Here is a 288,358-nt window from a genome sequence, read left to right as displayed (position 1 = left end):
ACACACTGAATATAGGGAACACAGTGAATATTGAACACAGTGAATATAGGGAACAGTGAATATAGGGAACAGTGAATATAGGGAACACAGTGAATATAGGGAACACAGTGAATATATAGGGAACACAGTGAATATAGGGAACACAGTGAATATAGGGAACGCAGTGAATATAGGGAACACAGAGAATATAGGGAACACAGTGAATATAGGAACACAGTGAATATAGGGAACACAGTGAATATAGGGAACAGTGAATATAGGGAACACAGTGAATATAGGGAACACAGTGAATATAGGAAACACACTGAATATAGGGAACACAGTGAATATAGGGAACACACTGAATATAGGGAACACAGTGAATATTGAACACAGTGAATATAGGGAACACACTGAATATCGGGAACACAGTGAATATAGGGAACACACTGAATATAGGGAACACAGTGAATATTGAACACAGTGAATATAGGGAACACAGTGAATATAGGGAACACAGTGAATATAGGGAACACAGTGAATATTGAACACAGTGAATATAGGGAACAGTGAATATAGGGAACAGTGAATATAGGGAACACAGTGAATATAGGGAACACAGTGAATATATAGGGAACACAGTGAATATAGGGAACACAGTGAATATAGGGAACACAGTGAATATATAGGGAACACAGTGAATATAGGGAACAGTGAATAAAGGGAACACAGTGAATATAGGGAACACAGTGAATATATAGGGAACACAGTGAATATAGGGAACACAGTGAATATAGGGAATACAGTGAATATAGGGAACAGTGAATATAGGGAACACAGTGAATATAGGGAACACAGTGAATATATAGGGAACACAGTGAATATAGGGAACACAGTGAATATAGGGAACACAGTGAATATATAGGGAACACAGTGAATATAGGGAACAGTGAATAAAGGGAACACAGTGAATATAGGGAACACAGTGAATATATAGGGAACACAGTGAATATAGGGAACACAGTGAATATAGGGAATACAGTGAATATAGGGAACACAGTGAATATAGGGAACACAGTGAATATAGGGAATACAGTGAATATAGGGAACAGTGAATATAGGGAACACAGTGAATATAGGGTATACAGTGAATATTGAACACAGTGAATATAGGGAACACAGTGAATATTGAACACAGTGAATATAGGGAACACAGTGAATATAGGGAACACAGTGAATATAGGGTATACAGTGAATATTGAACACAGTGAATATATAGGGAACACAGTGAATATAGGGAACAGTGAATAAAGGGAACACAGTGAATATAGGGAACACAGTGAATATATAGGGAACACAGTGAATATAGGGAACACAGTGAATATAGGGAATACAGTGAATATAGGGAACACAGTGAATATAGGGAACACAGTGAATATTGAACACAGTGAATATAGGGAACACAGTGAATATAGGGAACTCAGTGAATATAGGGAACTCAGTGAATATAGAACAAAAAGATCACAACTGATGAGATGGGGAGTATATTGATGGAAGATGTTGAAACTGGTAGACTGAGTGAGTGAGTGAGTTGGGTTTAATGCCACTTTTAACATATTTCCAGGTTTATCACAGTGTGATAATTGATGCATGTCTGAGACGTTTACCACTTCGGTGAAACACACGAGCACAGATATGGTGCTGACAAACCTAGAAACATAATCGGGGCAAACCGGAATTTGAACTCACAATCATAGGTTTCTGGCATGCCCAAGGGACGCAACTCACAGTGAATTACGGCGCCTTCAACGACTGTGCCACCTGTGCCCCCTGAGACTGGTAGAGGCCCCACGAGAATACAGATTGTACACAATAGCATCATACAGTTGTCGCCCTCCATAAAATGACCAAAAGACAAAGGTATCTGAGTGGGTTCACGGGTGTTAGGGATAACTGAGACGTGGACCTGACAAACATACCCAAGTTGTCCTGTATCATGTCTGCCAGCATCGTCTGCTCCATGTCCTGCTGGCTGTCTGCCAGGCTCACGTCCCGAACCTGGTCCCCCTCCACGCTGAACTCCACCAGGTATCTCAGACGCTGCTGGTTGACGCTGTACACAGCATACTCATCAGCCTGGCAGTCAAACAGTCAAACATCAGTCGACACGGTCAAACATCAGCCTGACATGGTCAAACATCAGTCAACACAGTCAAACATAGTCAAAAATCAGTTGACACAGTCAAACATCAGCCTGGAAGTCAAACGCAGTCAAACATCAGCCTGGCTCAGTCACACATCAGCTTGGAGGTCAAACATAGCCAAACATCTGCAAGGCTCAGTCAACCATCAGCCTGGAAGTCAAACATCAGTTGACATAGTCAAACATCAGCCTGGCTCAGTCAAACGCAGTCAAATATCAGTCTGGCTCAGTCAAACATAGTCAAACATCTGCAAGGCTCATTCAAACATCAGCCTGGCAGTCAAACATCAGTCAACACGGTCAAACATCAGCCTGACATAGTCAAACATCAGTCAACACAGCCAAACATAGTCAAATATCAGTTGACACAGTCAAACATCAGCCTGGAAGTCAAACGCAGTCAAACATCAGCCTGGCTCAGTCACACATCAGCCTGTAGGTCAAACGTAGTCAAACATCTGCAAGGCTCAGTCAAACATAAGCCTGGAAGTCAAACATCAGTCGACACAGTCAAACATCAGCCTGCCTTAGTCAAACACAGTCAAACATCAGTCTTGCTCAGTCAAACATAGTCAAAAATCTGCCTGTCTCAGTCAAACATCAGCCTGGAAGTCAAAAGCAGTCAAACATCAGTCGACACAGTCAAACATCAGTCTGGCTCATTTAAATATAGTCAAACATCAGTCTAGTTCAGTCAAACATCAGCCTGACATAGTCAACAATAGTCAAACATCAGTCTGACACACTCATCAACAGTCAAACAGTCAAACAGCAGCCTGACAACTTCTTACCATAAACTCTGACGGAGTGTTCGGAGTGTCCTTGACACCATGGACACTGTCATACCCCTCAGGGGCACACTTGATGGTCTTGTTATGGTGGTACAGCTCCTGACACCTGCCCAGAGCAACGTCAGCCACCAGCATCAGCCTTGTGCCCTTCGTCTTGCTCTTGCGGGAGTACTGGGCACTTGTACTGCAACAACCGGGCACATCAACATTTCACCAGGTGAACTAACTATATAACATCAACATTTCACCAGGTGAACTATTTATATAACATCAACATTTCACCAGGTGAGTTAACTATATGACATTAACATTTCACTAAGTAACTGAAATAACATCATCTTGGGCACATTTCACCAGGTGAACTTACTATAAACATTATCTTGGGCACATTTCACCAGGTGAACTTACTATAAACATTATCTTGGGCACATTTCACCAGGTGAACTTACTATAAACATTATCTTGGGCACATTTCACCAGGTGAACTTACTATAAACATTATCTTGGGCACATTTCACCAGGTGAACTTACTATAAACATTATCTTGGGCACATTTCACCAGGTTAACTAACCACAAAAGGTTATCTTGGGCACTTTTCACCAGGTGAGCTAACCATAAAAGGTTATCTTGGGCACATTTCAACAGGTTAGCTAACCATAAAAGGTTATCTTAGGCACGTTTCACCAGAGGAGCTAACCTAAATGGTTATCTTGGGCACTTTTCACCAGGTGAGGTAACCATAAAAGGTTATCTTAGGCATGTTTCACCAGGAGGCTAACCTAAATGGTTATCTTGGGCACATTTAACCAGGTGAGCTCACCATAAAAGGTTATCTTGGGCACTTTTCACCAGGTGAGCTAACCATAAAAGGTTATCTTAGGCACATTCATCCAGGTGAGCTAACCATAAAAGGTTATCTTAGGCACATTCAACCAGGTGAGCTAACCATAAAAGGTTATCTCATGCACACTTCAGGTGACCAAACTACATAACATGTTGGGTAACAGGGAATCAACAATGTTCTCCCCAGAGCCTACCTTGCAGCGCTGGCAAAGTAGAGTCCGGCTCCCAGCATCCCCGCATCTGACCTCTGACCCCCGTAGTGCTCCACTACCACCTTCGGCAACAACAAACCTCTGAAAACAGGGACACACTGACAGTTGAACACCACAAACACAATAACACTCAAGATAGTGGCAATAGTTCTTTAAATAACTCCGTCATTTTAATTATTATTCAATAAAACCAACCGTGATAATATTCCCACAAAGTTTTCTGGCTTGGATGCGTGGAACAGGAGCCGTTTGGGATCAATATCGTGGCGGAAGTTGGTTTCTTCGATGGGGCGTTGCACCTCATACACAGCCTTGACCTCCATCTTGACATCTCTGACAAAACAAGGACATCATTCTCACGAGAACATCGAACTAAAATAACAATCAAATCCTGACAAATACATGCATCAGTTCTATCAACTTTTACTTAGCTCAGAACGAAACATGCATTTCATGCTAGTGATGAATATTTCCATGTTTTCAAAGTAAGGTGTCACCCCCTGGGAATTCTGGGCCAGATCTGTTCAATGCCTCCCTACAAGAGCTGACTTATTAGAGCCGAGAAGTGGGTGGTTACAATGTCTGGCATGGCTGATTATGGGGCATTTCACGGGTAAACATTATGTGGTTTCATATTTGCAGGTTGTTTTTAGTTTTTGAGGCCTGGAAATATTGGAACCAAAAACGTTAGCATAACCTAATGTCAATCGATACTGTAAAAATACAAAAGCCATCTGTTATTTTTCGATGCTCTCTCTGTCTCGCTCTCACTCTCTCTCTCTTTCCGGCGACTGGCGACTATGTTTCTTGTAAGAGTGACTATTCTTGTTCTTAGAGACAACCAATGGGATCGAAACTCATGATGTCAATCCTGGACTGTCTGGTCCAGACTCGATTATTTACAGAACGCCACCATATAGCTGGAATATTGCTGAGTGCGGCGTTAAACAACAAACCAACATGTCAAACTATGTAATGGAGGAGGTTTCTATTTCGCCCACCCACTGGCATGTTTTTTTATCAAATTTAGAATTGAGAAAAAAAGATCCTATTAAAAGGAAGTACTCACATGAAAAGTGTAAAAGATTCCTGTGACACTACCTATTTTTTCAAGCAGATTGCAGCACGGTCACAGACCAGTGACTCAGCAGCTTGTGATGCTTACCCTTCCATAGATGATTCAACAAGGTCTCGCACCAACTTGTGTTGAGGGTCATGTGACTTGAGGTGGCCGATGTTGCATCGCAGGGCTCGGTACTTGGCCTCAGCGCTGCTTCTAGTTGACCAGTTGGTGGCCTCACTCACGGAGATCATGTCACGGATCAACTGGAACCGTCAATGAATAATCACCAATAGGAGTGAGTGAATGAGTTGGGTTTAACAACGCTTTTAACATTATTCCAGTTATATCACAGCGTGTCATCTTAATGTGGGAGGAAAGCCCGAAGTGATGCAGGTCTCAGACGTTTACCACTTCGGTGAAACCCACGAGCATGGGTATGGTGATAACAAACCTAGAAACATAACCGGGGCGAACCAGAATTCGAACCCACAATCATAGGTTTCTGGCATGCCCAAGGGATGCAACTCTGCACAGCGAATCGCGGCGCCTGAGACGACTGGGCCCCCCGTGCCCCCTTCACCAATAGGAAAGTGTTTTTGTATGGGCTCAATGATCATTAATCTGCAAAATGACTAACATCTGTCCAACACAAATGTTTCTTCACAAATTATTAAGCAACAAAATACAATCTGTTGCCACATTATTTAACAGTAAATAAGTTCTCCACAAAATATACTACTCAAAAGAAGTAAAGGGCCAAACGATTCTCTCATATTACGATAGTTAATCTTCCATTGCATCAGGGGGTCCTTAACTTCTTATGTGTGAGGAATACATATCTGCATGATCCCACAAACAGCACATGGTTTGCCTGTAAAGTCATGTTCGCAGGTGTTACCATGGATACTATTGGAGTGCAGACCTATTTGCTAACTTTATCTGCCATGGTTGAAAGGTCAAACATAACAATCTGTACAATAATTATGTTTGTTCACACCTCACTCAGCAATACTCCAGCTATATGACAGGCCTGTAAATAATCAAGTCTGGACCAGACAAACCAGTGACTGATATTACGAGCAACAATCCAAGTTGTCGGATCATAATGACATGCAAGCAAACAAGTCAACCAGTTTTACACATTGATGCATGTCATCCCATTGCATAGATCAATGCTCATGTCAGTCACCAGATTGTCTGGTTCAGATTTGATTACTCATTGATTGATGTCAAACAGCTGGAATATTGCTGAGTGTGGACATTAAATAACAAACAAACCATGCAGCAATGTGCAACATGCGCCAACTCGCACACCAGGTACAGCGCGGTAGGATAGCCTAGTGGTTAAAGTGTTCGCTTGTGACACCGAAGACCCAGGTGAAGCCCATTTCTTGTGTCCCCTGCCGTGATATTGCTGAAATATTGCTAATAGAGGCGTAAAACCATACCAGGTACCCCACACAGTCAGACTGAGAGTGAAGCTTCCCACCTGACACAGGTCGAGTTTGGTCGCCACCCACTGTTTGCTGACATCTTGTTCCGGGTGTCGGTGCGGCAGGGCTTCGTAGAAGTCGCTCTTCAGGGAGTGGAGCCGTTCCGTCTTGTTGGCCGTCAGACTCTCCTGGATCTGCATCAGGATGGCCTCCGCCTTCTCCAGCTGTAACAGGGACAACATGGCTGATTACTTCTCCCAGGACATAGCAAAAGGTAAGTAGGTCTCATGAGCACACTACCGCTCCCCAACTTCTTTCAATTTCATTGGCACCTACCCCATATCTTTGCCATGTCTTGGACACCCCACTTTTTGGGCCCCATTTCTTTGGCACCTCACCCCATTTCTCTTAGCACCCTCCTGTTTCTTTGGCAACCTGCTCCCATTGAAAGCATCCTGTTTCAGTGTCTAATTTCATCCCATCCTGCCCTCTATCTACCTGATCTGTTTGTTAATGCACCTTAAGCAAGAGAATTCCCGAAACAAATCTGAAATTCAAACCCACTATCAGTGGATCCATCACAACTAAGGGAAGCAACTTTTCACCCAAAGAATTACTTGAACGTGAAGACTACAGGGGGATGTTTGTAGTAGCTAGATTCCCTTCAAGGTCAGAGGTGATGCCACTATATCCATATTAATGTTTGGCAACAGAATTAATTCTTTTCTTCTAAAACCCACTGCACAACTGCACTGGATGGATTTTCTCCATGAAAACATGAAACAAAATATGTATAAAAATGTTTCTCCAGCAACTGGATAAGTAACTAGAACTATTTTCCGAGCACTGGGTAATGTTGTACTCGTTTAAATCATTGTAAGCAAATAATAGAAGACATAAACAGATATGTCACTATGATAGAACTTCAAGTCTGGAGTCTTACCTGGTCCATCTTCACTTTGTCTACTGGTGCTGTGATGACCTCAGTTATCTCCCCTGCAACCTCACGCCACACATGTTCAACAAGGTCAGCCACATCAGGGTCAAGGTCATTACTTTCCGAAGGTAACTCTGCCAAAATCTGGAACAGTGTGATGAAAACAGACATTCACCTCAACCTATCACAAAGAAACAAGTTTTATTTATCCCAAATGCAGAATTCATCATGGCGCTCCCAATATGTTTGATCGATGAGTCCTGATGAATACATTCGTAGACAAGACATGTACTACTCGGAGTGTTTAATGTCAAAATATATTCTCCTTTGCAGATGTTATTATTGTTATTGTCAAAAAGATTCATTTCCGTTCAGTTTTGTATTACCGTATTCAACGTAATAAGTGCCCCACTCCAATAAGCGCCCAACTTTACCTGCTGAATACTGGTACTTCTTGGTTGGAGCGCTTTGGGCGCTTCTTACGTCGGTAATTAACGTCAAAATACATTTTACTTGTTAGTTTTCTTGTTGTTTAATGTCAACATATATTCCTCACTGTTTATGTTTTGTGTGAGGTATTTCACCTTTTGCAGTTTTGGAGAGCCAATATTCCTGGCGACTTTCCTCCCGGTAATGGCAGCCATCTTCTTGCTTGGCTGTGTCTGCTCCTTGTAGACATTACCAAATATGGCCAGAATTTCCTCTGATGTTTTGGCGTACCTACATTCTCTACAGCAGTTATACCCTTCCTGAAAACAGACATAACACAATGACATGTCTGGAAATGTTCACAGCCCATAAAACATTCCCACTAGAAATGAAATGAATGAAGACATATTTAGAACCACAAAGTTAACACCACACACACACTCATAGCAAGATATGATAGTGACTCTAATGTCTCACAAGATCTTTTAATGGCCTATTCCAATCTATCTTTAACTACTACCTGTTAAGAGAGTGTCCTTTTGTCTAAAAACCCACATGTTCATACAGTAATGGATAACAAATGTCACTTTGGCACACATGTTTTCTCCACATCAACTAGAAACACGACTTGACACTCATGCATGTTACAAGTGGTCACCTCACCTGTGCATCCTTGAGGCTGCCGTAGTGTGTGTACACTCTGAAGCAGGGGTCCTCTGCGTCCTTGTTCTGGTGCTGGGAGTCAGTCACCTGGATCTCCAGCACGTAGAAAGTAGTTGTCTCCATCTTCTTATCATAGCCCTGAACAAGATTGGACAACATGAGACAACATGGGACAACATAGGACAAGATGGGACAACATGAGACATCATGGGACAACATAGGACAAGATGGGACAACATAGGACAAGATTGGACAACATAGGACAAGATTGGACAACATAGGACAAGATTGGACAACATGAGACATCATGGGACAACATAGGACAAGATTGGACAACATAGGACAAGATTGGACAACATAGGACAAGATTGGACAACATAGGACAAGATTGGACAACATAGGACAAGATTGGACAACATGAGACATCATGGGAAAACATAGGACAAGATTGGACAACATAGGACAAGATGGGACAACATAGGACAAGATGGGACAACATAGGACAAGATGGGACAACATAGGACCAGATGGGACAACATAGGACAAGATTGGACAACATGGGACAACATAGGACAACATGGGACAACATAGGACAAGATAGGACAACATAGGACAAGATGGGACAACATAGGACAAGATGGGACAACATAGGACAAGATGGGACAACATAGGACAAGATTGGACAACATGAGACATCATGGGACAACATAGGACAAGATTGGACAACATAGGACAAGATTGGACAACACAGAACAAGATTGGACAACATAGGACAAGATGGGACAACATAGGACAAGATGGGACAACATAGGACAAGATTGGACAACATAGGACAAGATGGGACAACATAGGACAAGATGGGACAACATGAGACATCATGGGACAACATAGGACAAGATGGGACAACATGAGACATCATGGGACAACATAGGACAAGATTGGACAACATAGGACAAGATTGGACAACACAGAACAAGATTGGACAACATAGGACATGATTGGACAACATAGGACAAGATGGGACAACATGAGACATCATGGGACAACATAGGACAAGATGGGACAACATAGGACAAGATGGGACAACATAGGACAAGATGGGACAACATGAGACAACATGAGACATCATGGGACAACATAGGACAAGATTGGACAACATGAGACATCATGGGACAACATAGGACAAGATTGGACAACATGGGACAAGATTGGACAACATAGGACAAGATTGGACAACATAGGACAAGATTGGACAACATGAGACATCATGGGACAACATAGGACAAGATTGGACAACATAGGACAAGATGGGACAACATAGGACAAGATGGGACAACATAGGACAACATGGGACAACATAGGACAAGATTGGACAACATAGGACAACATGAGACATCATGGGACAACATAGGACAAGATGGGACAACATGAGACATCATGGGACAACATAGGACAAGATGGGACAACATAGGACAAGATTGGACAACACAGAACAAGATTGGACAACATAGGACAACATGAGACAACATGAGACATCATGGGACAACATAGGACAAGATGGGACAACATAGGACAAGATTGGACAACATAGGACAAGATGGGACAACATAGGACAACATGAGACAACATGAGACATCATGGGACAACATAGGACAAGATTGGACAACATGAGACATCATGGGACAACATAGGACAAGATTGGACAACATAGGACAAGATTGGACAACATGAGACATCATGGGACAACATAGGACAAGATTGGACAACATAGGACAAGATTGGACAACATAGGACAAGATTGGACAACATAGGACAAGATTGGACAACATGAGACATCATGGGACAACATAGGACAAGATTGGACAACATAGGACAAGATTGGACAACATGAGACAACATGGGACAACATAGGACAACATGGGACAACATAGAACAAGATTGGAGAACATAGGACAAGATGGGACAACATAGGACAAGATGGGACAACATAGGACAAGATGGGACAACATAGGACAAGATTGGACAACATGGGACATCATGGGACAACATAGGACAAGATTGGACAACACAGGACAAGATGGGACAACATGAGACAACATGAGACATCATGGGACAACATGGGACAAGATTGGACAACATAGGACAAGATGGGACAACATGAGACAACATGAGACATCATGGGACAACATAGGACAAGATGGGACAACATAGGACATCATGGGACAACATGAGACATCATGGGACAACATAGGACAACATAGGACAAGATTGGACAACACAGAACAAGATTGGACAACATAGGACAAGATTGGACAACACAGAACAAGATTGGACAACATAGGACAAGATTGGACAACATGAGACATCATGGGACAACATAGGACAAGATTGGACAACATGAGACATCATGGGACAACATAGGACAAGATTGGACAACATAGGACAAGATTGGACAACACAGAACAAGATTGGACAACATAGGACAAGATTGGACAACAGAGGACAAGATGGGACAACATGAGACATCATGGGACAACATAGGACAAGATTGGACAACATAGGACAAGATGGGACAACATGAGACAACATGAGACATCATGGGACAACATAGGACAAGATTGGACAACATGAAACATTATTGGACAACATAGGACAAGCTTGGACAACATAGGACAAGATTGGACAACATAGGACAAGATTGGACAACATAGGACAAGATGGGACAACATAGGACAAGATGGGACAACATAGGACAAGATGGGACAACATGAGACATCATGGGACAACATAGGACAAGATTGGACAACATAGGACAAGATGGGACAATTTGAGACATCATGGGACAACATAGGACAAGATGGGACAACATGAGACAACATGAGACATCATGGGACAACATAGGACAAGATTGGACAACATGAGACATCATGGGACAACATAGGACAAGATTGGACAACATAGGACAAGATGGGACAACATAGGACAAGATGGGACAACATAGGACAAGATGGGACAACATAGGACAAGATTGGACAACATAGGAAAAGATGGGACAACATAGGACAAGATTGGACAACATAGGACAAGATTGGACAACATAGGACAAGATTGGACAAGATGGGACAACATAGGACAAGATGGGACAACATGAGACAACATGAGACATCATGGGACAACATAGGACAAGATTGGACAACATGAGACATCATGGGACAACATAGGACAAGATGGGACAACATAGGACAAGATTGGACAACATAGGACAAGATTGGACAACATGAGACATCATGGGACAACATAGGACAAGATTGGACAACATGAGACATCATGGGACAACATAGGACAAGATTGGACAACATAGGACAAGATGGGACAACATAGGACAAGATTGGACAACATAGGACAAGATTGGACAACATGGGACAAGATTGGACAACATAGGACAAGATTGGACAACATGGGACAAGATTGGACAACATAGGACAAGATTGGACAACATAGGACATCATGGGACAACATAGGACATCATAGGACATCATAGGACAACATAGGACATCATGGGACAACATGAGACATCATGGGACAACATAGGACAACATGAGACAACATGAGACATCATGGGACAACATAGGACAAGATTGGACAACGTAGGACAAGATTGGACAACATAGGACAAGATTAGACAACATAGGACAAGATGGGACAACATAGGACAAGATTGGACAACATGAGACATCATGGGACAACATAGGACAAGATGGGACAACATAGGACAACATGAGACATCATGGGACAACATAGGACAAGATTGGACAACGTGAGACATCATGGGACAACATAGGACAAGATAGGACAACATAGGACAAGATTGGACAACATGAGACATCATGGGACAACATAGAACAAGATGGGACAACATAGGACAAGATTGGACAACATAGGACATGATTGGACAACATAGGACAAGATTGGACAACATGAGACATCATGGGACAACATAGGACAAGATTGGACAACATGAGACATCATGGGACAACATAGGACAAGATTGGACAACGTAGGACAAGATTGGACAACATGAGACATCATGGGACAACATAGGACAAGATGGGACAACATAGGACAAGATTGGACAACATAGGACAAGATTGGACAACATAGGACAAGATTGGACAACATAGGACATCATGGGACAACATAGGACATCATAGGACAACATGGGACAACATAGGACAAGATGGGACAACATAGGACAAGATGGGACAACATGAGACATCATGGGACAACATAGGACAAGATTGGACAACATGAGACATCATGGGACAACATAGGACAAGATTGGACAACATAGGACAAGATTGGACAACATAGGACAAGATGGGACAACGTAGGACAAGATTGGACAACATGAGACATCATGGGACAACATAGGACAAGATTGGACAACATGAGACAACATAGGACAACATAGGACAAGACTGGACAACATAGGATGGTGACAACATAGGACAAGATGGTGACAGGGAGGGAGTGTGTGAGTGAGGGGATTTAGTTTCATGCTGATCATGTCTGAGTTGTGAGTGGATTGTCAAATTAATGTGGGAAGAAACTACTGATGTGAGTCGAGGAAACTACTGATGTGAGTCAAGGAAACTACTGATGTGAGTCAAGGAAACTACTGATGTGAGTCAAGGAAACTACTGAAGAGAGTCAAGGAAACTACTGAAGAGAGTCAAGGAAACTACTGATGTGAGTGCTGATAGTGAGAGCATCTCTCCATGTGGTCCCAATGACACACTACAACAGTCTTCCCAGCCCAAAACCATAGAAATAAAGGAAATCTGTCTGTTAATGACATATATAATCATGATGATGACAATAATAATGTTCATGTTCATGTTTAGGAATATTTTTCCTGTGTTGATATTTTCGTAATTGAATTATATCAAGTAGTCCTATTTAACCGAGACAACCATCTCACCCCCATCATCAACATACAACGGGATGTTACATTATGTTCCTCCATCATCGATGAATTCAATACATACAACAGATTTGGTGTGTAGTCGCTTTTCAACCAATCAGGAAATGGCCTGGTTCCAGTGGGAGAGAAAACAGAGATTTCCCTGACCAATGAGCACTCAGATAACACAAACAAGTGTTCTTGAGCAACATCTGCCATAGCCTTGTAGCCAAGATCAGGCAATGGTAGGGGCTTCAGTATCAGGCAATGGTAGGGGCTTCAATATCAGGCAATGGTAGGGGCTTCAATATCAGGCAATGGTAGAGGCTTCAATATCAGGCAATGGTAGGGGATTCAATATCAGGCAATGGTAGGGGCTTCAATATCAGGCAATGGTAGGGGTTTCAATATCAGGCAATGGTAGGGGCTTCAATATCAGGCAATGGTAGGGTCTTCAATATCACTTATCAGGCAATGGTAGGGGCTTCAATATCAGGCAATGGTAGGGGCTTCAATATTAGGCAATGGTAGGGGCTTCAATATAAGGCAATGGTAGAGGCTTCAATATCAGGCAATAGTAGGGGCTTCAATATCAGGCAATGGTAGGGGCTTCAATATCAGGCAATGGTAGGAGCTTCAATATCACTTATCAAGTAATAGTAGGGGCTTCAACATCAGGCAATGGTAGGGGCTTCAATATCAGGCAATGGTAGGGGCTTCAATATCACTTATCAGGTAATAGTAGGGGCTTCAATATCAGGCAATGGTAGGGGCTTCAATATCACTTATCAGGTAATAGTAGGGGCTTCAACATCAGGCAATGGTAGGGGCTTCAATATCAGGCAATGGTAGGGGCTTCAATATCAGGCAATGGTAGGGGCTTCAATATCAGGCATTGGTAGGGGCTTCAATATCAGGCAATGGTAGGGGCTTCAATATCAGGCAATGGTTGGGGCTTCAATATCAGACAATAGTAGAGTTAGCACAAAGTTCATACACAGAGTTGGGCTCATCTGACAACCGAGAGTTATTCACGGTCTCATTTAATCACTGGTACTTGACTAACAACAGACCCACATCCCAGAAGAAGAACATAATCATCATCTTGCTTACTTCAAACACGGCATGTTTTGCAACTTCATATTTGTCTTCATCAAAGAACGGCGCCTTGTTGTCCCCATACTGCCATACTTTAACCCCCTTGATGCCAAAGATGGACTTGGTCTTCTTCCTCTGCTCAGTCTTTGGCTGGAGCGCTGGAATCAAGGGTTAACATCCATATTTACAACACTAAAATACAAACATATTCATTTCTAGTAATCTAAACTTCGATTTACAATTATTCAACACAGTATCTACACACAGAGCATCATCAGTTGTCCAGGGTATTATATCTCATTTGCTTCAACAACTTTGTTTAAAGTCTAATTCAAATAACATGATGTTAAAAATAGGTGTCTTATAAATTTACACTCATGAGTGAGAGAAGTCTCTGCTATATTAGTGACAAGCGTGAGAGAGTCTGGTTTTACAGCGCTTTTAGCAATATTCCAGCCATATCACGGTGGGGGACACCAGAAATTGGCTTCACACATTATACCCCTCTGGGGAATCAAACCCGGGTCTTCAGCATGATGAGCAAATGCTTTAACAACCAGACTACCCCATCACCCCAGTGACACGAGAGATAGAAAGGTGGCCTCACTTCAGAATAAAGTTTTGGTGACTAAAGCTTTCTGGTCACTCGTGCTAGTTGATTCAATGGACAATGGGGTTATTTTTACCTGTAATTTTCCCTGACTTGAAATCCGATGTCTTGCTCCTCCCTCCAATGATGTACTCGTCAGTGAGAGGCAGTTTGCCATGTTTAATGGCGTCTGACACATACTCAGGGGAGACAACTGGAATGTGGTATTTGACAGCCATCCTACATTTTGATGACACATCAAACTTCTCAGGATCATTTCCAACGACATGGGTTGTCTGCGTCAAGTAAGAAGGAATATTGTAATTTAACAGAAAATGTAAAAAATCTGCTACAACAGAGATTACATCTGCAACCACACTGAAAGTAATTACTTAGTTTGCAATCAAGTCCAGATGTTTTAGATAAGACAAGATTATGAAGATAAGACTTTGTTATCCCAAGGGAAATTCATATTGCACAGTTGATTAGCAAATATATTATATCAAAATATGCACATAAGAAAATATGACACTTACTAATAAGCGCATTATCCACTTGATACTTTTAATTATGCCTTATGCTCGGGTGATCACTACACTCAAGAAAATATGGTACATGGCCTGATAATTTTATAAAAATTCTTGAAGAGTTTTAGATCAACTTTGATGCAATAAATATATGTACATATATGTTAATGTTTCCAATCTTTAAGTCAACTTGTTGGCTCCATCATACTACCCAGAATTCCATCAAGTCTATTTTTGTTCATGTCCAGCCAGGACAGTACCTTTTTTGTGACGATGAAAGAAACGATGCCCCCGTTGTCCAGTATCTTCTTCTTTATCTCAACTTTCTTCTTGAAGCTGACGCTTGTCGTGAGATCGAGGGCAATCACGCACATGGAGAAGACACCCATGATGCCCTAGCTGAAGCAGACGTGATTACAGCCATCATTACACATCTTCCTCATCCTACAGAGGGCACGAGTGGCCCAATCGGTGGTGCTGCAATTTGCTGTGCAGAGTTGCGTCACTTAGGCATGCAAGACACCCATTACCATATTCACTGTAATAAGCGTCCTGCGCTTTTATTAAAACCATACAAAATGTGTTAAATTTGTTGTCTTTCATTAAGCCGTAAAGAACAAACATGCTTCAAACGGAACTAAAATGTTTGTGATAATAACTACAAGGCTATTGTATACCCTTAGTCGGTCATATCGAGTTCCAAGTTTAGCAAGAGGGACTTATAACGATCACTTACAGATTGGTGTAAAATGTGAACAGAGGTGCACTTAATGGGGCAGGGTGCTTAATAGAGTGAATATGGTATCATGGGTTATTATCCCAGAATCACTCTTATTGTGTTTCTGGGCTGGTCAGCAGCATATCAGTGCTTGTGGGTTTCACTACAGTGGTAAATATCTAATCTCACTTTTAGCTCTCCTCCCACATGAAGCTGACAAATGTCAGGTAGTATGTAGAATGTAGAGTCTGTAGTATGTAGTATGTAGACTGTAGTATGTAGACTCTGTAGTATGTAGTATGTAGAGTCTGTAGTATGTAGAGTCTGTAGTATGTAGAGTCTGTAGTATGTAGAGTCTGTAGTATGGAGTATGTAGACTCTGTAGTATGTAGAATCTGTACTATGTAGAGTCTGTAGTATGTAGAGTCTGTAGTATGTAGTATGTAGAATCTGTACTATGTAGAGTCTGTAGTATGTACTATGTACTATGTACTATAGTTCTACTTGTCCTATTGCAATTAAATACATTTGGAATTTGAGCAGTCCTATAAAGTTTCTATCAAGTCATAAAAAACCCATTCATCTCTCTGCTTTAACACATGGTATTACTTTTATCAATCTAGCAGTTACCAATTCCCCTCAGTTTGTAGCGCAATGTCTTGCCCCAGACTTGCACCATAGAGCCTTGTCCCTCTGGGTTTCCTGCACGACCATGTTTCCCCTACTAGAAGCCCTGTACCTACAAGCTGCTTCTGACAAACAAGCCAGGTCAGGTAAAGAGGAAATGAATGATCCTTTTCAGACACCAAATAATGAATGGTCTCTAATGTGCATGAAGAAGAGACAACGGGTGTCAAACAAACATTCCTTATAGTGTGTCAAAAAACAATGTGTGAGCATGGTTTTACACAGCTTTCAGCAATATTCAAGCAATATCACAGCGAGGGACACCAGAAATGGGCTTCACACATTTTACCCATGTGGGGAACGAACCGGGTCTCCGGCGTGACAAGGAAACACATTAACCACTAGGCTACGAGTGAGTGAGTGAGTGAGTGAGTGAGTGAGTGAGTGAGTGAGTGAGTGAGTGAGTGAGTGAGTGAGTGAGTGAGTGAGTGAGTGAGTGAGTGAGTGTGAGTGAGTGAGTGAGTGAGTGAGTGAGTGAGTGGTTTTAAATTTGTAACTGACTTCTGCTGCAGACTCGGGGTCAAGGAACAGCCTCTGAGCAGGTCCAGACAAATCCATGTACACATAAAAAGAAAAGATCTAAATCCTGCTGTGTGACCTGAATTGAACAATCTCTGTTTCAGTCAGTGTTCACACATATTCCCGAGGAAAGAGAGTTAACTGACTATAAAAGTCCAGTTTCCACCCTTGACGAATTAGGCTGGTATAATGGAGTTACATTTTGGCTGGACTTACGAGTCTATGCATAGTCCAAACAAAATTGCCAAACAAAATCAAAATCCGGTTCATAAACTGTCATGCAGTTTTCAGTCGATTGCAGAATTTGCAAAGCATGTGCGTTGTCAACAGATATTTTCTAAATCTTTTCATGTTTTTAATCAAGGTGCTCACATGATTTGATGCACTTCGCTATGTAAGACTTGTTTCATCACAAAATAGATCTTGATTATCGATCAGATCGTATTGACTGGGTGCCGCCATTTTGTTTGAAGCAAATGCAAGTGATACGAGAGGTTGAATCTTATTGGTCCATAGGAGAGGCATTGAAGGGACATAACTCGTAATAGCCACAAGTGGCGCTACGATCAAGTCAAGGAAGTCCAGCCTAGTTCGGCAAGGGTGGAAACTGGACTTTTATAGTCAATTAACTCACTTGCCTCAGGAAGATGGGTACTTACAGCTGACACGCTTTCAACCATAACAATAGTTCTTCTTTCAGTAACTTGTACAGTGGCGCCAATTTTGTTGACAGGTTTTCAAAGACACTACCATAGTAGTTCATAGCGGAGTCCTCATCCTCAGTAGTGAATGCCTTGAGTCCCAGGTCAGTAACGTGAGGTACCTTTAACTCACATTTCAACCTCACGAGTTGAACACCATAGCTCTCGAGGTGGCTCGTGAATGTCTCTATGATACGATCGTAATCAGCCTTTTCTATTCCTCGTATCAGGATATCATCCAAGTTACACATAACACACACTATACCCTGTAAAATCTGGTCCATCGTCTTTGGGAATATGGCAGGTGCAGTGGGAACTCCATACATCTTTACTTGTACAATCCACAGCGTGTATTAATGGTTAGGAAGACTTGTGCGTCCGGATCTAACTCCAGCTGTTGGTTAGCATGTGAAAGGTCCAACTTTGTGAACACATTGCCACCTGCCAACTGCCAGGTAATCCATGGCTGTGTGAACCATACTTCACATGCACATTAACTTGGCCCGTGACATCAATCCGTTTGTCTAAATATGAATGCAATGTCTGCTCAAACCGTGCAATGGTAACTCACTCAAATATTCTCTGGAGAATGCTTCTGGAGTAAAGGAAACAACAGCTGCTGTGCCCATGTCAATTTTGAGTGGTTGGTTTTCAAGAAGAAATGTAGCTTGGCACGCTTTGGACCCAGCATTTACAGCTGAATATACACAAAACAGGTCAAGGCCATTCAAATCCTTAGTTATTCCAAGGTCACCCCGATCGTCTACACTATCCACTTGTTCACCCACAAACAAGTTTATCAGGAAGCGCTTCATTCAGAAAAGCAATGACATCACCCGTGCTAGCCAAATAACATCCCTCAACAACATAGACTGCAACAACTTCCCCTACTTCTTGGTCTCATTTCAAAAACTGGTATCTCTCAGCAATCATCGATTGCAATGGCTTAGGGCAGTGTTTTTCCAACCTGCGACTAGTTCTACATACGTCCTTGTTGACGGTTTATCAGACAAGAGAAGGCTTCTTATAACCCTGTATAGCTCGGCTCCGGCAACACTGAAAAACGTTTCTCATGCCCTCTGGGTTGTCTACGGAATTCCCCTCCATAAACTGGTCCAAACACTCAATGTATCACTCACAAGTTTCCCTTTCGGGTGAGAAAGCATCCTTGCATCTATCAATGCCATGTCAGCCTGATCCTCGTCCCCCATTTGTGGTAACTTGAAGAGAGTACCCAGGGTTACTCAACACACAACCCAAGTGAAAGATGGCGGTCCAAATGCACTTGTATTTTCACAAAGTTCTGCCCGTGCTTGACCGAGGGGAAATAACTCTAATTCCAATATGCGGTAATATTTACCAAACAACATGACATATGGGAATTTCTGGAACCAGTTGTGGGGACATGATGATCCCTTCATAAGATTTGTTTGTTTGTTTCTTTGTTTGTTTGTTGTTTAATGCCACACTCAGCAATATTCCCGCTATATGATGACGGTCTGTAAATAATCAAGTCTGGACCAGACAATCCAGTGACATATCATGAGCATCGATCCACGCAAAAGGGATACAATGACATGCATCAACCAAGTCAGCGAGTCTGACCACCCCATCCCGTTAGTCACCTCTTACGACCAGCATAGTCTCCTTTCAGGGCAAGCAAGGGTTGCAGAAGACTGTATTCTACCCCGGATCTTCACAGGGTTCGTTCATGAGAACAACTTGAGCTGGCCCTATGTTATCAATGCAGTGGCGATGCCCCCATCAGGTGTCAGGAGGGGAAATATATATGCCAACTGACCAGCAGAAGTTGTGGCTGTCATATTAACATAAACAGATCATGCAGATGTAGCGGCCATAAAATTTCCGAGTCCCTTGATGGGATTCGAACCACGGACCTTCTGAGCAGAGGTCGGACGCCTTGTCCACATGACCAAAGAGGTTAACCCCATCAGCAAGCTGACAAGGTAAGGATGTTGTCATAGAGTAACAGTTTAAACAATAAGCCACTCCCCGTGATTTCCACTTAAGCATAATAACTGCTCCCTTAGCAGGGAATTCTGGGAACCCTCGCGACGGCTGCTTCCGCCATGAATGTAAACACTTAAGAAGAGTAAATACATGTACATCTTGACTATCCCTCTAATACCGGGTTGTCTTGTTTATTATATGATTGTATGTAGTTTGGGGTTACACATATATTGGCGACGAGGTCAATTTAGTGCGTTTGTCGTGCCGGCAAGTAGTAACAACGATCTTGGTCAGACTTGGACATTATTTTGAAGCAAACGAAATTACAGATCAGGGTAGGAAGCGTGCTATTCTATTGAGTGTGATTGGTGCGAAGTCATACAAGTTAATATGGAACTGGTCTACGCCACAGAAACCTGGCGATCATTCTTATGATGCGTTAGTACACCTGATGAAGTCACATTTACACCCGAAACCCACTATTATGATGGAAAGGAGACGTAACAATATGCATGATAGACAGCCTAATGAAACTGTATCGGCATATGTGGCTGAGCTACGTCGTTTGGCATCGACATGTGAATACACTGATTTAGAGACTCAGTTAAGGGATCGTCTAGTGTGTGGTATCAACAATGAAGCAATGCAAAAAAGACTGTTAACTGAGAAAACATTGGACTTTGCTAAGGCTTACTCCTTGTGTTTAGGAATGGAAATGGCTGCTAAGGAAGTGCATGATATTAAAGGGGGAGATCAGATGCCAAGGCCAGTGCACAAGATTAGAGAGGATAACAGGAGAAATAATGCAGGCTGGAAGTGTGATCGCTGTGGGGGCTCAAATCATGTCAGCAGTCAGTGCTATTACAAAAACGCTGTGTGTAACAATTGTAATAAGGTTGGTCATATCCAGCGTGCTTGTCGCTCTCGAAGCGCCATGAATGATAGATCTTCAGGCCGTGGTCACAGCCGTCGTCGTGGTCGCGACAGGGGCCGTGGTCATGGTCGTGGTACCCATTACAAGGACAACAGATCTTCCACTAATCATGCTAATCGTATTGACAATGTATCTCAGGAAGACGAGAACAATGAATATGGACTTTTTAAGGTAGAAACTCAACATGCTCAAAACGGATTGAGTGGTAAGCGACACAGAGTGGAGCCCTATCTCATTGAAGTGTTAGTTAATGGTAAAAAGCTAACTATGGAGATAGACACTGGCGCAGCAACTTCAGTGATCAGTTCAAGTACTTTCCATTCAGCGTGGAAGGAGGGTGATGACAGGCCGAAGTTAAGTGAGACCAATGCTATTCTTCGGTCCTACAACAGAGAGAGTATACCGATAGTAGGCACTACAGACGTTCAAGTAAATTATGGAAATCAGTCGGCCACTCTCCTGCTGACAGTGGTGGAAGGTGATGGCGAGAACTTGCTTGGCAGAGATTGGCTTCAGGCCATCAGATTAGATTGGGGGAAAATTTTGAATGTGAGAAATGAAGGGTTACAAGACATTTTGAACTCTTATTCTGATGTGTTCCAAGATGATATAGGGGAATTCAAGGATCAAAAGGTCACTATTGAGATCACCTCAAATGTGCCAAGATTTTATAAGCACAGGAATGTTGCTTATGCTCTTCGTCAGAAAGTTGACGATGAACTTGAACGCCTTGAAAACCAGGGTATTATCAAGCCAGTGCAGTATTCTGATTGGGCTGCTCCAATCGTACCAGTGGTTAAATCCAATGGGAACATACGAATTTGTGGAGACTACAAATTAACTGTCAACAAGGTCGCTCGTACTAATGTTTACCCCATTCCACGGATCGAAGATCTGTTCGCATCTTTGTCAGGTGGAAAGACTTTCACGAAACTGGATTTAAGTCAAGCCTACCAACAGTTAACCCTTGCCGAGGAGTCGCAAAAGCTCACGACTATAAACACTCATCGTGGCCTCTATCAGTACCAGCGCTTACCCTTTGGCATATCGGCAGCTCCAGCTGTATTCCAGCGAACTATGGAGTGCTTGCTCAAAGACATTCCCCATGTCTGTGTCTACTTGGATGATATTCTCGTCACCGGGGCCTCTGAACAGGAACATTTGGAAAACATGAAGAAAGTCCTATCCAGACTTAGCAAGGCTGGTCTCAGATTGAACGCACAGAAGTGCAAATTCATGGTCGGCTCAGTAGAGTATTTGGGTCACAAAATAGATGCGCAGGGTTTGCATCCCCTTGATGAAAAGGTGAAGGCTATAGTGTCGGCTCCAGCTCCACGCAATGTTGCTGAACTTAAATCCTTCCTTGGACTCGTGCAGTATTATCAGCGTTTCTTGCCTAATCTCGCCACTACCTTGGCGCCCTTGCATCGGCTTCTCAGGAAAGAAGTTACCTGGTCATGGGGAACTCAACAGAAAAAAGCTTTCAACATGGTGAAAGGACATTTGTCTTCTTGTGATCTCTTGACGCATTATGATCCCCATAAGAAACTTGTATTGGCGTGTGATGCATCTCCCTATGGGGTAGGTGCCGTCCTCTCACATCAGTCTGATGATGGTGTAGAGAAACCAATAGCATTCGCATCCAGGTCTCTGTCGCAAGCAGAAAAGAATTACTCTCAATTGGATCGTGAAGCTGTAGCAATTATCTTCGGAACTAAGAAGTTCCATCAGTATATCTACGGGCGTTCCTTTACTCTGTTGTCAGATCACAAACGCCTCGAGAGTATCTTCAGTCGGGACAAGGGCATTTCACAGATGGCATCGAGCAGAATTCAACGTTGGGCATTAACCCTCTCTGCATATAACTATACAATCGAGTACAGAAAAGGTACTTCCCTTGCGAATGCCGACTGCATGAGTCGTCTTCCCTTACCATACACACCACCAAATCCACCTCTACCAGGGGACACAATCCTCTTACTGGAAGCAATGGATGCTTCTCCTGTGAAATCATGGCAAATTAAACAATGGACAGACAGAGATCCAACCCTTTCCAGAGTAAGAAATTTCCTTCTTTCTGGATGGCCAAGCATAAATCTAGAGGAGTCTTTCACTCCTTTTGTGAAAAGGAAACATGAATTGAGTGTCCTTGATGGCTGTGTTTTGTGGGGCAATCGTATTGTTGTGCCGCCACAAGGTCGAGAGATTGTTGTGAACATGTTGCATGAAGCTCATCCAGGTATCTCGCGCATGAAGTCTGTAGCGCGTGGATTCGTATGGTGGCCAAAGATGGATGATGAATTGGAACTCAAGGTGAAAACCTGTTCTGTGTGTCAACAGTCTCGTCCAGTACAAGCCGAGGCTTCGCTTCACTTTTGGGAATGGCCTGAACATCCATGGAGTCGTTTGCATTTAGACTATGCCGGACCTTTCCTGGGTAAAATGTTCCTTGTGTGTATTGACACACATTCTAAATGGTTGGAAGTGTTTCCAATGAACAGTGCCACATCAACTGCTACAATTGATTGTCTCAGACTCATGGACTGCCAGACCAAGTGGTCACTGACAATGGCACTTGTTTTACAAGTGAGGAATTCTCTGTCTTTATGAAACGTAATGGCATCACTCATACATGTGTGGCACCGTATCACCCTGCCTCTAATGGGTTAGCAGAACGAGCTGTACAAACCTTTAAATCTGGCATTAAACGTATGACAGGGGGCACAATGGACACAAAACTTGCACGGTTTTTGTTCAGATACAGACTTACCCCGCAGACTACAACGGGGTTATCTCCAGCAGAATTACTTCTTCGAAGAAGACCGAAGTCTCATCTCAACCTTCTTCATCCAGATATGAGCTGTAAAGTTAGGAACAAACAAAAACAGCAAAAGTCAGTACATGATGCACATGCAAAGGACCGTCACATGCAAGTTGGAGATCTTGTGTATGTGTTAAACTTTCGTCCTGGTGACAAATGGTTGTCAGGAATCATAACAGAGAGAACCGGTCCAGTGTCGTTCCATGTTCGTCTTGACATTGGTGGTGTTGTCAAGCGCCATATTGATCACCTGCGTTTGCGCCATGTTCTGATGCATGAAAGCCAACATGATAAAACAGTTCCATCAACACATGAACAATCAGTTCTACCAGAACTACCCGACAAGTTACCTATGTTGCCTGAACCTGGCAACATTCCAGTACTTCCGGGTACCCCTCACCTGCAAGATGAAGTTACTTCTACAAGGCCCGAGCCACAGCAGGTCTTACCAGAGGCACTATCTCCTACTCAGTCAGATTCTTGTGGTGCGCTAGAATTTCGTTGTTCTTCCAGAATCCGGAAAGCGCCGGATAGACTTAATCTAAAGATTGCTGCTGAGTTATGAACTGTAATGAGAATGTGATGTATTTCACACTATTTGTCACCTAAGTGAACCATCAGTGATTGATAGTTTTGGATCTTGTTATTGGTTCCCTTATTCAGACATAAGCAGATGCATATCCAGTTATCTTTAATCATTAATGCAAGTGCATATTCAGTTAAAGTGTTCCAGTTATTGTGTGACATGAGAGACTCTAAATAACATCTGGAACAATATTGGTTAAATTTCATTTAAAATGTTCCAATGAGATATGTGAAGAGACACTTTAATGACATCTTCTGGAGCAATTGTCAGTTCTTTCAACATGTGTAGATTCATTATGGTAGTTATGTTTAAAGTGCAACAAAACTATGGGGGAGGAGTGTCATAGAGTAACAGTTTAAACAATAAGCCACTCCCCGTGATTTCCACTTAAGCATAATAACTGCTCCCTTGGCAGGGAATTCTGGGAACCCTCGCGGCGGCTGCTTCCGCCATGAATGTAAACACTCAAGAAGAGTAAATACATGTACATCTTGACTATCCCTCTAATACCGGGTTGTCTTGTTTATTATATGATTGTATGTAGTCTGGGGTTACCACAGATGTCATCTGTGGGATGACTCCACGCCCTGCTACATACTCCCCCGTCAATAGAAGGCACGTCCCGGGCCGCATAGTATGATGGGATTTGAACCACGGATCTTCTGAGCAGAGGTCGGACGCCTTGTCCACATGACCAAAGAGGTTAACTTCGTCAGCAAGCTGACAAGGTAAGGATGTCATCTGTGGGATGACTCCACGTCCTGATACATACTCCCCCGTCAACAGAAGGCACGTCCCGGGCCGCATAGTATGGTACTGAGGCTTATCTTGCTCAAATTTAATATGAACATGCTCAGCCCCACGTTGGGCGCCAATGTAACGGCCAAAAACTTTACGAGTCCCGTGATGTGATTCGAACCAACCACGGACCTTCTGACCAGAGGTCGGACGCCTTGTCCACATGACCAAAGAGGTTAACCCCGTCAGCAAGCTGACAAGGTAAGGATGTCATCTTAGGGATGACTCCACGCCCTGCTACACAGACACAGAGAACAATAGAGAACTAAGTACAGGCCAAGCCAGTGACCAACCCAGACACACAAACTGAGGCCTGAATGAACATAATAACACCGGAATACCGATATATATAGATGCACAATTAAGAAATAGAGATATTGAGTGATGTATCCTACAAGGCGGAAGGCAGTGTGTAAGCAGATAATGTCTCTACATTTTTTGTTGCTTTTTGTCACAGCTACGTATTCCTGTGATAATACGGAGAAAAAATGTATGTTTCCATTGGCCGATGCGTGATTTGCTTCTTTTATGAATTTGTGACACAGCATTGCAGAATGTATGACATTTATTGTTCGTGTTAGATTTGCTGAGCTGACTTGTATGAGAACTGTTACGTGAATAAGAGAGGGGAGGGTGTACATCATAATTCATACAGCTGTGTATATACATTTCTCAATACATCAGCTTCTCAGGAAGAGAATTTATGGATGTCAACTTCTTTATTATGAGGAACACAACGTTTACTGATTAGTGTCGGCTTCCATTTGTCCACTACTAATCACCTACCAACGCCAATTATCTGTTGACTTCCTTGTTAAGTTCAAGCTTTGTTACGTACCTTATTCCATTTGTTGTTCTTAAAATTATAGGTAAATATATATGTTCTCTGCCCCATGGCATTTTGCACCTGATAAAGAAGTAAGTCTATACTCAAAAACGTTGTGTTCCTCATAATAAAGAAGTTGACATCGATAAATTCTCTTCCTTATGTGTATCACTTTTAATGCCTTTCAAAGACTCTGTGAGAGAGGTGGGGCAACGTATGAACACATTGGAGCTGTTATCGGGCTTGGCGTAACCATTTCTCACTATTTAAAACTACAAACGCGATTTCTAATAACAATATATTATTTGATAGGCATAGGTACTAAAACTGATCGTCAGCATATTTCACCTGTATTGACTTACTAGTTACTTCCTATTCCGGAAGGAGAATCTACATTGGGGACTGCAACAGAAAGTTGTTTATACCTGCTGAATTCCTAACATTCACAATGTCATGTGATACAAAAGCAGTTATATGTTACTGACTGTAGAACAATACCTTTTTTGTCGATGAACAAGTTAAAAACTAATTGCTTTCATCAAACAACTGCATCATAAGATACCACTTCTTCGAAGCTTCATGCGTAAACATGCTATACATAGTAACATAGTCGATACATACTCCGCTACAGCACTAACATTGTGGTGCAGTGGCACATGTTACTCGGTTGCCGAACCCTTTTACGCCCCCGAATCTCGGCAGGGAGTTTACATGTATTAACTAATGAGAAAAAAGCATACATTTACTCCGCTATGTACCTTTCAAAATGGCGTCTTCTACAAAGACGAAGCATGGTGATATTGACTGGCTTTATCCTGAATTACTGACCAAAGATGGACTTCTGTATATACTTGAGCAGGTGAAGATATGCGGTTGTGCTTTTATGGCATCTTTTAGTTATCTTTTCCGTTTGCCAATCCTTCTGTGTTAAGGAGACATGAAAAGTTACGCGTGTCGAGACATGTGCCATGATCGGTGTGGCTCACCTTCCAAACATTGCATCAGTCTGGGTAGGCTGAGATCATGTCAGATGTAGGTCTTGGGCTTATACACGAACGTCGATCTTCCAGGAAGATGGGCGGGCGACCTTGATCAATGTGGCCTAAAGAAACCAGTTGTAAGCAAGAACTCGGAATGAAGTTGGACCAAGAATTAGTTCGTCTCAACTGACAATAATGAGTACTGCATTTACCACTTTTCCTTGTTTACCAGTTTCACTTTAGGTCCCACTTTTAAGATTCAAATTAGGGGAAAGGTGCACTTTTCAGGGAACAAGACAGTTGGGCAGGTGACCCATAAGTGTTGCCTGCCCATCTTCAAAGTTACCTGCTCGCATTCAGACATTCTAAATATTGAAAAATCGCGAAAAAGTAGACACACATAGCATCTGGATTATGTTGAAATAACGCAAAACCATCACTTAAGAATCTACAAGGAGTTATGAGTAAGGAATACGTAAGTAGTCTTTAAATCATTTCCCAGATAGTCAGGCAGGTATAGGAACAATTTATGCAGGCCGACAGAAAAATTACCAGCCACGGGCAGGCAGAAGTCAATCCATATGTACCTTGCTGCTTCAAGTCCCCATCGGCATGATCGGCACTCCTGAAAGAGACTTTTCATTCCACTCTTGATAGCTATGGTGACCGAGGATTCCCGTACCACGTTCTCCATCTGGCTCTGCTCGATCATCTTACGAGCCTATACGTTTGCGAGGTTGTCTCCACTCATTGTGTCTAACCCACACGAAACCTGGGCTGTCCCCTCCACCCTGGCCTTGCACACAAACTGCACCCTCCCCACCATCATGGAAGTGTGCTTTTGGCAATCTGATACAGTGTTTTTCTGCATTATATCCTTGTGATATTCTTTTTAACAATTTTTAAGCTGAAACTATCTATGTGCATTGAATCGGTATGGCCACATGTAAAAAAACAAATAGATTACATCAAGCGCTTAATTGTTTGATAGACATTTCTTAGAAGATCAAGCAAGACAGTCTATTGGTATAAGGATTTATACCGAAACGTCGATTTTAACAGAATTAAAGAAGTTGTTATCCATAACTTGTGTCTACTTTTACATCAAACATATTGCAAAAACATACCTTTTGCTGGATGTCAGTCAGTCAGTGGGAATGAACCTTCCTTGACTGTGGCATGGTATCTCAGTGGGCAAGCATGCATGTTGCTATAACTAGAGTACAATAATCTTAAACACGATGTTAAACCCTGTTTCACCTTAGCGATAAGATTGGACTGGTAATTTTCCCAGCTTCAAATGCCAGCAGGAACACTGTACTTGTTAATAAAAGTATTAAAGCGTGCATAAATATGTACGACAGGATATTTGTTCAAGTGCAATTTATCATTTGTGTGCCAAAGACCAAGAAGAATTCATGACAAACATATTAAAATTTTTTGTTGGATGTGAAAATAGATCTTGTAGAAAAATGCATTATGGTCATACTGCTTTTTATAGAATAATATAATAGTATAGTATGTTGGTTTTAATAAAATATTGGGGGTGGTGGGGTAGCCTAGTGGTTGAAGCGTTCACGCGCCAGGCCAAGGATCCGGGTTCGATTCCCCACATGGGTACAATGTGTGAAGCCCATTTTCTGGTGTCCCCCATATTGCTTGAACATTGCTAAAAGCAGCGTAAAACCAAACTAACTCACTCACTCACTAATAAAATATCGCCAAAGGCTAATAACCCAACAATGACAGTTGACGGCTTGAAAAGGCCTTGAATTATAGTGTTCCATATCTGTTTGAACCATGTATTAATATGTGTCATGATCAACACGGTCAAAGTTCAAGTGAGTATGATTATTTAGGACAAATAAGTTAAATGGACAGTAAATCTCTGTTGCTGCTCCTGAATCGGATGTAATGGAGTCGTGATGTGTTGTACAGAGGTACATCAAGATCCCAGACCTGCAGAGTCTGGACAAGGAAGAACTCCTCCAGCTCTACTACAAGTACATCCTGCCACTCCCCCAACGCCGCTACCGCCAGAACCGTCGTGGACGTGACCTCACCAAGAAACAGGTCCTTATGGCCAAGAAGAGACGCATCACAGCACCTGACATGGAGGAACCTCCTCTAAAGTATGTCATCTTACTTATGTTACATCTTCACGATATTGCTGCAATACTGCACGATACTGCTGATGTGATGTTAAATCTTAATTCCCTCACCGCTTATATTATTTCAACTTGCTGAGATTCTGTTGGTTTCCTTACCTGGGTAACCATGGTTACAGAAGCTTAAGCCTTATCATTTGTATGATTCACTGTTCAGTTTTCAGTCATTAGTTTGTCATGTTGCATGGAGAGTTGAGTTCCAGTCAGTGATGAGTTGAGTTCCAGTCAGTGATGAGTTGAGTTCCAGTCAGTGATGAGTTGAGTTCCAGTCAGTGATGAGTTGAGTTCCAGTCAGTGATGAGTTGAGTTCCAGTCAGTGATGAGTTGAGTCCAGTCAGTGATGAGTTGAGTTCCAGTCAGTGATGAGTTGAGTTCCAGTCAGTGATGAGTTGAGTTCCAGTCAGTGATGAGTTGAGTTCCAGAGTTTAAATATTGCAACCCAGAGCAATGTTTTGGTCATATGTTATGTTTAAGTACCTGTTCCCAATTGTGTTCTGGAGGGTTGGTGGGATAGCCTAGTGGCTAAGCATTTGCTTGTTGCGTCGAGGACCCGGGTTCGATTCCCCACATGGGTCCAATGTGTGAAGCCCATTTCTGGTGTCCCCAATTATTACTGGAATGTTGCTAAAAGCAGTGTAAAATCATACACACTTGTGTTCTGGAAATATCATTACGGACTATTAACAATGTTTATGTTCATAATCTCCTGTATTTCAGAAAACAGAACATGGATGGGTCAGATTCCTCGTCTTCTCGTTTCTTGACATCCTTCAGTGATCCTAGCAAGGGAGGCGGTGACCGTCTGAAGCCGCCGCCATCTTGTATTGATACGAGTAGGAAGGTAATCAAACTCGGGTCAGGGTCCAAGTCCACCACGCCAGCTTCCCCAACCAAGTCAACATCTCAAGACGTTTCCACTCTGTCCAAGAAGATTGTGAAAATCACAATGTCTGCCACATCAGATTCTGAAGAAAAGAAACAAAGTAGAAATAGTACTATTAAGTTAATTAACAAACATTTAGAGTCCCCGAGTCAGGGGAAGCTCTCAAAGGTGGAGGAGAACGGAGATGTTGAAATGAAGGATGTACAGGAGGATAAAACCAAGGTAACCATGGTAACATAGCTGGAATGTAATATTAAAACAAGTCAGATTCCATGGACTGGATCAGTGTTCAAAAGTAGTAGAGTAAGATTTGCTCCAGTTGCATTTGATTTGTTTGTTTGTTGTTTAATGCTGCACTCAGCAATATTCCAGGTATATGACGGCGGTCTGTAAATAATCGAGTTTGGACCAGACAATCCAGTGATTGACATCATGAGCATCGATCCTCGCAATTGAGATACGATGACATGCATCAACCAAGTCAGTGAGCCTGACCACCCGATCCTGTTAGTCGCCTTTAGTGGCAAGCATAGTCGCCTGGTACAGCAAGCATAGATCTGGACCTGTTAAATACCCTGTGTTCACCTTTTCAAGGTTGCATGATCTTGTAAGTGACATTCTGATTGGTCGGATGAAAGGTTGTTCTGACATGACCCCTGATGGGATGTCCTCAGACGTTTGTTCAGCGGGAGTTAGAACAAGGATATGATTTAAATGAGATATATCAGTGATATGATTATATTGTTACAGATAAGGGTGTTATGTTTCGCACACATCGCATTCTACAAGTTATATTTGTATTTGCCTACAGGTGGCGCCTGACTCGCCAGTGTTGGAAGAAACGCCAAACAAGAAAAGCAAGTTAAAGCGGATATCCTGGCCCTAGCTGTCATCGTGTATTGTGTGTGTATGTTCCGGCACCAGATTCCTGGCTGAAGACCTCACAGTACAGACCATGTGTGTTTGATGGTGTGCCAGCTGCAGTTGTCATGGTTACACAGTGTAAGGAGTTTGATGGTGTGTCAGCTGCAGTTGTCATGGTTACACAGTGTAAGGAGTTTGATGGTGTACCCAGCTCCAGTTGTCATGGTTACCATTTCATGATGGACCTGAATCCAGGTGTTGCAATGGTTACTCAGTTTGTACTGGTTCTACAACCATGTAAGTATGATGAAGGTCAAACATGATGGTATTTCTACAAGATGCAATCTGTGCCAAAACATGACTGGCCCAAACTTGGCTTTATTTTCAGTTGAGTGTGAAAATGGTTAAGTGTTCATCTCTGGTTGACTTTGATGTGGTTGAGTATAACATGGAATGTTCCAACGCCGTCAGCCACATTCACGGGTTTCCCTTGCTCAGACCCAATGATCCTGAAGCCAGGACAGCTGGAATGTCACAGACTGCCACAAACCAACAGTCACTCACTCATCCTGCTGTGGTATTTATGATATTTACAGGTACTGACTGTTTCAGATGTCAATTTGGGCAAATGTAGAGAAATGAGTTTTAAACCTCTTGTCACCTACATCATTGCACGTGGAACATTTCACACAAAAATGACGTAAACTAGTTATGATGACGCGGGTATCGCAATATGTGAGGTAAGCATATCGTGACATATCTGGGATAAGTGGAAAGGAAATGTCACTTGTCCCTCCTGAATTTTACTCATCTTGGACGGAAAACTTTAATTTCAAACCGTGACCTTTAGTTCGGTTCTTGGAACATTATGGGCCCAGTATACATGTGACATTAATAATCCCTTCCAGAATGCTACTGCCTGACTAGTCTCACCATGGATGTACTCCTGCAGCTGTGTGTTGACGGTGCTTGTTCTGGGGACACTGCTCAGTCCCTGACTAGTCTCACTATGGATGTACTCCTGCAGCTGTCTGCTGATGGGGCTTGTACTGGGGACACTGCTCAGTCCCTGACTAGTCTCACTATGGATGTACTCCTGCAGCTGTCTGCTGATGGGGCTTGTACTGGGGACACTGCTCAGTCCCTGACTAGTCTCACTATGGATGTACTCCTGCAGCTGTCTGCTGATGGGGCTTGTACTGGGGACACTGCTCAGTCCCTGACTAGTCTCACTATGGATGTACTCCTGCAGCTGTCTGCTGATGGGGCTTGTACTGGGGACACTGCTCAGTCCCTGACTAGTCTCACCATGGATGTACTCCTGCAGCTGTGTGCTGATGGGGCTTGTACTGGGGACACTGCTCAGTCCACGTTTATTATCCAAACAACATTTAGTGTCTGCTAAGTCTATCAATCTAGTGCAATATTGTGAAATGCAAGCCGGTTTACCGTATTTACCCTATTAAGTGCTCTGCTGTAATAAGCACCTCATCACTCACTCACTCACTCACTCACTCAATCAGTGGCAACAAATGTAATTAAATGATGTATGGCTTCAATAAGTTTCCCCTCTTTGCCATTTTTCTAAGCTCCATGTGTAACAAATAAGCAGGAGAAATGTGTGAGAATTGGTGGGAAAGCTGTTCAAAGGAGATAACCACAGATAGCTTAATTACTTTCAGCTGATTGGTCCGTTTTTACATGTTCAAACGTATTTAAATGTATAGATTTTCAAGATCCAAAAGAGATTGATAGTTGGTTTTATTCACATCGGCAGTTATTGGTTGGTGGTGTACCTGTTGGTTGGTGGTGTACCTGTTGGCATGGTTGGTAACCACAAGGGAGCACAATTCTGTCATGTGACCTATATCCTGGCACAGCTGACAAGCCTTGACACCCTGGCCTGTGAATATCACCCTGTAAAGGTCTGTGTCCACCTTACTCCAATCCCCTTTCCAGTTCTGTTGCTCGAGTAGGGCTGCTGCTTTAGCCGAAAACTTGCAACGACACATCTCCAGGATGAGAGACGGACGGATGGACGGACACACACACACACTAACACACACACTAACACACACACACACACACACACACACACAAACACACACACACACACCGGTATGCCATAAGTATTTATAAATACACAATTTATTTTAAACTTTACAATTTCCTCTTAGCTTGTCTGATGGAACTTTCTTCCAAGGATGACAGGTTATCTGACAACTTGGAGATATTGTCATGTAGAGATTTATATTTCTTGTTTATGGATAGGTTTTCTGTCTTCCTTTTTCTGACCTTCTTCAAGGCCATGTATTTGGAACAGAGCTTCTTTAATCTTGTTTGACAAGTCCATATTTACTGCTTTAAGAGTATGGTTAGATTGGTAGAGCTGTCTTCTAGGCACTGCTGTGGACAGCTTGTGCTGGATGAGCCGTGTGTCTTGATTAATGAAGGATTCTTTTAGAGACAGTACATATTGATGAGAGGTCAATATTGAACCCACATCAGTACCACTTTCCTTCTTTGGGGAGGTTTTGTTTTTCCCAGTGTTTGTTTAGATGGAGCTTGAGTTGTATGGATAACCTGATCACTAGTTGAGATCTTTGGGAGATTTATGTTGCTTGGTTATGGATAAATTGTCTTCAGCTTTTTTCTTCTTCTAGATGTTGTATTCTTAGCATAGCTTCTTCACTCTTGTTTGACAATTCTGTTTTTACCGCTGTAAGTGTAATGTTAAATTGGGAGAGTTGTCTTTTACGCACTGCTTGTGGATAGCTTGTGCTGGTCGAGCCTTGTCTCCTGATTAATGAAGGATACTTTTAGTGATTGTACAGATTGATGAGAGGTCAATATTGAACACTACTCAGTAACAATTTCTTTTTGGAATGTGTTCTGTTTGGCAAGTGTTTCTTCAGCTGTGACCTTGGTGCAAGGTTAACCCAGGCACGAGCTGAATCTGTATCACTCTCGGAGGCAGTCTCTTTGACTTAAGAGATAAATTCTTTAAGATTTACGTGATGTTATGCTAAACAGATGTTCGGAAATTTTATTTGAACACGATTCTATTAGGCGGAGTGTTCAAATGAAAGATTTCCGATCCAGTCAGCATAACATCACACAAATCTCATCAAACAAAATTTGTATCGACTTTGTAACATGAACATTATTTAAAATCGATATTTAGGAGGAACGAATTTACTGAGCACATGACAAAACAAAACTGTCATGAGCAAAACGTCTCCTCGTGCTTACCTTTGGCAACATGCATTTTATCGGGTGCCGCGAAACCAATCAAGGCACTCCAATAATAATGGTTAATTTTACTAAAGAGGTGGTCACATTTTCATGCCCATTTTTCAGAAAAAAATAACAACAAACATCATAAATTCAATTCTTTATCACAGTCCTTCTTCTCACTTGTAATTTGTAGTATGCATATCTTTGATGTACAAATAATCAAAAACAGAAAATACAAGTTGAAGTCGCCTGAAACTGAGGTGGTGACAAGCGGCTTCAAACATGTGATCTCTTAGACATGCAGTTTAGCTGGGATGGAGAAAGTTGTTTACTGTTACAGTGGAATTGCATATGTGAAAGAGACCATGGGAATTAGCAGAAGAATTAACTTGGAAGTTATTCACAGGAGCAGTGCACAGTGGCAGGATAATTCTATCATGGACAAGGACCCAACTACGATCGTTATAGTGCTGCTGCTGTTCCTGAAGAATGCTTGAATAGTGTCGTCTCTGAGCCGAGCTCGAGTCAGTGGAATCTCACAATTTTCACTACCTGCGTTTGAGAGCAAAGTGGAAGTGACATCCTTACTCGGATAGGCAACCTTGTGTCTTGACTTCTTCTCTTGTGAGTGACGTTATATCAAACACAAGCATCCATTTCACATCCTTACTTGTGTAATAGGCGCCCTCTAGCGGGCTGCCCAGTGACAGGATTGCAATCGGAGAGTACTAAGTTCGAACCCTGTTCATATAATTTCGGACTTTGCGTTGTGTTCTACTGTGATCAGTCATGAACAGTGTACTCTCTCGAGGTTCTATGGTTGGTCAAGTTCTCAACTTTGCCAAAACAAAACTAAGACAAAATCATAAATTAAATGATTTATTAAACTTAACAAAATGTACAAATTAACAATAAATCAGAAAAATACAAAAAGAAAGCACTCACACACAATTGAACTTTTACTATTAGCCTAAATTTCTTTATCCTTAACTGCCTAATTTATCCTATTTTCTCCTACACCTACTTCTCCCCCACACCACTATTCCAATAACTATACTAAATAAATACCTTACAAAACCTACATTTTAACTTATTTCTTACTTTCCAACCTACCTAAATCCTTATTTCTACATATTTTTCCTACAACTAATTTTCCCCCACCCTACTACCACATAAAATAAACCTACACCTAAAACTAGTCTATTTGGGCTATTTTTAGCCCAACTACCACGTACCTCCCCCCTTAAGATCAAAATTACCCAATTTTGTCCCAAAATGCTGCTTTCTTTAACACAACGCTTTCATACTTACAGATAAATAACAACAACAGATCAGCAGAAAAACAACAAAAAGAAACATCCACAACAACAGATTCAGTCGGAGTCCAAGTTGTTTATGGCTTCCAGCTCCTCTTCCTCCCGTTCCTCCCAAGATCTCCTCCTTGACGGCAGCCAGTGTCTCCTGCGCTGTGCAGTTCCCTGAGAGATATCCGGCTGGCTGACAAACATGCTGCTCCATGGGACGAAGACGATCCAGAGACGGAGGTCGGCGTTCCTGCTGTCCTTCGCCGCGGCAACATCACTGAGCCAGGACTCAAAAAACTAGAATTCGGTAACCGGACTGCCTGTACTTCTCCCGAAGGATGAATCTTGAGGTGTCGTCTACATGAGCTGGACTGGTGGCGGAGGATGTCCTCCTTATGCCGGGCCAACCAGTGGTCTAGATAGTCCCCATACTTCTTAAAAACTCTGCTGATGCATCCTGGGACTTAACAACGCATCCCCTCCTCTGTCCATAATGGCCGATCCTGATCCATAAAGTCCTTCAACTCCTCTGGGTCGACATTGACTTCAAACGTGTCCATCCTAAAACAAGTGGAAGATAACTTCCAAGGAATCGATGTCGCCCTACAAACATTCTTTTTATTTCTTATGTTTAAAACCAACACCCAACTTTAAAAAAACAACAAATACAACATAAATCAAGAGATATAATTTATTTTAGAAAATAACGAAGCATAACAACAAGACTTATTAAAATCGGACGCGATAATCAGAGATTTTACAAATCTCCTAACACCTACGGGGAAAACATTTTCCTTTGCTTTACAGCCCTCCCTACTCTAGTTCTAACTGGTGGTGGAGATAGACTACACTCAACGCCATCCCCCTCTTCCTGCACAATAGATTCATCTGTTGACTCTGGAGCAGATTCAGTAGACAAAGATAACTCTGTCCTTGGCCTATCAGAATGTAACCAATTCTGGGGTGTATCAGTACCATGGAAAGGTTTAAGATGATCCACATGCACATCGACAATAGGACTACTACTGCTTTTCTTTGGTAGGTTAAGTCTGAAACGTAACCAACTACAAGATAAGGACCATCCCAACCTAATCCCAACTTTTGATTTGCCTTTGGAAGATACCACCATCAGACTAACTCCCCCATTTCAAAAGACCTCTTTAAGCCCTGTCCATAATTCCGTTTTTGAGCTGCAGCCGCAACTCCTAACCATTCAGAGGCAAATTGGAAGACTTTCTGCATGGTTTCCTGTAACCACTTGACATAAGCAACTGGACATTGTTGAACCTGAACTCCAGGTGGATTCTCCACCATGACATCTATCGGTACCCTTATCTCACGATCTAACATCATCAGATTTGGAGAACAATGTGTGCTTTTATGTTCGCTGCAACGGTATGCCATGAGAAGATATGGAAGGTGAACTCGCCAATCCAAAGGTTCTTGCTGGATATAAATGGATAGCATTTGCTTAAGCGTACGATTAAAACGTTCTATCATCCCATCGGATTGGGGTCGGTACGGTGTAGTTCTGGTCTTTTCTATTCCCAACAATGCACAGATTTCTCCAAACAGATTGGACTCGGCATTTTGATGTTTGGTGCCCGCTCGATACTGGATTTCAAAACTATATGTCTCAATGATACTTACCCATCTAACCAAAACCATCTTGCCAAAATTCCTTCAGGATCCCTGAAGTTTTTCAACCATATCAGTGGAGCATGATCTGTTCGTATCAGGAATTTTCGACCATACAAGTAGTGTCGAAATGATTTCAGAAAAGTGACTACTGCTAACAATTCTCGCTTGGTGGTGATATAATTTCTTTGTGCAGGACCAAGAGTTTTACTGGCATAAGCTAAGACCTTTTCTTTCCCATTCTGCACTTGTGAGAGAACAGCTCCCATACTGTATGCACTAGCATCCGTATCAAGTATAAACAGACCTTCATCCTGAGGAAATGCCCGTACTGGAGCATCTAATAAACATTGTTTCAACTGACAAAAAGCACTATCACATTCCTCAGTCCAAATGAAAGGAACACCCTTCCGTGTTAGCTTTTCCTTTGAATAGACTATCTCCAAGAACTTTGGTACAAAGTGTCGATAATAACCAACGAGTCCTAGTAAGCTGCGGACCTCTGTCCGGTTTCAGGTTTTGGCCAGGTATTGACAGAACTAGTCTTTTCAGGATTACATCTTATCCCTTCTGCTGAAACTATATGTCCCCAAAATGGAACTTCAGTTTGAAAGAGTGTACACTTCTTGGGTTTGAGTTTCAAATTTGCTAGCCGTAACTGCGTAAATACCATCTTTAGATTTTCCAATGCACTACCAAAATCTGGGCCAAAGATGATCACGTCATCCAGATAGCAAAGACATTTCTTCCACCTTAATTTTCCTAACACTCTATCCATAAGCCTTTCAATTGTAGCCGGTGCATTTGTTAACCCAAAAGGCATGACATTGAAATGGTATAATCCTACATGTGTAGCAAAAGCAGTTTTGTCTTTATCTCTAGGATCCATCTTTACCTGCCAATATCCCCTTGCTACATCCAAAGTGCTGAACCACTTAGCACCCCCAACGTTTTTGTATGATAAATGACCACCCCAACGGGGTCTCACCCTCTACCGGCGACGCACGCCAAGGGGAGCAACTATCACCCAAATCACTTTTCCTCATGTCATCTGGCTGACCACACACAAGTTGCAGACACAATACTGGCTTCGCAGAGGGATTCAACAAACGTTAAATATGACGATAGATGGGCCTGCTATGCGCGCTGGTGTGTCAATAGAGGGCTTGCAGATCCCTTTTCTGCAGATCTAGTCGCAGTGTTAGAGTTCCTCCAGTCACGACTTGATGCCAGCCTTGCCGCATCGACAGTCAGGGGGTACTCGACAGCCATTGTGGCCTTTCACATCCCTATCGACGGGGCACTTCTGGGTGCGTTCCCTTAAGTGCAGCGCTTTTTGGCAGGCGTGGACAGGATCCGACCGATCAATCCTCCTTGGGACTTGTCAATCGTTCTTGATTGGCTGTCCGGTCCTTCCTTTCGGGATCTGTCGTCTCTCTCCCTTCAGCTGTTGAGTTGGAAGGCAGCGTTCCTTGTGGCAGTGACGTCAGGTAGACGGGTAGGCGACATTGACGCAATGTCCCCCGATCCCGAGCTGACTGTCTTTCACAGGGACAGAGTCAGTATTCGCCTACCGGACTCTTACCGTCCCAAGGTCACACACGCTTTCCACGTGACGGCTCCTATCGAGCTACCTGCTCTTTCACAGCCTTCCTCGTCGGGGACCTCTGCAAGACATGCTCATGTTTTGGATGTCCGCAAGATTCTCAAGGTTTATATCAGCAAGACTAAGGATATCAATTATTCTGCTTTTACGGCGGTAGGAAGGCTGGCTCCCCTGCGAGCAAACAGTCTATCTCGCGGTGGATTGTTTCTACAATTTGTTCGGCATATACGAACAAAGGGAGGGACCCCCCTGAGGGGTTGAAGGCTCATTCGGTTAGGGCAGTGGCTACGTCAAAAGCGTATGCCGCAGCTCTGCCCATTGAGGAGATCTGCTCCGCGGCTATTTGGAGCTGGCCGAGCACGTTCATCAAACATTACCAAATCGATAAACGTTCTAGGGAGCGTGCTCGGTTTGGTCAGTCAGTTCTCCACACTGGACAGAGTTCTACATCTCTAGCCGATTGAGTCTTTGAGATTTTAGAATGTCCTCCGGTTTTCTTGGCTCCTCTCTTCTCTCCGAGACTGACGATTCTTGGGTAGGCATTACTAATCGATAAAGCACTTGTTTTGCGCACGGCACTCGCTCCTACAGGACCCTATAGCCTGCCTAGCTAGCAGGCGTATTGTCCCTCGCGATTGTTGTCCCCATTATCACTTGTACAAAAGTGTGTGTGGGGGGGGGGGGGGGGGGAGTTTTCACTCACATTATGATGGCCCATTACTGGGGCTTTTTCATAGTATATGGTCTGACCATGCCCTGTCTCAAGCCCCCGCCTCTCGACGGTGGTGTTTCACGATAAGGTGGGTTCCATTTTTTTAATTCTCTTTCATCGTGTGTTTATTTACGCTTGTTGCAGACGTATGCCGCTTCCTTTATTATCTTTGGGAGTCTATCTTGATGCAATAAGTGCCCCAAGGAGGATTTCATCTGAAAGAGAATCGTACAAACCTGTAGAGGTTATGGATTCTCTGATGAAATCCTTTGGGCACAGCTGCCCGCCTCCCCACATTCCGTCTGCTATGAGACATTGGAAAAGTGATTTGGGTGAGAGTTGCTCCCCTTGGCGTGTGTCGCCTGTAGAGGGTGAGGCCCCGTTGGGGTGGTCATATATCATACAAAAATGTTGTTTTTGGTGTGGTAACATATTTTATTAAGGAAAATGGTTACAACTATGTTATGTAGATTTTCTTGAGCAAGGAAAATGCAATAAGTGCCCCAAGGAGGATTTCATCAGAGAATCCATAACCTCTACAGGTTTGTACGAGTTTTCTGTTTATGCAACTTCAATTTGCCTTGTGAAGTTTTAAGAATCTTACGTCCAATCATAATGCCAATAATAATACTCAAATGTCCTAGGTCTGCAACAATAAACTCTTGCACAAACTGTGCACTACCAACAGTAAACTCAAATGTTGCACAACCATACACATTCACCGGAGTACCGGTAGCTGTGAAAAATTCCTTATCAACCTTACTGAATGTAACACCTTCGAGGCCTAATCTCAGAAAATCTTGGTATGACAATAATGAAACAGGAGAACCTGTATCTACCAATAGTTTACAAGGTACCTGCCTCAATTCAACATCTAGAAAAAGACAAGATTTCCCATTGGTATCAGCGTGTAACACTACCTGTTCTCGTACATCAGAACTACTAATGTCATGTTGTGAGGATAACACTGTCGTACTTCCTTCAGTAGGCCTAACATTTTGTTCTAACCCGGCTGAAATCTCGGCCCCGATCCCAGCCTGACTCAGTTTCCCAAGTTAGTCTTAGCCCCTACAGATCCTTTAGATCCCGTGCATACAGAAGGTCCAGGTAAACCCAACTTAGCCAAATAAGGACATTTGTCCCTTGGATGTCCAGGATCTTGACAAATGAAACAACTAAATTTCCTAGATTTAGGTGGGACTCTAGTAAACTTTTCCAAACGCTAATCTATCAATTTGCTAACTGCCTCTACAGTTAAACCTTCGTCAGGACTTGTCTGAGATACCACAGCAACCCTATCGGAAGTTTCTGGCTTTTTGCTTCTATTTCCCTCAACTGCATCGTATTCAATACCGTGTGTTATAACTTCCTCTAAAGTTTGCGGATGAGCGAAAGCAATATGCTTCTTCATATTGAAGTTTGTCAATCCTGTCAGAAATTGATCAATCACGGGCAACTCTAGTGAGGCAAAGGTGGCTTCCGGATATGCCAGAAGTGCTAATCTGCGTAACTGATACTGACTCGTCCCTTCCTTGCCTGGGGTTTCTAAACTCAGATCTGAAAGCTACACTTCTTTCCTTTGGATTAAATCTCTTTGGATAAGCACACTCTACTCTTTATGGCATTGTATTGACAGCGGATGAGGGTCATTGCCAGACTTGTTCCTGTGACATAAAATACAATTAGGTATAAATCCTAGATAACTACACAAAGGCAAGTAGGAAAACGATGTACTGTTTTTAAACAAAGGAAGCTGGAAACTGTACAGTTTTATGCTCAAAATAAATGTCTGTCCATGGAGATGACAAAGCAGTAATGTGCTTTTATGTGACGACACCACTTCCAGGTCACGTGGTGGCTGTGCGAGGTGCTAGGTCACATGGTGGCTGTGCGAGGTGCTAGGTCACGTGGTGGCTGTGCGAGGTGCTAGGTCACGTGGTGGCTGTGCAAGGTGCTAGGTCACGTGGTGGCTGTGCGAGGGTGCTAGGTCACATGGTGGCTGTGCGAGGTGCTAGGTCACATGGTGGCTGTGCGAGGTGCTAGGTCACGTGGTGGCTGTGCGAGGTGCTAGGTCACGTGGTGGCTGTGAGAGGGTGCTAGGTCACGTGGTGGCTGTGCGAGGTGCTAGGTCACGTGGTGGCTGTGCGAGGTGCTAGGTCACGTGGTGGCTGTGAGAGGGTGCTAGGTCACGTGGTGGCTGTGCGAAGGTGCTATCGCACTTCAGGTTTGAACAACTTTCTTTTACAGCTGAACCACTCACAGCTCGTCTTTCTGTCAAAATAACAGCATTAAATGCACTAAGTAATGCAGGATAAGTATACAAATGTAAAAAAAAAATAGATTTTACTTATTTCCCTTAATGAGGATGGTGGTCATACTGCAGGAGTTAGGACGTTCATCTGTACACCAGATCTTGGTCTCTTTGAAAAGGACTGTGTTTTCTGAACATTTCTTGTGCAGTTGGCGCCAGAATCCTGGCCTTGGCATCAAATCTGTAGTAGGCGCCTAGTGACAGCAAGACAATATAGATGTGGTGCACATGTCAGATGTTTACTGCAGTGGTTTGCGTTGTGGTGACCATGGTGCCCAAACCACTGCAGTAAACATCTGACATGCGCCCAGGTCTCTCCTCCCTACTCAGTATGCTTGGCCCACATGTTCTGTAAGGATCCTCAACAGTTTTTGCAAACACTACACACACAGGTTTTGGACACGGAAATACAAACTGTTCCTGCTGACAGACTTTAAATCACTGGTCTCGTTGTCTCTACAGCATTACTCTTCTTGTTAATGAGGACGGTGGTTGACGTTCATGCTGTAGGAGCTAGGTTGTCCATCTATACACCCATGTTTGACAGGTGGATTGACCTGGTCTTTGAATAATGATGATTTTCCCATAATGAGGACGGTGGTTGATGTTCATGCTGTAGGAGCTAGGTTGTCCATCTATACACCCATGTTTGACAGGTGGATTGACCTGGTCTTTGAATAATGATGATTTTCCCATAATGAGGACGGTGGTTGATGTTCATGCTGTAGGAGCTAGGTTGTCCATCTATACACCCATGTTTGACAGGGGGATTGACCTGGTCTTTGAATAATGATAATTTTTCCATAATGAGGACGGTGGTTGATGTTCATGCTGTAGGAGCTAGGTTGTCCATCTATACACCCATGTTTGACAAGTGGATTGACCTGGTCTTTGAATAATGATGATTTTCCCATAATGAGGACAGTGGTTGACGTTCATGCTGTAGGAGCTAGGTTGTCCATCTATACACCCATGTTTGACAGGTGGATTGACCTGGTCTTTGAATAATGATGATTTTCCCATAATGAGGACGGTGGTTGATGTTCATGCTGTAGGAGCTAGGTTGTCCATCTATACACCCATGTTTGACAGGTGGATTGACCTGGTCTTTGAATAATGATGATTTTCCCATAATGAGGACGGTGGTTGATGTTCATGCTGTAGGAGCTAGGTTGTCCATCTATACACCCATGTTTGACAGGTGGATTGACCTGGTCTTTGAATAATGATGATTTTCCCATAATGAGGACGTAGGTTGATGTTCATGCTGTAGGAGTTAGGTTGTCCATCTATACACCCATGTTTGACAGGTGGATTGACCTGGTCTTTGAATAATGATGATTTTCCCATAATGAGGACGGTGGTTGATGTTCATGCTGTAGGAGCTAGGTTGTCCATCTATACACCCATGTTTGACAAGTGGATTGACCTGGTCTTTGAATAATGATGATTTTCCCATAATGAGGACAGTGGTTGACGTTCATGCTGTAGGAGCTAGGTTGTCCATCTATACACCCATGTTTGACAGGTGGATTGACCTGGTCTTTGAATAATGATGATTTTCCCATAATGAGGACGGTGGTTGATGTTCATGCAGCAGGAGCTAAGTTGTCCATCTATACACCCATGTTTGACCGGTGGATTGACCTGGTCTTTGAACAATGATGATTTTCCCATAATGAGGACAGTGGTTGACGTTCATGATGTAGGAGCTAGGTTGTCCATCTATACACCCATGTTTGACAGGTGGATTGACCTGGTCTTTGAATAATGATGATTTTCCCATAATGAGGACAGTGGTTGACGTTCATGCAGCAGGAGCTAGGTTGTCCATCTATACACCCATGTTTGACAGGTGGATTGACCTGTTCTTTAAACAATGATTTTCCCATAATGAGGACGGTGGTTGATGTTCATGCTGTAGGAGTTAGGTTGTCCATCTATACACCCATGTTTGACAGGTGGATTGACCTGGTCTTTAAACAATGATGATTTTCCCATAATGAGGACGGCGGTTGATGTTCATGCTGTAGGAGCTAGGTTGTCCATCTATACACCCATGTTTGACAGGTGGATTGACCTGGTCTTTAAACAATGATGATTTTCCCATAATGAGGACGGTGGTTGATGTTCATGCTGTAGGAGCTAGGTTGTCCATCTATACACCCATGTTTGACAGGTGGATTGACCTGGTCTTTTAATAATGATGATTTTCCCATAATGAGGACGGTGGTTGACGTTCATGCAGCAGGAGCTAGGTTGTCCATCTATACACCCATGTTTGACAGGTGGATTGACCTGGTCTTTGAATAATGATGATTTTCACATAATGGGGACGGTGGTAGCATAAATCTTGACTAGTCACTGAACCCAACAGTTCTCCATTGCTGGTTAGGTCACACACTGATGTTTATTATACAGTTTTAGAATGTTCTTGGATGTGTTTTCTTGAACAACATTCCTCTGCACATGACCTCTTGCATTGACCTGGTCTTGTAGTACTGGCTCTTGTTGCAAAATAAAGATAATATAAAATATACTGTACTCTTTGCATATTTATCAGATATTCTTATGATCCGATCTGATGCCTGAATGGTTTCACCTTCCTGTGAGCCCCCTGAATCAGCTCAACCCAGAGTGGCTGTGGCAGACAGTCATGCTGTTGGATTGACCTGGTGCTTGTGACGACTTTTGCCACTAGCCACACTGTTCAAGGTACCACTCTCGCCACAGTTTATGTATAGTATTTCCGCAAGTCCATATCATGTTTCTTCATGGGGTGTCACTCAATAAAAAGATTACATTCTGAGCAAGGATCCCCAATTCAACAATCCTCCACCCCTCGTTCCAGTCAAGTTGGCACTATCTATATTATTTACCTCTTCGTCCTCGATGTCCGACGCCAGTTCGGTACTTGACCTACCACCAATCTTCATTCTTCTATTTGCTTCCACAATATTCACTGTTCTCAAATGAACACGTTTTTTGTCAAGACCCTTCTTGGTGCGTGCTACAGCTGACATTTTACATCCCTACCTGCTGGATCCATGGTAGACATTTTGCAGATGTAGTAGACAGTGTGTGTAAAGGGAGGTAATTCATCACAGTAAACCCATGTGCAATGGCGTGAACTGAGGTGCGCACGAACCATTGTATCCAACATCTTTAAATAATGATGATTTTCCCATAATGATGACAGTGGTAGACATTCTCCTGACTGGTTGTCTCACTGTCAGTTGTCTCCATGGAGACTGTAAGTGTCAACAGTGACACCATCATCAACTCTCTCTTCTTCAGATACTGAAGTATTTCTATTCAGTTCTATGACAGGTTTGTCAATCCTTTCTCTACCACATATGCAGTGTCTCATTGTGTTTCAGCAACTGTCGCAACGTTGTTTCAGAGGACAAGCTGGTGCTATCTGTCCCTGTTCATGGCATACACGACACTCAACAGATGGACATTCAGCTATCACATGGTCTGTTTCAAAACACAAATTACACATTTTGACTTGTCCATTGTGTCCAACAGTATGACTGTTAACCACCATCCTCAATACGGGAAAAACATCATTTTTCAAAGACCAGGTCAATCCAACAGTTTGACTGGTCTTTAAATAAAGATGATTTTCCCACAATGAGGACGGTGGTAGGCTGTCATACAATAGGAGATGGGACGTTCATCAGAACACCAGGTCTTGATTGTCTCTTTGAAAACTAATATGTTTTCTGAACATTTCTTGGACATTCGTAGACGTTCATGCAGTAGGAGTTGGGTTGTCCATCTATACACCCATGTGTAGCAGGACAGGTTTCGGGCACATTTAGACACCTAATATTTTCATGACTTTGCGCTGTGATTCTTTTATCAAGGAGATATTGATGCCGAAAATACTAAAGAAAACAATGCAGCCACTGGCTAATCCAGTCTGTCACCAACCAATCGGGGCGCTCTTACCATACGACCCACAACTGAAAACACTAAATCGGCATGCAGCCGACAAACGCACGTGCCCGCACGTGGGGCAAGATCTGAAACGTGCTGTCCCAAAGCGACTACATATCGGTAAGGAGCTATTAACCACGTAAATGAGAAATTTCACTATTTCTACATTCCTCCCCTCAAGAACAGAGTAACTCTTACTTTGTCTAAAATTTCTGATTATTAAACGAAATTTTCCAAAATATTGTATCATAGGTTGACTGAGTAACTGAATAAACAAAATCATATAATATAATTATAATAAACTGAACACAAATCAACAAATACAAATTAAAATACTGAGGGTCACTCCGAATCTGCATCGATGTACAGATGCTGTAAATCGCTCATGTGCTGTTCCTCTCAACTGCACCGTCGGGACGGCCACCGCCGTTGTTCCTCCTGGGCTTGCAGCGGCGCTTCTTCATGGATCTGCGTACCTTGGACCTGGGTGTCCTGTCTAGGGGGCCTAGGGCGCAATATGTCTCCGGGGTCCCTAAACTCTTGGTTGGGCCTCTCCTCTGATATAATGCTGGCCCAAGGGCGATGACTCCTCACATGGGCCTTGGCATGGGCTCTCTTCTAATACATCTTCCCGCATTGGCCGCACCGGGATAAAATCACATGTTTGTTATGAAAACGGGCCCAGTGGTCCAGGAAGCGGCCAAAGCAGGAATAGTGCAAGTTGTCACATCCAGTGACAGGGCACTTCATTCCCCCTGTTGGCCAGTCCTCCCTCAGTGTCTTCAATTCAAAGTCCATTCTTTCAGACACGTCAACTTCGATTTCAATTTCCATTTCTTTAATAAAAATAAGATATATGTGGAGCTACCCTCAGGGTCTGTGCAATAAAACATAATCAGGTCTCCTAGGGAGAATAACGGTCTCGAGGTTTCACAGTTCTTCCCCTTCTAGTCCTAACAGGTGTTGCCGAAGCATGTGGACTAGATCCCAAATTATCTATTGAATCACCTAAAGAATCCATCTCCATGTATATTGTTTAATTCACGAACAGGTTCTGTTTCTGTTTGACAGGTGGATTTAACTGGTCTTTGAATAAAGCTGATTTTCCCATGATGGGAACGGTGGTAGCATAAATCTTGACTAGTCACTGAACCAAACAGTTCTCCATCGCTGTTTAGGTCATACATGCTTGGCACCACTGACGTGATTATTGATAATACAGTTTTGGAACATGTTCTTGAATGTGTTTTCTTGAACGACATTCCTCTACACATGACCTCTTGCTTTGACCTGGTCTTGGAGTACTGGCTCTTGTTGCAAAAGAAAGTTAATATTATATATTAATCTGTTGACGCCCAGTTGACAGTACACATGCTTTGCAAATCCTGCAGTCGACCAAACTCTGCACATTGAAATCCATGTTGTTTACATCCGAATGCTGATTTTGTTTATGTGTTTTTCATTGGACTATGCGTAGACTCATTAGTCAAGCCAAAATGTAACTCCGGAATTACAGCCTAGCTCCGCAAAGGTGGAAGCTGGGCTTCTATAGTCAGTTAATGCCCTTGCCTTGGGAAGATGGTGGTAGACAGTCACACTGTTGGATTGACCTGGGCTTTGAATAATGATGATTTTCCCATAATGAGGACAGTGGTTGACGTTCATGATGTAGGAGCTAGGTTGTCCATCTATACACCCATGTTTGACAGGTGGATTGACCTGGTCTTTGAATAATGATGATGTTCCCATAATGAGGACGGTGGTTGATGTTCATGCACCAGGAGCTAGGTTGTCCATCTATACACCCATGTTTGACAGGTGGATTGACCTGGTCTTTGAATAATGATGATGTTCCCATAATGAGGACGGTGGTTGATGTTCATGCTGTAGGAGCTAGGTTGTCCATCTATACACCCATGTTTGACAGGTGGATTGACCTGGTCTTTGAATAATGATGATTTTCACATAATGGGGACGGTGGTCGACGTTCATGCTGTAGGAGCTAGGTTGTCCATCTATACACCCATGTTTGACAGGTGGATTGACCTTGGCTTTGAATAATGATGATTTTCACATAATGGGGACGGTGGTAGCATAAATCTTGACTAGTCACTGAACCCAACAGTTCTCCATTGCTGGTTAGGTCACACACTGATGTTTATTATACAGTTTTAGAATGTTCTTGGATGTGTTTTCTTGAACGACATTCCTCTGCACATGACCTCTTGCATTGACCGGGTCTTGGAGTACTGGCTCTTGTTGCAAAATAAAGTTAATATAATATATACTGTACAGTTTACATTTTTATCGGATATTCTTATGATCCGATCTGATGCCTGAATGGTTTCACCTTCCTGTGAGCCCCCTGAATCAGCTCAAACCAGAGTGGCTGTGGTAGACAGTCATACTGTTGGATTGACCTGGTCCTTGTGACGACTTTTGCCACTAGCCACACTGTCAAGGTACCACTCTCGCCACAGTTTATGTATAGTATTTCCACAAGTCCATATCATGTTTCTTCATGTGGTGTCACTCAATAAAAAGATTACTTTCTGAGCAAGGATCCCCAATTCAACAATCCTCCACCCCTCGTTCCAGTCAAGTTGGAAGTATCTATATTATTTACCTGTTTGTCCTCGATGTCCGACGCCAGTTCGGTACTTGACCTACCACCAATCTTCATTCTTCTATTTGCTTCCACGATTTTCACTGTTCTCAAATGAACACGATTTTTGTCAAGACCCTTCTTGGTGCGTGCTACAGCTGACATTTTACATCCCTACCTGCTGGATCCATGGTAGACATTGTGCAGATGTAGTAGACAGTGTGTGTAAAGGGAGGTAATTCATCACAGTAAACCCATGTGCAATGGCGTGAACTGAGGTGCGCACGAACCATTGTATCCAACATCTTTAAAAAATGATGATTTTCCCATAATGATGACAGTGGTAGACATTCTCCTGACTGGTTGTCTCACTGTCAGTTGTCTCCATGGAGACTGTAAGTGTCAACAGTGACACCATCATCAACTGTCTCTTCTTCAGATACTGAAGTATTTCTATTCAGTTCTATGACAGGTTTGTCAATCCTTTCTCTACCACATATGCAGTGTCTCATTGTGTTTCAGCAACTGTTGCAACGTTGTTTCAGAGGACAAGCTGGTGCTATCTGTCCCTGTTCATGGCATACACGACACTCAACAGATGGACATTCAGCTATCACATGGTCTGTTTCAAAACACAAATTACACATTTTGAACTGTTCATTGTGTCCAACAGTATGACTGTTAACCACCGTCCTCAATACGGGAAAAACATCATTATTCAAAGACCAGGTCAATCCAACAGTTTGACTGGTCTTTAAATAAAGATGATTTTCCCACAATGAGGACGGTGGTAGGCTGTCATACAATAGGAGATGGGACGTTCATCAGAACACCAGGTCTTGATTGTCTCTTTGAAAACTAATATGTTTTCTGAACATTTCTTGGACAGTGGTAAACGTTCATGCAGTAGGAGTTGGGTTGTCCATCTATACACCCATGTGTAGCAGGACAGGTTTCGGGCACATTTAGACACCTAATATTTTCATGACTTTGCGCTGTGATTCTTTTATCAAGGAGATATTGATGCCGAAAATACTAAAGAAAGTGTCTACGGTCCCTCTGTCCGTCCTTTACAACCTCAGTTCGTTGGATGTAGGGAGGTGATTCACGACAAAATATAATCAAGTTTCAACAGTTTATTACAGAAAATATAATTAAAAAACAAAACAAACTGTAACAAAATAAATACAAACTCAACAACAATTACAAATCAGTCAATCCTATTCCTAACTAAAATTTACATTATTAAGCCAAAAATCCTACTTACTTATATCTTAAGAATAAAACTCAGAAGCAGCCTAAAGCAGACGAACAAACCCCTCACTAACCCACTTTAATAAATAATCACTACAGCATCCTAACACAGTCTACCAGGACAAACAAACCACCCTTCCAAACCTCCCAACACAATCGGTCAATGTAGCTACATCACATAGCTTACATTATTTCCTAATCAAGTCCACCTGTCCAACCCACCTTTATAACAGTTTACCCATGAATTCTAAAGTTGCCACGTAATTTAGATCTTTATTGTCGAAAATCTCTAGGGATTGGGGAATTGTTCGACCTCCGAACACGGTAATTTGGTGTGGTCTCCCTCACCTGTAGTGATCTTCCCGATCATGCCAGACAATGAGAGCATTCGCGCCAATCACTTATATACTCGCAAGGACACGTTACCTCTGGGTCAACACGTCTAAACGGTGCAGCCACTGGCTAATCCATTCTGTCACCAACCAATCGGGGCGCTCTTACCATACGACCCACGACTGAAAGCACTAAATCGGCATGCAGCCGACAAACGCACTTGCCCGCCAAGGGGCAAGATCTGAAACGTGCTGTCCCAAAGCGAAGTACATATCGGTAAGGAGCTATTAACCACGTAAATGAGAAATTTCAATATTTCTACATTCCCCCCCCCCCCCCAAGAACAAAGTAACTCTTACTTTGTCTAAAATTTCCGATTATTAAACGAAATTTTCCAAAATATTGTATAATAGGTTGACTGAGTAACTGAATAAACAAAATCATATAATATGATTACAATTAACTGAACACAAATTGAAATACTGAGGGTCACTCCGAATCTGCATCGATGTACAGATGCTGTAAATCGCTCATGTGCTGTTCCCCTCGACTGCACCGTCGGGACAGCCACCGCCGTTGTTCCTCCTGGGCTTGCAGCGGCGCTTCTTCATGGATCTGCGTACCTTGGACCTGGGTGTCCTGTCTAGGGGGCCTAGGGCGCAATATGTCTCCGGGGTCCCTAAACTCTTGGTTGGGCCTCTCCTCCGAGATAATGCTGGCCACAGGGCGATGAGTCTTCACATGGGCCTTGGCATGGGCTCTCTTCTTATACATCTTCCCGCATTGGCTGCACTGGGATAACGTCACATGTTTGTGAGGAAAACGACCCAGTGGTCCAGGAAGCGGCCAAAGCAGGAATAGTGCAAGTTGTCACATCCCGTGACAGGGCACTTCATTCCCCCTGTTGCCCAGTCTTGCCTCAATGTCTTCAGTTCGAAGTCCCTTCTTTCCATCGCATCCACTTCTACTTCTATCTCCATTGCTTTAACAAAAAATTCAAATGCCTATGGTGCCACCCTCAGGGTCTGTGCAGTTAAAAACATAAGCAGGTTTCCTAGGGAGAATAACGGTCTCGAGGTTTCACAATTCTTCCCCTTCTAGTCCTAACAGGTGTTGCCGAAGCTTGTGGACTAGATCCCAAATTATCTTTTGAATCACCTAAAGAATCCACCCCATGTACATTATTTAATTCACTAACAGATTCTGTTTCTGTTTGACAGGTTGATTGAACTGGTCTTTGAATAAAGATGATTTTCCCATGATGAGAATGTTGGTAGCATAAATCTTGACTAGTCACTGAACCAAACAGTTCTCCATGCTTGGCACCACTGACATGATAATTGATAATACAGTTTTAGAATGTTCTTGGATGTGTTTTCTTGAACGACATTCCTCTGCACATGACCTCTTGCATTGACCTGGTCTTGGAGTACTGGCTCTTGTTGCCAAATAAAGTTAATATAATATATACTCTACTTTTTGCATATTTATCGGATATTCTTATGATCCGATCTGAAGCCTGAATGGTTTCACCTTCCTGTGAGCCCCCTGAATCAACTCAACCCGGAGTGGCTGTGGTAGACAGTCATATTGTTGGACTGACCTGGTCTTTGAATAATGATGATTTTCCCATAATGGGGACAGTGGTCGACGTTTATGCAGCAGGAGCTAGGTTGTCCATCTATACACCCATGTTTGACAGGTGGATTGACCTGGTCTTTGAATAATGATGATTTTCCCATAATGGGGACAGTGGTCGACGTTTATGCAGCAGGAGTTAGGTTGTCCATCTATACACCCATGTTTGACAGGTGGATTGACCTGGTCTTTGAATAATGATGATTTTCCCATAATGAGGACAGTGGTTGACGTTCATGCAGCAGGAGCTATGTTGTCCATCTATACACCCATGTTTGACAGGTGGATTGACCTGGTCTTTGAATAATGATGATTTTCCCTTAATCAGGACGGTTGTCGACAATCATGCTGTAGGAGTTGGGTTGTCCATCTATACACCCATGTTTGACAGGTTGATTGACCTGGTCTTTGAATAATGATGATTTTCCCATAATGAGGACGGTGGTTGACGTTCATGCAGCAGGAGCTAGGTTGTCCATCTATACACCCATGTTTGACAGGTGGATTGACCTGGTCTTTGAATAATGATGATTTTCCCAAAATGAGGACGGTTGTCGACAATCATGCTGTAGGAGCTAGGTTGTCCATCTATACACCCATGTTTGACAGGTGGAGTGACCTGGTCTTTGAATAATGATGATTTTCAAATAATGGGGACGGTGGTAGCATAAATCTTGACTAGTCACTGAACCCAACAGTTCTCCATTGCTGGTTAGGTCACACACTGATGTTTATTATACAGTTTTAGAATGTTCTTGAATGTGTTTTCTTGAACGACATTCCTCTGCACATGACCTCTTGCATTGACCTGGTCTTGGAGTACTGGCTCTTGTTGCCAAATAAAGTTAATATAATATATACTCTACTTTTTGCATATTTATCGGATATTCTTATGATCCGATCTGAAGCCTGAATGGTTTCACCTTCCTGTGAGCCCCCTGAATCAACTCAACCCGGAGTGGCTGTGGTAGACAGTCATACTGTTGGACTGACCTGGTCTTTGAATAATGATGATTTTCCCATAATGGGGACAGTGGTCGACGTTTATGCAGCAGGAGCTAGGTTGTCCATCTATACACCCATGTTTGACAGGTGGATTGACCTGGTCTTTGAATAATGAAGATTTACCCTTAATGAGGACAGTGGTTGACGTTCATGCAGCAGGAGCTAGGTTGTCCATCTATACACCCATGTTTGACAGGTGGATTGACCTGGTCTTTGAATAATGATGATTTTCCCATAATGAGGACGGTGGTCGACATTCATGCAGCAGGAGCTAGGTTGTCCATCTATACACCCATGTTTGACAGGTGGATTGACCTGGTCTTTGAATAATGATGATTTTCCCTTAATCAGGACGGTTGTCGACAATCATGCTGTAGGAACTAGGTTGTCCATCTATACACCCATGTTTGACAGGTGGACTGACCTGGTCTTTGAATAATGAAGATTTACCCTTAATGAGGACAGTGGTTGACGTTCAGGCAGCAGGAGCTAGGTTGTCCATCTATACACCCATGTTTGACAGGTGGATTGACCTGGTCTTTGAATAATGATGATTTTCCCATAATGAGGACGGTGGTTGACGTTCATGCAGCAGGAGCTAGGCTGTCCATCTATACACCCATGTTTGACAGGTGGATTGACCTGGTCTTTAAACAATGAAGATTTACCCTTAATGAGGACGGCGGTTGACGTTCATGCAGCAGGAGTTTACCGTTGAGCTGCCAATAATGTGGTGAACAAAGGCTTCGCTTCGCCTTCCCTTTCTGTGACAAATGAAAGCAAGCAACCTTCTTCTCATTTTCCGTGATTTCCTCCACTCAGAACAAACTTTCCAGCTGTCTAAAATGACTGTCAATATCACTAGAATCACACTCTCCCCACTTGGATACTCCGTTAGTTCAGCACTCCGTTAGTTCAGCACTCGGTTAGTTCAGCACTGCCACCAGTGAAAGAAGACTCAAGACACCAGTCAACTCAAACAATGTTTTCTTGTTCAGATCAAAACAATAACTGACAACACAACTTCCTATATTGCTATATGACGTCATCACAACACTCATACAATCATTCCAAACTACGTAGCTGTTAATGCGTTCTATGTATAGAAATACTTCCAAGTTTAGAGTTACCTCCTTTACATCATTATATTCACACAGCAGCAACAGTGGTCAAGCTTCCAAGAGGGCTAGGCAGGGAATCAGGGATAAAGAGCGATCCTCCCATGAAAGCTGGTTTCGATGTGATGAAATGTGTGAGAGAGCGATCCTTCTGTAAATCAATTGGCCTCAGCTTAATTTCTTTATCAGCTTCCAATGTCAGTTTTTCTTTTTCAGCTTCAATTTGTATTTGTTTAATCTGAAATTCCCTCTTTTTTTCTGCCCTTTCTCTCCTCTTTTTCTTTCTCTGCTTCCAATCTCAATTTTTCTTTTTTAAATTCTAATTTTTTTCAAAGCCAAAACATCAGGTTTTTTCAATAAAAGCCGAAGCATCATCATCCAAAATGTCTCTCTCAACTAGGTAAGTGATCAAAATTTTCTTGACATCGGCCTTAAACGTACCCGATTTGATGTCAAGTTTGTATGTTTGGCCAATTAAACCAGTTCAGACCTTTTTAGCAAAGAGATTTGTTTCGTTGAAGGTTGGCTAAAAAATTCCTCTAGAAATCTGTATGTGGAATCAACAAACAACCAACAAATGGTATACAATCAACAAATGTATTACAAAATTGACTAGGTAAAATTAACAAATCAACACAAATTACTGCACAGCAATTACAATGGCAGTATACAATCAAGTGGAAGTACAATATTAAGTGGCAAAAAATATTATGATAGTAGTGGTCAGTATCAAATACAAAAGTACAGTGGTGATAACAATATATATTCACCCAGCGGCGGCGGTGGACAAGCTTCCGAGGTGGGCCTGGGCAGGGAATACGTGTTGTGGCAGACGCTGTGTGGAGAGGAGTATCAAATATATGCTGGTATTAAAGGGAGATGTGTCACAGCAAGTCCATTTCTGGTGTCCTTCATGGTCATATTGCTGGAAGATTGCAAAAAGTGGCGTAAAACCAAACTCACTCACTCACTAATGGGAGGTGAGTTATTTACTGATGTGGAAGTGAATGACTGTCACGGGAGATCGTGTGATTAGGAAAGGTGTCAACCGGGTAGTTTCATATTGCAACTGGTATCCCTAATTTCATTTAGCTAAATATGGCTACATGTTCATAAATGTCCACAAGATGATATATGATTTTGATACAAAACTCGAACAATTATGAGTAAAACTTACTGTCACTACAAAAAAAGCATGCAGACATTGGAATGAGATGCCCCCACACCTGTACCCACACTGCACCACGCCCTGCTGGATATAGCCAATGAGAGCTTCATTCTCACAAAAATGTCTGTTTGGAATATAGCTTTCCCTCCACAGCTTCTCCTTCCTGCACTGTTGAATTATAGTTTGACGTCATGCCCAAGAAAAGTAAGAAAGAACCCTGTTGTATTTGAGATGTCAGTTCTGGCAGCAGTTCTGACCATCATGCGATATATTTGACTGAGACAAGATAGTACTTGAGTTAGCAGACAAAGAAAGTTGTTTGGACGATGTGATCTGCATAATTATAATTATTAATTGCTGAGTTAGAAATATTTGTAATATGTAATTAATGTCCGATCTTATGAAATGTAGAATTTGAACAAATTTCCTGATATTCTCAACGTCAGTTTTGCTGATGTGACAAGATTTGTTTAAAAGACGTGTAAATTAAACATTTATGACTTACCATGCTTACTTGTTGTTTTATTTGTTCTTCAACTTTTCTTTTTTGGAAAGGGGACCACCTTTGTGGTCTAGTGGTAGAGCGTCCACCCGGAGAGCCAAAGGTTCGGGGTTCAATCCCCAACTGCGTCATACCAAATGACGTTAAAAGATCGTACTTGTTGTTACCCTGTCTGGCGATCTGCATTAAGGGGCTTAAGCAAGGACGAGTCAGTATACTGTGTCTGAGTGGGGTATTCATGTTAACCTGCGGCATGGTATCTCAGTGGGCTAGCACTATAAAATCATCAGTCCGGACTATAACAAGCAGACAGACACACACACGTCACTATATAAGTGGAGAAATCTTGGATGCAATCAAATTCAGTGGCTTGGATGCAATAGTTTCGGTCATGTGACAGTCTGTCCCTCCGAGATGCGCAGACAGGCCCCTTGGCACAATCTCTGTAGCTCCATCCCTCGATGCTGTATCGGGAGTTACTGTACAGGTATCTTCAAGTGAAAAACACTGCTACCAGGCTGCAATTCCCCAAACATCCGAATAGGTCTTCAGCAACCCACGTTGGCCGTAAAAGGCGACTAACGGGATCGGGTGGTCAGGCTTGCTGACCTGGTTGAAGCATGTCATTGATCCCAATTGCTTGGATCGATCCTCATGATGTCAATCACTGGATTGTCTGGTCCAGACTCGATTATTTACAGACCGACGTCATATGGAATATGGAATATTGCCGAGTGCGGCGTTAAACAACCAACCAAACATCCGAGGTGGTCGTCCATCCATCCCAACACACAACATCACAACAAATTTATAAAATAATTTATTTTAGATATTGTTTAAATGCATACTTGCGGTAACAATGACGGGTTTTTGAGTCTGATATTCTAGTATAACAACATAAAAACGTACAACATTGTAAATGGAACAAGCTAAAACCAGGAGATGGTTACCATAGAAACACAGTTTACCAGCTGCAAGCAATGTAATGAAGGTTGACCAGGAGTAGACACACCAGTGACAGCTAGTGACAGGCTCAAACCCAGACAACACTGGCCGCTGAGTGACCGTACTGAGGTCATGCCGGGTATTTTAGTTTCACAGCCTATTGGCGCTGACAAGCCAAGGATGATAGTCAGGGTGAATGGTGGGATTCAAACCCTGGCACACGACTGTCAGCAGATAGCATAGTTCTCACCTATACCCAGACAGGTGGAAGTTTGAAGAGAAAGCTTGACCTGAAAATATGACACTGTTTTTCAATTGGTGTACAGAACTATTCTTACCCCCCACAGGGGAACACTGAAATTAACGAACATCAGCTTCAGGGCTAACTGGTAGATGCTCAGTCTGTGTCTCAACAAACCAGTAGTGAACCCTAACAAATACAAGTCCCGTGATAGGATTCAAACCATGGACCTTCTGATCCAAGGTTGGGTACCTAGTCCTCAAGACCAAAGAGGTTAACTGCTTCAGCAAGCAGACACAATACGGATGCCATCTGTGGGATGACTCCTCATCCTACTACACACAGGAAGTGATTGTGCTTTTTATTGGCTCAATACTGAACACTATTGTTTCAATATAAGCAACAAGCACACTACCCCTGGACTTACAGCAGTATGGGATACAGGAGAACCTACAGATACAACTGTGTAGCACCGAGTGAAATGATGGTCAGAATGTAGGTGGAGCCAGCTAAAATATAAACACATTTGACAAAATATTCAACAGTTGGAACTTGCAGGACAGTTGTAGATCCTGTCCCAGTAAACATCACCATCTTTCTCCTTGAAACATCATCTCTCTGACAAACTCGACCCATGGCGAACTTAGAACCACCCTTTTTCACTATTTTGCTAAAAAATCAACCTAAGGAGTGAGTGGGTTGGGTTTAACGCCGCTTTTAACAGTATTCCAGTTATATCGCGGCGTGTCAGCTTAATGTGGGAGGAAAGCCCGAAGTGATGCAGGTCTCAGATGTTCACCACTTCGGTGAAACCAACGAGCTCGTGTATGGTGCTGACAAACCTAGAAACATAATGGGGGCAAACCGGAATTCGAACCCACAATCATAGGTTTCTGGCGTGCCCAAGGGACGCAACTCTGCACAGCGAATCGCGGCAAATAGACAACTGGGCCACCCATGCCTCCTCAACCTGAGGAAACATTAACTCAGTTCTGTCTCCAATGACCGACTCATGGCAGTAAAAGAGTGTTAGGGAATTTGGTTTATTGCTGCTTTGAGCAGTATGTCAGTAACATCACGGTGTCGGCTTGATGTGGGAGGGGAGGAAGGTCTCAGATGTTTACCACTTTGTTAAAACCCACGAACATGGCATGGTGCTGACAAACTTAGAAACATCTGGGATTAGGTCTGGCATTCGAACCAACAATCGCAGGTTCCTGGTACACCTAAGGGATATAACTCTTCACAGAGAATTGTGGCACCTTGGCTAGGGCCATCTGTGTTCCTGTTGTGGTAGTGAAAAATAAAAATGAAAAACCTTCTCTTTGGAATAAAAGCAATTTGAGAATATGATAACAAAACATGATTATAAACAATATCAGACATTCAACTAATATATACATGTGATAACTGATTTATACAATACATGAGAAGGACATCCAAGATTCAGCAGCTGACAAAGATGTTATTATATCACAACGCACACATTGTTCCTCGACAGAACCTGACAACCATTTCAGTTTCAAAGACAAATTCTGTTTTCAGGACATTAAAAGAAATAACAAATTTCTGTTTCCTCAACTCTCGGATTCTGTCGCCTAATACCACATTGTTTCAACTCAGAATCTTCTGAATTCCAAAACAGCTGTTAACATTATCTCTGTACATGAACAAATCTGAACAAGTTAGACTACATTTTGTGCATGTGTATTGCACAACAGATGTTGAACTTTGAGGGCTATGTTAGGATCCAGTTCTGCTACACGTCCAAGCAGAGAACATCACAACTCTGCAAACGCAGGGGCAAGAATGTTCTGAAGACGCACGGGTAACCTAACTAATGGCTGCAGACATACAGGTCACTTTACTACTGGTTGTAGTGAGTGAGTGAGAGTATGGTTTTACGCCGCTTTCAGGAATATTCCAGAATTATCACAGCAGGGGACACCAGAAATGTAAGAGTATGGTTAACAATGTTTTGGCATTATTTCCACAATGTCATGGCAGAAGACTCCCATAATGAGTTTCACAGACTGCAACCATTTCTTTAACCAAAGACAGATCTTGTGTTGTGGCACACTTCAACCACGAGGCTTCCTACATCCCCATTGCAAGATAGACCGTCATCCCCTACACACAGTGCTCCGCTAGCATCTGCTGGCTCCAGACACTGGGTCCTTGTCCAGCACACCGTTTGTCTCCCTTGGAGAGGACGGCGGGATGCATGCTGGGACTCCAGTGATGCTGAGAGTGGATCCAGCACCAAACTTCATGGGGATGTAGCCGTCGATGTTGGCACCAAGAACACATGGGTCACCATCTGACAACAGAGCAGGATAACAACACTATACATACCAGTAGGACATTAACAACAGGGCTAGCATGGGGCTAGCATGTTTTATATGTGTTGATTATGAATAAAACAGCGTTGATGGAAGGTCCAAATAATTAATTTAATTTTAACTTTACTCCTGACCTTATTTGACCCTTGATAACATGAAGGCAGGTCAACTGATAGTTGATATTTGTTGATATTTGTCGATGTGTTTTGTGACAGTGACATATAAAAGTGAGGGACACATACAAAATCATGTGTCTACCTCTTCCACTATTGCAGAAAACTGAGTGAGTGAGTGAGTATGGTTTTACGCCGCTTTTAGCAATATTCCAGCAATATCACGGCGGGGGACACCACAAATGGGCTTCACACATTGTACCCATGTCGGGAATCAAACCCGGGTCTTCGGCGTGACGAGCGAACGCTTTAACCACTAGGCTACCCAACCGCCCGCAGAAAACTGATCCCATGCCTGGAAGGGAGTTGAGGTGAAATGGGGCTTAACGTCGCATCCAAGAATATAGCACTTATATAGCAACGTGCATGCACGTGTGTGTGTGGCTCCTTGTACTGAGATACCATGCCGCAGTTTAACATGAATACCGCACACAGACACAGTACACTGACTCAGAGACAACCAGTCCTTGTTTTTGTCCCTTACTGCTGAGCGCCAGGCAGGTTAACAACAAGTATCATCTTTTAACGTCTTTCGGTATGACGAGGACAGGGATCGAACCCCAGACCTTCCGCACTCTGGGCAGATGCTCTACCACTAGACCACGGAGGCGGTCAATGGCTGTAAGTAACATGTTTGGTGACAAAAACAATATGTCTCCCCTCCCTTTGGGGAGGGAGAGGAAGACGTAATGGGGGAAACATTAAAACAACCAAACTGATCCCAGCCATGTGATGTGTGTGATGGCTGGCAGTGACAAGTCTGCCGTACTCACCCATGATCAGCTCCACGGTGGCCAGACCGAACGCTTGTTTGACAGGGTCCAGCTGCAGTCTGCCCGAGTCCAACAGGAACGACCTTGTCAGCGTGTGACCATCAGACGTCTCGTAGATAACCTTCACCTTCTCTGAGAGACACAAGAACAGAGTACAGTTTCACAAACATCAAAACAAGGCAATAACAAATCTATGAAACCTACTTCAATGATTTGAGGACACTGACACTAAGTGCTTTCATCAACCCGACAAAAACGGAATGTAAACTTGAAATGTTTCCTTACTCTAAACTATCAAACAGAAACATTCTAGACATCATAGATATGCTCAATTTGTTTGAAGGGAGTCGGAGCTAATGTATCTTTGAACAGTATTTGAGCAACATGACAGAGTGTCAGCTTAATGTTGGAGGAGAGCCAACAGTGATGTAAAAGGCGGACTTTGAACAACATTTGAAAAAGCAAAGATCAGGATATCACAAGGATCACTTGATGAGAACCATGATTAGCGGAACCTGACTCAGCCAAGGGAGGTAACTCTCCACAGTTACTTGTGGTACTTTTAATCACTTGGCATCCAGCACCCCTTGGCTACAAACTTGCACAACTGATTTCGAAATGAAAGACGAAGGACTCCCAAGTAGGAACTATTTACAGAACGAAACTTACCTGGTCTTTCGGGACTCTGGTACTTGGTTGGGAATATACACGATGTATCTTCGACAGCTCTAGAACAGATGGGAGGGACATTAAATACATCCCCCATCACCTCGACATCAGCTTCACACTCAGGATATATATAACACTTTACACATTCAGATAACATCTTTAGAAATTAGTGGTAGCTACTCAGGATATATATAACACTTTACACATTCAGATAACATCTTTAGATATTAGTGGTAGCTACTCAAACAGTCCATGTGTGTTTGGTAGGGTAGCCTAGTAGTTATAGTGAGTGAGTGAGTTTGGTTTACCACCACTTTTAACAATATTTCAGTTATATCACGGCATGTCAGCTTAATGTGGGAGGGAAGCCAGAAGTGATGCAGGTCTCAGATGTTAACCACTTTGAAACCGACGAGCACAGGTATGGTGCTGACAAACCTAGAAACATAATCGGGACGAACTGGGATTCGAACCCACAATCACAGGGGGTCTGGCGTAGCCAAGGGACGTAACTCTGCACAGTGAACTGCGGCGCCTTAGATGACTGGGCCACCTGTGCCCCCTAGTGGTGGTGTTGATTTATCTCACCAAAGACTGAGTTCTGTTACCTTTTGAGTCAAATGTGTCCCCCACATGCTTAAAGTTGAACAAACCCATGTACAGTAAACTACTGTTATATCCAACCCATGTACAGTAAACTACTGTTATATCCAACCCATGTACAGTAAACTACTGTTATATCCAACCCATGTACAGTAAACTACTGTTATATCCAACCCATGTACAGTAAACTACTGTTATATCCAACCCATGTACAGTAAACTACTGTTATATCCAACCCATGTACAGTAAACTACTGTTATATCCAACCCATGTACAGTAAACTACTGTTATATCCAACCCAAAGGGACCCGAATTGTAGTTTGTTAAAACCATAGTTTGTTATAAGCAAATAAACAGCAAATGGCCGGGACCAAAAAATATATTTGTTATATCCGTCAGATCGTCATAAGAGTGTTTGTTATAAACGTAGTTTACAGTACCAAGTTAGAGATCCATACTTACTGGGATAACACATCGATTTTCTTCTGCAATGCAGCAATCTGATCTTTCTGAAAGACACAAGTAATAAACAAATGATATTAATAATACCATGGGGAAAACACGTTTTCCAGTTCCTTGTTTATACTAGCACACCTGCAGGTGCCATATCAGTTTCAACACTAAATAAGTTAAAACACACTCAATGTTGCATCGGCATTATTCCAGCCATACAGCAAGGAAAAGTTTAAAACATGATCTTATTTATCTTATGCGAGTGCTCTCTAACGGTTTACCCCCCTGGGGATTCGGGGATCAAATTGGTCCCCATGTGTGTCGTATGGGGCGTCTACATGGACCAGGTGACTTCGTTGATTATGTGTCATCGTACCACAAAGCGTGGGAGATTGCTTGTACCAGCAATCACTGAACTGTCAACTGAAAAATGATGAAGTTGCATCTTCACCAAACAAACAGTACTTGTGGATAACCTGCTGCATTAGTCCTTCAGGAATGTGTCATCAAGACTGACGTGAATCCTCACCTCTAACTCCCCACCTCTTATCAGTGCTTTACAAACAATTTTTCACAATATTCAATCTTCATACTGATATATATCAGTCAATCCCTAATTGTTTCACACTCCCAAGTTACAACCCTAACCTTAACCAATTGTAGTTTTAGTTTTATTTTATTATCAACACTGAAACCTGATTAACCCAGACAGTTTCATAGTGCTAGCCCACTGAGGTCACATGTTGCACTTTAACTTGGACACCCCACACAGACACCGTATATTACAACCCAACAGTGCTTGTTTTAGCCCCTTAATGCCTAAAGCCCGACAGGGTAACATCAAGTACCATCTCTTAATGTCTATTGCCAGACAGGGCAACATCAAGTACCATCTCTTAATGTCTATTGCCAGACAGGGTAACATCAAGTACCATCTCTTAATGTCTATTGCCAGACAGGGCAACATCAAGTACCATCTCTTAATGTCTATTGCCAGACAGGGTAACATCAAGTACCATCTCTTAATGTCTATTGCCAGACAGGGTAACATCAAGTACCACCTCTTAATGTCTATTGCCAGACAGGGCAACATCAAGTACCACCTCTTAATGTCTATTGCCAGACAGGGTAACATCAAGTACCATCTCTTAATGTCTATTGCCAGACAGGGCAACATCAAGTACCATCTCTTAATGTCTATTGCCAGACAGGGTAACATCAAGTACCATCTCTTAATGTCTATTGCCAGACAGGGTAACATCAAGTACCATCTCTTAATGTCTATTGCCAGACAGGGTAACATCAAGTACCATCTCTTAATGTCTATTGCCAGACAGGGTAACATCAAGTACCATCTCTTAATGTCTATTGCCAGACAGGGTAACATCAAGTAACATCTCTTAATGTCTATTGCCAGACAGGGTAACATCAAGTACCATCTCTTAATGTCTATTGCCAGACAGGGCAACATCAAGTACCATCTCTTAATGTCAATTGGTATGACATGGGGATCAAACAACCGATCTTCTGCTCTCCTGGCAGACGCTCTAACCACCACACAAAAGAGTTAGTCTACCAAATGATGGATCTGGGGCAATATCCTTTGTAAACATTGAGCTTCCTAAGGTATACAGCAGGGTTTCCAAGCTCGATTCCCTTCAGCTTTATCAGTGGAAACAATAAGACTTCGACTTAGTCTTGGATACTGACCTGTGACCTGACAAGCATTGCCAGCTGGTCACAACCGGTTTCGTCTTGGCTGTCTACACTGGCAGAGTTGCCAGGATCGGAGAGGGAGTCCTCCATCACACAGCCATAATCCCTCTCCTCTCTCGTCACACAGCCATAATCCCTCTCCTCTCTCGTCACACAACTCAGATCACTTGGCAAATCCAGCTCAATGTTCGTGGTCACACTCCGACACCCATTCACTCGGCCCCCATTGTCCACAGAATCAAAGAACTTATCCACATGGGAATTCTGGAACTTAGGAGTCTGACTTGAAAATTGCACAGTTTCCGTTTCCAGATTTTCTGTCTTTCCATTAGCACCAAGGTCGACTACAAGTCTATGGGTGTCCCCCCCATCTCTGGAAGACTGGGGGGGAGAGGGGACTGACATCTTGACATTACTAGCATAAGGAACATCCTCTGAAGGGGAGGTAACTCTGGACTTGGAAGGAGTCCTGGTAGGGAGGTTGGAGCCACTCAGACTCTTGATCTTCTGTTCTTGTTGTTTGGTGTCAGACGTCAAGTTGTTGGGCATCACAGAGTAACTATTACGAAGGTGAGATTTATCTGAAATTTCAAAGAGTTATGCAGCTTTAACAGACTGATAGGGAACAAACTCAAAGAGAAGCAGGTTATGCAAACTTTGGCCATGTGATTCAAGCAGACAGATATCATTTTGTTTGTTTGTTCGTTTGTTGTTTAACGCCGCACTCAGCAATATTCCAGATATATGACGGCGATCTGTCAAGTCTGGACCAGACAATCCAGTGATTGACATCATGAGCATTGATCCACACAATTGCGATCAGATGACATGCATCAACCAAGTCAGCGAGCCCGAAAACCTGATCCTGTCAGTCACCTCTTACGACAAACATAGTCGCCTTTTACGGCATGCATGGGTTGCTGCAGACAGAAATATTGGAATCAACTTCTGGAGATGATGTCAATAAACAACTTTATAAGACTGATATGCTACAGCAGTTACCATGACAACTACAGCAACACAATTTCTTACCTATTTTGATTGGGAAGTATCTGATGAGTAGTGTAAACCGTGCTTCATTAGTGGATGAAGGAAAAGCTGAATCAGCAATATCTCCCTCGCCAACCATCACCAGGACTCCAGAGTTTGTCTGGGCAAAGATGGGGGGCAATCTGCAGGATCCCTTGGGCCGCTGATGTTTCTCAAGTTGCTGAAACATTGATGAATCAGTGACAGGTCTGGGAGAAGATGTTGGGAAGCCATTCTGACGTGACCCGTCAACACTATGCTAGCTGAAGGGTGAGTGAGTGAATTTTGTTTAACGCCGCTTTTAGTACTATTCAAGCAATATCACGGCGGGGGACACCATGAGCTTTACACATTGTACCAAATCGAGGAATCAAACCCAGACCTTTTGCGTGAGGAGTGAACGCTTTAACCACTAAGCTAACCCACCACCTCTGCTAGCTGAAGAGTACACTAGGATGAGTAAGGCTGTTGAGGATGAGGAAAAAACAGAATACTCACAATATCCGACACTTTGTGTAACTCTTCACCCAGGAAGGTGAAGATCTGTAAGAGACTCTGGTTGTTGCTACCAACAATGATGGAGTTGGTCCTGTGCTGTGTGAAAATATCAAAGAAATAAATACAGAGAACACATGCAGCATGGAGGAACAGTAGAACACTGAGAGAATTCCCAGCACTTCCGTCAACTGATTGTTTGTTGTTTAACGCTGCAACTAGCACCATTCCAGCTATATGACGGAGGTCTGTAAATAATCTGGACCAGACAAACCAGTGATTGATATTGTGAACAATGATCCACTCCATTGGGGTATGATGACATGTTACCATCACCAACACCAAACCTGACCACCTGATCCATTGGTCACCACTTACGAACATCATGGTGGGGTCTTGTTATCTCCTCGTATCTCCACAGGGCCAATTAATTAAATATGTCAGTTGCAAATGATCCAAATTTTAAAAAGCTGAAAAGAATGAGTACTATATAAATATCCACCTACCTCATGTGTAAGCACGTCTGGCACCAGGACGCCCCTGATGTTGGTCCGGCTGACTACGCTTGGATCCTGCAGCTTGTCGTGGAGTCGGATCACCACCAACTGGGACGTATCCTGCACCAGGCTCTGCACAACACCATGGCAACACAATTTAATGCACTCAACTTCAAAACCAGTATTCGCCTCATAAGTTGTTTAACTACCATGGAATCTCTACAGGTGAAGCACAATGCAACGGAGCCACAAGCTAGTAATGTTTCTAGGACAAGACAATGGTGCCACTAGCTAGTAATGTTTCTAGGACAAGACAATGGTGCCACGAGCTAGTAATGTTTCTAGGACAAGACAATGGTGCCACTAGCAGGTAATGTTTCTAGGACAAGACAATGGTGCCACTAGCTGGTAATGTTTCTAGGACAAGATAATGGTGCCACAAGCTAGTAATGTTTCTAGGACAAGACAATAGTGCCACTAGCAGGTAATGTTTCTAGGACAAGATAATGGTGCCACAAGCTAGTAATGTTTCTAGGACAAGACAATGGTGCCACGAGCTGGTAATGTTTCTAGGACAAGACAATAGTGCCACTAGCAGGTAATGTTTCTAGGACAAGATAATGGTGCCACAAGCTAGTAATGTTTCTAGGACAAGACAATTGTGCCACTAGCTGGTAATGTTTCTAGGACAAGACAATGGTGCCACTAGCAGGTAATGTTTCTAGGACAAGATAATGGTGCCACAAGCTAGTAATGTTTCTAGGACAAGACAATGGTGCCACTAGCTAGTAATGTTTCTAGGACAAGACAATTGTGCCATTAGCAGGTAATGTTTCTAGGACAAGACAATGGTGCCACTAGCAGGTAATGTTTCTAGGACAAGACAATGGTGCCACTAGCTGGTGATGTTTCTAGGACAAGACAATGGTGCCAGTAGCTGGTAATGTTTCTAGGACAAGACAATGGTGCCACTAGCAGGTAATGTTTCTAGGACAAGTCAATGGTGCCAGTAGATGGTAATGTTTCTAGGACAAGACAATGGTGCCACTAATGTTTCTATGATGAACCAGTTAGAGCTGATCCTACCTGTGGATTTCTCTCCAGGTGCATAAGGCTATCCTTGACCGACACCTCTCTCCCTCTTGAGGTGATGACATCGTCAGATCCGTTCATGGCACGGTCCTTGCTAGAGCTCACCACATCTGAAATTGACGTTCACAGTGACCTCCATTGTTCTTTAAATTCTTTTGTGTCTTATATGTCACATGATCTGAGTCTGGAAGAGACAAACCAGTGGATGACGGCATGAACAACATTCCACAGCAGTGATAACCACGTCACATTATGGTCCTGTCTAAGTCAACTTTTACTACAAGCAAAATGACACATTCTGCTGAAAATATCTAAAATATCTGATCTAAAATACTGTATTTCCTCTAATAAGCGCTCCTGCTTATTCTTTGCACCAAACCCCACGGATAATAAAGGCCTGACAGTAACTAGAGACCTGGCGTATAACATAAAAGATCAGAGGTGCTAAAACGGGATCCTTAATACTAAGCTTTCCTTTATTCCAGGGCGAAATCTAACACACCCAATGCTTATTAGAGACCCAGTGGTTATTGTGGCTCTATTATAGGAAATACGGTAATTTATATCTGCACAACAATGGTGTGGTGTTAAATACCTGGCACAACAAACATATCTCGTTGTTTGCAGAGGGACTCCAAGGGCAACTCGGTCGCACACACAAGGGAATCATGGGACAGCGTCACGATGGAGGTGATGTTGCCGTCCAGGCTGCAACATAACAACAAACATCCTCACTGTCGTGACTAGCATCCTCACTGTCGTGACTAGCATCCTCACTGTCGTGACTAGCATGAGCAAGGCAACACACACGTGGAACAATGACTCCACACAAGCATTGCTGTGATTAAGGCAGACACTGTTTGTGTGATATTTGTTTGTTGTTGACTACACACTCGGCAATATTCCAGCTATATGACAACGGCCTGTAAACAATCAAATCTGGACCAGACAAACCAGTGATCGATATTATGAGCACCACCCCTCACTATGGTTTAAATGATTGTTGGGGTACCCAAGTCACAGAGTCTGACCTCCCGATGTATTTAGTCGCTGCAGACCTTTCCTAGCCCAGAATCCTAACAGGGAAAACAGGACAATGTTGACCGACTATGAAATGACATCACAATATTGATGACACGAAACCCAAGTACCTATTAAGACAACATTGTTATTAATTTTACTTATGACCTGTACTTTACTTAATGTCCAGTTTTACAAACAAGGTATTGATGACATTTCCAACATACAAACACAACTCCTGTTCTTCACTAAAACTAATAATCAAGTGTGGGTGACAAATAGGTTATTACAGTGGTGTTTATTGTGTTTTATTGTATGATAAACAACTCCCACTCATTTATTTCTCAAATACACAGATGCCAACTTGATCTCAACAATAACATATATGACCTTTTATTCCCCCTTCAGGTGCTGGAGTCAGTAAGTGCTACACTGTTGCAGCTTTCCACAACAAAATACAGGACCTTCTTGAAGCTACTTGAAACTACAGGGGACTACATGAGCACTTCTCCCTAAGGCTTCCTGGCCTACACACACACCAGTCTATTGTGTGCAAACAGTAAGGATGGTCTGTGGATGTAGGTCAACCCGATGAATGGATGCTGACTGAAACATAACGTTTTATGTGGGATGTTGTACAGCTTGCACAGCAACACTCAATCCATAGGGGGATTATATACTACTGACTGGGAGAACCACATCTGGACGCCATGTGTCACTGTCACCTAGTCTACATATAGATTTCTGGACTTATAGTGTACAGTATATATTATGTGTGTACTCCAGACCCTAACAAAGCTTCACACCAACAGTAACATGTCCATCTGAAACAACATTTTCATTAGATTTTTTAAAATCTTTCAAAGACGTTTTTTTTCCAGTGGTCTTCATTACACAAGCATCCTCTGATGTGAGTCATTCAAGGGAGCACTAAGATTATGATTGTTATAACACATACTGGCTGAGCACAAGACTGAAATACGTTTCATAATTAAAATGCTTTCTATAAACCTTGCTTTCATGACAGAAAACACACCTGTGGTCCATAATAACACTGACACACACATCAACTTGATCAAGACAACAGAGGCAGACCACATTTAATACAACTTGAACTGTGAGAACCACCCTAATGTACTGAGGACACAGTGAATCGCCACCCTGGTTCCTGATGCCTTACCCCGGGACCTTCCAGGCTGCAGGGGTGAAGTCCGACATGGACGTCTCGATGTCTGGCCACATGTACACCTGGAACACGGATACATCATATACAAACTAGTTCTACACAAAGATGAATATCAAACATAAAAACAGGCAAACAGGTGGTTGATAGCATGAGCAATGGTTGCTGCAATCGGGTAGGATTTCACACAATCACCCAGTCCTCCAGCAGAGGAGGAGACTTATTCTGCCCTTGAATACCTAAAGGGGAACAAACACTGGGTGCTGGGGACCTATTCTGCCCACGACCCCATGTTGTGTACTTCAGTATAAGATCAATCTCATTACAATCACATCTTTACTCTGAGGTCCTGTCGGGTGACCTTTCTAATCAATGTCAAGGTTTCTTGGTATGCGTGAGCACAGTGAGTGTGTGAGTGAGTGAGTATGGTTTTATGCCGCTTTTATCAATATTCCAGCAATATCATGGCGGGGGACACCAGAAATGGGCTTCACACATTGTATCAATGTGGGGAATAGAACCCGCGTCTTGACGAGCCAATTCTTTAACCACTAGGCTACCCCACAGCCCGAGTGAGTACAGCCTTCAGACATAGCTGTTCTGCAACTCCATAACGAACCCAATTCTGGACTTCCAAATGCACAACAATCAAGGCAGCACTATGATACTGTTGTGGATATATCATATATCCTGTTACATGTCATGCCTCTACATCTACAGCCATGGCATATATCACAGGTATACTGGGGTTCTGTCTCCACATCTACAGCCGTGGCATATATCACAGGTATACTGGGGTTCTGCCTCCACATCTACAGCCGTGGCATATATCACAAGTATACTGGGGTTCTGCCTCCACATCTACAGCCATGGCATATATCACAGGTATACTGGGGTTCTGTCTCTACATCTACAGCCATGGCATATATCATGGGTATACTGGGGTTCTGTCTCCACATCTACAGCCATGGCATATATCACAGGTATACTGGGGTTCTGTCTCCACATCTACAGCCATGGCATATATCACAGGTATACTGGGGTTCTGTCTCCACATCTACAGCCGTGGCATATATCATGGGTATACTGGGGTTCTGCCTCTACATCTACAGCCATGGCATATATCACAGGTATACTGGGGTTCTGCCTCTACATCTACAGCCATGGCATATATCACGGGTATACTGGGGTTCTGCCTCCACATCTACAGCCATGGCATATATCACAGGTATACTGGGGTTCTGCCTCTACATCTACAGCCATGGCATATATCACGGGTATACTGGGGTTCTGCCTCCACATCTACAGCCATGGCATATATCACAGGTATACTGGGGTTCTGCCTCCACATCTACAGCCGTGGCATATATCACGGGTATACTGGGGTTCTGCCTCCACATCTACAGCCATGGCATATATCACGGGTATACTGGGGTTCTGCCTCTACATCTACAGCCATGGCATATATCATGGGTATACTGGGGTTCTGCCTCTACATCTACAGCCATGGCATATATCACGGGTATACTGGGGTTCTGCCTCCACATCTACAGCCATGGCATATATCACAGGTATACTGGGGTTCTGCCTCTACATCTACAGCCGTGGCATATATCATGGGTATACTAGGGTTCTGCCTCCACATCTACAGCCATGGCATATATCACAGGTATACTGGGGTTCTGCCTCCACATCTACAGCCATGGCATATATCCTGGGTATACTTGGGTTCTGCCTCCACATCTACAGCCATGGCATATATCCTGGGTATACTAGGGTTCTGCCTCCACATCTACAGCCATGGCATATATCACGGGTATACTGGGGTTCTGTCAGTGTTTTCTTTGGCTAAGGTCAAATTCCCAAAATTGAGCTGGTAAAGGAATGAAGCTGAACCATTTTCATTTTCAACGCCAAAAATCATAGGTCACGCCCACCAATGGACAGCTGTTTGCTGATTGGCTGACAATAGGATGAGTGAGGCTTGTGTTACTGTGATTTCACTGGTTTCGTACTATTGTCCACAGGTTTTGTGTTGATCAAATGAACAGTCTGAGAAGCTATTATTGTTGACATATTTATTTATAAGAACTGACTTATGGCGTTTCTGTTTGTTTGTTGTTTAACGCCGCACTCAGCAATATTTCAGCAATATGACGTTGGTCAGTAAATAATCAAGTCTTGACCAGACAATCCAGTGATTGATATCATGAGCATCGATCTACACAATTGAGATACAACAAGTATTTGTCACAGAGTGACGAAATATCCCCCGCCTGTACACCATAGTACCAAATATGAAGACAATCCAGCGATTAGTTACCAAATCTGACAGGTGTATGCGGTGTCTGTATATACACTATAGTTCCAAATATGAAGACAATCCAGTGTTTAGTTCTTGAGATATCGTGGCAACACCGTTTTCTAACTCCAAAAGCAGATTTGCCTGCTGTGACCTTGACAATGGGGTCAAGGTCACCAAAACCGACTGGTGTCTGCGGTGTCTGTATATACACCATAGTTCCAAATATGAAGACAATCCAGTGTTTAGTTCTTGAGATATCGCGGCAACACCGTTTTCCAACTCCAAAAGCAGATTTGCCTGCTGTGACCTTGAAAATGGGATCAAGGTCACCAAAACCGACTGGTGTCTGCGGAGTCTGTATATACACCATAGTTCCAAATATGAAGACAATCCAGTGTTTAGTTCTTGAGATATCGCGGCAACACCATTTTCCAACTCTAAAAGCAGATTTGTCTGCTGTGACCTTGAAAATGGGATCAAGGTCACCAAAACCGACTGGTGTCTGCGGAGTCTGTATATACACCATAGTTCCAAATATGAAGACAATCCAGTGTTTAGTTCTTGAGATATCGCGGCAACACCGTTTTCCAACTCTAAAAGCAGATTTGTCTGCTGTGACCTTGAAAATGGGATCAAGGTCACCAAAACCGACTGGTGTCTGCGGAGTCTGTATATACACCATAGTTCCAAATATGAAGACAATCCAGTGTTTAGTTCTTGAGATATCGCGGCAACACCGTTTTCCAACTCTAAAAGCAGATTTGTCTGCTGTGACCTTGAAAATGGGATCAAGGTCACCAAAACCGACTGGTGTCTGCGGAGTCTGTATATACACCATAGTTCCAAATATGAAGACAATCCAGTGTTTAGTTCTTGAGATATCGCGGCAACACCGTTTTCCAACTCCAAAAGCAGATATGCCTGCTGTGACCTTGAAAATGGGGTCAAGGTCACCAAAACCGACTGGTGTCTGCGGAGTCTGTATATACACCATAGTTCCAAATATGAAGACAATCCAGTGTTTAGTTCTTGAGATATCGCGGCAACAAACAGGTGGGACGGACGGACGTACGGACGGTCGTGAATACTATATCCCCCGCTTCGCGCTTTCGCGCGGCGGGGGATAATGACATGCATCAACCAAGTCAGCGAGCCTGACCACCAGATCCCACTAGTCGCCTCTTACGACAAGCATAGTCACCTGTTAGAGCAAACATGGGTTGCTGAAGACCTATTCTAACCCGGATCTTCACAGGTCTATGGCGTTGCTGTAGTTTTTTACACTTTCACCTGCACAAACACAAAAAAACATTAAATAGACAAGTGGAGGACTCACCAGCACCACAGCGCCCACACACAGCACCAGCCTCTGTCCATCTTCCGACCACGTTCCGCAGGTGATCTTACCACTGAAACACAGACAGAGAGCCCACTATATCAGCTGCTTCACAGAACAGTGATTTTGACACAAAAAGCTGTATACAGGTCAATGACTTGGACCCAAGAAATGTAATAAGTCAGCGGTAAAAGTCACTTAAACAAAGATGCCAGATGCAGTAAAATTTCGAAGTTACATCAGTACTTTTAAAAAATTGGGCATAGCTTCCACACACCTGGCTACCCACCAGGTCTGGAAGCAATACTGCCATCAACTTCAACCCCCATCCCCCAGACACAAGGACAACTGTCACAAGCGTGCAATGTCTGACCTTTCCCCATGTTGAAACATATTGAAAAAAACATTACCTTGTACTTACGTACCTTTTGTTGAAAAAAACAAAACAACATTGCAAACATAAAACATTATTACAGCATATATCCCGGGTTATGGGTTTTCGCTGATCACATGAACAACTGTAAAACTTCTCATTCACTTATTCATGAAAGACAACTTTATCTTAGAATCAAGCCATCATCTGAGTATTTACAATTTATGTGTGACACCTCTTGTTATAGTGCAAGTATTCGTGATAGAAAACGTATGATGTCCGAAAACCTATGATCCGACGATAATACTCAATAGTATTGTGTCATGAATAATAATAATAAAAGCTCTGATCGAAAACAGGACAATCCGCGACGGCTATCCGGAAACACGATATTTTCGGAGTATTTTTTAAAATGTTTGATTATATTTTTACGAGGAAGATGACTCTTTCAGAGAACCGATGTTTTTAAAAACACGATTTTCAGCGTTTTTGCGGAGATTTCACATTGCTAGATCTAATTATTTACGTATTGAACAAATTGACCAGTCACCGTAGGGACTGCGCTACATGTATTTCGATTGCGAAAATATAATGTTGACATTTAATAGTCAAATTGCCTCAAATATGACTTCAAATGAGTAAAGGTATGGCATTTATGATATGTGCATCCATTCCCTTGCAACTAAAGTTTGTTTCAAGGCATCAATAGCGGTAATCTGACCGAGGTTGCTGTAAATAACGGTGAGTTGTGCGATCTACCGATCACTTCCCATACGATTTCGCTGAAATTATTATGATTATTATATTATATCATATTATTATGAAGTCCAGATAAACAATGAACACCTTTTTATAACCAGATATTATAATAATAGGATTAAATTGCGTACTTCAGTTCAGATTAGTTGACTGGTATTTCAAGTGTTACGTGATCGCGGTGATCAGCTGATAATGTTTTTAGAGATGGGGGAAAACATCGTGTCATTGGAAAACTTAAGTTTATTAAAAATGTAAGTAAATTTTGGGAGCCATGCTTCAACGCCCGCTATAACCGAATTAGCACTATTATTGAAGGGCGCATTAGCGAGAGAACACCCACTGTATATGATGCTGAAAGCTCTGATCGAAAACAGGACAATATGTGTACTGTACATCCTCTTGATTGGCACTAAATTTTATGAGAGCATTAAAATCGATGGCTCCAAATCGATACCTTAAGTGGAATAATCCTTACTATTTACTATTTAATCATGAAATTATGACACATGTGACACCTTGCTTAGCATTTCTATCGGTCAAAAGTATGACAATTTAAATAAACCATTGGTCAAATAGAAAGTTTATCAGTCTATGACCGGTGACTGACGGCCATCTGAAACCCTGCAGAACAACCATCCCTGGCCATTGTACAAGCTCCCAGGAATCACACTGTGACATGGATCAACAAGTTATTTACAACTGATTTGTGATTAGAAATTTGGCTAAATTACAAAGCAATTCCATATAATTGAAAATAAACATCCACAGTAGTGACAGGTCTCTATCTATAATGCAGAAATTCTGTCATCTATTCCATCTAGAAAACTTAAAAGGAATTTAATTGAGGAAATTAAATAATATTCTCCAACTTATCAGATCATGCTATTTCTGTTTGAATAACTGATGCATTAGTCAGACTACAAAAATTTATTACCATGATGACCTTGAATATTAAAAGGTCCAGATAAATATTTACTTAATCACCATGCTATGCAGGAAATTGGATCTGAAATGAATTCTAAATGTTCCTGTTATCCTACAAATCATTTCATTATGAGATTTAATTGATGAAAGCTGTCAGAGGATCAGACTTAATCACACGGTCATCCAGGTGCAGGGGGAGGAAATGAAACTATTGGCGGCCATGCTGGTTCATGCACGGGTTCACACGCGCTGCCGAGTGCAGTGGTGCAGTGGTGCAGCTGAACGTTGGACTTTACGCCATTTTGAGCATCGTTTTAGCAACATCATGGCAGGTGACACCAGAAGTGGGCTTCACAGATAGCACCCATGTAGGGAAGTGAACACAGGCATTTGATGTGACGAGCAAATGCTTTACCCACTAGGCTACCTCACCAACACACAACGCGTGATTCATGAAACAACAATCATTATTTGGCCACTATTACCAACACACTATAATTCAGACATGATACAATCTATTGTTAACTGAATTAAATATGGACAAGAGCAAAGCTGATGAGGGTCACTTCAAGATTGTGTTGTGTACTTCATGGGAGGGGTGAGATTGAATGGGAGGGTCAGATTGAGGAGAGGTCAGATGGATGGGAGGGGTCAGTTGGAGGGGGGTCAGATGGATGGGAGGGGTCAGATGGATGGGAGGGGTCAGATTGAGGGGAGGGGTCAGATTGAGGGGAGGGGTCAGTTGGAGGGGGGTCAGATGGATGGGAGGGGTCAGATTGAGGGGAGGGGTCAGATTGAGGGGAGGGGTCAGTTGGAGGGGGGTCAGATGGATGGGAGGGGTCAGATTGAGGGGAGGGGTCAGATTGAGGGGAGGGGTCAGTTGGAGGGGGGTCAGATGGATGGGAGGGGTCAGATTGAGGGGAGGGGTCAGATCGTGGCTAATGAACTAACCTTTCGAGCTGAGGGAAGGCGTAGCTGCTCTTGTTGTGAGTATGTCGGAAGTAGAAGCTGCACTGTTGTTGACTCAGCAGACACAAGATGTCCTCCTTCTTGGGGTGCCACAGACAGCCTGCCACAACACACAGAACACATGTGACGGTCTAAGTAAATGTTATGTGGCATTCTAAGTAACAGTCACATGATGGTCTAAGTAACAGTCATATGCCGGTCGAAGTAACACAGTTATGTGATGGTCTAAGTAACAGTCACTTGATGGTCTAAGTAACAGTCATGTGAAAGTCTAAGTAACACAGACATGTCATGGTCTAAGTAACAGTCACGTGATGGTCTAAGTAACAGTCACATGATGGTCTAGGTAATAGTCACATGATGGTCTAAGTAACAGCCACATGATGGTCTAAGTATCAGCAATGTGATGGTCTAAGTATCAGCAATGTGATGGTCTAAGTTACAGTCACATGATGGTCTAAGTAAAACAGCTATGTGATGTTCTAAGTAACAGTGATGTGACGTTCTAAGTAACAGTCACATGATGGTCTAAGTAACAGTCATGTGACGGTCGAAGTAACAGTCATGTGGTGGTCGAAGTAACAGTCATGTGGTGGTCTAAGTGCAATGTTATGGTCTAAGTTAAAGTCACATGATGGCATAATTAATAGTCATGTGATGGTCTAAGTATCAGCAATGTGATGGTCTAAGTAACACAGTGATGTGACATTCTAAGTAACACAGTTATGTGATGGTCTAAGTAACAGTCACATCATGGTCTAAGTAACAGTCACATGATGGTATAATTAATAGTCATGTGATGGTCTAATTTACAGTCATGTGATGGTCTAAGTATCAGCTATGTTATGGTCTAAGTAACACAGTTATGTGATGGTCTAAGTAACAAAGTAACAGTCACGTGATGGTCTAAGTAACGCAGTCATGTGATGGTCTATGTAACAGTCATGTGATGGTCTAAGTAACAGCCACATGATGGTCTAAGTAACAGTCACATGATGGTCTAAGTAACAGTCACATGGTGGTCTAAGTAACAGCCACATGATGGTCTAAGTAACAGTCACATGGTGGTCTAAGTAACAGCCACATGATGGTCTAAGTAACAGTCACTTGATGGTCTAAGTAACAGTCACATGATGGTCTAAGTAACAGTCACATGATGGTCTAAGTAACAGTCACATGATGGTCTAAGTAACAGCCATGTGATGGTCTAAGTAAGTCACATGATGGTCTAAGTAACAGTCACATGGTGGTCTAAGTAACAGCCACATGATGGTCTAAGTAACAGCCACATGATGGTCTAGGTAACAGTCACTTGATGGTCTAAGTAACAGTCACATGATGGTCTAAGTAACAGTCACATGATGGTCTAAGTAACAGTCACATGATGGTCTAAGTAACAGCCATGTGATGGTCTAAGTAAGTCACATGATGGTCTAAGGAACAGCTATGTGATGGTCTAATCAATAGTCTTGTGATGGTCTAAGTAACACAGAGATGTGACGTTCTAAGTAACAGTCACATGATGGACTAAGTAACAGTCATGTGACAGTCTAAGGAACAGTCATGTATTGGTCTAAGTAACACAGTTATGTGATGGTCTAAGTTACACAGTGATATGACGGTCTAAGTTACAGTCACATGATGGTCTAAGTAACAGTCACTTGATGGTCTAAGGAACAGTCTTATGATGGTCTAAGTAACAGCTATGTGATGGTCTAAGTAACAGTCATGTTGGTTTAAGTAACAGTCATGTGACGGTCTAAGTTAAATAGTTATGATACGGTCTAAGTAACAGTTACGTGATGGTCTAAGTAACAGTCACATGATGGTCTAAGTAACAGTTATGTGATGGTCTAAGTAACAATCAGTCGATGGTCTAAGTATGTGACAGTCCAGGTAATGGTCACGGTCTAAGTAACGGCTATGTGATGGTCTAAGGAACAGTCATGTGATGTGATGGTCTTAGTTATAGTCACATGATGGTCTAAGTAACAGTTGTGATGGTCTAAGTAACAGTAATGTGATGGTCTAAGTAACAGTCATGTGATGGTCTAAGTAACAGTCATGTGATGGTCTAAGTAAAACAGTTATGATACGGTCTAAGTAACAGTTTTGTGATGGTCTAAGTAACAGTTTTTTGATGGTCTAAGTAACAATCTAGTGATGGTCTAAGTAACAATCATTCAATGGTCTTAGTTTCACAGTTATGTGACGGTCCAAGTAATGGTCATGTCATGTGATGGTCTAAGTAACAGCTATGTGATGGTCTAAGAAACAGTCATGTGATGTGATGGTCTAAGTTATAGTCACATGATGGTCTAAGTAACAGTTGTGATGGTCTAAGGAACAGTAATGTGATGGTCTAAGTAGCACAATGTCGTGACGCTCATAGGTACAGACACATGATGGTCTAAGTAACAGTCATGTGACGGTCTAAGTAACACAGTTATGTGGCGTTCTAAGTAACAGTCACATGATGGTCTAAGTAAGTCATGTGACAGTCTAAGTGAGAGTCATGTGAAGGTCTAAGTGACAGTCTAAGTGAGAGTCATGTGACGGTCTAAGTGAGTCATGTGACGGTCTAAGTGACAGTCATGTGATGGTCTAAGTGATGTCATGTGATGGTCTAAGTGACAGTCATGTGAAGGTCTAGGTGACAGTCTAAGTGACAGTCATGTGATGGTCTAAGTGACAGTCATGTGACGGTCTAAGTGACAGTCATGTGATGGTCTAAGTGACAGTCATGTGATGGTCTAAGTGACAGTCATGTGACGGTCTAAGTGACAGTCATGTGACGGTCTAAGTGACAGTCATGTGATGGTCTAAGTGACAGTCATGTTAAGGTCTAAGTGACGGTCTAAGTGACAGTCATGTGACGGTCTTAGTGACAGTCCTGGACGGTCTAAGTAACACATTCATGTGATGGTCTACGTAACACAGCCATATCAGGGTATAGCCCTGTTGGGATTCTAGGTTAGAATTGGTCACATGCGTGTTGAAAATGCATTTGGTGGTCCAACTCTGTTGACTGTATGTCACCGTAACCCAACGTCGCAAATAACATCAATCACAGGTTTGTCTGGACTCTACAATCTATGATCAAATGAGTGGAATGTTGCAATGACAACAAGAAACAAACAAACAAATCTCGGTGTAAGCATCACAGTCTTGCCCCAGTGTTGGCATCTGAGTCTGGACCAGACAAACCACTGATGACAGCATGAGCAAAGTTTCATGCCACAAGAGCCCAACTTACCGAGGCAAAGGAGTTAACTGACTATAAAAGTCCAGTTTCCACCCTTGCTGAACTAGGCTGGAATTTCTGAGTCATATTTTGGCTGGACTAACGAGTTTATGCATAGTCAAATCAAAATTTGTGTAAACAACACAGTGACTGACGTGCAGATTTCTGTTGGTTGCAAGATGGCAAAGCATGTGTACCGTCAACTGGGCGTCAAGAGATATTTTCCAAATTTTTTCATGTTTTAATCAACATGCTCAAGTGATCTGATGAACTTCAGGAGGTTAGACCTGTTGTATTACAACATAGATCTTGATTATCGGTCAGATCAACTTGACTGGGCGCCGCCATTTTGTTTGGAGCAAATGCAAGTGATATGAGATGTGGAATCTGATTGGTCAGTAGGAGGGACATAGAAGGGAAGTAACTCATAATAGCCACTGGTGGCGCTACAATTGAGACACAAAATTAGCCTAGTTTGGCACGGGTGGAATCCAAACTTTTACAGTCTGTTAACTTCATTCCTTCAGGAAAATGTCAGAGCATGGAACACACTGAGTCCTGGGTATTCTACCACAGAGTCCTACAGATATCCATTGTAAGCATAAGGTTGACTATATACAGTAACCAAATCGGGACGTCATAGTCTTAATTGTAGGCAGTGGTGAAGCCTTATTTGTTGTCAGTTCTAAATGAACTACCAAGTCTTAATAATCTTCAACAATCCCTAGACAAACTTACCTTGGGGAATGGGTTGCACATTAAGTTTGCGGACTTGCTTGAATCCTAGTTTTGGAGCCAACCCTGTGACTTTCCACACGGTGACATTCTGCCGGTGGATGGCACACAGGAAGCAGGTGTCGCCGTCCACGTCCCCGCTCCAGTGAAGGCTCCGCACGTTGCTGCAAACACACAAAAATAGTGACATGAAAAATTGGGACACTGATAAGGTGGTATACGTGCTACAAGACAGGTGTGATGAAAACGCTGAGAATCGACATCTTCATTTCATAAATAATCAGGTCTGGGGATGGCTGGCCCACCAAGGAGAGGCAGCATCAGTAACGATCTTAGTCTTTACGACATTAGTTGAGTCATCCTACATTGTGGCCATCCAATCCTCACTTTAGTTGGCTGAGATTCGAGTGTGTAGCCACATCAGTCATTCTTTCCTCATAAATGACATTCGATCAACACATTCAACACTATCTACGTTTACCCCATGTTGGTCTATAAATACAAGAACAGTTGGGCAAGTGACTTTTTTCGAAATGTGCCTCTGTTCATACAGCAGTGAATGGGTACCCGGTAGGATGAGATGGCAACGTGGTGGTAACCTTCTAATGCCTAACAGGCAGCTTGGGTTGTATACTCCCCAGGGAGCTGCAAATTATTGTTGAGTGCATGGAGAACAGGGAACATAAATCGTCTACCGTATTCGATGTAATAAACGCCCAGGGCACTCTCAAAATTAGAAATAGGGGGCTCTTATTAGAATATAATTTTGGTGAGATAAAAAACAGAGTTGAAAGACTGTAAACGTTGTGGTTTATGCTGACAGCCTGAAATGATATAAAAGAAGAATCTGTGCATATTATACACGTCAGATATATTTTCGAGAAATTAATTGCCCATAATTAAGGGTGCATATAACACATGAGTGTGTATTATACACGAATAAATAAGTCTTGTGTACATTGATCAATTGGAAGGGGTGCTAATTGGGATTGTTCACTAGCCAATATATTAGCAAATATCGCCGTGCGCGCTTATTAGAGCGGGGCGCTTATTACGTTGAATACAGTATTATTATTCATTATTATAACTGATTAACAATTTCAGTTGACGGTGTGAGGTAGCCAAACAGACAGGGTGTTGACTTGTCACACAACTACTCCTGGTTTGATTCCTGTCACTGGCACACTGAGTCCCCCATCTGTCGTCAGATTATCTTCCCTGACCCAATACAACACAATACTTGTGTGTAGATACAGCCATGTCCTGATCACAGTGTGAGCCTGATCACAGTGTGAGCCTGACCCAATACAACACAATACTTGTGTGTAGATACAGCCATGTCCTGATCACAGTGTGAGCCTGACCCAATACAACACAATACTTGTGTGTAGATACAGCCATGTCCTGATCACAGTGTGAGCCTGACCCAATACAACACAATACGTGTGTAGATACAGCCATGTCCTGATCACAGTGTGAGCCTGACCCAATACAACACAATACTTGTGTGTAGATACAGCCATGTCCTGATCACAGTGTGAGCCTGACCCAATACAACACAATACGTGTGTAGATACAGCCATGTCCTGATCACAGTGTGAGCCTGACCCAATACAACACAATACTTGTGTGTAGATACAGCCATGTCCTGATCACAGTGTGAGCCTGACCCAATACAACACAATACTTGTGTGTAGATACAGCCATGTCCTGATCACAGTGTGAGCCTGACCCAATACAACACAATACGTGTGTAGATACAGCTATGTCCTGATCACAGTGTGAGCCTGACCCAATACAACACAATACTTGTAGAAACAGCCATGTCCTGATCACAGTGTGAGCCTGACCCAATACAACACAATACTTGTAGAAACAGCCATGTCCTGATCACAGTGTTAGCCTGACCCAATACAACACAATACGTGTGTAGATACAGCCATGTCCTGATCACAGTGTGAGCCTGACCCAATACAACACAATACGTGTGTAGATACAGCTATGTCCTGATCACAGTGTGAGCCTGACCCAATACAACACAATACTTGTAGAAACAGCCATGTCCTGATCACAGTGTGAGCCTGACCCAATACAACACAATACTTGTAGAAACAGCCATGTCCTGATCACAGTGTGAGCCTGACCCAATACAACACAATACTTGTAGAAACAGCCATGTCCTGATCACAGTGTGAGCCTGACCCAATACAACACAATACTTGTAGAAACAGCCATGTCCTGATCACACAGTGTGAGCAGTAAACACAGGACAACGCCTGTAACACGATACTACCAGGAACACAACTGGTGCCATATGCTGCCGTAATTAAACCCTCACAGTGTACTGACAAATCAAGGTCTGTTTCTTCATGGTCTTTGACTGATAACTGGCAGCAATTATCAGTGTACATGAAGAATTACCCCCACAAACTAACACGCGATTGGGTTTGTATCGTCATTCGTTGTTTAACAAAACACGACTATTGTCGACAAATTATAAAGTCTGGACCAGACAATATAGTGGCCCAGTGAGCATCAATCCATGCAATTGGGACACGATGACACACAATCAACCAGGTTCTCAAGCCTGACCACACAAACCATTTAGTCGTCTCTTATGTATTCTTACCCAGCATCCCCATGGGTTGGGGTTGGGGTCGGGGTTGGGGTCGGGGTTGGGAGTTCAGGTTCTGTGACTAAGCTGACATTGTGTCATTGTACCTGGTCATTATGGATCATTGCTTATGCTATCAATCACTGGTTTACCTGCTCCAACTAATTACAAGCAGATACAGTGTTTCCCTTCTCCGGTATATACTGGATATTGACCTGTTAAATATGTCACGGATGGGTAAACTTTAGGTCTGACGGTCCCTGTGTCCGCCAGAAATTTCCACTGAAAAATGCACATCATATCCTGTGTATCGCTGCAAACATTAAATCACTTAAAAAACTGGCGTTTCAATTTTCGGCAACATTCTGGCATTAAAATTCAAAAAGTATATGAACCATTAAACCTATTCACAAAATATGAATGATTTTCAAATTATAATGTGCACATTACTTTACTCTTCCTTTACATCATGACACAGGCACCAAAATTCTGAATGGCGACGGAATATTCTGACAGACGGATTAACTAAACGATGAGTTGATTTGTCATGGTATCCAAATGTTTCTAATCAATTAAATTTACATCACATGCTCAAATGATGACAGTTTATGAAGGACATTGTCAGGAACAAAGAAAACCTGGACTCAACCAGCAGCTTAACTGAGGCGGACTCGACTGTACTTCTAACTGGTAATAAAAACCCAGACACAAGACTACCTACAAGAACGCTGTGTTACCACAAAATCCCCATCTCAAGGTTTTCTTCAGTGGTCAACGTGACCTGTAATCTTCTTTGTCAAAACCGGGGAGTCTCAACAAAAGTAAGAAGCGTGCCAAGCACTACATCAGGTAACTTTGCAAACATTAATATGATTTAAAAAAGGTCCCTTTGACCTATTTGACATGCCCATAGAAAACAACTGATAGTCCGACAGACAGACAGACAGACAGACAGACAGACAGACAGACAGACAGACAGACAGACAGACCGACCGACCGACAGACAGACAGATAGGCAGACAGACAGACAGACAGGCGGACAGATAGGCAGACAGACAGACAGACAGATAGGCAGACAGACAGACAGGTAGACAGACAGACAGACAGATAAGCAGGCAGACAGACAGACAGATAGGCAGACAGACAGACAGACAGGCGGACAGATAGGCAGACAGACAGACAGACAGACAGATAGGCAGACAGACAGACAGACAGACAGACAGACAGATAAGCAGGCAGACAGACAGACAGATAGGCAGACAGACAGATAGGCAGACAGACAGACAGATAGGCAGACAGACAGACAGATAGGCAGACAGACAGACAGATAGACAGATAGGCAGACAGACCAAATTGTGTTCTTCAGACCTCAGGCTCATAACACAAACAAGATGGAAAAAATAAATAAATTTACATGCTGAATAAACGGCGGGAGAACAACACACTAGATGTTATAGGGATAAATGTTTTACTTGTAATCTTTAGTACGTGACAATTAAATCAAACGTTAATAATATGGATATTGTTTGTTGACATCAGTCTTGCAAAGAAAACAGTTGAGATTGTGTACATCAAGCATTGATCAGGCTGAAGTGCTGACAGCTGAACACTTCCCAGCACACACACGGGGATGCACATAGGCAAGGACAGTATAAGACGGACACCTGGTGCTAATCTCAACATTTCAAATCCTGACATGGAGATGATCAAACACAAATACTGATGGATACATATTTCCATGTCTGAAACTACGCCTATTTTCCTGTCTGACGAGGAGGTCAGTGAAACTTTGTTCTTGCCTGTCGGTTGGCTAACAGGTTGTATTTTCCAACCATCACGTTATGATTGATTTTTGATACATGATATGTCGGATATAAATTTCACAAAATGTTACAACTGCCTCACACAACACAGTGAACAAATACTGCAAGCCGGCGGCAATCACTTGGTGGCTGTCGAAGCAGTGCAACAGGTGTAGAGAGGCTGGCCCAGTCAGACTGATTGCTTAGACTGTACCTAGTCTCCTGACTGCATCAGCTCCTGAGTATAACATATAGACTCTACCCAGTCTCCTGACTGCAGCATCAGCTATTGAGCATAACACATGTATAACATATAGACTGTACCTAGTGTATAGCATCAGCTCCTGAGTAAAAGAGATATAGACTGCATCCAGTCTCACAACTGAACCACCAGCTACTGGATACAACAGATATAGACTGTATCCAGTCTCTTGACTGAAGCATCAGCTATTGAGTATAACAAATAAACTGGACCCAGACTCCTAATGGAGCCATCAGCTATAGAGTATAACTCTAACAAGTATTTGTCACAGAGTGACGAAATATCCCCCGCCTGTATATACACCATAGTACCAAATATGAAGACAATCCAGCGATTAGTTCTTGAGATATTGTGGCAACACCGTTTTCCAACTCCAAAAACAGATTTGCCTGCTGTGACCTTGAAAATGGGGTCAAGGTCACCAAATCTGACAGGTGTATGCGGTGTCTGTATATACACTATAGTTCCAAATATGAAGACAATCCAGCGATTAGTTCTTGAGATATCGCGGCAACACCGTTTTCTAACTCCAAAAGCAGATTTGCCTGCTGTGACCTTGAAAATGGGGTCAAGGTCACCAAAACCGACTGGTGTCTGCGGTGTCTGTATATACACTATAGTTCCAAATATGAAGACAATCGAGAGGTTTAGTTCTTGAGATATCGCGGCAACACCGTTTTCCAACTCCAAAAGCAGATTTGCCTGCTGTGACCTTGAAAATGGGATCAAGGTCACCAAAACCGACTGGTGTCTGCGGAGTCTGTATATACACTATAGTTCCAAATATGAAGACAATCCAGTGTTTAGTTCTTGAGATATCGCGGCAACACCGTTTTCCAACTCCAAAAGCAGATTTGCCTGCTGTGACCTTGAAAATGGGGTCAAGGTCACCAAAACCGACTGGTGTCTGTGGAGTCTGTATATACACCATAGTTCCAAATATGAAGACAATCCAGTGTTTAGTTCTTGAGATATCGCGGCAACACCGTTTTCCAACTCTAAAAGCAGATTTGTCTGCTGTGACCTTGAAAATGGGATCAAGGTCACCAAAACCGACTGGTGTCTGCGGAGTCTGTATATACACCATAGTTCCAAATATGAAGACAATCCAGTGTTTAGTTCTTGAGATATCGCGGAAACAAACAGGTGGGACGTACGGACGGACGTACGGACGGACGGACGTACGGACGGTCGTGAATACTATATCCCCCGCTTCGCGCTTTCGCGCGGCGGGGGATAATAATAAACAAACCTGCAGTATGAGAGCTACAAGGGAGCACATAGACTGTACCCAGTCTCCTGACTGCAGCATCAGCTATTGAGTTAACATATAGACTGTACCCAGTCTCCTGACTGAAGCATCAGCTATTGAGTACAACATTGTTAATGAACAAACCTGGAGTATGAGAGCAACAAGGGAGCACATAGACTGTACCCAGTCTCCTGACTGAAGCATCAGCTATTGAATATAACAAATAGACTGTACCCAGTCTCCTGACTGAAGCATCAGCTATTGAATATAACAAATAAACTGTACCCAGTCTCCTGACTGCAGCATCAGCTATTGAGTACAACATTGTTAATGAACAAATCTGCAGTAAGAGCTAGGGTACAAAGGGTTAACTATGACAAGTACGACCTTGACCTATACTGGTATTAATTTCAAAGGGACAGGCATCAGAAAAAGATGACAATGAAAAAGAATATACCGTATTTGATGAAATAAACGCCCTGCTCTGATAAGCATCCACGGCGATATTTGCTAATATATTGGCTAGTGAACAATCCCAATTAGCACCCCTTCCGACTGATCAATGTACACAAGACCTATTTATTCGCATATAACACACACTCATGTGTTATATGCACCCTTAATTATGGGCAAATAAATTCTGAAAAAATATATCTGTCATATATAAACATTTCAGGCTGTCAGCATAAACCACAAAATTTATCTTTCAACTGTTTTTTTACACAAAAATAATATTCTAATAAGGGCCCCCTATTTCTAATTTTGAGAGCACCCTGGGCGCTTATTTCGTCGGATACAGTATGACCATCTTTAAGTGGCCCAGCAAACCTCAACATGTCCAACACCTCAGTACATGTTACCATCCCCTTTCAACATTAGTGCTAAAACTTCCTTGTTCTCCGTTAAACTCATAATGCCTTAAACTCAGACATTAGCACGACAAAACATCTCACTTACATTTCCATATCCAAGGCTAACAGGAAAAGATTACTTGATTTTTTTGTAAATCATTTAAATGCTTATTCCATTTAACATCCCATTCCGGGACAGAATAGGTCCCCTGCTAGCTTGTTGTGAACTTACGAGGATCAGCATGATACGAGGATTGTGTGTCATCTTGCCCCTAATGCTGACTTGTTGCTCATGCTATCGACCACTGGACTGCTTGTCCTAGACTTGATTAACAACAAGCTGCCACACAGCTGGATACTGATGACTAAAAACATTGATGTACTGATTCACTTCCATGACCATAGTTACCACAGCTACATACCATTAGCAAGTTAAGAAAGTTTGATACATGTCTATATAACACTATCCTATGCCTTGAATACATAACAGGGGCACCGGCCAGTAGTGCAGCTACCTGTCCGTGTATGTTTGTGCAACACCTTGAGATAATTGGGCAGGTGTGTTTTCTCACGCAGGTGTGAATTTCATCTCAGCAGAGGCAGGTAACGCTGCGCCTATTGTACACAGTATATACAGAACCAACACATCATCACAAACAACTGCATGTTAGTCTGATACTGGGTCATAACATTGGAAGCTAAATATAAATATGTCATGATATCCCTTGAATGTATACTGCGCTTGCAACACTGGCTCTCTCAATCATCAGTCATGTGTGAGTGGGTTTGGTTTATTGTTGCTTTGAACAGTTGAACAGAATTTAAGTAATATGACAGCATGTCAGCTTGATGTGAGGTTGGTTGGTTGGTTAGTTTGTTGTTTAACGCCGCACTCAGCAATATTCGAGCTATATGATGGCGTTCTGTAAATAATCGAGTCTGGACCAGACAATCCAGTGATTAATATCATGAGCATTGATCCATGCGATTGGGATCGAAGACATGCATCAACCAAGTCAGCGAGCCTGACCACCCGACAAGCATAGTCCCCTGTTACGGCATGCATGGGTTGCTGAAGATCTATTCTGCCCCGGATCTTCACAGGTCTTGATGCGGGAGGCAAGTATGATGCAGGTCTTAGACGTTACCACCTTGGTGATGTAATGGCTTGTGAATGGCCTCCACACATCTCGTCAACTACAAGAGATGGCCGCACATTGAAGCGGTTCATCAACACCCCACCAACTTGATTTTTTTTATCAATAATATCATATTCATTTAACTGACCTCCACCTCGGGAAAAACTTCCCCAAAATAACAAATCTTAAAGCACTTGATTTAGTTTCCAATGAATCAGAGTTGCATTATGAACATTTACTAATTCAAACAGCAATAATCTGAGGGTTGTGAAAGTGAAATACATCTCCCTGTCAAAACTTGTCCAGTCTGCTTCCTAGTGTGCATAGGTGCATCACACCAGGACTACAACTCAGCATGTCTCCCAGGGGGCGCCACTCAGCATATCTCCCATCGGCTGCGCCACTCAGCATGTCTCACATAGGGGGCACCACTCAGCATGTCTCACAAAGGGGGCGCTACTCAGCATGTCTCACATAGGGGGCACCACTCAGCATGTCTCACAAAGGGGGCGCTACTCAGCATGTCTCACATAGGGGGCAACACACAGCATATCTCACATAGGGGGCGCCACTCAGCATGTCTCACATAGGGGGCGCCACTCAGCATATCTCACATAGGGGGCGCCAATAAGCATGTCTCCCAGGGGGCGCCACTCAGCATGTGGAACATAGGACGCGCCACTCAGCATGTGGAACATAGGACGCGCCACTCAGCATGTAGCACAAAGGAGGCGCCACTCAGCATGTGTCCCAGGGGGCGTCACTCAGCATGTAGCACATAGGGGGCGCCACTCAGCATGTCTCCCAGGGGGCGCCACTCAGCATGTAGCACATAGGGGGCTCCACACAGCATGTCTCCCAGGGGGCGCCACTCAGCATGTAGCACATAGGGGGCTCCACACAGCATGTAGCACATAGGGGGTGCCACTCAGCATGTAGCACATAGGGGGTGCCACTCAGCATGTAGCACATAGGGGGCGCCACACAGCATGTCACACATAGGGGGCACCACACAGCATGTAGCACATAGGGGGTGCCGCTCAGCATGTAGCGCATAGGGGGTGCCGCTCAGCATGTAGCGCATAGGGGGCGCCACTCAGCATGTAGCACATAGGGGGCGCCACACAGCATGTCACAGATAGGGGGTGCCGCTCAGCATGTAGCGCATAGGGGGTGCCGCTCAGCATGTAGCGCATAGGGGGCGCCACACAGCATGTCGCACATAGGGGGTGCCGCTCAGCATGTAGCGCATAGGGGGTGCCGCTCAGCATGTAGCGCATAGGGGGCGCCACTCAGCATGTAGCACATAGGGGGCGCCACACAGCATGTCACAGATAGGGGGTGCCGCTCAGCATGTAGCGCATAGGGGGTGCCGCTCAGCATGTAGCGCATAGGGGGCGCCACACAGCATGTCGCACATAGGGGGTGCCACACAGCATGTGGCACATAGGGGGCGCCACTCAGCATGTGGCACATAGGGGGCACCACTCAGCATGTTGCACATAGGGGGCGCCACACAGCATGTCGCGCATAGGGGGCGCCACTCAGCATGTCTCCCAGGGGGCGCCACTCAGCATGCCGCATGTAGGGGGCGCGACTCAGAATTTGGCACATAGGGGGCGCCAGTCAGCATGTGGCACATAGGGGGCGCAATCAGCATGTCTCCCAGGGGGTGCCACTCAGCATGTGTCCCAGGGGGTGCCACTTAGCATGTCTCACATAGGGGCCACCACTTAGCATGTCTCACATAGGGGGCACCACTTAGCATGTCTCACATAGGGGGCACCACTCAGCATGTCTCACAAAGGGGGCGCTACTCAGCATGTCTCACATAGGGGGCGACACACAGCATATCTCACATAGGGGGCGCCACTCAGCATGTCTCACATAGGGGGCGCCACTCAGCATGTCTCACATAGGGGGCGCCACTCAGCATATCTCACATAGGGGGCGCCAATAAGCATGTCTCCCAGGGGGCGCCACTCAGCATGTGGAACATAGGACGCGCCACTCAGCATGTGTCCCAGGGGGCGCCACTCAGCATGTAGCACATAGGAGGCGCCACTCAGCATGTGTCCCAGGGGGCGTCACTCAGCATGTAGCACATAGGGGGCGCCACTCAGCATGTCTCCCAGGGGGCGCCACTCAGCATGTAGCACATAGGGGGCTCCACACAGCATGTCTCCCAGGGGGTGCCACTCAGCATGTAGCACATAGGGGGCTCCACACAGCATGTAGCACATAGGGGGTGCCACTCAGCATGTAGCACATAGGGGGTGCCACTCAGCATGTAGCACATAGGGGGCGCCACACAGCATGTCACACATAGGGGGCACCACACAGCATGTAGCACATAGGGGGTGCCGCTCAGCATGTAGCGCATAGGGGGTGCCGCTCAGCATGTAGCGCATAGGGGGCGCCACTCAGCATGTAGCACATAGGGGGCGCCACACAGCATGTCACACATAGGGGGTGCCGCTCAGCATGTAGCACATAGGGGGTGTCGCTCAGCATGTAGCGCATAGGGGGCGCCACACAGCATGTCGCACATAGGGGGTGCCACACAGCATGTGGCACATAGGGGGCGCCACTCAGCATGTCGCACATAGGGGGCACCACTCAGCATGTTGCACATAGGGAGCGCCACACAGCATGTCGCGCATAGGGGGCGCCACTCAGCATGTCTCCCAGGGGGCGCCACTCAGCATGCCGCATGTAGGGGGCGCCACTCAGAATTTGGCACATAGGGGGCGCCACTCAGCATGTGGCACATAGGGGGCGCAATCAGCATGTTGCACATAGGGGGCGCCACACAGCATGTCGCGCATAGGGGGCGCCACTCAGCATGTCTCCCAGGGGGCGCCACTCAGCATGTCTCCCAGGGGGCGCCAGCATGTGGCACATACGGGGCGTCGCTCAGGGTGTTTAAGTTTAAATTGGTGCAGGAAGTATTTTTCTAAAAGCTTAAACAAAATGTATACACATTTTGACTTGCAAAATACTGTTATATTTCATAGGAGAAAAAGGTGTCAGCTTATGTCATGGCAACCCAACTTGAGTGGTCCGTTAACCATGTAGTCTCTTGTGGTTAACTTACAGGGCCTGCAATGGGGACCTGGGTTAGAGCTGATCCCAGCAACCAATGCCTGTCATCAGGATCGACTAAAATGAATCGAGTTTCTCATTCGGTTGGATGATTGTGTGTCCTCATACCTGACAATAACGAGTTGTTGTTCATAATATCAATCACTGGTTTGTCTGGTGCAGATTTGAACATTTGCAGGTTCTGTGAGATTGCTGGAATATTGCTGACTGCAACAACAAACAAAACTACATTGTCCTCATAGCCTTTAAAAAGACTTTCAGTAAAATGATGTGTACAAGGTGAAGGCCGATGATGACTAATGCTATGTACCTGCAGACATGTTCCAGGTCTCGCATGGAGTAAACCGACCCCAACACCCTCAGTCATCAACTTGAACCATTTCATTTCCAGCATGTTTAAACACAACTGCATGTCTAGCAGGTTCTGCAGTCCAACAAACAACCCCGTACCCTTCCCAGTCAGTCTACTGCGTCAGTCAGTCCTTCAGAGGAATGGCAAGGTTGTAACTTCAACACAAATCCCCACCACATTCTATTACAAACTTCACCCATTTCTTTGTCTCAAATTTACAAAACTGAAACACGGTTACCTGAACTCTCAAATATTTTACTCAAAACATTTTAAAGTGGACAAGTAAACTTGAATGAGTTTGTTTAAAGATTTCGCATGCCGGTCCCAACAACAGGCAAATAGATTTGTTTAATGTAGACACAACCAGCTCCCTGTCATTTGGTGGGCAGATGAGGCAAAGGGCTGGAGACTGACAAGATGAATATTGATTGTTCACTTTTTAAGGCAAGACAAACACAGGGTAGCTTGATCCTCATCTGGCTCAAGCAGCTCAGACACTGACAGCCCCTAATTGCCTGTCAAGGTAGATCAAGCACCGTGGTCTAATTCATCAGGACCAGCTTGCAATGAACTGCCCCAGGTGACCATGGTGAAGCTGAGAAAAAGCCATCTTCTCGGCCTGGGTGGTCAAGGAAAGATATAGAATTGTTGTATTCAGTATGGGTACATATAACATCATATACACCGGGATGGAATTTAAGCAGGACTTACTTTTTACTTTTATATGAAATGCAACCTGATGCTTCACAGTGTATTCTATCTGTCTATCTATCTATCTATCTATCTATCTATCTATCTATCTATTTGAACTGCTTCAATAACAAAATTCTGTCTGACCCAAGGAAAAGCAAAGTGATGAAATCCACAAGCACATGTAAGGTGCTGATAAACCTAGAAACCTTATCAGCTCGATCTAGGCTGTACTGAAAGAGTGAGTGAGTGAGTTGGGTTTAACGCCGCTTTTAACAGTATTCCAGTTAAATTGTTTGATAGGCATTACTTAGAAGTTGACGGATGACAAGGTAGACACAATTTTATGGATAACAACTTCTTTAATACTGTAAAAAGCAACGTTTCGGTATAGATCCTTATACCGGTGTCAAGCAAGTCTGACAGACAATGGTATAAGGATCTATACCGAAACGTCACTTTTTACAGCATTAAAGAAGATGTTATCCATAAAATTGTGTCTACTTAATATTCCAGTTATATCGCAGTGTGTCAGCTTAATGTGGGAGGAAAGTCCAAAGTGATGCAGGTCTCAGACGTTTACCGCTTTGGTTAAACCCACGATCCCGGTGCTGATCCCGGTGCTGACAAACCTAGAAACATAATCGGGGCGAACTGTGATTCAAACCCACAATCATAGGTTTCTGGCATGCCCAGGGGGCGCAACTTTGCACAGTGAATCACAGCGCCTTAGACGACTGGGCCACCTGTGCCACTCGTGCCACCCTGTACTGAAAGAAACGTCCATGGACGTGTGGTATTTCTATCCTCCTAATTGGCAAGTATAGATATGTATAGGACTCCAGTTTCTTATAGGGACAACTTGTTCTTGTTTTTTACATAATCTCGAAATTATGATTTAAACTAATAATTATTGCCTCAGAGACTTGTGCAAGTCTAGGTCCTACCGTGTCCCCTCCATCACTAACAAACAACACTGTTCACATCATCAATGGCCACATAATATATCATTTGCTGTGAAAATCAAAAGTGGGACGGCAAGGTACATTCTACCTGAGTATGTTTGACTCATTAAAACAGCACTTTACTTGTCCACACTCAAATTCCATGATCAACCCAGCAATAAATAATGACCGCCATCACACACAGACAATGTGTCCGTTTCACACAATCACTTATTGCAGAATCTAGATCGGAATTGACCCAAGATGTTTAAACCTTGTCTCCTAACATTTGACTGTTTTCTGCAAATGATGAGTTCTCCAAATACAATAACAGTTGGTGTCAACCCAGTCCACCTTGCAATAAATAAATTCCCCTCAATACACAGAGGCAGACAGTGTGCTCCCACAAGGAATTCAATGCCATGTCTAGACTGAGGCTGGAAACTGCTCCCAGATGGCAGAGCCGTAATTGTTTCCCCTTAATTTTTGACTGACAATATATTTCTCAACATTTTCTCCTTTGTTTTTCTCAACATTTAGCAAATCGGAAATAATGATTTAAATGTTTGCCCCAGTAAATCTTACGATCACATGGGACAGTCGGGTAGCCTTGTGGTTAAAGTGTTGGCTTGTCATGCCAAAGACCCGGGTTCGATTCCCGACATGTGTACATTGTGTGAAGCCCATTTCTGGTGTCACCCGCCGTGATATTGCTGAAAGCAGCGTAAAACCATACTCACTCACTCACTTATGATCACACAGCCATCATGAATACATGGACCTTTTATGGATCTAAGCCTATCAAAGACTACATAGCCATTGGTCTGACACACAGCCCAATGAGTGGGAGGATTGTCACATTCACACAGCACCATCACAACAAACATAAACGAAATCAGGATCCCAGGTATACTGTCCACGAATGTCAACCTAGCAACTGACCCATGAATATCCGGGTTACAATAGGACTAAAGCATCCCATGCTTGTCATAAGAGGCGACAAAGAGGCTGTCTGACTTGGCTGATGCATGTCATTATATCCCAATTGTGTATATCAATGCTCATCATGTCAATCACAGCGTTATAGTGTGGCATTAAAACAAACAAACAAAATAAACAAACCAAGCAATACATTATTACCCTTTTAACACAATGTGTGAGACAATGTGTCACACAATCACTTATGCAACATCTAGATCATTAATAAACCAATATGGTTGACCTTTATCGCCTTTCAATATTTGACTATTTTCTGCAAATTGGAAATGCCTTGTCCAGATACCATGTTAGCCGTAGCCTGATGTCACGATCATACAGCCACCATAGTCTGACCTAATACAAAATACTCGGGATGAATGGCACACTAGACATATTTCGTGTCATTCTAGACAAACAAGCCTTCCCCTTTAGTCTATATGCATTAAGCCTATGTCCACAAAGGAAGTCATACACATATGCTAAAGATGGTCATAGATAAATGATCAGCTTGAAAAACTATTTATTCTGAAGAAAGTTCAAATAAAGTTTTAAAAGTTTCAATGAACATTTTTAAAGTCAGGGCTATTTGTGCAGGATGACTGCACCATGGAGTGTCTACAGTGACGACACAGACGAACACCGTCGTTATCAAAGATGTACATGACTCATGTGTATCACCATACAAGATGATTACACCGTGTGACGCTCGGCATGCTGGGTACTCGACAACTGTGACAATCGTACAGTCTGTTACAGTATGTGGACGCTTCACCGATCACAGGACCGACCGGATATATAGGTCTCTAAGTATTCCAACAGCTGATGAAGTGAAAGGGTGTATTTGAGCGGAATAACGCATCGTCTTCAATGAATTCACACCTCCCCTGTAGTGGCTGGCTCCCATTACAATACACAGGCCAGGGAGGTGAAGGTCATGGTTGTGTGGTTCAGGTCACAGCTGTCTGATGTGAGTGAGTGAGTGAGTGAGTGAGTGAGTGAGTGAGTGAGTGAGTGAGTGAGTGAGTGAGTGAGTGAGTGAGTGAGTGAGTGAGTGAGTGAGTGAGTGATTGTGAGGTTTGTTTGTTTGTTGTTTAACACCGCATTCAGCAATATTCCAGCTATATAACGGCGGTCTGTAAATAATCATGCCTGAACTAGACAATCCAATGATTGACATCATGAGCATTGATCCACGCAATCGGGATACGATGACCACCCGATCCTGTTACTCGCCTCTTACAACAAGAATAGTCGCCTTTTACGGCAAGAATGCGTTGCTGAAGACCTATTCTACTTTGAACTAAGACTGGGAAGAGTACAGGGGCCACGTCTACAAGATGGTGGGTGAAACTAAAAATACATCTTTTACATGCAAAATATGTTCATATCCTGAGTTCAAACAATATCCTTGTGTTTGCAATAAGATTGTCAGTACAGCACACATACTCAAATTCTCCGAGCTTGAGTGACTTGGCGTTCTCGATGTCATTGCCGTACAGCCGGACTGGGGCAAGAAAGATGGCCTTGCCGTCGGTCCACACCAACCCATGACGCGGATGTATACCTGCAACATAGAAACACAAAACTCAAGACAATGTAAACACAAACAATATTATTCATGACTGGGTATTTTTGTATATTTTGGAACCATGGTAACCCAAGCTGTAGACTGAATACTCGTGCCTGTATTTATAACATTCATCTCAATCATTTTCTTAAACAAATTTGATATATGTCCTTATGTCTAGTTTCAACACTGTTAAAGTCGGCCACCATCACTTGACACAGCCTGACTGCAAGACTTGAGACCCACTCATGGAAGTAGAGTGATTCTTGACATAACACAAATGTTCAAGTGGTCCTTAATTCAATCAAGCATGAACTACCCCCCTATGGCATGTTCTTAAGACTCAATCAATTCAACCATCACATCATCAATCCTTTCAACCATCACATCATCAATCCTTTCAACCATCACATCATCAATCCTTCCAACATCACGTCATCAATCCATTCAACCATCACATCATCAATCCATTCAACCATCACATCATCAATCCTTTCAACCATCACATCATCAAACCTTTCAACCATTACATCATCAATCCATTCAACCATCACATCATCAATCCATTCAACAATCACATCATCAATCCATTCAACCATCACATCATCAATCCTTTCAACCATCACGTCATCAATCCTTTCAACCATCACATCATCAATCCTTCCAACATCACGTCATCAATCAATTCAACCATCACATCATCAATCCATCCAACCATCACATCATCAATCCTTTCAACCATCACATCATCAATCCATTCAACCATCACATCATCAATCCTTTCAACCATCACGTCATCAATCCTTTCAACCATCACGTCAACAATCCTTTCAACCATCACATCATCAATCCATCCCCACATCAAGTTTGTCCACCAAGCTTCCTCTTGTTCTTCCGAAACTAAAGCATGATAAAAAACACAGCAGACTTAAACCCAGTCTCTCCCGAAACCTTGTCCTCCCCCTCCCCCTCCCTCATCTCCTCCAAGTCCCATCCAGCCTGAGTCACAGTCCTGTCTTGGGTGGGTCTCCCACAGCAGATAGTGGGGTTTGTTCCAGCTGACGTGACATGGCGACAGACGTGGGAAGACCGTGTCCGTAGAGTAACCTGCCCCACAATGCAGCAGCATTCAGGTCAAGTCTCGTTTATATCACCCCCCAAACAACAACAACAACCACCTTGTCCTCCTGTAGATGCTTGACAGAGTACAGTGAGGGATACGCAGCTGGCTGTCAAGCACAGGGGTCTCCCATCAGTCATGTCCACGCAGGAGACACTGACTTCGGAATCTTATAAATATTCACAGAATCTCTTAAAATATTTATGGAATCTCTTACAATCTTCACAGAAGTCATCATGACTATTACATTCAAACAAGTGACAATATTATCATCATGACTATCACATTCAAACAAGTGACAATATTATCATTATGACTACCACTTTCAAACAAGTGACAATATTATCATCATGACTATCACCTTCAAACAAGTGACAATATTATCACCATGACTAACACTTTCAAACAAGTGACAATATTATCACCATGACTACCGTCTTAAGCAAGTGACAATATTATCACCATGACTACCGTCTTGAAGCAAGTGACAATATTATCACCATGACTACCGTCTTGAAGCAAGTGACAATATTCTTCAACTACACTTTCCTTCCTTCCAGCCTTGTTTCCTGAGAACAACATCCTGACTGTAACAAACTCTGACAAGACATAATCTATATCATTCCCAATTTTGAAAATAATCTTCAAGGCATGTAGGACAATCACTAAATTCTTAGAATATCAACCAATCCGTAGCATCCTACAACTCGGCCTACAACAGTAAATATATTCACAGTCTGTAACAGCTGCTGTCACGGCATCCACCACCTTCAGGCAGTGATCTGAGCATGTAACAGTTCTCATTAAACTTGTCAGCAGCACTGTCTCAACACTCTCACCATCAAACATGGAAACTGAATGTTTCTGCCCTGAGGCCTACCTCCATGCCTGGACTACATGTAAACATCAGCAGGTGATGACTCAGCTGTTTCCAGTTTTCAAATGGTTACATATATGGAAATTAACCTTACGCGGTACCAAATCACTGAATATGCGCCGCAGTAGATGCATACTGTATTTCTCTTGAATTCGTTACAAATATTTAATGTGTATTGGATGTAGGAATTCATGTGTATTGGATGTAGGATTCCATGTGTATTGGGTGTAGGATTTCATGTGTACTCGATGTAGGATTTCATGCGTATTGGATGTAGGAATTCCTGTGTATTGGATGTAGTATTGGATGTAGGAATTCATGTATATTGGATGTAGGAATTCATGTGTATTGGATGTAGGAATTCATGTGTATTGGATGTAGGAATTCATGTGTATTGGATGTAGGAATTCCTGTGTATTGGATGTAGGATTTCATGGGGACTGGATGTTGGATTTCATGTGTACTGGATGTTGGATTTCATGTGTACTCAATGTACGATTCCATGTATACTGGACGTACAATTTTATGTGTATTGGATGTAGGATTTCATGTGTATTGGATGTAGGATTCCAAGTGTATAGGATGTATGATTTCATGTGTATTGGATGTAGGATTCCATGTGTATTGGATGTAGGATTTCATGTGTATTGGATGTAGGATTCCATGTGTATTGGATGTAGGATTCCATGTGTATTGGATGTAGGATTTCATGTGTATTGGATGTAGGATTCCAAGTATATAGGATGTAGGATTTCATGTGTATTGGATGTAGGATTCAATGAGTATTGGGTGTAGGATTTCATGTTTACTCGATGTAGGATTCCAAGTGTATAGGATGTAGGATTTCATGTGTATTGGATGTAGGATTCCATGTGTATTGGGTGTAGGATTTCATGTGTACTCGATGTAGGATTTCATGCGTATTGGATGAAGGATTTCATGTGTATTGGATGTAGTATTTCATGTGTATTGGATGTAGGATTTCATGTGTATTGGATGTAGGATTCCAAGTATATAGGATGTAGGATTTCATGTGTATTGGATGTAGGATTCAATGAGTATTGGGTGTAGGATTTCATGTTTACTCGATGTAGGATTCCAAGTGTATAGGATGTAGGATTTCATGTGTATTGGATGTAGGATTCCATGTGTATTTGGATGTAGGATTCCATGTGTATTGGGTGTAGGATTTCATGTGTACTCGATGTAGGATTTCATGTGTATTGGATGTAGTATTTCATGTGTATTGGATGTAGTATTTCATGTGTATTGGATGCAGTATTTCATGTGTACTCGATGTAGGATTTCATGTGTATTGGATGTAGTAGTTCATGTGTATTGGATGTAGTATTTCATGTGTATTGGATGTAGTATTTCATGTGTATTGGATGTAGGATTTCATGTGTATTGGATGTAGGATTCCAAGTGTATAGGATGTAGGATTTCATGTGTATTTGGATGTAGGATTCCATGTGTATTGGGTGTAGGATTTCATGTGTACTCGATGTAGGATTTCATGCGTATTGGATGTAGGATTTCATGTGTACTGGATGTAGGATTTCATGTGTACTGGATGTAGGATTTCATGTCTAGTAATTCCTCGTCTTCCACATCACACACATTCTCTATCCACTAAAGTTTTTTTCAAGGCGTCAATAGTGGTAATTTGACCGTGGTTGCTTTATATAACGGTGAGTTGTGCGATCTTCCGATCATCTCACATACGATTTTGCTGAAATAAATGCACACAATATTGAATAAAATTTTGAATAAAATTAATAAAACAGATTAAAAACATAAGTCAAGATATAAAATGCCACTTATACGGATTTATTGACATTTCGGTATTTCCAGTGTTACATGCTTACAGTAATGCTGTAATGTCTTTGGGTTGGGAAAAAAACATCAAAACACTTCAACCCTGTGTATAAGATGACCCTGGAAAGCCCCCTAATTCTAGGTACGAAAAATTTGCCTTATACACAGCGATATACAGTATATTATTTGGAAAGTCTAGAATACGGCAGTTTGCTGAAAGTGAAGAAAGTCTCTTGGCCCTTTCTATTATATATTATTAACATAATCTAACAACTATTTTTTCTCTGTAAAATGTATTTATTTCAGAGACTAGATGTTAGTCTACACTAAACCATCAGTGTATATATGATTAATGTGTTTTTCCAGACTTGAGAAGCTCTTAACACAGATACTTATTCATCACGTACATATTGACTGTGTAATGGGAAGTCTTTGTGTACTCTACATTTCACTCACTGCACATCCAACACATGGCCCACGCTGTGTAAACACGGTGAATAACTCCCATACCCTCATCCTATAATACATGTAGCTGTTATGGCAGGAGATTAGCCTGCTACAGAAACCTACTGGCCATGTGTAGCCTTGCTCCAAGGCTGTTCTGAAAGAAAAGTCCATGGATGTGTAGTAATTCTATCCTCCTAATCATTCTCATAGGCAAGTCTAGATGTGGACAGCACATAAGGACAACTTGTTCTTTTTATTTACATGATCTAGAAATTATGATTTAAACTAATAATTATTGCCTTAGAGACTTGTGCGAGTCTAGGCCATGTGTAGAAAGACAGATTACCGTGTTCAACTTGTATACTTGCCCAGTTTTTGTCTTACACGACTGGAACACAGCACAATAGCCCGACTTGCTGCTGGAGCTGAGTGCAGGTCACATGCCATGCCATCTTCCTGAGGCAAGGGAGTTAACTGACTATAAAACCCCAGTTTCCACCCTTGCCAACCTAGGCTGGAATTATGTTTTGGCTGGACTAACAAGTCTATGCATAGTGCAATCAAAATCACGCAACAAAATCGACATCCAGTTCATAAACTGCTGTGCAGATTTCGGTTGATTGAAGGATTTGCAAAGCATGTGTACCGACAACTCGATGTCAACAAATATTTTCACAATCCTTTCATGATCATGATAAATGTGCGCACATGATTTGATACAATATAGATTTTGATTATCGTTTTGATTGGGTGCTGCCATTTTGTTTGAAGCAAATGCAAGTGATATGAGAGATGGAATCTTATTGGTCAAAAGGAGGGGCATAGACATGAGAGAAGGGACATAGAAGGGACATAACTCTAATAACTGCTGGTGGTTCTACGATGGAGCCAAGATCCTAGTTCGGCAAGGGTGGAAACTGGACTTTTACAGTCAGTTAACTCCCTTGCCTCGGGAAGATGCTAGTTCACATGGTTACTCAGTTTAAAAATAACATCCAAATGAAAAGAAGTTGGATCCAGTGAGAAGGTATAGCAGCCTGTGTGTGTGGCACCACGGCATGTCACCTTGAGGGAGGCCAGCCTAAACAGGTGTTAGACAGTTACCATCTTTGTGAAACTCATGAATATGGGAATGGTGCTGACAACCCTGAAAACACAATCAGGGTGATTTACTATTCACACCCACAATCACAGGTTTCTGGTGCCCTTCAGCATCAGACGACTGGCCATCCCGTGAAAATACCAGTGATCCATTAATTAAAGGATGTCAACAAATTGACCAATATACATGTTTTTGCCAAGTTGGATGTATTGCCAATCAAGACGCCACAAACAAATAAAAAAACCATAAACAGTTAACATGGTTAAAATGTTTTTGTTAACCTTGAAAATAAAAGCTTCATCACTATTTCTAAGGTTCTAAAACTTATGATTTAGAAAATCAAAGATGGCTGCCTTGCAGCCATAATGAATATCCAGTCCTATATTGTTTGAATACTATGTTTCACTCAGTAGTAGTAGAGAAGGAGAAATATTCAAGAACGTGACAGATGACAAATGAGTCTCAATCCAATCAGCTTACATTCCCTGGGATCAGAGCACACAGAATAGGATCTCCTCTCATGGCCTACAGCCTTCATTCTCAATCATTACACCCAATGTGACAAAACTTCATCCATCACAAAACTAATGTTTTCTCTCTATTCACATTGATTCACATAGATTCACTAAAGCTTGATGAGCAAACCTGTAACCACACAGAATAATCTTAAATTCACATTTCTAACGACAATGGTTTGTGGCAAGGATGAATTCCGAGTCATTCACAATATCCTCCAAGTCTCAAGCCTTACAAGCCGAGGAACAGAATACTAAATTTGTGTTACCTGAAGCCAATTAAAAACAGAGTACAGGGCTAGGTAAGTTTTTTTAATGTTTTTTTTTCACTTTGAAGAGCAGCAATTTGCAGTATGTCAGTAAAATCTTGCTTTGAAATGAAGATGTCTTTCTCTATAGCACCATGTGTAGTGGCCACACATGTACTCTGGTGGCATAGGATACAGACGTATACCTGACAGTGATGAAAGCCATGGGGCTGGGCTCCTCTTGGCAACACGATGTACTCTGGTGGCATAGGATACAGACGTATACCTGACAGTGATGAAAGCCATGGGGCCGGGCTCCTCTTGGCTACACATGTACTCTGGTTGCATAGGATACAGACGTATACCTGACAGTGATGAAAGCCATGGGGCCGGGCTCCTCTTGGCAACACATGTACTCTGGTGGCATAGGATACAGACGTATACCTGACAGTGATGAAAGCCATGGGGCTGGGCTCCTCTTGGCATAGGATACAGACGTATACCTGACAGTGATGAAAGCCATGGGGCCGGGCTCCTCTTGGCAACACGATGTACTCTGGTGGCATAGGATACAGACGTATACCTGACAGTGATGAAAGCCATGGGGCTGGGCTCCTCTTGGCATAGGATACAGACGTATACCTGACAGTGATGAAAGCCATGGGGCTGGGCTCCTCTTGGCCACACATGTACTCTGGTGGCATAGGATACAGACGTATACCTGACAGTGATGAAAGCCATGGGGCCGGGCTCCTCTTGGCAACACGATGTACTCTGGTGGCATAGGATACAGACGTATACCTGACAGTGATGAAAGCCATGGGGCTGGGCTCCTCTTGGCCACACATGTACTCTGGTGGCATAGGATACAGACGTATACCTGACAGTGATGAAAGCCATGGGGCCGGGCTCCTCTTGGCAACACGATGTACTCTGGTGGCATAGGATACAGACGTATACCTGACAGTGATGAAAGCCATGGGGCTGGGCTCCTCTTGGCATAGGATACAGACGTATACCTGACAGTGATGAAAGCCATGGGGCTGGGCTCCTCTTGGCCACACATGTACTCTGGTGGCATAGGATACAGACGTATACCTGACAGTGATGAAAGCCATGGGGCCGGGCTCCTCTTGGCCACACATGTACTCTGGTGGCATAGGATACAGACGTATACCTGACAGTGATGAAAGCCATGGGGCTGGGCTCCTCTTGGCTACACAATGTACTCTGGTGGCATAGGATACAGACGTATACCTGACAGTGATGAAAGCCATGGGGCTGGGCTCCTCTTGGCATAGGATACAGACGTATACCTGACAGTGATGAAAGCCATGGGGCTGGGCTCCTCTTGGCCACACATGTACTCTGGTGGCAGAGGATACAGACGTATACCTGACAGTGATGAAAGCCATGGGGCTGGGCTCCTCTTGGCAACACATGTACTCTGGTGGCATAGGATACAGACGTATACCTGACAGTGATGAAAGCCATGGGGCTGGGCTCCTCTTGGCTACACAATGTACTCTGGTGGCATAGGATACAGACGTATACCTGACAGTGATGAAAGCCATGGGGCTGGGCTCCTCTTGGCATAGGATACAGACGTATACCTGACAGTGATGAAAGCCATGGGGCTGGGCTCCTCTTGGCCACACATGTACTCTGGTGGCAGAGGATACAGACGTATACCTGACAGTGATGAAAGCCATGGGGCTGGGCTCCTCTTGGCAACACATGTACTCTGGTGGCATAGGATACAGACGTATACCTGACAGTGATGAAAGCCATGGGGCTGGGCTCCTCTTGGCTACACAATGTACTCTGGTGGCATAGGATACAGACGTATACCTGACAGTGATGAAAGCCATGGGGCTGGGCTCCTCTTGGCATAGGATACAGACGTATACCTGACAGTGATGAAAGCCATGGGGCTGGGCTCCTCTTGGCCACACATGTACTCTGGTGGCAGAGGATACAGACGTATACCTGACAGTGATGAAAGCCATGGGGCTGGGCTCCTCTTGGCAACACATGTACTCTGGTGGCATAGGATACAGACGTATACCTGACAGTGATGAAAGCCATGGGGCTGGGCTCCTCTTGGCATAGGATACAGACGTATACCTGACAGTGATGAAAGCCATGGGGCTGGGCTCCTCTTGGCAACACGATGTACTCTGGTGGCATAGGATACAGACGTATACCTGACAGTGATGAAAGCCATGGGGCTGGGCTCCTCTTGGCATAGGATACAGACATATACCTGACAGTGATGAAAGCCATGGGGCTGGGCTCCTCTTGGCAACACATGTACTCTGGTGGCAGAGGATACAGACGTATACCTGACAGTGATGAAAGCCATGGGGCTGGGCTCCTCTTGGCAACACGATGTACTCTGGTGGCATAGGATACAGACGTATACCTGACAGTGATGAAAGCCATGGGGCTGGGCTCCTCTTGGCCACACATGTACTCTACTGGCATATGATACAGACGTATACCTGACAGTGATGAAAGCCATGGGGCTGGGCTCCTCTTGGCATAGGATACAGACGTATACCTGACAGTGATGAAAGCCATGGGGCTGGGCTCCTCTTGGCCACACATGTACTCTGGTGGCATAGGATACAGACGTATACCTGACAGTGATGAAAGCCATGGGGCTGGGCTCCTCTTGGCAACACAATGTACTCTGGTGGCATAGGATACAGACGTATACCTGACAGTGATGAAAGCCATGGGGCTGGGCTCCTCTTGGCAACACGATGTACTCTGGTGGCATAGGATACAGACGTATACCTGACAGTGATGAAAGCCATGGGGCCGGGCTCCTCTTGGCCACACATGTACTCTGGTGGCATAGGATACAGACGTATACCTGACAGTGATGAAAGCCATGGGGCCGGGCTCCTCTTGGCCACACATGTACTCTGGTGGCATAGGATACAGACGTATACCTGACAGTGATGAAAGCCATGGGGCTGGGCTCCTCTTGGCATAGGATACAGACGTATACCTGACAGTGATGAAAGCCATGGGGCTGGGCTCCTCTTGGCCACACATGTACTCTGGTGTCATAGGATACAGACGTATACCTGACAGTGATGAAAGCCATGGGGCTGGGCTCCTCTTGGCATAGGATACAGACGTATACCTGACAGTGATGAAAGCCATGGGGCTGGGCTCCTCTTGGCCACACATGTACTCTGGTGGCATAGGATACAGACGTATACCTGACAGTGATGAAAGCCATGGGGCTGGGCTCCTCTTGGCATAGGATACAGACGTATACCTGACAGTGATGAAAGCCATGGGGCTGGGCTCCTCTTGGCAACACATGTACTCTGGTGGCATAGGATACAGACGTATACCTGACAGTGATGAAAGCCATGGGGCTGGGCTCCTCTTGGCAACACGATGTACTCTGGTGGCATAGGATACAGACGTATACCTGACAGTGATGAAAGCCATGGGGCTGGGCTCCTCTTGGCATAGGATACAGACGTATACCTGACAGTGATGAAAGCCATGGGGCTGGGCTCCTCTTGGCAACACGATGTACTCTGGTGGCATAGGATACAGACGTATACCTGACAGTGATGAAAGCCATGGGGCTGGGCTCCTCTTGGCCACACATGTACTCTGGTGGCAGAGGATACAGACGTATACCTGACAGTGATGAAAGCCATGGGGCTGGGCTCCTCTTGGCAACACATGTACTCTGGTGGCATAGGATACAGACGTATACCTGACAGTGATGAAAGCCATGGGGCTGGGCTCCTCTTGGCATAGGATACAGACGTATACCTGACAGTGATGAAAGCCATGGGGCTGGGCTCCTCTTGGCAACACGATGTACTCTGGTGGCATAGGATACAGACGTATACCTGACAGTGATGAAAGCCATGGGGCTGGGCTCCTCTTGGCATAGGATACAGACATATACCTGACAGTGATGAAAGCCATGGGGCTGGGCTCCTCTTGGCAACACATGTACTCTGGTGGCAGAGGATACAGACGTATACCTGACAGTGATGAAAGCCATGGGGCTGGGCTCCTCTTGGCAACACGATGTACTCTGGTGGCATAGGATACAGACGTATACCTGACAGTGATGAAAGCCATGGGGCTGGGCTCCTCTTGGCCACACATGTACTCTACTGGCATATGATACAGACGTATACCTGACAGTGATGAAAGCCATGGGGCTGGGCTCCTCTTGGCATAGGATACAGACGTATACCTGACAGTGATGAAAGCCATGGGGCTGGGCTCCTCTTGGCCACACATGTACTCTGGTGGCATAGGATACAGACGTATACCTGACAGTGATGAAAGCCATGGGGCTGGGCTCCTCTTGGCAACACAATGTACTCTGGTGGCATAGGATACAGACGTATACCTGACAGTGATGAAAGCCATGGGGCTGGGCTCCTCTTGGCAACACGATGTACTCTGGTGGCATAGGATACAGACGTATACCTGACAGTGATGAAAGCCATGGGGCCGGGCTCCTCTTGGCCACACATGTACTCTGGTGGCATAGGATACAGACGTATACCTGACAGTGATGAAAGCCATGGGGCCGGGCTCCTCTTGGCCACACATGTACTCTGGTGGCATAGGATACAGACGTATACCTGACAGTGATGAAAGCCATGGGGCTGGGCTCCTCTTGGCATAGGATACAGACGTATACCTGACAGTGATGAAAGCCATGGGGCTGGGCTCCTCTTGGCCACACATGTACTCTGGTGTCATAGGATACAGACGTATACCTGACAGTGATGAAAGCCATGGGGCTGGGCTCCTCTTGGCATAGGATACAGACGTATACCTGACAGTGATGAAAGCCATGGGGCTGGGCTCCTCTTGGCCACACATGTACTCTGGTGGCATAGGATACAGACGTATACCTGACAGTGATGAAAGCCATGGGGCTGGGCTCCTCTTGGCATAGGATACAGACGTATACCTGACAGTGATGAAAGCCATGGGGCTGGGCTCCTCTTGGCAACACATGTACTCTGGTGGCATAGGATACAGACGTATACCTGACAGTGATGAAAGCCATGGGGCTGGGCTCCTCTTGGCAACACGATGTACTCTGGTGGCATAGGATACAGACGTATACCTGACAGTGATGAAAGCCATGGGGCTGGGCTCCTCTTGGCATAGGATACAGACGTATACCTGACAGTGATGAAAGCCATGGGGCTGGGCTCCTCTTGGCCACACATGTACTCTGGTGGCAGAGGATACAGACGTATACCTGACAGTGATGAAAGCCATGGGGCTGGGCTCCTCTTGGCAACACATGTACTCTGGTGGCATAGGATACAGACGTATACCTGACAGTGATGAAAGCCATGGGGCTGGGCTCCTCTTGGCATAGGATACAGACGTATACCTGACAGTGATGAAAGCCATGGGGCTGGGCTCCTCTTGGCAACACGATGTACTCTGGTGGCATAGGATACAGACGTATACCTGACAGTGATGAAAGCCATGGGGCTGGGCTCCTCTTGGCATAGGATACAGACATATACCTGACAGTGATGAAAGCCATGGGGCTGGGCTCCTCTTGGCAACACATGTACTCTGGTGGCAGAGGATACAGACGTATACCTGACAGTGATGAAAGCCATGGGGCTGGGCTCCTCTTGGCAACACGATGTACTCTGGTGGCATAGGATACAGACGTATACCTGACAGTGATGAAAGCCATGGGGCTGGGCTCCTCTTGGCCACACATGTACTCTACTGGCATATGATACAGACGTATACCTGACAGTGATGAAAGCCATGGGGCTGGGCTCCTCTTGGCATAGGATACAGACGTATACCTGACAGTGATGAAAGCCATGGGGCTGGGCTCCTCTTGGCCACACATGTACTCTGGTGGCATAGGATACAGACGTATACCTGACAGTGATGAAAGCCATGGGGCTGGGCTCCTCTTGGCCACACATGTACTCTGGTGGCATAGGATACAGACGTATACCTGACAGTGATGAAAGCCATGGGGCTGGGCTCCTCTTGGCCACACATGTACTCTGGTGGCATAGGATACAGACGTATACCTGACAGTGATGAAAGCCATGGGGCTGGGCTCCTCTTGGCATAGGATACAGACGTATACCTGACAGTGATGAAAGCCATGGGGCTGGGCTCCTCTTGGCCACACATGTACTCTGGTGGCATAGGATACAGACGTATACCTGACAGTGATGAAAGCCATGGGGCTGGGCTCCTCTTGGCCACACATGTACTCTGGTGGCATAGGATACAGACGTATACCTGACAGTGATGAAAGCCATGGGGCCGGGCTCCTCTTGGCAACACGATGTACTCTGGTGGCATAGGATACAGACGTATACCTGACAGTGATGAAAGCCATGGGGCTGGGCTCCTTTTGGCATAGGATACAGACGTATACCTGACAGTGATGAAAGCCATGGGGCTGGGCTCCTCTTGGCCACACATGTACTCTGGTGGCATAGGATACAGACGTATACCTGACAGTGATGAAAGCCATGGGGCCGGGCTCCTCTTGGCCACACATGTACTCTGGTGGCATAGGATACAGACGTATACCTGACAGTGATGAAAGCCATGGGGCTGGGCTCCTCTTGGCTACACAATGTACTCTGGTGGCATAGGATACAGACGTATACCTGACAGTGATGAAAGCCATGGGGCTGGGCTCCTCTTGGCATAGGATACAGACGTATACCTGACAGTGATGAAAGCCATGGGGCTGGGCTCCTCTTGGCCACACATGTACTCTGGTGGCATAGGATACAGACGTATACCTGACAGTGATGAAAGCCATGGGGCTGGGCTCCTCTTGGCATAGGATACAGACGTATACCTGACAGTGATGAAAGCCATGGGGCTGGGCTCCTCTTGGCAACACATGTACTCTGGTGGCATAGGATACAGACGTATACCTGACAGTGATGAAAGCCATGGGGCTGGGCTCCTCTTGGCAACACGATGTACTCTGGTGGCATAGGATACAGACGTATACCTGACAGTGATGAAAGCCATGGGGCTGGGCTCCTCTTGGCCACACATGTACTCTGGTGGCAGAGGATACAGACGTATACCTGACAGTGATGAAAGCCATGGGGCTGGGCTCCTCTTGGCAACACATGTACTCTGGTGGCATAGGATACAGACGTATACCTGACAGTGATGAAAGCCATGGGGCTGGGCTCCTCTTGGCATAGGATACAGACGTATACCTGACAGTGATGAAAGCCATGGGGCTGGGCTCCTCTTGGCAACACGATGTACTCTGGTGGCATAGGATACAGACGTATACCTGACAGTGATGAAAGCCATGGGGCTGGGCTCCTCTTGGCATAGGATACAGACATATACCTGACAGTGATGAAAGCCATGGGGCTGGGCTCCTCTTGGCAACACATGTACTCTGGTGGCAGAGGATACAGACGTATACCTGACAGTGATGAAAGCCATGGGGCTGGGCTCCTCTTGGCAACACGATGTACTCTGGTGGCATAGGATACAGACGTATACCTGACAGTGATGAAAGCCATGGGGCTGGGCTCCTCTTGGCCACACATGTACTCTACTGGCATATGATACAGACGTATACCTGACAGTGATGAAAGCCATGGGGCTGGGCTCCTCTTGGCATAGGATACAGACGTATACCTGACAGTGATGAAAGCCATGGGGCTGGGCTCCTCTTGGCCACACATGTACTCTGGTGGCATAGGATACAGACGTATACCTGACAGTGATGAAAGCCATGGGGCTGGGCTCCTCTTGGCAACACAATGTACTCTGGTGGCATAGGATACAGACGTATACCTGACAGTGATGAAAGCCATGGGGCTGGGCTCCTCTTGGCAACACGATGTACTCTGGTGGCATAGGATACAGACGTATACCTGACAGTGATGAAAGCCATGGGGCCGGGCTCCTCTTGGCCACACATGTACTCTGGTGGCATAGGATACAGACGTATACCTGACAGTGATGAAAGCCATGGGGCCGGGCTCCTCTTGGCCACACATGTACTCTGGTGGCATAGGATACAGACGTATACCTGACAGTGATGAAAGCCATGGGGCTGGGCTCCTCTTGGCATAGGATACAGACGTATACCTGACAGTGATGAAAGCCATGGGGCTGGGCTCCTCTTGGCCACACATGTACTCTGGTGTCATAGGATACAGACGTATACCTGACAGTGATGAAAGCCATGGGGCTGGGCTCCTCTTGGCATAGGATACAGACGTATACCTGACAGTGATGAAAGCCATGGGGCTGGGCTCCTCTTGGCCACACATGTACTCTGGTGGCATAGGATACAGACGTATACCTGACAGTGATGAAAGCCATGGGGCTGGGCTCCTCTTGGCATAGGATACAGACGTATACCTGACAGTGATGAAAGCCATGGGGCTGGGCTCCTCTTGGCAACACATGTACTCTGGTGGCATAGGATACAGACGTATACCTGACAGTGATGAAAGCCATGGGGCTGGGCTCCTCTTGGCAACACGATGTACTCTGGTGGCATAGGATACAGACGTATACCTGACAGTGATGAAAGCCATGGGGCTGGGCTCCTCTTGGCATAGGATACAGACGTATACCTGACAGTGATGAAAGCCATGGGGCTGGGCTCCTCTTGGCCACACGATGTACTCTGGTGGCATAGGATACAGACGTATACCTGACAGTGATGAAAGCCATGGGGCTGGGCTCCTCTTGGCATAGGATACAGACATATACCTGACAGTGATGAAAGCCATGGGGCTGGGCTCCTCTTGGCAACACATGTACTCTGGTGGCAGAGGATACAGACGTATACCTGACAGTGATGAAAGCCATGGGGCTGGGCTCCTCTTGGCAACACGATGTACTCTGGTGGCATAGGATACAGACGTATACCTGACAGTGATGAAAGCCATGGGGCTGGGCTCCTCTTGGCCACACATGTACTCTACTGGCATATGATACAGACGTATACCTGACAGTGATGAAAGCCATGGGGCTGGGCTCCTCTTGGCATAGGATACAGACGTATACCTGACAGTGATGAAAGCCATGGGGCTGGGCTCCTCTTGGCCACACATGTACTCTGGTGGCATAGGATACAGACGTATACCTGACAGTGATGAAAGCCATGGGGCTGGGCTCCTCTTGGCAACACAATGTACTCTGGTGGCATAGGATACAGACGTATACCTGACAGTGATGAAAGCCATGGGGCTGGGCTCCTCTTGGCAACACGATGTACTCTGGTGGCATAGGATACAGACGTATACCTGACAGTGATGAAAGCCATGGGGCCGGGCTCCTCTTGGCCACACATGTACTCTGGTGGCATAGGATACAGACGTATACCTGACAGTGATGAAAGCCATGGGGCCGGGCTCCTCTTGGCCACACATGTACTCTGGTGGCATAGGATACAGACGTATACCTGACAGTGATGAAAGCCATGGGGCTGGGCTCCTCTTGGCATAGGATACAGACGTATACCTGACAGTGATGAAAGCCATGGGGCTGGGCTCCTCTTGGCCACACATGTACTCTGGTGTCATAGGATACAGACGTATACCTGACAGTGATGAAAGCCATGGGGCTGGGCTCCTCTTGGCATAGGATACAGACGTATACCTGACAGTGATGAAAGCCATGGGGCTGGGCTCCTCTTGGCCACACATGTACTCTGGTGGCATAGGATACAGACGTATACCTGACAGTGATGAAAGCCATGGGGCTGGGCTCCTCTTGGCATAGGATACAGACGTATACCTGACAGTGATGAAAGCCATGGGGCTGGGCTCCTCTTGGCAACACATGTACTCTGGTGGCATAGGATACAGACGTATACCTGACAGTGATGAAAGCCATGGGGCTGGGCTCCTCTTGGCAACACGATGTACTCTGGTGGCATAGGATACAGACGTATACCTGACAGTGATGAAAGCCATGGGGCTGGGCTCCTCTTGGCATAGGATACAGACGTATACCTGACAGTGATGAAAGCCATGGGGCTGGGCTCCTCTTGGCCACACATGTACTCTGGTGGCAGAGGATACAGACGTATACCTGACAGTGATGAAAGCCATGGGGCTGGGCTCCTCTTGGCAACACATGTACTCTGGTGGCATAGGATACAGACGTATACCTGACAGTGATGAAAGCCATGGGGCTGGGCTCCTCTTGGCATAGGATACAGACGTATACCTGACAGTGATGAAAGCCATGGGGCTGGGCTCCTCTTGGCAACACGATGTACTCTGGTGGCATAGGATACAGACGTATACCTGACAGTGATGAAAGCCATGGGGCTGGGCTCCTCTTGGCATAGGATACAGACATATACCTGACAGTGATGAAAGCCATGGGGCTGGGCTCCTCTTGGCAACACATGTACTCTGGTGGCAGAGGATACAGACGTATACCTGACAGTGATGAAAGCCATGGGGCTGGGCTCCTCTTGGCAACACGATGTACTCTGGTGGCATAGGATACAGACGTATACCTGACAGTGATGAAAGCCATGGGGCTGGGCTCCTCTTGGCCACACATGTACTCTACTGGCATATGATACAGACGTATACCTGACAGTGATGAAAGCCATGGGGCTGGGCTCCTCTTGGCATAGGATACAGACGTATACCTGACAGTGATGAAAGCCATGGGGCTGGGCTCCTCTTGGCCACACATGTACTCTGGTGGCATAGGATACAGACGTATACCTGACAGTGATGAAAGCCATGGGGCTGGGCTCCTCTTGGCCACACATGTACTCTGGTGGCATAGGATACAGACGTATACCTGACAGTGATGAAAGCCATGGGGCTGGGCTCCTCTTGGCCACACATGTACTCTGGTGGCATAGGATACAGACGTATACCTGACAGTGATGAAAGCCATGGGGCTGGGCTCCTCTTGGCATAGGATACAGACGTATACCTGACAGTGATGAAAGCCATGGGGCTGGGCTCCTCTTGGCCACACATGTACTCTGGTGGCATAGGATACAGACGTATACCTGACAGTGATGAAAGCCATGGGGCTGGGCTCCTCTTGGCCACACATGTACTCTGGTGGCATAGGATACAGACGTATACCTGACAGTGATGAAAGCCATGGGGCCGGGCTCCTCTTGGCAACACGATGTACTCTGGTGGCATAGGATACAGACGTATACCTGACAGTGATGAAAGCCATGGGGCTGGGCTCCTTTTGGCATAGGATACAGACGTATACCTGACAGTGATGAAAGCCATGGGGCTGGGCTCCTCTTGGCCACACATGTACTCTGGTGGCATAGGATACAGACGTATACCTGACAGTGATGAAAGCCATGGGGCCGGGCTCCTCTTGGCCACACATGTACTCTGGTGGCATAGGATACAGACGTATACCTGACAGTGATGAAAGCCATGGGGCTGGGCTCCTCTTGGCTACACAATGTACTCTGGTGGCATAGGATACAGACGTATACCTGACAGTGATGAAAGCCATGGGGCTGGGCTCCTCTTGGCATAGGATACAGACGTATACCTGACAGTGATGAAAGCCATGGGGCTGGGCTCCTCTTGGCCACACATGTACTCTGGTGGCATAGGATACAGACGTATACCTGACAGTGATGAAAGCCATGGGGCTGGGCTCCTCTTGGCATAGGATACAGACGTATACCTGACAGTGATGAAAGCCATGGGGCTGGGCTCCTCTTGGCAACACATGTACTCTGGTGGCATAGGATACAGACGTATACCTGACAGTGATGAAAGCCATGGGGCTGGGCTCCTCTTGGCAACACGATGTACTCTGGTGGCATAGGATACAGACGTATACCTGACAGTGATGAAAGCCATGGGGCTGGGCTCCTCTTGGCCACACATGTACTCTGGTGGCAGAGGATACAGACGTATACCTGACAGTGATGAAAGCCATGGGGCTGGGCTCCTCTTGGCAACACATGTACTCTGGTGGCATAGGATACAGACGTATACCTGACAGTGATGAAAGCCATGGGGCTGGGCTCCTCTTGGCATAGGATACAGACGTATACCTGACAGTGATGAAAGCCATGGGGCTGGGCTCCTCTTGGCAACACGATGTACTCTGGTGGCATAGGATACAGACGTATACCTGACAGTGATGAAAGCCATGGGGCTGGGCTCCTCTTGGCATAGGATACAGACATATACCTGACAGTGATGAAAGCCATGGGGCTGGGCTCCTCTTGGCAACACATGTACTCTGGTGGCAGAGGATACAGACGTATACCTGACAGTGATGAAAGCCATGGGGCTGGGCTCCTCTTGGCAACACGATGTACTCTGGTGGCATAGGATACAGACGTATACCTGACAGTGATGAAAGCCATGGGGCTGGGCTCCTCTTGGCCACACATGTACTCTACTGGCATATGATACAGACGTATACCTGACAGTGATGAAAGCCATGGGGCTGGGCTCCTCTTGGCATAGGATACAGACGTATACCTGACAGTGATGAAAGCCATGGGGCTGGGCTCCTCTTGGCCACACATGTACTCTGGTGGCATAGGATACAGACGTATACCTGACAGTGATGAAAGCCATGGGGCTGGGCTCCTCTTGGCAACACAATGTACTCTGGTGGCATAGGATACAGACGTATACCTGACAGTGATGAAAGCCATGGGGCTGGGCTCCTCTTGGCAACACGATGTACTCTGGTGGCATAGGATACAGACGTATACCTGACAGTGATGAAAGCCATGGGGCCGGGCTCCTCTTGGCCACACATGTACTCTGGTGGCATAGGATACAGACGTATACCTGACAGTGATGAAAGCCATGGGGCCGGGCTCCTCTTGGCCACACATGTACTCTGGTGGCATAGGATACAGACGTATACCTGACAGTGATGAAAGCCATGGGGCTGGGCTCCTCTTGGCATAGGATACAGACGTATACCTGACAGTGATGAAAGCCATGGGGCTGGGCTCCTCTTGGCCACACATGTACTCTGGTGTCATAGGATACAGACGTATACCTGACAGTGATGAAAGCCATGGGGCTGGGCTCCTCTTGGCATAGGATACAGACGTATACCTGACAGTGATGAAAGCCATGGGGCTGGGCTCCTCTTGGCCACACATGTACTCTGGTGGCATAGGATACAGACGTATACCTGACAGTGATGAAAGCCATGGGGCTGGGCTCCTCTTGGCATAGGATACAGACGTATACCTGACAGTGATGAAAGCCATGGGGCTGGGCTCCTCTTGGCAACACATGTACTCTGGTGGCATAGGATACAGACGTATACCTGACAGTGATGAAAGCCATGGGGCTGGGCTCCTCTTGGCAACACGATGTACTCTGGTGGCATAGGATACAGACGTATACCTGACAGTGATGAAAGCCATGGGGCTGGGCTCCTCTTGGCATAGGATACAGACGTATACCTGACAGTGATGAAAGCCATGGGGCTGGGCTCCTCTTGGCCACACATGTACTCTGGTGGCAGAGGATACAGACGTATACCTGACAGTGATGAAAGCCATGGGGCTGGGCTCCTCTTGGCAACACATGTACTCTGGTGGCATAGGATACAGACGTATACCTGACAGTGATGAAAGCCATGGGGCTGGGCTCCTCTTGGCATAGGATACAGACGTATACCTGACAGTGATGAAAGCCATGGGGCTGGGCTCCTCTTGGCAACACGATGTACTCTGGTGGCATAGGATACAGACGTATACCTGACAGTGATGAAAGCCATGGGGCTGGGCTCCTCTTGGCATAGGATACAGACATATACCTGACAGTGATGAAAGCCATGGGGCTGGGCTCCTCTTGGCAACACATGTACTCTGGTGGCAGAGGATACAGACGTATACCTGACAGTGATGAAAGCCATGGGGCTGGGCTCCTCTTGGCAACACGATGTACTCTGGTGGCATAGGATACAGACGTATACCTGACAGTGATGAAAGCCATGGGGCTGGGCTCCTCTTGGCCACACATGTACTCTACTGGCATATGATACAGACGTATACCTGACAGTGATGAAAGCCATGGGGCTGGGCTCCTCTTGGCATAGGATACAGACGTATACCTGACAGTGATGAAAGCCATGGGGCTGGGCTCCTCTTGGCCACACATGTACTCTGGTGGCATAGGATACAGACGTATACCTGACAGTGATGAAAGCCATGGGGCTGGGCTCCTCTTGGCAACACAATGTACTCTGGTGGCATAGGATACAGACGTATACCTGACAGTGATGAAAGCCATGGGGCTGGGCTCCTCTTGGCAACACGATGTACTCTGGTGGCATAGGATACAGACGTATACCTGACAGTGATGAAAGCCATGGGGCCGGGCTCCTCTTGGCCACACATGTACTCTGGTGGCATAGGATACAGACGTATACCTGACAGTGATGAAAGCCATGGGGCCGGGCTCCTCTTGGCCACACATGTACTCTGGTGGCATAGGATACAGACGTATACCTGACAGTGATGAAAGCCATGGGGCTGGGCTCCTCTTGGCATAGGATACAGACGTATACCTGACAGTGATGAAAGCCATGGGGCTGGGCTCCTCTTGGCCACACATGTACTCTGGTGTCATAGGATACAGACGTATACCTGACAGTGATGAAAGCCATGGGGCTGGGCTCCTCTTGGCATAGGATACAGACGTATACCTGACAGTGATGAAAGCCATGGGGCTGGGCTCCTCTTGGCCACACATGTACTCTGGTGGCATAGGATACAGACGTATACCTGACAGTGATGAAAGCCATGGGGCTGGGCTCCTCTTGGCATAGGATACAGACGTATACCTGACAGTGATGAAAGCCATGGGGCTGGGCTCCTCTTGGCAACACATGTACTCTGGTGGCATAGGATACAGACGTATACCTGACAGTGATGAAAGCCATGGGGCTGGGCTCCTCTTGGCAACACGATGTACTCTGGTGGCATAGGATACAGACGTATACCTGACAGTGATGAAAGCCATGGGGCTGGGCTCCTCTTGGCATAGGATACAGACGTATACCTGACAGTGATGAAAGCCATGGGGCTGGGCTCCTCTTGGCCACACATGTACTCTGGTGGCATAGGATACAGACGTATACCTGACAGTGATGAAAGCCATGGGGCTGGGCTCCTCTTGGCAACACGATGTACTCTGGTGGCATAGGATACAGACGTATACCTGACAGTGATGAAAGCCATGGGGCTGGGCTCCTCTTGGCATAGGATACAGACGTATACCTGACAGTGATGAAAGCCATGGGGCTGGGCTCCTCTTGGCCACACATGTACTCTGGTGGCATAGGATACAGACGTATACCTGACAGTGATGAAAGCCATGGGGCTGGGCTCCTCTTGGCCACACATGTACTCTGGTGGCATAGGATACAGACGTATACCTGACAGTGATGAAAGCCATGGGGCCGGGCTCCTCTTGGCAACACGATGTACTCTGGTGGCATAGGATACAGACGTATACCTGACAGTGATGAAAGCCATGGGGCTGGGCTCCTTTTGGCATAGGATACAGACGTATACCTGACAGTGATGAAAGCCATGGGGCTGGGCTCCTCTTGGCCACACATGTACTCTGGTGGCATAGGATACAGACGTATACCTGACAGTGATGAAAGCCATGGGGCCGGGCTCCTCTTGGCCACACATGTACTCTGGTGGCATAGGATACAGACGTATACCTGACAGTGATGAAAGCCATGGGGCTGGGCTCCTCTTGGCTACACAATGTACTCTGGTGGCATAGGATACAGACGTATACCTGACAGTGATGAAAGCCATGGGGCTGGGCTCCTCTTGGCATAGGATACAGACGTATACCTGACAGTGATGAAAGCCATGGGGCTGGGCTCCTCTTGGCCACACATGTACTCTGGTGGCATAGGATACAGACGTATACCTGACAGTGATGAAAGCCATGGGGCTGGGCTCCTCTTGGCATAGGATACAGACGTATACCTGACAGTGATGAAAGCCATGGGGCTGGGCTCCTCTTGGCAACACGATGTACTCTGGTGGCATAGGATACAGACGTATACCTGACAGTGATGAAAGCCATGGGGCCGGGCTCCTCTTGGCAACACGATGTACTCTGGTGGCATAGGATACAGACGTATACCTGACAGTGATGAAAGCCATGGGGCCGGGCTCCTCTTGGCTACACATGTACTCTGGTTGCATAGGATACAGACGTATACCTGACAGTGATGAAAGCCATGGGGCCGGGCTCCTCTTGGCAACACATGTACTCTGGTGGCATAGGATACAGACGTATACCTGACAGTGATGAAAGCCATGGGGCTGGGCTCCTCTTGGCATAGGATACAGACGTATACCTGACAGTGATGAAAGCCATGGGGCTGGGCTCCTCTTGGCAACACGATGTACTCTGGTGGCATAGGATACAGACGTATACCTGACAGTGATGAAAGCCATGGGGCTGGGCTCCTCTTGGCATAGGATACAGACGTATACCTGACAGTGATGAAAGCCATGGGGCTGGGCTCCTCTTGGCCACACATGTACTCTGGTGGCATAGGATACAGACGTATACCTGACAGTGATGAAAGCCATGGGGCCGGGCTCCTCTTGGCAACACGATGTACTCTGGTGGCATAGGATACAGACGTATACCTGACAGTGATGAAAGCCATGGGGCCGGGCTCCTCTTGGCAACACGATGTACTCTGGTGGCATAGGATACAGACGTATACCTGACAGTGATGAAAGCCATGGGGCTGGGCTCCTCTTGGCATAGGATACAGACGTATACCTGACAGTGATGAAAGCCATGGGGCTGGGCTCCTCTTGGCCACACATGTACTCTGGTGGCATAGGATACAGACGTATACCTGACAGTGATGAAAGCCATGGGGCCGGGCTCCTCTTGGCAACACGATGTACTCTGGTGGCATAGGATACAGACGTATACCTGACAGTGATGAAAGCCATGGGGCTGGGCTCCTTTTGGCATAGGATACAGACGTATACCTGACAGTGATGAAAGCCATGGGGCTGGGCTCCTCTTGGCCACACATGTACTCTGGTGGCATAGGATACAGACGTATACCTGACAGTGATGAAAGCCATGGGGCCGGGCTCCTCTTGGCCACACATGTACTCTGGTGGCATAGGATACAGACGTATACCTGACAGTGATGAAAGCCATGGGGCTGGGCTCCTCTTGGCTACACAATGTACTCTGGTGGCATAGGATACAGACGTATACCTGACAGTGATGAAAGCCATGGGGCTGGGCTCCTCTTGGCATAGGATACAGACGTATACCTGACAGTGATGAAAGCCATGGGGCTGGGCTCCTCTTGGCCACACATGTACTCTGGTGGCATAGGATACAGACGTATACCTGACAGTGATGAAAGCCATGGGGCTGGGCTCCTCTTGGCATAGGATACAGACGTATACCTGACAGTGATGAAAGCCATGGGGCTGGGCTCCTCTTGGCAACACGATGTACTCTGGTGGCATAGGATACAGACGTATACCTGACAGTGATGAAAGCCATGGGGCCGGGCTCCTCTTGGCAACACGATGTACTCTGGTGGCATAGGATACAGACGTATACCTGACAGTGATGAAAGCCATGGGGCCGGGCTCCTCTTGGCTACACATGTACTCTGGTTGCATAGGATACAGACGTATACCTGACAGTGATGAAAGCCATGGGGCCGGGCTCCTCTTGGCAACACATGTACTCTGGTGGCATAGGATACAGACGTATACCTGACAGTGATGAAAGCCATGGGGCTGGGCTCCTCTTGGCATAGGATACAGACGTATACCTGACAGTGATGAAAGCCATGGGGCCGGGCTCCTCTTGGCAACACGATGTACTCTGGTGGCATAGGATACAGACGTATACCTGACAGTGATGAAAGCCATGGGGCTGGGCTCCTCTTGGCATAGGATACAGACGTATACCTGACAGTGATGAAAGCCATGGGGCTGGGCTCCTCTTGGCCACACATGTACTCTGGTGGCATAGGATACAGACGTATACCTGACAGTGATGAAAGCCATGGGGCCGGGCTCCTCTTGGCAACACGATGTACTCTGGTGGCATAGGATACAGACGTATACCTGACAGTGATGAAAGCCATGGGGCTGGGCTCCTCTTGGCCACACATGTACTCTGGTGGCATAGGATACAGACGTATACCTGACAGTGATGAAAGCCATGGGGCCGGGCTCCTCTTGGCAACACGATGTACTCTGGTGGCATAGGATACAGACGTATACCTGACAGTGATGAAAGCCATGGGGCTGGGCTCCTCTTGGCATAGGATACAGACGTATACCTGACAGTGATGAAAGCCATGGGGCTGGGCTCCTCTTGGCCACACATGTACTCTGGTGGCATAGGATACAGACGTATACCTGACAGTGATGAAAGCCATGGGGCCGGGCTCCTCTTGGCCACACATGTACTCTGGTGGCATAGGATACAGACGTATACCTGACAGTGATGAAAGCCATGGGGCTGGGCTCCTCTTGGCTACACAATGTACTCTGGTGGCATAGGATACAGACGTATACCTGACAGTGATGAAAGCCATGGGGCTGGGCTCCTCTTGGCATAGGATACAGACGTATACCTGACAGTGATGAAAGCCATGGGGCTGGGCTCCTCTTGGCCACACATGTACTCTGGTGGCAGAGGATACAGACGTATACCTGACAGTGATGAAAGCCATGGGGCTGGGCTCCTCTTGGCAACACATGTACTCTGGTGGCATAGGATACAGACGTATACCTGACAGTGATGAAAGCCATGGGGCTGGGCTCCTCTTGGCTACACAATGTACTCTGGTGGCATAGGATACAGACGTATACCTGACAGTGATGAAAGCCATGGGGCTGGGCTCCTCTTGGCATAGGATACAGACGTATACCTGACAGTGATGAAAGCCATGGGGCTGGGCTCCTCTTGGCCACACATGTACTCTGGTGGCAGAGGATACAGACGTATACCTGACAGTGATGAAAGCCATGGGGCTGGGCTCCTCTTGGCAACACATGTACTCTGGTGGCATAGGATACAGACGTATACCTGACAGTGATGAAAGCCATGGGGCTGGGCTCCTCTTGGCTACACAATGTACTCTGGTGGCATAGGATACAGACGTATACCTGACAGTGATGAAAGCCATGGGGCTGGGCTCCTCTTGGCATAGGATACAGACGTATACCTGACAGTGATGAAAGCCATGGGGCTGGGCTCCTCTTGGCCACACATGTACTCTGGTGGCAGAGGATACAGACGTATACCTGACAGTGATGAAAGCCATGGGGCTGGGCTCCTCTTGGCAACACATGTACTCTGGTGGCATAGGATACAGACGTATACCTGACAGTGATGAAAGCCATGGGGCTGGGCTCCTCTTGGCATAGGATACAGACGTATACCTGACAGTGATGAAAGCCATGGGGCTGGGCTCCTCTTGGCAACACGATGTACTCTGGTGGCATAGGATACAGACGTATACCTGACAGTGATGAAAGCCATGGGGCTGGGCTCCTCTTGGCATAGGATACAGACATATACCTGACAGTGATGAAAGCCATGGGGCTGGGCTCCTCTTGGCAACACATGTACTCTGGTGGCAGAGGATACAGACGTATACCTGACAGTGATGAAAGCCATGGGGCTGGGCTCCTCTTGGCAACACGATGTACTCTGGTGGCATAGGATACAGACGTATACCTGACAGTGATGAAAGCCATGGGGCTGGGCTCCTCTTGGCCACACATGTACTCTACTGGCATATGATACAGACGTATACCTGACAGTGATGAAAGCCATGGGGCTGGGCTCCTCTTGGCATAGGATACAGACGTATACCTGACAGTGATGAAAGCCATGGGGCTGGGCTCCTCTTGGCCACACATGTACTCTGGTGGCATAGGATACAGACGTATACCTGACAGTGATGAAAGCCATGGGGCTGGGCTCCTCTTGGCAACACAATGTACTCTGGTGGCATAGGATACAGACGTATACCTGACAGTGATGAAAGCCATGGGGCTGGGCTCCTCTTGGCAACACGATGTACTCTGGTGGCATAGGATACAGACGTATACCTGACAGTGATGAAAGCCATGGGGCCGGGCTCCTCTTGGCCACACATGTACTCTGGTGGCATAGGATACAGACGTATACCTGACAGTGATGAAAGCCATGGGGCCGGGCTCCTCTTGGCCACACATGTACTCTGGTGGCATAGGATACAGACGTATACCTGACAGTGATGAAAGCCATGGGGCTGGGCTCCTCTTGGCATAGGATACAGACGTATACCTGACAGTGATGAAAGCCATGGGGCTGGGCTCCTCTTGGCCACACATGTACTCTGGTGTCATAGGATACAGACGTATACCTGACAGTGATGAAAGCCATGGGGCTGGGCTCCTCTTGGCATAGGATACAGACGTATACCTGACAGTGATGAAAGCCATGGGGCTGGGCTCCTCTTGGCCACACATGTACTCTGGTGGCATAGGATACAGACGTATACCTGACAGTGATGAAAGCCATGGGGCTGGGCTCCTCTTGGCATAGGATACAGACGTATACCTGACAGTGATGAAAGCCATGGGGCTGGGCTCCTCTTGGCAACACATGTACTCTGGTGGCATAGGATACAGACGTATACCTGACAGTGATGAAAGCCATGGGGCTGGGCTCCTCTTGGCAACACGATGTACTCTGGTGGCATAGGATACAGACGTATACCTGACAGTGATGAAAGCCATGGGGCTGGGCTCCTCTTGGCATAGGATACAGACGTATACCTGACAGTGATGAAAGCCATGGGGCTGGGCTCCTCTTGGCCACACATGTACTCTGGTGGCATAGGATACAGACGTATACCTGACAGTGATGAAAGCCATGGGGCTGGGCTCCTCTTGGCAACACGATGTACTCTGGTGGCATAGGATACAGACGTATACCTGACAGTGATGAAAGCCATGGGGCTGGGCTCCTCTTGGCATAGGATACAGACGTATACCTGACAGTGATGAAAGCCATGGGGCTGGGCTCCTCTTGGCCACACATGTACTCTGGTGGCATAGGATACAGACGTATACCTGACAGTGATGAAAGCCATGGGGCTGGGCTCCTCTTGGCCACACATGTACTCTGGTGGCATAGGATACAGACGTATACCTGACAGTGATGAAAGCCATGGGGCCGGGCTCCTCTTGGCAACACGATGTACTCTGGTGGCATAGGATACAGACGTATACCTGACAGTGATGAAAGCCATGGGGCTGGGCTCCTTTTGGCATAGGATACAGACGTATACCTGACAGTGATGAAAGCCATGGGGCTGGGCTCCTCTTGGCCACACATGTACTCTGGTGGCATAGGATACAGACGTATACCTGACAGTGATGAAAGCCATGGGGCCGGGCTCCTCTTGGCCACACATGTACTCTGGTGGCATAGGATACAGACGTATACCTGACAGTGATGAAAGCCATGGGGCTGGGCTCCTCTTGGCTACACAATGTACTCTGGTGGCATAGGATACAGACGTATACCTGACAGTGATGAAAGCCATGGGGCTGGGCTCCTCTTGGCATAGGATACAGACGTATACCTGACAGTGATGAAAGCCATGGGGCTGGGCTCCTCTTGGCCACACATGTACTCTGGTGGCATAGGATACAGACGTATACCTGACAGTGATGAAAGCCATGGGGCTGGGCTCCTCTTGGCATAGGATACAGACGTATACCTGACAGTGATGAAAGCCATGGGGCTGGGCTCCTCTTGGCAACACGATGTACTCTGGTGGCATAGGATACAGACGTATACCTGACAGTGATGAAAGCCATGGGGCTGGGCTCCTCTTGGCATAGGATACAGACGTATACCTGACAGTGATGAAAGCCATGGGGCTGGGCTCCTCTTGGCAACACATGTACTCTGGTGGCAGAGGATACAGACGTATACCTGACAGTGATGAAAGCCATGGGGCTGGGCTCCTCTTGGCAACACGATGTACTCTGGTGGCATAGGATACAGACGTATACCTGACAGTGATGAAAGCCATGGGGCTGGGCTCCTCTTGGCATAGGATACAGACGTATACCTGACAGTGATGAAAGCCATGGGGCTGGGCTCCTCTTGGCAACACGATGTACTCTGGTGGCATAGGATACAGACGTATACCTGACAGTGATGAAAGCCATGGGGCTGGGCTCCTCTTGGCATAGGATACAGACGTATACCTGACAGTGATGAAAGCCATGGGGCTGGGCTCCTCTTGGCCACACATGTACTCTGGTGGCATAGGATACAGACGTATACCTGACAGTGATGAAAGCCATGGGGCTGGGCTCCTCTTGGCAACACAATGTACTCTGGTGGCATAGGATACAGACGTATACCTGACAGTGATGAAAGCCATGGGGCTGGGCTCCTCTTGGCAACACGATGTACTCTGGTGGCATAGGATACAGACGTATACCTGACAGTGATGAAAGCCATGGGGCCGGGCTCCTCTTGGCCACACATGTACTCTGGTGGCATAGGATACAGACGTATACCTGACAGTGATGAAAGCCATGGGGCCGGGCTCCTCTTGGCCACACATGTACTCTGGTGGCATAGGATACAGACGTATACCTGACAGTGATGAAAGCCATGGGGCTGGGCTCCTCTTGGCATAGGATACAGACGTATACCTGACAGTGATGAAAGCCATGGGGCTGGGCTCCTCTTGGCCACACATGTACTCTGGTGTCATAGGATACAGACGTATACCTGACAGTGATGAAAGCCATGGGGCTGGGCTCCTCTTGGCATAGGATACAGACGTATACCTGACAGTGATGAAAGCCATGGGGCTGGGCTCCTCTTGGTCACACATGTACTCTGGTGGCATAGGATACAGACGTATACCTGACAGTGATGAAAGCCATGGGGCTGGGCTCCTCTTGGCAACACATGTACTCTGGTGGCATAGGATACAGACGTATACCTGACAGTGATGAAAGCCATGGGGCTGGGCTCCTCTTGGCAACACATGTACTCTGGTGGCATAGGATACAGACGTATACCTGACAGTGATGAAAGCCATGGGGCTGGGCTCCTCTTGGCAACACGATGTACTCTGGTGGCATAGGATACAGACGTATACCTGACAGTGATGAAAGCCATGGGGCTGGGCTCCTCTTGGCATAGGATACAGACGTATACCTGACAGTGATGAAAGCCATGGGGCTGGGCTCCTCTTGGCCACACATGTACTCTGGTGGCATAGGATACAGACGTATACCTGACAGTGATGAAAGCCATGGGGCTGGGCTCCTCTTGGCAACACGATGTACTCTGGTGGCATAGGATACAGACGTATACCTGACAGTGATGAAAGCCATGGGGCTGGGCTCCTCTTGGCATAGGATACAGACGTATACCTGACAGTGATGAAAGCCATGGGGCTGGGCTCCTCTTGGCCACACATGTACTCTGGTGGCATAGGATACAGACGTATACCTGACAGTGATGAAAGCCATGGGGCTGGGCTCCTCTTGGCAACACATGTACTCTGGTGGCATAGGATACAGACGTATACCTGACAGTGATGAAAGCCATGGGGCTGGGCTCCTCTTGGCTACACATGTACTCTGGTGGCATAGGATACAGACGTATACCTGACAGTGATGAAAGCCATGGGGCTGGGCTCCTCTTGGCATAGGATACAGACGTATACCTGACAGTGATGAAAGCCATGGGGCCGGGCTGCTCTTGGCAACACATGTACTCTGGTGGCATAGGATACAGACGTATACCTGACAGTGATGAAAGCCATGGGGCCGGGCTCCTCTTGGCATAGGATACAGACGTATACCTGACAGTGATGAAAGCCATGGGGCTGGGCTCCTCTTGGCATAGGATACAGACGTATACCTGACAGTGATGAAAGCCATGGGGCTGGGCTCCTCTTGGCCACACATGTACTCTGGTGGCATAGGATACAGACGTATACCTGACAGTGATGAAAGCCATGGGGCCGGGCTCCTCTTGGCAACACGATGTACTCTGGTGGCATAGGATACAGACGTATACCTGACAGTGATGAAAGCCATGGGGCCGGGCTCCTCTTGGCAACACATGTACTCTGGTGGCATAGGATACAGACGTATACCTGACAGTGATGAAAGCCATGGGGCTGGGCTCCTCTTGGCCACACATGTACTCTGGTGGCATAGGATACAGACGTATACCTGACAGTGATGAAAGCCATGGGGCCGGGCTCCTCTTGGCAACACATGTACTCTGGTGGCATAGGATACAGACGTATACCTGACAGTGATGAAAGCCATGGGGCTGGGCTCCTCTTGGCATAGGATACAGACGTATACCTGACAGTGATGAAAGCCATGGGGCTGGGCTCCTCTTGGCCACACATGTACTCTGGTGGCATAGGATACAGACGTATACCTGACAGTGATGAAAGCCATGGGGCCGGGCTCCTCTTGGCAACACATGTACTCTGGTGGCATAGGATACAGACGTATACCTGACAGTGATGAAAGCCATGGGGCTGGGCTCCTCTTGGCATAGGATACAGACGTATACCTGACAGTGATGAAAGCCATGGGGCTGGGCTCCTCTTGGCAACACATGTACTCTACTGGCATATGATACAGACGTATACCTGACAGTGATGAAAGCCATGGGGCTGGGCTCCTCTTGGCATAGGATACAGACGTATACCTGACAGTGATGAAAGCCATGGGGCTGGGCTCCTCTTGGCCACACATGTACTCTGGTGGCATAGGATACAGACGTATACCTGACAGTGATGAAAGCCATGGGGCTGGGCTCCTCTTGGCCACACATGTACTCTGGTGGCATAGGATACAGACGTATACCTGACAGTGATGAAAGCCATGGGGCCGGGCTCCTCTTGGCAACACATGTACTCTGGTGGCATAGGATACAGACGTATACCTGACAGTGATGAAAGCCATGGGGCCGGGCTCCTCTTGGCCACACATGTACTCTGGTGGCATAGGATACAGACGTATACCTGACAGTGATGAAAGCCATGGGGCTGGGCTCCTCTTGGCATAGGATACAGACGTATACCTGACAGTGATGAAAGCCATGGGGCTGGGCTCCTCTTGGCCACACATGTACTCTGGTGGCATAGGATACAGACGTATACCTGACAGTGATGAAAGCCATGGGGCTGGGCTCCTCTTGGCCACACATGTACTCTGGTGGCATAGGATACAGACGTATACCTGACAGTGATGAAAGCCATGGGGCCGGGCTCCTCTTGGCCACACATGTACTCTGGTGGCATAGGATACAGACGTATACCTGACAGTGATGAAAGCCATGGGGCTGGGCTCCTCTTGGCAACACGATGTACTCTGGTGGCATAGGATACAGACGTATACCTGACAGTGATGAAAGCCATGGGGCTGGGCTCCTCTTGGCATAGGATACAGACGTATACCTGACAGTGATGAAAGCCATGGGGCTGGGCTCCTCTTGGCTACACATGTACTCTGGTGGCATAGGATACAGACGTATACCTGACAGTGATGAAAGCCATGGGGCCGGGCTCCTCTTGGCAACACGATGTACTCTGGTGGCATAGGATACAGACGTATACCTGACAGTGATGAAAGCCATGGGGCTGGGCTCCTCTTGGCCACACATGTACTCTACTGGCATATGATACAGACGTATACCTGACAGTGATGAAAGCCATGGGGCTGGGCTCCTCTTGGCATAGGATACAGACGTATACCTGACAGTGATGAAAGCCATGGGGCCGGGCTCCTCTTGGCAACACGATGTACTCTGGTGGCATAGGATACAGACGTATACCTGACAGTGATGAAAGCCATGGGGCTGGGCTCCTCTTGGCATAGGATACAGACGTATACCTGACAGTGATGAAAGCCATGGGGCTGGGCTCCTCTTGGCCACACATGTACTCTGGTGGCATAGGATACAGACGTATACCTAACAGTGATGAAAGCCATGGGGCCGGGCTCCTCTTGGCCACACATGTACTCTACTGGCATATGATACAGACGTATACCTGACAGTGATGAAAGCCATGGGGCTGGGCTCCTCTTGGCATAGGATACAGACGTATACCTGACAGTGATGAAAGCCATGGGGCCGGGCTCCTCTTGGCAACACATGTACTCTGGTGGCATAGGATACAGACGTATACCTGACAGTGATGAAAGCCATGGGGCCGGGCTCCTCTTGGCAACACATGTACTCTGGTGGCATAGGATACAGACGTATACCTGACAGTGATGAAAGCCATGGGGCCGGGCTCCTCTTGGCAACACGATGTACTCTGGTGGCATAGGATACAGACGTATACCTGACAGTGATGAAAGCCATGGGGCTGGGCTCCTCTTGGCCACACATGTACTCTGGTGGCATAGGATACAGACGTATACCTGACAGTGATGAAAGCCATGGGGCTGGGCTCCTCTTGGCAACACATGTACTCTGGTGGCATAGGATACAGACGTATACCTGACAGTGATGAAAGCCATGGGGCCGGGTCCACAAACACCCATCTCTACAATACTGAGGACACCATTGATGGCGTGTCACAGTAAATCATGGTGTATCCACAGGATTTTATTCCAATTTACTCAGCTGTGTAAAATATCAGCACGGTCCGTTATGTAAGCCGTGTGTTTGTTTAAGGATTTGTTTGAGTGTACAGCAGTGGCAAATGAAGCCAGCTCAGCTCTTGTTTGCTCTGAATGTTATTGTAATAAACGTGGACATGATGAACAACAGAGACAATACTCATTTCAAGTTTCTAATGCTTAGCGTCTCACGAACAATAAGTGATTGTATACTCCTCAGTGAGCTGAGAATGAAAAAACATCAATACCCAGGGAAATAATGGAATGTGCTTAGTAAGGAGTTTAGCACCATATAAGAAGCCTTAAAAACAATAAACATAAAAAATGCAAAAAATGTTCTGAATAACACTGAACATTTTGTTTTGTACAGATTTGCTGTAGGTGTAATTGAATGAAGTGATGGACAGATATAACATCATTCTAAGGTCCTCAGTAATGGAGGTCTGTGCTGGCAATGATTATAGATATTCTGTTCATCAATTGACCAGTGAAGATCCGGGTAGAATACGTCTTCAGCAACCCTGACAATGCTTGTCGTAAGAGGCGATAATGCTTGTCGTAAGAGGGGACTATGCTTGTCGTAAGAGGCGACTATGCTTGTCGTAAGAGGCGACTATACTTGTCGTAAGAGGTGACTATGCTTGTCGTAAGAGGTGACTATGCTTGTCGTAAGAGGCGACTATGCTTGTCGTAAGAGGCGACTATGCTTGTCGTAAGAGGCGACTAACAGGGTCGCTGACTTTGTTGAGTGAGTGAGTGAGTGAGTATGGTTTTACGCTGCTCTAAGCAATATTCCAGCAATATCACGACGGGGGGGGGGGGGGGGGGGGGGGGGGTGGAGACACCAAAAAATGGGCTTCACACATTGTACCCATGAGGGGAATCAAACTCGGGTCTTCGGAACAACAGTGATGACCCTGTCGTGTTTTACTGTAGATCAGTCATAATGGCCAATACAAGAATGGGAAACAGCTTAATCAAACAGTGTTGTCATAAATACTATCACAAAGCTTGTTGACAAACCAACATTTTAAACATTTTCCGACTTCTACGTTTCTTGTCCAATGAGTAGGTAGAAAGAAACAGTAGCTCATATTTTTCATGTAAATACCTTGAATGTTTTTAGTGTTTTCAGCATAACAGCATCATGATAATCCTAGATAAAAGTCCCCAAATGAAATTCCAATTTCCCACATACTCACAATTCAACACTGTGTCAAAAATTTCTAAATGTCTTATGATGACATGCTGTTTGGCAGATGTCAAACTTCTCAACATGCAAAATAGGTTTTTTATACAATCTAAAGTGATTGCCAACAGCCTATGAATGGACGATGTATGTTAATATTGTCCTGCAACTTGCAAGTGAGTTACTGTGATTTCAGGCGACGCACACAGGGTCATTGTGTCAGCTATCCAAGGCATGTCTTCATTCTTCCCTCTTGGCGGCATCCCTTTCACATTTGTAGGATTCTAGACATAAACGCATAAATCACTTGAGCTAGTGGTTGTGAATAGATCTCAAGTGACAGGCTGGGCCTTGTTACACAGAAAAAAAGATTCGGGGTAGAATAGGTCTTCAGCAACCATTGCTTGCTGTAATAGTCAACATAATAATGCTTGCCGTAAGAGGCGACTAACGGGACCGGGTGGCTTCACTGATGCATGTCATTGTATCCCAATTGCGTGTATCTATGCTCATGATGTATATCACTGGATTGTCTGGTCCAGACTCAATCATTTACAGACCACCGTCATATAGCTGGAAAATTGCTGAGTGCTGCGTTAAACAACAAATATACAAACAAACAAACCAATATACACACAGTGAAGGTGAGCTACAGTCGACCTTGTCAAACAGAGACGCCATCAAACCACTCTCCTATTATAACTGTACTTATACACAGTGAAGATGAGCTACAATCGACCTTGTCAAACAGAGACGCCATCAAACAACTCTCCTATTTTAACTGTACTTATATATACACAGTGAAGGTGAGCTACAGTCGACCTTGTCAAACAGAGACACCATCAAACCACTCTCCTATTATAACTGTACTTATATATACACAGTGAAGGTGAGCTACAGTCGACCTTGTCAAACAGAGACGCCATCAAACCACTCTCCTATTATAACTGTACTTATACACAGTGAAGGTGAGCTACAGTCGACCTTGTCAGACAGAGACACCATCAAACCACTCTCCTATTATAACTGTACTTATATATAGACAGTGAAGGTGAGCTACAGTAGACCTTGTCAAACAGAGACACCATCAAACCACTCTCCTATTATAACTATACTTATATAAAAATACACAGTGAAGGTGAGCTGCAGTAGACCTTGTTAACAGAGGTGTGATTGTTGCTGGATTATTGCTAAAAACAGCATAAAACACAACTCACTCACTCACTCCAAAAATCAAGGGTCCATACCCGTTTCTTCACACCCTAGCATCACCTTACACCATCAACCCACATCAGACAAAGCCTACAGGTAAACTCATTGTCAAAATGGAATATTTCAAATACCAGAGTAACAGTCTCGCTCTGCTAAACACAAAATGAGAATTTCCTCCTTAAAATATCTAAGGGGCATGTATCTAAGGGGCATGTACCTAAGGCACATACAGTCCTATGGTTGAGCTAAACATGCTTAAATAATACAAAACACCTTATCCCCTCCTTATGTCATTAAGCAGGTAATTATATAGCTAGACTTGCCCAAGTCTCCCACACCTGCTGGAGGAGATTAAGTGTGGACTAACCTTTATGATTTACAAGTTGACTACACAATGGTGTCAATACATCAATAAGATGCATGTACAAACTCACAACTTGTTTCATTTAGATCCCTAATCATGCTATCAAGCACTCTAATTAAATACTGACATCAATAGTTCATCAACAGTTTACTTCAAATATTCCAACTATTTACCATGAATCGAATTCCATGCTAATATTGTGGTACTCTTGGTACTAAGAGTGAGTAAGTTGGGGTTAACGCCCCTTTTAACAGTATTCCAGACATATTACGTTGTGTCAGCTTAATGTGGGAGGAAAGCCCGAAGTGATGCAGGTATTAGACGTTTACCACTTTGGTGAAACCAACGAGCACGGGTATGGTGCTGACAAACCTAGAAACATAATTGGGGCAAACTGGGATTCGAACCCACAATCATAGGTTTCTGACGTGCCCAAGGGACGCAACTCTGCACAGCGAATTGCGGCTCCCAAGACAACTGGGCCACCTGTGTCACCTCTTGATACTAAGAGAAAAGGGCAGATATTCAAAGTAATTACGGAATATTTTAAAAAACCATTGACACTTTATTGCAATCCTAATTTTGTTAGAGAAACTTGTACTTGCTTGATAATGGTGTCTGCACCGAAAATGTTGCCCTTTTTGTCATAAAGAAGTTGTCTTTCCACAGAACTATCTCCATTGATCATCATACAACTTCTAAACGCCACTTAAAGAAATTACCATTATCATGATTATTATAGCTAAAAGTGAATTAACATTATCAACATACTATGAACATGATCAAAACTGAAAATTCCTCCCAATATCAATTAAATCTTTGAAAGGCATTAAGAGGTGATACACATGAGGAAGAGAAATTATGGATCTCAGCTTCTTTATTATGAGGAACACAACATTTCAGAGTTATACTTCCTCCCTCATCAGGTGAACTCACTCCACATTCACATGATAAAGGAGTAAGTATAAATCCGAAACAGGGGTCAGAAAAATTTAAATGTCCGGTAAGCAATATTTTAAATCGGACATTTGAGATTCCCAATCTGACATGTCTGGCGCATATGACCGTTTCAGGACCCCTGCTCCGAAATGTTGTGCTCATCATAAGAAGTTGACATCGATAAATTCTCTTCCTCATCAATTCAAACGTTGGGTAAGGTCAGAAAAACACCAAACTTTGATTCGTCAACAGATTCCTGACAACTGTCTGTCTATACAACAGATTCCTGACAACCGTCAGTCTACACAAACAGCTGCAGGGAGCTGTCAACAGCTGATCCCACTCAATGTTCAGCAATCAGTGTTAAGGCCCCAGTAGTACATAATCCCAGTCTCAATCTCCTTTCCACCTAATCCCAGTCTCCCTGAGCTGCCGCTGTGTACGAGGCCTGGTATCATAAGCTATTCATTGAGAAACAATCAGCCCCTGATGACAGGTGCCCTTGTAACCATGACAACCATCCTACTTTCCTACCCACTTATAACCATGACAATCTCCACCAACTGTTGACGGAACACATCCACATCATATCCCACTGAGGAAGCTAAGATTGATACAAAATGATATCAAAAGTGAATTATTTCTTTTCTAGTTTACTTTATTAATAGATCACATCTCCTTGTAATTTACAACCCAGGGTACACTTGCACAAAACAAAGTTAGCGCTGCGATGATCGTAACTCCCATACTCTAACAGACTTAAGATAGTCGTAGCACCAAGAATAGTTTGTGCTAGTGGGCCCAGGTTTTATCTAAGGCATCCAAACAAAGAGCTTTTGGACAGACAAATTGTATGTGTGGACTGGGTATTGGTAGATGATTTTTCCAATTTTGATTAACTAAAATTCTCAAATATTTTCACAAGCATTTAACATGTACAATGCAGTAACATGAATGTAAACATCTTCGTCTTTATCGATCCTGTTACCGGTGTAACACAAGTTGACAGTACAAAGCCATGGTCTTAGTTATACGACATACGTTTATCAGTTGATCTGTGTTTTCATACAACCCCAGCACTAAGACTGTGAGACAGGTGACATTCCAGTCAGACATCCCCATCATGTATATTCACCCTCACCCCAGAGGCTGCGTTCTCCCAGTCAGACATCCCCATCATGTATATTCACCCTCACCCCAGAGGCTGCGTTCTCCCAGTCAGACATCCCCATCATGTATATTCACCCTCGCCCCAGAGGCTGCGTTCTCCCAGTCAGACATCCCCATCATGTATATTCACCCTCACCCCAGAGGCTGCGTTCTCCCAGTCAGACATCCCCATCATGTATATTCACCCTCATCCCAGAGGCTGCGTTCTCCCAGTCAGACATCCCCATCATGTATATTCACCCTCACCCCAGAGGCTGCGTTCTCCCAGTCAGACATCCCCATCATGTATATTCACCCTCATCCCAGAGGCTGCGTTCTCCCAGTCAGACACACGGGGCGGGGGTGTTAAATAATCACATAAAGTCAGCCCTACTTTATAAAATTATCTGTGACTGTTATTGCTTCTTAATACAGTGAGACCCCGCAACCACACAAACACTCGTTAGTCAGGAGTCTTGTTCCTCCACACACACCACCTTCCGGACCACAACCGCCGGGAATACATACACAACGTGGCATTACTTCGTAACCATGATTTGTTAATCCTTAAATTTGTAAATCAAGATTATTTCAGTGGGAAAGCTAGCATCAAATGAGCTGTGTGCTACAACAGCCAAACAACAAGATGCTAACATATCTGACTCAAATACTTGATTTTCTTCCCGTAGACTGTAATCTCTACTTCAAAAATTAATCATGGCCATAACCATCCTTGAAGTTAAAGATATCTACATCACATCGCACATTACAAATTAATTTTCACTTTACAATATTGAAGATAAGATTTTCTAACAATCAATGACTTTTTCTTGGTTGAAACCTATTGTGTCTGTGGAGGAAAAACAGTCTGACCGGAGACAGCAGTGATGAGTACCGAGAAGCTGGACGGGGCAAGATGAAATCTGGTAATTAATCCATCACGGTCTCATTGGAATACAATCAAGTTAGGAACTTACTTGTAGTGTACCAGGTTGGATTGACCTTTCTTAAAGTAAAAAAATTAATATTCTATGAACCTGGATTTATGAATTGAACAGTTTCCATACGAATGCAACTAAAAACTACAAATGTATTTTCTTGGAAGATAAAATCCCCAGAATTATACAGATAGACACTGAATGAGTGAGAGTCACAAAGAGATTTATAGGAGGTCTACAGTGATAAACAAACAACAAACACGCCATATCCTCCGGAACACTCAGAATACCACTGTCATGATAAAAAAGAGAATTAGTCACTTGTCCTTATCACCATGTGAGGGTCCAGGGCCACGCCCTCTGTCCTGAGTGATGATTTATACCCCAACCTCCGACAGCCTCTCACATCTCCATTCACACACCCAGTGTACACACAGACCCTCCACTCCACATAGCTGGCAAGGGACTGTCACACTGACAAAAGGAGCTCTCCGACACTCAACACAAATAAAAAAGCAAACATATATCCCCGTGTTATGGGTTTTCAGACGCTCAAGAAACATTCATAGTTTCCTCACTAATAATAAATCAAACATATACATATTACACATATTACCCATGAGATTGCTGAGCAAATGCCAACGAGAGTATCTTTTAGAAAATATTTAGATACCGACAAAAAAGAAAGAACTGAAAACGAATGAGAATCCTCAGACTATTTGTTGCCTACTGAGTGGATGTTTTTTCGCCTAAACAAAGCTACAGAGACCCATCTGGCAGGTAGCAGATCTTTTGGCCAGGTTTGAATCCAATGTTTGGTCGGGAGCTTCATGACTCACGGACGTGCTACACATCCATGGTGTACCTCCGCCTACATTTGTCTCTCCACAGCAGTGTCGGTACACACTGTCATCATGCTTAACAGATTAAGCCTGTGAAAACTGTAATGTTGCAATAGTAATCTGGTCAAACGTGTACACCGAACATATTTAGTGAACAGTATGATTCATAACCCTCCCCGGGGGATTCAGAATTTGATTGGGGAGTTACCCATCTCAAAAGGAAGGAGACACACTATCAAGTGAAGTGAAGTGACATTTGCCGAGTTTGAATGTGGATTATAATAAGTCTTCTTGTTGGCACACTTCCAAATTCCAAATGGCATGACAGAAATCTTTGTACGTGCCCTGCAGCGCGCTTTATACAAACAGCATTTAGCATATTTAGTGAATCTATGAATTTATACCGCAAACATCCTGTGGAGACACACAGTGAGTGAATATGGTTCTACGCCGCTTTTAGCAATATTCCAGCATGTCGGGAATCGAACCCGGGTCTTCGGCCTGACGAGCGAAAGTCTTAACCACTAGGCTACCCGACCGCCCCAGTAGACACACAGAGTGACAGACAGAAGAGAAGTGACGTACAGTAGAGAAGTGACGTACAGTAGAGAAGTGACGTACAGTAGAGAAGTGACGTACAGAAGAGAGGTGACGTACAGTAGAGAAGTGACGTACAGTAGAGAAGTGACGTACAGTAGAGAAGTGACGTACAGTGAGAAGCGACGTACAGAAGAGAAGTGACGTACAGTAGAGAAGTGACGTACAGTAGAGAAGTGGCGTACAGTAGAGAAGTGACGTAGAGAGGTGACGTACAGTAGAGAGGTGACGTACAGTAGAGAAGTGACGTACAGTAGAGAGGTGACGTACAGTAGAGAAGTGACGTACAGTAGAGAGGTGACGTACAGTAGAGAAGTGACGTACAGTAGAGAAGTGACGTACAGTAGAGAAGTGACGTACAGAAGAGAGGTGACATACAGTAGAGAAGTGACGTACAGTAGAGAAGTGACGTACAGTAGAGAAGTGACGTACAGTAGAGAAGTGACGTACAGTAGAGAGGTGACGTACAGTAGAGAAGTGACGTACAGTAGAGAGGTGACGTACAGTAGAGAGGTGACATACAGTAGAGAGGTGACGTACAGTAGAGAAGTGACGTACAGTAGAGAGGTGACGTACAGTAGAGAGGTGACGTACAGAAGAGAAGTGACGTACAGTAGAGAAGTTACTTACAGTAGAGAAGTGACTACAGTAGAGAAGTGACGTACAGTAGAGAGGTTACGTACAGTAGAGAAGTGACGTACAGTAGAGAAGTGACGTACAGTAGAGAGGTGACGTACAGTAGAGAGGTGACGTACAGTAGAGAAGTGACGTACAGTAGAGAAGTTACGTACAGTAGAGAAGTGACTACAGTAGAGAAGTGACGTACAGTAGAGAGGTTACGTACAGTAGAGAGGTGACTACAGTAGAGAAGTGACGTACAGTAGAGAAGTGACGTACAGTAGAGAGGTGACGTACAGTAGAGAGGTGACGTACAGTAGAGAAGTGACGTTCAGTAGAGAAGTGACGTACAGTAGAGAGGTGACGTACAGTAGAGAGGTGACGTTCAGTAGAGAGGTGACGTACAGTAGAGAAGTGATGTACAGTAGAGAAGGTAGTATGATATTGGAGACCTGACACCCTAGGACTGGGACTACCTGGGTAGCCACCCCATATTACCCGACCCTCCCCGGGTACCCGCTGTAGGTCTCAAGAGGTAGGTACAAACTGTCTGATTAGGAAAAGTTTGACCGTAGCCCTGGGAAAATGTATTTAGATACACATATAAAATGATCTGGAGTATACACTGAAGTTGACTGAAGTTTTAGTTTTATTCAAACATATAAAAGTCAGAAGGAATGGGCATAGGAAGAACTGCGAACATTAGTGACTTGTAGTTTAAACATAGAGTTCTAGATAATGTTTTCATTAAACAACACACCACGTGACTAACCACGGATCCGGGTAGTCCTGTGGGTACCCTGGTCCTACTCAGAACCCACCTGACCACAGCTACATGTGAGGGAGGGAGATTTTAATTGCCCAGCTGTTACCATGGTTACATACTAACCATGACAACAAAATGCAGAATATTCAAGTTCCATAACAAGAATTCTTTATGCAAACACATTCATCATCATCAAACTAACAGCTTGCCACACACATTAAGGTAAACCCTACCATTCTGTGAGTAATTGTGACATAAAAGGCCTGTATGTGCTTCATGTACTGATGCCTACATACATGGCACGATTCCATATGCCCTAAACAGTTGCTTGGCAACAAGAAAAAAACAATAGCGCATTAACATTCTTGGGCAGTGTGAGTGTATTGTCTACATAACGGGTCCCACTTTACACTGGACCACTTCACTACAGAGGATAAATACAAGTCATTTCATTCCAACTCTGTGTCACTAAGTACAATTTGAAAAAAAACAACTAAAATATGTTTTGAATTTGAATTAAAAGATTCATCTTTTTCCTTAATACTTTCAGTCTAGCACAGTTACAGTTTCCATGAGGAAGTGGCAATCATGATGTATCGTCAACTGATCATATAGTGAAATATGAATAAACTGGACCTTGACTTTGTGACTCTTACAACAAATCATGCATAGGTCGACATCTCTTGTAATGAACAGAATATCTTTTTCCTGGAGAAGAAGAGACCAACTTGTCAACATTGATCTTAGACTGGACTAAATATGTTTATTGTAAACTTGTGGAATAAATCTTTCTATTTCTGTTGAAGTATTGACGATTTAGATGTTGTCAATAATCAGTCACCAGAATGCAGGTCACCCCCACCGCACCGTCCCTTAGCATTCCCCACCCAACACCCCTAGACATCGACATTAGGGGTGTCACAATACAGGTACCTCACGATACGTACCTCGATTTTGAGGTCAAGATACAATACGCATCTCGATACAGCAATACCGATCCTTTATGTGTAAATTTAGAAGCAAACTTATTAATTACATATCACATTCACAATTATGTGTTCTAATCACTATCAGTAGATTAATTTGAAAAATAATAAAAGTTAGAAAAAGTTTATTCAAACAAGTGTCAGACACTAACAAGTTTTCCTATGCGTCAAATTCAGAAAATATGATGACATATTGAATAGATAAGAAAAAATCAATCAATACGCGAACAAATGGATACCGATTACAATAAAATTTCGTATCAATATAAATTTACATGTATCTCGTATCGTATCATGAGAATTATCTACCGATGCATCGGTACAATCGGTGAATCGTGACATCCCTAATCGGTATCCCAGTATTATTGCACTTGCACTGGTCTAATCACTGAACAGTTCTAACAGAATAATCAACAGCTGCACATGCATTGATGCATTGTTGCAGTCCACACTGACACGCCTGGGTGCCTGCACTAACCTTGCATAACACAGTGTTCGGTTGTTTTGCATCTGTGACACAGTTGATACAAGATTTATCAGCAACTTGAATTATAGAGACAGATATTTGAAGCATGTAGTTTTTGCAAATGAAATTTGAAGTTGAAAGTTTGTAAGCTACTTTTAGATCATGTCTAAAAATCAAAACTTAATGTTTTGAACTCAATGACGCAGGCACTTGAAACTCTCTGCGAATAGACTTAAGCTCCAGGTTCTCAGGCGCTGACACATGATGTCAATGATACGTTTCAGTAGAAAAAGTACATTGACATTGCCTTGATAACACACACTGACCGGCGTGCAACTGACACCATCAGCATCAACACCGACATAGCAACCTACAAACTCCAGCCGATGAAATCGACATCACGCAATACCTGTCACTGAGCTTGTCAAAGTTCATATGAAAATAAACAGTTCAGTGCTTACCGTTAAGGAGTAGATTTAGTCCGTTCCCGCGCAGTGTCGATCTCCCTAACTCCATCGTGGTACAAGAGACGGCGGTGTCTCAGTGTTTATATGTATCCATATCACTGCCGTGGTGTGTCCTGCTTGAAATTACCGCACTCTCTCAGTCTGCACTGGTCGCGCACCTGATACCGCGTGGAGTCCACAATATCTCCTCCGAACGAGAGAGCTCCACAACAAAACCACGTGACCTACAGCAACCGACCGCTAGACTTGCACGGGTCCCACGTGTACCTAATTTGATAGAGCGCTGATATTTCAGTGGTGAATATTATAATTTTGAAATCACATTTCGAATTATGTAACACGGATATATTTTATTCCAAAATACTTAATCACAAACGCAATATGGACGTTCGATTTCATAAGGTCTCTATTAAGAAATATCAATTATATTTTACGAGCGCTTTATTCAATCGTCGCTGTTTGGAATCTGTTTTGTGGAGTGTAATTTGACAGAAACACCCATGTTAAAAAATATGACCAAATACGAAGAAAATAACTCTCGCCGTATTACACTGAATCTCCATCTGTAATTCAGTATTCACACAGGTGATAACTTTGACCTTCATAATACTAAAGTATAGGAACGAATAGTATGATTTATCATACTATATTAGTGTATTATTGGCCTGCGGCCTGTTACTGAATACATTATACCAGCTGCCCGGTCAACTTGGTCCCTCACCTTTCCAACCCCTTAGTGGCACGTGACTAGACACCTTATTTGTGTAAGCTAATAGACGGTCGGTGATTTTCCGCCGCTGTGAATTTATCGTCAGAACAGACGTGCATGGCGTGTTGTGACGTAGATGACGTCACGTCAAACAGCTGATTTAATGTTGTGGTCGTATAATGGATACACGTGGTTTCAGGTTCCTAATACTAATATTCTCTTGGACAGAACTGACCTGAACTTGAATATCGACCCAGTACATCATGACTGGGACGATCTACTCGGCGACCGAGGAGTAAAAGAAACCGATTATCGATTTAAAACAACCTTAGAATATGGCGCTGTTTTCTAATTTTGGTATGTTGACATATTTTTCATATATTTTTGAAAGCGTAACGAGCAAAATATTTAACATATAGTTGAGTAAGTGCATGGAATGTTTTACAGTGAGAATAAAGTTGTCAAAATGGCTCCAAGATTAAACAGCCTTTTCAATATGTTAGACACACATTAGAATCTCGAATGGTTCAGTTCATAACATAAATAGTATCTACACTCGATATATAGATCATCGATTTCTGAATGACAAAATGTTTTCATTGTAAATGTGATTTCTTTTTGATGTTTTAAATAGTTTTCATTATATTTTTTTACCCTGCATTATCTTAATTATCAAATACTTCGACCAGTGCCATCTTGTTTTCCTACGTATTTAGTAGTATATGATTTGTTTTGTATCCTTAATAAAAATAGAATTTGTAAAAATAAATCTCGTCTAAGAGCAAGATGAATGCATTTTTGTGTTTATTTAGATGGGTTTATCCACAAGTATAAATCATATATGATCCCTCCATGCTGTAGTTTAGCTAAGCCAAAAGGAAAAAATATAATTAATGAAATTCATTAATGTCAACGATTTTGCTAGTTTTATTTTCGTAGTTCAATACCAAAATCCTATTTTATAGTCTGCTATTCTTTTTATGACAAATAATTCCTTAGTGGGAAACTTTACCGAAATAAACTATCCCGTATGTCTTAAAATGCACACACACACACACACACACGCACACACACGCACGCACGCACGCACGCACACACACACACACACACACACATCCAATAATATCTTGACGTGTGAATAATACCTTAATCTACAAGAATGTATATGTATATGTATATACCAAAGGGTAAATACAATTCTAAAGTCGCTATAATAAAATAATTATGAAAGAAAGAGTTTTATTTCATGGACAGGCCATACAAGTATGTTTTGAGCAAATACAAGATAAGACGAGGACGTATATTTCCTTGTGGTAATTTTGACACGAATTTGTGCACATTTGTGAGCATATGAGTAATTGATATTTTCTGAACTTTCTCTTCCATTTAGTCTAGATATTACTAAACAACAATAATATTTCCTCCTTAAACCTGCGCAAGTTGTCGTTTCCTTGTATTAAATGTGGCCTACTCTACACTTCTTGAGATTTCAAATTCAAATATTAAAATTGTCCAGTCATATCACATTTCAAGCTTTTAATAAACAATTGATGTAAACCATTAACAACACATTATCACATCTAAAATATAAATAAGCGGCCTGTGCGATTTGCGATGCTCGTATTATGGCGCCCGAGTTACCAGTGATCGAAAATAGGTTTGCTGAATAGATTTCATCCCCCGTGATCGTGTACGGCGGGTGGACTTTCCCCAGGGAAGTGAACGCTTTCCTCTGCGAGAGGTCAGTTTGCAAAATCGTTTCAGTGCAGCATGTTATAAAAACATTGATTCTTGATTCAGATTCTTGAACCCCAAATGGACAACACATTGTCAACAACATAATTATACGTATTCACTCTTATAATCAGAATGATTCTGTCAAAGAGTTCGGGCACACCCGTGAGACACACTTCTGCATAGCAAGTTGACCCCCCAGGCCTTGCCCTCGACAATACTGTCCGACTTTTTTGACGGCTAACAATAGTTTAGCCTCCGTGGTCCAGTAGGTGCAGCGTCTGTTCGGCGAGCGGAAGGTCGATGGTCTGATCCCCGGCCGCGTCATACTAAAATACGTGAAACGATGATACTAGATACCCTCCACGGCACTAGGCATTAAGGGGATAAAACAAGGAATGGTCAGACGCACACGCATGCACACACGCACGCACGCGCACTTGTGACGTGAAACCCCATTTCACCACACCTCCAATTATTTTAACAGGATTTTCCAACACCTCAAATCGGAGGGTCATTATGACCCTGAAGAACCTAGTACCCCAGGTATATGGTATACCTTGCAGCAGGACACAGTAGCAATGATATGTTTCAATAGTACGTAGAAATAGATATCCTAACAACTGTTGCAATATTCAGTCCAAAACAAGATAAATGGTCATATTTGGATAAACAAACTTTGTTCATCAAAATTCCAGCAAAAGATATATTGCGTAGTACAAATTGTATTTCATATCCCTCTAAAAAAAATCCCTCGTGCTTAAATCCGTGAAATAACCGCCATGCGAGTTTCTCGATATTCAGGATCTATTGACTAACTCTCCAGTCTGTTGTGATAAATATATATCTTTAAAAAGTTGGGGACTCTCGGAAATAACTTAAAATGTCCACAATTGTAACAGATATAGTTGTAGTCGTATGATAATAATGAACGAAGTGGAAACACATTACGACCGGTAGTGACGTATGACAGTAGATTATGTGACCGCCAACGATCTTGAAGGACTATAGCGGTAAGATGGAACATTTCAGAGTTGGCTAATTTGGATCAGTAGTGCGAAATACCGCGATTTGTCAAACATTTATGAATTCACTCGACGAGGCATACTGCGTATAAGTCTGCCAATTTGGAGAATTGGGGGAGTCTGTCCCACTCCTCATGGAGCGCCTGGGTAAGTTCGGCCATCGTGGTCGGCGGCCTAAGACGTTGACGTACACGTCTCCCTATCATGTCCCAGACGTGTTCAGTGATAGAAAGGTCGGGGCTCATTGCTGGCCATGGCATTCTGTGGATGTTCTGTGCTGTTTGAGATGGGCATTGACGATTCGTACACGGTGAACACGGGCGTTGTCGTCCTGAAAGACAAAACGTCGACTCACACGCCTTGCAAATGGCACAACATAGAGTCATAGTGATGCCACCCCACACCATATCCGATCCACCGCCAAATCTGTCATGAGGTCTCAGGTTGACATTGACCTGACGTTCATTTCGACGTCGCCAGACACGACCACGCCCATCAAGGAAGTACAAAGTGATTCGGGACTCACCTGAAAACATGACACGTGACCAGCGACGATTATCCTAGTTTCGACGTTGTGTACACCAATGACGTCCGTTGGCAGTGTGACGATTTGAAAGGGGCGGCAAAACACGTGGCCGTCGAGCGAGGAGAAGAACTGCACGTAGGCGATTTCTAATTCGTACTGCAGTAGCCTGATGAAAGTTTGCAGCAATTTGATTCGCCACGTTTTAGCTCGATGTCGTAGAGCCTGGTTACGGATCAATCCTGTATTATTGTCGCTGACCTGGGACGCCCTAAACGGGTTCGATCGTCAACATTTTGGGTTTGTGGGCACCTGTTCCATAGTTTGCTAATCACAGACTGTGAAACATTGAACGTATTGGCGCTGACTACCAGCATGCCAACAGCCCGTAGGCGCTCAGTGCGTTACAGACGCCGCATACACAAACCGCCGCATACAGTTCATATACAAACAATGACTGAAATCAAGTAAATCACATCTGTATGTGCAGAATCAAAATATTTGCAGACATAATGGTCCACAAAGACTAATCGACCTTCCTTGAAGGTTTCAAAGTCAGGAATGCCACCCAAACGCACGTGTGCGGCGCCACTGCTTACGGCACGTGCAAGATATGGGATGTGTTTTGGTGTGAAGTTTTACAGACATTAACGTTCTTTCATAGGATGTTTGTCGTCAACACTTTTCTTTGTTCTAATACTTGGTATTAACATTTATAGTACATGATCCCCTACTTTTTAAAGAGTATATACGCATATGCGTCTCATGATGGACTGGAGACATGATCTTATGAGACCCGTAAAATACCCGGGGTAGAATTGGTCTTCATCAACCCATGCTTGCCGTAAAATGCGACTATGCTTGTCGTAAGAGGCGACTAACGGGATCGGGTGGTCAGGCTCGCTGACTAGGTTGATGCATGTCATCGATCCCAACTGTGTGGATCGATGCTCATGATGTCAATCACTGGATTGTCTGGTCCAGACGCAATTACGTACAGACCGCCGTCATATAGCTGGGATATTGCTGAGTGAGGCGTAAAACAACCAACCAACCAAACCAAACATGATCTATGATGGACTTGAGGCTGGTTACCAAGACACGAGAAGCCAGGGGTTACTGATGGAGATTTTACGAATGTTTTGTTAAAGTCAGTAAACTAGCTATAGACTCAGGTGACAAGAAGCATTTGGTTTGTCGCGCATCCCATTGTTCAGCTTCATCGGGTGCGAGCGGAAGACAAGAACAATAAGATAAACAAACTGCTCTCGACTGAGAAATCAAGTGGTATGTTGACTGTTGTTTAAGATATGCGCAAACGGTTGAAGTTTCATCGTTAGGCTGAACTGACGGGTAAAATATGCATACAATTGAAAATTGGATTTGGCCCAAAAAAATAATAACAAATTTTATAAAAACGTTACTAGGCTGAATGCCTGGTATCTGTGAACCAACTCACACTGATACCTGCCTCACTCTGCTCATTGCATAACCGCCGAACAACCAATTCTTGCTTTAATTCCTAGCCATCACAAAACATTAGTGTATACTTTATTTTGCTCGTCAGTGTATATTCGAAGTACAAAGGTTGTTGGGCCTGTGTTTGGAGCCTTAAAGAAATTTATTTTGAAATTTATGCCTGTTTTATTGATTTTACAAATGTCTTCGATTCTGTCAAGAGAGAAAAGCTCTGGTATTTATTCAAGAAGAATGGTCTTGGATAAAGTGTCATGATCTATTGGCACAACATGCCTACACCGAAAAATGTAAATACAGAAGTGTCCCTTAAGTGTGCGACAAGGCTGTGGTCTTAGTCCGTTTTTCTTCTCATTTTACATTAATACATTGGTAAATGACATCACGTCCACTTGAACAGATGGTATTCCGTTATTCCCAGATTTACTGGAACTGTTCTCCTTTTTATGCTGATAATGTCCTGTTTTCTGACACTGTTATTGGATTCCAAACACAAATCTATATTTAGAGAATTATTGCGAAACATGGTCTCTTCAAGCAATTACGACAAAACAAGAATTGTTGTATAATCTTCAAAAAAAGAAACGCAAAGCCGGACTTGTGTGAGGTAGGAAAACACATTTATACGAGGAGCCGTACAAGGTCTGGAGCCAAAATGTTGTGGAGAAAACACTTGGTGATTGTAGTCATCTCAGTTATCGGTACATAGGAAAAATCCAAGGCGAGTTTCAGTTACCATTAATAACGCGTTTGTCCCCCGATGGAATCGATAGCGGCCTGACATCTCCTGCCCATGGAAGAGACGAGTATGCGAATCACATCCTGGGGAATGGTAGTCCAATCGGCCGGCAACGCAAAAGCCAAATGCTGCAACGTCTGGCGTTGTGGTTGACGTCGGCGTAGCCGTCTATCCAATTCATCACACATGTGCTCTATCGGGTTCAAATCCGGGGATCTGGAGGGCCAGGGGAGAACATCAACGTTGTTGTTACGAAGACAGTCTCTGTGATCCGTACTGTATGCGGTCGAGCGTTGTCCTGCTGGAATACACCGTTACTTTTAGCTGCAATTGGGAGGACGTGTGGTAGGAGAATTTCGTTGATGGATCGTTGAGCCGTAAGACTGCCCTGGATACGGACCAAACCTGTCCTGCCATGATGAGGGATAACCTCACCCGGTCTGGTCGGAGATTCTGCGCAGTCCGGGTATTTGGGATGCAGTTGAGGTGGCTGTGGTTGTCCTTTCACGTAGGTGGCGCAGTCGGATGAAGCGATCTTGGGCGGGTGTGGTTACTCTTGGTCGTCCCGACCTTGACCGATCATGTGTTGACCCATGCTGTTGAAACCGATCCCATAGCATTGTGATGGTGCTGGGCGCTACATTGAAAACCCTGGCTACAGCTGATCGGGATTCCCCTGCCTGCAAGCGGCTATGACGTTGTTTCTTTGCACTTCTGTTAATCTTGGCATGTAGTTGAACTGTCACTGTTCGATTGACGCAGATGCCAGGTAATAAAAAACCCTGCACTTTAATACCGTTCATAGCAGCTCCATGGCCCTTTTGTTAATGCACTGGGTGCGTTTTTCCGAATCGTACATGTTTCACGACTAATGGTTTGCATGTCCTTGATCCGGGAATGTTTTCACTGACACTATAACACATTAAACCTCTTCATTTTGCACCTCATGGTCAGCTAATTTTGCTTTTATGGCCACAAATATCCACATTGCGTTCTTTTGTTTGAAGAGTTTGTTTATTAAGGGGGGGCAAACCTTTTGGACAGAAAAGCGGATTTACAAACTTGACCCAATTAAAGTTCATCGTCGTAAACATCTTGCCATGCTATTTTCTAGGAGTCTCACTTGGCAAGCATCGATAAACAATCAGACTAAGCTATACTTAGAAAGTTTTTTATTCAAGTTTGAAATTCTTTTATTTCAACAATATTTCCAAATGGTTGACTTTCTGAGAATAAGGTATACATGTATTGAAAGAATACAGTTACAGTCATTGTCCATTAGGAGATAAACATACTGTGTTTTCATTGTAGAGCTAGGTTACCTGTATTTAACCGCATGATTATCTAAACATGCCTACCGACAATGACTGTAAAAGAAGGACAACTCTGTGGTGATGCAGCCGTCAAATCGGCTGTTTCAATCAGAGGGGTTTATAGCGAACACCCATTCTGTAACATCACCAGCACAATTGTATTGTAGGCAGCACTAATCAGCATGGAAAACGTTTCTCTAACTTTTCAATTAGTGCAAATAGGTTAATACTTAATGGTTGTAGAACTAGTGTTAATGATTGTACGGATGTAACATACGTTGGCTTGTTTTTAAACAGAAGCCCCCAGTAGAGTTCATGAAATCAGAATAAATTAAAAGTCGGCTAGATAATGTTATCAAGAAACTAAAATCCTCAGTTTTCGTGTGTGGATCACTCATCACCCCTGAATCGCTGCCTTGGCCAGTCTCTGAAACTTGACCACAGTCTTCGCTGGGTGAATTTATATCATTATCACCAACTTTTGCGATCATCACTGTATTTTTGCATCTGATACTGACCACTGCTATCATATTGTGTACTGTCATTGAATATTGTACCACCTCTCCATTGTGTACTGTCATTGAATATTGTACCACCTCTCTGTTGTGTACTGCCATTGAATATTGTACCACCTCTCTATTGTGTACTGCCATTGTAATTGCTGTGCAGTAATTTGAGTTGATTTGTGAACTTAGTTAACTTTGTAATACAGTTGTTGATTGTATACCGCTTGTTGGTTGTTTGTTGGTTTCATGCTAAGTTTTTCAGCGTACAGGTTTCTTGGTTAACGTAACGACACGTGACAATATATATATGTGTGTGTGTGTGTGTGTGTGTGTGTGTGTGTGTGTGTGTGTGTGTGTGGATGGACTCCTTCTGCATCACCTTTATTTGTGAATAGCGTGACGTGATTTACACCTGTGTACAGCGGGTGTAACTGAAGTCTACGTAAAATATGTTAAAGCTTGTGTGACCTCGTTACCTGAAGCGGCCGTAAAATCTCGAAAAGCGAGGCCTTAAATACAAGATATTAACAAAATCTGACGAATCTGTACCCAAACGTGTGTGTATTATATCATATCACGCCGTTTGAGTGTTATAGCCTTGGCCCCCAGGGCCCGCTGCTTATTCATGATTTAACATGAAGTCGACAGTGTATGACAATATACATTCTTCCTCAACAGCGTGCGAAGGATTTCAGATTGTCTAGAATTGTAGATCCAGTTCATTTGAACTCCGGATGCTTTCCATCCGTATTATTGGAGCAGTGTGATGATGTTTCATGGTATCACGGAGATTCTCACCCTTGGTCCAGCTGCACGAAGCGATGTTAGCGCTCTCCCCGACTTACGATATCCGGAACACTGCGATTGCTTTGTAAAACGGGGCCCTGTCCTCGTCGTAGGTCAACTGATGGTGTTGCTGCCGAGGTTCGTTCATCTGCAAACATCCTGTCTGGTGGCACTAGGTTAACTTATTGACACTAGTGATGGCACCGATCTCCATGAGTATATCATGCTAACAACTTAATTAATACTACTCTGAACGGGCATCACACACAAGAACCACTTTGGAGTCTCTCAGCTCACAAACTGATACGCTGTAATATAGCTGTAATACTGTACGAAGAGCGTTAAACTCACTCACTCACTCACAGGATACGGGCGATCGGGTAGCCCATTGGTTAAAGCGTTCGCTCGGGTTGGATTCCCGACATGGGTACAATGTGTGAAGCCCATTTCTGGCGTCCCCCGCCGTGATATTGCTGGAATATTGCTAACAGCGACGTAAAACCAAACTCACTCACTCACAGGAAACACACTGCTGGTCACAATATCCACCCTTGGCTAACTCCAGTCCGGAAGCAAAGTTGTCCAGTCGGCTAAGGAACCCGCAATTCGGTGAGTAGAGTTACGTCCCTTCGGCGTGTCAGAGTTATGTGGTCGTCGTTTCGAATCCTAGGTTTGTTTGTTGTTTAACGCCGCACTCAGCAATATTCCAGCTGTATGACGGCGGTCTGTAAATAATCGAATCTGGACCAGATCTTGACCAGCGCTTAACCGGAACTTGATTTCACACTCGGGATCATGTAACCATGGCCACAGCTGCCGCAGACGTGGACAACGATGAACCATGCTAGAATATTATTTTCTGGCTTCATTAATTAAATACGAATCATAGGACTATGAAAATACCATATATCAAAATAACGCAAATCTACCTAACCTAGCCTGATATTTCAATAGCAACAAACTGGGAAACATTCTATCTTGTTTGAACAGGCAAAATGTATTTTTCTTTCATTTTTGACAGTTCTTTAATGGGACTTTAGTAGATAGGCACGTGTTACGTCGAATTGATACCTCTGTCTTTTATTTGAAACTGAATACTCAAACATTCGTTATAATTTGAAACATGGAATATGAAGGTATTTAACAGGCAAACAAAACACAATACTACAGTTGATAAAGCAGACTTTATTAAGAGATTCTAACAACGATAAATGACATGATAAAATATAGTCGGTCTTTCTGTACACTTTTTACAATCGACAGTCCTACAAATATCAAATCCACGCCTCTGTACAACGCAGTTCACGAGGACATTGGCCCCGAATACAACGCAGCTCACGAGGACATTATCCCCGAGTACAACGCAGCTAACGAGTCCATTATCCCCGAGTACAACGCAGTTCACAGGGACATTGTACCCGAATACAACGCAGCTCACAAGAACATTATCCCCGAATACAACGCAGTTCACGAGGACATTATCCCCGAGTACAGCGCAGTTCACGAGGACAATATCCTCGAGTACAACGCAGTTCACAAGAGCATTATCCCCGAGTACAACGCAGTTCACGAGGACATTGTACAAGAATACAACGCAGCTCACGAGGACATTATCCCCGAATACAACGCAGTTCACGAGGACATTATCCCCGAGTACAACGCAGCTCACGAGGGCATTATCCCCGTGTACAACGCAGTTCACGAGGGCATTATCCCCATGTACAACGCAGCTCACGAGGGCGTTGCCTTGCAACATTCACACACCACAGTACAACTAACAAAATAAATATATATGCAAACAAGTGTCCTTCACAATCTACAGCAAACTGAGTGACAAGATACGATCTCCATAAGCACAGTGAATACAGCGTTCTAGTACCGGTCGCAGTGAGTCAGCTCGAGACTCTATACCGTCAGTTATGTTCAACTAAGATTTCAGAACAAATCGCAAACATGTAAGCATAATCCAGGTCTGATTCCGCGACGAATCGTAACCACTCGTCTCTTTCCGTAAACTGATATTCGGCGTGTGGGAAAAAAATATGAATAATATTGGCAGTATACACGCTTTAAAACACACCTCCTTAAACAAATCTAGCAAGTTGGTTGATATAATAAATATCACACCTCAATAGAATACGTCTTTAAGATATATAATCCTCTTCACCAAGTTTAGCTGCAGACTTGGTCCAGTGACAACCGGTGTCGATCCATCATTCGTGCTTTACGGAATGACACGACTTGTCACGAACTGCTCCTACATACACGTCACGTGTGACGGGTTACAACTGTTTCATGAAGTGCGTGCAGGTCAGCACATACAATGACGACGACGTATTGGAATGTCTGTCGTGCGATGTTTGACATGTCAAGTGTGAACCTACATGGCAAGGATTCCGTCGTTTTGTTATCAGTTGGCTCTAATACTAATACACAAATCTGATCGTGAAAACTCGGAATAACTACACTACGCATGTGTGGAAGTGACTGAGTTCTACCCTAACGGGGCAAATATGGTAATGGTAATTTTGCAAATGCCTCATCGACATATTTCGCACATTATAAACACCTAAGTTTCTACTGAGGAGCGATTTAAAATATTAATGACCTTTAATGCGATGTCGAAATCTGGTTCAAAGGGATTTGCAAAATATCTGTCGACGCCCAGTTGGCGGTACACATGATTTGCAATTCCTGCAGTCGACCGAAATATACACGATGAAGTCCATGTTGCTTACGAACCGGATGTCTAGTTCGTGACGCGATTTTGATTGGACTATGCATAGACTCGTTAGTCCGGCCAAAATGTAACTCCGGTATTCCAGTCTAGTTCGGCAAGGGTGGGAACTGGGTTTTTATCGTCAGTTAACGCCTTTGCCTCGGGATGATGCCCCCATACAAGCATACGTCAGTCGTGGCATAGTCGGAGACTGTGTGCACAAAGCGATCTTAGTGTTTTATAGTTGAAGGAGGGAAGGTTACGATAGTCTCACGTTCAGTTTGTGGAAACGAGCCCAGCTCCACCTTGACCAGCAGAGTCCGTTCACTGCTGATATAACCTAGGGAATATCTAACTAACGGAAAGGGACGAGGCGTGCCGATTGGATAACCACGCAACACCTGTGTCCCTAGATACGGGGTAGGGTGTTTCCTAGGGACAAGAATTCATCCACGACAGCCCCCGAAACCTGTGATTTGAAACACGTGATAAATAAAGCCTTGAGATTGACACACAAAACCGATCGTAAATCTCCCACCGTTTCGTCGTGTCAAGAGCCCCATCCACCACAACAACAACGCTATTTGTTATGTACATTTGCGTTTAAAGGGCTAAAATATTGGGCCTGAAATGAAAACCCATTCAAAATTTCTTTTTTAAACTTTTTATAAGCTTTACAACCAGAAGTTTTAATTGTTGACAAAAAGGTCAATCCTGAAGAGACACACTTAAACGCTTACCATAAATCTCTATAAACACTGAATTGCTTGCATCAGTAGTGTTTTGATACGGACTAAAAGTCACACTGAACCAATACTTTTCAACTTAAGGCTTGAACAGGCCCTATACTCTCCCTGTACCACCACACCCTTTCAAACCTGACATTAAATGTAAGCCTTCCAAGGAGATGATAATGAATATGAATTACATATTGATTTAAAAAAGCTTTACACTTATGTCCTCGGGCCATAAAGATAGATCAGATGTTGATTAATTCCAACCGTTATAATATTTGTGTACTGTTATGTTTACCTTCAGCCTCAAAACTAAAACATTCAAGTCACGAGCCACTATTCAGCTGGCGGTGCAGATGTAATTGGCCCATACATGTTGGCATGCTCTCAAAGTCAACATAGCGCCAGCTGTGCAGGTCACGTGACCGTGTCTATCTACCAGGTAAGTACAGCTTGTGTCTCATGTAGCGTTATAGGAGGGCATTCAATACTCTGCCTGACTCATCCGGCACTGCAGTCGACTGTCAGCATAAGAATGCCGTGTAATGGCGCAGCTATCTGAGCCTGTTTTCATCTGACACTTATGTACACACAACTGCCTCAGTGGCAACATGGCGGCGAGTACAGCCATGACTGTTTTATTCTTACATGTTTAATTTTCACATCCGATTTAATCAGCTGAATGGTATATTATATACTTACTTTTAATAATCATTGTGAGGTGCTCAGTGCTGTGAAATATAGAATCGACCGGCTCCGTGGTCTAGTGGTAGAGCGTATGCCCGTCGGGATTCGATCCCTGGCCGCGTCATACCAAAATACGTTAAAAGGTGGTACTTGTTGTTACCCTCTCTGGCGCTCGACATTAAGGGGCTAAAACAAAGACTGGTCGGCTCTGAGTCAGTATACTGTGTCTGAGTGGGGTATTCGTGTTAAACTGCGGCATGCTATCTCGGTGTGATAGCACTATAAATCGGCATCAGCCCGGACTAGTACAAGCAGCCACACACACACACACACACACACACACACACACACACACACGCATATGCATGCACGTGGCTATATAAGTGCAATAATCTTGGACGCGACGTTAAACCCCATTTCACCTCCCCACACCTTATCAGGTGAATCAGGTCCCCCTTCCTTGCCAGACAACTATAATTAAGGGCGTTGAAACTATCATCGTTTGCTTGTATGTCACAAGGCGATTAAAATTATGTTGCAGTAATCTGTCTCATTATGTCAGATCCAAATATAATTTAAATTATCGTGCTTATTATGACGATGGTGATAAGAACAGTGATAATCATATTATGTCAGCCCTACACTGGATGGCACAGCTGATCTCCCCAGCTGGTACAAAGCAGTACGGAATGATTGAGTGAGCAGGGTTTCCGCGCTTTAAGCAATATTCCAGCAATGGGATCACCAGAAATATACTTCACGCATTGCACCCATGTGGAGAGTCGAACACGGACCTTCGGTGTGACGAGCGAGCGCTTTATCCACAAGGCTGTCCCGCCGCATCTCTTAGCACTAAGACGACCTAATTAAGACGGGCGCGCCGCTAAGCTAAGTTTGTGAACGAGGCCCTTCACACATGCAGGTACCCTGTTTCTTGTTGCGGAAAAAACAAACACTTCTATTTTAATACCCTTTCCAATAAAAATACCCCTGCGTTTTCTCTCTGTGTGTTAAATAAGAATGCCCTTTCTATTCAACAGCGACCTCCGCCCACGCAAAGGGAGACAGGCAGGAGAGTTTTACAACCTGTGTCAACAGACACAGACGCTTTTTGAAACCCAATTGAATTAACCTGAATTTTCAACATTTGTTAACTGCCTCCGATGCGATTTTTGAATACTTGAAAGTTTAGTATGCCTTGAGTGTATTGTGTTTGAATAGAGTGATTAACACACTAAATGCTATGACCTTATCAGTGTAGGTTTCCTAGAAAAAAAACGACCATGCAGCACGGCGGGGTAACGCGGGCGTTGTTATCGGTTCAGACGCAGGGTGTGAACAGTACTGTTGAGTATGGAGGTCATTCAGTAACGTCACTTCTGTGACGACGTAACAGAGGAACACTGCGACATTTCGACATCACCAAACCCACTAGGGCAGGACTCTACCGATTCATCGCGATACACTACATTACGATTTACCTCGCCGCAAAGTCATGTATCGACAGAAACGTATTTGCAAATACCGAAACCCCGTCAATCCGGAAATATAACGTTCTCAATGAAATTGTTCGGATAAAACAAAACTATGCTTATAAAGATGCCTCGTTGTATACAGGTTAACGTTCTGTTATCAGCCGAAAGGCAGGATGTCCGGATTAGCGGGGGTGTCCGGAAGGCGGAATGTCCAGATTAGCGGAATGTACGGATTGGCGCGATCTCAATGAGTTTTCAATGTAGGTGTAAAGGGAATCTTTTCGTTCTTTTAAAAATAACTGTCAAAACCATTTTTATACACAAAATTTTCAAGTTTCGTAGACTTCTGTTTTTGATTTTTGTTAACCGAGTACGATTTCTTTACATGACCGTTACCATGTTTTGTGTATCGCGCGACCATCTACATACGCCATAGTGTACACGACTACAGAGTCGAACAGCTGGTAACTTTCATATTCAGTACTTCGAGACAACCGCGTTCGATACAACGAGAGTCGATGAATGTCGATGAGATCACTTTATTTCCACTATATTACTTGAACTCCATAAATCACACCAGCCTTATAAGTAGGAAAATGAATATGTTAAATTCAACAGCTTATAATGCGACTACATTTCCATTAACTTAAAAAGCTGTATATCATAAATATTTAAACTAGACGCACTATATTCCACATCGCCACGAGATCAAGACCGTATGTACAAAGCCGAGACAATTTCGCACATGTATCACTACGCTAAACACTGTCGCTGACCTAGCTAGCTAGCTATACATGTCATAGCACTTCATAGTCATGCTGGGTAGTTTCTGGCAAAAATGTGCATAGGTGAATATAGCAGAATACACGCCGAGCAAGACCCATCTGACTGACATATGTCGCCTCATAAATAAATCATTATGGCTCAGTGATAACTTATCAATTACCGTGATCACACACTGGGCATAGATATCCTCGTACATTGCAAGTATATATATTAAGAAAATTACATATGCAGAGTTGTCGTTCTTGCACTCGATGTGTATTCTGCGAGGATTAGGTAATATCATAATATTATGTGGTGACGGTAAATTATTATACACAACTATTAAAATATACAACTCATCAGCACCATACAGGCCCCAGACCACCCTAATTACATCCTGAAAGACACGTGGGTATACAGTTGCTATAGCAACGGGGCCAGATCCAAACTCAGTTATCTCCCTTGGCGGAAGTGGGACCCATCTTATCTTGCTCAATGTACAAAGCATGGTTGATGTGTACAAGAAACGGGTCGTATTGCTGAGAAATGTGTGTAGAAAAAAGCCAACATTTACAGTGGTGAAGACACAGCTTAGTTGAGTATATCAAGGTGTGGGAATTTTGAAATATGTAGAAATAAGACAATTTACGACTTCGATTGGTGCCTGAGACAAAAACACAAATACTAGATCTAGTATATGACGGACCACAATGTAAAATTCATCACAATCTTAATATCAAGGCATTGAACTGGCAAGTGTTACAATGGACCCTTAGAGGAGCAATTTATGACCAACTGTACCCGTAAAACTATTAAAAAAATCACGAAAATATCATTATGATAAATCCATCCTCAAAACCAGGTGCATGTGCATCTATATTCCGAAACTCGTTGACACCGCGGTATATTGAGGTGGTAAAATATGGAGGGAGACATTCTCGGATCATCCCAGTTAACACGTTGACGGTATCCTTAACTTTCCCTGCCATTGCTTGTCAACACCGCATTCACGTCTGAGTGAACAGAATGGGGGGTGTGTGTGTGTGTGTGTGGTGTGTGTGTGTGTGGTGTGTGTGTGTTCTCTTTTAATAATAATAAAAATAATAATAATAATAATAATAATTTGTTTAGCGTAAAGTAACATCTAGGTAGTCCATTTCACTTGCCAGGAACCACGCTCCTTTAAATCAAGAATTACGGTAAGAAGTAGCAACGTTTACTGACAACATCCTCTACACCGTGCCGCCCACGTTGTTGCCGGGAGCAGAATCGACGGATGGCTACACTACTAATCCATACCGTACTGTCACGATTTACTCCTTTCCGAAAAAAATAAGTTAAATGATTATTTCAGCGAGTGGTAAGGAAATTGTTGTTTTGTGAGCGCTAAGTGTAGAATCGGAAACCGTACAGGAAACATGACTCATTGCAGGCATTCAATAGTCAATATAGGTACTAGCTAACAATAACACCATATGTTCCAATCGAACATGCTACATATGGCAGTATGCCAAGGTCACAGCAGTACAGTACAGGTAGAATTCAGGTGATTTAAGTCAGATAAACCGGGTGAGCGTTACGGTGAGAGTTGATGGAGTACCCCACATTATGCTTAGACAAAAGAGGTTCCGGGACACACTCTGATAGCATGATGAAAGAACGGAAGTATCGATGATGTTAAACTTGCATATGAAATAGAGAATGTTTGGCCCATTTCCGTTCGGTGTATGTACACATTATGACCCGCGAAGCTGACAACAGTGATGTGTCACCAACAACGGGCACCTTGTTACATAAGGTAAAACAACCTGACTCAGCAAATCATCACCTTCTGTCAAACCAGCATATACAACAATCTAGTAAAATGGACATTTTGCCATACTAAGAAACGTTAACAGTCACACACTCCATTCTAGTGGGCGACGAACAAAATCTTGTTTTAAAGAATAAACTATGTTCCATTAATATGACAAATAGACTATTTCTAAGAATATACTACGCACAAAGATGTCGCTTTGACTACAGTCACGTGGTGGTCGATACACAACCTGACCTGTCTGCTTGGTCGTCTTGTCTTGTTTCTATCCTCCGAGAGTGACCTGTTGTTATTGCCAGAAAGTAATTTCAATGAAAGGCCTTGTCACAAATCACAGTCGTCTATAACTCTCCGTCACTCTATTCAGACTTGTTTGCCATGAAGTCAAAATTGACTCTCTAATCTGTCCGTGGTGAATAGCTCCCATAAACACCGAAATAACTTTAACATAGATCACGGACAGATCCGTGGGCACTTGGGCAAAGCGTTTCTCGGGTGACCTCGGGTAACCCAGGTCAATCACATACATGTATATGCCATTCCACTGCATGGCATTGACATTATCGTTATACATCCATGAACTTGTAAACCACCTAGGTCACTACGTGCCCTATTATATACATCGCACCCAATCACTATGACGTCACTTAAATACATCGCACACAATCACTATGACGTCACTAATCTCCCTGAAGGTATGGTCCGGGCAGAATCGAAGCGGTTATAGGGGTAACTACTCCTCGTTACCCCTGCTGTCTCCTGTTGTGCCTGCCAGGTCAAAGGTCCTATCGGGCACTGTCAAGGTCACACAAGGAAAGGTCGGGCAAACACAATTTCGAAAACTACAGATGCAAGGCAGTGGTCATTCGACTTCATCATTATGTTATAGCTGCACCATTAACACAGGACAGTGCTGTTGGAGATGCAAGAACGGTGATTATGCTTTGTACAGAACACGGACATCACTTGGGATGGAATGAGAGGTCAGAGTTGGCGACGGAGGGAGGCGGATTCCTGATAGTTACTGCAGACGCAATGATGACGTGCCACATACTAACTGTACCGCTTCACGGGCACGACGTCGACGACAACTTAAACACCATCATGCACCACAGTGAAATCCATCAATACCGTTCTCCATTAGATTGAATCTATACAAATGCCACGCTGTATGGTGTCCCAGGAAATGTTGGCCCTGCTAACATTCCGTGGTTACATTACTTACAGCCTGCTACTGTTAAGGTTGCCATTAATTTCATCATCATCATCATCGTCATCATCACTGATTATTATCCAAGAGGTGTCAAGAATGCAGGTTGAACAAATGCACGTCATTACTGTTTATGACCTTCATACAGCCGAAGATTGTGTACATTTACGTACACACAGTGACACTGACACACGTTTGACGTCACACGCATATTACTACTGACTCTTGGTGCATAAACACAGTTAAATCCAAGCTTGTAACTACATTTTCCATTTACACTGGCAGAATTTCACTCAATAAACAATAGCAGGAATCCAGAACATCCTAGCAAGATCTTCCTCCACCGACAGTACTTGCACAACCTGTCGTCGCCTATCAAGGCTGACGAGGCAGTCGCCATGTTATTATAATATACACATATATACACTTGGTTCAATCACACCATCCAATAGAATTATCAGAACTGCAAATGGGAAGTTTGTTATAAATTATACTATGTACAATCGTTCACATAGACTTGCTTCAAGTACACCTTATCTACAAGCGTTCACAATCAGTGTAGTTAATCCTTTCATAGACTTGCTTCACGTCCACGTTACACAAGCGTTCACAAATGAATGTAGTTAATCCTTCCATAGACTTGCTTCACGTCCACGTTATTTACACAACGGTTTCATCCAGGTCCATCTCGACCTCATTGCTTTCCTGGACGTGGTACAACTTGCCAGTGTCTCGGATTTGTTTGGTCGCCATGTTGACGAGGTCCTTCTCCTGCTGCTTCACCATCCGCTCGACTCGCTGCACCGTATCATTGAAGTCGAACTGGTCCGCGCGTTCCCTGATGGTGATGGTGTGGTCGACCTCGATGACGTTCTTGCCCTTCAGGGCCATGACTGGGGCGGCGTTCTTTGCAATCAGCTTCCCGACCTCCGCCAAGCAGGACTGAGGCTTGGATATTGCATCGGTGTCCGAGATGTACTGTAGCTCCGGGAAGTTGTTGGTCTCACGGAGCTCCTTGTATGAGCAGGGCACACAGACACAGGCACTGTTCACCTTCGTGAAGAATGTCGTCTGCATCTTCCCCTGGGCCAGACGATAGAAGTAGGACGCTATTCTGCTAGGCCGTTCGTGATTCAAGGACAGCTGATTGAATTCTTGGATGACCTTGAGCGTTCCGTGATCCTCCCCACAAAGGTCACACTGGGTGCTGGTGTAGGTCATCCCAAGGCTCCGACTCTGAACGCTCTCGCTCTTCAAATGCCTCAAGTTGTTATTCACCCCGTTAAACTTCTTAACGATTTCGTCAAAGTTGGTCAACAAAGAGATACTCGCATCTTGTTCGCTGTCGTACGCCGAAGAGGAGGCCACAGAAGACATAGATGTACTCGGCGTCATGGACGACAACGGGGACATGGGCGACAGCGGGGACATGGGCGACATCGGTGACGGTGGCACGCTCCCATAGTCAAACCTCATGAAGCAGATAGGACACCTCAAACTGGTATACCGTCTGGCCATGTGTTTCCGCAGGCAGTGGTGGCAGAGAATATGTCCGCACGGGAAAGTGTCGGGGGCTTTGCTCACCTGGACGGTCTTAGAGTAGTCCGTGGTGTTATTATTGTTATTATTCTCCTTATATTTGGCCGCATCGAACAGTTGGACCGGACTCTCCGGCTCATACATGAACGTGGGTTGATACGTAGAGGCCCCACCCCCATTCGTCTCGGAGGCGTCGTACAGCTTGACGGGACGGCCCGCCATGACGTTGGCGTGAGTGTCACACACACATAAAACTACACACCTGCACGGATGTCTCGCATCTCCGACGCAACATCAGGCGAAATCAGGAACTACCTTTCAGTGCTTTAGTAACGGAGTTCCACAGAAATGTCACATATATTCCTCTCCGAAGATGTCTCGCGTGTTTTGTCACTTGGCGGGAAAAAGCAGACGTATTTTCTCCCTCTCCGCCCTTGTCAGTGTCTGCACGGATTTCAATGGCGCTGCACTGCACTGGGTTCTGAAAGGAAACGAAAAGTATTTAGTGAACCTGCCAAGAGGGTGTAGCACATAAAGGATTTATTCTCCACAATGAATGGAAGCAGTGAAAGGTGGCACAGTTGAAATTTGCACGTCAGTTAAAGAAGTCGCCCACCCGACCCTCCTCCCGGTGTAAATATTAATACAACACACACAGCTCCTGTCGGGGACAGCTAGTCAATACACAGACACATGTCCAGAATACTGAGTGACTAAATCTGAAGTTTGTAACACTGAGAACCTGGCATCAAGGGGGATTAAAAAGCTCTACTTCCAATATAACTTTGAAGATCGGAATGAATTATTCGTGGTGAAACCAGGATACTTATAATTAGCCTGATGTCGGGTGTTGGGTAAGCAAGAGAGGAGATCTTCATTGTAACTTAGAGTGTCACGTCACGGGTATTGCTATACAAGAACGTCTGTATCATGATGACAGCGGGTTTCATCTACTTCAGATGACGTTGTCGTGGACGTTGCTTGTCGTTAACGCAGTCTTTAGTGGTAACAAGGGTCGGGCTAGTTTGCAGTAAATTTTAGTCCCCCGTTTTCAAACACGTTTATTGTTTGCAACTTCAAACTTCAGGAATACCAATCTAACACTTTTACCTTAATCGTAGAGACAATGTCTCAGTGTGACACAAGTCAGTAATTACACGGACCTAGACTGGATATGTTGTCAGGACCCGACCACCGTCTCCCTCAAGGTACACTGTAGCTGTATCCTGCATGGTGTTAAAGGAGAGCGACTGCACAGAAGCAACACGTGGTAAATGACTTTAATAGAATCACAGAGTATGGGCATGGTGTGGACAAAATAATGGTCATAATTAGGGTCACCTGTCCCTGAAATATATGCAAATGACCCCTGGCCTTGTTTCGTAAACCCATACATGTGTACATCAATCGGAGACCCTGGGGCATCTTCATACTACTGTTCCAGCTACAGGGGAGAGAGGGGAGGGGAGGGGGGGGGGGGGGGGGGGGGGGGGGCAAATGGGCTTTACGCGTTAACCATGTGGAGAAACACATCCATGTCCTCGTGGTGATGAGGGAACACTTTCACCAGTAGGCCATCCCACCGCCCCAATTAATCTGGACATAGTTATAGAAGGATGCTGCTGTGAACAACGAACTTAGTGGACATAGGATCAAAACCAGCATTAAATATATTGAGTACCAAAAGTTTTATATGCTAAGATAATAATTTCAGATTTTGCAATCCTACATCCATCTAGTTGAGTGTGTGAGTACGGTTTTACGTCGCATTTAGCAATATTCCTGCAATATCACGGCGGGGGACACCAGAAATGGACTTTACACTTTGTACCCATGTCGGGAATCGAACCCAGGTCTTCGGCATGACGAGATAACGCTTTAACCACTAGGCTAAGAACGTTATGAAATCGTATGCTGATCTAGACACTCTAACCAGGTCTTTGAGACAGACGAGGAAGCGCCTTAAGCAGTGGCCTTCCCACGTGCAGGAGGCAGCCAAGTGGTAGGGGGATAGTGTGTGTGTGTGGTGTGTGTGTGTGGCAAGTGCATACTCTTTTCAACGTGATCAAAATAGTCCTCAATACAAAAAGAGAAAAAATATGATTGATCACTGAATGATCAGTGGAACATGAGGCTGTGTTTGTGCTTACAGTAGCGTTGCTATAGGGGATCTGTGCGCATGAATACATCAACATTTCTTCCTGGGTATAGAAGTGTTATGGTGATTAAGAATCAGACGCGCCAATACATTCTACATTCACCAAAGCCGGGTTATTGTTCCCGCTATTAGGTAAGTTACTCAGTTTCCACTGAAGGAAATGCAGTGTTCAGCGACGCTTTAAAGTGCAACGATGTCAAGCACAACTTCAAACGGGAGGATTCAGAAGACTGGTATAATGTTTAATGTACACTTGAAAACGTCTTTCAATAACAACAGCTCTGCTCACATGTTCAGCGTGACAGTTCCGGTTCCCTGCTTCGAGGTGCCTGGCGCAGTTCTTATACAACGCGAGAAGATCCGGGGTAGAATAAGTCTTCAGCAACCCATGCTTGCCGCTAAAGGCGGCCATGCTTGTCGTAAGAGGCGACTAACGGTATCGGGTGGTCAGGCTCGCCGACTTCGTTAATGCATGTCGTCGTATCCCATTTACAAGGATCGATGTTTATGATGACAAAGAAACAAAGAAACAAACTGCTCGCATGTTCAACGTAACAGCTCCAGTTCTCTGCTTCGAGGCGCCTGGCGCAGTTCTTATACCTTACCCTGCTGGCAACAAATCACTCCTAGATAACAACCTACACACACAAACCTATGGGGACAGGTGCCAGGCACAAAGTTTGGTCAAGTCATTTCAAACCTTAACCCTTTGTTGGCAACACCTGTAATGATGCTTGACAACGGTACAAGGATCTTTACCGAAACGTCACCCTAACAATATTGAAGACGTTGTTATCCATCACTTGTGTCTGCTTTGTCATCCGTCAACTTCTAAGTAATGCCTAGCAAACAATTCATGTAATGATGCATATCAATAATGGTTATCAAACATAGCAGTAGCAAGTCTTTCAAATGCATTTGGAAGTGATACACATAAAAAAGAAAATGTATGGATGACACTTCTTTACTATGAGGACCACAACGTTTCACCATAATAAAGAAGTTTACATCCATATATTCTCTTCCTGAAACATAACAGTAATTACAAACTCTTCACCAGACCGTGTCCCACCACCCACCATTAAGAACGTTTAGTAGTTCACGTACAGGAACAATTGTTTTCGCTTGACCTCAACCATTTATTCCAGCGTGTATCGAGGGAATTAAACAATTCCTAATCCCGTCAGAAACAAATTGATCCGTGTAAACTCGCGTTAATCCGAGCGTTGCCTCTTGAGGCTTGATCTGGCATTGTCGTGGTGTAAGCTGCACTCTTACTGCTGCAACAAACGTATGGCCTTGTGTTCAAACGTGAAGCATGTACAGGGGCAACGCGAGTGAATCTTGAATGCTGGGTGGGTGAAAGTGTGGAGGTTGTATGCTGGGTGGGTGAAAGGGAGGAGGTTGTATGCTGGGTGGGTGAAAGGGTGGAGGTTGTATGCTGGGTGGGTGGAGGGGAGGAGGTTGTATGCTGGGTGGGTGAAAGGGTGGAGGTTGTATGCTGGGTGGGTGGAGGGGAGGAGGTTGTATGCTGGGTGGGTGAAAGTGTGGAGGTTGTATGCTGGGTGGGTGAAAGGGAGGAGGTTGTATGCTGGGTGGGTGAAAGGGTGGAGGTTGTGTGCTGGGTGGGTGGAGGGGAGGAGGTTGTATGCTGGGTGGGTGAAAGGGTGGAGGTTGTATGCTGGGTGGGTGGAGGGGAGGAGGTTGTATGCTGGGTGGGTGAAAGGGTGGAGGTTGTATGCTGGGTGGGTGGAGGGGAGGAGGTTGTATGCTGGGTGGGTGAAAGGGTGGAGGTTGTATGCTGGGTGGGTGGAGGGGAGGAGGTTGTATGCTGGGTGGGTGAAAGGGTGGAGGTTGTATGCTGGGTGGGTGAAAGGGTGGAGGTTGTATGCTGGGTGGGTGAAAGGGTGGAGGTTGTGTGCTGGGTGGGTGGAGGGGAGGAGGTTGTATGCTGGGTGGGTGAAAGGGTGGAGGTTGTGGCTATCCTTGATGGGTACGTGAATTTTCAGTTACAACAAACACCTGGCACTGTTCAAACATTCGACATAGCCACACGCATAACGGGGGAATCTTAAATACTGGGTGTGGTGGAGGGGAGGAGGTTGTGGCTATCCTTGATGGGTACGTGAACTTTCAGTTGACACTGTGTTCAAACATTCGACATAGCCACAAGCATAACAGATGAATCTTGAATGCAGGGTGGATATAAAGATAGTATTCATTATACTATTAACCTACAATAAAGCGAATAACACTGTAATGTGTTTGATTATGAGGGCGATATTTTTACTCCCGGTACTTCTTCCCAACGGCAGGTGATTTAGTACTGAGTTTATGAAGGCAGGGGATAGCTTGTCGACTGATCAAAGAAGAGCATTCCGCCCTTGCTACACAATTACACGAACGTGCCAATAAACCCGGTAAAACAGTACAATAACCTTGTAGTCATGTGTAAGGTATGCAGTATGGGCGACATGCTATTCTCCGACGACAAAGCACAGTAAACACACATAACAGTCCTCAGGTGGATGTTGGAGGTGTACGCACGTGGGAGATCACGTATCAACATACACTACAGTACACTGGACTCTGTACACCACTAGAGGGCGCTGTGGACACCACTAGAGGACGCTGTGTAAACATGGCGGCCACCGACACACCACTGACTCACTCGTTACAATGGCTTGACGTAAAAGTGACCATTCAGTCGTAAGCGACGAGTGACCTTGCTTTTTCTCACTGTCAAATGTGAGAGACTGGACTGAGGAAAATAAATCAAGCTTTCATAACATCTCACGATAACAGAGTTGCTTTGAATTGATTTATGTTGTTCTGACTGAAACGTACATGAGCGTTTCTCTCCCACGTTGGATAATTCGTAATGAGAAGTATCAGGCAAAGATCGGCCGGACACTCAGATAAGGTCGAGATATACATCGAGGTTGTAGGAAGCCAACTGCTGTTGGTTGGTCGAGACTTGATACTCATACACGTTAGAACCACGTCCATCCATCACTGCCAGCCATTGTCTAGCTGGTTGTCGACAGGCCATGAAGGATGTGTACAGTTATTGAATTATGGCATGGGTGGTATCACTCATCTCAACACAAGAGCTGTTACAACACAATGCCTCTCAGATTCCCACGCCACAGTGAGTGAGTGAGTGAGTTCGGCGTAACGCGACTTTGAACAGTACCTAAGTTATTTAACGTGTCGACCCGGGTTAGAATAGGACTTCAGCAACCCATGCTTGCCGTAACAGGCGACAAAGCTTGTTTTAACAGTCGACAAAAGAGATCGGGTGATCAGGCTCGCTGACTTCGTGGATGCACGTCGCGCTCAAAATTATTGCACTCATATAGCGACGTGCACGAGGCCGAGCGCCAGGTAGGGCAACAACAAGTACCATATTTAAACTTTCTTTTAGTATGACGCGGCTGGGGATCGAACCCCAGCTAGATTTAGCAGGAAAAATCGAAGTGATGCAAGTTTTACACGTTTACAACTTTGGTGAAACCCGTGGTCATAGTGTAGTGCTTACAAACACAAACACAAACACATCAAGTCTGGACAAGGGTTCCATTGAATGATTGATGAAAATTTATTCAGATCTAAAATTGACAGCGATGAACACATATATGTGACATCTAAACAGCATTCAAAACGACATGGGAGATTACTAAAGTTGTATTCACACCAGAATAAGTCACATCTACCCGACAACAAGATTAGATTCGAGCAAGTTACCACACACAAGTGTGCATGGTGTACTCGAGCCGTGCTGACATTGGTTGTCATGTATGGAAATCATGTTCTGAAACAGAATGACCTTGACCCAGAATCGGTTTCTAGTCCTGGGGAATCACTGTGTGTGATTCTCCGACTGTAATTGGCAGTTTTGTGTCGGACCCGTGTTGCACGAGATGTCACGGTATTCCTCGGGGCTTCTCGAACGTGATGTATCAATACGCGCACTCAGTACTAACCAAACACAGTTAACATTACGCCTGAAATCATAACACCACACACAAGACACAAACCAGACCACAAACGCAATCAACACTATCAGATATTTCCTTAGTTAAATAGGGACTGACTTTCGGAGCTAGACATGTCTGTTGAAAGAGTCGACAATTACAAGGATAAAATTTGCGTCAAAGAAACTTCACATATACATGGGGTGTATATAGGAATTCGATACTTGATATGAGAAGGCGAATCTTTTACTTTTTTATGTTTGATAACAAATAACCTGCAGCATCACGTATCAAACATTAGTCATGCTAACATAACTACACGACTAAGAAACACACCCTTACTTCAGTGTAGCGTATTTCTTTCCATGTGAAAATCAAACACTCGTGAAGGGTGTGCTGGATACCAGAATATGTATCTTGAAGCTTTCTGTAGCAACCCGATGGCCAAGAGGGTATGCTTGACATACATACGGGGGATGTCCAGAGAAAATCAGTGGATTTGCCTGATGTGTACGGCAATGCCATATGGATGATATGACAAGACACAAGATGTTTGTAGTCTGTAACCAAGGAAATACCATCGTCCTTGTATTAAGTCTTATCCGGCATCCCACAGACGCCACCACAACCAAGGAGTGAGTGAGTTGGGTTTAACGCCGCTTTTAACAGTATTCCAGTTATGTCACGGCGTGTAAGCTTAATGTATGTGGGAGGAAAGCCCGAAGTAATGCAGGTCTCAGACGTTTACCACTTCGGTGAAAACCACGAGCACGGGTATGGTGCTGACAAACCTGGAAACATAATCGGGGCGAACCGGGATTCGAACACACAATCATAGGTTTCTGGCGTGCCCAAGGAACGTAACTCTGCACAGCGAATCGCGGCGCCTGAGACGACTGCCCCACTCCCCCGCCCCACTCCCCCGCCCCATTCCCCCGCCCCACGAGCATCGAGACACCCAATTAGGTGGATACGATGACATACAATCAAGGAGTGATTGAGTATAGTTTTACGCCGCTTTTTAGCAGTATTCCAGCAATGTGATAGCGGGGACACCAGAAATAGGCTTAACACATTGTACCCAACAGGGGAATCGAACCCGGACCTGTTGCGAGACGAGCGACGCTTTAACCACCAGGCTACTCCACCATCCTACTATCAAGGAAGTCCCAGAGCCTGAACGCGCGATCGCTTTAGTCCCCTCATTTAGTCTCCTCTTGCTGACAAGCAGTAGTGAACTACAGTTGACGTTTTTTAAACATTTACCGCCACCACCAAGGCTAAATTATCGAGTTACAAATTAGCGACAGATCAATACAAAATTCACGTATAAAAAGGGAGTTTTAAAGGGAATGTTCGCCCTGGTAATTGACCATGAGTCATCGCTCGTGTGCAAGTAACGTTCTGGTTTTCAGTACAAAACTTCATTGATCTACACAGTTTTCGTGACAACCTGACTGCCAAAGACATCACGTGAGCGTTAATCAGTTGTCGTGCACGAGGAATTGACAGCATGCAACACCTGTTCGCCACTACAGGTAGCTGGGGATATTGATTAGCACCACGTGTATACGTACATATGATGCAGGCTATCTATCTCCACTTCCGAAACGTATGTATGCATGGTGTACTGGTGTTTTACATATTTACTCAACCGTTACCTGAACGTGCACCAGATGGCTGGGGGCATGTGACAAGCCCAACAGAACACCGACATGCAGTGAAACACTTTGGTTGATATACACATATATGATGATGATAACGAGGATAACTTTGTGCACTTTGCAGACTCAATAATATCAGATGTAATTTTCAGGTTAAAAGTCCGCCAGTAAGGTCCACCAGTAAGGTCCACCAGTAAGACCCAACAGTAAGGCCCATCAGTAAGGCCCATCAGTAAGACCATCAGTAAGGCCCATCAGTAAGACCCAACAGTAAGGCCCATCAGTGAGGTCCAACAGTAAGACCCATCAGTAAGACCCAACAGTAAGGCCCATCAGTAAGGTCCAACAGTAAGACCCATCAGTAAGGCCCATCAGTAAGACCCAACAGTAAAGTCCAACAGTAAGGTCCAACAGTAAGACCCATCAGTAAGACCCATCAGTAAGACCAAACAGTAAGGCCCATCAGTGTCGACTACAGAGTTTAGTTCTTGCCATTGATAAGTATTAGGTCAATTCATTACTCATTACACATATTCATGTTGGTAAGATTTCGTTGTTGATGACGGGGCCGTTTACGACTGAGTGTTTTCTTAATGACCTTTGGCGAAGGAACGCTATGCATTTAAGTTAATCCTACACAAACATAACATGATGACACTATTGATAACGAAGTTCAGGTGGGGATGATGATGACGATCCTGGTGTAATGATGCTGATGGTGATGATGTTAATCATGACAGTGATGATGTTCTAACGTCGATGATGGTGATGACGATTATGGTGTGACACTGTTGATGCTGATGGTGGTGGCGCAACTTCCTCTCGAGCCACTCCCTATTCCTACACCAGCGGCCTTTGTATCAGGAACAACGAGCCAGACGCAGACCTAACTATCTATCTTCATTGTTATTTCCTGCGGGAATACACTGACACACAGAGATAATTCTACTCAACGTATTGGTAGCGAACAAACTTATTTCTTGATCAGTCTCGCCCTGGAAAACAGTCGTTGTTTTCCTTTTAATTCTGCATCAATAACGACCACAGCGCGTGTTTAATGACATCCAGCTGCGGATCGCGGCTTGGTTAATAGGACCTCGACATTCTATCTATGCATGATGAAATTATCATGTCGTTATTGCAGAGTCAGCAATTCTGTCCAACAGTGACTGCAAGGTCACGGTGACCCATGACGTCAAGGTGTCAAGGTCATTAGCGGGTGGACTTGAAACATGATCAATCATGATAGGTGAACATTTGCTATGGAGAGATGGGACTGTCGTCGGGTTACATGGACACCCGGCGACGTCTACTGACGACATCACGTACATCTCAGTACGATAGAGCGGTAGCGGTACTGGTAGCATTAGCCTGAATGAAAAGTGCATCATGAAACTCCTATTACAATCTAGGTTAGATCGATATCGTATGACCATATTACAGCTAAACTGGAATATTATAGGAAGTTCGTGACGATTTCAATAATATTAACAGGTTAGAACGTTCTGCGACAGCCTATTTGAACTATTTACACTTAACACTGCTGTTGTAATAATTAATATTTTTCAATGAAGAAAAATATATATGAATATACAGTATATAATTGTCAAAACGTTCTTTTATAGTTTGGCTTCCCAAGCCACCACAGAAGCCGTGTAGCCTCGCCAGCTTCAAGCAATGCCGGGCGCACCAGGTAGATAGATACAAACTATTGGCAACTGATAACGTGAATCTCTTTGTATTATTGATCATGTTCACTGTTCAGTCGTCTTGGGTCCTCCCTTTGATGGGCACTGTCTGCAGCACGTGTTACTGGCGCATGCGCCCGTGATGCATATGTATGCGTACATTAAGTTATATGAATGTGCTAATGGAAGTATTTGATACTCAATCAGCGTTATGCCCTAGTCTTCTGTTCAGTTGGATATCAGAGTATGAACTATCTGTAGTATATGTTCTGATAGTCTTAACTGTACATTGCCACATGCCCTGTTGGTAACATTAGTCCTACATATGTACATAGCCACATGCCATGTGGGTGACAATAGCCCTACATATGTACATAGCCACATGCCATGTGGGTGACACAATAGCCCTACATATGTACATAGCCACATGCCATGTGGGTGACACAATAGCCCTACATATGTACATAGCTACATGCCATGTGGGTGACACAATATCCCTACATATGTACATAGCCACATGCCATGTGGGTGACATTAGTCCTACATATGTACATAGCCACATGCCATGTGGGTGACACAGTATCCCTACATATGTACATAGCCACATGCCATGTGGGTGACACAGTATCCCTACATATGTACATAGCCACATGCCATGTGGGTGACACAATATCCCTACATATGTACATAGCCACATGCGATGTGGGTGACACAGTATCCCTCCATATGTACATAGCCACATGCCATGTGGGTGACATTAGTCCTACATATGTACATGGCCACATGCCATGCGGGTGACACAATAGCCCTACATATGTACATAGCCACATGCCATGTGGGTGACACAGTATCCCTACATATGTACATAGCCACATGCCATGTGGGTGACATTAGTCCTACATATGTACATAGCCACATGCCATGTGGGTGACATTAGTCCTACATATGTACATAGCCACATGCCATGTGGGTGACACAGTATCCCTACATATGTACATAGCCACATGCCATGTGGGTGACACAATATCCCTACATATCTACATAGCCACATGCCATGTGGGTGACATTAGTCCTACATATGTACATGGCCACATGCCATGTGGGTGATAATAGCCCTACATATGTACATAGCCACATGCCATGTGGGTGACACAATAGCCCTACATATGTACATAGCCACAAGCCATGTGGGTGACACAGTATCCCTACATATGTACATAGCCACATGCCATGTGGGTGACAATAGTCCTACATATGTACATAGCCACATGCCATGCGGGTGACACAGTATCCCTACATGTACATAGCCACATGCCATGTGGGTGACACAATAGCCCTACATGTACATAGACACATGCCATGTGGGTGACATGAGTCCTACATATGTACATAGCCACATGCCATGTGGGTGACACAATAGCCCTACATGTACATAGACACATGCCATGTGGGTGACACAATAGCCCTACATATGTACATAGCCACATGCCATGTGGGTGACACAATAGCCCTACATGTACATAGCCACATGCCATGTGGGTGACACAGTATCCCTACATATGTACATAGACACATGCCATGTGGGTGACACAATAGCCCTACATGTACATAGACACATGCCATATGGGTGACACAGTATCCCTACATATGTACATAGCCACATGCTATGTGGGTGACACAATATCCCTACATGTACATAGACACATGCCATATGGGTGACACAGTATCCCTACATATGTACATAGCCACATGCTATGTGGGTGACACAATATCCCTACATGTACATAGACACATGCCATGTGGGTGACATTAGTCCTACATATGTACATAGCCACATGCCATGTGGGTGACATTAGTCCTACATATGTACATAGCCACATGCCATGTGGGTGACACAGTATCCCTACATATGTACATAGACACATGCCATGTGGGTGACACAATAGCCCTACATATGTACATGGCCACATGCCATGTGGGTGACACAGTATCCCTACATATGTACATAGCCACATGCCATGTGGGTGACACAATAGCCCTACATATGTACATAGCCACATGCCATGTGGGTGACATTAGTCCTACATATGTACATAGCCACATGCCATGTGGGTGACACAGTATACCTACATATGTACATAGACACATGCCATGTGGGTGACACAATAGCCCTACATATGTACATGGCCACATGCCATATGGGTGACACAGTATCCCTACATATGTACATAGACACATGCCATGTGGGTGACACAATAGCCCTACATATGTACATGGCCACATGCCATGTGGGTGACAATAGTCCTACATATGTACATAGCCACATGCCATGTGGGTGACACAGTATCCCTACATATGTACATAGACACATGCCATGTGGGTGACACAATAGCCCTACATATGTACATGGCCACATGCCATATGGGTGACACAGTATCCCTACATATGTACATAGACACATGCCATGTGGGTGACACAATAGCCCTACATATGTACATGGCCACATGCCATGTGGGTGACAATAGTCCTACATGTACATAGCCACATGCCATGTGGGTTACACACTCATCGTACCCACGCCCACCAGCTTCTAACATCCTGAACGCCCGCTACTGATATATGTAACTCATGCATTATCAGCCTGACGGACGTGAACGATTACCCAACTATGTCTGACCACGAGCGACGCTGACTTAACGCCTGCCTCTCTGATTGTCTACATGACCATGTACAGAGAGACCTCATATCCCCTGCCTCTCTGACTGTCTACATGACCATGTACAGAGAGACCTCATATCCCCTGCCTCTCTGACTGTCTACATGACCATGTACAGAGAGACCTCATACCCCCTGCCTCTCTGACTGTCTACATGACCATGTACAGAGAGACCTCATATCCCCTGGCTCGTATTTAATGTCCTGTCACTGTTAGTTTTAAAGTCACGACCTGCTAATTCCCATGTCTAAACAAAGCAAATCAGATGGCTTAGTGGATCCTAAAATAAATTACAATGTTCAAAGATAGACATTGAACGACATAGGTTGGTTCAAACAGGGCTTGTATGGCCGTGCTGACATGTACTGGCTGAGCAGACACACAAGGGTGGGACGTGGAGCGGGTCTTGGAAAGACTTGCACCCATCTTGCTGGGACTGCCAACAGGCCCCCTTTAAACAATACCAGCTGCAACGACCAGATCATGTTATTCTAAACATACACACAGTAAAGGTAAACCCTATTGATTCTCTGCCCATGCTTTGGATCCTGTTGGTGCTTTTTCAGAAAATCTTTTTTCATATTAATTGAAACAATTCTGTCTGAGACATACGGGAGGATTTTGACAACCTTTGAAATAACTGTTTCCAATAAACTACCTCATTAAGCACTGGTCGGTCTTGACACCAGCTAGGTTGCACCTTTGCAACACAGTCGAAACCTATCAACACAGTCCAGACAAAAGCCCCGAAGACACTGGTTAGAACAGGTCCCAAGCAAGAAGCAGCTGATTGGATTGGGGGGTCAGGCTCAGTGCCTTGGTTGACTGCGTGTCATTGTACCCCATCGGCGTAGGGCGTTGCCTATAATATCAATCACTGGTTTGTCTGGAAGAATCGTGATGATGTACATGCCGAACTGATGTAGATGCGTAAAGTAATAAATAAACACAGACGAACGCGCCAGGAACTCTATCCGCATAACTGAGAACATGCATGACCCATTTCGCAAACTCATCACTGATTTTCAGTAATCCATGCATATAACAAAACTATTTTGCCTTTTGCGGCCATTTAAATCTGTTACTAGAAACTGATGATTCCCTGACGTTGACGGTTCCTACTAACATGGTGGGTGCAAACTCGACAAAATAAATATATTTGAAACCTGGCGTCACTTGGCGGGCTGGTAATTTGAAAAGCTAACAAATATCACCGTGTTAACCGAAAACACAATTCAAAGAAGCACAGTAAACCGCCCATACCATGTCAAAGTGGTCACGCCCCAGTGCGTCTTTTCAACCCTATATAGCGTCTTTATGATGATACTCATCATAAAGGAACTCGTTTTAAAGATAATCCGATAAACGGCACATACATATATACATCATAATACTGGACTCACAAAACGAACATCTATCTATAGCCGGCGTTATGTTCAAATAGTGCGGATCAAGTACGCCGACGCGAGGTCGCGGTTTATCAGGTTCTTCGCGGTAGCGCATTCATCATCGGCAGAAACGGAACCGGTTCAAGCACGGGTTTGCGAGGCCGCCCTTGTTTATTTAATACATCACACAGAACCCAGTCTACATTTCATGCATGAGTGCATTTTCACGAGGTTTATATATTGCGAGATATTTAAAAAAAATCCAGGCAAATAAAACGTGAATAGATATTTGTGGGTCAGCTCGTCCGTGTCCTTTGGGACAAAGATTTTCCTACACCGCAGCGTATTTTTAAAAAAAATGACAGGCTTAACAGCTTTGTTATATCACAGGGGAAAACACCATCATTGTCAATAAGCTATTCAACTGATAGCGCGCTATTTTGATACGTCAATTGAATGGTTTGGAAGTTGGCTCGTTGTAACAACGTTTTAACAGAGCAGGAAGAAATAGTTCGTGAATATAGCCGCGTCTACCACTGTGTAAAACCTGCTTTAGTTCGTTCACAGACCAAGCAAAACTGATTGTAATGATGTATGTTTCACACAAAGGTCAACCACGTTTGAAGGGCATGTAAACGTCAAGCCGTAACAAAACACTCCAGTTATAGTTTTGGAGTTATAGTTTAGAGGCCTGTTCAACAGGCAATATGTAGACAATGATCTATTTTCACCTGCCAGTTCACGCATGAAGACGTTGGCGTGAAACATAACATGGAACAACATTACGTTTTGATGAAACACATTATTTCGTTTTATTAAAAGAACCATACGAACATAACCTAAAAACACTGTAGCACGGACAAAAACGACGCAAAGGGTGCAGTTTGTAGTGTCTTTTTCTATAAATCAAATGGCGACAGTGAAATATTATTTTCTCATATATCTGATAATATATTGCATAACTATTTTTTCTCTATAAAGGCCGAATGTAGACGAGCAAAACAACAACATACCCAAAACGCCGCATACGGTTTTCTTACACTCATTATCAGTCCGCGGAGTCCTAATGAGGAAAGTCATTGAGTTCGAGCGGATTGAGCGATGCCCGTGGTTTGGCCGACTGTTCGGAGATGAACCCTTAATCTCTGCATGAATATTCATTAATCCTTCCGCAAGCACAGCTTGACCTACGCACGTCGTGGCGTTCTTTCGCCACGTGACAAACGGCACTGGAGCGCCATTACTAAGCACAAACACCCTGTCATAAGTTACCTGCTGGTCACCAGAAGGGTCAAAGACATCGGAATGTGAAGGTCATTTGCAATGTACGGAGGGGGTTTGTGTTAATTTGTCCTTGTTTAAGGGCATACATCAATTCATGATGACATATCTACTCTTACAACATATACTACCTGCTGTGGTAAGAGGGGACTAACGGGATCGAGTGGTCAGCTTCAATAACTTGGATGATGCATGTGTTATTCGATGCTCATGGTGTCAATCTCTGGATTGTCTGGTCCAGAATCGATTATTTTCCGATCGCTATCATACAGTTGGAATATTGAGACGTTAAAAAACAAACACACAAACACACACAAACGAACCCCGAGTATAACACGATATATACCCATGACTGCGAGAGAACACTGAGAAATATAGGGTGCAGATGAGTAGAACATCTGTTCCATTTCCTTATAATCCAACACCATAACCAACAGTACATATTTCACACGAACGTCACGTCATATTTCACACGAACGTCATGTCATATATCACACGAACGTCATGTCATATTTCACACGGACGTCATGTCATATTTCACACGAACGTCATGTCATATTTCACGCGAACGTCATGTCATATATCACACGAACGTCATGTCATATTTCACACGAACGTCATGTCATATATCACACGAACGTCATGTCATATTTCACGCGAACGTCATGTCATATATCACACGAACGTCATGTCATATTTCACACGAACGTCATGTCATATTTCACACGAACGTCATATCATATTTCACACGAACGTCATGTCATATATCACACGAACGTCATGTCATATTTCACACGAACGTCATATCTTATTTCACAAGAACGTCACACATGTAAGACTTCGTTCGCCTGACAATACAGTATGTGTGTGTTATTGGAACTGTAAAAGGTGAGACTCGTCCATAGTGCACAATGTAACGTGATCGCAACGTGCACCAACAGGTCGCCTCGCCGTTCTGTGGCAGACCAAATGGATATAGTCGTCTTCTTTCTTTGTCAGATAGAAAACGAGTTGTACTCCTTCGTAAAGCAACAACTACAAGAAGAGAGAGAATATCTGGATGTCAGCCTCTTTACAGGAACACAACGTTTTGGAGTATATGTTTATTCCTTTACTCCGAAACGTTGTGTTCCTTATCAAAAAAAAGTTGACATCCAGAAATTATCTCTCATATATGTTTCACTTCTAAATGACGTTTTTACGCCGCTATTAACAATGTTCCAACAATATCACGACGAGGGACACCAGAAATGGGCTTCACGCATTGTACCCATGTGGGAAATCTAACCCGGGCCTTCAGCGTGACGAGCGAACGCTTCAGCCACTAGGCTACCCCACCGTCCCAAACCGCAGAGAAAAGAATAATGATGTGTCACCATTGCATAACACAGATATAGTCGAATGTATGTTTACATACCCATCCCAGCCTAAACAGGCTTACGAGACATGCTACACCTTAAAATCGTTCCGAAAATGTAAAACATATAACATGGCTGATAAACAGCACGTACTACGTGTTCATTGTATAGTGATCGCATTCGAGAACATATACTCATAAAGCAGTTAATACCTAGCTTAAATCCTTTGTCTGAACACAGCACAGATCCTTCCGCGTCTTGCCGATTACACACGGTACCAAGTACATTCAGAACGTGTAATCAATTAAACATTGCGCCTCGCGTGGCTGGCGAGATGGATGACAGTGTAGACACGCCGTGTTCCTACACAGAGAAGCATGGCGGCGACACACACGGCCCACAGCATCTGCTGCATGGTCATGTAGTCGAGCATGGATGCATTATTACACACTTGGTTGGAATGTAGTCTGAATCAATAGTGAAATTTGAAACATAGTAACTCAACCTTGGCAGCAACAACGATATCGCAGGGCTACCAGTTTTATTCGTCACGACTTGCCATTACAATTTGTAAGGTACGTCCACGTGATTTGTACTTGAAAACCATATTGAAAATCATATTTTACCGAAAAGAAAGAATATTTCAGCCTTGTGAAATATAATCAAATATTTAATTATTCCAACTGTTGTATCGAATGGGTTAAAAAGAATTCCAGGTAACGATTACCTGAAGCGGTGATTGGTCCGTGTGTTTGATGGGTGATGCCAGTGGACGACACCGGACATGTATCGACTGATGGCGGACTGTTGGCGGACATTGTATTATCTAGCGGACTCTATGTTGTATTGACATGTGAGTTGCGTGGGAAGTAAAAACATCAATGAATCTCAGGTTCGATCAGGGAAGCTATTTCTAATACTATATTACATTCCGACTTCTAGAATGTCTCTCAATTGTACGTCAAAACCAACGCCCAGCTGAACAGTGTTTAAATAAAACACCGTGCATGGCTAGAGTGTGGAAATACATTTAGTTAACATTGAAAAGTGTTTGTATTTTGCAAATATAGTATATCCCATCAGCATGCATATCAAACACAGGGCAAGGCCTCCGCCGTGTGTTGCCGGGGTAGTGGTTCTCTGTGTACAGACAGGCGAGACAGGGTGTGACGTCCCTCGCCACACAGACTGCCCAGTCAGTCCCATCTGACTTCATGGCGTCATGTGTAGTCAGGCATCTTGACGTTCACATCTCCACGTGGATAACACAACAAACACCATGACCATAAACTGCACTGACAGCTTCATGGTGACGTGTGCATAGCGTCGTCACGCGCAACACGTCATAGTGGGAAACGTCCAAAGAACGATACATTTGTGAAATTCAATCCAAATTTATCTTCCCTGGACGCTTTCCATGAAGAACATACATAAAGATATAGTCTTGGGTAAATGGGTCGTGGTCCGATATTAGACCTAGCAAATAAAAGCGACAATACTATTTCCATAATCATAAGACATCTCTCCTAAAAGCAGAGTCCATTATCATAAAAATGTGTTTATATAACCATCAAATAGTGATGACACCAGGTGTTCGCGAAAAGCTAAGCGTATCCTGCCCAACCCCGTGGTATGTCACAAACACATGCAAAGGCAAATCAATTGTTCACCTCAAAACAGGGGAACATATGGTACAGGTCAAAATAGGGAATTGAACCTGACATCATTTTTGTCAGTGACACTTCGGGTGCTTCTCAAACTCCTACTCAGTAACACACCGTTGTAGATACTGGCTCATTGAGTCGGGAGATACAAACGGGATGTTTTAACTTGAGAATAATAGTGAATACTGTACATTATGGGTGATCAGATATATTGCAACTTGTGAATAATAAGGAGGCAATGTAGCGTTACAGAATAAGGGATAAACTCAACTAACGTGTACAAGAAAATAACCAGTAGATATTTTAACGTGTAGATAGTACATTAATTAATATTGAATTATACTGCAACAAACCAGAGCTCGTGAGATGTGTGAAATGCGTGTATATTTGCAAGTGACGTGCAGGATAGTGATCCACGAAACATATCCGAGTGGATATTGCCGAGGTCAGCGAGGAGTTAAGAGTGCCGAGGTCAGCACTATATTCACTAATACACCCTGACATGTCGGGTCGTTCAGTTATAGCGAACTCACTTCACTACATTCTATCAAAAGCACTGGTCACACCTCGTGGTTGCATTGTACATGACATCGTCACAATGAGCTCCGAGGTAGTTAGCAGAGCCAGTGGTGCATCTTAATGTTGTATATAGCCGATATCACATGGCCAGGTTGTTATTTTATATAGCCGATATTACAAGGCCGGGTTGTTAACAAATTACATATCGTCGGACGCGGACTCTTCTATCCTCGCTATATGATATGCAACAGTTGGCCAAATGAGCATTAAGTAGGTTTCCAAAGCGTACTAGAGACAATAGGAAGTTGACTAACGATGAAACAGATGTTTCCGTGGGACATACTACGTAGGTATATACCTGCACAAACAACGTGGAGATATAGGCGAATATAGACAAAGATGGTTTGACCCATGGTTTGACTTCAACAACGCTCTTCGGGACATTCAGAACTGTGCCGTGTACAGAAATTCTGCAGCAGGTTATAATGAATGCCATTAAAACAAAACTTATTTGAAACATGTTTTTGAGTACACAACCAACCATATGACCCTAACTATATCTGGTTAGGGTCATCATGTCCTGGCGTTAAGGGTGATATAGGCATATCAGAGTCTGTTCTTGAACAAAGGTCAAAGGAGAGAACTGACAACAAAGAAATACATTTGCGATACACTCTAATGTTCAAGTGGATGAGGAAAGTGGCCACGGTTGTTGCATGTCTACAACATAGGGGGTATCTTGTAGCAGTATTAATGATCCTTGTATTAGATGATTTGGGACATTGGAAGAAGGCTACCCGGTATGTTAACTCACAGTCATCACAAGGAACAAAGCGTTTCAACCGTTACCATCACAGCAGTTTGACCGAGCACGAACAGACTAAGAATTGGGTAATGATGCCGTCTAAGATCTAACATAATGTGATAAACGGACAAATGATTTGTTAAATACTGTTTTCACAACACGTGATGAAATTCAAATGACATCCCTTTCATGTCACGTGACATCTGAAGTAATTTTACATCACGATGTCATAATAAATGGCGGTCTATGAAATACAACGTGAAATTCATCCATGCTAATCACTGACACAATAGATGATGGTGATTATGTGAGATATATACCATGATCCAACATCAGTTGAAGATAAAGGTAATACATGTATATCGTTATGGGATATGCACAGCCTACAATCACCTACTGGTATATTTGCCCATCCAGCAAATACGTGACCTACAAGCACACCTACCTGTGAACACAACTAATATCGTCATCGATCCAGGTAAAATCAAGGTGACAGCTGTTCCAGTGACCACAAACTTCCTTACATTGACACACACCTGCAGGTGACATGTCCCACATTAACCCGAGGGTGGGGAAACAACCCGACCCCAGAGAACAACCCGACTGTACGGACAGGACCCCAACAACGTCACAACGCTATTCATATCATGCACACCGGCGGAGTTCATACAACGTGCTGGTCTCGTCCGTGACAAGACAACTCTCACTTATTGTCACTGGTGAACCCTGGTATAGCGAAATAATCAAAGTACTACAGCATTTCACCACAGATCTACTTGTGATCCAACAAGTCGGCTTATAACAATCCCTGCCACATGACAATCGCTGCCTGCTGGTAGTGTAAGTAAACATACCTACCTATAGTAACACGTTGAGGGCAGGCACTCTACAGCCGGTATACTATCCCATCAACACACCTGAGCTTCTGTTACCTGTCCCGATCCAGGTAACTCAGGTAGGACAAAGCGCGCGCCTTCGTTACCGGCACGTGTCTGGGGGGATGCTCTGGGAACGCCGTCTAGGGGGAACTGTGGAATCACTCATTCATATCGTGTTTTGGACACCGCCATTTATAGACATATCGACTACTGTTGTCGGTGCCCGAACGTCATTCATAAACTAGGGCACCCCGTTATAGTGCAATTGCTGGGCGGATGGGAGGTTAGAGGATGTATAGAAATATTAGTCATTGTAAAATTATACGGCCTAATAACGAGGAAGTTACGTGTTTGGTACAAATTGAAAGCGTATTGCTGATTAAATCCTGGATTGGATGAATAATGCGATAATGATCAGAATAGGTTTACCTGAGGTTAGAGATCAAAGGATTAACCCATTAAGGTAATCCTATAGGACCAGATTAAACGTGACACGCTAATCCCATATATCACATGGATAATTCACGCAAAAAACTAATCAATAAGCAAAAGTAGATATAATTTACCTTGCTCTTTTTGTACGAGGGACAAGTTTTCCAGTGAGGTGTGTTGGTCGATAGCACTAACTGTGGCTAGCGGTCGCTACTGGGAAGTGTGTGCGTCCGTGTACTCCGTCTCTATGTAACCGGTATTGTAGGAGGGTTGCGGGTGCGGTTCTTACGTCAAGGCATTCACACGGGTATGCAGAGAATGACACAAATCAATGCAGTCAGTGCGAAAGCCTGGACGTAAACGTATGATTCATGTACTGCACTTATAAGAATATTTTTTCTGAAATGCATAAATTATATTTCAATTACAAATATGCCGGACTTTCCTGGCGTGTTATGAAGACACGACTGCAGCACCGGTGTGCCATGGCCCGTGTCAGTGCTGTTGTTAGAGGCTGTCAGTGTTTCCCGAGTAATCAGATTCTGACACAAATCTTAATTCACTGCTTTATGCATTGCTATACACGTTATTCAGCTCCCCACTGAGAATCGTCAAATAACATGGGGATCGGGTGGTTACAATGTCTGACACGGCTGATTTCCTGCCTAATGTGAATCGTTGATCATACTATCAACCACTGGTTTTCCTACTTATTTAATTACGTGATATCAAAATAATATCCAGTTATATCAAACCCACACCAGACATATATACACTGTATACACATAACTGGCAATATGCCCACCGCGGTGTGAAAGAACATTCACTCTTTTGTTCATTATTTAAATTTCTCATTATTATTTTCACAATATTGATTACATATATCATATCCGTTCATCTGCTCATTTACTAATTATTAATTATTTCTGTCATTGTTCTATTGTCCTAATTCCCATGGTTTAATCAACAGATTCACCATCAGCTGCTCATAACTAACCTACAACCCTCTCAAGATGCATATCGTCCATTAATCATTTCCCCAATAGTCAATTCAGTCAGCCTTTTATGGTGCTATTGTCCCAGGATCAATCTGCTTGTAGCATTTGACAAACTGTACAGTACTCGAGTTAGTTATATTACGTTTGTCCCTGGTTGTGGTTTAATCAGTGTTTACAAAGCAGCTAATACACAAAGGCACTTCCTGATAGTCTCGTTTGGTCTCCTTGTAATCTCCTTCAACACGAGACTGAGCAGAGTAATGCAAAATTCAGTGCACAAGATTGAATATTCGCCTGCAGCCGAGGCAATTATCGGCAAAGCATGACTATGCAGCATCTCCCTGTCGACATCAAGCTGTATATATCTAATATCACTGATGCAAATGCATTCACACGGGCCGAGACTGAGCGTGGATATATCAGTCGTTATGTATCAATTCAAGATAGCAATCATATTTCCTGGGTTTCTGTATAATGGAAAGGACGATGGACAAAAACGAAAAGCGCAGTGTTTATATGATGAAATGTGATCTAATTTAGAAAAGAGATCCTCCTTCATGTGGTGCAAAGCGTATTGTATTTAATAAAAAAAACACATTTGCAATACAATAATTATTTTTAGAAGCAAATTCCCAACAGTGTTTACTAAATGTTTCATCATTCCGTAATAGGAAAGTTATCTTCAGTTTGTTCCGGTTATACGAGAGCATTCTTCCCTCGGGCGTATCATATACACACCCTACTGCGTGGGTAGACACATGTTTAGCTTTAATAACAAAAAAATTTAAATAAATTGGCAACAACACTACTGCTCAAAATAAACTTCACCACACACACAAAATAAACTTCACCACACACACACAATATATATATAGATATATATTTGTGTGTGTGTGTGGTGAAGTTTATTTTGAGCAGTAGTGTTGTTGCCAATTAACAATAATGGACAATTAACAATATGTCATATATATATATATATATTCTGCAGTTCTCTCTCTCTCCCTCTTCATTTGGTTAATTCTATATGATATCAATTACATTTTAAACGCGACAGATGCGTGACGACGTGACCTAACAACCCCCATTGAGCACCCTTCGGTTGCTGACAAAACCAGCGTTATTTACTTACAAGGTGATACAAGTGAGAACATCACGGCCTCGGAGATTACCACAAAAACACCCACACCATAACTAACCTGGGTCTAGAGAAGGTCCTTGCAGTACACACGTTTTTGTCCACAGAAAATGATACAGAAGAACATCTGTATTAGAGTGTCACGCAATGTACAGCATAAACTTGCTAGGAAGATACAGGGTGGGATAAAGTGTCGAACCAGAACTTATGCGTGACAAGTGAACACCCTGACTGCTGGGCCATCTCAAGGGGGGAGAATACTTCGCACTTTGTCCGTGACAACGAGTCGTTGTTGTTGTTTGTTTGTTTGTTGTTTTACGCCGCACTCAGCAATATTTCAGCTGTATGACGGCGGTCTGTAAGTAATCGAGTCTGGACCAGACAATACAATGATTGATATCACGAGCATCAATCCACGCAATTGGGATACGATGACATGCATCAACCAAGTCAGCGAGCCTGACCACCCGATCCCGTTAGTCGCCTGTTACGACAAGTCCTTGTGCTCAGGCCTAATGGAATCACGGCATATTACGGAATTAAGAAGATACAATTGCTGGTGTAGGGACGCCCGAATGTAAGGATGATTAAAACCTTGTCTTGTAAGCTCGTTTGACAATTAACAATATGTCAAATTTATCAACAAACGAAAGGACATACCAAATCTATGAATACACATTGCCATTAGAAATTGGTCAAATGTAACAAATGTTATATTTGGGATAACACTTTCTTAGTAAGTACAAACTCAAGTATCATTTTGGGTGGAGTCACGTCTGGTATTCGAACCAACACTCTCAGAGACACGCAGCTAATTGCCAGCACAATTCTCATGTCATAGCATGTAATCAAGTTAGTTCAAGTCAGCTAATTCCCTTTCCGTTGAGCTAACGTATCGTCCCGTAATATGATGACAATGCAATGTAGCTAAAGCCTAACACACCAGTACATCAATAACTACAACAGGGAGGCTATATTCCCGTTAAACTCAGATAATACACATTACATGCTGTCGCAGCTTACCTGCCCCGCAAACACACCTGTAATTACCCGTCAGATTGAGGAGGGGGTTCAGGAGATCGAAGATATCCCGCCTCTATTGAGGATTATCCAACACAACGCGCTCCCAGGTGAGACAATCTGGCCACAAACTGACCATTACCTGTTGTTATTCACATACAGACACGCGGAAACAATTAGCTTTGATCTTCGGCTTCCCTTTGATGCAAGCCGCCTACCAGGTGTCACGTCTTACGGCCAGGTAAGGTCAGTTAAGGACATGAGCATGTCAGGTAGGAGACGGAATTGTGCTGCGTCAGTGGTCAGAGGGGACAGGTATATCGATATACCTGGATCTAACTACAGGTGAGATGAAAGTGTTGCGAGCGGACACAGGTATATCCCTGGCGTTCAGGTAGATTAACGACCCGTGTTGTGTTTACTGTTCACGTGGACACAGAGATGCGAGTCATACCTGCGTAATGAGTCATGCACACACAAACCTACTGTTATTGCCATTCATGTCGTTGTTGCATATATGGTAATACATGCATATCTAATTGTTTCCTTCACCCAAGGGTTAAATCAATACTATCTCGAAATGTTTAGTCATACAACCCTGTACCGTACAATCCCGTGACATACACACACTGTACCGTTCAGAACCGCTCAATCCAGCTACATTCAACCATGTGTCGTTCATTTCCGTAATATACAGCCCCGTATCCTTCAATTCCGTAACATACAGCCCCGTATCCTTCAATTCCGTAACATACAACCCTGTAGCTTTCAATTCCGTAACACACCACCCTGTGTCGTTCATTCCCGTAACGGGGCGGTCGGGTAGCCTAGTGGTTAAAGCGTTTGCTCGTCACGCCGAAGACCCGGGTTCGATTCCCGACATGGGTACAATGTGTGAAGCCCATTTCTGGTGTCCCCCGCCGTGATATTGCTGGAATATTGCTAAAAGCGGCGTAAAACGATACTCACTCACTCACTCATTCCCGTAACATACAACCCTGTGTCGTTCAATTCAGTAACATACAACCCCGCATCTTTCAATTCCGTAGCATAAAACCCATACAAAGACCATTTAGACTAAACTAACCTTTGTGATACTTCACTATCTCCTTGGTTAAACATTACCACCACCCAATGGCCTACAGCATTACAATACGTATGTCCTGAACACTCTGAAAGGTGGAGCTTATGTTAATTTCAAAAGATACATCTGCCTGATGGAACATGTCAAGTTGTTTCAAGAAATATAAAACGTTAACGTCAAAGAACGTCTCCAAAACAGATTCCTTTCACCGTAAAAGGAAATAGCAGTGGGAATTATAGGAATGGATTACTGAAACCAGTGCTGACACCAGGTGTTTGCAAAAGGGCACGCATGCCAGCACGCATGTCAGCACGGAAGTCGCTTTGAGATAACACGTGACGGGGCAGCGCAGGTGTCGCACGTGTTGGGTATGTGTGGATCATTACGGGGTATGTGTGGATCATAACGGGGTATGAGTGGATCATTACGGGGTATGTGTGGATCATTACGGGGTATGTTTGGATCATTACGGGGTATGTGTGGATCATTACGGGGTATGTGTGGTTCATTACGGGGTATGTGTGGATCATTACGGGGTATGTGTGGATCCTTACGGGGTATGTGTGGATCATTACGGGTTATGTGTGGGTCATTACGGGGTATGTGTGGGTCATTACGGGGTATGTTTTGGTCATTACGGGGTATGAGTGGATCATTACGGGGTATGTGTGGGTCATTACGGGGTATGTGTGGATCCTTACGGGGTATGTGTGGATCCTTACGGGGTATGTGTGGATCATTACGGGGTATGTGTGGGTCATTACGGGGTATGTGTGGGTCATTACGGGGTATGTTTTGGTCATTACGGGGTATGAGTGGATCATTACGGGGTATGTGTGGGTCATTACGGGGTATGTGTGGATCATTACGGGGTATGTGTGGATCATTACAGGGTATGTGTGGATCATTACGGGGTATGTGTGGATCATTACGGGGTATGTGTGGATCATTACGGGGTATGTGTGGATCATTACGGGGTATGTGTGGATCATTACGAGGTATGTGTGAATCATTACGGGGTATGTGTGGATCATTACGGGGTATGTGTGGGTCATTACGGGGTATGTGTGGGTCATTACGAGGTATGTGTGGATCATTACGAGGTATGTGTGGATCATTACGAGGTATGTGTGGATCATTACGGGGTATGTGTGGGTCATTACGGGGTATGTGTGGATCATTAGGGGGTATGTGTGGGTCATTACGGGGTATGTGTGGATCATTACGGGGTATGTGTGGGTCATTACGGGGTATGTGTGGGTCATTATGGGGTATGTGTGCATCATTACGGGGTATGTGTGGATCATTACGGGGTATGTGTGGATCATAACGGGGTATGTGTGGATCATAACGGGGTATGTGTGGATCATTACGAGGTATGTGTGGGTCATTACGGGGTATGTGTGGATCATTACGGGGTATGTGTGGATCATTACGGGGTATGTGTGGATCATTACGAGGTATGTGTGGGTCATTACGGGGTATGTGTGGATCATTACGGGGTATGTGTGGATCATTACGGGGTATGTGTGGATCATTACGGGGTATGTGTGGATCATTACGGGGTATGTGTGCATCATTACGGACTATGTGTGGATCATTACGGGGTATGTGTGGATCATTACGGGGTATGTGTGGGTCATTACGGGGTATGTGTGGATCATTACGGGGTATGTGTGGATCATTACGGGGTATGTGTGGATCATTACTGGGTATGTGTGGATCATTACGGGGTATGTGTGGATCATTACGAGGTATGTGTGGATCATTACGGGGTATGTGTGGATCATTACGGGGTATGTGTGGATCATTACGGGGTATGTGTGGATCATTACGGGGTATGTGTGGATCATTACGGGGTATGTGTGGATCATTACGAGGTATGTGTGGATCATTACGGGGTATGTGTGGATCATTACGGGGTATGTGTGGATCATTACGGGGTATGTGTGGATCATTACGGGGAATATGAAGTGTATCATCCAGCCTCCCTGGCACACACTCCTTGACACAGTCTCACACAATACTGACTGTAGTGAGCGCACCTGTTGAGTCAGTGTACCCGTGGACTACCCGTGGACTACCCGTGGACTACCCGCTTACCTGCTGTAAGTTGATACAACACGTACTTAGCCGCAGCTTGTCTCATTTATCAGAGATTGCGCTGGGTTGTCTGAGGTCATGTTGACAGCCCTCTTATGCGTGTATCCCCTTTAATGACAGGCAACGATAACACGAAGTGTGTACGCCAGTTGAAACAATGGTGATCACATTAACTACACCATTGCAACATGATGCATAAACATACAATCTGGCATCGAGACGTTACTTGGCCTTCACAGGACATTTATAAACTAGTTTTGATTTTCTACAACCAGGGGGGATAACTCTTCGAATGTGTACCAAGGGACAGAGTGAGGTGCACGTGTTGTTCCAAGAAGCCAAGTGAGTGAGTGAGTTGGATTTAACGCCGCTTTTAACAGTTTTCCAGTCATATCGCTGCGTATCAGCTTAATGTGGGAGGAAAGTCCGAAGTGATGCAGGTCTCAGACGTTTACCACTTCGGTGAAACCGTCGAGCACGGGTATGGTGCTGACAAACCAAGAAACCCAATTTAGGGCGAACCGGGATTCGAACCCACAATCATAGGTTTCTGGCGTGCCCAAGGAAACGCAACTCTGCACAGCGAATCGCGGCGCCTTAGACGACAGACGCCACGAAAGGGCTTCACGTGTTGTACTTAAGGGACAAGAAAAAGCTTCACATGTTTATCTAAGGCACAAGAAGGGGCTTTATATATTTATCAGGTTGGCTCTTCACTTGTTGCGTAATCGAACCCAAGTGTTTGTGGACAGGAGAACGTACGAAGCACACACTGGGAGCACACGGACCAGGCCGAACCAGGCATGCATTCATACTTGTAGTGCAACTAGTGTCGCCTTACACTGAAACGTCAGGACTCCATAAAGTACATCTGTCTCCGACACACCCGCACAGCACCGCCCCCCCCCCCCCCCCAGATGCTCGAAGTGTTGATCAACCGTACGGACGGGACAGAGCGACTAACGGGATCAGGTGGTCAGGCTCGCTGACTTAGTTGATGCATGTCATCGTATCCCCAATCGCGTCGATCGATGCTCATGATGCCAATCACTGGATTGTCGGGTGCAGACTCGAATGTTTACAGACCGCCGTTATGTAGCTGAATATTGCTGAGAGCGGCGTTAAACAACAAACAAACATGTGGTCTGAACACATTGATATATCCTCTAGTCTTGAAGTCAGGGACGGTACATACACACGCAACTAGACAAAGGGTCCGAACACTCCACATTGAAGCTCCTGCACTGACAGAGCAATGCAAAGGAGGGCGATCACACAATCAACCTTATATCATGATAATATTTTATATATTTTACAGTCTCCGTGTTGTGAATGATATCTGTTGATATACAAGGACTGAAACCCCAGGCCGTCCTTGTATATTACTGAAAGCACTTTAATCTGTTTACTAGAAACCCGATACTGCAGGAATCGCTGCCCCAGTCGGGAGTGCGCGCGGTGCACCATAGACTGGAGGCCTGTAACAAGAATCAAAGAAATAAACTCGACAATCTAATTAAGACCTATTAGAGAGCGATGTTTGCATGCAGGTTCCTTCAGAAAATAGTCGATAATCCTTTTAAGAATGCGAGCTGTTTGCCCGCCGCACAATGAGTCTCACGAGGCCTCATCAAGGTAGCATGACTGTCGCTGGTGTATCGACTGTCCAGAACACGCCCATGTGCAACTGAAGACTGTCTATAGCACACTCCCACGTGCAACTGAAGACTGTCTATAGCACACTCCCACGTGCAACTGAAGACTGTCTATAGCACACTCCCACGTGCAACTGAAGATTGTCTATAGCACACTCCCACGTGCAACTGTAGACTGTAAAGGACCCTCTCATACGTGCAACTACAGACTGTCAAAAACACATGCCCACGTGCAACTCTAGACTGTCTAGGACACTTTCACACGCGCAACTGTAGACTATAAAGGACACTCTCATACGTGCAACTACAGACTGTCAAATACACATGCCCACGAGCAACTGTAAACGGTCTAGGACACTCTCACACGTGCAATTTGCAGACTATCTGGGACACAATCCCTCGTGCTACTGCAGATGTCCGCTAAGTGACGCCTTTTTCAAGAAGAGTTTCTGGAAGGTGTGAAATCAATGATACACTGTAACAACTTACAGTCCTTAAGGCAAGATACAAACAAACCAGACATTTCCTTCACGATTCTGTTACACTGTCGCTTGGCAAGGAATGGGCAACACAAATAGATCCATGTTGGACATCGAACCTGGAACTTAGACTGGTCATTGCAACAAATTAAGGAATCTATGCCCACCGGTTCCGTCTCGGCCGAGACGTTGTAATAAGTGCCACGTGTTCAGCTGTATGGTGCAGGGTGCTTAAAGTATCCCATTAACTGAATCAGTAGAGGAAGAACAGACTTGCCTGGGCTGCAGTCAATGCGCGGCCCTTCCCAGACAGGACATCTGCCTGATGTGCTGAACATGTGCCTGGAAAATCTGGAGAGATCTTCAAGCCTATCCTGCAATACCAGTCAGTGAGCCAGTTGGGTTTAACGCTGTTTTGAACATTATTTCAGATTTAACGGGGTTTCAGAAACCCGTGATTCCACAGTGCGTTGACGCTTGCCCCTCGGTGAAAGCCACCTGCACGGGTATGGGGTGGACATACCAAGAATCATAATGCAAGAGAGTGAGTTGGGTTTAATCCCGCTTGAAGAATATTTCAGTTATACAGTGACCTATCACCTTGTCAGCACTTTGGTAAAACCCACGGTCACTTTATGTGAAGGATAAACGCTCCTCGGTCTTACATTGCCGATGCCCGATTGCCGAGGTCTTACTTCCTCGACTATAACCGAGGAGGAGTGCTAGATCTCACTTATAAACCTAAATGCAAGAAATGCCAGAAAAAATAAGAAAACATCGAGATATCCTATGGTGAAACAATACAGTTTGTCGCGGTATAAAAGGAATTCGATCAAAGCGCGCGAGAGAAAAAACACGCGCAGCATGGTTCAACTGGATTCATGACATGTAACATTGAACAACCCTTCATCACTTGCCCTGGTAGTTCAGTGGGAAAACATTGGGTTACAAAACTAAACAAGATATGTGAGGTTGTGGGTTCTATTCCCGTCATCCATAATGCAATCGTTCATTTCTTGTCTTCCATCTTGGAACATTGGACGTTTGAAGTACAAATTTCATCTACTGCTCAACTCATCAGGTCTTACTAGGAAAAGGTAAAACCTCCAGAGAGGTTAAGACGAGATAGGAAGATACCTACACTACAAGAGGCAAAAGTGGCAGTAGGTTTATAAGGTGCAGTCAAGCCAAAGTGATGGAGTCGCCTAAAGGCGATGATGCAATATGACCTGAAGGTGGTAGCCTATGTCAAATGGTACTTACAACTGCCAGAGTTGTTGGACGCCAATCTGGACTGATATTCCTTGTTCCACGCTGCACCTGCAACAAGAGACGTTCAATGCAACGTAGAGCCACACGCTGACATAGATACCACCTTATCCCTGGTAACATCCGTATGTCATTTAAGGATTGACTGTGTATTTTTTTCGGTTCATTGAGGTATGAATCGAAAAACCAATGTGCAAACTGTATGAATCCGCGTTTTATCTACAATAGTTTAACCAAAAACAGTTGTATATATCAAAACAGACAAAAATGACGAGATTGATAAACATTCCAGGTGTAGGAATACATACTGTGGCGTGACATGAATCAGGTGATTGTTTAATTTATGCACATAAATTGACACGCCTTCACTGTCAGTAAACAATCAATGGAGAGCAGGATCAAAACAATGTTCATTGGACCTGTCAGTTAAGACAAGTGGCGAAAAGAACTGCAACAGTCAGACTGTAACGAACTAGAAGAAATATGTCCGGGAGAAGGCGGCTGTTTCAAATTACACGGTCAGTTACCGCCAGATTCAAACATTACTTCCCTGATTACGGTAAAACACACTTGAAAAAATGCTAGTTAGAAAGGAAACCCGATGACATGAAAGTTGAACCGAGGCGAGCAGAAAAAAAACGGCGAGCGAGCCTGCACGTTTGCTGTTTCATTCATTCTCGGCCTTCGGTTTCAAAGGTTTGTTTGGACAATGAATATGCATGAAAGTCGCTAAATGTCCTGTGCATGACGATACACGTGAGCAGAAAGGGAATTCCCTCGGCTGTAATATTGGGATTCCCCGACATTCCGAAGTAATAAAAGTAGTGCGCCTCGGTGGGCGTGGCTTAATGTTTTACATTCATTGGGAAATGAATGCAATAACACGTGACCTATTCAGCTAATCAGAATACAGGAATTTCAATGAACACAACGAAAATTTAATTATAACAGATCAATACAACACAAGCTTCACACTACAATCTGATCTACTGTGACGCGGCACCACTCAGCACCTACTTGTCGGCTCCTCACACCTAGCCCCAAGGGACCCCGGGTTAGAGTTGGTCCTCACCATTTTGTTGGTTCGTTGTTTAACGCCGCACTCAATATTCCAGCTATATGACGGCGGTCTGTAAATAATCGAATCTGGACCAGACAATCCACTGATTGACATCATGAGCATCGATCTACGCAATTAGTTACGATGACATGAATCAGCCAAGTCAGCAAGCCTGACCACCCGATCCCGTTAGTCGCCTCTTATGACAGGCATAGTCGCCTGTTACGACAAGCTTGGGTTGCTTGAGAGCAATTGTAACCCGGAATCTTCACGATACGGTCCTCAGAAACACACGATTGTCGTACGAGGCGCATACATGGATCGAGTGATCAGGCTCACTGACTTCGTACCAGGACGGCTTGGGGCGTTGCTCATTATATCACTCACTGGTTTGTATGGTTCTTACTCAATAATAGACAGGCCCCCGTCATTGGAAGGAGGTCATGGCGGTCAAAGGAAGCAATACTGCATATACCTCAGACCTCCTTGATCCTTCATCTGATTAAGGGGCAAGAAGTCGCCCCGAAACCTTACGTATAAAGCAAACAGAAATTGAAAATCCATATTCCTCGTGTTCCTCTGTAATACATATTTCGTGTCTCTATAATACATATATCTTCGTGTCTCTCTGTAATACACATACCTTGTGTCTTTCGGCAAAACATATATCTCGTGTCTCTCAGTAATACGTACATCTCGTGTCTCTCAGTAATACGTACATCTCGTGTTTTCCTATAATAAATATATATTGTGCCTCTCAGTAATACGTATATCGCGTGTCTCTCTGTAATACATATATCTCGTGTCTCTCAGTAATACGTATATCTCGTGTTTTTCTGTAATAAATATATATTGTGCCTCTCAGTAATACGTATATCGCGTGTCTCTCTGTAATACATATATCTCGTGTCTTTGTCATACCTGTTTTAGATGCACGTCAGACGCCTATCCTGTATGTTCTAGAATGACCTTCCAGAATGTGCGTTCAGATACATCGACACCGTGTAAATATCTGCTGTGTGAGTCAGACTGACCACGGCCTATAGCCTATACCTGTACATCAGCATGAAAGGTAATGTATATTTAATTCTTTTCATTCACTGTTATTCACCAAACAGCAATGTCCACGCCTAGAATTCTCACCATCTCAAAACAGCTACGCAGGGGTACCGCCAGCCCCGCCCGGGTGCCTGGTATGATATAGACATGTCCCATTTCAAGCTCACCACCAACATGTTGTCTACAAGAACTTGAATACGTCTTTGTGTGTAATCTCTGTTTTGTTGACGTAAGAACGTCTCAACTCTGTTGTCCTTCTACAAAGGTCAGCGTGACCCAGTTCTCCGTGGTCTATCTCCATGAACGGATTAGTAAGTGATATTGCTATTTGTACATGGACGGCGTATTGCCATTTTCTCTCCTCTCTCTCTGGGTGTTGACAGACCGGGCGACCGGGAACACCGACAGTGGCAACAGGTGTCAACAAGGTGTCGTCTTACATTGCCCATAGACAGGTATGGTCAAACTGTGTGTCAGGAGTGTATCTCCGTAGAACACGAGGTTGGATGTAACAGAAGGTATTGTTCTGGTGGAAGGACAACTTAAACATTGAAGCAGAGATTTTAAAATCTGACTCTGGTCTGATTTTGTGAAACAATTGTAATAAAGTATGACATTATAACCATTCAGACATAGGGAGTAAAATACTGAAATTCCCACGGTCTGCAAATGAGAGAATATTCAAACACGACAAACCAAAACAGGCATTAGGTATTAAAATAGCATTGATGGTCAAAGTCTGATCTTGCACTTTCGGAGGGACACAATGGTCGTTGATAAACACTGGTGGTATGCTGTAGCTTCATGTATCTTCTTGTACACGCAAGTACCGTACAGGCCATTTTCATATCTACCACGGTTTTAATTTTAGAATATTGGTTCCGCGCAATATTTTGCTTAGCATAGCTAGATGGATGGAGGGGGGATCCTGCTGGGATACCATGCCGGTAGAGGAGAGTAGTCCCAAAGGTCTCCTAGTGTGCTGGCCTACCTTTGGGTGCCGGCGACCTGTAGACCAGTTTTTATATTGGACTGTCAAAAAATAGTCATACCATTTTTCTGCTGTATGCTAGTTTTCCATAAAATCTGTGATAATTTAGTCATTATACTGTCCATCGTCGACAGGTTCCCATGGCACCGCTGGACAATGTGAGGAGATTGCACGTGCTGTATCTGTGTGCTCAGTGTGGTCACTGGATACATTGAGATGTCAAAGGATTGTGATCTGGATCAGATTATGTATGCCCTTGTTTGGGGCGGTGGGGTAGCCTAGTGGTTAGAGTGTTCGCTCGGCACGGAGAAGATCCGAGTTCGATTCCAACATGGGTACAATGTGTGAAGTCAATATCGTGGGTCCCCCGTCGAGATATTGCTGAAATATTGCTAAAAGCGGGTCGCCGCGAATAGCTGCAAAATTGCTGATGCGGCGTTAAGCAATATTCACTCACTCATTGCTAAAAGCGGCGTAAAACCATACACACCCACTACTACTACTACTATTTCTACCACTACTATTACTGCTGCTGCTGATAGTACTCCTCCTCCTCCTACTACTACTACTACTGCTACTACTACTACAACTGACGTAAAACCATAGTCATTCACTCGTTCAGGTTTGATAGGTCTTTAGAACATAACCTCCGAGGTCAAGACACACAAATCTAGCACATGACATCAATGCATATGAAACTCCAAGATGCGATCAATGCATATGAAACTCCAAGGTGTATATGAAACTAGGCGAAGGCATCAATGTGTGTAAACATCACTGGTAGTATTAAGGCATGATAAACTCCAAGAGGGCGTCAAGCGACGTGAAGTTTACATATGGCGTCAATGTAGATACATAGACAGAGCTACTATAAGGGATATAAAACTCCCATATGACATCAAGGAGTATGAAAATGTAGCCCTCTACAAGCTCTACCTCCACAACACTGGTCAACAAATCAAATACCGTCGGTAAACATAAATGATCCATTCTTCTTGTCTTAATAGATTGCCAATAACCCGAAGGGCTATCATATTTAATACACCCAAACAACGTTGTGTCAGCCAAGAGACGGGAAGTCTGGATCAAAGCACTTCACCTTATGGTTATGATCGATTACCTCAACACGATGTTCGTCCACTGTAAAGATACCTAGAGAGTTGGGAACTGACCTCATGTCAGTGAGTGAGTGAGTGAGTGAATTTGGGTAACGCTGGTTTGAACAGTATTCCAGTTATATCACGGCGTGTCAGCTTAATGGGGGAAAGCCCGAGGTGATGCAGGTCTCAGACCCTTTGATGAAACCCTCGAGCACGGGTATGGTGCTGAAAAACCAAGAACATAATCATGTCGGACTGGGATTCGAACCAACGATAATAGTTTTCTGGCATGGTGTGGGACTCAACTCTACAGCGAATTGTGGCGCCCTCGGAGACTGCACAACCCGTGGCCCCGTGTCCTGATACTGTATCTGTGTACATAATCTCCTGAATTAACCGACTCTTGTTCCCCAATATACACATTACTCATTGAGAAGCTATTCGCCCACACACGGAGATTCAATACTGTACTGTGACGGTACCAATATCCACTTCACACAGACATGTCATATTTGTACGGTGAGCTTAATGCCATATTTACAACGAGGAGGTAATATGACAAACTATCACAAGGACAAATACATATTATCATCATGGCATATATCAAGTGTTGACAATTTGAAGTGGTTTAGGGGCACTGGGTTTGTTTGTTTGTTTCCACACCTCGATGAGGGGATTAATAGACAATAACAACCACCTGTCCCCCCTCGCCACACGCCTGTCTAACCATCAATTTGTCACTTTACATACATATGACGGACAATATGACCGCAACATGTCGGCGGTGGTCCCGCGGAGGACGATGTAGCTGACGTGCATGACGTTGTCTCAACAGATATTCTGGTGATCAAAGAGGTTTGTATTGACAGCTTGTTCTAGGTAACTGGCATATTGACTGTGGTGATAAACGATGTATTTACCGTGTCAGTGACCGTTTGTCTCGCACCTCATTGTTTTCTACGTGTAATAAATCATACACAGTGTAACACCGTTCATCCGGACGGTATCGTTTTCAATTGTCCAGTTTAAACAGAGGTCCGGATTTGTAAGATTATAGAAGGGGATAAGAATATATGACATAAAGATAATGTTTGAACGAAATAATATTCTTTGTCGTATTTATTTCGGAATATTAACTGCAGTGCGGTATTGACAGTTTATCATGTTGCAATCTCCTTCTGTGTTATCAGATATTTGAATGAAGTGAGTGAGTGAGTGAGTTTACGCCGCTTCTAGCAATATAGCTATACCTATAACTCATACACGAGCAGAAACAAAGCAACTGTGCTTCATATAAAGTTCAATGAAATTTAATTTATTCTGAAAATATGTGATGCAGGGTCGTAATTCACAATTTACACGTGCATGTTTACGCAAGCGCACAGTTTGGATGTTTGCGTGTTTGTTCAGAGCATGAACACAGCACACACTGAGTGTTCGGCTATCAGGTGCTCATCAAGCCACTTTTGTTTATAGTACATATGGCTTACAAAGTGCCACGGCTTGCTGAAAATCAGCGTCTACGTGCCGTGGGTATGCTGCAAACAGGAATGGCGCAAAACAATATCATCTCTTTGATCCACAGCAGGGCAACACTCATGACTTGCCACAGGCAGGGCGTTTACGTGTGGCGTCACGTCTACAGGACAACCAAATTCGGTTGGTGCATCTTCGGAATCAATACCAAACTGACACATGAACAATTTCCTGGGTTGAAACCAGTTAGTGGCAGAACCGAACGCAACCGGTTGAGGAAACATGACATCCGGCCCCGACGTCAAGCGAAACGCCCAATTTTGCTTCCACGTCACCGTCAGGTACGCTAGCTTGGTGTAGACAGCGTCTGAGGTTCAGAAGACAAGACTGGTAGAGTATACTGTTCACAGATGAGTCAAAGTTTCATCTGGACGCTCTGATTGTCGTTGTAGGGACTACAGACGCCCAGGAGAACGTCTTAGCGACGCTTGCGTTACTCAACGTCGTCAGTTTGGGGATGGAAGTGTAATGGTATGGGGTGGCATCACAGCTCATGTGAAACCACAACTCATCATTGTTAATGGCAATTTAAATACCGGGAATACATCGTTCGAGATAAAGTTCTACCCGTTTGTGCTCCTGATCCTATCCAAATCTTCTCTGATGAACTTCACAAAATTGCTCTTGAATGTATTCCGAAGTCCTCTGCAAATCCACACATCCGTAAACCATGGTTTAACACTGACTGCAAGCAAGCAAGGAAGGCACGGAGAAAGGCTGAAAACTATTTCGGTCGCCATCCTATGTTACATAATTTGAATAAATTTAAAATGTTAAATGCTAAAGCACGACGTACTTTTAAGCAAAATAAGCGCCAGTCGTGGCAAACTTATGTCTCAAAAATCAATTCACGTACGCCCATGTCTAAAGTTTGGAACATGATTCAGAAAATTAAAGGTAAGGGTTCCAAATCCAGCATCTCCAAAATGGGGATGTTCTACCAACTGATAAATCTGATATTGCAAACAAACTTGGTGAAACTTTGGCAAACATTCTTCCTCAGCTAACTATGATCCTAAATTCCAAAAATATCAAAAACAGCAAGAAAAGAAACCTATTAATTTTAAATCAGATAACGGGGAAGATTATAATGAACTTTTCTCTATTCATGAACTCCATACTGCCCTTGAACAAGCTCACGATACGGCTGCTATGGCTGCTATGGGAAATTTCCACCTTCATGGCGTGATGCTGTAGTTATCCCAATACCCGAACCTGGGCGAGACCATACAGACCCTTCAAATTATCGACAGATATCACTAACAAGCTGCGTTTGCAAAACCATGGAACGCATGATTAATAATCGATTAGTTTGGTACTTAGAGAACAACAATCTCATAACAAACATACAATGTGGTTTCCGGAAAAATAGAAGTACCATCGATCATTTGGTTCGATTAGAATCATTTGTTAAAAATGCAATAATAAATAAACAACATGCAGTGTCTATCTTTTTCGATCTAGAAAAAGCATATGACACTACATGGAAACGTGGTATTTTAAAAGATTTACACGATTTTGGATTACGAGGCCGTTTGCCTCAATATCTGAGTTTTTAACCGACAGGCAATTTCAGGTCCGCGTGGGTTCTACCCTGTCTGATCATTATAATCAGGATCAGGGTGTCCCATAAGGCAGTATTTTGTCTGTCACACTATTTAGCATTAAGATCAATAGTTTATCACAAGTTTTAACTGATTCAATTGATGGATCGCTTTTTGTGGATGATTTTAACATTTCTTGTCGTGGTAAAAACATGCCTACTATTGAAAGGCAACTCCAATTATGTTTAAATAAGATTCATAAATGGTGTCTCGAAAATGGTTTTAAGTTTTCCAAAGCTAAAACCAACTGCATTCATTTTTGTAGGAAATATAGGACACATAATGACCCTGATTTAGTTTTAGATGGATCTCCGATCAAAGTTGTCAAGGAGGCCAAGTTTCTTGGTATTATTTTTAACCATCACTTGACCTTTCTACCGCATATTAACTATTTAAAGACCAAATGCCTGAAGGCTCTTGATTTATTAAAAGTAGTTTCAAATTCCAAATGGGGAGGGGATCAGAAAACCCTCCTCCAACTGTACAGAGCCCTCATTCGCTCTAAACTTGATTACGGCTCCATCATCTATGGTGGAGCCTGTAAAAGCAATTTAAAAAAACTAGATACAATTCATCATCAAGGCCTAAGGCTCTGCCTTGGAGCCTTTAGAACTTCTCCGATTCAAAGTCTATATGCAGAGGCAGATGAACCGTCACTAAAGCAACGTCGCATTAAATTGTCTTTACAGTACATTTCTAAATTACAGTCTAATAACTCCAATCCAGCTTTCCATTGTGTTTTTAATCCTCTCTATTCCGATCTCTATAATACAAAATCATCTCTTACTCCACCCCTTGGTATAAGAATCAAACATGATATTTCTGCTGCTAACATAACACTTGAAAATATAGCCCCAACTCGTCTTTTGTCGTCTCCACCGTGGCAGTTAGTTAAGCCAGAGGTGGATCTATCATTAACTAAATTGAAGAAATCTGAAACAAATCAACTTATTTATCAACAAGAGTATAATCAGTTAAGAGACAAATATGATACTTATAAATCTATATTTACCGATGGATCTAAGGATGGTGACACAGTTGCCAGCGCCACCATCATTGGATCCAGGACTATATCTTCAAGACTTACAGATAACTGTTCCATTTTTACGGCCGAATCCAAGGCCATATTAACAGCATTAGAGTATATAAGTAAACATTCAAAACATAAGCAATATATTATATTTTCCGATTCTCTTTCTTGTCTTCAGGCAATTAAAAATCACTCTTGTAAACATCCACTTTTAATTGAAATTATTGAATTATTAAATGTTCTTGCTACTGGCCAGTGCGACATCGTTTTTTGTTGGTTACCCAGCCATGTTGGTATTGTTGGGAACACAATGGCCGATACTGCTGCGAAAGCAGCTCTCAACAAATCTGTGACACCACTTCTTATACCCTACAGTGATTATAAACCTGTTATTAGATGTTACATCAGAGATCTAATGCAGAAGAAGTGGGACGCCCAAGTAGACAATAAATTACATGAAATTAAACCCACTTTTGGTTATACCTACTTGTGTTGTCAGTCCAGATTTGAGGAGGTCATAATACGACGATGTCGTATTGGCCATAGCAGGTATACAAATGAATTTTTATTGAAAGGTGAGGATCCCCCATTTTGTATCCCTTGTGATGAAAGAATCACTGACAAGCATGTCCTGCTTGACTGTATTGATTTTTCCATCACAAGGGATAAATATTTCAAAGTGTCATCTGTAAAGGATCTTTTTAATCAAGTACATGCTCATTTACTTATCGGTTTTTTAAAGGATATAGAATTAATTCATAAATTTTGATGTACAAAGATATATATTTTATAAATTGGTAGTATATGATAATTAACGGAGATTGTTAGTGGCTGTATCCTCGAAGGGGGTTGAAGTAGCGTAAAATTATTGTCCCCCTGAGAGGATATGTAAGCCCACATAAATCAAAGTAATTTTATATTTGCCAGTGTTTTAGTCGTAGTATATTTGTTGGTTTTAAATCTCCGGCTAAACCCTGTCAATGGTCGCCAGTGACTAAAGGCATGGTGTAAATCCTGCCGGGGTCCATGCAGGTAGCAAAGGTACTGTAAGTCCCCATGGTCCTTAGTATGGTGGCCTAACTTCAGTTGTTGGTGATTGATAGCCTGTTTTTATAATGTGTCATCTGTTGTAATCAAATCCTTTTATTGCTCTAAAACTACTTTTACACTTATGATATGTGATATATTGCTGGTTGTTATACTGTCCTTCGTTGACAGCTTTTATATAAATCTATAATATAACTGCATAACTTGTTCAAGTCACGATATGGCTGAAATATTGCCGATGTGACTTTAAATTAACTCACTCACTCATTCTACCCGTTTGTGCAAATGCAGGGAGGTAACGTCACGTTGTAGCAGGATAATGCCCGCCAATTCGTTCCACGTGTTGTAACAGACATTTGAGGAAGCATAGCATTTCTGTACTACCATGACCGGCTGTTTCTCTAGACCTCTCCTCCATAGAACATGAGATGGTGTGACGCCTACGACAGGAACAGAACCAGTCAGTAATGCTAGTTCAGTTGGGCCAATCTTTGGCTCTACATCTATAACCCCTTTAGAGTCCACAATGTGTCTACTAATATACGTTGGGACAACCAAGACGCCTTTACAGTGCTCCAGGCTTGTGACACGAGAGTGTCTGCCCGTCACATCTCCAGAGGGATAGATCGCTGGATCATGCATAACCTTATATAATTATCTCCCCTTGTTAAGGTAACCCGACGCGAACATGCAAGATTATGTCGGGGTCACTGAACCGCGGGAGGTCACGTCAGTCACACAGGTCGTCAATGTCAAATCAGCATTTCTCAACCATGCGGAAATTGAAGCAGATCAAAGGATTTGCTATTTATTGGCGGGAAAACATGTTGACAACGACCGGGATATTATGAGAGGGCGTTTATTGATGGCTATCTAGCAATGTTTGAAGGGGGTTGCCTTGACTGACGTTATAATTACGTTCGGTTCTCCTTAAAAACTAACTATTTAATGACATGTTGACTGCAAACAGTATACTTATGTACCTCGACACAGACTGAGCCCAAGGTCTACACATAAGAGCTAAGTCTATACCAGTAAAACATTCTCATAGTTTAAATTATAGTCTGTACTGACTACGATAGAGCTTAAGAATGTGATTATATAAAGAAGTTATCAGGCCTGTGTGTTTGGGGATGGTAAATGTTGAATTCAGTGAGCCTTTGGTTTATTTCTAACACAGGATATTACCATCCCCAAGGTGGTCAGGCTCGCTGACTTGGTTGATGCATGTCATCGTATCCCAATTGCGTGGATCGATGCTCATGATATCAATCACTGAATTGTCTGGTCCAGACTCGATTATTTACAGACCGCTGTCATATAGCTGGAATATTGCTGAATGCGGCGTTAAACAAACAAACAAACAAACAAACCATCCCCAAACACACGAGCGTGATAACCTGTTTATCATATACATGTAATGTCATTTCTTAATTCTATCGCCTAAAACAGTATTGTCATCTCTCACAGACGGTACCTCAACATTGCAATGTGCGCACTAGTACACATCGTCACAAGGTTAGTGATAAGTTAGTCGGACAGTGACAACAGGAAATATAACTGTCCCAACTGAAACTTGTATTTAGGTACTGATTTATGGTATCCCATACGATTATTTTCACAATGATCACGGAACCACCCAGCATATATGCCCAGATCACCGATAGTCAATTCTGACTCGATCACTGACAGACAAGAGCCACGCCATGTTTGTTTGGAAACACTGAAAGAAATACCTACCTGACCGTTTTATTTGCATCTTTATCAATAAATGACCACAACGGATACCGTGTGTCTTTGTCATGCCGAAAAACCTATCCATTATATGATAATTCGAATAATATATTTTGTTGTGATAATGTTAAAACAGATACGGGGAAATGGGTTGCCTAGCAATGCTGGTCATGGCGCGCCTGTCTGAATCGGGGAGGAAACCCCGAAGTGATTTTCCACTTTTGAGAAACTACGAGGTCGATGTGGACAAACCAAAAATGTGGGTCAGAATGAATCTTATCCACAATCATAGGATAAGTTATCCTGTAAAGTTATTCCTGCAGTTAATTAATACACACTAGTCCTGTATACCAGGTATAATGACAATGGCTGTCAGTGTGAAGTACCCGGCTTCGTATCAAGTGTCACACTGGCTGTGTAATACCAGTAACTAAGATCATGACTCACGGCACCCAAGGAGTGCATATATCAACCGACAACAGACTATTAACGTCGTGATGTTCGTGATGTCTCAGTGGACACCACACCTATCTTCTCCAACTGAGGGGCACGGGTGGCCCAGTCGTCCAAGGCGCCGCGATTCGCTGTGCAGAGTTGCATCCCTTGGGCACGCTAGAAACCGGTGATTGTTGGTTCGAATCCCGGTTCGCCCCGATTATGTTTCTAGGTTTGTCATCACCATACCCGTACTCGTGGGTTTCACCGAAGTGGTAATCGTCTGAGACCTGCATCACTTCGGGCTTTCCTCCAACATCAAGCGGCGTTAAACCCAACTCAATCACTCTTCTCCAACTCGAATGACCCGTCTTTAATCAGATGGTACAATCTCATTTAACCCCGATCTTAGTTCTCGCTACCGCTGAACAAAGATCCGGGGACATCCCATTTCAGGTCACGATAGAACGACCGTTCATCCAATCAATCAGAGCGTCGCTTAACAGATCAGGAAAGGGACGTTCGGAATGTTCTCTAATCATGCAACCTCGATAAAGCTAACACCGGGTATTCCGCACGACAGTTACGGGCTGTATGACCGAATCCGATAAAATCATCGTCTATCTCACCCTTCAGTGGGATAACCATTTGAACGAAAGTGACACTGCATAGCCCGTGGGCTTGTACTGCCATACAACCCCGGCCATTTATAAGACACTTAGGAATGTTCTCTTGTTCGGTTTTCAAATTTTAAATCAAGAACTAATCGAATCGTTTTTGTTGTATCGTCAAATTATTTTTCAAAGTGTAGTCTGGCATGGATGTCGCCAGTTTGAAACGTGTACCGCATAGCTCGAGAAAGCTGCTTTCTGATTGGCTAATGTCGACCTCCTGATAGTTGCTTCATTGATCGGTCAAAGTTCGCGGAAGGTCGTTCTGACGTCGCCTCCCTACGACTATAGAGTAACTCTCTGAAACAAAACATGTATGGTTGAAGTGAAACACAAGTGTCCGCTATGCTTCCATCAGCACCATTGTATCCCTGTACTATCACCCTTCATCATGTCATCATAATCATCATCACCATAATCCTTCATTGTTCACAACGCCCCTCCACAGTGTCTGTCAATACTAGCATCTAACTTTTTCTAAATACTCTTACGGCTAGCTGAAGGTCTGGGGTTCGAATCTTAACACAGGCCTCAGAGCTGACTCAGACTTCAAGTGAAGTGAGGTCCTACCAGGATGTTAATTTTATGTTCAGAAGACAGCCATTGTTCCGTTCTTCAAGGGAGACCCTGGCGTCTTCAAAGGACCTTTGCTTCTTTGCAACCAGTTCACTTCAAGAGAAATGCACTTTATATTCCATGGCGACGGTGCTCACGACAATGGTGACACGGCATGTGGCCCGTGTGATGTTCTCTATCATCGTGTTCATCAAGTGCTGGATCAGATAACGTGGTGGAGATCGGAAGTCACTTGATGGGACACACTGAAGTCTGAAAACTTGGCTTAGCATAAAGGCATCGGTCGCCTGTAAAAGCTCACCGGTTAAGCAGAAAGTAGATTTTGAGCCGTTTTCAGCGGTATTTTTCAGATATTGCTGGAATATTTCTAAAAGCGGCGTAAAACCATACCCAAGGGTGCGATAGACCGTCAGTACCATTCTGCTTGGCTGTGTACACCTCACACTAATCCTTATCAATATAATGCCACATTAACCTGCCAGTGTTTTAATAGTATCGCTATAAACACGAAATTTTAATTTCAAATAGCATGAATTGATTTTATGAAACCATTTGTATCCTTAATATGAATTACGTTTATATCTATATCCGGTAATGAATATTTCCGTCTGATACACACATCTTTTAAATGTAAATCTGTTTATATAATAATTTATACAAATCGACATGTTTTCATAAACTGAAACAAATTTTAAAATTAAGGATATTTTCACTAAATGTATTCTGAGTGCGTTCTACGTGTGCTAACATGTCAGTATCCGGTGGTCCACACCGTGCTCCTGCATCACCACACTTGTTAGCGTCTGGACCCTGCCTCCCACAGATGTCAATCACTGGATTGTCTGGTCCCGACTCGATTATTTACAGACCGCCGTCATATAGCTGGGTTATGACTGAGTACGGTTTTAAAAAGCAAACAAACAAATCTCACAGATCGTGATTCAACTAAAATCAACTCGCGCATTCGGGGGCACGGGGCCCAGTTTAAGTCGCATTAATATTGCGTCCCTTAGACGTGCCAGGAACCTATGACCCTGGGTCCCGGACCTGTCTTACTAGCATGTCAATATACAGCACGACGACAGACGGTGTTCAGATTGACTAGAAACTGTAAACATAATATGCTTTGAGCTGTGGTAGCCATGCGTGCCCATTGTAAAACAACATGCAAGCAAAAAAAACTGTATACAATCTATGAAGCATGTTACGGCGTGTGGTTCTAAGCAGGACGCTGGTCTGGTCAGCATGTTACGGCGTGTGGTTCTATGAAGGGCGCTGGTCTGGTCAGCATGTTACGGCGTGTGGTTCTATGAAGGGCGCTGGTCTGGTCAGCATGTTACGGCGTGTGGTTCTATGAAGGGCGCTCGTCTGGTCAGCATGTGACGGCGTGTGGTTCTAAGAAGGACGCTGGTCTGGTCAGCATGTTACGACGTGTGGTTCTATGCAGGGCGCTGGTATCATCAGCATGTTACGGCGTGTGGTTCTATGAAGGGCGCTGGTCTGGTCAGCATGTTACGGCGTGTGGTTCTATGCAGGGTGCTGGTCAGCATGTTACGACGTGTGGTTCTAAGAAGGGCGCTGGTCTGGTCAGCATGTGGCGGCGTGTGGTTCTATGCAGGGCGCTGGTCTGATCAGCTTGTTACGGCGTGTGGTTCTATGCAGGGCGCAGGTGATGGCAGCATGTTACGGCGTGTGGTTCTATGAAGGGCGCTCGTCTTGGTCAGCATGTTACGGCGTGTAGTTCTATGAATGACCCTGGTCTGGTCAGCATGTGACGGCGAGTGGTTCTAAGAAGGGCGCTGGTCTGATCAGCATGTGACGGCGTGTGGTTCTATGCAGGGCGCTGGTCTGATCAGCATGTGACGGCGTGTAGTTCTATGCAGGGCGCTGGTATCATCAGCATGTTACGGCGTGTGGTTCTATGCAGGGTGCTGGTCAGCATGTTACGACGTGTGGTTCTAAGAAGGGCGCTGGTCTGGTCAGCATGTTACGTCGTGTGGTTCTATGCAGGGCGCTGGTATCATCAGCATGTGACGGCGTGTGGTTCTATGAAGGGCGCTCGTCTTGGTCAGCATGTTACGGCGTGTGGTTCTATGAATGACCCTGGTCTGGTCAGCATGTGACGGCGTGTGGTTCTATGCAGGGCGCTGGTGATGGCAGCATGTTACGGCGTGTGGTTCTATGAATGACCCTGGTCTGGTCAGCATGTTACGGCGTGTGGTTCTATGAATGACCCTGGTCTGGTCAGCATGTCACGGCGTGTGGTTCTATGCAGGGCGCTGGTGATGGCAGCATGTTACGGCGTGTGGTTCTATGAATGACCCTGGTCTGGTCAGCATGTTACGGCGTGTGGTTCTATGAATGACCCTGGTCTGGTCAGCATGTTACGGCGTGTGGTTCTATGAATGACCCTGGTGTCATGTTGTAGAGTACTGTACCACGATGACAGACACTTCCGCATCTACCTCGTTTTTACTGAGTTAGACAGACCTGACCTATTAAAATCCTTTACACATGACACTCGCTACATTTAAAAACCACCAGCTGACATCCACTCCACCGGAGCGTGGTGACATTCCTAAGTCTGACACAGCCGTGGGAGGGGGCCGGGCATGGGGCAGGGGGGAGCGGGTGTTGACGAGGGGTGGGACTCGTTTACAGTTGCTAGAGGTGACCTTAGGGGTAATACATACACAATTCTGTTTTTGAACTGAATTAAATAGCTTTCTGTTATAGGTGCATTTCATACAGACGAAGGAATTGATGTTGGGGCGATGAGCATATCCTTTTGTGGTGCGAAATGGGTTGCGGCGCATGTAACATTTTATTGGTTTTTAACTGTACTTGAGGAGAAGGTTGAGTTAATGTCTCAGTCCTTCTGAATAACAGCATATATAACTATAGGATCATATAGAGAGTAGTACCTGATTTCGTCAAGGCAAGGGGCGGTCGGGTAGCCTAATGGTTAAACCGTTCGCTCGTCACGCTGAAGACCCGGGTTCGATTCCCGACATGGGTACAATGTGTGAAGCCCATTTCAGGTGTCCTCCGCCGTGATATTGCTGGAACATTGCTAAAAGTGGCGTAAAAATCATACTCACTCCCTCACTCACACGTCAAGACACACCCGGCAGGTACTTTTCCGATATAATGACGGGGCGTTAATGGGAGACCCAACCTCTGTTTGGACCCGGCGTCTATCGGATGCATGACGTCTATTGAGTGAATGAGTGAGTGTTGTATAACGCCGCCGTCAGCAGTATTTCAGTTACATCACGGTGTGTGTGGACCAGGCAAACCTTTGATTGAAAGCATGGACCAAGGGCAACGCCGTCGGGGTCTGTCAAGTCAGAGAACCTGGGGGACAGGATCCTGACAGGCAACTAGGGCCGAATCTACACGGGACTTCCCCGGACAATGACATCTAGAAGAGGACATACAGTATACATATATATAACAATTTACGGTATCTAATAGAGGACATAAAGTATACATATATATATACCAGTTTACGGTATCTAATAGAGGACATACAGTATACATATATATACCAGTTTACGGTATCTAATAGAGGACATACAGTATACATACATATATATACCAGTTTACGGTATCTAATAGAGGACATACAGTATACATATATATATATACCAGTTTACGGTATCTAATAGAGGACATACAGTATACATACATATATATACCAGTTTACGGTATCTAATAGAGGACATACAGTATACATATATATATATACCAGTTTACGGTATCTAATAGAGGACATACAGTATACATATATATATACCAGTTTACGGTGTCTAATAGAGGACATACAGTATACATATATATACCAGTTTAAGGTATCTTAGAGAGGACATACAGTATACATATATATATATACCAGTTTACGGTATCTAATAGAGGACATACAGTATACATATATATACCAGTTTACGGTATCTAATAGAGGACATACAGTATACATATATATATATATATATATATATATATATATATATATATATATATATATATATATATACCAGTTTACGGTATCTAATAGAGGACATACAGTATACATATATATACCAGTTTACGGTATCTAATAGAGGACATACAGTATACATATATATACCAGTTTACGGTATCTAATAGAGGACATACAGTATACATACATATATATACCAGTTTACGGTATCTAATAGAGGACATACAGTATACATATATATATATACCAGTTTACGGTATCTAAGAGAGGACATACAGTATACATACATATATATACCAGTTTACGGTATCTAATAGAGGACATACAGTATACATATATATATACCAGTTTACGGTATCTAAGAGAGGACATACAGTATACACATATATATACCAGTTTACGGTATCTAATAGAGGACATACAGTATACACATATATATACCAGTTTACGGTATCTAATAGAGGACATACAGTATACATACATATATATACCAGTTTACGGTATCTAATAGAGGACATACAGTATACATATATATATACCAGTTTACGGTATCTAAGAGAGGACATACAGTATACACATATATATACCAGTTTACGGTATCTAATAGAGGACATACAGTATACACATATATATACCAGTTTACGGTATCTAATACCTCCATGAACATGCACATGGGTTGCGACAATCCATATGAAGTGGATAAATGGACGTAGGATTTGTCAGTGGGACCGCTCTTATACGTAGATAAAAACGCCGTTCACATCAGTGAACTCTTAAACGTATATAAAACATCCTTGAAAATCTCAAGTTTATGTATGTTTATGTTATGAATTATGTATAAATTCTCATGTACACGTAGAACCAACTAACCTCTGACATTGAAGGTTTGACACGGTGTCAGTGGAACACATGTCGGTGACAACATGGCTTCCAATGGTGATGTCAAGAACAAAACAAGTGGATGAAGGTGTCTTGCACAAGACTTAATTACCATGGAAACTGCTGCCTTATAGAACCACTACAACAGCATATTGAACTAAATAAAGACGATTATTGATGTCATCACTTTTTCAAAACAAATACACGTTCTTGGGTTCGATTCCAAGATTCTCTCTGATTATGAGCGTTGTCTGTCGGTACAATGCAAGTGTTTTGTTTTTAACGTCTCTGACCTGCGTTGTGTTCGGCTTTCCTACCACGTCCGCCGACACGCCGTGAACAACCGCGAACCTCAACTCACTCACTCAACCACTCAAACAAAATACATGCTGGCATTTCTGTTGCTTCATAACATATCTTCAAAACTGTAATTATTTTGCTCAAATCATCCTTTATTTTCAGAAACAACGTTATTTGAAATGATAAATGATGATATTTCGTCTGACCCTGATACTTAAGTTGATTGCCGCTAACAGGATGCCTCGTGATCTCGACACAGGATGAGGAGACGGCGGGTCACCTCGCCACGCATCCATACCAGGGAGTCTGGGGAAGACTGACACAGGCTCCTGCCCATACACACACAGAGTTGCGTCCCTTCGGCACGTCAGAAAAATGATCGTAGGTTCGAATCCCGATTCGTCCCGATTATGTTTCTAGGTTTGTCAACCTCATACCCGTGCTCGTGGTCACCAATGTGGAATCAAATATTTGTCCCTGACATTCCTCCCACATCAAGCTGACACGCCGGAGTATAACTGGAATACTGTTCAAAGGAGTCTTAACTCACTCACCAAACTCATCACTATCATCGTTGTCATACGGGCAATCATCAATATTATCATTCTTAGCAGTATTATTGTGGGTGCTAAATAATATCTATACATTATACAATGATGATGATGATGACGATTATGATTATTATTATTGAGGTCAACCACCATGAGTGTAATGATCATAAGAATAATGACTTAACTCACATTTACCGTTACAATGAAATCGACCTCAGCGCTCTGTACACAGATGTCTAATATAATGTCTATCAATGCTAATGGAGGTGGTACTAAATAAAAGCACATCAATGAGGAAGTAAAAATAGCATTATTTAAGGGCACAAATTGAACATACAGTGGTATGGAAATAATCAGGAAACGAGATAATTGCCAACCTGTTTTAATGTACGCATGCGTGTCAGCACAACTAAGTTCTAAAACATAATGCGCAGTGCCACTCTACTCCCATGCGTCTGAAGGACACAAAGCATGGCAAACACAAAATAGATGAGGTAGTCCTTGACTCGGTGAACTATGATATACGCAAGGTCAGGCTGATATGACATTTGCTCAATAAAAGAGGGCTAATCCCCCCCTCTCCCCCCTACACACACACACACACGTTGGCTGCTGACAACTGAAATGATCTTTTTAACATTTACCGAAAATGTCTGCGCCATGTATGTAAAGATGTACCTATCTATGACAGCGTCCGCCATGTTTGATTGCAGGGGCTAACAGCAGTTCCACTTTACCGCGCTCCAGTGTCGGCCTTTCATGTTGTGTTTCTCCTGGTTCAATACTAGATTAGATAAGGTGTATGTCAGTAATCATCTAATATCACGGTAACAATAGCTGTGTGGACGTACACGGTGTTTATTGATGTATATGTATGTTGATCAATCTCTACTCAAATAACAACTCCCAAGCCACCTCACTCAACACTTGTTTTAAACAATAATTTTCAAAATTTAGAAATATAATTATAATGTATTAGATGATTTCTTCTTGAATGACATTTCAAAATACCAGCTCAATATTTAATTACGTTTTTTAATTGTCTTCCATAAAACAACATTATGACGTCATCATATGCCGGCTCTTGAAATTAAAAGCGTCATTGCTGCCCTTTCAGCTGAACAACATAATTTCATGTTTAGAGAATACATTAAAACCAAACTTTCAAAGGGTTCATCAATATTTCTTTATAAAACTTTTGATTAAAAAAAATATCCAATCCAGTGGTATGAGTAAAACGTACTTAACATGAACAGGTCCTCAGTATTTTAAGATGGCAATTACTACAGTGCAGACTGTTGGTTAAAATTTCCTTTTGGGTCATGAACTTTATGAATAATAGTAATTCATAACCATATATATTTAAACTTAAAAATATTCGTTGATTATTCGGACACGTGCGATAACTTCATACCAATTGTACAGGTTTCACCATTATTGAAGTCATTACGATGCAATGTTGTATTACCTCGCATTGAGGATAAGTGCTGCACGGAATTACAACTTTTAAAAAATTAATCACACTTTTCTCACTCAAATTACCTAAAGACCAAAGAATAACGAATATAATATTGCCTAACACATTCTTGATCAACGTGCAGCATTCGTCATCTAGACCCAAACAAGACCCCTCCCTCGCAATGATTTCAACTCCACCGAAGTCAGAGAGACACCAACACAGGTCATGAGGTACCTTCTCACACAGTGCCATGGGTTATCGAGCTGGACAACGTGGTGGATCATGTGACATAGCCTCAGACTGACCGGAAGTACACACGGCATGAATGACATTTGGCGTCTCTTGCGGTTTAAGGTGCAGTGTTCGTGACCGTTGTGGGCCCAACAACAATCCATTAGGAGCATTACTGTATGATATACAGGCTTACACTCAGGCGCACAGACACTTATCATTATTACCAGCCATAGCATGGCACACCCGTCATAGGAGACGGAATTTCCATATCATACATTGTGACGTTTTCATGACTGTACTGTATTTACATTTAAAGCTCTTGTGTCCATGTTTGCATCACGACTTTTCAATTAGCAGCGTGGTTAATATCGGTTCCAGTTGATCTGGTTCAAATGTGGGACTTTCAACTTGTGTTTCTGCTTCTGGTTGTTGGGTGGTGACAACTGAACACCGTCCCACCGCTACCCATCTGAACATTAAATGCCAGGTAAATTGCAAGGTCCGTAGCACCAGAGTTCAGCATCAATGGTCAGCACCAAACGTCCAGAGAGAAAATCAGGTGACATGCTGACCTATTTGATAACATTACCAATCGATAAATTTAAACCGCACAACCTGTGTCCATATTTGGTATTGATGAGGAGGACTTAGCCTGGTTCCCTGGGAATGGTGCGCTGGCGCAGTGTAGCGCAGTGTAGCGCCAGCGCAGGGAAACAGGCTGAGACGGACAACGAAGCAACGATGCGCAGCCACCACGTGCTGTCTCCCGGCAGATCGATACGCTCCCCTCATTGACCTCGGGGCGTATGGGAATACCCTGGTGCTTCCAGGTAACGTGTGCCTCTACATGGAGCAAGTAGCAGAGAAACCACATCGTCGTATCTTCCATTAACACATGTATGTAAAACAGGCAAGTTAACCTTAAGGGGAAGTATTTTTACCTAATTACAATATTGAAGGTGTGCGCATTTTATTTTAAATTGATACGCCCAACAAATACATTGATGAACTAAACTGGTATGATCCAAATCAAACATTTGCTTGACAATATATAACAATTCTAACACCATCCTGTACAACACTATATAATATTGTCGGTAATGTCATGTTCATTGTTATTGATTGCTTCAATTCAAACTAATGGTGTGAATAAATTAGTGGTGCATACAAAGCGAACGAACGAACGGTTAAACATACTTATACGAAAAACACAAAACCTACATACACAGTATTTAATAGAAGCCATTAACAGTTATACCTACGTTCGTAGAACATGGTGTGTAAATGTCTATAGGCGCTGATAATTCAAGCAACGCGTAATTTGTCTCCTAATTGAAGTTTGATAATCTGGCGCGGTATTGCAGGCGTGTTGTTTGACGCCACTGTGAGGTCATGTGTTACTGCTTCACGGCGACCTGTAGGGCAACTGTCTGTATTATGCGTTACGACCCACAGCGGGGGGCACACGCAAACGACCAAACCCGTGAAGATCCGGGGTAGAATAGGTCTTCAGCAACCCATACTTGCCGTAAAAGGCGACTATGCTTGTCGTAAGAGGCGACTAACGGGGTCGGGTGGTCAGGCTCGCTGACTTGATGCATGTCTTCGTATCTCAACTGCGTAGATCGATGTTCATGATGTCAATCAGTGGATTGTCTGGTCCAGACTCGATTATTTACAGACCGTCGTTATAAAGCTGGAATATTGCTGAGTGCGGCGTTAAACAACAAACAAACAAACAAAAAGCAAATGACCAAATCACAACGCCTAGACCTTCGCTGGGCACGAGAGAGCGGCTCAACTTGACCACATCTCCGCAGATCGATGTCCAACTATTTCAGAAAACAAACAGTACTTTTTATAGTGAATGGGTATGGTTTTACGTCGCCTCAAGCAATATTCCAGCACTATCCCGACTGGGTACACCAGCAATAGCTTCACACACTGTACACCTGTGGGGAATCAAACTCGGGTCCTCAGCGTGACGAGCGAACACTGGAACCACAAGGCTACTACACCGCCCGTTATTAGAATCAATCATGTTTACATAATGCAGCTAGACGTACATATATATAAGAAGGCATATAACAACAGATTTTTTATAATGGTTGTTAGTTAAATATATGACATAATATTAACCATAATATATACCATATTAACCATAATTTTGAGCAAGTTGCCAAATGACAATATGATGACTATTAAGATTGGTTATAAATGACTGTGCGTTTCCAGATCGAGGCAAGTGTACTGAAGCACGGCTGACAATAGGTTTGAGAAGGAAATTGGATTCCGTGGTATTATTTACTACGTCCAAAATAAAGTGGAAATTGTCCTGCTTTGTAACCAGTAATCACTTGTCAGTCGCCCGTCATCTGACATGGGAAGAAAGCAAGCGGAGATTAACATTTTTCTTATCAATACAACCGCAGGAAATCTGCCGGTCATAATGGGATAGAAGTTAGTTAAGATTGCGATCTTCTATCGAATATTATTTTAACACAGTACATACTCTTCAGATGATTCATAGAGTCGATAAGTCACCTGAGCTGGTTGTGGGACATAAACAGTGGTTATATATGGCTCAATGAACAGTTGGCAAGGTGTGTTGAAATACGAGTGAGTGAGCGAGTGAGAGGGGGAGGTTTTACGTCGTTTAAAGCAACACTACGCTGGTGAATAACAGATAAATATCACTGTGATATTGGTTCGAACCTGGAGCAGAGGGACCGTATGAGGTACCGGGGTACGATGACGAACTATGTTAGACGAGGCCCCATGCCGCAACTCGATCTTAGCACTAAGACGATCTTTAACTCACATCGTTCAACACTGGCTGTCCAGAATCGCAGCTGTAGGATCGCTTGTAGAAGGAGGCACAAGTCACAGAGTGAATGTTGTTTTACGCCCCAGTGTGTGAGTGTGCTGTTCAAGTTGTATCACCAACTCGTGAAAATAGAGCCAGGGCCGAATGTACAACGTCCCACGAGCCAGGCCTCACATGATAACAGCATGATCCCCATCAGGGCGACCAGCACGGAACGCCAGGGACTACGTCGTCAATACATCACGGGTTTTGTACACGTAACGTTCCTCCATAGATACAAAACCCGTATTGACGCTGATCACCACTGAAAGATGGACCAAGAATCGTCAGGCGGTCGCACACAGCAATAGTCCAGCTATATGACGGCGGTCTGTAACTAATCATGTCTGGACCAGACAATCCAGTGATTGACATCATGATCACCTGAGATCAAGAAAGTCAGCGATCCTGACCCCCCGATCCTGGTAGTTGCTGGAGATCAGTTCTAACCCGGATCTTCATGGAGCGCAGCCACGTACCCTAAATATTCACTTGTCACACAAGCTCACGAACCTCATTCTCCACTTGAAATCCCGCTGGGCGTATACGTGTAACAATAATAATGTCAGAGAATAATGTCATACATCCACTGCGTCATACATGCGTTGGTAAGGTATACCCAGTAGTCGGCTTTTCGTGATAAGGATCAATGTCTTTAAAATTGTTTATTATGTATAATAGTCCACCCATTTAATATATTTGCTTTAGCCAGAGTCTCCTGTTTCATTTGTGAGCTAGCCCTTTTTTATTGATATTGTGCTTCAAATGAATAAGACTCCAAAAATATCAATTTTGTGATAAACAAATTTAAACTGGTTTTTCCAGTGTTCACAGTGAATAGTTCACGAGACGTCCTTGACCTGGTTGGCGGTCGACCTTCTTAGCGAGTTGTACAAAGGTGCCATTGATGTCAATATCGCTTTGGTAATCTAGAGAGGTGTGACATGATACCACTCACAGTTAGATTCTATATCCAGATTTCCATTACTTGTTTTGAAAGCGTGTTTTAATGAAAGGAGGTTTGGTTAAAAAAGATGAAAGATTATCCATCTATGCATACAGTGCATGGCTGCAGACTTAAAATGCTATCGACAAAAGAAAATGCATTTCGAAAGAACAGGTGAATCTAACTCTGATCGAAGGGAGCACGGCTGGCCCAGTCATCTCAGGCGCCGCGATTCGCTGTGCAGAGTTGCGTCCCTTGCGCACGCCAGAAACTTATGATTGTGGGTTCGAATCACGGTTCTCCCCGATTATGTTTCTTGGTTTGTCAGTACCATACCCGTGCTCGTTGATTTCACCGAAGTGGTATTCGTCCGAGACGTGCATCACTTCGGGCTTTCCTCCCACATTAAAACTGACACGCCGTGATAGAACTGTAATACTGTTAAAAGAGGCGTTAAACCCAACTCACTCACTCAGGTCGATCCTGGCGTGATTCTGTTCTCAGTGGCATTGTTCTGTATCGTGACTACTGCAATAACTGTCTCGATCACAGCAAAGAGGTCGCCATCAAGGACCGGGTGTGTCATGACACGAATGTCAGGTTGATGTCACAAACAAGATCGACTCCAACGCACGCATCAACATGTGGAACGTAAGCCACGCCTAAATTTTAATTACTTTTTAAGCTACACCTAATTTCAAAGTGCGGGTACACAACGAGGCTATGTATTGTGACGTCTCTGGGTGTCACGTTCTGGAAGACTGGGCGGCAACAGGGAGCACGTGTCTCTAGGGAGACGGTGGGCGGCAGCAGACATGGAAGAACAAGAGACGGAGAGAAGGAGGAGGCTTGTTCGCCAGGTGATATGGCAGTGATAGTTGAACAAGGCGGCCTTCTGTCAATGACTGAAATGTCTGTTGAAATATTCATATTGCCTTTATCAAAGCGAAAGTATCTGTTATGCATGGAAAACTGTTCAGAATAGAATTGTTTTGAAATAATCGTGGTTCCGTTTAGTGTAACACAAGTTTTGTCGGAATAATTCACGCATCCTTCTTTCAGAGGTGCATGGAAAAGCCCCTTCTGGTTACTTTATCAAAGGAATAAGTCAGAACAATGCATCTGATGAATTATCGGATCAGTGTTTGATTGACATACTGCATTCCTGCGAGAGTACATCCCTTCATGTGATTTAGGTAACTGTACATATATAGTATTCATTATCAACAGTAAAAGTTTCACGGCCCAAGTCTGCTTGTGTGTCAGATTGTCGCCATCGATTGATGGTGGCGTACCGGACAAAATACCACAAGAAAGCAGAAACCATCCCATAGTTTCACAAAGCAGAATACAGATGCATGGCTCTAGCATTCTTACGGCTACAACTCCCATACTTAAACACAGGCTAACGACAGTCGTAACATCCATACTTCAACATAGACTTACGACAGTCGTTACATCCATACTTTACAAAGGCTAACGACAGTCGTAACATCCATACTTCAACATGGACTTACGACAAGCGTAACATCCATACTTCAACATAGACTTACGACAGTCGTTACATCCATACTTTACAAAGGCTAACGACAGTCGTAACATCCATACTTTAACATGGACTTACGACAAGCGTAACATCCATACTTCAACATAGACTTACGACAGTCGTTACATCTATACTTTAACATGGACTTACGACAAGCGTAACATCCATACTTCAACATGGACTTACGACAAGCGTAACATCCATACTTCAACATAGACTTACGACAGTCGTTACATCCATACTTTACAAAGGCTAACGACAGTCGTAACATCCATACTTTAACATGGACTTACGACAAGCGTAACATCCATACTTCAACATAGACTTACGACAGTCATTACATCCATACTTTACAAAGGCTAACGACAGTCGTAACATCCATACTTTAACATGGACTTACGACAAGCGTAGCTCCCATGGTGAACATAGACTAACGACAGTTGTAACATCCATACTTAACACAGACTTACGACGGTCGTAACAATCATAGTTTAACGTAGACGTACGAAAATCGTAACATTCATACTTAACATAGACTTACGACAGTCGTTACATCCATACTTTACAAAGGCTAACGAAAGTCGTAACATCCATACTTTAACATGGACTTACGACAAGCGTAACATCCATACTTCAACATAGACTTACGACAGTCGTTACATCCATACTTTACAAAGGCTAACGACAGTCGTAACATCGATACTTTAACATGGACTTACGACGGTCGTAACAATCATAGTTTAACGTAGACGTACGAAAATCGTAACATTCATACTTAACATAGACTTACGACAGTCGTTACATCCATACTTTACAAAGGCTAACGAAAGTCCTAACATCTATTCTTTTACATAGACGTACGGCAGCCGTAACATCCATACTTAACATAGACCAACGACAGTCGTAACATCCATACTTAACACAGACTTACGACAGTCGTAACATCCATACTTAACATAGACTTACGACAGTTGTAACATTAAAAGTTTAACATAGATGTACAACAATCGTAACTCCCATAGTTAACATAGAATTACGAGTGTCGTAACTTTCATACTTTAACGTAGGCTTACGGCAGTTGTAACATTAAAAGTTTAACATAGATGTACAACAATCGTAACTCCCATAGTTAACATAAACTTACGAATATCGTAACATTCATAGTTTAACATAGACTTACGACAGTCGTAACATCCATACTTAACACAGACTTACGACAGTCGTAACATCCATACTTAACATAGACTTACGACAGTTGTAACATTAAAAGTGTAACATAGATGTACAACAATCGTAACTCCCATAGTTAACATAAACTTACGAATATCGTAACATTCATAGTTTAACATAGACTTACGATAGTCGTAACATTCATAGTTTAACATAGACTTACGATAGTCGTAACATTCATAGTTAACACAGACTTACGACAGTCGTAACATTCATAGTTTAACATAAACGTACGACAGTCGTAACATTCATAGTTTAACATAGATTTACAACAATCGTAACTCCCGTAGTTAACATAGACTTACGACTGTTTCGGGGTAGAATAGGTCTTCAGCAACCCATGCTTGCCGTAAAAGGTGACTATACTTGTCGTAAAAGGCGACTAACGGGATCGGGTGGTCAGGCTCGCTGACTTGGTTGATGCATGTCATCAATCCCACTTGCGTGGATCGATGCTCATGATATTAATAACTGGATTGTCTGGTCCAAACTCGATTATTTACAGACCGCCGTCATATAGCTGGAATATTGCTGAGTGCGGCGTTTAACAACAAACCAACCAACCAACCAACTTACGACTGTCGTGACATTCATAGTTTAACGTAGACTTACGACAGTCGTAACATCCATACTTAACATAGACTTACGACGGTCGTAACATTCATAGTTTAATATAGACTTACGACAGTTGTAACATTCATAGTTTAATAGAGATGTACAACAATCGTAACTCCCATAGTTAACATAAACTTACGAATATCGTAACATTCATAGTTTAACATAGACTTACGACAGTCGTAACATCCATACTTAACACAGACTTACGACAGTCGTAACATCCATACTTAACATAGACTTACGACAGTTGTAACATTAAAAGTGTAACATAGATGTACAACAATCGTAACTCCCATAGTTAACATAAACTTACGAATATCGTAACATTCATAGTTTAACATAGACTTACGATAGTCGTAACATTCATAGTTTAACATAGACTTACGATAGTCGTAACATTCATAGTTAACACAGACTTACGACAGTCGTAACATTCATAGTTTAACATAAACGTACGACAGTCGTAACATTCATAGTTTAACATAGATTTACAACAATCGTAACTCCCGTAGTTAACATAGACTTACGACTGTTTCGGGGTAGAATAGGTCTTCAGCAACCCATGCTTGCCGTAAAAGGTGACTATACTTGTCGTAAAAGGCGACTAACGGGATCGGGTGGTCAGGCTCGCTGACTTGGTTGATGCATGTCATCAATCCCACTTGCGTGGATCGATGCTCATGATATTAATAACTGGATTGTCTGGTCCAAACTCGATTATTTACAGACCGCCGTCATATAGCTGGAATATTGCTGAGTGCGGCGTTTAACAACAAACCAACCAACCAACCAACTTACGACTGTCGTGACATTCATAGTTTAACGTAGACTTACGACAGTCGTAACATCCATACTTAACATAGACTTACGACGGTCGTAACATTCATAGTTTAATATAGACTTACGACAGTTGTAACATTCATAGTTTAATAGAGATGTACAACAATCGTAACTCCCATAGTTAACATAAACTTACGAATATCGTAACATTCATAGTTTAAGATAGACTTACGACAGTCGTAACATTCATAGTTTAACATAGACTTACGATAGTCGTAACATTCATAGTTAACACAGACTTACGACAGTCGTAACATTCATAGTTTAACATCGACTTACGACAGTCGTAACATTCATAGTTTAACATAAACGTACGACAGTCGTAACATTCATAGTTTAACATAGATTTACAACAATCGTAACTCCCGTAGTTAACATAGACTTACGACTGTTTCGGGGTAGAATAGGTCTTCAGCAACCCACGCTTGCCGTAAAAGGTGACTATGCTTGTCGTAAAAGGCGACTAACGGGATCGGGTGGTCAGGCTCGGTGACTTGGTTGATGCATGTCATCAATCCCACTTGCGTGGATCGATGCTCATGATATTAATAACTGGATTGTCTGGTCCAAACTCGATTATTTACAGACCGTCGGGTTTGCAGAAGATAAGCCTATACAGCGCCACGTCAGCCCAACCGGGAGACCGTCGCTACGTACACAGACTGCACCACTTCCGTGGTTTCGATAAATACGGGTACATCATACATCTTCCTTCTCAGTTGAGTATTCAGGGCATGTCAATCACCGAGGCGGACCTCACCAGAGTAGACATAATGGTCGACTCTACGCAGTGACTGCTAATGGTGGACTCCCGTTGAGGAATAGACGTTGCTTGGGGACATAACACGTCAAGCATATATACATGGACAGCTACCAAGTCGACCTTTAGTCAGACAAACAGTTCTTGGACACACTTGCATTGTACTGTCTATCGTCCACACACCGTGCAAAGTCAGGCCCACCCTCCATATTTGCTTTGACAAGTTTTCCACAATGACCCGACATTTGCATGATGTCACGCATTCCCGCCATTTTGTCACGGCGCGTGGTAGAGTTTGACCGGCATTTCCCGCCCAAAAGAAACACAATCCAAACTGTAATCTGCTTGGATCAAAATCATCAATTATTCACCTTGATGTGGAACCTTTATACCTCGCACGTGCGAGGTGACGTCACGGAAGGTAATGCTACCATTGACCAGTCAAGGTCGTTTGTCAATATTGACCTGCAGACAACTCTGGGAACTGTTTTCTGTGATCGAGCGTTCTTTGTGTGCAGACGACAAGTCCGAGATTAGAGGGTTTTTTTTCGCACCGAGATGACAGTGATAAAACAGGCGGGCTAGCCCGAGCCTGATGGTCAGTGTCCGGACAATCAAGGACAAGACTATAAAAACAAAGCAAACGAGTTGAAAACTTTTCACTACCATTTCAACACCATCCTTCATCTGCTGGAGGCTCCTTGAACAGACAGACCATGAGAAACGTACACTTTCTGACCTCCGTGGGCATGCCGGGTTAGAATTGGTCCCCAGACCTATGCTTATATCTGGTGACGTGACCCGTGAACATCCGTGTTAGTATAGGTCTTCAGCAAACCATGTTTGCCGTAAAAGGCGACTATGCTTGTCGTAAGAGGTAACTAACGGGATCAAGTGGTCAGGCTCGCTGACTTGGTTGATGCATGTCATTCTATCCCATTTGCGTGGATCGATGTTTATGATATTAATCACCGGATTGTCTGGTCTAGACTCGATTATTTACAGACCGCTGTCATATAGCTGGGATATTCCTGAGTTGCTAAGAAGCAAATCTTATGACGTGGCGCGTTAAAACATATGCTAGTTGCAGAATTCAAAATGCACACATAACTACCCGTATACCCTACCCTATTCAACCCACACATAATTCCCAATAAATGTAAGTTGTTGTATAATCATAATGCACAATCTCAGCGACGTGTAACCAGTGTGGTTTGGTAAGCCCTACACACTGAATGTAGAAGACACCTGAGTCAAGAAGCCGCCATTACCTGTGTGTTACCTGTAAGTTACATGAGTGGCTTAATTGAAGTAAGGCCCAGGTGTAAGCCAGGTGTCAACACGGAGGTGAGACGCAAGTCAACAGACATCGACTCCCGACCACAAGTTGAAAGACCAACACCTGAGCCGCGATCGACTGGGGAGCCAGGGATACAGCAGATAGACTCTTTACATTGACTACAAGGAAAAAAGGAAATAAAAACTCAGCAGCCTATTTATTTAGATCGTTAACATTCTGGCCTTTGTACCTTTTACACGATTGTCTCCCTTTTTCTGGAGTAGGTCGCTGAAAACACCGAGCGTATATGTTTGCTCTGTTAGAAGAATCAGCGTTCGGGCCGTGCACCTTTTGACATTCGCTTCATTGTTGGGGAGCTTTTTTGCACTTCATCGTTTGGACACAAAATCTGCCCAGTTGGCTATACAAATATATATGAAATCGACTTTTCATATCTCGAAGTGAAAGACGAATACAGATAACCCTCGTTAACTCGAACTCCTTTACTTGTTTGGTACCGGTGGAATCCTTAGCAGAACGTTAAACCCACATGGGTAGTCTGCTTTTGTCGAACTACGCATAGCTCGATACAATGTCGATGATTAACAGGTTCACGAGGTTTCACCGTGCGACATTTTGTCCGTTTTAAACATCGACTGAGTGTGTGAATGTTCCATGACGACCTGTTGTAAACATCGTGTGTGACCTGGACGAATCATTGGTAGAGAGTATGGCCAACGATCCACGCTGTGGAGGTACGTGCAATGACGGGTTTGGAAATCTTGTCGCTCGTCACGGGGAGGCCTGCGTTCAAACCCCCACAATGGTAAATTGTGTAAAACCCATTTTGGGTGTTTTTGTTTTCATTCACGATAAATGAAAGCGGCAAATCCTTTCCCTAATAAGAAGGTGACGAGGTCACACATTAGTACCACCGACGATCGTTAGTCCTCCGTTCAAACAAGTATGAGGTATTATTTCAGTAAAGAATGACTTAGACCAGGGTTATCTGCGTACTCAGAGACTTTAATTCTAATTACTATTTATCAGCACCGCAAAATACCACAGATTGTGAAACAAAGGAGTTTCACGTATCTCATCTCGGTGAGACGATATTGCACAAACGATGCATTTAGGACCATAATCTGTTTTCAGTCGACATATCACATACATGGCATCAATGTGGCGTACTGGGTAATATCCGTAACCTACCACCTCGGAATCGAATAATTCTTAACCGAGGAATAAAATTTCAATGGGACGAAAGAAAAGCTGTTCTCTGCACTCAGTACTCGCTCTTAATCATTCAGAGGATTTCTGTTTGGTAGACGATGAAGTTGTTCCCGACGGCGTCAATGGCAGCATTAGCTTTGCCCATTAGATTCCCTCGCTCTGTCCCAAAGCCAGAGATTCCCGCCAATGCAACAGTCGATGGACGCGTTTGTTAAAGCAAAAACCTCATTGAGTAACATAAAGTTGGGTTAAAGCCTTTGAAAAGAGAATTATCAAATCAATGAAACAAAAATGGATTTTATGTCTTCACGCCAGTCAAGATCGCCTACAATTTGCAAAACCTGCATGGCACTCGTCACTTTAATGGGATGCCAGTATTTCTAAATGAATATATTGATAAAATAAACAATAGCATGAACTGATTCCAACTCTGTCGTTATTAACATATTTACTGTCTTGATCGACGCAAGTGGTTTGGAAAATTATATTGACCAGCCTTGCATAAAGCCCAGAAGAAAAAAACGACCATGTTTCAAAATTCTCAGCGAATATGGACATTACAGCAACGTTTGAACCCAACACTGCTGAAGAGTTCGTATTGATCTTGGCCAATGACAGGGCAGTAATTCCGACGGCAAGGAGAGCGTTCAACATGTCTGACGTAAGAGCTCTTTTATCAGAGCCGTCGTCAAGATTTAATTATTTAGTTTGAATCTGGTTAAGTTTGAAGTACTTAACGAGGTGATTAGACTGACGCATGTAATATCAGCATCGCTACATCAATATCCCGACCAGGTCACCAGTTTCGAGTATTCTATCTTCTGAGACAAGCAAGACTGACTGAGGAACATTGTACAGAATGTATATAGTAGGTGGAGGATTAACAGTAGAGGATTGCTTGACAACGGTATAAGGATCTATACGGAAACTTGAGTCTACTTTGTCATCCCTCAACTTCTAAGTAATGGGGGCGGTCGGGTAGCCTAGTGGTTAAAGCGTTCGCTCGTCACGCCGAAGACCCGGGTTCGATTCCCGACATGGGTACAATGTGTGAAGCCCATTTCTGGTGTCCCCCGCCGTGATATTGCTGGAATATTGCTAAAAGCGGCGTAAAACCAAACTCACTCACCCACTCTAAGTAATGCCTACCAAACAAATCAAAACAGTTGACAAGGTAAACACACGATTCCATTTTTGCAATTCTACCATTATGGCTCTTCATCTAGAGTTAACATCAGCAGATATGTGACCGCCACACAGCCGCTATGGTCACCTATTGGCTTGTTGAGGCAAGCACTATCTGGGGATGAATAGACGGCTTGATCCGTGTACCTTACCACACACTAACGTTAATTAACGCCATCGTGTCAGGTAGTGTATAGAGGACCAAACATCTAATAAAACACATGTATTGGCTAATGAAGATTTGATTAATATGGGTTAACCAAGGACCTATATGACAAAATCATTGCGGCTGACTGACGCAGACAACCACATCCAGTATTAATGCTCTGTGGCGATAGTTCCTAAATTAGGTCTCACACCCACGAGATATAAACACGTGGCGTACGAGCCACACAGCCACATTGCAACACGAAAACCGATGAAGACGTAGGGTCGGGGTCAAGGACGGGGTCAGGTGAAAGGTCAGGGCGGGGAAAGGTTAAAGTCAAGGAAGAAGAAGTTTTATTTATCTAAGGTGTCCGGCCAAAATACAGAGTTCATGAAGTGCGTCATCTTATCACAATATAAATGAATTGTTGATATATATCTTTCTCCAAATTCATTGTTTCGTATTTCCCAAACTGAGTATTATACGTTGATATCAGATAACGTCTGAATGAAGAAGCTGAGTTCTCTGTGTGGTGTATTTGTGAGGTACTGTCCTGTATGTGTGCCTTCTGTAAACACATAGCACAAGAACACAACATGTACCACATGCTCAACCCTTGTCAAATATAATAGGAATATTTCTTTCGTTAATGATTCGCATAAATCTAAAGCGTGCTTTTCTATGCAAACTGGCTGTTAGTTACTGGACAGGTGCATGGAGATCAATGTCACGTAAATCAAGGGCATGGTAAGTGGTGAATCAGGGGCGTGGTCAAGTAAAACAAGGGTGTGGTCAAGCGAATCAAGGGCGTGGTCAGGTGAATGGAACCTGGTCAGGTGAATGGAAGGGATCGAGGGCGTAGTCAGGTGAGTGGAGGGATCTAGGGCGTGGTCAGGTGAGTGGAGGGGTGGTCGTGGGCGTGGTCAGGTGAGTGGGAGATCGAGGGCGTGGTCAGGTGAGTGGAGGGATCGAGGGCGTGGTCAGGTGAGTGGAGGGATCGAGGGCGTGGTCAGGTGAGTGGGAGATCGAGGGCGTGGTCAGGTGAGTGGGAGATCGAGGGCGTGGTCAGGTGAGTGGGAGATCGAGGGCGTGGTCAGGTGAGTGGGAGATCGAGGGCGTGATCAGGTGAGTGGGAGATCGAGGGCGTGATCAGGTGAGTGGAGGGATCGAGGGCGTGGTCAGGTGAGTGGGAGATCGAGGGCGTGGTCAGGTGAGTGGGAGATCGAGTGCATGGTCAGGTGAGTGGGAGATCGAGTGCATGTTCGGGTGAGTGGGAGATAGAGGGCGTGGTCAGGTGAGTGGAGGGTCGAGAGTGGTCATTTGAGTGGGAGATCGAGTGCATGGTCAGGTGAGTGGGGGATCAAGGGCGTGGTCAGGTGAGTGGGAGGTCGAGGGTGTGGTCATTTGATTGGGAGATCGAGTGCATGGTCAGGTGAGTGGGGGATCAAGGGCGTGGTCAGGTGAGTGGGAGATTGAGTGCGTGGACACGTGAGTAGGGGTCGAGGGTGTGGCCATGTGAGTGTGAGATTGAGGGCGTGGTCAGGTGAGTGGGAGATCGAGGGTGTGGTCAGGTGAGTGGGAGATCGAGGGTGTGGTCAGGTGAGTGGGAGATCGAGGGTGTGGTCAGGTGAGTGTGAGATAGAGGGCGTGGTCAGGTTAGTGTGAGATTGAGGGCGTGGTCAGGTGATTGGGAGATCGAGGGTGTGGTCGATCGAGGGTGTGGTCAGGTGAGTGGGAGAGATCGAGGATGTAGTCAGGTGAGTGGGAGAGATCGAGGATGTGGTCAGTTGAGTGGGAGATCGAGGGTGTGGTCGGGTGAGTGGGGGATCAAGGGCGTGGTGAAGTGAGTGGGAGAGATCGAGGGCATGGTCAGGTGAGTGGGGGATCAAGGGCGTGGTGAAGTGAATGGGAGAGATCGAGGGTGTGTCATAGTCAAAGGTCAGTGGAAGTGAAGGGTCATAACAAGGTAATGGTCAGGGCAGTGGATGCGAGGGGTGAGTTGGCTAGGTTTGAGCGATGTTCTACCAATAGCATTAATGTACATCACCATCGACATGGAACTCAAATATGCACTTAGGTATCTAGCATTTAGGAAAGACGAACAGAATCACCATCCACTGGACAAACAAGGCAGCAGCTCCATCGACTCCCCCGATACCCCTGTGCACAGCGATAAGCGCTTAACTAGAGCAATTATGCGGTCACCAACGGACCGCCGTAGTCGACGCCCCTGGCGCTGTCCGACTTTATTGTTGATCAACGCTGGTTTATCGCCACTTGTGGTCAGCTGACCACATCCGATGACGTGGCCTATTGAGGCATGTCCATATTGTTGTAGTTTATGGATGCTATCTGATAGTCGCCCCGTTGCCAACAACCTCCACACAACCGACTCCTACGTCGACTGGGACCTGAGACGACTTCGGGAACGACCATTTCATGTTCCGAGGAGGGGTAGGGCAGCTGTGATTCAATAATATGGCTGTGATAATAATAATAATAATAATAATAATAATAATAATAATAATAATAATAATATTATTATTATTATTATTATTATTATATATATATATAATGCTGGAAAACTCAGGTTTCCCCAAAAAACTAAAGCGTACACTGGACATACCGGTTGATTTGAAAAATACTGTGAAGCGAGTCAATATTTGCTGAAATTGAAATTATTGTCTCACATAAAAAATCCCCCATACCTCCCTGTATGTACTCGGCCGGTACACATTGTCTGATTATTCAAACATTCAGATTGATGTGCACAATAATGGGTCATGTGATCATTAACTGTGAAAATAACAGGCCAGGTGTTAGAAATCTATCGCCAGGGGACCCACATGTTTTTTTCACGGATCAATGGTGAGGACCCCTGGCAGTCTGAATCAAATCAAATAACATTCATCTGATGCAAATAATATTAATTTGTGGGTCATGGTTATTTTTTGCTGCTATTAATTAGACACAATTCTTCGTCTGCAATCTTGAGTTCGATAATCTTGATTTGATCTAGCAGTGTTTAAGTACAAAGATGATCCTGGTTTCATAAAGTTCACGGCTTCATGAGGGTCAACCACGTTAACATCCGGGTTAGAATTGGTCTTCAGCAAAACACGCGTCTTACGCGATCGGGTTGTCAGCCTTGCTGACTTTGTTGAGTGAGTGAGTGAGTGAGTGAGTGAGTGAGTGAGTGAGTGAGTTGGGTTTAGCGCCGCTTTTAACAGTATTCCGGTTATATCGCGGCGTGTCAGCTTAATGTGGGAAGAAAGCCCGAAGTGATGCAGGTCTCAGACGTTTACCACTTTGGTCAAACCCACAAGCACGGGTATGGTGCTGCCAAACCTAGTAACATAATCGGGGCGAACTGTGATTTGAACCCACAATCATAGGTTACTGGCGTGCCCAAGGGGCGCAACTTTGCACAGCGAATCGCGGCGCCTTAGACGACCGGGCCACCCGCGCCCCCGCTGAATTGTTTGATGTATTTCATATTGTATACCAATTGCGTAGATCGGAGGTCAAGTGTTGGGGTTAACGGGGGTGCACGGTACGTGCATGTGTGACACTAGATAATACACTGCTTAAAGATCTTCCTCTCAGTCCAGCTCCTAACTCACACACATCATATCATTTTATTGTCTCGAAATACCTACAGAAAAAACGCTATGATTTTTAGTTTGTTTCCTTTCTTGATGAAATATATTGGGTCAGATGTGATAATAATCCACAATCAGCTGGTAGCTTTTCAGATCTGTGACCATTGGCCATTGCTGACACGTCACCTGCTGCGCGTGCCATTCCATAATTATGTCCTCGTTGGGAACATACGTTCACCTTGAACAATTTGTTTAAGAAAAATAAAAATAAGATAAATTAAGATCAATTTATAAATTGATAGTGACCTTAGAGAGAAAAGACTGGAGAAATAGTACGGTACAATGAATACAAACACTGAACAAGCGCATCAACTGTTGATCACTGTCATGTTTGGTTTGTGTTTCCTCTCGTGGCCACAATGAAGAGAAAGCTGCAAGAGGCTCCGGAGAAGGGGTGTTCGAATTGCATAGGGCTGACGCTACACACAATGAAGAGAAAGCTGCAAGAGGCTCCGGAGAAGGGGTGTTCGAATTGCATAGGGCTGACGCTACACACAATGAAGAGAAAGCTGCAAGAGGCTCCGGAGAAGGGGTGTTCGAATTGCATAGGGCTGACGCTACACACAATGAGGAGAAAGCTGCAGGAGGCTCCGGAGAAGAGGTGTTCGAATTGCATAGGGCTGACGCTACACACAATGAAGAGAAAGCTGCAGGAGGCTCCGGAGAAGGGGTGTTCGAATTGCATAGGGCTGACGCTACACACAATGAAGAGAAAGCTGCAGGAGGCTCCGGAGAAGGGGTGTTCGAATTGCATAGGGCTGACGCTACACACAATGAAGAGAAAGCTGCAAGAGGCTCCGGAGAAGGGGTGTTCGAATTGCATAGGGCTGACGCTACACACAATGAGGAGAAAGCTGCAGGAGGCTCCGGAGAAGGGGTGTTCGAATTGCATAGGGCTGACGCTACACACAATGAGGAGAAAGCTGCAGGAGGCTCCGGAGAAGGGGTGTTCGAATTGCATAGGGCTGACGCTACACACAATGAGGAGAAAGCTACAGGAGGCTCCGGAGAAGGGGTGTTCGAATTGCATAGGGCTGACGCTACACACAATGAGGAGAAAGCTACAGGAGGCTCCGGAGAAGGGGTGTTCGAATTGCATAGGGCTGACGCTACACACAATGAAGAGAAAGCTGCAAGAGGCTCCGGAGAAGGGGTGTTCGAATTGCATGGGGCTGACGCTACACACAATGAGGAGAAAGCTGCAAGAGGCTCCGGAGAAGGGGTGTTCGAATTGCATAGGGCTGACGCTACACACAATGAAGAGAAAGCTGCAAGAGGCTCCGGAGAAGGGGTGTTCGAATTGCATGGGGCTGACGGTACACACAATGAAAATCATATCGTTGGAAAACGTAAACTGCGATGCTCTTACGTATATTCAGTTTGCTGTAAATTTCAACCCTGTATTGCCATATCTTAATCGTCCAACTTGCTTGATGTTCAGCTGTCCGACACAGACATCCTTTGTATCCTGCGCGAACAGACCTATCCAGGAGCACCTGTACCGCAGCGCCTTGACACAATGCTGGCTCACAATGACGTTCCTGCCATCGCTTTACACAGCTACTATAGTACATCAAGTACAGCAATATCTCCTAAAAGCATTGCGCCCTTTTTATCTACAGTGCATCGGTCCCTCTGAAGGACTCTATTGACATCAAAAGGGTCAGAGGGTTGTTTATAGAAAACTTGGACATGAAAAGAATAATGGAGGGTTTGATAAAAAAGATAGGGACAACGAAAGACGGACGAATAAGAATGGAGAAGAGTGGTTGTGATGTAGACAGGTTGTTGCTAAGATGTATTCTGTGGATTATTTCTTTGTACATAGTGGACGTGTGAAGGACACAAAAGGTGTTTCTACATCAGACTAGTTCGTCAGGGAAAGGCCGCATGCATCCATTTCGGGGGCCCGATTGCGTGTGGTGTGGGCCGATATACTGCAATATAGTTTAATAAAGGTCTAGCTATATTCTGCACACTGGGAACAATATACTGCAATACTGCAGCTGTCACAATACTTATACAACTCTTTTCTTCTGATATGTGTACAACATTTCCCACGGCCATGACGTCAACTATCACTGGCGGGGTAGATTTCGACATTTTGTAGCTGATACACACACCACGAGTGAGTGAGTATCGTTTTACGTCACTTGTAGCAATATTCCAGCAATATCACGGCGTGGAACACCAAAAATGGGCTTCACACATTGTACCCATTTTGGGAATCGAACCCGGGTTTTCGGCGTGACGAGCGAACGCTTAACCCGCTAGGCTACCCCCACACCACGATGAACAAACTCTAAATACAGGAGCTGTACAATACATTCCCTGTACTCTGTACTACATGACTTCGCCATCGCAGCTCTAGCAGAGTCTATGAAGCATCATACCGGCAAACAGGCGTGTTCCAGCATACGTTACACCAACCAGGCTTAAGGACCAATGGGTCAGACCACACATCAAGTAGATAGCTATTCAAATGATTCATACTACCGAACATGTCTGTAATACGATTTATGGGACTTTGCGCCCAAGAGTGGAACTGTAAAGAACAATTGATGACTAATATAGACATGTATCTGCAAAGCTGCACCGACAGAGTGGGTATGGTTTATGCCGCTTTTGGCAAAATTCCAGCAATATCACGACCAGAAAGGGGCTTCACATATTGAAGCCTCTACCACAAAATCAGCGTACACAAGTACCTGCAAGACCTGGAGGGTTTATATTGATGCTGGGTAGTCAAAGGGCGAGGGTGTTCGTCAGGATGGGATCGTTATGGGTCATTTCATCTTTATGGTAAACCGTGGTTTGTCTGAACCATAACGTGCTAGCGGTTTCCCAAATGTGGAGTGAGTGAATGTTATTGTACGCCGCAGTCAGCAATGTTCCGACTACATCATGGCGTATAACCGAGTGTTGGGGCGACACTCATTCCACGTCTCAGATTATGACCAACCAATCCTTCATTCAATCAGCAATATGCATTTCACTATGGCTAATTTTACCCCGGAATTCCCATTGGGGTCCGAGAAGGAAAAATAAATAATATAGATAGATTCTAATGACTGATATTTGACTGGCCAATATATAATTTACCAGAAGGAAAAACATATCAACTATAGTGTTATTTCTAAAAATATAAATTAACCGCCTAGTTGATTTTTGATCTGATTATTGTTTTTAGCCATGACGATGTAACTAAATAACAAAATCAATACAAGCACACATACAGCCACAAAGGCTGACCTTGTATATGTCACAGTCAGGTATATAACCAATGACTACACCCACGGAGCTTGAAGCAGTGTCATGTCGAAAGAAATCACTCCCATTTACTACCCATGCGAATATATGAAGATAAGAAAACGAAGGTGTTTCACAAGAGCCCCGAGTAGCTGCCTGGTTGCCATAATGTACGCGAGACAGCCCCTGGGAGAGGCCCGTGGGAGGCCCTTGGGAGGCCCGTGGGAGGCTCATGTACCTCACACTGACAGGTCAGATTAAGGTGAAAAAATCTCCCCGAGACAAACTGCCGTGCTGGGCTACAATGAAGCAATTAAAGTCATCGACATATTTCGTCACTGCCCCAGGCACACGCATATTTAATCCATCACATTGATATATACTCGTGTCTATATACAGAACAGTGGGTATAAACTGTTTGATCGGCAGTGAAGACGTCGGACACATATTTCAATGTATCCCGTCTTTACATATATTTATGTTAGGCAGCCTATACACACACAATGAAGCGGGTCGATCGCTCACTCAGTAGTTTATAGATGGGATACTTATGTCCGATACTGTTCAATAGTCAGCGTGACTAGTTAACATAGCGCTGTTAAGTCAGCCGACCTGAAACGATGTTGGCGAGCTTATTGTGACGGGTATTTCGAATTACACAGGAAACCAAGCTCATTGAAGTCCTGAATTTAACTTCATTGAAACATTAATGCATGCTGGTTGATGGAAACAAACGCTGGTGCAGCATGTTCCAAAGTACCTGAGTACTTATCTGTTACACCGAACAATTTCATTATGGAAACAAAGAACGTATTCTAGTTAATTAGCCAAAATATTAACAACTGTCATAAGGTCCGTCAAGTTTATCATTTCCGTTATTTTCATCGATAAATCAAGGCTGTCACCAAACGATTATTCTAACTTATTCCTAAACAGCCACCTATGGCAAAGAATGCCACACCTACGTGATGTCACAGTAAAATATTCAACCCTGCCTTCAAATCTTGTAACATCCGCCAGTGTGTGTTTTTAGAAAATATGTTGAGATGAATTTCTATATTTGATCAATATGAAAAGTAAATATATTAATGGTACTGTTTACTGGCTGCCATGGCAACGTCGATGTGTTGACTCCATGAAGTGTCCAAATAGTGAAATAGACAAGTGTTACGGGACACGAACTATAGTCTATAGACATCATGTTTCGTATACACATGCCTACATACATGCAAATGTATTATTAAACTTCAACTGTTGTATTCTTAACATAAGTTAAATTTTCCCAACTTGGTGAACCTTCTATTAAAAAACACACTGTTTTTAGAAGTGAGGCGTTTAATTTATTCATATAGTAGCATTGCGATGTTGTCTTCTGAACGTCCATTTGTCGTCTGCTAAACATTGGGAGTTTCTCCTATAAAAACGCGGGAATCGTGAAACAGTAACACAAGAGATTCATGCCTTGTTTGGGACAACAGACACACCGAAACCACCAATATAAAGAAACTAGATTGCGGTCTGGTATTAACGTTCAGTCCACCATCATGTTAGAGTGTCACCCTTCAATGGTGCCCCATGTCGTCTGCTCGTCGCTTCACGCGCCAGTGCTTCCGGCTCAGCTGACTGAGCACCACAGCGGCCACGTTGGGCGACCACCACACCCACACAATATTTCAGTACAGACACAGTAGTCATATAATCTGTCAGGGAATTGATGTGAAATGAGTGTGAGGTCGGACCCAGTAGAAATCCAAGTATAAGTCCCTTATTACAAATTTTACAAGTTCACCTGATGCTGGCGACACTTTTAGCATGAAATACGATACGTGTCAGGCAATTTCTGTCAACACGTTAAACATCGGAGGCACATTGGATTAACTATATATATAAAAGTTAGCCCCCCCTAAATTACCAGAACTATGATCTCATGCGATAAGAGTACACATGAATGGCGGGCCGGTGGATACAAGACCGTATGTACCTATAGTATATCTACATACACCGGTAGACATGAGACGTTTCATGTGACAGTAAATAAAAAGTGTATATCACTTCACACCTACCTTATCTGTTATCGTCAGTGGTTGTCAATGCAGAAAAATCCAGATTAGTCGAGTTGCAACAAAAACAGACGACACAATATCACAGTCGCTTCTCAATCGGCAAACTGCGACCGTGAATAGGTCACGTGACACTTCCTATGTAGGACGGCGGTAAATCGGGCTGTGCTGTCAGTGAAACCACAGGTATATTTGACAGCTAGCAGATCTCACGGCTGCTGCAGCGAACGCGGTAATCAAACTGCCTGACGGTGTGCGAGCAGACGAGATTATCACCCCGTTAAATAAGCCGGCCTTCCTCTCGGGTATATATCCAATGGTAAACAGGGTATATTATTCTACCAGACGTCGCTCATCACTTTCCCAGTGTCTTCCCGTTAAGTTTGTAACATGCAATGATGTAATGACCCTGCCGGGCTTCTGATGCAAGCCCCGCTACACAGAAAATGCTGAGCAATCATTCCCGATCGATTGTCTGCTTGTGTTTTATCGTCTGTCATCGTATGCATATTGGCTGTATCTGCTTACACTCCCAGTACTGGGGAAGCAACAGCTGCAATTAGACCAGATTCATATACAGATGAACATGATCGGCTAGTGGGCAGCGTGTTTCTCAAAAAGGCGTGATGGAATGTGATGGCTTGGTTCAAGGGATCGAGAGTTTGGTTCATCGGGTCACCGTGACCTTACTGGTGACCCATGGAAGAAGTACGTTTCGAGGTATACTACTGTCTGACCGCTCAAATTAACTTTATCTGTGAAATAAAACACCGCGTTAGGTCTATTCACCAGTGTTTGGGAGATCCGTGTGTTTTCAGTCTGTGTTAATCGTGGCAGTGGTAATGTCAGGTGACAGGACGGTTTCGACATTCCCATGCTGTAACTGTGTGCGACCTTTAGCAATATGCATACATTACAACCCAGCCTCGTTAACCCAGACAGGGTCTTTTCAACCTAACTCGTTCGAAACAACCAGGAAGCAGAATATCGGGGTTTCAAATTAACGGAATGTAGATATTAATTTGAATATATACAAGGATACAAGGGCCATGCTAGACTTGCACAAATCTCTTAGGCAATAAGTATTAGTTTAAATCATAAGTTCTAGATTATGTAGATCTAAATAATATGAACAAGTTGTCGATCCCTACGAGAGACTGAAGTCCTTTGCATATATGTAGACTTGCCTATTCGGATGATAGAATTACTACACATCCATGGACATTTTCGTTCAGTACAGCCTTGTAGCAAGGCTAGGGCCATGCTAACAGAGCCTATTGTATTTTCTTAATTTTACTATTTGATTCCTGACACATCACCGGGGACTTAACAGTAAATCTACCATTACCATCATGGGCAACATGAGATGTGTGACACATACACGCCAGGTCCGTCTTCCCGCGAACGCGACTATTAAACTTGTAATGGTGGCTGATATGCAGTCCTGATATGCAGTCGTGTAGGGGAGGTTTATGTGTTCTGAATTGTATAACTCGTTAGTCGGAGGTTTAGCCTTGAAACCTGTGTGCTTGTTGTTAAACGCCGAACTCAATATAGTAATAGCAATATCCGTCTATGTGACGACGGCCGGTAAATACTCGAGTCTGGACCAGACAATCCAATGGTCGATATTATGAGCAACGATCCAAGCCGTTGACACCCCATCAACGAAGTCACCGACCGCCGTCATATATTGTTAGAACATTCCCGAGTGCGGCGTTAAACAACAAACGCTTTTAAATAGTATAACGCATTTGTCGACTTCCTTAAATATTCAAGTCTTGACAACGGGCTTTGAAATGATATGTTTTAAAAATGTGAAAATGCTTGGTAAAGCTTGTCAAATTGTTTAAAATATAGAATAAATTAGCGTTAAAGGGAACTGCACCAATGGGGTAGTGTTCAACGGCGGAGCTGTACTTGTCCTGACAGAGGATATACCCTGTCACGAGCCCGGGGCTACCAGCACAGAGCAGGTGTAGGAGATGGCTGGAAGATAAATACTGCAGCCTTGTTGTAGCGGAGTACACGATATTTACCCTGCCATTCAGACGGGGATATTTCCTACCCGGGGTGGACCGCCTCCGTGATCAAGTGGTAGAGCGTCCGCCCGGAGGGCGGAGGGTCCGGGGGTCGATCCCCGACCTCGTCATACCAAAAGACGTGAAAAGATGGTACTTGTTGTTACCTTGTCTGGCGCTCGGCATTAAGGGGTTGAAACAAGGACTCGGATCAGTATACTGTGTCTGAGAGGGGTATTCATGTTTAACTGCGGCATGGTGTCTCAGTGAGCTAGCACTATAAATTGGCATCAGTCCGGACTAGTACAAGCAGCCACACACACACACGTGCATGCACGTCGCTATATAAGTGCAATATTCTTGGACGCGACGTTAAACCCCATTTCACCTCACCTCACCTTCTACCCGGGGTCCGGCCTGAACGAGGTACATCTATAATAACACTGTGAATCGGAGCCGTTGTTTCTCGGTTTTCGAGTAAGTGAGTTGGGTTTTGACGCCACTTCGGAACAGTATTTTACATGTGGTGGTTGTGTGTAAGTTCTATGCGATCGTCGACATGAGATTAGACAATAGCAGCAACTCCTGCCTTGGCCTGTATCTCACAGGTACATAAGTATCCACACAGAGCTGTGTCGCGGCGTGTCAGTAATATATATAAGTTGATCCCGGGATATAGATCTAGTGAGTGAGTGTGGCTTTACGCTGCTTCTAGTAACATTCCAGCAATATTACAGCGGGGAGCATCAGAAATGGGCTTCACACATTGTACCCATGTGTGGAATCGAACCCGGCCTTCGGCGTGACGAATGAACGCTTTAACCAGAAGACTACCTTACCGCCCCCTATAGATATAAACGTTTACTCAGTAAAACCAGGAGCTACCAAACCAAGGTTCGAGCTGAACTACGGGACACCATTCTTCACAGGGAACTGTGGCGCGTCTGATCACTGGGTGGAGCTTCACTCTGTGAGGACAGGACATGTTTGTTTGTTTGTTTGTTGTTTAACGCCACAATCAACAATATTCCAGCTATATGACGGCGGTCTGAAAATAATCGAGTCTGGACCAGACAATGCAGTGATTGACATCATGAACATCGATCCGCGCAATTTGGATGCGATGACATGCATCAACCAAGTCAGCGAGTCTGACCACCCGCTCCCGTTGGTCGTATCTTACGACAAGCATAGTCACCTTTTACGGCAATCACGACTGCTGAAGACCTCTTCTACCCCGGGTCATCATGGGCCGATAGGACATGTGAAGTATGTAACATTGATGATACCGGTTATGAGTTCCATTATAGTTTTAAATGTAAATATTTCAATGAAGAGAGACAATTCCATATACCAACAGACTATTTGGAAAGACCAAATATAAAACTTAATGCACTTTTTATTTATACCAAACTCTCAGTTATAATATTTAAAAAAGAAGAAGATCCTAATTATATCAAACTATCAGTTGTGAGAAATATATCTTGTGTCACGCTCACAGTGGAAAATGTTATATTTTCCGGTTAATCTTGTATGCGCCGTCTCACGTTTTATATATTGTCATTTGTACCTCGCTTGCCGGAGATTTCGACCAGAGAGTGATAAAGTTTTGTGTTTTGGAATTAGCTGACACACGCCAATGAGTAATAGAGCGACAGTATAGGCAAGTGATAGGAACACGTCAGCGTATATCATTAACACGTCATGCTGGGGACCGCCTCCGTGGTCTAGTGGTAGAGCGTCCGCCCGGAGAGTTTTTGTTCGTTTGTTTGTTGTTTGCTACTTGACGGCGGTCTGTACCAAAGAATCAAGTGATTGACATCATGAGCATCGATCCACGTAGTTGGGATTCGATGACATGCATCAACCAAGTCAGCAAGTCAGTGAGCCTGATCACCCCATCCCTTTAGTCGCCTCTTACGACAAGTGTAGTCGCCATTTAAGGCAAGCATGGGTTGCTGAAGACCTATTCTACTCCGGATCTTCACGGGTCCGCCCGGAGAGTGGAGGGTCTGGGGTTTGATCCTCGGTCGTGCCATATCAAAAGATATGGAAAGATGTTACTTGTTGTTTCCCTGCCGGGCGCTCGGCATTTATGGGCTAAGACAAGGACTGGTCTGCTCGGAGTCAGTATACTGTGTCTGAGTGGAGTATGCATGTTAAACTATAAAATCTGCATTAGTCCGGACTAGTACAAGCAGCCACACACACACACACACACAAACACACACACACACGCATGCACGTCGCTAAAAAAGTGCAAGAATCTTGGACGCGACGTTAAACCCCATTTCACCTCACCTCACATCACCTCGCCGTCACGCTGGGAGTAGACCGACCGTTGCCACCAACGCCCATTAATGCACAGTACAGCAATACCCTACACAGGTTAATGTTACCTATATACATCATAATGTTACAAATACACAAACATGTGGCCGGTTTAATGTTCGTCCATCAGATGTTTGCACAGCACGTCAGTAGGATGGACAACACGTGACCAGTCCATGTAGACAGTATCTCGGTCACAGTATTAACCCTAACTGTGTGGCCGTCACACCACGGGTAGGACAGTGGAAGAGTAGGGAAGTGGGTGAAGTGTTCGTCCGTCACGTCGATTCCCAAAGTGGATATAATGCAAAACCTATTCTTAGTGTCCCGTCGTGTTTAACTCGATTATTGCCCTATGCGGCGTAAAACCCAACTCACTCACTCGTTCGTAAACTCTTGGCACACTCTGAACACATTCGCCATACATTGGTAGATAAGGTGAGTACGTGACAGCCTGGTTCCTTGCGCCAGCGCAGCATACCAAGGGAACCAGGCTGAGTGCGTGACTAATGTCGTATCCGGAAGTGTAAACGTATTAAAACTCTAAAACTGAATCATTTTGTGATGTTTTCAAATAAATTAAAAGACAACAATTATAATTGCAGTCAAGGGTCATGGTGCGTGGTACAATTACCTCCTCCTGTCGACAACTCTGTACCCAGGCTTGATAGTGGTAGTTCCTTCACGCGGATAGTGTTAGTGTGGGTTTAATGTGTCTTCGTAACCCCAGTAGTTACAAGGTAGTGACTGACCATTTGATATTATAAGCATACTTATTTTTCGATAAAATCCTAGCCCCATGGAATATCAAATGGGTGCTTCCTTACATGGCTGGAGGTCCTTCTTAAAATTGTGACTGCCATTGGGCTTTCAGCATGTTGACCAGTCGTGTTGTTCCGGGCCAAGCCGAATGGCGACTCCTGCCCCGCTGGTGGCCATTTTTGCGAATGGATTCCGTCTATGCGCAAACTGGCATAGCTAAAAGTGAGTGAGTGAGTATGGTTTTACGCCGCTTTTAGCAATATTCCAGATATATCACCGCGGGGGACACCAGAAATGGGCTTTCACACATTGTACCCAAGTCGAGAATCCAACCCGGGTCTTCGGCGTGACGAGCGAACGCTTTAACCACTAGGCTACCCGACCGCCTCTCGCATAGCTAAAAGAATTATCAACTCGTTACATAATGATTCACGTTTATTCCCCCATATATCGTAAAACTCTACATTACAGATGCTTTTGAAAACACACCGGAACTTACAGAATTATACAGTGGGATTGAACACATTAACTGTATCTTGGGTATATTTTAAAATGCAAGACATATGTAAAATCAAAAAAATATTCCTGAGGGATTCTTTGACCGAAGTACTTGAAGTCATACGCGCATTCTGATCGATTTCGCACATTGCATTTATCGCTAGGGGAACGGGTCTTCTTGTTTGCTACGGAAAGGGGCGAGTGGTGACGAATACATTTTGACTCATTTTATTGTGACATGCCAAGCAATCTTACGTTCGGCTATTTCCGTCAAACCCGGAAAAAGACGCCCTCTGTTGGCAGCTTGCTGGCCGAGCAGCCACGTTGTATGAGTATTTTACGAGACGGGAATGGCAAATCACATATCTAGTTTCTTGAAGAGTGATGACAAACTATTGTAATAACTGGAGTGCGGCGTTAAATAGCATTCACTCAGCAAGAAAAAACGACTATGATGACTTCAGATAATTACGCAAATAAACTGTGTGAAATGTACATAGTCAGTGATTTTTAAATATACTTACAGGTTGTCTTGATAGAGCTGGAAATCTGATGAGTGCGGCGTTAAATAATATTCACTCACTCAAATCATTCTGCAAATGAACTGTTGATACACACACACACACACACACACACACACACACACACACAGAGAGAGAGAGAAAATTGATTAAAAACACTCTTCAACTCCACATTCGTCGATATCAAGAGTCGGTTTGGTGTTTGGCCCTGGTGTCAGTTGGCATCTTGACGCCATCGTCGTCAACTACTACCTTCATACGAGAAGACGCCATGCTGCATACATCGCCACATCTAAATAATGTCACCTGGTTTCATTGCATGGGGGTTTCCACCATCAACAATCTTGCGTGACATTATGCTTTGTGATTAAAATAAAAAGATCGGATATATACTCGTATGTATGTTTATATAGTATTTCACAACATGATTTATGGCCCGCTCAGTAAGCTTCAAACTCGTTTTTATGAATTTTAGAATATCGTTTCACAAAAAGCTTAGAGTCCACTGCGTGAGACGGAGTATGCGGTTACATGACGTCGTCTATGAATCATCCAGTGACGGCCATGGAGAATGGAACCTATACTGTTTTATTTTTATTAGAATTGGCTGTCTGGTTGTACGCACGAGTAACCTTCTATGTTACAGGTAATTAATTTATTTGAAAAAAAACACACAGGTATTTTTTTAAAGAGACATATCATTTCAGGCACTGCCTAGGAACATTTCTGTCTCTGAACATAGCGGGGGCCAAGCCGTCAGTGAGGAGTGAGGCGGGGCGGGTGGGTTGGGTGGGTAGGGTGAGTGAGGTGGGGTGGTTGACTTGGGTTCGTTAAGTGAGGTGAGGTGATATGGGGTCATAACAAGACTATTGTATTTACATAGCGGTGTGTGTGTGTGTGTGTGTTGTTGTTGTGTGTGTGTTGTTGTGTGTGTGTGTGTGTGTGTGTGTGTGTGTGTGTGTGTGTGTTCTGGGGCCTTTTGGTGGATCATTGTTAAGTTCACGGGGCAGAATTTATGTCATTACATGATCGAGAACAAGCGGTAACAACAGATGTTGAATTGTCAAAGTACAAAGAATACTTTGTAAAGTATTCGCTTTTTTTACACATCAACTGTTATTCAACAACAATTATTGAATTGACAACAACATTACACAACTCTATTGAATTATTAAACTACAAAACTAGTCAATCACCAATTTGCATTCTTTTGCAGACAAAAGTTACAAAGCGAAAATACTTAAATCATACATTATTCAAGACAATTCAATAATGCACAAAGCGAAGAATGCCTTGCGTCTTACAGAGACCGTTGTCTGAGCGCGTTCCCACAGGAACCACAGTGTCGGTGGCCAAGTTTTTAGTCCACAGAACAGACTCACCAATATCAACGTACACAACAATTTAATCCTCGCCTGTGAATGCCAGAATACATGTTGGTCTGAATAACTCATGATTATTTAAGGGAATATCCAGACTGTATTGCATGAAATCAGTGACTACAGCACTGACCGTAAATAAGTGCCAGTATGATTGTGTGTCGACATACTCAGATTTTAGTGCATGGGGTTGCGATGTCTACAGAACTGATTGAAAATAAGTGCCACGTGTTATATAGCAGTGTATTTAATTGTTAAACAATGATTGTAACTCTATTACATTGTTTCTGTTGAGATTCGGTAGAAGCTTATTGTATTTGGACAGTGAGTGAGTGAGTTGGGTTTAACGTCGCTTTTAACAGTATTCAGGTTATATCGCGGCGTGTCAGCTTAATGTAGGAGGAAAGCCCGAAGTGATGCACGTCTCAGACGTTTATCACTTCGGTGAAACCCACAAGCACGGGTATGGTGCTGACAAACCTAGAAACATAATCGGGGCGAACCGGGATTCGAACCCACAATCATTGGTTTCTGGCGTGCCCAAGGGACGCAACTCTGCACAGCGAATCGCGGCGCCTTAAACGACTGGGCCATCCATGCCCACCTTTATTAGTTGTCAGGAATGTAGTACTGTTTAATGTAAGCAATTTTGAGGATTAACATACTGAGTCAATTTGGGAATCGACACGTAACAAACGACATACATGTACTCACACTGTACAGCATGGAATCAGTGGCTACAGAACTGACCGGAAATCAGAGTCATTTTGATTGTGTTACGCCATATCTGGGCTGCACCGTATCGCTTTAACCACTTCGCTACAGTCACCGAGTTACACATGCATATTTACTACACACGGATACAGGGCTACATTGTCACCACCTGCCTCTCCAAGGACAAACACCATGAACACGTTCTTGTCAAACCGGTTTTAACAAAATGTTTATCCCTTTTCACTTTTCCCAAAGAACGTAAACAGTTTACAAAAATCACTCTTTAACACATACACAAACGCCCTATATTAATATGGGTGGGTGAGTTGGATGTACACTGATTTCAGAATTATTCAAGCCATATCACATAGAGAGACATCACATGGTACCTGGGTGGGGAATCGAACCAGGGCCTTCGGCGAACGAGCCACTGTTAATACCACAAGGCTAGTCTACTCAATGCCACTTAACGAGCGTTCGCCGAGTGTATATACTTCGTGTGTTTTACCTCTCGCTTGTGACCCGTGAATATCCCGGTAGAGAATAGGTCTTCAGCAATCCATGCTTGCCGTAAAAGGCGACTATGCTTGTCGTAAAAGGCGACTATACTTGTAAGAGACGACTAACGAGATCGGATGGTCAGGCTCGCTGACTTGGTTGATGCGTGCATGCCAATTGCGTAGATCGATGCTCATGATGTCAATAACTGGATTGTCTGGTCCAGACTCGATTATTTACAAACCGTCGTCATGAAGCTGGCATTATTGCGGCGTTAAACAACAAACAAACAAACCTCTCGCTTGTAACGAACAGCTAGGACAACAGCAAGCGAGGCAGAGTGTTTACCCAAACGTTGGTCCAGGCGCCTAAGGTGTGACATATGATCGGGGGATTGGATCTCTCATTCGCCCTGATTATGTTTCTTGCCTTGTCAGTACAATGCGTGGGTTTCACCAAAGTGGTAAACGTCGAAGTCCTGCATTACTATATATTCCCGAGTTGACTGACTTTAATAAAAGTCCAGTTTCCACTTGCCGAACAAGGCTGGTATTATGGAGTTACATTTTGGCTGGACTCACGAGTCTATGCATAGTCCAATCAAAATCGCCTAACGAAATCGACATCCGGTTAGTAAACTGTCGTGCAGATTTCGGTCGATTGCAGGATTTGCAAAGCATGTGCACCGCCCTCTCGTTGTCAACAGATATTTTCCAAGTCTTTTCATGTTTTGATCAAGGTGCTCACGTGATTTGATGCACTTCGCGATGTAAGACCCGTTTTATCACAAAATAGATCTTGATTACAGATCAGATCGCCATGACTGGGCGCCGCCATTTTGTTTGAAACAAATGCAAGTGATACGAGAGGTGGAATCTGATTGGTCCATAGGAGAGGCTTAGAAAGGATAACTCGTGATAGCCACTGGTGGCGCTACGATCGAACCCAGGAATTCAAGCCTAGTTCGGCAAGAGTGGAAACTGTACTATTAAAGTAAGTTAACTCCCTTGCCTCGGGAAGATGGCATTACTTCTGGCTTTCTTATTTCCGACTTCTTTTTGCCCTCTGTTTTGTCTTTTATGTACTATACTATACCTGCTTGGGGTGTCAGTCAGTACACGATGAGGTCGTTTGCGATTATGCAGTATTGGCTACGGTCGGCTACCCACGAATATCTGTTTAAAACACATGAGGACGAACCTCCCTTGTGATGAAAGGTTCAACGTCAAGCATAATTTGCTTGACTGTGTAGACTTTACAATTGCAAGGGATTCACTTTATCAAACAGTGAAACTGAAAGACCTTTTTCCCCACGCAAGCGGGCATCTCATTCTAAGCTACTTCAAAGAAATTGGGATGTATGATAAATTTTGAATATATATGTGAATAACTAACTGCTTGATTTTAAATTTGGCGTGTTACTTTTATGAACAGAAATTATTGAAGGCTCTGCCCAGGAGGTTAAAGTACCTTAAAATGGTTGTCCCCCTGTATGACACGTAATTCCTATCAAAATCCATGTAACTGTCATCAACCAGTGTTTTAAGCCAGCTCATTGCTGAGCAGTTTCTAATATTGGCTAGTATTGTGCACAACCACTAATAGATAAAGTGATGACGTGGGTCCTGCTGGGAAATCGTGCAAGAAATTGAGGCACCGTAAGTCCCCATGACCCCCAGCGAGGTGGCCTAGCTTTCGCTACTGGTGGCTCATAGCCCAGGTTTTAAACAATTGTAAAAAACCATTAAGGTTCATTTGTCCCAACACTAGTTCGTGACTGGGCGAGTCAGTCGGCAATGTCTCAACTGTACCACGTCCGTCTGTAGACAAGATGACGGGGATGCAGAGCATGGGTATAAGCGACTATGCTTGTCGCAAGAGGCGACTAACGGGATCGGGTGGTCAGGCTCGCTGACTTGGTGCACTTGGTTGACGCATATCATTATCCGAGGCAACAACACGGTGCCAAAACTCCCTCTGTGAGCACAGAACTGCTATTGTCGCACAACAGATCATATACATGACGACAATACATTCACACTGTCAAAAGTGATGTCAGGCCCATACGTCTACAGTATACATTAAAATAATAGCATATTATCACATTTGATGATACTGCCGCGATGCGTTACTGTACAGATATATACACACTGCTGTACAAAGTTAACTTCCCATTAATTCTTCAATAGTCACTGTAGCGAATATTTTTGCAAGAAGTGGCTGCAAGGAAAAATGTCTCTCTTTATATTGTCGCGAATGTCTTATATAAATGCTTGAATTCGTGTCGTTTTTACAAAACATACTTGCTATTTTTCAGAAATATGCTCCAAATATATTAACACAATTCACGTTTAACCAAAGATAGAAACACACTCTGATAAAACGGGCTATGTATTTATTTCCCATTCATTTACCGATAATTCCATAGTCTGAATTTATCATCGCCAAACACAGGCGCTACAGGCAGTCAGAGAATAATGGGTAAATGTTAGGTTTTATGGGGAAGGCTAGCACAGGCTGCGTTTCAGCCTTAGTGATATGTGGAGTTAAATGTGGTTATAACATCGCTTTAAAAAAATCAAGATGCATTTATGTAGCAACGTGTATGCACGTGTGTGTGTGTGTGTGTGTGTGTGTGTGTGTGTGTGTGTGTGCGTGCGTGCGTGCGTGTGTGTCTGTGTATGTGGTGTTGCTTACAAGTATGGTCCGGACTAATGCTGGTTTTATAGTCCTCGTCCACTCCCAGCCGACCAGTCCTTTAAACCCCCAATGCCGAGTGCCAGGTAGGAAAACAAGTACAATCTTTCAACGCCTTTTGGTATGTTGCCGGACCGCAGTCTTCAGCAACCCATGCTTGCCGTAAAAGGCGACTATACTGGTTGTAAGAGGCGACTAACGGGATCGGGTGGTCAGGCTCGCTGACTTGGTTGATGCATGTAATCGTATCACAATTGCGTGGATCGATGCTCATGATGTCAATCACTGGATTGTCTGGTCCAGACTCGACTGTTTACAGACCGCCGTCGTGTAGCTGGAATACTATTGAGTTTGGCGTTAAACAACAAACAAAGACACACATGGTATGGCGCGGCCGGGAATCCAACCAGTGTGTACCGCTCTCCGGGCAGACGCTCTGCATATCCACTGGACCATAGAGGCAGTTGTCTAACTTGATAAATCAGGATCTACAACTTTTCCTGGAATCGTTCACTGCACAGATCGATAGACTAAGTCTTGTTAATGTGAGCAGGGAACTGGGATTAGCCGGCACTAGGAAATGATTATGAATGGGGTCATGTTAAACAAAACACATAACAAACGTCGATAGCGCAGGTGGCTCATTGGTCTCAGACACGGCACTTCCCTGTACAGAGTTATGTCCCTTAGTCACGTCAGGATTTGCTGATCAATGTTCGACTGCAAGATTCGGCCTGGTCATACCAGTAAGAACAATATCCGTGTGCGTGGGTTTCACCAGTCACGCTTGGCTTACCTCTCACGTGCATCTGACAAGTCTATGTTGGGAGGTGAGTGAGCAAGGTTTGTTTGGTGAGAGGGAGTTCAGTGACTGCTTGAGGGAGGGGGGGAGGGAGGGTGGTGTAATGCCCTGATCTCCGCGGCCTCCCCAGTATCAAGGTAACGCCCCCGTAAACAGTAAACAGCGTGTTTACCTGGGACGAAGTGGAGACTGAATCGTAAAGGTGGATGTGTGCTGGCGTTACGCCTCACTACATGCACTCTGCCTTTCCTCTGTTGCTGCACATGTATGGACAAACATTTGTGGGGCGAGTTCAAGAGTTGAACGGTTTTCTCGGGAAGGACCTGTTTGTAAGGAATGACAGTATTCTCGGGAAGGACCTGTTTGTAAGGAATGACTGTATTCTCGGGGAGGACCTTATTCTCAGGAATGACAGTATTCTCGGGGAGGACCTTATTCTCAGGAATGACAGTATTCTCGGGGAGGACCTTATTCTCAGGAATGACAGTATTCTCGGGGAGGACCTTATTCTCAGGAATGACAGTATTCTCGGGGAGGACCTTATTCTCAGGAATGACAGTATTCTCGGGGAGGACCTTATTCTCAGGAATGACAGTATTCTCGGGGAGGACCTTATTCTCAGGAATGACAGTATTCTCGGGGAGAACCTTATTCTCAGGAATGACAGTATTCTCGGGGAGGACCTTATTCTCAGGAATGACAGTATTCTCAGTGAGGAGTGAGGTGGGGCGGGTGGGGTCGGTGGTTAGGGTGAGTGAGGTGGGGTTGGCACGGTGGGCGGGATGGGTGGGGTAGGTGAGTGAGGTCGGGTGGTTGCCTGGGGTTCGTTAAGTGAGGTGAGGTGATATGGGGTCATAACAAGACTATTGTATTTACATAGCGGTGTGTGTGTGTGTGTGTGTGTGTGTGCATGCGTGTTAGAGAAACTACAACTGTAGCAGAAAAACTATTGCTTACACCTGAAAAAGCACAAACCTCAATTTACCATCTATGCAGTAAAATATTACTTCAAATTCTACACAGTCGTGATTAACTTCAAAATCGGAATCTTTACGCACTTTGTGATTTTAGTGGTAGATGGTTTGTGACTTGACCACTGGACCAGGTATTGTGTGTTGGTTAAATGAATGGGGGTGGGTGAGTGAGTAGGGGTTGATGAGTGAGTGAGTTTGGTTTAACGTTGCTTTTAACGTGTGTGCGTGTGTGTGTGAGTGTGTGTGTGTGTGTGTGTGTGTGTGTGTGTGTTAGATGTAAGTGGGCAAGTATGGTGGTGAGTTAGTAGTTGGGTGAGTGAGTTGTGTTTAACACTGTTTTTAACAGTATTCCAGTCATATCACAGGGTGTCAGCTTAATCTGGGAGGAAAGCCCCAAGTGATAACGTTTACCACTTCTGTGAAACCCACGAGCACGGGTATGGTGCTGACAAACCTAGAAACATAATCGGGGCGAAACGGGATTCGAACCCGCAATCGTAGGTTTCTGGCGTGCCCAAGGGACGCAACTCTGCACAGTGAAATGCTGCGCCTTCTTCGACGACTGGGCCACCCGTGTCGCCGGTAAGCGAGTAAGTGGGTCGGGTGAGAGGTGGTGCATGGTTGGATGATATGGAAGTATATGAGAACACAAATTCATATTCCATATAGCAATCTTTATTCAGTAAAACAGTGTTCAACTTACAAATGCTGTAACTTACAGCAAGAGACAATAACAACGAGAAGGAGACAAAGACATGCCTCCGGACATGCACGTATATACAGTGGTACAACAATGATGTTGTTGACAGATTTGTGCTGTCACAGGTCTTAATGTCCTGTCTTCGGATGGAAGACGTGCTGTTTCTACTCAGGCCTAAACAAGGCTTATGTCAGCAAAGCTGTCCAAAAACCCAGTACCTCCAAAACCTTTTTCACTTAGTTACATTAATTACACAGGGTCGCTATCTGGTACTGATCACATGACATCTGAAGGCTCCATGCTGAAATGAATGAATATTGCTTTTCGCCGCATCAGCAATATTACTGCTATTTGTGGCGAGAACCAGTCAATAAAAATTGCAGCATCCATACTGAACAGAATGTTTTTTGAACCTCAGCAATCATCAATTTGTCCAATATAACGGCAATGTAAATTCTGTTAAATACACTCAAAATTGGTGTCAGTACTGAAATCTCTGTTTCTTGTATCAATGCTGTCTGGCATGTGACATTTATTTCTTTTCGACAAAGTCTTCATGAATTGAACCTTGGGTAGTAGAAGAGACGTCCCCACTGCGTTGTCTTACATGTTCTTCTTGTCAACATCAGCAGCAACAGACAGAACTCATCCAGAACATCATTGCACACCCCTCTCTCCAAAGTTACTATCCCGATAATTCTCTCTGGTCAGGGATAAGAATCGGTGAAGATGATTCCGGTCAGACATGGAGCAGACTGTAGCGCCGGATGGCAGCATCTCGGCAGGAGGTGTACACGTGGGATCCGTCACACGCCGTCCCGTACACAGGGTCGCAGTCCGCACCGGTCAACTCAACCCGCGTCTCCTGACGCTCGTCCACAAAGAAGCAGGAACCATCTCCTGGAAGACAACGTCAGTCAACTCAATATCAGTTAGGAGGAAATCACAGATTTATGGGACGTGTCATGCCTCAGATTGGATGGCGCTTAATTGAATTTTGAACCGAAGGTTGTGAATTGTTACCAAAAGGAGCTGTTGTTATGGTGATTTGCAGCCACTGATTGACCAATTGCTAAGGGTGAAACGATACACCGATATTCCGATGCATCGCGATACTTGACCCGCGATACTTGACCCACGATACGATATACGATAAACGTAGGCCCATTTATCGATACGCCACGATACGGAACGCAAATCTCAAGTACAGCGTTTCCTCACTATTGTGCCTTTCAATAAGCCGCTAACTTGGTTATAGCGCGCGGTAACGCATGGCTCCCAAAAACGTACTTACACTTTTAATAAGCTCAGGTTTTACACCGACAGATGTTTTTCCCCATCTCAAAAAACATTATCAGCTGATCCCCGCAAGCACATAACAATGGAAATACCTGTCAGCAAATCCGAACTGAAGTACGCAATTCAATACCATTATCATACTATCTTGTTATTAAAACGTGTTCATTGTATATCTGGACTTGTGTTTGTAATATATTTTAATAGTTTTTTCAAAATTTCATTTAATATTGTTTTCATTAAGTTATCTGAAATCGTGTGTGAAGAGATACAGCAACCACGGTCAGATTACCGCTTTTGACGCATTGAAACGAACTTTAGTTGCTAGAGATTGGATACATATATTAACAATGCCCTACTTTGACTCGTTAAAAGTCATATTTGTGGCAATTTGGCTAATATATGTCAACATAACGTTTTCGCAATTGAAATACATGTAGCACGAGAAGTCCCTAGGGTGACTGGTCAAATTGTTCCATGTGTAAAACTATCCTGCAACAGCAATCACCAGTACCAATATGCTACACTTGTGGTTCTTATAATTTTAAATATATATATAGTAAAAGCTGCAACTAAGGTAACACGATATTGGAATATATTATTCCTGATAAAACAATAATTTCAGATACAATTTCTTCGACCATTGCATCAAAATTCTTTGACGTTGTATCACTGGTGGAGCACATTAATTATTTTCTGGTGTTTGAACTTTGAATTGATTTTAAGGAAAGTTAGAGAAAGTTCCACTTTGAAGCTGAACAACTTCAGTAGTCTTGTTATTATAAAATAATTTTGACTGTTCCAAAATCATAAAAGGTTCAATCTTGACATGTTTTAAGTCTTGTTTTTTTATCATTGCGTATCGAGATAGTATCGTATCGAGATACGTATCGTATCGTGACCAGAATATTGAGATGCGTATCATATCGTGACCTTCCTGTATCGTTGCAGCCCTACCAATTGCAATAGAGTATTTACAAAGGCATGTTAGAACAACTATTTTTTAACCACCTATGCATCTGCTTGCCTTGTTTCTTTACCAAATTGTCTTTCTGTCCTTATTCAAATGTGGGCTGTTGTTGAAGAAAGGACAAATATATCTTGTAACATCTTGGAACATTTCCACATTTCAAAGTAATAAAAGGTGGTGTTTAACTGTTATAAGGATTGACCAGTGTACCTGTTGATGCAAAGAATCCTTGTTTGTGTGGCAGCAGAGACAAGATGGCCGACCGAGACTCCTGCCATTCCTTCACTGGCACCCTGACAAAAACAATTATGTCACATGTCAACATGTCACCAAACATGCTTTTCATCTTGTAGACATTTACAGTGCAAGCTGTGCAGGCTTTATCAGCTATAGTCCGGCAGGGAGAGCAAAAAAAGGGAATTTGTGGATAATTTTTTTTTATCCCGAGATTTGTTACACAATATATCTATTTTTGTATCTAAATTACATCGATCATCCTTAAGCATCTTAGTTTAAACTGAATAAAATAGTAATAACTGTAATATACAGTTTTTGGTAGACATGTTACCTATACCTTTGATTAATACATTTCCAAAAGACATATTCTAGTTAGTTGAAGGGAAAGCAATAGTGATATGCACCAGAAGTAGTCCTATATTCCGCACAATTAGCAAGGTAGATGTCTTCATGTTTCAGCAGCCATCTTGGTGGCCATCTTGAATATTTCATAACTGAAGTTCTGATTTCATGGTTGAATAAAAGACATGTGATCATTTATCTATGAGTGAATGCCAATTTTCTTAAGCAAAATCGACTTGTACTAGTCTGGATTTTATAGTGCTTGTGCTAAGATACTGCATCGCAGTTTAACATGAATGCCCCACTCAGACGCAGTATACTGACTCTGAGACGACCAGTCCTTGTTTTAGCCCCTTAATTCCAAGCACCAGGCAGGGCAATAACAAATACCATCATTTAACACATTTTGGTATGACACAGCCGGGGATTGAACCCAGACCTTCCTCTCTCTGGCAGATGCTCTCCCACTTGAACATGGAGGAAGTCAAGGACACAAGAAGCCACTGACAATGTCAAGGTGACCTGAAAACAAGGGCTTATCTGTGCATCGCAATGTGCAGGTCCCTGACTTAGTGCTGTGGCTTACAGAATTGATACATTGCATCTGCAGCATTACATCCCTTGCCAGGCAATCATTTACACAGCTGCTGCAGTCAGTTATTAAATCGATGATGTTGGACTACCTGATCACATGTTGTACAACCCTACCCATCATATCCCCTAACATGATGCAATTGTTCACGGTGGTACATTCCGATGCAGTGGAACGATTGTGACACATGGCTAGTCTTGTTTACTGGTGACAGTATGTTCAACATGTCAAGAGTTGTCTCCCTTTACCTGACGTTTCTGATATCCACAACGGTCAAGTGGCCATCCTGTGTCCCACATACCGCCTGGACATCCGACAGGAAGGCGACAACGTTGACCGCAGAGTGACAGTCAAGTTCAAATATCTGGACACAAATAAAACGTGGGTTAACAAAGGGCAGGTCAATATTGACTGATTGATATACCGGGGTAGTGATATATTGATTGATATATTAATTGATATATTGATTGATATATTGATTGATATATCACTGAGGGATCACTGAGACATGAAACTGCTGATTATCTTTGCGTCCATCCTTGGTAGTCCAGGGTATTATATCTACATTCAATAACGATACCCTGGAACCATTCACCACCACAGCTTTGGTTAGAGCTAAAGCTGAATGACACGAAATATGGCCGTCCAATAAAATTACACAAAAGAAAATCTGTGCTAAGACGGCATGATCAGTGATAAGAGAGAAGCAGATGGTGACGTCACTTCCGAAATGATGCTGATGGCAATGGATCCAGCGTTTTATCAAAATACAATAGAGATATAATGCATTGGATAATTGATAATGCATTACCGTGAATCATTGACTAAATATTTGTACACAAGACTTGAAAAAATAAAAGAATTGGTTCTCAGGCAATGTTTTTTGAAAACACAGTGCGGGCGGGCGGTGTCTTTTTATTTTTTTGGGGTTATTCAAACTAGCATGTAACCAAAAAAAGTTGGAAAAAACTGTTGGAACTTGGAATATTTAAGGATATTTTTGTTGTTGTTTTTAAATGGAGATGAAAACGAAAGCGCTGCGAACTTTATGATGATGCGGGCGGTGCCTGAGAACCAAGACTATTATTTCCTTTAGCCCAACATGTACTGACATAGAACCAGAGCCCAACATGGTGATACTGCAGAGTGCCAGCATGCCTCGTGAAGTCACCCACCTTCTGACGACTTCGTAGCCCGTAGCCCTGCAGTGTCGCATTCTCACAGCCCAGCAGTAGCATCCTGCCGTCTGTCGACACCTCTCTCTCACCTGGGGCGCGGAGAAGAACAACATATACAGGAAGTCTTTGCTTTTGAACAAAGAAATATACACACAGTATGAAAACATACAAATTATCTTTGGTTTTAATGGAAATATTTTGTACTGGTATAACTGGGTAACATCACTTACTGGGTAACATCACTCACTGGGTAACATCACTCACTGGGTAACATCACTCACTGGGTAACATCACTCACTGGGTAACACCACTTACTGGGTAACATCACTTACTGGGTAACATCACTATCTGGGTAACACCACTCACTGGTAACATCACTTACTGGGTAACATCACTTACTGGGTAACATCACTCACTGGGTAACATCACTTACTGGGTAACATCACTTACTGGGTAACACCACTTACTGGGTAACATCACTTACTGGGTAACATCACTATCTGGGTAACACCACTCACTGGTAACATCACTTACTGGGTAACATCACTCACTGGGTAACATCACTTACTGGGTAACATCACTTACTGGGTAACACCACTTACTGGGTAACATCACTTACTGGGTAACACCACTTACTGGGTAACATCACTTACTGGGTAACATCACTCACTGGGTAACATCACTTACTGGGTAACATCACTTACTGGGTAACATCACTCACTGGGTAACATCACTCACTGGGTAACACCACTGACTGGGTAACATCACTCACTGGGTAACACCACTTACTGGGTAACATCACTTACTGGGTAACATCACTTACTGGGTAACATCACTCACTGGGTAGCATCACTCACTGGGTAGCACCACTCACTGGGTAACATCACTCACTGGGTAACACCACTTACTGGGTAACATCACTTACTGGGTAACATCACTTACTGGGTAACATCACTCACTGGGTAACATCACTTACTGGGTAACATCACTTACTGGGTAACACCACTAACTGGGTAAAATAACTCACTGGGTAACACCACTTACTGGGGAGCATCACTCACTGGGCAGCATCACTCACTGGGTAACATCACTCACTGGGTAACATCACTCACTGGGTAACATCACTCACTGGGTAACACCACTTACTGGGGAGCATCACTCACTGGGTAACACCACTTACTGGGTAACATCACTCACTGGGTAACATCACTCACTGGGTAACATCACTCACTGGGTAACACCACTCACTGGGTAACATCACTTACTGGGTAACATCACTTACTGGGTAACATCACTCACTGGGTAACATCACTCACTGGGTAACATCACTTACTGGGTAACACCACTCACTGGGTAACATCACTCACTGGGTAACATCACTTACTGGGTAACATCACTTACTGGGTAACATCACTCACTGGGTAACACCACTTACTTGGTAACACCACTAACTGGGTAACATCACTCACTGGGTAACATCACTTACTGGGTAACATCACTTACTGGGTAACATCACTCACTGGGTAACATCACTCACTGGGTAACATCACTCACTGGGTAACATCACTTACTGGGTAACACCACTTACTTGGTAACACCACTAACTGGGTAACATCACTCACTGGGTAACATCACTTACTGGGTAACATCACTCACTGGGTAACATCACTTACTGGGTAACATCACTCACTGGGTAACATCACTTACTGGGTAACATCACTTACTGGGTAACATCACTTACTGGGTAACATCACTCACTGGGTAACATCACTCACTGGGTAACATCACTTACTGGGTAACATCACTTACTGGGTAACATCACTCACTGGGTAACATCACTCACTGGGTAACATCACTTACTGGGTAACACCACTTACTGGGTAACATCACTATCTGGGTAACACCACTCACTGGTAACATCACTTACTGGGTAACATCACTTACTGGGTAACACCACTTACTGGGTAACATCACTTACTGGGTAACATCACTCACTGGGTAACATCACTCACTGGGTAACATCACTTACTGGGTAACATCACTTACTGGGTAACATCACTTACTGGGTAACATCACTCACTGGGTAACATCACTCACTGGGTAACATCACTCACTGGGTAACATCACTTACTGGGTAACATCACTCACTGGGTAACATCACTCACTGGGTAACATCACTCACTGGGTAACATCACTCACTGGGTAACATCACTCACTGGGTAACATCACTCACTGGGTAACATCACTCACTGGGTAACATCACTTACTGGGTAACATCACTCACTGGGTAACATCACTCACTGGGTCACTCACTGGGTAACATCACTCACTGGGTAACATCACTCACTGGGTAACATCACTCACTGGGTAACATCACTCACTGGGTAACATCACTTACTGGGTAACATCACTTACTGGGTAACATCACTCACTGGGTAACATCACTTACTGGGTAACATCACTTACTGGGTAACACCACTTACTGGGTAACATCACTTACTGGGTAACATCACTCACTGGGTAACATCACTTACTGGGTAACATCACTTACTGGGTAACATCACTCACTGGGTAACATCACTCACTGGGTAACATCACTCACTGGGTAACATCACTCACTGGGTAACATCACTCACTGGGTAACATCACTCACTGGGTAACATCACTCACTGGGTAACATCACTCACTGGGTAACATCACTTACTGGGTAACATCACTCACTGGGTAACATCACTCACTGGGTAACATCACTCACTGGGTAACATCACTCACTGGGTAACATCACTCACTGGGTAACATCACTTACTGGGTAACATCACTCACTGGGTAACATCACTCACTGGGTAACATCACTCACTGGGTAACATCACTTACTGGGTAACATCACTCACTGGGTAACATCACTCACTGGGTAACATCACTCACTGGGTAACATCACTCACTGGGTAACATCACTCACTGGGTAACATCACTCACTGGGTAACATCACTTACTGGGTAACATCACTCACTGGGTAACATCACTCACTGGGTAACATCACTTACTGGGTAACATCACTCACTGGGTAACATCACTTACTGGGTAACATCACTCACTGGGTAACATCACTCACTGGGTAACATCACTCACTGGGTAACATCACTCACTGGGTAACATCACTCACTGGGTAACATCACTCACTGGGTAACATCACTCACTGGGTAACATCACTCACTGGGTAACATCACTTACTGGGTAACATCACTCACTGGGTAACATCACTCACTGGGTAACATCACTCACTGGGTAACATCACTCACTGGGTAACATCACTTACTGGGTAACATCACTTACTGGGTAACATCACTCACTGGGTAACACCACTCACTGGTAACATCACTTACTGGGTAACATCACTTACTGGGTAACATCACTCACTGGGTAACACCACTCACTGGTAACATCACCTACTGGGTAACATCACTCACTGGGTAACATCACTCACTGGGTAACACCACTCACTGGTAACATCACCTACTGGGTAACATCACTCACTGGGTAACATCACTCACTGGGTAACATCACTCACTGGGTAACATCACCTACTGGGTAACATCACTCACTGGGTAACATCACTCACTGGGTAACACCACTCACTGGGTAACACCACTCACTGGGTAACATCACTTACTGGGTAACATCACTCACTGGGTAACATCACTTACTGGGTAACATCACTTACTGGGTAACATCACTCACTGGGTAACATCACTCACTGGGTAACACCACTCACTGGTAACATCACTCACTGGGTAACATCACTTACTGGGTAACATCACTTACTGGGAGGGTTGTCAGGTGCACCAAGGTCAATGGAGTTTTCTGTCACCTCGACGGCACAGCTGTTGACGATGCCGCCACAGTCCTTGAAAGTTGTCAACACGGAACTCTGACCTACATCCCATAGTTTGGCGGTGCCATCCCTGCCACAAGACACAATGTTCCGACCTCGGTCGACCACCGCTGTCTCCAGGATACCTGCACAAGACAGTTGCCATCTTGTCAGTTGCTGTAATTTCAACATGGACACTGGCACATGATATTTTGACATATTTCTCCTAAAAGCTCAAGCAAGTTATAATTCTATTTAATTCTTATTATATTGGAAATTAGGATGACGAAAATATAAGCCAGAGGATTATGTATCTTACCTGATATTTTAAGTATATTTGCAACATGTACATCAAATTATGATTTATCTTAAACCAAACTCGGAAAGTTGCAATAGGCAAAAAGACCCACAAGAATGCCATTGATGTAAAATACATTCAAGTAAATGGCAAAATGACAACACAATGAGTGGCAGCACCTGCTGTATGTCCCCGGAGCGTTGCCGCACACTTCCCCGTCTCCACCGACCATATCTTCATCTGCATGTCCGCGCCACCGCTCAGGAGGACCACACCCGAGGGGAAGAACCGACACGTGTACACATCCCCCATGTGACCCTCGAGTCTCCGCTGGAAGCAACAAACACACAGATTTACAAAACTGGAAAAAAATTTGAAAATAAGATGAATTGGTTATACAGGACTGTTAAAGTCATGAGGACGTTAAATATCTGTAACTACCCGTTAAGATCTGGGTTAGAATAGGTCTTCAGCATCCCATGCTTGCCGTAAGAGGCGACTAACGTGATAGGGTGGTCAAGCCCGCTGATGTATGTCATCATATCAATAATTGTGTAGATCGAAGCTCATGATATCAATCAATGGACTGTACTCGATTATTTACAGACCCCCATCATATAGCTGGAATATTACTGAATGCGGCATTAAACAAGAAACAAAAAAAATACCAAACCTATCTGTAACCATGGTTACCAGACATGAATCAAGCCAGACTTCAGATACTTATTTTCTAGCTCATCAGTGAATAATGCTCAAGCTTCATGCCATGTCTGTAGCAGCTGTGCCAACCGACATTGTGTATTATCACCCACTGAGTACTGACAAAATGTCATGACAACCCTACAAGTACTTGATGATTGTAAATAACCTGCTGCCTTCGCACTTTATCTTGGTGTACATACCCTCACTTCTCCATCACTAGTCTGCCACACCAGCAGCTTGTTCTCACTGTCACATGACACACCCAGACCACCGGCCGTCACGTCAATACACGGGACCTGGAAATAAACAAGTAACTGTCACATGACACACCCAGACCACCGGCCGTCACGTCAATACACGGGACCTGGAAATAAACAAGTAACTGTCACATGACACACCCAGACCACCGGCCGTCATGTCAATACACAGGACCTGGGAATAAACAAGTAACTGTCACATGACACACCCAGACCACCGGCCGTCACGTCAATACACGGGACCTGGGAATAAACAAGTAACTGTCACATGACACACCCAGACCACCGGCCGTCACGTCAATACACGGGACCTGGAAATAAACAAGTAACTGTCACATGACACACCCAGACCACCAGCCGTCACGTCAATACACGGGACCTGGGAATAAACAAGTAACTGTCACATGACACACCCAGACCACCGGCCGTCACGTCAATACACGGGACCTGGAAATAAACAAGTAACTGTCACATGACACACCCAGACCACCGGCCGTCACGTCAATACACGGGACCTGGAAATAAACAAGTAACTGTCACATGACACACCCAGACCACCGGCCGTCATGTCAATACACGGGACCTGGAAATAAACAAGTAACTGTCACATGACACACCCAGACCACCGGCCGTCATGTCAATACACGGGACCTGGGAATAAACAAGTAACTGTCACATGACACACCCAGACCACCGGCCGTCACGTCAATACACGGGACCTGGAAATAAACAAGTAACTGTCACATGACACACCCAGACCACCAGCTGTCATGTCAATACACGGGACCTGGGAATAAACAAGTAACTGTCACATGACACACCCAGACCACCGGCCGTCATGTCAATACACGGGACCTGGGAATAAACAAGTAACTGTCACATGACACACCCAGACCACCGGCCGTCATGTCAATACACGGGACCTGGGAATAAACAAGTAACTGTCACATGACACACCCAGACCACCGGCCGTCATGTCAATACACGGGACCTGGAAATAAACAAGTAACTGTCACATGACACACCCAGACCACCGGCCGTCATGTCAATACACGGGACCTGGGAATAAACAAGTAACTGTCACATGACACACCCAGACCACCGGCCGTCACGTCAATACACGGGACCTGGGAATAAACAAGTAACTGTCACATGACACACCCAGACCACCGGCCGTCACGTCAATACACGGGACCTGGAAATAAACAAGTAACTGTCACATGACACACCCAGACCACCGGCCGTCATGTCAATACACGGGACCTGGAAATAAACAAGTAACTGTCACATGACACACCCAGACCACCGGCCGTCACGTCAATACACGGGACCTGGGAATAAACAAGTAACTGTCACATGACACACCCAGACCACCGGCCGTCACGTCAATACACGGGACCTGGAAATAAACAAGTAACTGTCACATGACACACCCAGACCACCGGCCGTCATGTCAATACACGGGACCTGGAAATAAACAAGTAACTGTCACATGACACACCCAGACCACCGGCCGTCACGTCAATACACGGGACCTGGGAATAAACAAGTAACTGTCACATGACACACCCAGACCACCGGCCGTCACGTCAATACATGGGACCTGGGAATAAACAAGTAACTGTCACATGACACACCCAGACCACCAGCTGTCATGTCGACACTAGGGATCTGGGAATAAACAAGTAACTGTCACATGACACACCCAGACCACCAGCCGTCATGTCAACACACGGGACCTGGGAATAAACAAGTAACTGTCACATGACACACCCAGACCACCGTCCGTCATGTCGACACTAGGGATCTGGGAATAAACAAGTAACTGTCACATGACACACTTATACCACCGGCCGTCATGTCAACACACGGGATCTGGGAATAAACAAGTAACTGTCACATGACACACCCATACAACAGGCCGTCATGTCGACACACAGGATCTGTGAATAAACAAGTAACTGTCACATGACACACCCAGACCACTGTCCGTCATGTCGACACTAGGGATCTGGGAATAAACAAGTAACTGTCACATGACACACCCAGACCACCAGCTGTCATGTCGACACTAGGGATCTGGGAATAAACAAGTAACTGTCACATGACACACCCAGACCACCAGCCGTCATGTCAACACACGGGACCTGGGAATACACAAGTAACTGTCACATGACACACCCAGACCACCGGCCGTCATGTCGACACATGGAGCCTGGGAATACACAAGTAACTGTCACATCGACACCCGGGATGTGGGAAGAACTTGCTGCTGTAGCACAAAGCAGTCATCTGCATATTAAATACCCGGGTACAGCTGGGATAGTTCTGACGATGTCTTGGCCTATGATGTTATATGAGCAGCCCCCCAGCTCTTACAGGGCTCCAGACACTGAAGCAGCACATGGAGATCAGTCAACATGAAGGATTCTTTACCGTGACAGTTATAACACCTTTAGTGTTTGCAGAGTGGTCATAACAGCGGTAGTCCACTTGTCCTTATAATGATAACATATAGCAAAACCCTTAAAAGTGGCAACTTTCTACTAGTCCTGATGATACCTTAACTACTGGGCAGTTTGGCAAGGACTACAGGACTAGTGCCAGTTTCTAACACTGAAAAACTGTAACCAATATACTCACACTTTTGTTCTGTTTATGTATGGCTGAGAATGAGATCTGTGGAGCCACAAACTTCCTGGTGAGACTGCCGAGCTCCCCGCTGTATCTGGCCGTCAGTGTGTACTGGAACAACACCCAGAGGGAAAACATGTCAGGTTACACAGGATATCAACCAGTACTATCACCTGTAGAGTCTACCAGTTAGAACAGTGCTAACATACCACATCCCTTCACCTGTGTGAAACTGGTCCTTACATATGATCAACAGTCAGACTGACTCAAGCTTGTACATGTTGTAGGCTGAAGCTAATTTGTATTTGTTATTGTAGAATGAGTATTGTTTATACTAAGCAGATTTTAATTGAAGTTTGAGGAAACCATTAATGTATTTCAAGAACAAATCATATCACTGCATTGTTTGATAGGCATTACTTAGAAGTTGACGGATGACAAAGTAGACACAATGTATGGATAATGACTTTGCAGTATTAAAGAAGTTGTTATCCATAAATTGTGTCTACTTTGATATCACTGCAATATACAAATAAAATAATTGACAATAAAAATCACATATTTAAATTAAATTTTAGCAACTGTAGCCCAACTATCAACATGATCAGAGTGAGTGAGTATGGTTTTACGCCGCTTTTAGCAATATTCCAGCAATATCATGGCGGGGGACACCAGAAATGGGCTTCACACATTGTACCCATGTCGGGAATCGAACCCGGGTCTTCGGCGTGACAAGCGAACGCTTTGACCACTAGGCTACCCGACCGCCCCTAACATGATCAGAAGACACTGTGATTCTGTGTCATAACCATGACAAATGGCCGGATGTTCCCTCACATCAGTCTCAGTCATCCAGCATACAACAAGATGACCAAGCTGTGTCCTCATCAATATCAGTGGGAAGAAGTCAGTCAGTGAGTTGATTTAGCGCTGCTTTAAACAGTATGCTAGGCATAGCATCACTTGTCAGCTTGATGTGGAAGGAATGCCCAAAGTGATGCAGGTCTAGGATGTTACCACTTTAGTGAAACCCATGAATGGGGGTATGTAGCTGGGAAATCTAAAACTATAACCAGGGCAAATCTGGGATTCAAACCAGGGATCATTGATATCTGTTACGCCTTTCACAGACACAACTTTGCACAGTGGTGCCTTTGATGAATAGACTTCCCCTAGCCCCCTGCCATTAGTATTACAACGATAATTGAACAGATCTCCCAAAATGTTAACAGATCCTGTATGTGCTGACTGCGTTGTCAACCTACCTTGGTGATGTTCTGTACAGAGAAGCCGTCGGTACCAGTGACCTCCGGAACCCCTTCCCGGGACATACCCTGGGTGTCCAGATGGCCATGCACACTGGGGCAGTCTACAACAGACAACTCAGTGTAGTAGATAAAACAATTGCATATATTACAACCATTACATAAAATGATAGTGCATCAGTAGATTGCGAAATCTTCTTACAGACAGTTCCATTTGGAAAAGCTTGTTCAACAAACAAACTCAAATATCAATAGATTCCAAGTGAAAAGCACATTGTGCCTAGTCAATGTATCTTAACCATCGCTGACTGATGGTTAATAGTGCCTTTATTACAATGCTAGGTTTGGCAAACAAAACGGGCTTCCTGGAGAGGGAGCTGCAAGAAGACGCACACAGGTATACTCCCAGCAAACAATTCTACGTTGTGACAACGTTGCGACAACGTTGACTTTTCGTTGCTACAACGTTGTGATGTTACGTTGTCACAACGTAATCCTGTAGACTCCCAGATTGGTTGCTACAACGTTGTGCGTAAACCAAAATACAACCAAATCAAGACGTTGTCACAACGTCCATTTTTTACGCTGCTACAACGTTTAACCAAAACGTCGCGACAACGTACCCAGCCAACAATTCTACGTTGTTACAACGTTGTGACAACGTTTACTTTTCGTTGCTACAACGTTGTGATGTTACGTTGTGACAACGTAATTCTGTAGACTCCCAGATTGGTTGCTACGACGTTGTGCGTAAACCAAAATACAACCAAATCAAGACGTTGTCACAACGTCCATTTTTTACGTCGCGACAACGTAGGTATCGCATACTGTTTACATATGGCGACACTACAGGCATTGCAGCACGTTGTTGCAATGTCCATGTAGATTAACGCCTGTTTTATTCCTCAATACCTCCCAGGCAGCCTGAAAAGTTTGTACCAATCTAGTTAAGACGTCAGGTACAAAGAAATACATTCTGCAAACTGAATTCACTTTAACCCTATCCATGAAACAGCAAGTCAATGAAATGCACTCTTTTTTGGCAGAGTTTGAAATACGGCCAAGATATAAATCTAAATGTTTTAAATTACATGTACAATTTGGTAATATAATATTCATTTTCCAAAACAATTTTCAAGGCTATGTGCAAATTGTTCACAAATGTTTCAACACAATTAAAAGATATTGGATTTTCCCACGAATTTGCAAATTAAAAACCATCAAACAATAAGCCCTGCACAAATTGAAACATTTAAATTTTCTTGGCCTTACCTCATACATTCAGCATTGAGAGCAACACTGTGACAAACAGAATAGTCTATGCATCTGATGTCCTAAGATCCATTAGGTAAACGAAATGACAATAGAATTCTGGTTGAGGTGACCTTTATTTATTTGTTAAATGACAAGTCAGAACATGGGCTGAGTTGCTGGGGAGCCTTTTCAGTCCTCAAATGAAAAGTCACAGGGATGATCTTCAACTGTATCCTCAGTCTCTCCTTATGCCTTGGTAACTGAATAAAAAATGACACAAATGTTATAAAATGGCAAGGCAAGGGACATATTTCTGACATAACAAAATAACGGTTGCATTCCCCAAAATAATGTTTTGATGTCTGATGTCAGTCTTTAAACAGTTAAAAACTGCTGAAAGTGCGAAGGCGCTGACACTAATACCATGATGCTCTTGGATCATACATAAGCAGAAAAGCTTTTAGCACTGAATCAGTGGTGTAACTTTATACCCCCGCCCTTTTAGATTGTGGGTATAATTAAATAAGAATCATCTAAATTTTAATTCTTGAAGATGTTTGTATATATTATTGAATCAGACATACCTTTCTGTCAGTGATATGTACTTTAAACAAATACGCTCCCACAATACTGTTTTCTCCACCTGAAAGAAAAACAGAAACCACAAAGTATCACATTCTTAAATAAACCAGTACTGTATAGATAAATCCCATTTACTTAGACTAATAGAGTATGATGTAACTGATAGTAATATTGGCAAATAGTTTTATCAGTCAACAGATCAACTGTAGTTTTTCAAAAGCAGTAACTTTACCTTTCTGCTGTACACTCAAACTAGTGATTCAAGTGAATATCATGGCTAAGTTTCTAAAACCTTATTTGAAAAATATGTACATAAATGAAAAATATATATTGCCAAATAAAATAAATAGTTCCCATATTTGAAGCAAGAATGTTGAATATGAATTATGAATTGGCCCACCAATAAGTGATAAAAGTGTTAACACTTTGGGGTATTTATCCTAATTAAAACTGTGATTTTTTTTAATACTTAGATCTACCTTAATATTTTCCATATTAATATGCCAGGATAGTTATATATGTTCTAACATTTACAAAGATTAGAAACATGGGGAAATAAACAAAATGCAATAGCTTATACAATACCAGACGAAGTTGAAACAGCTCTAAATATTTATTGAAATTTATTTGTCACTACGTTTATTAACATAGATCTAATACAGTTAAATATCGTTAAATATAATTCTGTAGTATGGTAGCCTACGTGGCAACATATGCAGATCGAAAACCGAAAGAATATGGTTGCTATCAATTCCATTGTATTTTTCATTGGTGCACATTGGCTACACCTATCTCACTTTAATCATCAACAAACGATGACCAACTCACTGACAATATATGGTGATATTTAACTTTTGACTATCGACTAGCTTATCATCACCAGAGAGGACAATACCGAAAACACCCCGTTATAGCGCGCGACGAGAGACTCGTTTTACTTTTGCTCGTTTTCATTAGAAAGGAGTCGGACATAGATCTAGTTATCGGAAAATGATGAATTGATTCTTTTTTCGGAAATAATAAAAATACACATGATAAGCACCTTGCTATGATAAACTTTATAGACAGCAGCAACAACCTGATGATCCACATTTAGGCTACTTCAGTCAGTGCTAATTAGGCCTTTTCGGAAACATCAAGTATGTTTCTGTCTCTTCCCGAAAATACGATTTTTTTCATAACATCATTGATCACTTTAGACTAGGGCTATAACTAGCAGCCTACAGAGAGTCGAGCTGAATACTTCCATTGTTTTGATTCCCTCTTTTCGCTGTATAAGAGAAATCTACTTAACCATTCCCATGGCCTGGATGAGCCACATTGTTGCACAAAAATCAAAGTCAGAAGATTAGTACATGTAAACTTTAAATAGTAATGATTTCAGAAATAACACAGAAGAAATGGCGATAACTGTCAGTGCGGTCAGTAGGCGATGCATAAGTTAGGCCTATTTACAAATCTACACGCTTACGAACGAAACCCGAACATAATATGACGGCCACAAAACGCCACCAGATTGAATTCTGGTCAAAAATATACCGCTTGCCCTTGGCAATTACCCTTGGTATCCATAAAATAATAATATGGAAAAAAGTCTTGGGCCCCCTTCACCTCTATCATCAAGTTCTGTGTATCATATTAATATCAACACTGACGCTCAGTGAAAATGACCGGCAAACTGCATTCTTAACCCTGCCACTTCTGAATAATACGATCCATTTAGATCATTTGACGCACTGCATGCACAGAAACATATCAACAAGCGCAGACTATTTTTGAAAAATTAACTTACCTCAATCGAATTCACAGATCATCTGTCCAGTTCCAGTTGCTGCACAATCACTTGCTTGTAATATATTATGTCCAGAGTGAGTTTGAGCTAAGATGGCTGGTGACAACAAATCTTCCGCGACAATGTGACGTCATTCTGACGTCACTTCACGAGGCAACAGGCTAAACTTTTCTGCAGTCGCTCTCACGCCGCAAAAAATACGCGCCAATTGTTTTTAACTGTAATATTGCTTGTGACAACATTTAGTTCGTTAATAGATATATATGTTTAAAAAAAAATAACACTGAGAGATGGTAGATCTACAAGTGGTTTCCTAAACATCATTTACAAAAAGTACTGTAATGTCCAAAGCACAACGTTATCACAACGTTAATTTGCAACGTTGTTGTAACGTTGTCACAGATATACACAATTACGTTCTCGAAATATTAGTATTAAGAGATGAAAATTCAAATGCCGAATATATAGAAAGGTAATGCATTACTAACTTGGTTTTCTGACAAATTCATGTTGATTTTGATAAAGCAGTTCTATTCCTTCTATTCTGTTCTATCGAGAAGCAAACTCAATAACGTTTTTACCGACGTTTCAGAAACGTAGTTACAAAACGTTGTGTGATGTCCAATGCACAACGTTTTCACAACGTGAATGTGCAACGTTGTTATTACGTTGTGAAATAACGTTGCAGGTCGACGTTAAAATAACGTTGTGACAACGTTATATCACGACGTTACCAATCCACAACCTTTCAACAACGATGGAAGTGCGAATCATGCATGTATGGCGAAAATGTTATTGTCATTGTTTGTTGTTTAATCGCCTCTTACGACAAGCACGGGTTGCTGAAAAGTGAAAACCAAATCTAACATTATTGTAATTTTCTGCCAAAATGTAGTTTATTTCGAGTAAACACCTTTGTTTTTACGCTTTTCGCGATGAAGACTATTTGACGTCGCACCAACGTATGAGAAACGTTGTCATCATAACGTTGCATGGCGCCCGATGCACAACATTTCCACAACGTAATTTTGCTACGTTGTGATTACGTTGTCACATAACGTTGGAGTGACGTGATAATAAGGTGTTTACACAGACTTTAGTTTATTTACGAGATGGAAATCCTGATTCCGAAGATATAGGTAAATAATGAATTACTGCCTTGTTTTTGGCAGAAATTGTGTCGATTTGTATGTAAAACTTTTGTTCATACAATTTTTGTTAAGGGGACAGTTGACGTCGCACCAACGTTTCAGGAACGATGTAACAAGACGTTGGGAAATATTCGATGAACAACGTTTTCACAACGTAAAAATGCAACGTTGTTATTACGTTGTGAAACGACGTTGCACAGTGACGTAATAATAACGTTGTGACAACGTTGTATCACTACGTTACCAATTCACAACTTTACCACAACGTTGTGAAAACGTAGTGTGTTAGCCGGGCTACCATTCAATAAGTCTTAAATGTTACAAAATTGTTACGAAACAGATTAATATACCCAAATGTCAATAAACAGGTAGGTAAAAAAATTGAATAACCTCTAAAAATTGTATACACCCAATCAAAATCAATCCTCTGGGTAAAATACCCAAATAACCAAAAGCATATCGAGAGCTCTGGGGTATGACAACATGAAGTTGTCCACCCATGTCGTCACCACTTATGACCAACTCGGGATCAGTTTCAACCTGGAATCCCCATGGTTTTCTTCATTGCGTGATATGTGCAGGAATAATAATGAAGTGTACCAGTGCATGTATGTGTGAAAAGAAAATCTCACACTCACTTGTACCCTTGTAGGTTATCCATGCTCGACCTTTCTCTTCTCTGAAAACACAATATTTCATCAAATGTATGTCTGCATAAAATTCAATTATCAATTGGCTATCCATGGAAAAGTGTATATTTTAATTGTTTTCCATAAGACTACACATCCCAGAATAGATGAGCTGTAGTACTGCAAATTAACCCCTACTATACACTTATCTTCCCGGGGCAAGGGAGTTATAACTGACAATAACAGTCCAGTTTCCACCCATGTTGCCCTTAAACTATAACACCACCACCAGTTTCCATGCTTGCCGAGCTAGAGTGTAATTTCTGAATTATATTTTGGCTGGACTAATGCATCTATAGCGCTCTCGATCCAGTGGCAGAATGTCGGCTAGCCTCATTAATGCAAGACGAGCACCCACAGCGCCAATTGTATCTGAAAAAGTGCGCCCGGTAAAGTGCAGTACTCTCCCAAATGTATTAGCCCTGTACCTAAAGTAAAGACGGGGCAGTTAAAGAGATATTATATATAGAGAGCTAGCTACAATTGATGAATGGTGTCCAACATATTGGCACAGGTAGCAACGACTTGCCAACATAGTTTGAAATAACCTACACTACTGACATATCACATGTGTAACACTACACATATGAGAAAGATGCGTCCATTCAAAAATATTACGAGAGGGCACAAGTAGATGTTGCTTTATCACGTACTTACCTCAAAGAATACTGCCAGTCACTTTGCAATATCATTCGCTCCATGGGCGCAGCCATTTTGCAGGAAACTGACACGAAAAGGAATGATTTGCGACACAAACAAATTATTTCATTTCTTTTCAGAAACCCTTATTTTCAAATAAACAAATCTGATTATGATGACAAAAATCACATCGAAACAAAGAGCCTCTAATTCCTCTAGAATGACCGCTGAGTAAACGTTATTGTTGTACCAACAGCCACAAATGAGTAGCCTACAAAATTACAACTTCCGGTTTTGTTCTGTAATGTTTTGATTGACGTTTTTACAGATTCTTTAGAGGGGCAATCATCAACGCACGGGGGGTGTCGTGTTGGGATTTGTTTACAAGTTAATTCTTTGCTTTCATATGTAGTCGATAGATCCTGTCAGTTGAGCCTCTGTACGTAGGAATATCTTTCGTACATCACTGAACAGGAAACGTCAGACTGCGCCAATCACTCATGCGTAGATAGTTTTGTTTACAAACATATTACCACGTGAACTACAATGGTTGAAGCTATAATACTTCTTACCTGATGTGAACGGAGACATTTTCACAGCTATTATACCATTATGAACACCTCATGGGCGCTCAAGAGGAAATTCCAAAGAGAAATTGATGTGAGTAAAATGACTTAAACTGTTGTGGGAATTTATCAGTATCAACTATATGCACGGAGACTTTGTGATCTGTGTTTGTTTGAGACGTTTTGAAACAGATAAGTTGCAGCAGCATTCATCAGGAATGTAACTTAACCCTATTCCATACTATTTAGATTTCCCATCAGATTGTCTCTGCTATGCACAGGGAGGTCTGTTAGCCATAGTCACTTCATTTAAGCATGGGTAGCTTTCTAAGTCAGACCCATTTCTTAGATTTTCAAGTACAAAGTCATGAGGCATTAGGTTGCCCTGCCAGCATCTCCCGACATGGGTACAATGTGTGAAGCCCATTTCTGGTGTCCCCGCCGTGATATTGCTGGAATATTTCAAAAAGCGGCGTAAAACCATACTCTCACTCACTCCTTATCGCATGAAAGACCCATCTTCCTATTCACATCATACACTCACATTGACAGTATGTTTTGGGTGTGCTTGTATGAAAATGTTACTGATATTTCTTTTGTTTTCAATAATAGACCCTCTTGAGCAATAAGATTACAAGCAGCATTAATTGATTATTTGGAGACATGGTTTAGTTTATTTATGATAACCTTGAGTCTGATGCTAATTATATAATGGCCACACACTATTTGCTTGGAGACCACTTAGTTTGCAGTTGAGGCAAAATGTTGTATGCGTTAACACCTGTTACCATAGTTATGTGTCCTGACTTTTATTTTTGGCATCACAACGTTCAAGGGGCAGTCAGAACGTTCCCAGGCTAACTTACTTGTTGATGTGGTAGGAGAAAGATATTCACGGAGTAGTAAGAACAATCCTTCTGAGGATGATTTGACGTAACAATTTAATGATTCCATCAGGATATTTTCCTGTGTTCAGCTTAATGTGGTGGTGCACCCTAATTGTGTCCATTCAGAAGTGAAAGTAACCACAAAGTTACTGCAAATGACTAGCACAAGTTAAAATTCAGCCGGGTCGTACATATATTTTAGTCAATGCGTTTAGACTCTCATGGCACTGCATTGGTATCAGTGAATTGGAATTCTGTGCCTTCCTGTTATTGTCTCAAGCTCAAAAGTCCTTGATGGTGAAATTCTTCTCCAAACCAAACTATATCAACACAAAATGTTCAAAATTTTATGTAATGTTTCCTTGTCCAATGAAAGTCACCATTTCTTGATTATGACTGTGGCTTTCAATCTTGAGACCTCCGAAGCACAACCTATTGTGTACACAAGATCATGGTCATTTCTACAATTGTTGGAGCTCTTGTAGTCATCTGTTCTTCATGATGCAATATGAAGATGTTTTACCCCTTATTGTTTTCATGATTACACAATGTGTCTTCTTGGTCAACTGGCCTGTCTGTTGTTTGCAGGTAGATTCATGATAGATCTCGGTACAGTTTTTTCCAAATGGAGTAAGCCAAAATATGACACTGCCATAGAAAATTAGCTTACCGTTTGATGAAATTGTTTTATCTTATAACCTTGTTGAGGATTGTTCTGACTTATCTGCGAATGTCACTGTCCTTCCACATCTACAGGTAAGTTAATCTGAGAAATAACTGGCCCCCGTACAGAAGCTCCACACACATTGCAGAGAGTAGTGGATGTGTCAAATATGGTATTGGATGAACCTTTATCTTTTGTGATTAATGTGCTGAAATATATTCTTATCTTAAAAAAGTTGTTAGGTAACTATATTTTTTTCTTACAGGAGAAAGTTCACACAGGTTTCCAACGTGTTCTACAGGTCACCCCAGATTTGATAAATCGACTTGGCTTGGAAAAGGAATTAGAGGTATAATTTCACAATTCTATTTAATAGAGGTTATCACGTGAGTGTGTTTGGGGATGGTAAATATCCTGCATTAGGAATACATAGTGTTTATTCCTAATACAGGATATTTACTATCCCCAAACACACAAGCGTGATAACCTCTTTATCATGTAATGTCATTCTTTAATTCTGTCCTTTAAAATTGCGTTCCCTCTCTCACAAACATTACCGAAACATTGCGAGTTTTCCTGGAATGCGCGCATTAATATGTATTACGTCACAGGGTAAGTGATGTGTCAGTCGGACAGTGACAGTAGCTAATATAGTTCCAACTGAAATCTGTTTGTTATACAGTGGCGAAGCAACATATACGCAAAACAACAGTTGTTTTTAATTGCCTTTCGCAGCAATCCATCGGTCTGTCCGCTAGAGTAACTGCCCTTTGTCAAAGGGAAGCTACTCTAACCCTAAGGGAGGCCACGTTCAGACGGTGTTGACAGTCAGTCTGTCCTGTCATAACGTTAAGAAGTGTAGTCAGATGTACACACAGCGACAAAACGAAACAAGGTAACAATTCAAACATATTTCGGCTAGATCCAACTATTTTAATTTGTGGAGAATGTTTGAAGCCGCAGAGGTCTACAAGCACAGATATGGCTACTGATCCCGCTTTGCTAGGCCCCGTTCCCTCGCAAAATTGTTTCGAAATTTATATCTCCAAAGTTGCCAAAACTTATAAGATGCCCTATGTACGTCACAGTTAGACACTGATTTTCAGTATATTAGACTGTTCTTTTGATAATGATAGCAATTATCCCTGTAGTTTATCCAGATTCCCGATGGTTAATTCTGACTCGATCGCTGAATGTTGAGGGCGACGCCATGTTTGTTTATAAACAGTGAAAGTAGTCCCTACTTGACCTTTGATATTTACATCTCTATCTGCATATGACCCCAACGGATATCGTTTTTATCCGTTGGCTTTATCCTGCTGAGAAACCTACCCATTATATGATAAAGAGGATTTATTTGTTTTTGTTGACAATTACAAATACAACAACATGCCCTGAAGTGATTCATCTTTGGGTCGACGGCTTTCTAACCATGCTCACAGGTTCAGAGCATCAAACTGTATTCCCTGCACCTAATTATTATGATTATAGGTGAAAATGAAATTGTTGTTATTTTCTATATCTGTCACTTCTATGTTATTGTATTGTAGGTTGTATTGTTCCTGATTGTGTTGTATTGACCCTGATTGTGTTGTATTGACCCTGATTGTGTTGTATTGTTCCTGATTGTGTTGTATTGTTCCTGATTGTGTTGTATTGACCCTGATTGTGTTGTATTGTTCCTGATTGTGTAGTATTGACCCTGATTGTGTCGTATTGACCCTGCTTGTGTTGTATTGTTCCTGATTGTGTTTTATTGTTCCTGATTGTGTTTTATTGACCCTGATTTTGTTGTATTGACCCTGATTGTGTTGTATTGTTCCTGATTGTGTTGTATTGTTCCTGATTGTGTTGTATTGTTCCTGATTGTGTTGTATTGTTCCTGATTGTGTTTTATTGTTCCTGATTGTGTTTTATTGACCCTGATTTTGTTGTATTGACCCTGATTGTGTTGTATTGTTCCTGATTGTGTTGTATTGTTCCTGATTGTGTTGTATTGACCCTGATTGTGTTGTATTGTTCCTGATTGTGTTGTATTGACCCTGATTGTGTTGTATTGTTCCTGATTGTGTTGTATTGTTCCTGATTGTGTTGTATTGTTCCTGATTGTGTTGTATTGGCCCTGATTGTGTTGTATTGTTCCTGATTGTGTTGTATTGTTCCTGATTGTGTTGTATTGACCCTGATTGTGTTGTATTGGCCCTGATTGTGTTGTATTGTCCCTGATTGTGTTGTATTGGCCCTGATTGTGTTGTATTGTTCCTGATTGTGTTGTATTGTTCCTGATTGTGTTGTATTGACCCTGATTGTGTTGTATTGTTCCTGATTGTGTTGTATTGACCCTGATTGTATTGACCCTGATTGTATTGTTCCTGATTGTGTTGTATTGACCCTGATTGTGTTGTATTGACCCTGATTGTGTTGTATTGTTCCAGGGGCACCAGGGCTGTGTGAACTGCCTCGAGTGGAATGAAGACGGCACGTGAGTACCTACCATCACATTCAGAATGAGGACAAAGTGTTTTTGTTTATGTGATACTATTAATAATAAATATTTAATAATAATAATATTTAAGTAGATTTCATTCCATTTTAGTGACCTATAAATTTATATATATATATCAAGGCAACATTGCAATATTTCTACCATGATTTTAGAACATACTCAGTTTTTATAGGCCAGTCAGAGTTATCAAAACCAAATAACCACCTCTGACCGAAAAACACCCATGATTCACTGGTGCATGTTCTGTTACACATTCAATCATACATGATTAAATCAACAGGTAGCCTTGCTCCTTGTATCTAACAAAGTCGAAACCATGACTCTTATTGTAGTGCTGATTTGATAATTAGGATAAAGCCGGTATAACAGATTATTTGTGTTAACAGGCGGCTAGCAAGTGGCTCGGATGATGTTCAGGTGATCATCTGGGACCCGTTCCATCATCGCAGTCAGACTACAGTGAGAACTGGCCATCAGGGAAACATCTTCTCTGTCAAGGTGAGAACTGGTCATCAGGGGACCATCTTCTCTGTGAAGGTGAGAACTGGTCATCAGGGGACCATCTTCTCTGTGAAGGTGAGAACTGGTCATCAGGGGACCATCTTCTCTGTGAAGGTGAGAACTGGTCATCAGGGGACCATCTTCTCTGTGAAGGTGAGAACTGGTCATCAGGGGACCATCTTCTCTGTGAAGGTGAGAACAGGTTGTCAGGAGACCATCTTCTCTGTGAAGGTGAGAACAGGTTGTAAGGGGACCATCTTCTCTGTGAAGGTGAGAACAGGTTGTCAGGAGACCATCTTCTCTGTGAAGGTGAGAACTGGTCATCAGGGGACCATCTTCTCTGTGAAGGTGAGAACAGGTTGTAAGGGGACCATCTTCTCTGTGAAGGTGAGAACAGGTTGTCTGGGGACCATCTTCTCTGTGAAGGTGAGAACAGGTTGTCAGGAGACCATCTTCTCTGTGAAGGTGAGAACTGGTCATCAGGGGACCATCTTCTCTGTGAAGGTGAGAACTGGTCATCAGGGGACCATCTTCTCTGTGAAGGTGAGAACTGGTCATCAGGGGACCATCTTCTCTGTGAAGGTGAGAACAGGTTGTAAGGGGACCATCTTCTCTGTGAAGGTGAGAACAGGTTGTCAGGAGACCATCTTCTCTGTCAAGGTGAGAACAGGTTTTCAGGGGACCATCTTCTCTGTTAAGGTGAGAACAGGTTGTCTGGGGACCATCTTTTCTGTTAAGGTAAGCATAGGTTGTCAGGGGACCATCTTCTCTGTCAAGGTGAGAACAGGTTGTCTGGGGACCATCTTCTCTGTTAAGGTAAGCATAGGTTGTCAGGGGACTATCTTCTCTGTTAAGGTAAGCATAGGTTGTCAGGGGACCATCTTCTCTGTTAAGATAAGCATAGGTTGTCAGGGGACTATCTTCTCTGTTAAGGTAAGCATAGGTTGTCAGGGGACTATCTTCTCTGTTAAGGTAAGCATAGGTTGTCAGGGGACTATCTTCTCTGTTAAGGTAAGCATAGGTTGTCAGGGAAGCACCTTCGGTGTCAAGGTGAGAACCAGTCATCAGGGAAACATATTCTTCATCTAGGTGAGAACAGGTCGTCAGGGAAACCTCTTCTCTGTCAAGGTATGTGTTCCGACATCGTGATATGGGTGGCAGTTGTGAAGAATAATGTATTAATGACATATAATACCTGAAAACGTTGGCCCACCTGCTTAAACATCGTGTGCTAAGAGATGAACATATTGTTGGGTTTGTATTATGGAAGATTTGTGATCATGTCTCTGAAGTCTTTAATATTGACTATAAGTAACAGCAGGCCCTTGGCAGGCTGTTGACTTTCAACAATTGGACAGTCCTCTGCAATTCTCCTTACCACTGGCAAAAGGACTAGCTGTTAATTGAACTCTGTTCTTGGTTAGTAAGAGATTTGAAATGGTTCTTTAGGAGAGATTTGAATTGCTTGTTACTAAGAGATTTGAATTGGTTGTTGAATCTGAATTGGGTGTGCAGTTCCTGCCCAACTGTAACGACTCCATGGTGGTGACCGGAGCAGCGGACTGCAAGATCCGCGTGCATGACCTCAACCTGAAGGACACGACGCAAGTGTTCAGCTGCCACGCTGGGAGGGTCAAGAGAATCGCCACAGCACCCAATGTGCCCTTCATGTTCTGGAGTGCTGCTGAGGACGGCACTGTCATGTGAGTTGTCGATGATGATTATTATCATTTATATACTGCAGGAGATTCTACATTTTGGCTACAAAAGGCAGTACAATCATTGTGTTGTTATCGTCATGTGTAGCAACAGCATAATCAGTCAACACTCCATGCTGCGCAAGTACAGGGCACACAACCAGCTGGTTTGTAGTTGTGCAGACAGACAGATGTCCTGAACCAGAGTTTCCGTTTCACACATGCTCATTAACTTGTTTAACATTATTAGGGATTAACCTTGACCTTAAAGGAGGACAAGGAAGAGGTTTGAATGTATTGTATTTTGTATATCAATGTTAAAATGTTTAAGTTATAACTTATGAAATCCAAACTTGGAACAAAGTAACAATTCCCCCCAATTTGCTTCTCAAGGGCTGTTTGGGGCACGGGTGGCCCAGTCGTCTCAGGCGCCAGGATTTGCTGTGCATAGATGCGCCCTTTGTGCCTGCCAGAAACCTATCATTGTGGGTTCGAATCCCGGTTCACCCCGATTGTGTTTCTAGGTTTGTCAGCACCATAACCATACTCGTGGGTTTCACCGAAGTGCCACACGTCTGAGACCTGCATCACTTCAGGCTTTCCTCCCACATTAAGCTGACACGCCGTGATGTAACTGGAATACTGTTAAAATTGGTGTTAAATGCAACTCACTCACTCACGCACTCAAGGGCTGTTTGTGTGGAATCCTAGATTCATCCCAGGTTCCAAATGCCTCTCGTCTAATGTTCGGTACATTGAATTTTCTCTTGACATTACAGGCAGTTTGACCTCCGCACCCCCGAGTCGAGTCAGAATAACCCCCGGAACGTCCTCATCAACCTCCTGGCTCACATGGGGGAGTATGCCGAGGCTAAGTGTATCTCCATCAACCAGCTGCGACCGGAACTCATAGCCGTGGGGGCCAATGACCCCTATGTGCGAGTGTACGACAGACGCATGCTGACCTGCCGTAGCATGAAGTTCCCTGGAGACTTCAACAACAGGTGAACACATATGCTGCTCCATCGTCAGGATGTTCACACTGTTCCTCAGTTACCCTGAGTATTACATTATAAGTTGTAGCAGGATCATGAGGGTTCTTGCATTGGTTTTTATTCATGAGCGGTACATGGGGTTTTATGCGTCCCACGTTAGATTTTATACCACGAGCCTGGTCCTGCTACAACAAATTTATATTACCAACATATTTTAATATGACATTAAAGAGAATTAAAACAAATTCAAAATTGATTGAAAACACCTGGTTGATTGAGCAGAGGTTAGCTTGTGCTTTGTCACGTTGACAAAAAAAAGAAAGTGTGCAGCTTTTTGCTTGGAAGCAGGATATAAAAGACTATATTTTGCTTCTCAGAAATCCATGTGCAGCCTGACTTGTTCGTCGTTGGGTATAAGGGATTTATTCACCCACTTAGAAATTTATTTCCCTCCAAGGCAGCATACACAATTTTTTGTCAAGATCACTTGGACCAATCTGAGGCATGTTCAGGAGGGCGAGCGACCTCGTGAGAGTACAGTGAGGCAATATCACACCTTTCTGAACGGGAGCTGCGTACTCGCTCTCGCGGCACAGCATCCAAAATGGCGTCGCCGGGGATCAAAACAGCCATGTCCACATTTTATTTCATCACAAGTTTGATGGGTTCATACTTTGATGTTCATGATAACAAAGTGTTTATTTTTATTATTAGTTACATGTCCCTGTGCTGGACCAGACAATCCAGCAGTCGACATGAGCATCGGTCTGTGCAATGGGGATACAATGACATGCATCACCCAAGTCAGCGAGTCTTATCACTCGATCCTTACGGCAAACATATGGGTTGCGGAAGACCTATTGTCTACCCTGATCATCACGGGTCAATATATTGAAAATGCAAAAAAAACTTTTTGATGGTAGATTCGGTTAGCTGTGTTCAACAGCGCACGCTCGCGTAATATCGCTTGCGCCCGCCCTCCTGAACAAGCTCAGTTCTCATCATTCGGACATGGAGGTGTGATAAAGCTATTTGTGAGACTAACCTGACTGTCATGTAGAAGCAAGCAGCCAGTCTACTCACTTCCTGCATGGGGCCTGACGGAGCATGCAATAACCAGCCAATCAGATTCAGTTTGCAGACATACATGTTGTTCAAAGCTGTTCAAAGTTTCCTTCTACTGCTAGTTATTTATCTAATCAGTTATATTGGCTCTGCAAGTGACTTTTCTTAGGGTCACAAATCAGTTACAACTGATGATTGCACTGTGCTGGTATTTCCAGTGTGGGTGTGTCACAGTGACCTGTGTGTAAACTAGGTCTCCATCATTCCATGCTTGCTGTACAGATTCCCATGGGAGCATCCACACCTGGAGCTGATGGACGGGGAGGACTACACCCTGCCTCCTGGCTGCGTCAGCTTCTATGTTGCAGGTACACCACCCTGGCTTCCTACATTCCCAACCATGGCTACCTGTATACACTGCCCTGGCTTCCTATATACCCCACCCTGGCTTCCTATATACCCCACCCTGTCTTCCTACATTCCCAACCATGGCTACCTGTATACACTGCCCTGGCTTCCTATATACACCACCCTGGCTTCCAATATACCCCACCCTGGCTTCCAATATACTCCACCCTGACTTCCTACATTCCCAACCATGGCTACCTGTATACACCACCCTGGCTTCCTATATACACCACCCTGGCTTCCAATATACCCCACCCTGGCTTCCTGCATACTCCACCCTGGTTTCCTATATACACCACCCTGGCTTCCTATATACACCATCTGGCTTCCTGTATACAACCCCCTGGCTTCCTATATACACCACCCTGGCTTCCTATATACACCACCCTGGCTTCCTATATACACCACCCTGGCTTCAAAAATACCCCACCCTGGCTTCCTATATATCCCACCCTGTCTTCCTATATACACCAACCTTGCTTCCTATATACACCACCCTGGCTTCCCATATACACCACCCTGGCTTCCTATATACACCACCCTGGCCTCCAATATACCCCACCTTGGCTTCAAAAATACCCCACCCTGGCTTCCTATATATCCCACCCTGTCTTCCTAAATACAGCAACCTTGCTTCCTATATACACCACCCTGACTTGCTATATACACCGCCTGGCTTCCTATATACCCCACCCTGGCTTCCTATATACCCCACCTTGTCTTCCTTTATACCCCACCCTGGCTTCCAATATGCCATACCCTGGCTTCCTATATACTCCACCTTGGCTTCCTATATACACCCCCCTGGCTTCCTATATACCCCACCCTGTCTTCCTATATACCCCACCCTGACTTACTATATACACCACCCTGGCTTCCTATATACACGACCTTGGCTTCCTGTATACACAACCCTGGCTTGCTGTGTACCCCACCCTGGCTCCCTACATACCCCACCCTGGCTTCCTATATACCCCACCCTGGCTTCCTATATACCCCTCCCTGACTTGCTATATACACCATCCTGGCTTCCTGTATACACCACCCTGGCTTCCTATATACCCCACCCTGACTTGCTATATACACCCCCCTGGCTTCCTAAATACACCACCCTGGCGTCCTGTATACACAACCCTGGCTTGCTGTATACCCCACCCTGGCTTCCTACATACCCCACCCTGGCTTCCTACATACCCCACCCTGGCTTGCTATATACCCCACCCTGGCTTCCTACATACCCCACCCTGGCTTCCTATATACCCCACCCTGACCTCCAATATACCACACCCTGGCTTCCTATATACACCACCCTGGCTTCCTATATACACGACCTTGGCTTCCTGTATACACAACCCTGGCTTGCTGTGTACCCCACCCTGGCTCCCTACATACCCCACCCTGGCTTCCTATATACCCCCCCTGGCTTCCTATATACCCCTCCCTGACTTGCTATATACACCATCCTGGCTTCCTGTATACACCACCCTGGCTTCCTATATACCCCACCCTGACTTGCTATATACACCCCCCTGGCTTCCTACATACCCCACCCTGGCTTGCTATATACCCCACCCTGGCTTCCTATATACCCCACCCTGGCTTCCTACATACCCCACCCTGGCTTCCTATATACCCCACCCTGACCTCCAATATACCACACCCTGGCTTCCTATTTACCCCATCCTGTCTTCCAATATACACCACCCTGGTTTCCTATATACAACATCCTGGCTTTCTGTATACACGACCCTGGCTTCCTACATACCCCACCCTGACCTCCAATATACCACACCCTGGCTTCCTATATACCCCATCCTGTCTTCCAATATACACCACCCTGGTTTCCTATATACACCATCCCGGCTTCCTGTATACACCACCCTGGCTTCCTATATACCCCACCCTGACTTGCTATATACACCCCCCTGGCTTCCTATATACACCACCCTGACTTGCTATATACACCCCCCTGGCTTCCTATATACCCCACCCTGGCTTCCTATATACCCCACCTTGTCTTCCTATATACCCCACCCTGGCTTCCAATATACCACACCCTGGCTTCCTATATACCCCATCTTGTCTTCCTATATACCCCACCCTGGCTTCCTATATACCCCACCCTGGCTTCCTATATACACCCCCCTGTCTTCCTATATACCCCACCCTGACTTGCTATATACCCCACCCTGGCTTCCTATATACACCACCTTGGCTTCCTGTATACACAACCCTGGCTTCTTATATACCCCACCCTGACCTCCAATATACCACACCCTGGCTTCCTATTTACCCCATCCTGTCTTCCAATATACACCACCCTGGTTTCCTATATACAACATCCTGGCTTTCTGTATACACGACCCTGGCTTCCTACATACCCCACCCTGACCTCCAATATACCACACCCTGGCTTCCTATATACCCCACCCTGGCTTCCTATATACCCCACCCTGGCTTCCTATATACACCCCCCTGTCTTCCTATATACCCCACCCTGACTTGCTATATACACCACCCTGGCTTCCTATATACACCACCTTGGCTTCCTGTATACACAACCCTGGCTTGCTGTATACCCCACCCTGACCTCCAATATACACCACCCTGGCTTCCTATTTACCCCATCCTGTCTTCCAATATACACCACCCTGGCTTCCTATATACACACCACCCTGGCTTCCTATATACCCCACCCTGACCTCCAATATACCACACCCTGGTTTCCTGTATACCCCACCCTGGCTTCCTATATACCCCACCCTGACCTCCAATATACCACACCCTGGCTTCCTATTTACCCCATCCTGTCTTCCAATATACACCACCCTGGTTTCCTATATACACCATCCTGGCTTTCTGTATATCCCACCCTGGCTTCCTGTATACACCACCCTGGCTTCCTATATACACCACCCTGGCTTCCTGTATACCCCACCCTGGCTTCTTATATACACCACCCTGGCTTCCTATAAACAAGGGATATAGCTAGATACAATACCTCATATTTATCTCTGTAGTTGGGATTAGGATTTGGGGATAAGATAAGCCTTATCTAAACAACATGGTAACATCAGATGACACACTACATGAGCCCACAGACAATCGGAGAATTTCTCTTCCCATATATCCTAGTGGCAGTTAATTTCTGTCACCATATGCACTGAGTTTAGACTGATGTGATGTTACACATGCATGTTGTTGAGAGTTTGGTTTCGCTTAGAACCAACAGCATTAGGATGTTAACATTCTGCACATCAAAAGTTTAATTACACCACCTGACACACACAATGTTCATCCACAAATATATTTCCTAAATCAACTTTTCCTGCATCTTGTGTACAGGTCACTTACCCCAGAAGCAGTCTGACTACAAGAAGAAGTACCGCACACTGGCGGCGACCTACGTGACCTTCAGTCCCGATGGCTCGGAGCTCCTGGTCAATCTCGGGGGAGAGCAGATCTACCTGTTTGATGTTAACAGGAAGAGGCAGGCCCAGAAGTTTGACCTGAGTCACTTCCTCTCCCCTAACGGAGTAGTCAAAGGTGGGACCAGTCATACTGAGATTGTTGAAATACAGCATGCAGTCTCTGCCAAAAGCTCTCTGAGTCGAATTGTCAAAACTCACCTGTTGACAACATTATGAAAATGTTTTAATGGTAACATATGGGCTATTATGGCGGTCAAGTCAGAAATGATTTTTCCTTGTATCAGACTTTGGAGAAGTAGCATTACGTCATGAGCATTGCTAGCTGGAAATGAAAAGGACAATCTCCTTGTGTTGAATAAATACTATAAACGTTTTATTTGTATGAGAGAACAAAGATAAAACTTTAAGTAAGTGAAGTTAATTTTCTTTTGTAATTATATCAATGTTCTTTGTAGTGTATGCACACATTAGCATTGTATGGATGTGGGGACATGGGTGGCCCAGTAGTCTAAGGTGCCACAATGCTATGTGCTGAGTTGTGTCCCTTTGGCACACCAGAAACCTATGATTTAGGGTTCGAATCCATTTTGTCCTGATGTGTTTAGATTTGTCAGCACCATACCTGTGCTCGTGGGTTTCACCGAAGTGGTAAACATCTGAGACCTGCATCACTTCGGGATTTCCTCCCACATTAAACTGACACACCAGGATATAACTAGAATACTATTAAAAGCGGTGTTAAGCCCAACTCACACACATTGTATTGATGTAGTGATTGTGTGTAGTTACTGACGTCTGATGAATGATCCACATCCTGCGGTTCCATGTTCTAGAAGCAGCAGCCGCAGCAGCATGTTCCCACACCAATGGATTCAGTTTACATCGAAATGGCACCACCAACGGCGTGACGAACGGTGTAACCAAACACTCGGTGTTGACGTCGTCAGCGGCCTGTGTAGCTGCCAGAGACAGCGACGATGCCATGCCCAAAACAATTAAGAGGTACGGAGGAAATTATTATACATGTTTATACTTGATTGATTAATAATATACTGAACGTATAAGAAACGTCACCTCAAGTAACATTGCATGAAACGTCATTTAAATATCTGGGTAATTTTTGTCAAAGTTTCTAAAATTTAACTTTAACTTGTCCAGAAAAATGCAATTTGTTGATAAAAAAACAAAGCAGATGACAATAAAACCGATTGCCCAAACGCATCACGGCAACAACCATGGTAACCTGATGCACGTGAGTTACGTGCAAATTGAAATGCATATGCGTTCCCCCATTTCTTGCCCTATAAAAACCCACCCAGATCGGATACCATTCATTCGTTATTGAATTGCTACCACATGCCAAGATTGACAAGAAATCAGCGACATCAAGCCTTGGACGATTGCAAGCTGGACAAACCGCCCGGCAAGTAGCCAATGCATTTCAAGTCCACGTAAGGACCATATACAGGCTCCAGCAACGGTACTGGACCACCAACACTACAGATGACAGACCCCATAGTGGAAGACCAAGGGTCACCACCCGACGTCAGGATCGTCAGATTGAGAGACAGCATCTCAAGATCGCTTTGTTACTGCTGCGGAAACTGCTCGACAGACCATGGGGACACACCAGTGACACATTAGTGTGGACATTGTGTGCCACTGATTGACGCTGCAGCCATTAATGCACATGTTGGACACACGAGATACTGACTTGTGATGCCATTTTCTTAGAGACTAGTGTTGTGTTTCACTTTAAGAACATTTGACACTTTAATTTCAACCTTGAAGATCAGTTTTGCCAAGTTTCATCTTTTTGATATGTCTCAAAGTATGTTTACAGTGTTTGGACAAATAAGGTTTCTCATATATCTATCCATGGTGACGTTTCTTTTGCAGTTCAGTATACATGGCATGAAATCAAATTCTGATGTTTTGAATATTCTTGAATGTACTATTAATTGAAACAACATATCAATAATGATAATCAGGGGGCACGGGTGGCCCAGTTGTCTAAGGCGCCACGATGCTCTGTGCAGAGTTGCATCCCTTGCACACCAGAGTTCCATGCCAGAAACCTATGATTTAGGGTTTGAATCCCGTTTTGTCCCAACTATATTTCTAGGTTTATCAGCACCATACCCTTGCTCGTTGGTTTCACTGAAGTGGAAAGCGTCTGAGACTTGCATCACTTCGGGCTTTCCTCCCACATTAAGATGACACGCCGTGATATAACTGGATTACTGTTAAAAGCGGCGTTAAAACTCACTCACTCACTCACTCACTCACTGATAAGATCTGTGAAATTGGTGTCAAAAACAAAAACAGTATCAATGGATTATACAAATTTATTATATTAATTAATGTTAACATTGAATGATTACCCAGATATACAATGAACTCTTTATTATGAATTAATTATTGGGTACTCTTATCTGTTGCGCAGTTGTCAGATTTTTTACAATGAAGGTTGATAATACTTAATTTTGTTTATCCGACATACTTGTTAATCCTACATAATCCCGTGCATTGTTTGATAGGCATTGACGGATGACAACGTACAGACAATTTATGGATTACAACTTCTTTATTTACTGTAAAGGCTTCATTTCGGTATAGATCCTTATACTGTTGTCAAGCAAGGTATATAATCATATGCAGCCAACCATGTACTGACTGTACACAACATATTACATACTTTAAATAACAGTAAATATTTGACATTTGCAGACACAAAGCAGACACCAAGAACCTGGGTCCCCTGGTGGAGACACTTAAGAAACGAGCCAACAGTTGTTTTGAGAAAGAGCAGTATACCAAAGCTATCATGTTGTACAACCAGGCCATCGCCCGCGCCCCCCATGGGCCCGTACTGTATGGGAACCGGGCTGCGGCCTACATGAAGAGGAAGTGGTGAGTATCGGAGGCGACACACCCTCATCAGAGCTTTCCTTGCAGGGGGGATGGGGGGATGTTGCAGCCCCATCAGGGGAGATAACTAGCTCTGACACCAGTAGCTCGTGTAGATAATAGCAAAAAGTCTTTCACGCTACAGTCAGACCCAGCCGTCCCCTCTTCCCCCGTGTTTCAGCCGAATTAAGGGAAATGAGAGAGTGTCAAGTATACTGGCTTGGTCACGTTTCCGATGCGCATGTGCAGACCAGGGTGTGTTCGTGTTCTCTTTTTACTCTTAAAAAATATGTATTTATACTTATCCTGCCTTATACCCTAAAGCACTCACCTCAGCCAACCCTGCTCTCTCTGATGTGTTGCAACTTAAGATATCATCAGAGAAAATAAGGAGTGATTTGTTAAACTGGTTGGTGACGTGGTTCTCGTGCGCCGCTTGTGAGAGGAGTGACGTAGTTCTCGTGCGCCTGCGTGTGAGAGGAGTGACGTGGTTCTCGTGCGTGTGAGAGGAGTGACGTAGTTCTCGTGCGCCTGCGTGTGAGAGGAGTGACGTGGTTCTCATGCGTGTGAGAGGAGTGAAGTAGTTCTTGTGCGCCTGCGTGTGAGGAGTGACGTGGTTCTCGTACGTGTGAGAGGAGTGACGTGGTTCTCGTGCGCCTGCGTGTGAGAGGAGTGACGTGGTTCTCGTGCGTGTGAGAGGAGTGACGTAGTTCTCGTGCGCCTGCGTGTGAGAGGAGTGACGTGGTTCTCGTGCGCCTGCGTGTGAGAGGAGTGACGTGGTTCTCATGCGTGTGAGAGGAGTGACGTAGTTCTCGTGCGTGTGAGAGGAGTGACGTGGTTCTCGTGCGTGTGAGAGGAGTGACGTGGTTCTCGTGCGCCTGCGTGTGAGAGGAGTGACGTCGTTCTCGTGTGCCTGCGTGTGAGAGGAGTGACGTGGTTCTCGTGCGCCTGCGTGTGAGAGGAGTGACGTGGTTCTCGTGCGCCTGCGTGTGAGAGGAGTGACGTGGTTCTCGTGCGCCTGCGTGTGAGAGGAGTGACGAGGTTCTCGTGCGCCTGCGTGTGAGAGGAGTGACGTGGTTCTCGTGCGCCTGCGTGTGAGAGGAGTGACGAGGTTCTCGTGCGCCTGCGTGTGAGAGGAGTGACGTGGTTCTTGTGCGCCTGCGTGTGAGAGGAGTGATGTGGTTCTCGTGCGCCTGCGTGTGAGAGGAGTGACGTCGTTCTCGTGTGCCTGCGTGTGAGAGGAGTGACGTGGTTCTTGTGCGCCTGCGTGTGAGAGGAGTGACGTGGTTCTCATGCGCCTGCGTGTGAGAGGAGTGACGTGGTTCTCATGCGCCTGCATGTGAGAGGAGTGACGTGGTTCTCGTGCGTGTGAGAGGAGTGACGTGGTTCTCGTGCGCCTGCGTGTGAGAGGAGTGACGTGGTTCTCGTGCGTCTGCGTGTGAGAGGAGTGACGTGGTTCTCGTGTGCCTGCGTATGAGAGGAGTGCATTTTGGAAGTTTCCACCCCCTTACAGGACTGCCTGGTCTAGTGGTAGAGCATCTGTCTGGAGATCGGAAGGTCGGGGTACATCCCACACAACATACACCACATTCACAAACACACAAATAATCTTGAACGCAAAGTTATGCCCCATTTAAAAAGTGCATAATCATTTTAATTACTTAGGTTTGTGTTGAAGGAAAGTTTTAGCTCACGACAACCAATAGTGGGGCGTGATGCATTGTCCGGTGTCCGACCATTCACTCTTTACTTCATCTGGTTTGACAGAATGGATGGACACTAGAAATACGATGCTGATTTGGGAATACCTGGGAACCATTGTCTCTTTTCTCAAGTTGAGCTATTTTTTTATCCTGCACCATGTTTCCAGGGACGGAGACCTATACGCCGCCATGCGAGACTGCCACAGTGCCTTACGTCTTGACCCGAACCACTTGAAGGCACACTTCCGTCTAGCGCGTTGCCTGTACGAGCTGGCCTGGCCACAGGAGGCACACGAATGCCTGAAGCACTTCAAGTCCAAGTTTCCCGACTACGCCAAGAGCCACGCGTGTGAAGCCCTGGACAGGGACATAAAGGCAGCCATATTCTCATGGACAGACCCAGGTACAACTGGGCCTACTAAAATACAGAAATTGCAAGTTCTTCCTTGGTATTTGATTGGCTAACAAGCAATTTTATTTGTGTTTATGTTTCCATAAACCATAAATAAAATAGGCCACGCCCACTATTAGACTACTGTTTCCTGATTGGCTGGCAATAGAATGAGTGTTTTGATTTGCATTATGCGCCAAACGATGTCACTGATTTCATACTGCCGTATTTGTGTTTTGATTAAATAAGCAGTCTGGCAAGTTATTATTGTTTACATATAAATTTATAAAATTTGATTTAATAAATATTGAAGTTAATTCTTAAGATGATGCGCTGGTACTTTTCTTATGGTGATATATCATTCTGTGGTCATTAGATCTATCTCCTGCCAGCAGACATGTCAAGATATTTACAAAGTGTGGACAGTGAGAGTGAGTGATGTCGTGGTGTCATGGTGTCAGTACAGACTGCTGGGTCATGGGTCATCAACCACAGAAATACTACTTGAGAACACTTAATGTATAGCTACATTGTGTAAATGGGATTCCAAAGAAAAAAGTTTAAATATATTTTATAACAAAGTGAAGCTAGTTATTGGCATGCTGTGTACCTGGTGACCTTGACCTGCAGGTGAAGACAAGGAGACTGGCAAGGGGGATGAGGGAGCCAACCGCCGCCGCACACCCGTCATCTCGGACCAGGAGAAGATCCTCCGAGATGCAGCATGTGACTATGAGTATCGCTTCTGTGGCCATTGTAACACAACCACCGACATCAAGGAGGCCAATTTCTTCGGCAGGTGAGTGTAGAAACTGCCATAGATTATTAGACTGAAGCCAATATTACACTACTAGGGGGGAGACTCCAGGTCAGAAGTTGTTTAATCCTAGGGTTGAATTGGTGCCTTTGATTATTTTGGTTATTTTAAAAAAAATAATTCTTGCCTAATGTTTCATTTATGTTTCCTCCTGTAACTACATGTTACAACTTATTGAGATGTTTTTACTTTCGGTTTTGTAATTGAGCTGAGATTTAATTGATTGATGTATTAAGCTGACCCAGTGTAAAACCTGCAGCTACTAACATACAGCTTGGCAATAAGTACTTGGGACTAGGCATTGACATAGAAGCATGGTAGGGGATATATAGTGATGCATCGTGTGTATGTCTCCTTGCAACTCTTTTCTCTTTTTTTGAATAAATGACTTTTGCTATATTGTAATGCAGGATAAGTATACAAATGTAAAAAATATTTAGATTTTACTAATATTCTGTAATTAAAAACTTAAGAAACAGAAGTCATGTATCGGCCTGTACTTCAGTTCCTACGGTATTTGTAAGCAGAAATTTCTGCAGTTCAGTTAAATACAGTTTTGTTATTGATACCTTTTGTTTAACTCATTAATCTCTTACAGCAATGGTCAGTACATCGTTGCCGGATCTGACGATGGATCCTTCTTCATCTGGGAGAAGGAGACAACCAACATTGTGAGGGTCCTAAGGGGAGATGACTCTATTGTTAACTGTCTACAACCCCACCCCAACTCCTGTCTCCTAGCAACCAGCGGCATTGACCCCGTCGTCCGACTCTGGAGCCCAAAAGCAGAGGTAATGACCTTGAGTTTCCGGTACAGTTTCACAGAAGAGAAAATTAAGTGCCAGTTCAGTGAAGTACATCCCAAGAGTCTTTTCAGGGTCCTGTTCAAAGTGATCAGTAACTCATGTTATGTATCCTTGACTTATGCCGGTCTTGGAGCTAACGTTGCTCTGCGGAACTGGGCTGAGGAGTCTTTTCAACAAGTCGTCTTGTACTAAAACTCAGTTTTCTTACTATGTGTTTCTCAGTTACACAAAAATGGGTAAAATCTGTTGAATTTGTGTTGTCAAGGGTAATTGTGAAGTTAGCTTGCTTCCCTACCAAAAATATTTTTTGGGGGACAAATTCTGACATTTTGAAAGACCCAGGGAGGATCCTGGGAACTGGCATCTAGGATTATGTTGTGCGATTGTGTGGTCACAGCATGGGATTGTGTGGTCACAGCATGGGATTGTGTGGTCACAGCATGGGATTGTGTGGTCACAGCGTGGGATTGTGTGGTCACAGCGTGGGATTGTGTGGTCACAGCATGGGATTGTGTGGTCACAGCATGGGATTGTGTGACCACAGCATGGGATTGTGTGGTCACAGCGTGGGATTGTGTGGTCACAGCGTGGGATTGTGTGGTCACAGCATGGGATTGTGTGGTCACAGCATGGGATTGTGTGACCACAGCATGGGATTGTGTGGTCACAGCATGGGATTGTGTGGTCACAGCATGGGATTGTGTGACCACAGCGTGGGATTGTGTGGTCACAGCATGGGATTGTGTGGTCACAGCATGGGATTGTGTGGTCACAGCATGGGATTGTGTGACCACAGCATGGGATTGTGTGGTCACAGCATGGGATTGTGTGGTCACAGCGTGGGATTGTGTTGTCACAGCATGGGATTGTGTGGTCACAGCATGGGATTGTGTGGTCACAGCATGGGATTGTGTGACCACAGCATGGGATTGTGTGGTCACAGCATGGGATTGTGTGGTCACAGCGTGGGATTGTGTGACCACAGCATGGGATTGTGTGGTCACAGCATGGGATTGTGTGGTCACAGCGTGGGATTGTGTGGTCACAGCGTGGGATTGTGTGGTCACAGCGTGGGATTGTGTGGTCACAGCGTGGGATTGTGTGACCACAGCGTGGGATTGTGTGGTCACAGCATGGGATTGTGTGGTCACAGCATGGGATTGTGTGACCACAGCCAGGGATTGTGTGGTCACAGCGTGGGATTGTGTGACCACAGCGTGGGATTGTGTGGTCACAGCATGGGATTGTGTGGTCACAGCATGGGATTGTGTGACCACAGCATGGGATTGTGTGGTCACAGCGTGGGATTGTGTGACCACAGCGTGGGATTGTGTGGTCACAGCGTGGGATTGTGTGGTCACAGCATGGGATTGTGTGACCACAGCATGGGATTGTGTGACCACAGCATGGGATTGTGTGGTCACAGCATGGGATTGTGTGACCACAGCGTGGGATTGTGTGGTCACAGCATGGGATTGTGTGGTCACAACGTGGGATTGTGTGACCACAGCGTGGGATTGTGTGGTCACAGCATGGGATTGTGTGGTCACAACGTGGGATTGTGTGACCACAGCGTGGGATTGTGTGGTTACAGCATGGGATTGTGTGGTCACAGCATGGGATTGTGTGGTCACAGCATGGGATTGTGTGGTCACAGCGTCTGTGTTGTTTTTCTGCTCCAGACATGATTATTTTGCAGACCACTCTGGTCTTGTCTGAATACTGCTGACTCAGCATAAAACAATATCTACTCATTCACACATGCTAAAAATGAATTTGAGAATTTTAAGGTGCTGAATGCAAACTTTACTTTTTTTGAAGGATGGCAGTAAAAATGAGCGGGAAATTGACAACTCTGACGATGCAGCATCGGCCAATCAGAAGCGGATGAACGCAGATCCTCTGGAAGTGATGCTTATGAATATGGGTTATCGTATCACAGGGTTCCTTGATGTAGATGAAGATGACTCGGAACGAGGCGAGCAGCCTGTCAACTGTCGGCCTACCTGATCCCCTAGCATTGTGTGTCATGACGACCATGACAGCCACGTAGATACGAGCATTTCCCCGGGGAATGTGTCAAAAGTTCACATATCATTTTTAACATGAATCATTTCTTTGGTTGGTTATGGCTAGCTTGTGTTTGAAGCTGAACTCTCCAATACTGGAAGGCTTTTTCAAAATATCAAAAATGTGAATTTGCATAAGTGGTCATCTTTGTCATGTTTGTTTGTTTAAGAAAGTTCTGTTGTGGTCTGACACTGCAATGTGTGTTCGAGTGATTGCGGAAGAAAAACATCAATATTGGTTGTTTGCCAGGAATAATTAGGTTCTCAGTCTGATTGGGGCAGCTAAGAAATAATATTAGGTAGACTGACTCAAGTTAGTGGTCTGATGCAGATTTTGTTGCATTAAAACTTATTCTGTGTGATCTCCTGATTTTACCACTGGAAAGAAAGTGTACTTTCAGGTCATTGTACCTTAAATCCTGAAATAAATCCTTAGATAAACCCCTGCCTTGAATAAACGCCAGTGTGTTGACACACTAAACAAGAAATGCCTGTCTAGAATGTACTCTGGTCGAAGGCCTTCCAAAATGAGAGATATTTGAAAATTATTGTTTTTAAATTAAACGTCTGCATCAAATGGTCGATGGAGCCTGAAATAAATGTGTAGTGCTTATTTGGGGATTTACGATAGTTTCAATACTTAGGGACAGCAGTAAAATGAGTGGTAGGAAAGCATTGTTGTGACCAAGCCTAGTTCGGCAAGGGTGGAAACTGGACTTTTAGTCAGTTAACTCCCTTGCCTCGGGAAGATGGTACTCTCTGTCGACACAATCTCTACTTGCTTGGTTAACAGCAGGACATGCCCATGTTCATGGTTAGCATGCCTCACAGGTGTGTTCTAAACTGTAGGACTTCATAATCAGATTAACATTATCCTAGTTGTATGGTACAGATGATTGAATGTCAGCCATTAGGATTTGTCAAATGCTTTATTTATTAATGTAAATATTGTTGATAATTTCTGCAAAAATGTTTTGATGTTATATGCTTGTATCAGCAGAATATTTAAAGTATGATAGGTCAGAAGAAATTATGCACAGTTTTTTTTAAAGTATAGTTCTGATGATTTGTTAAGGTGGACAATCCTTTGTTGGGGGAAAGGTGTGTGCAGCATAGACAAAGAATGTCTTTAAACAAAATTAATTTGATTCATGTCGATGTTTGGTCTGATACGGACAGTGCCTGAGTAAAGAGAAGGTTTGGTATCATCACCTAACACAAAACAGCCAGCACCTGTGGGCCAGTGGTTGGATACTCTGATCTGGTACACACTGTCACTGAAGCTGGTCAATATCTAGGTTTAGACATGATGGTTTAACCTTGTGTTCGTAGTGTTAGTTTGTCTCCCTGCTGTCCCCACCGGAATTATTTCAGTAGGCTGTCAAATTTGTTGGTCTCAAACAGATTCTGTTGTGTTAATTGTTTTCTGAATGAGTATTATAATGGATGTGTTGCTACACTGGTTTAACTTGGGATAAGGGTTTGTTCACTGTGTACATCTGTATTTGTTTGCTGTCCCTGGGACAGACAATTAGTTTCTTGCTCTAAGGATACGCTTACCTGAACACCCCACGTTCTACATGTACGCAAAAACAGAATATAATAAGGTTACAAGTGTATGTTTTTAACCACCTCCTTGTTAGTAATTTTGTTCGAATTTTTTCAAGAACTTTTTCTAGTAAATCAGGTCTGAAGCTTTATTTGTAAAGATATGTCTACTTATTTGCTAGTAATTAACTTTATATGCATGGTTAGCAATCCATGAAACAAGAAGTTTGTTTGTTGTGGCCTTCTGTGGCTTCTGTGATATAAGTAAACACATCCACTACAAGTAGTTCCTGAAGTTAGAGTGGCCCTCGCAGAGCTTGTCAGGCCAATGACTCAGATCAACCATAGATAGTTTTTCCTGGGAATTTGTCTGCTTTCTGTTCATATATTTGAAACAAGGATTTCCACAGCATGTTTTGATCAATCATGATTTTGTGAAGATTACTTTATGAAACATTCTGGTAATCAGTTTGGTTTTGAAGGATACCTTGAAGTCAGGGTACGATATATATCATGGTACTTTGTAGCGATATGGTACACACCATAATATTTTATCTTCATTAAAAAATTTATGTTTGATTAAATTGAAAAGAGAAGGTTATTTCTTTTACAAAACAGCTCTTGGTGTGAAATGTGATTGTAGACAACACCAGGTCATGGTGAGATAGGGTGCACCGGTGGCCCAGTCGTCTAAGGCGCCGCAATTCACTGCCAGAACCTACGATTGTGGGTTTGAATCCCGGTTCACCCCGATAAGGTTTCTAGGTTTGTCAGCACCATACCCATGCTCGTGGGTTTCACCGAAGTGATAAACGTCTGAGACCTGCATCACTTCGGGCTTTCCTCCCACATTAAACTGACACGCCGCGAAATAACTGGAATACTGTTAAAAGCAGCATTCAACCCAACTCACTCACTTATGATGAGATAACGTGAGGGAGTCCACACTGCTTCGCGCCTCTCATCTTGCAGCTGTTCACGTACTGACTTCATCTGTTCATATGTTAATCAGTACTGAATTGTTTGATAGGTATTACTTAGAAGCTGACAAATGACAAAGTAGACACAAGGTATGGATAACAACTCAGTATTTACTGTAAAGGCGACATTTGAGTATAGATCCTTATACCAAGGACAACGCTTGCTTGACAACGGTATAAAGATGTACACCGAAACATCGCCTTTACAGTTAATAAAGAAGTTGTTATCCATGAATTGTGTCTACTTTGTTAATCAGTACAGTGAGTAAACTGTAAACCAACAGATGTGCAGATAGTTGACAGTTTGTGGTTGTGTTTGTGCCATTACGAGAAAAAAATGGATGAGCATGGCATGTATTGTGTTATTGTGTTATTACCCAGCTATGTACATTGAATAATCAGCACACTTATCTTGGAAATGTTTGTGAATGATCAAGGATGTTTGTTACTTGCCATTAGCTCCTATCAGGGCTGCTGGGGTC

The 288,358-nt window shown here is 43.9% G+C and overlaps 7 protein-coding genes, 1 long non-coding RNA gene and 1 pseudogene across 15 annotated transcripts; 4 read left to right on the top strand and 5 right to left on the bottom strand.

Moving 5' to 3' along the window:
• LOC124117642 overlaps positions 1-26,921 on the bottom strand; it is an 85,383-nt pseudogene extending 58,462 nt beyond the window's left edge.
• On the top strand, positions 21,043-23,871 carry LOC124117643 (uncharacterized protein K02A2.6-like). The gene has a single exon (XM_046479619.2). The coding sequence runs from the start codon at positions 21,043-21,045 to the stop codon at positions 23,869-23,871; it is 2,829 nt and encodes a 942-aa protein (XP_046335575.2).
• Positions 26,922-27,052: 131 nt separating the features above from the next.
• On the top strand, positions 27,053-39,664 carry LOC124117649 (ashwin-like). Its single transcript, XM_046479625.2, has 4 exons — positions 27,053-27,151; positions 29,211-29,404; positions 30,158-30,545; positions 31,135-39,664. Exons 1-4 carry the CDS (start codon positions 27,059-27,061, stop codon positions 31,207-31,209), a joined length of 750 nt encoding a protein of 249 aa, XP_046335581.2. The 5' UTR covers positions 27,053-27,058; the 3' UTR covers positions 31,210-39,664.
• Positions 39,665-57,586: 17,922 nt separating this feature from the next.
• LOC124117650 (WD repeat and coiled-coil-containing protein-like) lies at positions 57,587-138,590 on the bottom strand. 2 transcript variants are annotated; one of them, XM_048383401.1, is made up of 17 exons: positions 138,384-138,590; positions 94,875-94,992; positions 79,443-79,603; positions 75,443-75,560; positions 72,436-72,508; positions 68,792-68,859; positions 67,187-67,299; positions 66,586-66,701; positions 65,509-65,631; positions 65,006-65,101; positions 64,511-64,688; positions 63,620-64,059; positions 63,473-63,589; positions 61,772-61,818; positions 60,707-60,765; positions 60,038-60,169; positions 57,587-59,069 (listed from the first exon to the last, which is right to left on the bottom strand). In XM_048383401.1, exons 1-17 carry the CDS (start codon positions 138,436-138,438, stop codon positions 58,897-58,899), a joined length of 2,187 nt encoding a protein of 728 aa, XP_048239358.1. In that variant the 5' UTR covers positions 138,439-138,590; the 3' UTR covers positions 57,587-58,896. The 2 variants fall into 2 exon arrangements, with proteins under 2 accessions (XP_048239358.1, XP_046335582.2); XM_046479626.2 differs by having other exon boundaries at positions 63,473-64,059.
• A 9,780-nt stretch (positions 138,591-148,370) lies between these two features.
• On the bottom strand, positions 148,371-230,712 carry LOC124117651. 6 transcript variants are annotated; one of them, XM_046479627.2, is made up of 3 exons: positions 230,290-230,712; positions 188,411-188,467; positions 148,371-158,626 (listed from the first exon to the last, which is right to left on the bottom strand). In XM_046479627.2, the coding sequence occupies exon 3, from the start codon at positions 158,365-158,367 to the stop codon at positions 157,267-157,269; it is 1,101 nt and encodes a 366-aa protein (XP_046335583.1). In that variant the 5' UTR covers positions 158,368-158,626; positions 188,411-188,467; positions 230,290-230,712; the 3' UTR covers positions 148,371-157,266. The 6 variants fall into 6 exon arrangements, with proteins under 6 accessions (XP_046335583.1, XP_046335588.1, XP_046335585.1 ...); XM_046479632.2 differs by lacking the exons at positions 188,411-188,467; positions 230,290-230,712 and adding an exon at positions 181,830-182,228; XM_046479629.2 differs by lacking the exons at positions 188,411-188,467; positions 230,290-230,712 and adding an exon at positions 178,808-178,950.
• On the top strand, positions 223,093-227,416 carry LOC125372785. The gene is made up of 4 exons (XM_048383422.1): positions 223,093-223,130; positions 223,654-223,769; positions 225,343-226,293; positions 227,343-227,416. Exons 1-4 carry the CDS (start codon positions 223,093-223,095, stop codon positions 227,414-227,416), a joined length of 1,179 nt encoding a protein of 392 aa, XP_048239379.1.
• Positions 230,713-244,142: 13,430 nt separating the features above from the next.
• LOC124117654 (proteasomal ATPase-associated factor 1-like) lies at positions 244,143-264,118 on the bottom strand. Its single transcript, XM_048383455.1, has 11 exons — positions 263,951-264,118; positions 263,243-263,283; positions 257,826-257,929; positions 256,570-256,671; positions 253,870-253,965; positions 253,147-253,297; positions 252,621-252,815; positions 248,796-248,887; positions 247,869-247,984; positions 246,660-246,742; positions 244,143-245,083 (listed from the first exon to the last, which is right to left on the bottom strand). The coding sequence occupies exons 1-11, from the start codon at positions 264,004-264,006 to the stop codon at positions 244,923-244,925; spliced, it is 1,197 nt and encodes a 398-aa protein (XP_048239412.1). The 5' UTR covers positions 264,007-264,118; the 3' UTR covers positions 244,143-244,922.
• LOC125372809 lies at positions 259,201-261,446 on the bottom strand. The gene is made up of 2 exons (XR_007218238.1): positions 259,664-261,446; positions 259,201-259,339 (listed from the first exon to the last, which is right to left on the bottom strand). It is a non-coding gene; the product is annotated as an uncharacterized LOC125372809 (long non-coding RNA).
• Positions 264,119-264,199: 81 nt separating the features above from the next.
• Positions 264,200-287,696, top strand: LOC124117653 (WD and tetratricopeptide repeats protein 1-like). 2 transcript variants are annotated; one of them, XM_046479633.2, is made up of 14 exons: positions 264,200-264,592; positions 266,315-266,398; positions 268,485-268,531; positions 268,942-269,053; positions 270,572-270,759; positions 271,533-271,757; positions 273,096-273,181; positions 276,567-276,767; positions 277,486-277,654; positions 279,383-279,565; positions 281,433-281,668; positions 282,287-282,455; positions 283,072-283,264; positions 285,101-287,696. In XM_046479633.2, exons 1-14 carry the CDS (start codon positions 264,545-264,547, stop codon positions 285,287-285,289), a joined length of 2,130 nt encoding a protein of 709 aa, XP_046335589.1. In that variant the 5' UTR covers positions 264,200-264,544; the 3' UTR covers positions 285,290-287,696. The 2 variants fall into 2 exon arrangements, with proteins under 2 accessions (XP_046335589.1, XP_048239411.1); XM_048383454.1 differs by lacking the exons at positions 264,200-264,592; positions 266,315-266,398; positions 268,485-268,531; positions 268,942-269,053 and adding an exon at positions 270,179-270,184.
• The last annotated feature ends 662 nt before the right edge of the window (positions 287,697-288,358 follow it).

The sequence above is a fragment of the Haliotis rufescens genome, unplaced genomic scaffold (assembly GCF_023055435.1).
Source record: "Haliotis rufescens isolate VD_foot unplaced genomic scaffold, xgHalRufe1.0.p SCAF_48, whole genome shotgun sequence".
Classification (NCBI taxonomy): domain Eukaryota; kingdom Metazoa; phylum Mollusca; class Gastropoda; order Lepetellida; family Haliotidae; genus Haliotis; species Haliotis rufescens.
The sequence above is the reverse complement of the archived record's forward strand: the minus strand, read 5'-3'. Positions and strand labels throughout refer to the sequence as shown.

What these genes read in the sequence shown, in the direction of transcription:
- LOC124117653 (XM_046479633.2), top strand. Translation starts at nt 264,545, where the DNA reads ATGAACACCTCATGGGCGCTCAAGAGGAAATTCCAAAGAGAAATTGAT. An exon ending in ATGCCCAAAACAATTAAGAG is followed by an intron (nt 277,655 to 279,382) that starts GTACGGAGGAAA and finishes TGACATTTGCAG; the next exon opens with ACACAAAGCAGACACCAAGA. An exon ending in TCTGGAGCCCAAAAGCAGAG is followed by an intron (nt 283,265 to 285,100) that starts GTAATGACCTTG and finishes CTTTTTTTGAAG; the next exon opens with GATGGCAGTAAAAATGAGCG.
- LOC124117654 (XM_048383455.1), bottom strand. Translation starts at nt 264,006, where the DNA reads ATGGCTGCGCCCATGGAGCGAATGATATTGCAAAGTGACTGGCAGTAT. An exon ending in TACATAAACAGAACAAAAGT is followed by an intron (nt 253,966 to 256,569) that starts GTGAGTATATTG and finishes GTTTATTTCCAG; the next exon opens with GTCCCGTGTATTGACGTGAC. An exon ending in GCTCCGGGGACATACAGCAG is followed by an intron (nt 252,816 to 253,146) that starts GTGCTGCCACTC and finishes TGTCTTGTGCAG; the next exon opens with GTATCCTGGAGACAGCGGTG.
- LOC124117651 (XM_046479627.2), bottom strand. Translation starts at nt 158,367, where the DNA reads ATGGCGGGCCGTCCCGTCAAGCTGTACGACGCCTCCGAGACGAATGGG.
- LOC124117649 (XM_046479625.2), top strand. Translation starts at nt 27,059, where the DNA reads ATGGCGTCTTCTACAAAGACGAAGCATGGTGATATTGACTGGCTTTAT. An exon ending in ATGGAGGAACCTCCTCTAAA is followed by an intron (nt 29,405 to 30,157) that starts GTATGTCATCTT and finishes CCTGTATTTCAG; the next exon opens with AAAACAGAACATGGATGGGT. An exon ending in TACAGGAGGATAAAACCAAG is followed by an intron (nt 30,546 to 31,134) that starts GTAACCATGGTA and finishes ATTTGCCTACAG; the next exon opens with GTGGCGCCTGACTCGCCAGT.
- LOC125372785 (XM_048383422.1), top strand. Translation starts at nt 223,093, where the DNA reads ATGTGGTCAGTTGAGTGGGAGATCGAGGGTGTGGTCGG. An exon ending in ATTTCATGTTCCGAGGAGGG is followed by an intron (nt 223,770 to 225,342) that starts GTAGGGCAGCTG and finishes GCCACAATGAAG; the next exon opens with AGAAAGCTGCAAGAGGCTCC. An exon ending in CGAATTGCATGGGGCTGACG is followed by an intron (nt 226,294 to 227,342) that starts GTACACACAATG and finishes TCGCCATCGCAG; the next exon opens with CTCTAGCAGAGTCTATGAAG.
- LOC124117643 (XM_046479619.2), top strand. Translation starts at nt 21,043, where the DNA reads ATGGCTGCTAAGGAAGTGCATGATATTAAAGGGGGAGATCAGATGCCA.
- LOC124117650 (XM_046479626.2), bottom strand. Translation starts at nt 138,438, where the DNA reads ATGGAGTTAGGGAGATCGACACTGCGCGGGAACGGACTAAATCTACTC. An exon ending in GCCTTCCCTCAGCTCGAAAG is followed by an intron (nt 72,509 to 75,442) that starts GTTAGTTCATTA and finishes TCTGTGTTTCAG; the next exon opens with TGGTAAGATCACCTGCGGAA. An exon ending in AAAATCGATGTGTTATCCCA is followed by an intron (nt 60,766 to 61,771) that starts GTAAGTATGGAT and finishes CATCTGTTCTAG; the next exon opens with AGCTGTCGAAGATACATCGT.